This window comes from Pholcus phalangioides, unplaced genomic scaffold (assembly GCF_987345545.1).
Source record: "Pholcus phalangioides strain wild (caught in Gottingen) unplaced genomic scaffold, Ppha-v1.0 ptg000009l_1, whole genome shotgun sequence".
Taxonomy (NCBI): domain Eukaryota; kingdom Metazoa; phylum Arthropoda; class Arachnida; order Araneae; family Pholcidae; genus Pholcus; species Pholcus phalangioides.
In genome coordinates this window covers 53659669-53939457 of record NW_028301602.1, presented here as the reverse complement: position 1 = coordinate 53939457, position 279789 = coordinate 53659669, and the positions used below count along the sequence as shown (strand labels likewise).

Genomic DNA, 279789 nt, shown 5'->3' with positions numbered 1-279789 from the left:
AGTCGCAAAGTTGCAGCATAGACCGATTTCGCGCACGTTGCACTGAGGTCATGTCGAAAAGTCGACCGAAAACTCAACAAAACTGTTGGTAGTACATCGACCCATCTGTTCGTGTTTTGGCATTGTTCAAAGCGTGATGGACGTGTTCAAAGCGTTCGATTGGAAGTTCAAATGAACCTAAACTGCTGGTTGTATGTCTGTGAACTTTCACTTTTTGCACGGAATGCACACACACAAGACTTGACCGATTTGGTGACATCTTTATTGATCGAGGGCCAGACGAATCGGTCCGTGACCAGTTTGGTAGTGGCTCGGGTTCCAGGGTGTGATAAGTTGTGCACCGCCTGGAAAACCTGGTAACGGAAGTTCTTTGGAACGTAAGATCTGACTTTCCCGGAAGAGACATCACAATACAGTTCCTGGTCAGAGTCGAGCAGTGTCACTTTTTTCAAGTCCAATGAAGTTCGTTTCGGTAACAAGTTCATTAGCTCCACGTATGTTTCTTGGGCTTCCGCTATTTCAGTGTAATTGATGGAATATGGTGTTGTAATTTCCTCAATTCACAATAAAGAATCCGCAACCGAATTTTCTGATCCTTTAATATGATGTATGTCAGTCGTAAATTGGGAAATGTATTCGGTCTGTTTTGCCTGCCGCTGTGGTGGTCGAGTGGTCATAGTGACGGACTCGCATCGCGAGGATCCGCGTTCGAACCCCACCGGCGCCACAGTGGTGGTCGGCTGAAGTTGGTCTCCTGTGGTTCCCAACTTCAAGGCGCGAATGCGAGCCGATCTCCCCGTTAAAAAGTCTCGCCACAGAGAGCAACAGGCCTACAACGTTACAAATATTCAATCATTACACTTCACTCACAATTTTAAGTATAGATGGCAGCAGTGAAATATCAGCAACAACACTGGCTACACACTCAGACTGTTAGGTGCACACTCACTTTGTTCCAGACTGTGCCACGAAGCTGGGCTGGAAGAGATCTCGGCAACGGGATAAGTCCGGTGGCAGAGACCCTGGCGTTCATTCATTCATGTCTGTTTTGCCACGGTGATAGTTTTTCCGATTTTTGTCGAAGTTAATAACTTGTGATCAGTTAGGATGCTAAATTGTCGACCTTCCAACATATATCTAAGATATTTTATGCTAGCAAATATAGCAAGCAATTCTCTATCATAAGCGCTATAGTTTTTTTCGGTCGGGGAAAGTTTCAGAGAAAAAAAAACCAAGGGATTCTAATATCTGTCCCACCTGATTTAAGGCTCCCCTATGGCTACATTTGAAGCATCTACCTTCAAGACCAATTTAGCTGTTGGAGATGGGTGTACAGCTTCGGCTAATTGATGTTTACAGTCCTCGAAAGCTGTAGAAGCCTCATCGGATCAATCAATTTTGTGATTCGAAATTTTATTTGAGCCCTTTAAAAATTCTGTCAAGACATTTTGTTTTTCTGCTGCTCGTGGCAGGAACCTTCTGTAAAAATTTACCGGTTCTAAGAACCGCCTCAACTCTTTCAAGTTGCTAGGTTTATGGTATTCTAGAATGGTCTGGACCTTTTCAGGCAAGGGTTTGATACATTACATGATATTACATGACCCAAGAATGTCAATTCTTTAAGACCTAACTCGTATTTAGAGGCATTAAGTTTGATACCATATTTGTTTAAGTGATTGAATAGCAACTCCAAGGACGAAGGTGTTTGTCAGCGTCCTTAGAAAAAACTAGAATGTCATCAATATATATATATATATATTGATGACATTCTATATATATATATATATGTATATATGTTAGGGGGGCTCTGCCCCCCTTCCGCCTTTGGCGGCCAACCCCCCCCCCTTCTCTCCCGGACATATCTTGTTTATTTCGTCCCACTTCATCAGCGTGCTATGGAAAAGGGGAAAGGGACGTGTGAAAGCACCAGCCTACTGAAGAAGCGAATTTTAATGAAAATAATAATAAAGCAACAAAAAACAAATGAGATTCATCAAGTATCCCCAGAAAACTTCCCCATGGGGGTCCCCAGATTCAATTCGCTGAATTTCAGTGGGGCCCCACACTGGATATATCTTGGGCTACCGATGTGTTGCAAATTTTACAATGTTAAACCACAAAAATCAATGAGATACATTCAGGGGCACCGAATTACAACCTGCCAACATTTCCATGAAGCCCTGACCTGCAAGCTTGTCGGACACCCCCCTGTGAGAATTTTTCATTTTTATCAATTTTACAACGAATAAAATCCAGGGCCCCACATCCAGTAGCGGGGACACAATACGCAGATTTTTAGTGGGGCCCCAGACTGGCTATATCTCGGGTTTCGGCTGTGGCAAATTCTACAACAGAAAAGAATGAGATTCATCCAGGGCCCCCAAAATCAAACCTGTAAACATGGGGCCCCCCGACTTGGAAGCTTGTTGGTCATCCCCCGGTGCGAGTGCCATGAAAAATTTTCATTTGTATTCGTTTTACCAACGAATAAAATCCAGGGCCCCAAAATGAAACCTGTAAACATGGGGCCCCCGACTTGGAAGCTTGTCGGTCATCCCCCGGTGCGAGTGCCATGAAAAATTTTCATTTGTATTCGTTTTACGAACGAATAAAATCCAGGGCCCCCAAACAATTACCCGGGACACCAATTCGCATACTTTTGGTGGGGCCCCAGACTGGCTTTATCTCGGGGTTCCGCTGTTGCAAATTCTACAACAGAAAAGAATGAGATTCATCCAGGGCCCCCAAAATGAAACCTGTAAACATAGGGCCCCCGACTTGGAAGCTTGTCGGTCATCCCCCGGAGCGAGTGCCATGAAAAATTTTCATTTGTATTCGTTTTACCAACGAATAAAATCCAGGGCTCCCAAAATGAAACCTGTAAACATGGGGCCCCCGACTTGGAAGCTTGTCGGTCATCCCCCGGAGCGAGTGCCATGAAAAATTTTCATTTGTATTCGTTTTACCAACGAATAAAATCCAGGGCCCCCAACCAATTACCCGGGACACCAATTCGCATACTTTTGGTGGGCCCCAGACTGGCTTTATCTCGGGCTTCCGCTGTTGCGAATTCTACAATAGAAAAGAATGAGATTCGTCCAGGGCCTCAAAATGAAACCTGTGAACATGGGGCCCCCGACTTGGAAGCTTGTCGGTCATCCCCCAGAGCGAGTGCCATGAAAAATTTTCATTTGTATTCGTTTTACCAACGAATAAAATCCAGGGCCCCCAAAATGAAACCTGTAAACATGGAGCCCCCGACTTGGAAGCTTGTCGGTCATCCCCCGGAGCGAGTGCCATGACAAATTTCCATTTGTATTCGTTTTACGAACGAATAAAATCGAGGGCCCCCAACCAATTACCCGGGACACCAATTCGCATACTTTTGGTGGGGCCCCAGACTGGCTTTATCTCGGGCTTCCGCTGTTGCGAATTCTACAACAGAAAAGAATGAGATTCTTCCAGGGCCCCAAAATGAAACCTGTAAATATGGGGCCCCCGACATGGAAGCTTGTCGGTCATCCCCCGGTGCGAGTGCTATGAAAAGTTTTCATTTGTATTCGTTTTACCAACGAATAAAATCCAGGACCCCCCAACCAATTACCCGTGACACCAATTCGCATACTTTTGGTGGGGCCCCAGACTGGATATATCTTTTGCCTCCGCTATCGAAATTTTTCAACGTTAAAGCAGCAAGAAAACAATGAGATCCATCAAGGGCCCCTGGAAATGAAAACTTTTTACTTATACGTGAAATCTTCCCCGGGTACCCCGACCCTGTGTTGGGAGCACTGCTGTTGTGTGTGTATATTATACATATATATACCTCTCGGCATGGACCTCCCCCCCCCCCCACAAAGGAAGGGCTGACAGGGGTCACAACGATTCTTATCACTTTTTGATTTTTCACACTATAAATTAATCACAGAGGGGCCCCTGAAAAGCTGGTTTGGGGGCTCGAAATCTAAATTCCAGCCTAAGGGCTCTGCTGTAGGATGTAGGAGCCTCTTGGTACATGCACATAACATGGTCCCGATGGGTCAAATGGGTCCCGATATGTGAATATCGACCCAATATCGATATATGATATATGATATCATATCGATATATGAATATGAATGTACGATATATGAATGTGAATATCGATATATGAATCGAAACCGACTTCCGTAACAGATTTCCGTCACTCAAAAATTTCACCCACTTCCGTCACTCGGTTGCTTAGCAACAGGCCCTTTTCGAGTTTGTTTGTGATTTTATATTATAGAAAATAGATATATATATATATACTTTACAAAGCAAATATCTAGGTCTCTTGAAACCTCATCCATGAATCTTTGGAACGTTTGAGCTTCATTGTAGAGTCCAAAATTTAGGAATGGGAACTCGTACAGCCCAAACAGCCCAAATGGTGTGATAACTGCAGTTTTAGGAATATCTTCTTCACATACTGAAATTGCGTGGTAAGCTCGAAAAATATCTAGTTTAGAAAATATTTTCTTATCATTAAGCGCGTGAGTAAAATCTTGTAAGTGGGGAATCGGGTACCTGCCAGGGACAGTCTGAGCATATGTAGCTTCCTATAATCTCCCACCGGACGTATACCACCAGCTGGTTTATCCACGACGTGTAAGGGCGATGCCTAGGGGGCTCTTTGATGGCCTACAAATGCCTGTTTCTAACATGTATTCAAATTATTTTTTGACTAAATCAAATGTTTTAGAATGCAGTCGTCTGACTTTGCAATGAACAGATGGTCCTGTTGTCTGGATATGATGCTTCGTAGAATGTTTAACTTCCTTAAAATTGATTGTCGGATTTGTGATATCTGGATATTTTCTCAGGAGGTCGTGATATGGAGAAAATCCTTCTATTGTTTTCACCGTGGCTTGAGAGCAAGGCTTGGAATCACTTCCAATGCTGAGATTAGTAGTAGAATCTATGAGCCGTTTCTTTTTTTTAGGTCCACTAATAGACCGAAATGTTGCAGGAAATCAGCTCCTATTATGGGCACAGATACCTCAGCAATTACAAAGTTCCATTTGAATGATCTACACAAGCTCAAGGAAAGGTGTAAAAGGGTTGTGCCATATGTTTTTATTTTGGAATGGTTGGCTGCAAAAATACCAGATCGGTGGCTCCATGAGCACCTTTTCGTGGTGGTATACACGAAACATCACTTCTTGTATCGATCAAGTAACTACAATTTGTTTGTCTGTCGTATATCTTTAATCTATGGCCAATACTCAAACCCTTAGGCTAAGAACATAGTGGAAGCTGCGAGCAAAGCGACGAATGAGAAAATGAGAAAGAAGAGAAGCGACACGAGAGTATAGCTGCGAGCAAGGAACATAGTACACATAGTGGGGGTGTTTGATGTAGCAGAGAGTATGAAATAGAAACTAGCTATCAACTTGGTTTTTTAAATTAAAGAATGCTTAAAAATTTCATAATTTTATCAAAGTTTATCAAAGCTCCCCACGGTTTAAATTTGTATTATTAGCATAGGCGGGAGAGTAGAAGTGGGAAATCCTCCCCCCCCCTCCCCCCCCCCCCCACCGAATAGCTTTATTTGTATAAATATTTGTTGGTTTCATTTTTTTTTGCACAAGAAACGTAATTATTGACACCAAAAATCCAGCATAAAAAACATTCGGTACGCTTCCAGTATGGAAATATTGACGGTACACAGAAAATAAACAAATAAAACTTGCCAATTTTTCCACAGAAACATACATGATTTTTAATTCAGACTACTCAAATACATTTACCCACACACGGTGCATTATAAATTAGCTTAAAACTCAAAATGTAAATATTATAAACTCAAAATGTAAATATTATAAACTCAAAATGTAAATATTATAAACTCAAAATGTAAATATTATAAACTCAAAATGTAAATATTATAAACTCAAAATGTAAATATTATAAACTCAAAATGTAAATATTATAAACTCAAAATGTAAATATTATAAACTCAAAATGTAAATATTATAAACTCAAAATGTAAATATTATAAACTCAAAATGTAAATAATTTTCGGTTTGGTTAAGCACGTGCACGCGAAAAACGTTTGACGGGAAATATATGAAAATTATTTTCGGTACTTGCTGTTTTCATTTGATCGTCCACACCCTTTTGAAGTACGTCGAGAACTTAAGGCCCCTTTCACACGGAGCGGATGCGGATACGAACGCGGGTCCGCATGCCCTTTCAAACGAGCGCTGAAGTTCTTTAGTTCGAAATTCGTGCATATAAACTGTTTTTTCGCAATTTTTGTAATTATTTTTCTCTTTCACTCCTGATTCAGTGGCCATAGGCAGCCTAGAGGCATTCTTTGGTGGTTTAATCTAGAGCCACATAGAATATGGGAATAAAGATGTCTTCAATCCGATCCTCACAAGTAGTCGATGGGAGAAAATGTCTTCAAATATTTTCAAAATATTTTGAAACAAAAAATCCGTCTTTTCGGAAAAATATGGAAGAAAAATTCTCCAAAAACATCTAACGTTCGAAAAATCTAATCCAAAAACATCCAAAACATTCGATGTTCCAAAAAAAAGAAAAAAAAATTCAGGAGATATCAAAGAATTTGCAAGTAGTAAAAAAGGGGAGGGGTAGAGACTTTCAAAATGCCTGTGCTTAGAAATATTCACATCACAATTCTGTCTTAGGCCGGGTTTACACTATAAAAGTTCGTTTATAAAACTTTTAGAGTGAAATCCCATCCTTAGATTAGTCTCACTTCTGAAATATAAAATTTCATTTTTTTAAGTTTATAGACTGAATATCGAGTAAAATAAACTTGTAGGTATCGGGGAACCACCAAAAATATTCAAGTGCTAGGGTCTTCAAACTTCTTAATCCGGCCCTGAGTGAACACCGTGACTGACTGACTGAGGTAGATACATTTTCTCAGGGCGTACCGAGTCTTTAAGACTCCCATAAGCTTCCCTGTTTGATGCTGCTCCGTACGAGCTGGATGAAGAAGTTAAAAAGCTGTTTGTATGTGATAGTTGAGTGTGTGAGTGTAAGTGTATAAGAGGCGTGTCAATAAAAGATAATAAAATTTACAGCCCATGCTGTACTCAGAGTCAGTATACGTCAAATTAATTCAGATCATATTAGAAAAAATGAATTCGGTAAGTTGTGGCTTACTTATCACAGAAATTTGAAATTTGTAGAGCTATGTCCGAAGGAGGTGAAGTATCAAAATTCAAGAACGCATTTTATACACAATTACAAAATCAGTCAATTATCTCAGCAAATAATTGACAAAAAAGTGGAATACTGCACCTAATGGTCACAAAAGAGTATATATATGCTCATTCTAATAAATGGCGTGAATACAATATATATGATTACACGTGGATACAAGATTAAATGCGATAAATATTGGTAGGCGTTCAGTATATATGCAACACTATGCTTCCAATCAATGAAGAAAGAATTAGACCTATTTACACTTTTTACAAAACTAAACCAATTCATTGGGCCATATCAGGCCAGTATGTTCTTAGGTCGAAGAAACCTCAACACCTCTACCGCAGGATAAGGCGAGATGTCTCTTATGTGCTGATATTCTGATGTTTCAGCTCTATCGAAATATCCTCTACATAGTTTGACTAAGTAGTCATGTATGGTTTCAATGTTCAAATCCTTCATTATGTCAAGATTTCTGATATACCATTGTGCCCCGGCCGGTATATCGCCGAAGTATTTTATTTTGCTGCACTTGTAATTGTTTGATGACAGAGGGTTTCGCTGTGGAAAAGCATGGTGCTGCATAGCACATAATTGGTCTAATGACTGACTTGTACATAATGGTTTTGTTTTTGAGGCTAAGTGCAGAGAGTGTGTAACAGACTCTGTTTAGAAGTCCTGCAGCCTTAGCGGCTCGAACTTTTGCCTCATGAATGTGAGCTTTGAAACTGAGCTTTTTATCCAAAATAACACCAAGATATTTTGTCTGAGACTTGGGTTGTAATATGGTCTGCCCCACCGTGATAGTGGTGTTCGGAGGGAGTTGTCTCCTTGCAAACCATATAAAGTTGCATTTACCCTCGTTTAAGACCACTGCATGTAGCTGACACCAGATCTCGACCCTTCGGACCATTTCTTGCAAGTTCCTCAGAGCTTGCTGAGGGTCCCTAGATGCCATAAGGATTTTCGAGTCATCAGCATAAGAAGCTAAGATTCCTCTTTGTGGAGCAGGAAAATCGTTAATAAAAATATTGAAGAGTATTGGGCCAATTACCGACCCTTGACAAATAGATGCCTTTAGTGGACGTCTGGTGGAGAGGGCGTTTTTGATACGGACCTGAAATGTCCTATCCCTGAGGTAGCTGTGAACCATATGTATAAAGTGGGAAGGAAACCTTCTAAGTATCATAATGGCAATCAGTGTTGAGTGCTTAACCTTATCGAAGGCCTTCTGTATGTCTGAATCAAAACATGCTACATAATCCTTGTGGATGAAAGCATCCTGTATGTACTCCACAACACGGACCAGTTGCGTTACACAAGAATGTCCGCTACGAAAGGCATGTTGTTCATCTCGGATAAAGCTGTTATCCTCGAGATACAAAGATAATCTCGCCTTACACTCGCCTTACAATCTCGCCTTATTACAGAGAAACAAAAAAAACTTCGTCAGGTTTCACTACACGTACACGCACATTTCCGCATGTACCGATTCGCTGAGGGTTCCGCGGGGGGTTGTGGGCGGGGTGCATGTGTGGTGTAGCGGTAGTAGGTAGGGTAAAAAAAAGTGCGGTGATCCATGATGTCAGCCACCTCGTTGGGCAATTTGCCTGTTGTGGCGTTGTATTTGTATTTGTATTAATTGTATTAAAAACTCGTTCAAAAATCTTGGACAATCCCGGAAGCAAGCTGATCGGGCGAAAATCATTCGCAAATAGACTTATCTCCCTAGTTTTTGGAATGACTTTAACAATGGCATGTTTCCAGCTATACGGAAAATGACAAATTTTTAACATACCATTAAAGATGTTTACTAATGTGGTGATAATATTATATGGAAGTATCTTCAAAGCTGTATTAGTAATATTATCAAACCCAGGGGCCTTTTTTTCTTTAAGTCCTTTAATTATCTCGAGGATCTCCTCACGATCAGTGGGAGCAGCCGTCACGATGTTATGTGGCTGGTTGTTTTGTAGAAAGTTGTTAACCACCTGTTCAAAGTGTGTTTCTACAATAGGCGGTTGGTTACTATTTGGTGAAAACTGGTCTTCATATGTATTAGCGAATGACTCCGCTATCTCTTCATCAGTGTATACAAGACCATTTGTACCATGTATTCTGTTGATGTTGATGGCTCTGGGCTTACAAATTCTAATTAATTTCCAGAGAGACCCATCCGATACATCAGCCTCATCAAGAAAATCATTCCACTTCTGAGAGTGATATTCCTTGAGGCAGTTTCTTATTTCTCTGGATATACGGTTCAGCATGTTACGGAGATTGGGATCTCTCGTACGCTGTACTCGTCTTCGGAGTTGATTTTTGAAGTTAATTTTACACTTCAACTCCTCAGGGATGCCATAATTTTTAAAAGGCTTAATACGCTTTGTTGAATTATTTACGGCATTTTGAATTACCTCAGTAATTTTTTCTGCTGCTATATCAATGCTCTCTTTTGTCAAACTATTGATCTCAATGACCGGTTCATTTTCCAGTGTTGTACGGACTTTGGTCCAATCTGTACGAAGCATGTATGGAATTTCATAACTGATACCACTGTCAATCTCGAATAGTACCGGATTATGGTCAGATCCGAGAGCACTGAGTACCTCAATGGTGACTCCGTGTAGAAGGTTTTTTGTCAAACCAAAGTCAAGTACGTCTGGCCTATGCTGAAGGTTGTAGGGGTAATGTGTAGATGATAGCGGCGCATGAACATCAATCATATTTGAATGACAAAAATTTGCGACCATCCTACCATCCTGATTTGTTGTGTTGCTATTGAAAAGTTGGCTTTTAGAGTTGAAATCACCAGCTATAAATATGGGCTTATTACCGTTACTTCTAAATATCGCTTTTACTAAGGTGATATCGAGTCGATATCGTGGTGGCTTGTAGAAGGAACAGATTACCATCGGTTGTTGATTTGGGTGATGTACCCTAATAGCGATGGCCTCACAAGTTGTGGATGTAGGAAGATCAACTGTCTCAATATGAAAATTCCTCTTGATAAGAATAAGGACACCCCCTCCAGGTAGGTTGGGGCGGTCAAGCCTATGGCATTCATATGTATGGACTTTGAAGTTGCGTGCCGGTGAAAGCCACGATTCTTGTATGAGAACCGCATCCGGGTCAAATTCATCAATAGTTTCACGCAATTCATGGCGGTTATTGTGGATTCCGTCAGCATTCCAGCTGATGATTCTAAAAGGCTTAGGAGCCGTTGTAAAAGTGGTGTTACTAATTGCTATCGTATTAGTGTTTGATATTCGCAAAAAGCAGAAAGTGATAAGTGAATTAGATTTTCTTGGCCAATAGGATAACCTCTATAAAGCTCTGCCAGATAACTGCGAGCTTATCTTTCTCTTCAGTGGTATCCTTAAGCTTTTGGAAGGTGGTATTTGTGATGGTTGTTAGAGCAGTAGCAATGTCATTTGCGTCATGCTCAATAGTGTGCTCGTTCCTCTCAACAACCTTTTTCGACGGCTCTTGTGATTCTACATCGATCAGTGATGGGACCAGTGGGTCCTGGGCCTCCGTTGTTGAGGTCATTGTTGAAGCATGTTCCCCACTCAAAGTATGAGGGATAGGACGTTTCTTCAGCGCTCCCACAAATTTGTGGATTTTGTTTACCACCTTTTTAGGCTGAGCAACACCGGAAAAACTTACCCTGGGCTGAGTGTTTGCTTCCTTGTTTTTATCTTGGAAGTCTATGAGATTAACCTCTTTTTCTACTTGAGGTGCGTTTTCACCCGAAGGAGTGAAAGAGAGGTTCTTAGGTTTAGGCCAGGGCCACTTCGGACATCCTTGAAATGAGCTTCTGCGTTCCAGACCACAACGAGAAAACTTGTTTTTATGCGCTTTGTTCGTGTGTTGGGGGCAATCTTGAACCCTGTGTTTTTGTGCGCAAATGCCACAGACTGCAGAATTAAAACAGGTCTGGGCCGAATGGCCAAACCTCTAACATTTTCTGCACATTAATTTTCCAGGGCCACCCCTAAGTTTCTCAATTGTGACTGGAAGCCCCATCAACTCCTTGATTTTATATATTCCACTATTTCCTTTTCCCGTTTCAATTATGAACAGGGGCATGAATCTCTTGGTTCTGAAGTGTCTCATTGGGCTCACTTTCCCAACATCATGACCCTCACTAATAAGAGCCGTTTGTATGCTAGTAACTTCCATGTTTACTGGAAGCCCTCTGATAACCAGGCGCTTGAAAGAATTCAGTGAATTAGGATATTGAGAAAGTTTAGAAATTAAGATTGGCCTATCCTGGTGGCGGAAATAGAAAAAAAGAAGAGAAAATAGGAAAGATCAGTAAGTCGAATCTTTTCCTCGGGAGCTCAAGCCTCATCAAGGCTGTTTATTCACACGAAAAAGTCCACGCCGGAGCCACGTGCAAGTTTGAAAAGTTCCGTTACACTACGACCTCTATGGTACACCGTACGTGGATAACGTTGTTTAATAAAAGTATTTTTTTTTAAGTTTAAAAAAATTAACATTTAAAAAATTTAAAAAAATAACAAATATTTAAAATAATACTTCAGATATTTATATTTTTAAATAATTTTAAAAATTTAAAAAGAAAAAAATTAAAATTTTTAAATTAAATTTAAAAGTTATTAAAGTATGTAGTCAATTAAATATTCGCAATGAACAGAACGGCTTATAATTTTGGTCCCGTCAGTGGCCGTTGTTGACAGGTTTTATTGTATGAAATTGTGAAATATGGACAAAAGGCAGTTAAAGTTGCTATATCTCCATCTCAGAAGGAAACGGAGGGATAGACGTATGTAGGTACATTATATTAATGAGCAGGGACCATCATATGGTGTTTTTAAGGGTATTTATGGCAAATAATTAAAAAAATTCCGTGAAAAATCACCTACAAAAAGTAGCCAAAGATGCGGACGAATTCGCTCCGCATCCGCATCGTGTGAAGAGCTCCGAATAAACCTATCGTCAAAACTTCTATGTGCGGATGCGGAGCCCGCACTTAGGGCCCTTTCACACGGAGCGGATGCGGGTCCGGAAGAAGTTTTAACAATTGGAATATACTGCACCTTTCAGACGAGCCGAAAAATCTCCGTACCTAGGAAATGTTCATGCGGGTCCGGACGTCGTCCGCATGTGTCAAAACCTAAGTGCGGGCTCCGCATCCGCACATAGAAGTTTTGACAATAGGTTTATTCGGAGCTATTCACACGATGCGGATGCGGAGCGAATTCGTCCGCATCTTTGGCTACTTTTTGAAGCTTATTTTGCACTGAATTTTTTTAATTATTTGCCATAAATACCCTTAAAAACACCATATGATGGTCCCTGCTCATTAATATAATGTACCTACATACGTCTATCCCTCCGTTTCCTTCTGAGATGGAGATATAGCAACTTCAACTGCCTTTTGTCCATATTTCACAATTTTATATAATAAAACCTGTCAACAAAGGCCACTGACGGGACCAAAATTATAAGCCGTTCTGTTCATTACGAATATTTAATTGACTACATACTTTAATAACTTTTAAATTTAATTTAAAAATTTTAATTTTCTTCTTTTTAAATTTTTAAAATTATTTAAAAATATAAATATCTGAAATATTATTTTAAATATTTGTTATTTTTTTAAATTTTTAATCTGTTAATTTTTTTAAACTTTAAAAAAATACTTTTATTAAACAATGTTATCGACGTACGGTGTTCACTCAGGGCCGGATTAAGTTGTTTGAAGACCCTAGCACTTGAATATTTTTGGTGGTACCCCCGATACCTACAAGTTTATTTTACTCGATATTCAGTCTATAAACTTAAAAACATGAAATTTTATATTTCAGAAGTGAGACTAATCTAAGGATGGGATTTCACTCTGAAAGGTTTATGAAAGTTATTTTATAAAACTTGTGTTTATTGGTTACATTTTTCATCTGTTACATTCGAGAGAACTTAACTGATCCGCCTATTGGTTGCATTTTTCAAGTTTTATAAACAAACTTTTATAGTGTAAACCCGGCCTAAGACAGAATTGTGATGTGAATATTTCTAAGCACAGGCATTTTGAAAGTCTCTACCCCTCCCCTTTTTTACTACTTGCAAATTCTTTGATATCTCGTGAATTTTTTTTTGGAACATCGGAAGTTTTGGATGTTTTTGGATTTGATTTTTTGAATATTGGATGTTTTTGGAATTTTTCTTTCATATTTTTCCGAAAAGACAGATTTTTTTTTTTTTTTCAAAATATTTTGAAAATATTTGAAGACATTTTCTCCCATCGACTACTTGTGAGGATCGGATTGAAGACATCTTTATTCCCATATTCTATGTGGCTCTAGATTAAACCACCAAAGAATGCCTCTAGGCTGCCTATGGCCACTGAATCAGGAGTGAAGGAGAAAAATAATTACAAAAATTGCGAAAAAACAGTTTATATGCACGAATTTCGAACTAAAGATGCGGGCGATTCGTCCGCATCTTCAGCGCTCGTTTGAAAGGGTATGCGGACTCGCGTCCGCATCCGCTCCGTGTGAAAGGGGCCTTAGGTTTTGACACATGCGGACGACGTCCGGACCCGCATGAACATTTCCTAGGTGCGGAGATTTTTCGGCTCGTCTGAAAGGTGCAGTATATTCCGATTGTTAAAACTTCTTCCGGACCCGCATCCACTCCGTGTGAAAGGGCCCTTACATCAACGATTCTGGTGACATTTTTGACCCAGGCCATTTTATAAGAAATTTGGACTGGTGGGGCACTAGGAAAAAAGGGCACTCGAAGCGGAATAAGTTCCAGTGTGTTCGTACAAATGATATAGCACGCAAAAATTTCACATTTTAATAAAAATATTAATTAATTATTTATTAATAAGTTACTAATTACTAAAATACTTACTAATAAAGTTATTAATTATTAAACTCGTTAATTAATTATAACTAAATTTTGCTAATGATTCAATTTTTTAAATTAATACTCTATTAATATTATTAATTAATCAAAATTATTACATGTATTTCATACTGATATCCAAAGTAACAAAAAAACTATTTTCATGATTCACCATCGGTAGCAAGTAGAACAGAACAAAAACTAGATTCAGTCACCACGGCTATATAAGCTATATATAGGCCACAAGGAGTGTGGCCAGTTGAGTTATGAGTCCCATTGACTTGAATATTAATGATATGATATGCTAGAGAAGAAAATGGAGCAAACATTGCATAACATGTGCAAAACAAGGAAGGGCGGAGATGTAAAACTTAAAAATCGTAGCAAGAAATCTAGCAGAAGTTTACAGGGCGTCCTGCAATTAAAAATTATGCACAATCGGGATAATGACACATTGTGCTGGCATTGATTCAAAACAATATTAAAAAAACATACGCGAGGTAGAAAATTATTGCATGTACAAAATGAAGCAAGGTGAAATTGTATATACAGTACATCAGGGGTTCAAAGTATGGGTTGCGATCCTCTGGGGGGGGGGGGGGGGGGTCGTAAGATAATTTCCAGTAATCCAAACACGTTTGACAAAATATTTATTTTGATCAGGGAAACTAGTGGCTGAGGTCATTTGATGGCCCACCAACAATAGATATTGTTAGGGGCTCCCATCCCAATAATTTAGGGGGGAAAGCAATGCATCCCCCCTTTTGCGTACGCGATTGAGTCTCGTATATACGGGACGACCAGCAACTTTCAGCCCCTCCCCACCCTCCCAATCTTTTCTTCACGTCGGTGCCTCTGCCCATGACGAGTGGTAAAAGTGCCACCCCCCCCCCCCCACACACAGACAGCTCTGAAGAATTAAATCTTTCAAGTAAAATATGGGAAGGGGAATGTGACTATTTTCAAAATGCAACACAGCCCCATCTTAACCTATGGGCCCATGTGAGCATGACCCGGGGTTTCATATCCGTTAGTAGTGAGATCCGTACACAATGAGATCTGGAGGTAATATTAAATGTGAGTATGTAAATATGAGTGAGCTGTAACTCCCAACTACGTGTCGAACCCCAAAACATCACTTTGCCCGACGTTGAGACGGTCATGCATAATCCCCCCCCCCCCAAAAAAAAATGAAGCTTACTGAACTCTAACCCAGGGTAGGCGTGGACTCAGGGTGATGCGTCGGGAAGATCGGTTTAGCTCAGTGTTTCCCAAGTTGTGCAATATCGCCCCCTGGTGGGCGATGGAATGGTCCAAGGGGGCGCTAGAACTTACTGATTTAACATAGGATCCTATGGGTTTACTTGAGTTGGGGGCGATGAGAGGAGAAAAAAATTCTGATGAAGGGGGCGATGGAACAAAAAGTTTAGGAGACTATGGTTTAGCTTGTAAGTTCGCTGCATCACCCAGTTTCAAACAGACCTATTTTTCCAATACAATTCGGTTCTTGGGGAAGGGATGGTTACCCACATTCTGGAACCGTGCCTGGCCCAAAGTTTCAGAGATCGATTTTATCTATAAAATTTTTGTTCATTATTAATTTAGTTTTTATTAAATTTAATTCAATTAGTGCAAAGTGTCTAGCTCTCTCACTATTGTATGAGGGTTGGGAGGCCCCGATAAGACGAGAGGAAAATATCGTCCAAAAGGGGATGAAAGAGGTATTTTCGCCGTGGCAGTGGCGAAAACTGGTAAAAACCAGGGCAAAACTGGCAAAAATTGGTTTCATGGAAAAAACAATTTTGACTCAATGTGTATTATATGTAAATGAGATACAGAAATCATTACAACAATCAATTTTATAATCTGATGGAAAATACATACACAAATAGAGATACAGTCGGTGCTCGTTATAATGACCCAACCCACAATATAGCGATCATTCCATTACAATGACCTAGGAAAAGTCCCCTGGCTCTGCGGCCGGGCAATTCTCATCATTTTTTGGCTTTTTACGCAATAAATAAATTATACAGGGCCGCAACTAGGGGGGAGCAGGCGGGTCTCGTGCTCCTGGCGCTGGATCAGAGGGAGCGCAAAATTCATTCTGAAACCTTACCTTCAACATTACAAGGGGGCGCCAAAATGCGCACTTGCCCCGGGTGACCAAGCATCTAGTTGTTTCCCTGAAAATATAGAAGGACCTGTCCGGGATGATCATGGGATGAGTCGTCCGGGATAACCATGGTCGTTATAACAATATATAATTCTTTTGCATTGATTTTTTTAATGATCCTAGACATGAATATATAAATGTGTGAAGTACCGATTTGTTTTATGCATGGCAAAAACCTATTTTTATCAGGACTTTTTACTCCAGTTTTTCCTGCTATTGCAAAAACTTATCAACCCTAAAAATGATTGTTAAACCAAAATTTGAGTTAAAACTGTCATTTTCATAATAAATAGAAAAATAAATGCATAAAAATGCCTTGGATGCATTCATGGGGAAAATAATCTATTTTTCCTGACAGGTTTTTACCGAAGTTTTTCCATCTATGGCAAAAACTTGCCAACCCCGACACAGTGAAAGTTTGATATAATGATGCTCTGTGGATCAAGAAAAAAATATTGTTGTAGAGGGATTTATTGTTATATCGGGCATCGTTACAATGAGGTTCCACCGTACAGTAATACCCAAACTTACACTACCACTCAAGGGCGTAGCTAGAAATTTCGTTCGGGGGGACCAAAGTTATAGAACAATAGATTTGGCCACCTTTTTCCGATCATTTTCTCATATTTCGGAGGGGACCAGACCCCCCCAAGTCCACCCCCACTTTCGCTACGCCCTTGCCACCACTAGTTGCACAGTTTTAGAGTTATGTGATTTTCAGTGAAAAACGTTCATTTCTGAAATTCAAGAATAATCACTGGATTATTGCTGAAATAGTGCGTGCAAATCATTAAATAATAAAATCAAATGATCTTCATCGAAAACAACTAGAAACCGGACTTAAGCAACCAGAATTAATTTTAATTATTATTTGGATGATCATACGTCCAGTGACGGATTAAAGTCGGCTGCAGGTGCAAAAGAAAATATTGGGGGCCCCCCCCCCCCCTTAAATTAGAAAAAGTGTGAAGTTTGGGTTTTTCGAGGTGCTTTAGAAGTCGGGGTTCCGGGTGCTCGCTCGGTGCGTCCGCCGTTAAATCCACCTCTGCATACGTCTCGTATTTCCCGTAACATTCCTGTATTTTCACGTGATTTAATAATAGGCTACTAGTGCACAGGAAATTTTTTGAAAAGGACTAGACAAACAACTATGGGCTTTTTACATCCAAATGGCCAAGAAAAAGGCCAGATCTAGTTGGAAAATTACTAAGTTGTCAACGCTGTTATAGCTTGAGCTGGCACTGAAGAAACACATCAAACACTTAAACTTTAGAATGGAAAATGAAAACAAGACAATATTTTACCTTTTTTCCGATGTCAAAATGTAGATGTTGATTTCTATCATTTTTCAATAATAACAAGACAGCAATACAAAATGCACACAAGAAGAGATGTAAAACAAATACTCAATTTAAAAAAAAGTCTGAACCAAAAGTAATTTTACACGAGTCATTACACGATTTCATCTTACGTAACACAGATCCTTCTAAAAAGGCGTTGACATATGATACCCCAGGTCTTGATTGGTATTTTTTTATGGTTTGTTATTACTGTATGGCCCGCTTGAGAGTGACTATTGGCTAGCTTTATCACAAAGAGATACTGTCACCAACACATCCCCCAAAGACATACCCATGCCATTCTCTCCTTCCCCACCCCTCTAACTTTTACAAACATTGGAGATTCAATAGTAGTGGAATAACTTTTCAAGTATTGTATATTCACATACAGTGGGGTTCAGTATACACAGAAACACTCACAAAACCACAGTACAGTGGAACACTCATTTATACGACTCATTCTTGCGACTTTTACTTATTCATTTATACATGTTTGGCTTCGGTCGTAGTTCATTCCTATACATTTTAATGTTAAAATATTTAATTCATTAGACACACATCAATTACACTGTGTTTTCATTTCGACTTGAACTCCGAAACTCCGTAAAAACTTCAGTTTTGTCAATAGGATTTCAATTTTTTTGTAAGCAGCAAAAGACGTCACTGAAATTAATATTTTTACGAATATTATCGCCGGAAAAAGCCATCATTTTTTAGTATGGATACATCAAAATTCAGCAAGCTGATGACCTCCTTAAAGTGGGCTCTAAAATGGTTTGTTTATTGTAAGTTTTTGAAAACTCTGGAAACACAGTGAGCCATAAACAAAATAATTTACATTTTTCGAAATTCAACTATATTAGATGTACAGACCATACTTCTCATACTACATGCTCCTTCCGAGTTTTTTCCATTGTGTTAGTGCTTCGTTTCCCAGCGTTATTCCTGGAGCATTTGCAACTGGTCTGCTGGTGAGAAACATGTGCAATATATCAGTTCGTTTTTTAATTTCCAGTAGAATTTCCTTTGCTTGTGGTATCTTGTATGCTAGCTGGCTACGTGGAATCATCTGTTCTTAATTTCTAAAAAAATAAAAGCCCCCCCCCCCCCCTCTCTTGAACGTGAAATTAAAATTTCGACAAAAAATCTGGATGTATGAAAGAGGGAAGCTTGTGCAGAAATTAAATATGCCGAGTTACTTGTGGAGGAGACGGTTACAAAAAAAATATAATAAAAATAAATCTGTGATATAAGCAGTATTGTTTGCAGAAAATCTTACAAATTTGTTTTTAATTTTCTTCTTTTTTTTGCATTTGTAAAATAATCGTAAGAGTCCTGAAGAGAGAGAGAGAAAGAGGGATTAAATAGGCAAAGTCATATTGGATTAAATTTATCAAAAAATCTCAATCTCATGACTTTTCTTTGTTTTCTTCATATTCAGGTAACTTTCAAGCATAATCCGAAAGTTAAATAAAAATTAATTTCTGAGAATTTGGGAGAATTATGGCTATAAATAAAAACTATGCCGTGATTCGGTGTCTAGAAAGTCGTATAAACGGGGTTCTCTCTCTCCACTGTATTTCTTTGTTTGTTCGTTCCCTGCTGTTAAAGACCAATTGATTATTTTGACCAATAGATTGTCATATGAGGGTTATGAAAATGCATTGGAATATAATACTTAGTGAACCTGATAAAATTTACTTGAAGGGTTCTTTTCCAGATATTTCTAGAGTTTATGAAGTGCATATGAGCTATTAAAAGCAGGTAAATCGGTGCAGTGTATTTTCAGCAGTTTGTTATCCCAATTTTAAGGGTAAAAATTTTTTTTTATTCTTCCGGTGTTTATCATTTTTCAAAAAAGTGTCTTATTCACAGGTTTTTGCATAATATATTGCGTGTATATATTAGACCAGTCGACTCAACCTTTGACATTGGGGACCCCATATCGCCTAGGAGCCTTGCTCCAGGGTGTGGGGGCCATGAGATTTGTATACAGTAATTGTCTAGTAAGAAGAAAATATATCCAATAATTGAGGGAAAATGACATTCAAATTTGTGTAGAAAGACTGCAAAGTCGGAAGAACTTGGCTATTGCCGAGGATGTTTTGCAAGAAAGCCATGTTACAGGGAAAAAAAGGTTAGGACCCAGTTGGTCACGTGATCGTCGTTTCTGCTCGGAGTGCCATAGCCCTCTCTTTCTCGTTAGCCCCGGTCAGTTCTGACTCTGGTGGATTTACTGAATAAACCGTATGTTCTGCGGACACCACATGTGGATTTTGTCAGTTATAATGGCTAATTGGGATAATTCCTCTCTCGAAGCCGAAAGGGTGGTTTGAATTTCAGATGGTAGTCTTTGTAGCCAAATATTATTCAAAAAAATCATCGTTTCATTTATCTTTCGCCAATTCCCGCATTTGCCGCAGTAAAACAGATGGTTTTTATCCCCTAATTTTTTAAATCACTGAGCAATTTCCCTACTTTCGGAGTCAGCGAACTCGGCTATGAGCCGTTCTTTCAGAGCTTCGTATTTGTTTGTGTCAGGGGGTCGATAGAGTAAATCCCTCACATAACTAAAAAATCGAGCTAGAGTTGCTTCAACTTGAGAGTTGAGTTGACTTGAACAAGTCGAGTTGCACGTTCTCCCTCACACGGCGCTACTAAAAAAATATTCAAAGCCTGGGAAATTGAGTAAAAACAGCACAGTCTATAGTTCTCCTTCTTATCTTCCGGTATTATCTTGTCAACTGGGATAGGAAAAATCGAAATTTATTTATATTTAAATAAAAACTGTTATAAAGAAATAAGTTAAATAGTTTCTATTACACTGAAGAGCCAAAAAAACTGGTACACCTGCCTAATATCGTGTAGGGCCCCCGCGAGCCCGCAGAAGTGCCGCAACACGACGTGGCATGGACTCGACTAATGTCTGAAGTCTCCACCAGCTTGAACAGTCCCCTGTTGACTTGTAGGGTCCATGGATTCATGAGGTTGTCTCCCTACCCGTACACGTCCATCAGCTCGAAGCAATTGGAACCGAGACTCGTCAGACCAGGAAACGTGTTTCCAGTCCTCAACAGTCCAATGTCGGTCGGTGTTGTCGGGCCCAGGCGAGGCGTAAAGCTTTGTGTCGTGCAGTCATCAAGGGTACACGAGTGGGCCTTCGGCTCCGAAAGCCGATATCGATGATGTTTCGTTGAATGGTTCGCACGCTGACACTTGTGGATGGCCCAGCATTGAAATCTGCAGCTATTTGCGGAAGGGTTGCACGTCTGTCACGTTTAATTATTCTCGTCAGTCGTCCCGTTCTTGCATGATCTTTTTCCGGCCGCAGCGATGTCGTAGATTTAATTTTTTACCGGATTCCCGATATTCACGGTGCACTCGTGAAATGGTCGTACGTGAAAATCCAAACTGCATCGCTACCTCCGAGATGCTATGTCCCATCTCTCGTGCGCCGACTATAACACTACGTTCAAACTCACTTAAATCTCGATAACCTGCCATTGTAGCAGCAATAACCGATCTAACAATTATGCCAGACACTTGTTGTGTTATATAGGCGTTGCCGACCGCAGCGCCGTACTCTGATTGGTTCCATATCTCTTTGCATACGCATGCCTGTACCAGTTTTTTTGGCTCTTCAGTTTATAAAACTGAAATTACTATAGAATTTCAGCTCACAGGTAAATACGCAATTTCTTTATTCAAAATGATATCATTTTGAAATAAAAATAAAATGGTAAAAAATTATAATTTTTTAGTATAATTTCCTGTTTTTTGAGTGATTTCAATGGAAAAAGAAATCGCAATAAAATGTATTTTCCCTCAATAAGTATGCCTCTCGGTACGCATTTGTTGGATTGCTTATAAGTTTATTGTTTATTAGTTAAGTACTGTTACTTAGGATTTTGAGTAGTTTCATTAGATGAAAGGCGAAAGATACGGGCAAAAAACACTGTGGGCAAAACTACAGACAAACAACATGAATTGTTTACGTTTAAGGGAATGATTTTCCCCGAATACTTCCAAGATGTGTGCGTGTACGTGACCTAAATTACAAACATCTAAGCAAGGGGGAAAATCAGGGAACATTCCTATAGAACACGTGCTTGTTTTGGTACATGTTGTGCAAATAGACGGTATTTTGAAAATTTCTGGAGGTGCTTACCCAGGGCCGTTTTTAAGAGCATCATGGGCCCCCGAGCCATGTATTTATTTTCTGGGGCCCTACTTGGTAAATTCACTTGGTTACTCCTGAAATTTTTACCAGATCTAATTTTCGTGATGCTCCATCTTCTTTTGAAATGCCTCGGGGAGGGCGTGCCCGGGTGGGCCCATGTGTTTACCACAGACCCGTCATCTGGGGGATGAGGGGGCTATTGCCCCTCCCCGGCTTTAAAAAATACACTAGAAATGGTATATATATATATATATATATATATATATATACAGTGAGTATATGTTCTTTGCCCCCCCCCCTCGGAAAAAATTGAAATGATAGGCCTGGTTAACTATTTCATTCAGTGGCGTCATAGCCGGGGGTGCTCAAGCATCCACGGTAATTTGTGGCATGGATCCGAGCACCCCAGAATTGATTCAGAAATTAAAATTTCCGATATAAAACTAAAGACGAGCACCCGCAGTTTCGAAACAATTCCGCGCGCCCCTGATTTCAATATAATTTCAAAATAATACCATGTAAGCACCTCTAGGAATTTTCAAAATACGGTCTACTTTCTACTTTCACAACGTGTACCTAAACAAGTGCATGTTCTATAGGGATGTTCCCTGATTTTCCTCCTTGCTTGGAATGTCTGTAATCTAGGGCCGAACACATACTGGGGAGACGACAAAGAGAGCGATTTCAAAAGAGAAAATACATCGATGCTTATCTCGATGTCCCCTCACATACTGACGAGGCCGAGAGAGCGAAAATGACCGCAGGCGTTCCGAAGGGTAAAAAGTTTGGCAATATTGGAGGATTCCAATAAACCAGCGGTTCTCAACCAGTGCTCCGTAGAGCCCTTATGGCCCCGTGTGAACTCCCAGGGGCTCCGTGGCCACTCGAGGAAAAAAAAAAAAAAAAAACAGTAAATTTGAAAAAAATAATTAATATTTTTGAATAATAAAAATAAGTCAGAAACTTTGATGAATAAATACAAAAAATAGGCGTCTGGGCTCCGCCATAGAAATTACATACCGGAAAAGGGCTCCGTGGGTCAAAAAAGGTTGAGAAGCGCTGCAATAAACCCATTAATCCTCAAAAGACTACAAGTCCTGTTTATATATGTTTTTAATGACTTCTTGTATCAAACCGTTGTTTCGAATATTATTACTGCATAATGTTATTATATTATAATATTATTGCATAACGATTTGAATAATTACACTTCAATCAAGATAGAGACAACAGAATTAGTTAGACACTGAATAAAAATACATGCCTATAATCCGCAGAAGCTAATTTCGATACTTTCTAAACAAAATATCACCGTTAATGAGATGAAGTGAGAAGTTATCCATACACCCCTCGATGATGAAACCGTAATTTTTTTATGGCCACCGTATCATTATGAAAATGATTGTTATTAGCGATAAATGTATACGTGGTGGTTAAGCACAAATTATCAGTGTGGATCCATTATTTATGAAATCCCAGAATTACAGATTCCTCCTATATGCAGGGCCGTCTAAAGACCATCATGGGCCCAAGGGCCAAAGGATTTTTCTGAGGCCCTACCAGGCAAATTCCCGAAAATCTCAACCACATCTCACTTTTGTGAAGCCTTTTTTATCTTTAAGTCCCACGGTCCTTGCCCTGGTGGGCTCATGCCTTACGACGGCACTGCTTATAACCGCCATGTTCTGTGCATAACCAATTTCAATGAACGCACGGATGCTGCAATCAACTGGTTTCGATTTTTTAAGAAATACAGAAATATGTATTGCGTGTGAGATGTTCATTATTTGCATCAGAAAAAATCTTGTGCCTCTTTCATAACACACGACATTCCAATTCAAATCCACGGAAATAACAGATATTCAGTACAATAAAATAAAAGAGAAAAAAACAGAAACCGTGTTTCGACAATGTTAGTAAGCGATGACCAATCATCACGGTGTTTATCCGTTTTCCTAAAAAACGGGTTCTCAATCTTAAACATTTTCCACCCGCGCCGCCCATTTCTCTTATGAAGAGCCATTGGCGTGCGCAAAGGGGGGATTTGGGGTTCTAACACTCCCCCCCTTAAGCCAAGATTATAGTGTTATTTTGCCGGAAAAAACGTAAATCCCCCCCCCCCAGCAGGAAAAACAAATCTGAACCACCCCCCCGAGAAAATTCTGCGTACGTCTATGTGAAGAGCAGTTGTAAGAAAAGCATTTCTTTGAAAAACCTTTGTCAAGACCACTGCGAAGCTGCACCCCTGACAAAGGTTGGCGCGCACAGTTTGAGAACCCCTGCTAATCCATCAACGTGTTGACAAATACAGGGCCGTCATTCGAGGGGGGGGGGGGCTTTTGAAAATACACTAAAAATGGTATATATACATACAAATATATATATATACTAGGGGGCTCTGCCCCCCCCCCCTTTTCTCATCACAACATATCTTGTTTATTTCGTTCCACTTCATCAGCGTACTATGGAAAGGGACATGTGAAAGCACCAGCTTACTGAAGAAGCGAATTTTATAATAAGAAAACAACAAAAAACAAATGTGATTCATCAAGTACCCCCAGAAAACTTGCCCATGGGGGTCCCCAGACTCCAATTCGTTGAATTTTAGTGGGGCCCAGACTGGATTTATCTCGGGCTACCGATGTGTTGCAAATTTTACATTGTTAAGCAACAAAAATCAATGAGATTCATCAAGGGACACCCAAAATGAAACCTGTCAACATTTCCATCGGGCCCCGACCTGGAGACTTGTCGGACATCTCCCTGGTGAGGAGCTACGAAAATTTTAAATTTTTATCAATTTTACAACGAATGAAATCCAGGGCCCCCATTCAGCAGCAGGGACCCAATATCCGACATCCCCCTGTGAGTGCCACGGCAAATGTTCATTTGTATTCATTTTACCAACGAATAAATTCCAGCCCCCCCCCCTCAATTACCCGTGACCGAATTCGCAAATTTTATGGGGTCCCCAGACTGGATATAGCTTGAGCTTCCGCTATCGCAAATTTTTCAATGTTAAAGCAGCAAGAAAACAACGAGATCCACCAAGGGCCCTGGAAATCAAACTTTTTAACTTCCCCATTAAGGTATATGTGCAATCCCCCCGGGTACCCCGACCCTGTGTGTTGGGAGCACTGGTGTTATATGTATATGATACATATACATACCTCTCAGCATGATTCCCCCTTCCCCCACAAGGGCAGGGCTGACAGGGGCCGGAACGATTCTTATCACTTTTTGATTTTTCACACTATAAATTAACCACAGAGGGGCCCCCGAAAAGCTGGTTTGGGGGCTCGCCATCTATTCCAGTCTAGGGGCCCTGCTGTAGGATGTGGGAGCCTCTCAGTACATGCACGTAACTTGGTCCCGATGGGTTAAATGGGTCCCGAATATGCTAGAGTTAAATGAATACTTGACCTAAAATCGTAACCGATTTCCATCACTCAAAAAACGTCACTCACTTCCGTAACATAAAATCGTCACTAATTTCGGTTGCTTAGAAACAGGCCCTTTTCGAGTTTGTGATTTTATATTATAGAGTAGATATACATAAATTGAGTTCATGTTCTTTGCCTGCCCCCTTCCCTGGAAAACGTTGAAATGACGTTCCTGGAAAAATCTCTACAAATTTTCGTTGAAATTCTAAGAACATGTTCAGTATTAAGTAGAAAATTAGTGTCGACCAGCAATTCTCAACCTTTTTTCTGAGTCACGGAGCCCTTTTTAGTATATAATTTCTACGACGGAGCCCCGTACGCTACATTTTTTTTTTTTTCATTTGGTCATAAAATTTACTGATTCACTTTACTTTAATTGAGTGAACGTGGAGCACTGGTTGAGAATCGCTGGTGTAGACAGTACATAGATAAAGTTTTCTTTCTAAAAGATTTCTGATGTGTTTGTGGGGAGGACAGGTTTTTTCCGCCCCAGCGACTGCATAATGATGTATAGTGATATATAACTTATGATTTTATAGTGGTTTTCCAGTTTCCGACAGAAATTTGCCACCCTTTACATTTTGCAGCCCAGAGCAAAGGCGTGGGCATGAAAAAACATTGAGAGGGCTGAAAGTTTCCAGTCGTCCCGTGACGAGCCTCGAGCCCGTATGTAGAAGGATGCAGTGCCCCGCTTTATTTATTCATTAATTGGGGAAGGGGGTTCTCAGCCCCCCAACACAAAATTTATTGGGGGGGGGGTTGAAATAGCCCACCCCCCCCGCCATGTTTTGGTGCCTACGTCCCATGGCAGTACGGCAGTACGTTTCTTATTAAAAGCTATTCAGAGACAATTGAAAAGATGAAATTTGAAGGATGGAATTTGCGCCCCTCCTGATACTACGCCCAGGAAACCAGACCAACCCCACCCCCTAGTTGCAGCACTGTCCGTTCGTCAGAAGGAAGTTAGTTCTCTTGCACATAGTGTAGTTTTCCATGCAAAAAGCGCAATGGGATGGGCGGAAATTTGAGAAATATCTATCTCGTTAGTCCCAGTAAAATTTTGAAAAATATTCACGTCTAAAAAAATGACGGGGGGAATTAATCCGTAAAATGCTACCACAACAATCGTCAAACTTTTAAATTAGGATACAAAATTAAGGATCAAAATTAAGGAGAAAATTAATTAGGATTTAAATTAAGCACAAAAAAATGGGAATCGAAAAGAAGAGAGAGCGCCAAAAGTGGAAAAACATCCGAAATGCTCCCTCCAAACCAAATGGGTGTGATGATGATGATCCCCCCTCAGAAGTTCTCTTTTTTTTCCAAGAGAGTGAGGAGAAAAAAAAAGGGGGAGAAAACTGACCAATCCCCAAATAGCGTCTGATTTTATCTCGCGATGAAAACAAACCGGCTTGAAAGAATCGCGTACCTCTTGAGCCGCCTCTTTCTCCTCCTCGTCTCGCTGCCCCAGTATGTGAGGCGCAGAACAAAACAGTACATTTGTTTTCGCCGCTATTTCGTACCTCTCCGCTCACATCCCCAGTATGTGTTCGGCCAGGTCACGTACACGCACAAGCGTGTGAGCATTCAGGGAAAATCATTCCCTGAAACATAAACAATAGTTATTTTTTGCCTCTCGGAGCAGCAGCTTTCGCTGTTTCCTCTCACGAAACTACTGAAAATCCTACTAGACAATACTTTACAACTAATAAACAATAAACTAATATAATAATAAATCCAAAATATACGTACTGAGAAGAGAGTTTATTGAGAAAAACTAGACATATTTTATTGCGAATTCTTTTCATTGTTTGTAATTTTCACATCAATAATATTGTTGCAATAACTGATTTAGCAGCAATATTTCCATTGCCAAAGAAGAGCAGCCCGATGCGATAGAAAGTGGTTCGCTAAATAGTTCCTCATTTCATAAGCAGTAGAACGTTCATGCAGTGTTAGGTCTCGTTGTGGTAATGTAGTGATGTTGATGGGAACTCCAGTGTTATCAAATGGTTCAACACGGGCAGCAGTGTATGGGATACCTTCACGTCTACGAATGAAGTTGTGAAGAATGCATGGGGATTTTATAATGTCGACCACTCCTTCCGTTATGCAACAGCGAATAGCAGTGCTAAGCACTTGGAACTTTTCGGTCAACATCCCGAAAGCAAAATTCCACTGTTTTCCTTCCTCGACCCAATATATAATTGAAAATTCTTTTTTCATTATCTAGAGTTCTTTGGGGGTATGGTCGCAGCAAATACCGTGTCAAAGGGAAGGCTTCATCTCCGACAAAGCAGTATGGGAAAGCATACATACTCGTTTTCATCATCTTGTAATCGTGAAGAGGATGGTAATTTAAATTTCCCATTTATAATCCATTGTTTGATAGTCGATGAACGAAAAATGCCACCATCACTATTTCTGCCTGCATAACCAGTTTGAATACAAGTGAAGAGACCATCAGCATCACTACATGCTAGTAGCACGATTGAGTGATAAGATTTATAATTAAAATTAGTTGAGCCGGTTCCAGGTAATTGCTTGATTCGGATATGCTTCCCATCCAATGCACCCAAATAATTAGGTAGATTCCACAGTGAGTAGAACCGTTGAGCTATCATTTTCCATTTTTCTTCGGCTGGGATAGGCATGTGAGAGTCTTTCAACACTTTCCAAATTAATTTAGTAGTTTCACGTATGATGTCTATAACTGTACTTTCTCCTCTGGCGAAGTACAGCGATAGTGATACAAAAGTACATCCTGTTGCCAAATATCTGCAAGAGATAAATTTAACGTTAATTTACAAATATATATACAATTTTGTTGAATATTTTTGAGTAATAATTATGAAAAACTTTTTACAACGATGGTAATCTCTCTAGAATTATATTATTTCCTGCTGTTTTATTCTAGTATTTTAATTAAATTTTTTATGATAATATAATTTTTGTTCAATATTTCTTCATTACCATTGTTTCTGTGTATTTGTATTATTTTATTGTTTTCAGTGAGCGCATGCAAAGAAAAGTGGAAGAATCTCCGCACAGTTTTTGTCCGACGCTCCAGAAGCCCTGCCAGTGGTTCCAGTAGTAAAAACAAAAAATCATATTATCTGGCCGAAGCAATGAATTTCACTCTCCCAATCATCAAAACGCAAGGAACACCTGCTGGGAATTTTCATGAAGAACCTGAAAAGCTTCAAGTACCAAGTTCAGAGCAAAATTCGACCTACGTATCACAAATAGCTGAAGATCCGGCAGTGGAAGAAACAGGAGTCATTGTACCTGATGCAGATTCTCATCCTGAAACTTCCTCACCAGGACAAGCTCATCTCTCCTCCGAAGCGGTACATAATCATCTCAGTCCAAAACAAAACGCAAAAAAACCATGACAGACGAGGACAAGTCTTTTGTGGATTTTGTCCGTGCAAAGACAAAAAAACTTACAGCAATTTCAAATAACAGTATTGACGAGAAAAAAAATGTTTCTTCTGAGCCTGTTGCCGGATTTAGAACCCATGACGAATGCACAAATGCTGTCATTCAAGCGCAAAGTTCTGGAACTTATTGACACTATCGTGAATCCGGAACAATATGTCGATGTGATAAGAGTGTCTGAATCAACCAACGCGACTAGAGAATTTTGTTTCGTCTTGTGCGATGCCAGACATGACGAAAGCTGATTCGACCAGAAAAAACCATAATCTTATATCTTGTTTCCAAAAGGGGGTGGGGGAATTCGTAACGGGACACAACCGACTTGCGGAGGATCGGCGTTATCTACCGACATGTTTATGAAAAATATAAGTGCGGATGCTCGCGAAAAGAAGAAATGTAACACACTAACCTTGTATACGTTCTTGAGTGAGACGAAGTTTTCTCGGTTCCTCTTGCGATCGGCATTTTGCTTGGTAGATTTTGAACTTTCTTGAATAGTCCAAGGTTAAAATTTTGAAGCACACATGGCTTGTTAGTTGAGCTTGTTTTGAGGTTGCACGAATTTAAAGTTATGATGGTCAGCACTGACGCATTTTGATAGCGTACTTTTACGTTGAAATTTAACACAATTTATTTTACAATAATATTAAACATTTTAAATATAATAACGAGCTGGTTAATGTGCGACCGACTGGTCTCGAGACAGTTAAGAGAGTGTGAGTGTCCTTATCTTTTGGCGCTTGCTGGACTAGGCAGGTGCAAGAGTTCGCCACACGTACATTATTGGATAGGCTACGTGTACCGTTGAGTCACCCCAATGTATTTATCATATCTTCTCAACCACACATTCACATTTGCTTAAATAATCTTCGCCATTTTTTAAGCTTAGGTCCTCTAAAATTCCTTTTCCTCTCCCCCCCTCTCATCAACAACACGTTAATTTTTAGTTGCGCGCTGATTGATCAATGGCGAAATTCCTCAAAAAGGGAAATTTTTCGGCCTGTCCACGTCACGTGACTTTAAAAATAACTTTTAGCAATCACACCTTGGTTGCATTCGGGGCTCGATTCTTAACGTGATTCTTTACGAACCGATTCTTACGTATGATTGTACGGATTGTTATTCGTACGGATGATTGTTTATTAAGAATCAGAAGGTGAAACATACACAGACTAGGCAGGTGCGAGGGATGCACCCGCACCGGGCAGCGAAATTTTAGGAGCCGCAAAACGGGAGAAAAATACTTCGATTATATTTAAACTTAATCGTTTGACTTTACGTTAGCAAAGCAAATAGCTTAAAATTCCGTCCAAGACCTCTAAAATCCAGACATCGAACCCTATGGCTTAGTGTTTTCATATACCCGCCCTCCCCCAGGTTATAAGAGCCTTGAGCAGGATGCAGGTAGATGCCCGAGGACCAGTGGGGTCGCTAAATTCCTCTAAAGTTATTCAAAATTACACGAAGGAGGTACGAGCATGCTTGCCCGGCTGAAAGAATGTCTAGTTGCAGCCCTGGGTAAATAATCGATTCTATATCCCCGACAGTCCCCCCTCCCCCAATCTTTAGGTGTCTGGGGGCACTATCGTTCAAATTTATTAAAGAATGTTTTTTTTTTTTGTGACCACGAAAAGCAGTCCGATATTCATTCTCGGGTGCCAATGTTAACCCGGCGTGCATCAGGCAACCTGGCATGCACACTGAAGGATCGAAAATCCCCGTTCCGTGACGTGTTACCACACGTTAATGCGTGTTATATAAAGTTCCACCAATGAGTCTTCTGTAGGTACGTTCACACTGTACTGACGTGACGTGGTAAAGTCTGTGATGATGTAATCTGACGTAACAAACAAAAACCCGTGCACACTACTCTGACGTAACGTGGAACCACGTAGAAATTCGCGCGAAATTCCACCTATGAGTCTTCTGTAGGTGCATTCACACTGTGCCAACGTGACGTGGGAACATGCCTTTTTTTTTTTTTTTTTTTTTTATTGAACAAACAGCACAATTGACAAAACAGACAAAAAAAAAAAAATTAAACAAACACTTTTCGACCCAAAGGGATATAAGAAACCTTCCATGGGTCGTATTGATACATTACATAAAGAATTTCTGGCAACATACATAGATATATTTTACTACAATTGCTGCATTCAAGTCACACCAACTATATTACCTTAAAAGTTAAACTATAGTCTGATATGTCGAAATACAGATATATTTTCTTACACAACAAAAATATAAACAAATTTTACTCCTTATATCATTTGCAATTGCATTAACTATCGAACGAAACGAACCGCTCCATATCTGCTATTTCCAGTATACGATCCTTTATAGTCTTTTTAAACATATAAAATGATTGCTGTTGTCTAATAATATCATCAAATTCTCTACATATTCTTGGAGCAAGAAAACATATTGATTTTTTGAAAATTGTTTTTTTAGGTAATGGTATTTGATATAAATATTGTGATCTCATAGTTCTTTGTATATTCACTCTGGGATACCAATCAGGATTCTTATAGATGTATACTAAAACTTTATACAGATAAAGTTGCCGTATATTAAATTGGATCAATGATACTTTATTTTGTGCAGAACTGTTAGTTTGTATAATGTCACGTCGCAAACAGTCATATAGATTATCAATAGTATGGATTGAATTTTTATATGTTCCCCCCCAAACTTGTAGTCCATATAAAATATGTGGGAACACCCATGCAAAAAATACTTCTTTCAAACTTTGGTGTGAGATGATAGCCTTTAATTTATACGTCATTGCTGTGATTGCTCGTAATTTATTAACAACTTGATCAGTATGATCTTTCTACTTTAGGTTAGATGAAATAATGATTCCAAGATATTTATAATGCTGTACTCTTTCAATGTTTGAACAGTTACATATAGTATTTGAAAGAAAGTCGTTACATTCATGAAATTTCATTACATCTGTCTGTGTGCTTAAGTTAGTTAAATTAAAAAGAACCCATTTAGTTTTGCTAGCATTTAGCCTAAGTCGAAGGTTTCGAATTCTTTTATTTATTGCATGAATGTCTTTTTCCAAATTTTTTATCAGTTCTTCAGTTGTTTCAGCGGAAGAAACTAGAACTGTATCATCTGCGAATGAAACAAGTTGACCGGAAATATTGATATTATGAATTTCATTAATGTAAATAGAAAAAAGTATTGGGCCAAGAACCGATCCCTGAGGTACGCCTGTATCTATTGCCTTTACCTGACTTATCGCATTGCCTACTTTAACTGTCTGTTTCCTATTTGTTATAAAAGATCTGAACCAATCGAGTGGGAGCCCTCTTACTCCAATATTTTTTAGTTTTTCCAATAAGATATCCCAGTTTACTGTATCAAACGCTTTATTGATATCTATAAATACAGCTGCTACTTTTTTGTTATTATTAATTTTATTTTGTATATAATCCATTAATCTAATCATAGCCATTTCAGTATTCCTTTTTTCCCTGAAACCAAATTGATGATGTGAGTAGTAGGCAATGGCGTGTAAATAACTATTAAGTTGTCGTTTTACCCATTTCTCTAATAATTTTGACATAATAGGTAAAATCGAAATTGGTCTGTAATTGTTCATGTCATCTTTATTACCTTTCTTGTATATGGGCGTAACAATCGACTTTTTTAGTTCATTATAAAATATTCCAGTATCTAGAGATTTATTAATCAGATGGGTTATTAGTGATGGGTGGTGACGATAGATAATTTTAATCATTCTTGGTGTCAGACCATCACTTCCTGCCTGCTTATTAATATTAATTGAGTTAACCAAGCTTTCAGTTTGTGGCAAGTCAATTTCGTGAAGAACAATTGAATTGAGTTGAGAACTTTCGTTGTTTACAAAGTCATTTGTTTAATTGTTTACTTCAGTGTCCCTTACTCGATTTATAAAGTTATCATTAAAATCGTTAGCTAGTTTATTTTGATCATCACAATTGGGTAATTTCCTAATTTTTTTGTTGTTTACAAAATGGTTTATAAATTTCCACTGACTTCTTTTATTTGATCCCAAATTGATAAACTTTTCCCTAAAATAATTATCTTTCTGTTTTTTGATTGCTTTCTTTAAATTAGTATTATATTGTTTATATTTGATTTCATAATCATGTCTGAATGGATTTTTACGATGCTTCATATATAGTTTCTCCTTAATATTTATCATTTTAATTAGGTCATCCGTAATCCATTCATTAAGCTTTGTCCTATTTCTATCTTTAACATATTTTTTTTTTATAAATAAGCTTGAATTCAATCTAAGGATGTCAATAAAACGTATATAAGCCTGATTTGTATCGATTTCATCAAACACCCGCGTGAAATCAACACCCCTAATAAATCGTTCAAATAATTCATAATTTATCCAAGTTTTTTCTATATAATTTGAATTGTTATCGCTATTATATGGTGAACATTTTCTTATGTAACCAATTAGTAGATGATGATCAGTGATTCCCGCATCATATACGCCCATTTTACACTGAAAATTATTTTTTAGCGAACGGTAAAACACATGGTCAACATCAGTTGAATCAGTAAATCCGATTCTTGTAACACATTTTTCAAATGAAGAAAAACCATTTAAACAGAATAAATTCAAATAGTCATTAATATTTATGTCATTATCATTGAATAGGTTCACATTCATGTCACCCATAATTACCATATCCGAGTTTTTAAATTTGTTCAAATATATTCTAAGTTCATTATTAAATTGTTCAATGGTATAATTATGAGATCTATAAAATAGTGAAAATATAATATTGAAATCACAAATTTTTAATGTTAAAATTTCTGCTGTCTGAAATTGACTAGAGATTGAATTGACTTTTATACCTTCTCTAATGTATATGTAAACCCCTCCTGATTTATTATATTCACGACAATTATAAAAACTATAATAACCTGGGATTGTGTACATATTCACTTCACATTCCTTAATCCAGATTTCAGTTAGACATATCACATCAAAATCTTCATTAGTATATTTTAAAAATACCATAAAATTATCAAAGTTTTTCCTCATACTCCTCACATTACAGACAATATATTTCAGTGTCGTATTACAAGCTGTTTCATCGGTATTTAGAAACTCTTTTGTAGAATTAGGCGAATTCAAGACAGGCACTCTATCGTTGTTCAATTCTATATAGTTTTCAGTTTCCAAGTCAAACATTGTTTACAAGTATATTTTCCAATTCTTTGGTGTTTCTTATCCTTAATACCGTGGATGTGGATGTCTCCGTCTGTCTTAAAAACACCTTCCCATTTTTAGTCCAGGCAAACTAGTAGTTTTGTTCATACTTTAATTCCCTCACAGCATAAAACAGTTGCTTGATGTGTCGAGTCAAATGTTCGTTGATGTAAATTCTCTGAGGAGTAAAATTCTTATTGATGATATCAGTATCTAAGGATGGGTGCTTTTTAACAGCATCAATCCAAGTCGTCTTTGATGATTCCTCCTTGAATCTGACAATAATTGGATTAGGTTTCCCCTTTGTGAATGATGGTACCCTATGTGTTTTCTCAATTTCGGTATCTTGGGTGATGTTGAGCACATCCTTTATGTTGTTCAACATTTCAATTATGTTTTCATTTTTCTCCTCAGGAATACCATTTATTTCGATGTTATTTGCTTGACTCCTATATTCTATATCTGAAAGTGATTCTTTTAGTTCAAATATGTCTCTATGCAGTTGAATATTTTCGTTCTTTAATTGCAAGTTTTCATCACGCAAATGGGTTATTTCATTGGATAAATTTTGCACCTTGTTGTCAACCTCTTTTAATAATTCCATATGAAACTCTAAGCTTTTAGTAATGTCACCTATATCTTTTTTGTATTCCTTCATGGTATCCTGAATTGAAGCCAGGTTATTTTGGATCATTGCTTTCATCTCTTGCTTGAATTGATCCAAGACATGTTTAACATTTTGATGACTACCCTCAGACCCCTCACTGGGCTCAACACAATTTTTGCGTACATAATTTTTTTTCGACTCTTTGTTCATTTTGCGGAAAGCAGCTTCAGTTTTCCCTATACAGGTTGGATGGAATAATTTTGAACAGCACTTGCATTTCAGCACCTCATTAATATCATATATCGTGGCAGAGCAAACGTTGCAGTTCATCTTGCAATAATTTTTTTCAAGTGTTTATTTTTTTATAATATAGATGGCGACTTAATCGTTTGTCATTTAACTTTAGGGTTAAATCCAATTTTATTTATTTCATTTCCATCTTAATTAACGCAGCTAATTGCATAAACGATGTTAATTTTCAATTATTGGCATAGTTAAACATATTCTGCGTCACTCACCGTATTTAGAAATCGAAGAATCGAACAGAAAACAAAATTTTTTTTCAACAGCGTTACACGGGCGTGTTTGCAAACAGCAGTGACCGTTGCCACCCAATCAAACCTTTCAGATTTTCGTCAATGGCATGTGAAGACGCCATATTTGTTTTTCTCGTTCTTTTTGCTTCGTTCGTGTTTTGATCAATTTTGTTTTTCTTTCGTGTTTTGATTAATTTTGGTTTTTTTTTTCGTGTTTTTATTCATTTGTTTTTGTTGGCGTTTCGACGATGAAAGAGGAACTTATCGAACATGTTCGGTCCAATTCTCTGTTGTATGACCCTACCAACGGGTCTGGGTCATGATCCCGACGCGGTCGAATTTAAAAATTTAATTTCACCGTATAAACCGCAGTTCGCGCTTTCTGTAGAGATTTGCATTTCTCGCGGCTTGGGGCGTTGATAAGAATAACAAGTTGCATCAAATACATTCTATTTATTATTCTTATCGGCATCCCAACGCCCCTCGAAGCGAAAAATGCAAATCCCGACAGAAAGTGCGAAGTGCGGTTTATACGGTGAAATTTAATTTTTCAATTCGACCCTGTCGGGATTATGATCAGAGAACCACCTATCAATACCGTCTATAGTAGAAAGCCTCCGCACGAAGCTCATGACGTCACTTGAAGTCTTCCATTTTACTTAGTCATTGGATGTGCTGCAAAAAAGGGAAAGATTTCGCAAACGTCGGCCTGCTATATCCAATGACTACAGGTCAAATGGAGGACTTCAGTGACGTCAAAGCTTCGTGCGAGGCTTTCTGCTATAGAAGATGTTTGCTCGCCAGACAGCTGTCGATCTGCATTTGTGATAATTAGAGCCGCCCTTAAGGGTGTGGGACAAGTGCTTTCTCACCGGGCCCTGCGTTTTGGGGACCGGCTTTTACGGTAGCAATAGTTTCTTTCACAAATTCTGGAAATCTGCATTTTCATTGAGAAATAAATAATTCTGAATTTTCACCATACCTGGAATTGCTTTTTTAATAATTTCTGAATTTTCGGCAGTTATGGAATAATATCGCTGTAGAGGGATTATTAAAATATCGAGAGGCAGCAGTTTAACATTCGAACAGGGGCCATTCAAGTATTACGTAAGCAGATTTTCAGCCATGTTTGACCCCCCCCCCCCCATGTCAACAAAATTTCGTCAGCAGCTTAGAATATTTCATATCTTCAAAAAGAGTGGTTGATGATGTAAGCAACCTTCAAACCCCCCCCCTTGTCATCAAAAGTCAGCAAATCCGAACCTCCCCCCTCGATGCTGACGTAATACTTGAATGACCCCATATAGACATTTCTGAGCAAGACTTGAAAAAAATACCGTTGTACAAGGATTTATTGTGGTATCCAGTAACGCTGTGTGTGTAGCGACGTTTCACTATATTTTTATTACTCTATATTTTCATCAATTCTGAAAAGAAAATTCTCCTTGCATTTATTTCGAATTTTCATGATGTTCATTCCCTGAATTTTTGATTCCTCTCTCTCACAAAAGAAAAAAAAAATCGGGGCTAAGGGGCCAGATTATTTTTGCACCGGGCCCCATGTATGGTAGTCTTGTATGGGATGCGTGCACATTCTTCTGGAACACTACTGAAATGATTAATGCAGTCATTTCTTCCTCATCAAGGTCATCCCCAGCGTATGCCCCGAGGGGCGGGACGCTATGACTTTAAGCACTCATCAAGGTCATCCAAAAACCCGTCTCACATCCATGGGTGTTGAAAATTAAAACCGGTTTTTCAAAAAGTCAAGCCAGATATCACGACCAACACACACAATGACTTCACTTCGACTGATGGCGTAAAGGCTGAAACACACTACACCAAAGCTGCATTAAAGCCCCGTTCACATGTACAATAAAACATCCCGGGAAGTTCCCGGTAACGGGGATTTTCGTTACAGACCGTTCACATGACGCTTAGTTTATGCCGGTAATTCTCCTCTTCTTTCCGGAAGTCGTCACTGGTTACGTAGGTTGAACGGAAGTGTTTGATTCAAGATGGTTGACGAAGGAGCTTATTGCAGTTTTCGCGACGCAAAGGATTATGGGAGAGAAGGTCGGTGTCGACCTCCAATCCACCCCAAGAAAGATGGGCTTTTTTTGATGAGCTTCTCTCCCACCTCTTTCTTCCCTACGAGGGGAAAAAAGTTGCCATGCCGGTAATTACCACCAAAGCGACCCCCAATCTTGCACATGTGAACGGGGCTGCATTAAGAGATCTTTCAAGCAGCTTTGCACTACACTGACGCGAGGTGAATTCCCGTCATGCCAGAGTCGTGATAAATTCTGATTCGTGGAAATTGAGTACGTCACAGAATTTCCGAGAATAAGATTTCACAAATTCGTCATCATGCCTTACTGCATCTTTTAAAACATCAGACCAGTGTACACACCATATAATGTCCGATTTGATTCCGTGCCATATGACGTGGCGTAGTTACACGTCTCTGACGTGACGTGGGACCATGTAGAAATGCATGCGATATAAATTCCACTTATGAGTCTTCTGTAGGTATGTTCACATTGTGCTGACGGGACATGAGTATGTGTCGGATTATAAAATCTGACGCAACACGCTTTATTTCGTGGGAGAAAAAAAAAATCAAATTTTTCGGATATTCGTCAGGCGTGTGATGGCATGTGAAGACGCCATATTTGTTTTTCACATTGTTTTTTTGCTTCGTTCGTGTTTTGATCAATTTTGTTTTTTGTTCCAACACCTATTGCAGAAAGCCTCCGTGCGAAGCTCGTAACGTCACTGTAGTCGAATCGCCCATTTCACCTATAGCTACTTATCAAGTCGCCTTAATTTCACCTATAGTCATTGAATATACTGCAAAAAAAGGTAAAGATTTCGCATATGTCGGCCTGCTATATCCAATGGCTACAGGTGAAATGAACGACTTCAGTGACGTCAAAGATTCGTGTGGCGGCTTTCTGCTATAGAAAGTGTTGGCTCGCCAGATAGCTGCCGATATCATTTATGGGAATCAGATCCCCACAAGGGTGTGAGACAGGTGCAGTCGCACCGGGCACTGCGTTTTGGGGGCCCTCATTCATGGTAGCAATAATTTCTTTCATAAATTCTGGAAATTTGCATTTTCATCTAGAAAGAACTAGTTCTGAATTTCCACCATACTTGGAATCATTTATTTAATAACTTCTGAATTTTCATCAATTCTAGAATTACAGCCGCTGCGGTGGTCGAGTGGTTATAGTGACGGACTCGCGATGCGAGGATCCGGGTTCGAACCCCACAGTGGTGGTCGGCTGAAGTTGGTTTTCTGTGGTTCCCAACTTCAAGGCGCAAATGCGAGCCGATCTCCCCCTTAAAAAGTCTCGCCACAGAGAGCAACAGTCCTACAACGATAAATCATTCAATCATAACACTTCACTCATAGTTAGAAAAACTGGTGGCAGATGGCAGCACTACACATAACAAGCATTACAGAGAAACAAAAAACTTTACGTCAGGTTTCACTACACGTACGCGCACATTCCCGCATATACCGATTCATTGGGGGTTCCGCGGGGGGGGTGCATGTGTGGTGTAACAGTAGTAGGTAAGGCCTCCAAAAAATGGCTCGGGGATCCATGATGTTCTTAAGTCAGTCACCTCGTTGGGCAATTTGCCTGTTGTGGCGTTGTATTTGTATTTACAGTGAAACCTCGACATAACGATATTCTGCGGACCCGGGAAAAATACCGCTGTAAGAGGGATTATCTTTATATCGAGAGGCAAAAAGTTTAACATTCGAGTATAAACATTACTGAGCAAGACTTGAAAAAATATCGTTGTAGAGCGATTTATCGCTATATCGAGTAACGTCCTAGCGAGATTTCACTATGTTTCTATTAATGCAATATTTTCAAACATTCTGAAAATTTTTTCCCTGCATTCATTTCGAATTTTCAAGATTTTCATTTTCTGAATTTTCGATTCCTCTCTCAAAGAAGAAAAAAAAACGGGGCTAAGGGACCCAACTATTATTTTCGCACCGGGCCCCATATATGGTAAAGTATGGGTCCCATACAGCCCTCTGTGTGGGATGCATGCACATTCTTCTGGAACACTTTACTGCAACGATTAATGCAGTCATTTTTTACTCATCGAGGTCATCCATGGGTGGTGAAAAAAAACAATTGTTCAATAAGTCAAAATAGTTATAAGTTCTCAAAACTATAGTGCAAAAGTAGATATCACGACCTACACACGACTTCACTTCGACTGATGGCGTAAAGGCTGAAACACACTACATGCCAGAGACGTAAATTCTGATTCGTGGAAATTCTGTGACGTGGGAATTCAACGTCACATAATGTTTGTATATGTCAGAATTTCCACGCATAAGATTTCACAAATTCGTCATCGTAGTGTGTTTCGGCCTTGTGATGCATCTCTTAAAACATCACACCAGTGTACGCACCATATAATGTCTGATATGATCCCTCGCCATCTGACCTGACGTGATTACACGTCATGTCATAGAAGTGTGCATCGGCCTTAAGCTGCACATTTACGGATCGTTTAAGTAACCGTGGCACAATTCCAGAGTATTCGAGTGCCGGTTGCACATTTTCAGATCACTCAAGTAGGCCCGTGACACATTCACAGATCACTTGAGTGACCCGTCGCATAGTTTTAGAGCACTTAAGCGGCCCCCCCAGTCCGGTTGTACATCACTCAAGTTACCCGCGGAACATTCCCAGATTATACTTGAACTACCAGACAGATACCCACGTTAATATTCCTTACAGAATCTCTAACGTAAAGGGTATCTGTTGGAAAAGTAGCAACACTTTCCCCAGCCTATCAAATCCATCCACCCCACCAGATCAAACATGAGAACACTTTTTCAAAGTATATGGGAAAAAATTCAACATTTGTGGAAGCACAATGCACGTCACAGTTCAGGTACATATGTATGAAAAGGGTGGGGGAAAACATCAGTTATATATCAGTTAATGTATGTAACACTGAAAAATACAGAACAATGAAAAATAAACATCTGTGGTAAGCACAATGCACATCGCAGTCCGTCCAAGTACATATGTATGAAGAATAGAAAATAAACATCAGTTAAATCACTATGGAAGACACAAAACAATGCAAAAATTAAACATCTATGGTAAGCACAATACACGTCACAGTCCGAGAGAAGGAAAAAAAAATGTGAATACATTTTTACAATTTCAGCGTTGTCAATGCAGATCTGGTCATCGACCTAGTCACCATGGTGAAGACAGGGCGGTCTTCACTATTCTCATCAGATTCAAAGAGATCTTCATTTTTGCTGTGCAGTAACGACAGATTTTCGTCTAGAAAGTTGATATAAGCTTCATGATGTCAGCCCAGTTTTTAGTTTTTATTACTTAACGTTTCCAGACATGTTAATGTTTTAGATTAATCATCCTACCATCCGACACTGCATCCTACGATCAGAAAGAGTTTCTGATGGTAGGATGCAGTGCTAGGGCACGACCAAATATAGTGAGCAAATGTACCGATTTCCCCACAAGCACATAATTTATTTTTAGATATTTTAAATCTCCTTAGGTAATACGGAACAGGGCCATGCTCACTATATAGGATTGTCCTTTCTCTAATCCATGGTTGGTTGAAGATTTTGGTCTTATTCATGATTGGGAAGACCTTTCTGCCCCGTTGTTCACCATCAATCCATCTAGACTGCCAAGTTTCTTTCGCTACACAAAGTATCTTGTGTTTGGCATGAGACCAGGGAGGAGAAACATCAGAGTTCATATTTTCTGATGAAGTAGCTGTTTTAACAAGTGCGTCTGCTAATTCATTCCCTTGATTACCTACATCGGCCCTGGTCCATGAGATGAAAGTGTTGGGCTTGTCAATTAGATTTGCTCTGGTTTGTCGTACAAGTTGGGTGGGAGAAAAATTATTTCTAAATGCGAGAATACTAGAAAGACTGTCGGATAATCTGAATAGGTTCGTTCTCATGCAGTATATGGAGAATTGCCTGATGAATAGCATACAATTCTGCCTGGAAAACAGAGTTGCAGTCTTGGAGCCTTTGTGACCATTCGTGTATGATGACGTTGTTGCGAAAGACGACAAAAGCCGAAGCAACTCCATTAGAGGTTTTCGAGCCATCCGTATATATTTTGATGGCAACTGGAATGTCTTTTTCTTGAGTGATGAGCTGATTATCTTGAAGATCTATGACTAGATGATGAGGCCACATGATGTTACTTTTTCTTCGTATGCAGATGCTAGTAGACTGAAATCATTACATATGACATTGTGCCTTAATAGGAGGAGTCGGTTTCTTTTCGATATAACTTCTATTTGAAGGTCTAAAGGTAAATTTCCAGTGGAAAGTTGTAACACATTAGTTGGCGTAGTATTATATGCACCTGTTACAAAAAGTAAGTATTGCCTTTGAGCTGTCAGCATCTTGCGTTTCATTCTGCAGGTGGGGTTTGCAAACGAAATACTCGATCCATAAGATAATTGGGGGATGATGATGGTTCGATAATAGATATTTCTGAATAGCCTGTTAATACCCCACTTGCTGCCCCCAATCCTATAGAAAGACTGGAGTGTTTTATGAGATTTAAGTACTTGTTGGTCAATGTGGTAGATCCAGTTAAATTTTTCGTCAAAATTGATTCCCAGATATTTAAAGTTCCGTGTTCTTTTGATGTGTTGGTCATCATGTTGGATTTTCAGGCGTTCTTTTTTTCTATAAGGCTAGAAATATGCAATCTTGTTGGTTTGAAGTTGCAGGTGATTAATTTCAAGCCATTCTTCTATTTCTTTTAGACATCGAATGCTGACTTGATATCGAGAAGGATCACAGCAGAGACATTACTCTTTTCTTTTTGTCGTTTCAATTCCTGCATCATGTTGTCTATTGCTTTTTCTGTCGATTTCCCTTTTCTAAATCCAAACTGTAGCGGATGGAACCAATTCTGTTTGTTTAAGAAATAATCCATTCCATTTATGAGTATACGTTCAACTATCTTCCCAACATTCGATAATAATGTTATGGGTCTGTAAGAGTCAAGGTCTTCGGGCTTCCTCCCTTGTTTCAGAAATAATAATAGCATGCCATTTTTGAAATGTTCCGGAAAGGTCCCAATGTCCAGGCATTTATTGAACAAGATATAGAATAGAGAAGGGAACTGACAATGAAGTTTTTTGACAGTTCTGTTACAAATTCCATCCATACATGGTGCCTTTCTATTGTTTAACTTGTTAATGATTCTTGTTATCTCCATGTGTGTGATAGTCTTATCTCTTGTGTGCAGTGGAAAGTCACGGGATTGGAGATCGGTGTTCCGGATCGGATCTGGATAAATAAGATTTAATTGACGTCCAGCTGCTTGCACAATATCTATTTTTTTGGTTATCTTGCAAATGAAGAAGAAGCTGCGGCGGGAAATATTTGTTGTTCTTCGTTGTTCAAAGCAATTCCCATAAGGTTCTTTCATTCGGCTGCAATATTTATACCATTGGTTTTTCTTAGTGCTTCTAATTAGTTGCTTGAAAATAGCACGCTTTTTCTTAAATTCTAGTATATATCTTGGTGTGTCATCTTCTTTTACGTAATTTATTTTTCTTTCCATTGCACGAAGTTTCCGCTTTTCTTTAGTCAAATGTTCATTCCACCATGATAATTTGGAAATAGTTTTGGGAACTTTTAAAGTGAAAGTATTACTGCAAACAGTCATTAAAAGATCCAAGATTTTCTCTACTAAGGTTAGTGATCCTTGATTATTATATGTATCTTGATGTTTCAGCTCGTTCAATAAATTGTTTAGAGGTTCTTGCAGCTTTTTGCAAAACAACCTTAATTTTCTCTCTGTTACGTTATATCGGGGATAAGATGAAACACAAATGCTCTCAGAAATGCTGATTCGAATGTACTTGTGTTAGCATGAGATGTCCTTGTAATTTATTTCTCATGAAGTAAAAGTCGAAAGTGGTGGAAAGTTGAAGAAAGAAAGATCAGGCCACCCTTTAGACTTTCCATGCACATACGTTGGAGTTTGTAGATCTTGATTGAGTAGTACGAGATGATTCTTTTGTAGAAATTGTAAAATTGTTCTTCCTCTGGAATCTTCATCTCTGTAGCCCCATAACGAGTGATGACCATTCAGATCCGATCCAATCAGTATATGTATGTTTTTGTTGCTCTTTATTGTTCTTTCAATTTCACCAATTGTAGAAGATAAGTTTTCGTACGGGGAAGAGTATGCCGAGAGATGATAATGAGATCACTGTTATTCAGACATACTCTAACCTACTGGTGGAAGTTGTATTGCATACTGTGGCTGGATGAATGTTGGAATTCGTACATACTATTGCAGCTTTATTGTTGGTGGATGACCATCTATTCCAGTGTGCTGGAAGACCGTGCAGTTGTCCGTTTTTGGTGCACGGCTCTTGCAGCATTATGAAATCAATTCCTTCTTTTCCGGCCATTGTTACGAACGATTCGGTTGTGTCCTGTGCACGGTCAGCGTTATACTGTAAAACTTTGATGGGCCCCTTAAGACTTTGCTGAGACATAGTTTGAGTGTGCAGTAGATAAATTTTAGCTTGAAATTGTTTTTTATTCAGAATTAATTTGAATTCAGGGAAATTGCGTTTTTGGACACACTTATTTCGATGATGCGTGCCCTTCTTTTTTCGAAAATTTATATCTTGTGTCACTGGTTATTTCTAAGTGAAACTGTTCTTCCTCAAATTTAAGTTTGAAGTTATTGGTCACCTCCGAACTTACAATTTTCGCTGCTAGTGGATCTGTGCAAGTCAGTACGAGTTGATTTCCATTTGCATCTGTTTTAATGATGTATTCATGCAGGTTACTGTATGTCAGTTGTTCTTCAAAATCATGTACGACTCTATTAATGACACCATAATTTACGATGTTCAAAGTTAGTCGAGTTCTGTTTATGTTCATATTGCGAAAATTTGTAGTGCGATTCCATCCTGTTCGCTGCTTGGCCAAACTTGCAATTTTGTTGGCGATTATACAATACACCAGTGGTTCTCAACCGGGCGCCATATGGTCCCCTTGTGGTACTGGGATACTTCAAGGGGGCCACGGGAGAAACTGGAGAAAGGGGCCATGACAGGTGGTTTGGAGAACTGAGAAGAAAAATTAAGGTGTGAAGAAATAAAGATTTTATATTAGTGACTAACACTTACAGTGAGAGAGAGAATCCAACAAAACCACCCATAAAACCAGGGCCTTCTTTAGGGCATGGACCCACCCAGGCCTCACCGCCTACATTTTGCAACAAGTTCCCTAGGATGGGGTTTTTTTCAAGTCCCCGGCTAAATTTTTCAGACCCCCCTTCCCTATATGAAATTTATTGTTTGAAAAAAAAAAAGAATAAAACCATATTAGGCCCAGGGCTGTAGCTCTGTCAGTCCTATTCTTGTGAGGGGCCTCATGCCCATAAGTGACCCCACATTATGATATTTTGTATAGTACAATTAATTTTGAAAATAAATAGGAAATATGCAGGCTGTTTATTTTCAGCTAAAGTATGGGACTACCATAGCACGACTTTGCCTAAGGAGGGGGGCCCCCGTGATATTGAGACGGTCCTGATAGAACTCGGACTAGCGGGGAGATCAATAAATTCTAGGCTACTGGAGGCCAATTTTCTTTGCAAAATTTTCGTTCAGTATAAGTTCACTAAAAAAAATAATTTCAATACGTATAAAGTATCTTGCTTCTAGATGACAGTTGAAAACTCTGGGTAAGACAGGGGAGCCACGAGAAAAAAATATGGTTCAAAGGGGGCCACGGGCAAAAAAAGGTTAAGAAACACTGCAATACACTACCAGATCCAAACTTGAAAATCATCAGGTGATTATTTACGGGGTTTGAGTCATTCTGATGGTATGTAGAGAAGTTCTTAGGTTGCGAAATGAGTCGGAGATTCTTTTCCTTGAAAATCTTTCTATCATGGGTCCAACGTTGTGGGTGACCAGAAATATTCTTCTCCAGACAAAGGGATATATTGTTTGCCTCAAAAAGTGATTGTTGAGAATAAATTTTCTTATTTTGAGACAATCCTGAATGGTATACAGTAGCAGTCAATTGCCGTGCCATTTTTAATATGCCTAATGGCATGGATATTGTTTTCAAATTTCTTTATTACAATTGGACCGGTGGTATCAAATTGTTTCGAGTTGGATTTTTTATTTCTGTATAACAATACTGTATGTATTCGTTGTTTTAGATTCTTTTGGTCCTCCTCCTATAAGTGACTTTTTGAAAGGCCGCGGTATTATAATCAAACTCGTTTACCGTGACATATGAAGATGCACTGTCATCTTCGTTTTCATTATGTTAGGTTAACGAAGTGGTTTTTTGTGTTAAAGGAGAAGAAATTCTTGGACATGGAACTTGTATCGTCTTCTCTTTCCTAGTTGCCAAAGTTGTGTCGCTAGTTGTAGAGTTTTTTTTGGAGTATTAGTGTGTGTGTTTTGTTTTTCTCAACATTATCCTAAGTCTGAGTAGAAGCATCTTTTAAATCATTATGGGAGCCAATAGCCCATAAATTGACAATTTCCAACAAATTTTCCGCTTTTTTCCGCATTTGTGTTGGAATTTCAAATTTAAACGTCTTGCCTTCGCCTGTCTTATGATTTGTATGATCTCCTGGAAGATGCCCTGGATGTTGAAGACATTATTCTTGTAACGCTCTGTGGCAATGATTTCCATCCAGTCTTGTTCAGAGTACTCATATGATGTGGAGGCTATGGGGTCATTTTTATTTTTTTTCATTGCTGCCATTAGAATTTATTGGTTTTCTTTTCAATGTGTCAGATTGTTTACCTTTAACAGCAGGTCTATTGGTCTTTTTGTTGACTTTCTTCTTTATATGTTTATTATTGCCTTTGTCATCTGGATTCTGTTGAGTTTTTGCCCTGTCGGTGTTCAGGAACTTTTCAGGACTTTCAAGGTCACGAGTGATGGTGCCGTTCACTGGATCCTGTTCGTCAGATACAACTCCTGTATTTGAAGTTTCCGTTGAGTTATCATTATCATCTTTGCCTCCCAGCTTACTTCCATCATTAATGTATTTATCATTATTGGTGAGATTATGTAGAATTTGGATGGAATGAAATAGGAGTGAAAACTAATGTCTGTGATCCTAATAACAATCTGGTATTCTGTTTCTCTGACTCAGTTGTCTGTGCTTCTATTTCCGCTTGCAAAGGTACGTGGTTAGAGACCGATGCCGGGGACGATGACTGTGCCTTAGTACCTCCTTCATTGTTGAGCTTATATGCATTAGTTAATTCTACATGATGTCTCTTCTCTTCCATTGATAGCTCGGTGATAATGTCCATGATTAAGTTGTTGATTTCTCCATTGTTGTTTGGAGTAGAATGGTGATCATTCGAAAGTCCAACAATACCAGAGAATATATCTGATACAAGAAAACTTGTTGATGATCACCTTTTGGACTCTCCATTTTCATCAGTTTGAGCTTCCACCCCAGAAATTTCATCTTGTACCTTCAGTTCAGGTTGTATAGTAGCGTCAGTATTGAAATTTTGACCATTAGCAAGTGGGTCCTTTTGCTCACATGTTATCTCTGTTTTATAAGAGAGCCTTCTCTTGTCTCGGTTTCAAATATGGACGATGTAGGTGACATCATTTCAATATGGGGACTATTGGAACACTCCGTCGACCTTTTATCAAGATATTCCGTCATTGAGTCTTGTATTACCTGTTGTTGCAGGTAGGATCTGAGATAATACCTTGACTTCCTCCCCATTTTTACTAATGATGCCTCGTTGTAATTGCAATCCAAGTCCAATGAGACATCAAATTCTGTGTGGTTTTCCATAAATTTTTTTTGAAGGTTGGTTAAATAATAAAAATAGTTTCAAAAATATACGAACACTTTTTTTTTTTTAGAAATTTTTCAAATTTTGCCAATTTATGAAATGTAAAATTGGATGGCAATCATTTTAGCTATATATACATATAAGTTAGTATGCAAATTTTTTGTTTTTCCTCACAACCAATATATAAATTGTTATATTTAACCTGGTAACTTGTGCGAAATTGACAAAAATTACTGAGCTGCAAATGCCACAGAAAATTACAGTATATCAAAGTAATGTACAAATTAATTAAAGACCGTTACAAAACGAACAAATGAAATCGAGTCAATAGTTTCCAGGATAGTAATGTCGATGGCAACAATTTTGTACTTTAGCTAGGGCAGATTATTAATATAACCAAAAATACAAATTTTCCAAAATATTGTATGGCAGACAATAATACCAGGGGCAAAAACAAGAGGAACGTGCTGCATCGGGCTTCTATTAATTACAGCAATTTATATTTGATATAATTTTGAACTCAACTGGCAGTTTAGCTTTTGCTTGCATTTTCAACCATAGAGGTCGCCCACACACATGTTCGTTGTCGCCGAAAAGTTTTTTCTTTTTTGGAAGGGAGGGACACAGGCACATTCACAGTTACTATGTTGACAGTTATTTTTCAATTATGTTTAAATGAAATCCGGAGGCGTATTTATTCATTTTCGATGAAAGTTTGAAGAAACTCACCCAATGTTTTTTCTCTTTCCAATCTCTTTCTTTCAACTCAGACCCAACACGGCGACCGTTAAAATTTTTGCCACGGTGACAGCCTCACGGTGGAACGGCAATAACTTTTGAATTTGTAGACAGATTCCCTCAAACAAACACCAGAACACTCCTCACACATTCCTACGTACATCATCTACATTTTATTGCACAATTTTTTATAATAAACTATTAAATAATCAACAAAAGCAGAGAGCGCTGAAAACGGTGACTGACGATGACGACTCTAGATCCGCAGAATATACTGAGAAATTGAATTTTCTGGATGTTATGCCGAAACTAATATTTGGAAAGAAAAGTGATTTGTTTCCTCCGGGAAATAAACCCGGATCCCCTTGCACACCGGGCAAATGCGCTAACCAATACGCAAGAGACACACTTTTCAATTCCTTATAACACGCATTAGTAAAGTGAAACACTGAGTGGAGACAGCAGCCTCCGTTAACTACAGCAATTTTCTGTGTGTGCCTCTGGTGTATTGGTTAGCGCACTTGTGGAGGAGACATCACTTTTCTTTCCAAATATTAGTTTCGGCATAACATCCAGAAAATTCAATTTCCAGTGTATTTCGGGCCCAAAAAATATATCTTAATTCCCAGATTAATTTTGTGATCCGCGGCATAATTACGGATCACTTGAGTGATGCGTGGCACAGTTTCAGAGCACTTAAGCGGCCCGAACACATCGATCACTTCCAGATCACTTGAAGGATCGGCGGAACATATACAGATCACTAAAATCACTATGTAGGGGACTTATCGATAGGGAGAATGTTAGTTCGGGTGTCCACAAAGGTTTTTGTCGTTTTTGGCGCACCGAGTGAGATTTCATAAGAATATTTCATATTCTTATAAATGGTGGTTGATGACGTAAGCATCGTCCAAACATACTGAAACATATCCTCTTGTCATCAAGAGGACGGCAACTTCTCGGAACGGCGACTCGGCCGCATCGTGTGAAAGCTACCATCTAATTGCTCAAGCCACTAATGGAATGTCTTTGTACGTCCAATCCTCCGCACGAACGAATCCGTAGCGGTAGGGTGGAGAGGTGTTGTGAAGTGACTGAATATGCAAATTATCTTGTGTAAATAAGTTCGGTGTTCAGATGTGTTCGATCAGCACCTCCTAGAGATAGAAGGCTTCCGCAGTCTGCTTCTGACGTCAGTAAGTAGTCCATTTTTCCCCTCGGAATATTCAGGAAAAAAAAATTCCCTGTTCGTGCCAGTATCATCGTTGTTAGGAAAAGAAATAATCGGGCTCAAAACTGGCGATTTCTATGGCCCACATCCAATCACTATGCGATATTTTTTTGAGCCAATGAGAAAGATTCTACGCCAAAATAAGAAGAAACGAAATAGGATGCTGTGTTTCAAAATGTGGCAAACTTGCTAGGTAGTCTGAATGACGTTTGTGGCAAACAGTGCAGAGGCCTTCTATCTCTAGAGACGTGCTGGTTCGATACCTTCGTTTTCTGGTCAAGCAACCTTTAATCTCTCTTGTTAAATATAACTAGTTTTTATTATGAGTTGTTCTTTCCGTCCTACATTCGCGAACCCACCTTTCAATAAAAAGGGGTTTAGGTGGAGAACACACACTGATATATTTTCAATCATTGCATCAATATCTGTATTTCTGATTCTGTAAAAAATATTGTAATTTGTATTTCTTTGTGTAATTATTAGTGTAGATGAAGTTCATAACTTTCGGAGAGATGTAAAAAAAATACTTTTTGAAATAATGTTTTGTTCTAGGCACTTGTTCTAGGATTTTTATATCTATTTCATTTTCTACGAATAGTGAATATGATTATGTACGATTTAAAACAAAAATTAAATGTTAAATGCGTGCGTAAATAAATAGAAAATGAGGCAGGGTTTTTTTTCTAAACTTCTTGAAACCCCAGGGGTTGACTCAGCCACCATCTTTGAGTGCAAGTGTGACGTCAGTATTATCGCTATAGCCAATCACTCTTCCTTAGCCTGCCTTGTTTTTAACGATCGAACTTCTGAACGGCAAAACCAGCTTTTTGAACGACTTCGCGGAAGATAAGCCAGCACTCTTCTCTCTCTCTCTAGGCGTTTTAGACACACTAACTAAATATGTAACGGATCAAACAATTCTTATTCAGATTAAGATTTATTTCCTGAAATGTTTATGGTTAATTTTGTCTGATTGTAACATATTATTTCGATTATAATTGAGGCGTGCGTCATTAAAGTGCTGTAAGGGAATGCCTCAGATGGAGGTAAAAACGACAAATTTTGAACGGGGGAATAGAAATGTCATTTTATGTTTCGGAAATGGCGATGTTTTTATGAATAATTGGAATAAATTAACAAAAACGACACAATCCGACAAACCGCTATATGGGGCCATTCAAGTATTACGTAAGCAGATTTTTAGCCATTTTAGACCCCCTCCCGCCCCCTTGTCAGCAGCTTAGAATATTTCATATCTTCAAAAAGGGTGGTTGATGACGTAAGCACCCTTGTCATCAAAAGTCAGTCAGCAAATCCGAACCCCCCTCCCAATGCTAACGTAATACTTGAATGACCCCTATATATATACATATATAAATATTTTTTTTCATACATAAAGAACAGCAAGACCTTTATTTCGCAAACTTGTTCAAATGACTTGAATCCTTATCTCTTCGCATTCGAGTAAAAATTGAAAAGTGTGAAATACATATAACAACAAAAAGTAAACGAGCCAGTGCGCAGTTCAAACTTTCGGCCAGTATTCTTGTAAGCTGACTCCCGTGTTTTTACTGATCCAGTCTAAGAATTTCTGTATTTTGACGTATACTCCGGGAACACCAGGTTGACCGCAATCGATGCCCCAAGAAACGAGACCTGCTAGTGCGTAGCTACGGTCTTTGCGATAGCACACAAGGGGTCCTCCACCGTCACCCTAAAAAGCAAAATCGTTAATATTGATGCATATGAGGCAAGAAAACTTTAATTTTTCAACAGAGCCACTAATCTAGTAATTTTCATCTTCTCTATAATATAAAATCACACACTCAAAATATCTCGGTTTCTACTCAATGAAAATCGATTACGTTTTTTAGGTGACGGAAATCAATTACGATTTTGATTAAGTTTTTACTTAAGTTTTAAGTTTAACTTAATTTTTTAATTTATAAGGTAATTATATTTTGCTGAATTGCTGAATTTTTAAACTTTAGTATATAACTAGCTATAATACCCGGCGCTGCCCGGGTTTTCTATAATAAGGCTTTTTGGATCACGTGATATCTCCCTCTTTCTTTGAGGGACATGCAAACCGTGTCTAAGTTAACCAATATGGCGACTTCCTGCGGACTCATGAAAGAAACAAATCTAGATTTAAAGAAACATAGAAACGAATATATATATATATTTTTTTTCTTTTTTTAAGGGGCGCTAGGTATTTCGATACCCCCTGAACTGCAAGTTATCCACGTCTGCCTGTTTCAGCTTCCAAAAATGCTTAATTGAAGTTGTGGAATTTTTTTGACGTACAGCGGGAAAACTCCGATTGGTCAAAAAATCTGAATTTCAAGTTTTTAACAATCAGCGTTTTCACGCTGCACACGGCGCAGAAATTTTTACTCCTAGGAAAACCCCACTTTTACCTCAAAAATGGTATTCACCTCCCCTGAATCGAGATCCAGGGACCAGTTTTTGGAGCCTGAAACTGAACCTCCGACATAGGCGGAGATAGACGTTGAAGTCTGGGGGGGACACGATGATGATGATGTCAATTCATCTATACATATATGCATCAGCTCAGTCGACTTCACCTTTGATATTAATATCCCCATATCTCCGCCCATGACCTCCGATCTCGGCCAACACCTTCTAAAGCAGAAAGCCTTCGCTCGCAATATTTTCGATTCCGTGACGTCATCACGTTCCGGCCTGCTTGTCCCTGATCACCATTTTTACAGTCGTTAGCACGCACGTGCACGCAGTTTTTAATGATAAATTTGTAGTTCAAATGTTTATTTTATTCATTTCTTGGCAAGGCAATAAACAATATTGTTGCCCAAGTCATTTAAAAAGAATAGTTGAAAAAAACAACAGCTAATCCCGCCACCACACAGCGAGCTTCGGTGAAGGAGTTGTAGGCCTATCTGTACAGCTGTATACAAAATCACACAGGTGAGTTCATTTTTTACTATTACATGAAATGCATTGATGAATATAATAATAATAATAATTTATTTGCTTATGGGGCCAGACCCATGCAAGGATGGCATACAAAAAATAAAATATACCAGTTATAAATTACAAATCATTATAATACCAGTCGTAGGAAATAGAACACACGCACACTTACACTTCAATTAAAAAAAAAATTCGGGAACTTCAATATCATTAAAAAAAAAAACAACAAAAAAAACAGTTTTCCAATTTGATATTCAGAGGGGTGTGAAATTTTGAAAATTAGATTTTGTCTGGTTGTTGGATTGCGGAAAATACACGATTTTTTAACAAGACAGCTCCCTGCAAATTAAACAATTGGCATTCAAAAATAATACGTAGGAAATACGTCAAAGGAATGACTAAAGTTATAGGGCAATTCTCGCCAGGACTAAGTATGACAACACATCCGCTTGGAACACGTAAAAAACCACTATCCATCCTAATTTGAAAAATAAAGCGTTTCCAGGATATGGGTATATTGAAAACAAATAATTTTCTGGTGTAATGCTGAAAAATGTTTCATTGTAGTGAGCGTATCTAGTTGATCTAAAAATTGATGAAAGATCGTTTTGAATTGTTAGGTCTATGCATCTCGTAATAATTGTAGGGAAATATTTCTTGAGCGCCGTTGGGGTGCGACCTGCAGATCCCAAACGAACGGGAGTCCAATTGTTTATAGCAAATTCAAAATATCAAAAGCCCAGTTGCGGCCATTATGCAGTGGGGGCCATTGTAACAGATCTTGGAGAGTCGGTTATCTGGGAGCATTAAAATTTTATACCAGAAAAAGAGGGTATTCTTTAGAAGAGAAATTGATATTGTGTGGACGTCTGGTTGATTCAAGAATATAGCCGGGGCAATATCTGGACGTTGCGAATAAAAATCTTGCACTTTTTCAATGTGTATCCAGTGATCCAGTGACCAGATTGGCGCAGCATAATTTATAACAAAAGACCTTAACAAAGAATCAAATAGTCTTAATGCCACAAGAACAGGTGAGTTGTGTGACTTACCGAGTATTTGAATAACTCCACTCGCAGCCACCTCAGCTTTGGCCACAACACGATTAGTAATATTTCCCCGGAAAGAACCCGAGCATGAAAAAAATAACACCTAAATAGTTATACTCGTTCACAATTTCTAAATTTTCGCCTTCCCACTTGAAATGGTCTCCACGAGCTAGTTTGTCACCCCATCTGAAAACCATTATTTTAGTTTTGTTCAAATTCGCTCGTAACTTTAGTTTCCCAAAGTACAGCGCCAGTAAGTTAATTTTTTTTCTGAAGAGATGCGGCAATTTTTTGCGAATAACACAACATTATTCGCGTAAAGTAGGCTGTGTAGTTCATTTTTATGGTCAATTGAAAGACCTGAAACTTTGGAACTAAAGATATTATCAAGGTCTGTTATGAACAAGGCAAAAATGAGTGGGGAGCACGGATCCCCCTGCAAAACACCGTTAGTTATGTCTATTGAGCTTGTAAGGCCTTTACTTGATCTTATCTTAGTTAGCATTGCCAAAAAGACCACAGAAGATGGTCAAAAAGTTGGAGCTCACCCCAAGTGACAGTTTGAAGTATTGACCTTAGAGGAAGACTCGGGTAAAATAAATGAATATATAAATAAATAAATAGGTAGAGCGAGGCGTGGTGATGAAAGCGCGGGTGGTAGCAAATAATAAATAAATAAAAATTGACCCCTTTTTACTCGAACAAACTTGTACTGGCCGAATCTCTGTCGCAGTATCGATCCTCGGAATACGTGTATGCCTCTAGGGGCGGGACACAATAACATTTTCACACTGTAAAAAACTCACCTGTAATGGGAAGTGATCTGATTCAGTCAATCTAGTACTTTAAAATCATTAATTTCTGATTGTGCAAATTCTTCCGCGCGCGTTGAGAATACATAATCCACTATACTCGATCCATTTACGGACGAGTACGTGAATTTGCCTTCCTTATCCCGGTGAAAATTACCGTTAAAGGGTAGCCAATTATTTTGAATAAAGCTGTTAATTAAAATTTTTCCGTGTTTGTTAATTTCTCCGTCCAAGCTTTGGCGGCTATAGAGATGCTACAATCTCTCGGTTGAGCACCGAGATATCTGAGATCCGCAATGTGCGTTAAGATCCCACCCACCAAGAAATTTGAACCCAAGTATGAAAGATTTTCACAAAATATCAATGACTCAGAAAGTGAATTATTGTTTGAGCTATATGGTGGTATATATAGTAAACCTATCACCAACTGGCCACGATTGATCAAGAGAGGGGTGTTATTCAATTTTACAAATATTGAAAATTCATTTTTAAATAAAAATCCTCGGGGTTCCCACAGGGTGATCAGCGAATAAGCCCTTATTTCAAAATTAAATATCTCTACAACAAAGATCAATAGAATTATGCGGTAAACGGTACGTTTATTAGCAAAACTGTAAGAATGTTGTACAGAAATTTCGAAAATTTAGTTTTTTTTTTTAATTTTTTAAAATTAAAAAAAAAAAAAAAAAACAACTGGAGATTTTGGGGTTCCGAAAATCCTCATTTGTGTGAAGAGAAACCACTGCGTTCGCCTAAAGTTACTGCACGGGCTGCGGTATGCGCCAGAGGCATTATCGGCCCCTTCTTCGTGCGAGAAACGATTACTACTGAACGTTACGTTACAATTTTGGAACAATTTGTCAGCACACATGACGCATACCGCAGCCCATGCAGTAACTTTAGGCGAATGCACCTATGCACCCTGCATAACCAAGACAACATGTGGCCGTTGCGAATAATTTGCGGGGAAAAAATGTCTTGAATTTTATGAATATGTAACCAGAAAGACGTGTTTTTAGAAGAGCAGTGGGTATTGGACGTCAGGTGTATTCGAAGTCCAATTATGGTCTACTGAGAGTAAAACAGTTTTAATGCTGTGGAACAGATGAGTCACGTACCTTAATGAGAATTTTATAAATAAAACCATGTAAATAAAAAGAAAGTCCGAAAGCAAAACACAATAATTTTTGTCGCTCTAAGTTTGTTAAATAGTAAAATTTGGTCTGTATACTTTGCAAGAGTCCAATCCGTGTTCTCCCCCAGCGCATATGAAACCCTCGTGGAGCTGAAAAAATCTGCCGAGTCTTGTCTTTCTTAGCATTTCCTCACATCTGTAGTCATCGATCACCTGAAGAGCGACCTCTTTCATGACATTAGAGAATGTTCCCCCTTCTGCAAGAAAACGGCAAAAGAAAAATAAATACGTATTATTCTATATGAATGAGTGCCATGTCTATGTATGATGCACCAGCTACTCTGCCAAACATTTTAGTTGTTGCGAAACAATTTCCTATTGCAGGTTTGACAGTATTTCACCTCGACCAAGTTCTTAGACGTTGTAAATGAATGAATACTTATTTATTTATGAAATGTTAATTAATATGCCATTTCCGTTGGCAATAACGTCTATGGCCGGGATTAAAAGCTCTGATAAAAATTGAAAAATTCAACCAATAAGATCACCGATTGCATTTGCTCGAATGTAACCAATGCGCTTATTGGTTGCATTTTTCAAGTTTTATAAAAGATTTTTTTTTAACTACTTTTATAATGTAATCCCGCCTAAGAACAGATGTTCTATGCTTACGCCAACACTAGTCACTAATTGGTGACGATGCTTTTTCAAAATTGGGAGGTACACTTAAGCCGGGATTACACTATAAAAGTTTAATGAAAGTCATTTTATAAAGCTTGAAAAATGCCACCAATAAGATTATTGGTTACATTATAGAAAATGCGACCAATGATCGTATATATTGGTAGCATTTTAAAAATCTTATAAAACTTGAAAATATAACCAATAAACTGATCGGTTGCATTAGCTCGAATGTAACCGATCAACTTATTCGTTGTATTTTTCATATTTTACAAAAATTATTTTATAAAACTGGAAAAATTCAACCGATACATTAGAGCAAATGCACCTGATCAGCTTATCGATTGCATTTGTCAAGTTTTTTATAAAATAATTATTATAAAATTTTTATAGTGTAATCCCGGCCTTAGAAAAAAAACATTCAATCAAATTAGTGCTAATCAATTCCGTGCTTCCATAATAGCTCCTTGTGACGCTATTAGGGACAGTAAATATCATGGGCGGATCAGAGTTCACTCTTGGAGGGGGAAGGCGATTTTACAAATTACTAAAAACTATTCGATATGAATTGTGTGACCACACGTCACCCTTTTTCTGGGATAGTTTTTCCGCTATTACACGATTTTTTTCGTAATTTTTTCCACACAGCCAATCACGTTGTTTCAGCCTCTACGATAGTTCGTGTAACTCTACGATATCTTCATTTCCGTATCTGATTGCCGAACAGCGGTAGGTACATAGACTTAAGATATAAAGATTATAATTAAAACTTAAGATACTTAAGACTTATATAATTAAGACTTAAGATATAGTATTATTATTCTGTGGGTAGGTATTTCCACCGCTGTTCCGCGAGGCATTTCAAACGTGCAACCGCGTTATTTTCGATGCAATGACGTTATAAAGTAGTCTTTTGAAAGGGCTTGTAAGGTATGCGTGGCATGCGATTGTTAGAATAGAAGAGCGAGATTCTATTAACACGGTCGGAAGAATTTTAAGAGACGTCCAAATGGCTGCTGCAGTTTAGCAGGACTTCTATTTGCTGTAAATAAAAGTGTTTCTTTGATTTCAAATTCTCGTTCCTGTGTGTTTTCATTCATCGTGAACCCGAGAGAGATCCGTGCGACGGGACAAATCTGGTGACAAAAGTTCGAGTAGCCCTGGAGGAACAATGTAAGCGATTTTATTTTTAAAACCAACAAATTTACACACCAAAACACAAACTGAAGTATTCAAACGGCTAAAAGCGGAACACGATTGCAAATTTTTGGAAATTCCAAATCGTTGCAAATTTTAGAAAAAAAAATCTCCAATTCACGAATGCATGTTTCGATATCAAACAATTAAAAATAAACAAATTACAGTATGAAAAATATATCGTTCATGTTGATAATCGTAAACAGCTATAAAATGTTTAAACATTTATTTAAATATCAGAACTTCGAAAGAATAAAAAGATGCTTCGAAAAAAGAAAAGGATCTGCACATTTTTTAATCTTAATAATTTTTCCTTAATATTTAATTGATACTAAAAATTCTAAGAGTCGGAAAAATATATTATAATTATAAATATCGGCAAAAAAATGGAAAGATTTATACAAATCCTTCTTGGACGAGGAGAGAAAACAACTTATATCGAACTTTGTTCTTCAGTTTGACAGTCTAATACACACATCCATCTACACCAATTAGTTATCGGGTATTGCCTTCACCACTCGCTACCATTAACCACGGAATCATCTTTGAATTTTCCCTTGCACGAATTAAAGTAAACAATGTTTATATGGCGTACAGCGTTTTAATTGAAGTTATAATGTTAACAACGAAGCCTAGTGATCGAAAACACCAGAGATATTACGATTTATTTATTTTGTTAAGTAAAGCACGAGAAAGCATATAAAGCTTACGCTGGATAAAACATACAAAGAAGACATAAAATTTAGAAGGGGAAGCACTTTGTAAACGGAGCAAAGTCGAAGTCAGCAACGGTTGAAGAGAATCTTGAGTATGATGATCACACAAGTTCTTGTGGTAGTATATTCCATATTTTGGCTGATCTGCATCTGAACCCGTGGTAGAAGCACTCTTTTCTGGCCATCGGAATCTGTATTGGATATAAGTGTCTCCGCATGTTAACCTGGCGGTCAATGATGACAAAAAATGGGACGACCGATGGTAAATATACCATGTTATGGTCCATTTTGTAACACATTTTCAAGTCGGAAACAATTCTGCGTCATTCTAGGGAATGTAGACCAAGAACTCCAAGCCTCCCTGTGAGCAAATCGAGGGTAAGCCGGACATACACACAGAAAGCATACTAGTAGCCTACTTTACGGTAGGCTGTACGTAGCAAGTATGCAGTTGTATTAGATCTGCAAACCATTTCCCCCAGGGAACCGTTCATTAATATGCCCAAATCTGAGCAGATATCAGATTACAGTAAAGGTTCATTGCCTATCCAAAAGTAATCACGATAATCTTGTCTGCCCAGATCCACACTTTGAAGCAGAGATAGGTAGATTGCTTCGAGAGCTTCACTGAAGAATCTGATGGCATGCATTTTGTAAGCCTATTGCATTTTCATCTGTGGCAAACAGCTTTACATCATTTGCATCCTTATTGAGCTTATTCCTTTTGGAAGAGATTATCTTACATGGGATACGGACACGAGAGCGGGAGAAAGGGACAGGCAGAGCGTTCACAGTCGAGACAGATCCCTCCAATACTTGAGTAAAGACGTCAGAGACAATAGATGATAGAAGAGAGTAGTCCGCCTTATAATAGTTCGGTACTGTGCTGAAAACCAGATCTAGTGCGATGTGCAACGAGGTGTGTACGAGGGCCCTACACACGTTCAGTTATGCCTGCACAGTTATACCTGTACAGGCATAACTGCGCAGGCATAACTGAACGGTTTGATGCATCCACACCATTCAGTTATACCATTCAGTTATTATGCAGGCGAAGCTTCTGGAACCGATTCTAGGCAATCTGTGGGGATATTTTCATTCTTCGATCTCTGTCTTCGCGGTCTTTTGATCAGTTCGGATTTTTTCATAGTCTATAAAGTTCGGAATTTTCTAGTATGATTTCCACAGATGATGCTTTGGGTGTAGTTGGATTGGTTATGGCACTGAAAGTTATTAACTCAAAAAAAGAGAAAAAAAACGGCTAACGTGGTGCAAAGATTAAAAAAAGGCAACAATATTCGCACGTTAAATTATTACAGTAATTGAGATTTGCACCAAAAGATTGGCATAATTTTCTCAGAATGGATCAAGATACCTACTCAAAGCTACTAACTTCGGTGACTCCATTAATAGTGTAATGAATATGTCATTATTCGAGCCATTTCCCCCCCCCCTCCCAAAAGGTGAGGCTGGGATCAGGATTCTGGTTTCAGAGCCCGAGACGATTCCCATCCTTTTTTTTCCCACGTTAAAAAATTCACTACAGTGGCGGCCCGGCAAAGAAAATAGCCTCTATGCCCTGCGGCAGAATGTGGGTGGGGGAGGGGGGCACGGGGGTGACGCCCAAGAGCCGCGACGCACACTTTGAGGAATACTGCTGTAATGGAAGATGTTGAATCTACATCATATAAAGTACAATAATGTATTTTTTCCTTCAAAATTTTGATGCTACTAAAACCTCTCATATTGACCGATTGTCATGACTTAAGTAAAAGGCACTACTGCCTACTCATGCTTATCAAGAATGCTATCCATATCTACAGTGATTACGACAATATAAGCAATAAAAGAGAAATTTTGGTATTACAGTCGACGCCCGATATAACGACCCCTTCGTCCCGTCGAGAAGGGACGTTATATTTGGGGCAAGGTCGTAGTGAGAGGGGGAGACTTGAGGGTGTGGTCGGGCTTGATTGGGAGGGTCCTTATATAAGTAAAACATATCATCGTAGTTCTAGGAAAACATTTGACTTATCCTACCAGTCACTGTAATAGAATGATCGCTATAACGTGAGGTTGTTGTAACGAGCGTCAACTGTATCTACGAAAACAAGCATCGTTTCTCCTCTGAATATACAGATAGGGGATACATGCTCCTTCAGCATCGTATGATAGCATTTTTTCCCCGCGATAGCGTCGATTTAAAAAAAAAAATTTGACTTGGAAAATTTTTATGGTAACTCACGTAGTGTTTTTTTTTTTTGAAAGAAAACAATACATTTTTCGCGCCACCTCTTAAGATTAATTCAAGTGAATTCGAAATTGACTTATGGTATGTATATTAATAGTATTACTCAATATATGATACAATTTTATTATCAATCGTATCGCTCTCAGAATTTTTCGATTGTTTTCTTACGTTTAAAACTAGAGTAATTTCATCTGAATTTTTTCTTTCAATGTTTGAGCTGAAAGTTGAAATTCGTTGCAATCTGACGAGATGTGTCCAAAAAACAAATTCATTGAGATTCATTAAGAAGTACATGTAAAAGAAAATAATAAATCGCAGTGATTTTTGTCCTGTTGATGCTTTGCTGGTTTTCTGTCAAGAAAGGAGTGGGAATCCTGCGTTTGAAATTGCAAACATTAACTGACTCGTATAAACACCTGCTTGATTTCTAAAGGAACTACATGTGAAAGAATACTAAAATAATCTGACGTTATATACGGGGCCCCTAAAATCTCCAAGAACCCTGGTCAACCTCCTCTTCTCTAAATAATCAATAAACAATTAATAGTCATAGCACATAATCTGAATACAGAGTTTGTATGTTTCGGTGCATAATTTCGGGCAAATTTATTGAAAAGAGTGATTTCAGAAACAAAATTGCGAATTTTAAAATTACGCAAATTACGCCATTAGAAAATTTTCTTCTAATTAAATGCAATCTCTCTCCAAAACAAGTTATTCAGTTATTATTGTTCTATTACATTATCAGTAAAAAAGAAGAGGGAAGAAAGTAGGGCGGTAGTAAAAAAGCGGGGAAAAAAATAACTGCGCAGTTATACCTGATGGCCCATACACACGGTCAGTTATACCTGCGCAGGCATAACTGTAGTGTTATACCGAATCGAAAAACCATTCCCTTCAGGTCGCCTGTGCAGGTCAACTGACGGCCCCTACGCACGCTCAGTTATGCCTGCACAGTTGGCCTGTACAGGCATAACTGCGCAGGTATAATTGAGCGTGTGTAGGGACCTACACACTACAATTTCTACAGACGCAAGATGTAGCAGAGTTGATAACGGAGTTTGCAAAGTAATACGAAGTGGTTCACAGTTAATTATTATTTTAATTAATAGTAAAGTGAAACAAAAAAAAAACAAATGTAACAGGATGCTTAGCACATACACAATACAGTCTCCGCGAGTACAGATATCGACTGATGACGAACGAACTGACTTGGCGGTACTACATATTTCGGTCTCCAAGTCACCGCCAAGGTTAGCGAGGTATCGTAACTCAACAAGATGTTAAAAAAAAAAAAAGGGAAGGAAGAACAAGAGGTCCAAAAAATTTTCTTATTTGGTCGGAAAATCGACCAACTGAACCAGGCCAAGCTCTGTGGAAGATAAAATGAGGTTACGATATAGTGGGAATTATCGTAAATCAACGATATTCACGTCAGGTTTCACTACACGTACACTCTCGCATGTACCGATTCGTTGGGGGGTTCCGCGCGGGGTCATGTGTTGTGTAGCAGTAGTAGGTAGGGCCTCTAAAAAATGGCTCGGGGATCCATGATGCGCTTGGGTCAGCCACCTCGTTGGGCAATTTGCCTGTTGTGGCGTTGTATTTGTATACACATGAGAGATAATTTGTAAGAAGCCCCGTGATTGGCTGAATCGGGCATTTCACTTAAAAAAATCGTACAATCGCGGAATAGCGATGCATTTGCGAAATATGCGTTCAGGTTTTTTCTGGCCGTCCGGAGTTCTTTTGCAAAAAACATTTTCAGAGTTGCTTATCCCATTTCAGGGAAGAAAAATTTCCTTTTCAAGTTTTTTTTTTAATATCACAGCATGGAACGCGATGCGTTTGTAAACGAATTGATTGAGTCCGATATTATATATCATATAGAACAGGGGTGGACTACTTGTATCTATTCGAGGACCAACATAATGGTCAGCTGCAACGTCTCGGCCCCATCAGGCGTGACACTTCGGCGTATAAGCCGCACGAGTGAAATGACGCAGAAAACTACTTATGGCGTATGCAAATCTGCATGTGGTGAAACACAGTCAATATTTAGCCGCTAAATTTCTATCCTGGGCTTTGTACGTATTTCCCCCCCCCCCCTTCGTCATAAACTGATACATTGTTACGGATTGGATTTTTATGACACCATATTTTAGGAATTTTCAAGCCATCGGTCATATGTTTCGATCATTGTTTTATCACCGAAAATTTGAATCTGTAGTTAGAGATGTCGAATGCTCTTACAATGAATTCTTGTCTGTTTTATTATAGTGGAAAGAAAACTTTTCCATTCCCAGCGGCGACTTGTTTGTTCTTGGAGGATCCCTTTTCCGTTACGTTTTTGATTGCACGCCAAGTACTTTCGAAAAACGTAATTAATTTGGGCACTCGAAATGTTCGTGCTCAATGTATTCTCATTACGTCTTAACACGGGGATTATTTTCCTATCACTGTAAGGCCGAACACATACTCGGGAGGAGAGCGAAGAGGTAAAGACGAGCGTCGAAAACAAAAAATATACTGTTTTGTTCTGCGCCTCACATACTCGGGAAGCGAGACAAGGAGGAGAAGGGCTACTCGACGAGGTACGTGACTCTTTCAATCCGGTTTGTTTTTACCACGAGATAAAATCAAACGCTATTTGGGGATTGGTCAGTTTTCACCCCTTTTTTTCTCCGCTCTTTCTTGGGGAAAAATATTCTGAGGAGGGATCATCATTATCATCATCACACCTATTCAATTTGGAGGAAGTGTTTCAGATTTTTTTCCACTTTTGGCGCTCTGTCTCTTCTTTTCAATTCCCATTGTGCTTAATCTAACCTATCTTAATTTAAAAGTTTGACGATTTTAGTGGTGACATTTTACGGATTAATTCCTCCCGACATCAATATTTTTCAAAATTTTACTGGGACTTCGAGATATTTTTCTAATTCCCGCCTATCCCATTGCGCTTACTGCATGAATAACTACACTGTATGTGCAAGAGAACTGCTTTCTGACGAACGAACAGTGCTGCAACTAGCAGGGGATATCTGGTTTCTCGAGCGTAGTATCAGGAGGGGCGCAAATTCCATCCTTTCAATTGTCCCTGAATAGCTTTTAATAAGAAACGTACTGCCATGGGACAACACAGGCACCAGAACCTGGGGGGAGAGGCTATTTCAGACCCCCTCCCAATAAATTTTGTTTGGGGCTGAGAACTCCCTTCCGCAATAATGAATGACACTGCATCCTTCTACATAAGGCTCATGGCTCGTCACGGGACAACTGGCAACTGTCAGCCCTCTCAATGTTTTTTTCAATGCGCACGCCTTTGCCCTGGGCTGCAAAATGAAGAGGGCGGCAAATTTCTGGCGGAAACTCAATCAGTGCTCCATGTGCACTTCCCAGGTACTCTGCGTTCACTCGATTAAAGTAAAGTGAATCAGTAAATTTTATAACCGAATGAAAAAAAAAAAAAAAACGAAGCGTACGGGGCTCCGTCGTAGGAATTATGATATACTAAAACAGGCTCCCCGATTCAGAAAAGGTTGAAAATTGCTGGTCGGCACTAATTTTCTACTCAATACGAACATGTTCTTAGAATTTCAACAAATTTTGTAAGGATTTATCAACACGTTGATGGATTAGCAGTTCTTAAACTGTGCGTGCCAACCTTTGTCAGGGGAGCAGCGGCACAGTGGTCCTGACAAAGGTATTTCGAAGAAATGCTTTTCTTATAACTGCTCTTCCAGTTATAAGGGGTCATTCAAGTATTACGTCAGCATCGATGGGGGGTGGGTTGGATGATGCTTACGTCATCAACCACCCTTTATAAAAATATGAAATATTCTTAATGGCATCCTGAACTGTGGTTTGTGGGCACCTGAACTATCTCCCTATTGATAAGTCTCCTAGAGAGCCACTTTAGTGACCTCTAAATGTTTCGTGGATCCTTCAAGTGATCTAACAATGTGTTTGGGCCGCTTAAGTACTCTCGAACTGTGCCACGAATCATTCAAGGGATCCGTAATTATGCCGTGGATCACTTAAGTAATCTGTGAATGTGGCGGGAGTAACGAGTGACGTAGAGTCGCACTGGAGGTCGCTTAAGTGCTCTAAAACTGTGCCAACTGTTACTCGAGGGATTTCTAAATTTGCCACGGATCGCTAAAGTTTCTGTAACTGTGACGCGGGTCACTCAAGTGATCTGTGAATGTGCCACGGGCCGCCTAAATACTCTGGAGTAAAGCTGGAAAATAAGATTGTGAAAATATGTGCCGATCATCTAGAATACTCTGGAGTAAAGCTGGAAAATAAGATTGTGAAAATATGTGCCGATCATCTAGGTGTCGTTCGTGTCTTTCGATAGGGTCCATAGAATCAGTAGGAATGGTGATAAATATCCACGACGTGTGATTTGTAAGTTCTCAGTTTTCGAACAGAAAGAGCTTGTTTTTAAAAACCGATTGAAGCTCAAAGGAACAAATATATACATCGACGAGGATTTTTCTGTGCATCCGGAGTAAGCTGCGATTGTACGCCCGTGAACTCAAAGACAAAGGTGAGACTAATATTCGTTTGAATTATAACTAACTCTCTCTCTCTCTTTACTGTGGTGAGATCGCATATTTACGTATGATAGTCGCTCCGATCGTATTGTTGATATCGTTGGTGACCGTGATCAACAGACGCCAACCGAACTCGATGATCAGTCGTTAACTGATACTCCAAATTTGGAGTAAATGGCCGTCCCCTATCAAAAAAAATGATAATGTTCCTTCCAGAATAAATAACAATGTCTTGAACTCTAAATCTAAATTTGTAGATTGCCAGTGTATACGAAATAATAATCATGGTGTGCCGGCTCAAATCTTTTGTTGGAACATTAATGGTTTACTATCCAAAAATACAGATTTACTGAATCAGATATCTAATTTTGATGTATTCATTTTGATTGAAACATGGGTACCAACTATTTATACTAATAATTTGATTTGGCATAATTTTCAAGTTTTCCAGAGCCCGACATCCAGATCCAATAATTTTGGCCAACACTCGGGGGGTATCATCGTCGCCGTTCGTAAATGGAGGGCGAGGATGATAACGATTACTGATAACTGGATCGCGATAGAAGTAAGTTTGGGCATTTTAATATTTGTGCTGATTGCTGTTTACTTTCCACCTTCATCCGATTTTACCAGATTATTTATCGAACTACAAATATTAATTTTTGATTTGAATGAGAGAGGAAATCGGGTATTTTTATGTGGTGACTTTAACGCAAGGACAGGGAACGATGGTGATTTTTTCCCCCCAGAATGCTTGGGAGGATTTGCTGCTGAAAAGCTCAAAGTCAGGCGCTGTTCACGGGATCGTGTTAAAAATAACAGCGGGAGACTTTTTTTGGATTTCTTGCAGGAATGTTCCCCTTAGTATTCTTAATGGTAGAATAACGGGCGACCTCGAAGGTCATTTTACATTTGCGAAACAGTGTAATAGATTATGTGGCTGTATCACCGTATTTACTTACTAATATTACTAGGCTGGAAATTTTGGATTGTGATTCTGATTATTTTCCGACCCTCACCACTTTTCTTAAAACCGGTCGAATAATTTCTCAATAAATTCATCCCGAAAATCTTTTCGCTCGACTTGGAAGGAAGAGTATCATGAGATATTCTCGAATAAGTTAGATGAAAATCTCAGCGAAAATGCCTCAAAATTAGTTGAGTATTTCAACTCGCATGATTTGGACAATGTCGTGAATCTTTTCAATGACGCTGTGATAACCACAGCAAACCACTGTGGTCTTATTAAGGTGAGTAGTGGTATAAAAAGTAAGATTAAAAATCCGTGGTTTCATCACGACTGCCAGTCACTCAGAAAAAGCTTAAGAAAATTGCTAAGAAATTTTCGGAACACTAATACTGAGCGTGATCTCAATGAATACATTCACACTAAAGCTCTATATGCGAAAATAATTAAGATAAAAAGTTCAAGTATTTACAGAATACGATGTTTAAACTTGTGTCGGTGAAAACTTCTGCTGAATTTTGGGACATAGCTGCTTCTCCGTCGTCTGTACTTGTTGACTATGTGCCAGATATACCAATGCAAATGTGGTCTGATTATTTTTCTTCCCATCTTTCAACAATGTGACCCAATTGCAATTTAAATGATCGCTTTTTTCCTGTAGATCCTATTTTAGATGGAGAAGTCGTTTATGAGGAAATCGATTCTATTTTTCTTAAATTAAAAAATAAAAAGTCGCCGGGATTAGATAATATATTTTAAATGAATATATCAGAGCCTTCTCCTCCCCTGACACCCGCTCACTCCTGGTGAAAATTTTCAATAATTTAATGCATGCATCATTTTTTCCTGCTGCATGGAAAAAATTAATAATTAGTCCTGTTTTTAAGAAAGGTGATCTGAGTGATCCTTCTAATTATAGAGCTATCTCATTGGCATCCTGTCTTGCTAAACTTTTCACTTCTGTATTGAATAACAGACTAAATAAATGGTTAAAATATAACGATATTATTGGTGAATGTCAAGCTGGATTTAGGGAGGGATATGGAGCAATAGATCATATTTTTACTTTGAGTAGTTTACTTGGCATTCAGCTCCAGCGCAAGCGAAGAAAAGTCTATGGCGCTTTTATCGACCTAAGTAGAGCATTCGATTCCGTCCCATATGATATACTCTGGGAGAAATTGAAGAACTATGGTCTTAGTTACCGATTTGTTTCTCTGATTAAAGATTTATATGATGGCGCAACTGCTCAAATTCGTATTGGCAGTGAATATTCAGTCATTCAACATAAACACTGGGGTTCTTCAAGGAGAAATACTTAGTCCAAATCTTTTCTCAATTTATATAAATGAAGTTATAGATATTTTAGATAACGCAGAAATTCCTGGCATAAATATTGATGATCGAACAGAAATACATATTTTATTGTACGCCGATGATATGGTGCTGCTCGCGGATACAAGAACCAATCTTCAAAGAAAAATAAATTTAATTTTTGATAGATTTAAGCGATTAAAGCTAACAGTGAATTTCAATAAAACAAAAATAATGGTTTTCCGAAGAGGAGGTAAACTATATTCACACGACAATTTGTCATGGGAGAACACAACGATTGGTATTGTACCGGAATACACCTATCTTGGTGTACCTTTCTCCTCCTCGGGTCTCTTCACAAAAGCTAACAAACACTTCTCGGGAAGGGCCCAGCTTGCAATCAATAATTTAATACCAATTCTCGCAGAAATGAAATGTAATAATTTAAATATGCATTGTAAGCTTTTGCAATCATTAGTTACATCTGTATTTTTTTATATGGAGTATTTTTGATTTAAACAGCATCGAAAGAATGCAACAAATTTTTTTCAAAAGAGTTTATAACCTGCCTAGAAATGTACCTGGTTACGTCATTAGGGCAGAATTGGGACGTCCGCTTTTGAAAGTAATAGTAATTCGACTCATAATAAAATTCTGGACGAGATTACTGAAAATGCCCGAAACCAGACTTCCGAGAATCTGCCTCGTTAAACTAAGTAACATGTGTGATACAGCTTCTGATCATTCCCGGAACTGGGTAGCACACCTAAATGTTATCTAAATGCGGTTTTCTATTTCTTGTTAATTGTAATGATCCCCGAACTATTTCTAGATCTCTTCCCAGTTTACTTAAAGCAGTGGCTGATATTGGATTTCAAATTGATTTCAACAAAATTCACAACTCTACTCATTTTCTTCATTTTAAACATTTCCGTTTCTCTATTCTACCTGCAGTATATCTTTTCATCAACCTTCCAATTATCATAATAAGGTTTTTTATGAACTTACGATTAACCATGACATATCGACATCCTACTGGCAGAACCTTGTTTTTTAGAAATAACTCAGAGTGCAATGTTTGCAACAGACGTGAGGCCAACGATCTTGTCCACGTAATTTTTTGTTGCCCAATGTACATATCTTTCTGCCGGAAACGTATCTCACAGTATAATAACTCCCTCGAATCAAACGAGCAGTCTCTCATACGCTTGCTGGATACCCATGTTTCTGATCGACCTTTTTATTTTCGGATTATTTAATTTTTTTCGAGATGTGCAATTATTTTTGAACTTGTTTGAAATTTATGAATGAAGCTTATTGTGCGATCATTTTTGAGATTTTTTCTTCTTTACCTTGTGGATTGTTATGTGTAATTGATTTTCCCCGTTGATATTGATGATGATATTTATATTTTTGTATTTATTAGATACAAATGTAATATTTTTTTCTCTGTTTTTGTACCACTTGTATTAAAGGCCGTCGGCCTATTACAATAATTAATAAATCTATCTATCTACTCTGGAATTGTGCCATGGGTCACCTAAGCGATTTGTAAATGTGCCGCTTAGTTCAGTTTTACAAAATTATATATGAGGGGGGCAGGTCACATCAGATAACCCCCGACAGACCAGATACGACCCAGGCTCTGTCCCTCCCGGGATATAAGCCTTTTACCCGTGCGGGTTGGGTCGCGCTGAGGAGATCAGATAACCCCGGATCACATCTGGTCCACGGGCCAAGGATTTATCATTATATGGCTTAGAAGGTGGGTCACAATGAATTTCTTCAAAGGAAATTTTGAGTTCTTAGCCTTCGAATAGCATTGAAGTTGACAAATTGATTATAATAACATATAAATGTATTTTCTTTCGGTATTTCGAATTAAAAAAAAATATTTTTTTTTGCATTTAAAAAAAATGCTTTTTTGATCGTTTGGGTGGGACAGGAAGCCCCCCCTCCCCGTGTACAGTCTCTGATCCCACCAATATGTGATAGGAGGTAGGGGGCAGAGATGACGAAATTTTGCTGACGGGGGTAGGGGGTCAAAAATGGCTGAAAAATTGCTGACGTAATACTTGAACGGCCCCTAAGGGAAAGGGGTGTCGCGGGTGGAAAATGCTTAAGAACCCCTGGGCTTTAAGGAAACGGATAAACACCGTGACGATTACCCATCGCTTACTACCATTATCGAGAAACGTGGTGTTTCTGTTTTTTTCTCTTTTATTTTATTGTACTGAATATCTGTTATTTCCGTGGATTTGAATTGGAATATACTGAGAAATTGAATTTTTTCTGGATGTTAATGCCGAAAATGATATTTGGAAAGAAAAGTGATTTGCCTCCTCCGGGAATCGGATCCGGGTCGACTTGTATACCGGACAAGTCCGCTCAGTTTCGGCATTAATATCCAGAAAATTCAATTTCTCAGTATATGAATTTTCTGCCTATTTCAGTCCGAAAAATACCATCTCTTCATTGAATTGGAATGCCGTGTGTTACGTGAAAGAGACACGAGATTTTTTTTCTGATACATATGAACATCTCGTACACAATATATATCTCTGTATTTTTTACGAAATCGAAACCAGTTTATTTCAACATCCGCGTTTTCATTGAAATTTGTTATGCACAGAACATGCCGGATATAGGAGGAATTCTAGGATGTCATAAATAATGGATCTACACTGATAATTTGTGATTAACAACCCACGTATACATTTATCGACAATCATTTTCAGCCACTGATCTCGTTGGGAAATTTGTCTGTTGTGGCATAGGTATTGGTATAATTTGTGTTGTGCTTGTGTGACAAACTATTATACAATTATTAAATACAAGTGAGTTTTAAGAATAATGAGCATTTTTCATTGTCTTTTCTTACAAATATCAAATGATCGGAATCCAGTAGAGGTTCTAATGTTGTTTATTAGAGAGAAAAGCTGAAGAAATATACTGTGAGGAAATCACGGCAAAGCTTAAAGAATTCCGTGCTGCCTTTTACTGTCACGTTTCGTTCTTTTCATTTCTGCACAAACATTGCGTATGTTCATAGTTCTTTTTTTAACGGGAATTTTTCCAACCATGGATGCATCTCTTTGGAACCAAAATTTTATAAGTTGGAATTGATTCCCATTCACTATAAAGTTTGACCATACTTTCAGGGAAGTCTAATTTTGACATTTTTATTGGGATCAAAATTTGTTACGTTCAATTAAAAAAAAGATTTCAAAAAAATATGGCTCCGCAGCACAGCGCCCGGAATTAGAGAGGGACGGGGAAGGAGCAACTGTCCTGGGCAGTAACATTTTGGGGTGGGAGTTTTAGCTGCGAACAGCGAACACAATTCTAAAATTATCGAATTTTAAAGTTGTGGGGGGCGACAAAAATCCTACTCATGACCATGCCGCAGAACTCCATTCCAGAACAGGTGCATGCGCATGATTGACCTTTGGAAAAGGCCAAAAAATTTTCTTCTTGAGCAATTTGAGTAACCAACCTTTAAAAAGCATTTAAATTAACAGAAATAGATTCAAATAGTATTTAAAAGGTATTTTCTTTCAATGTTTTATTTTCTTTCACCGATACATTGAAATTGTTCCTAATTCTTGGTTAGCTGAGGGCAGTGCGTGAGCCCCTTACGCCTTTCTCTTCCTAAGATGCCGTGCATAGGGATGAGTAATAATAATAATATTTATTTGCATATAGGCCATTGGCCCGTTTCAAAGACCGGCAACATCATAATTACACACAAAAATACATCATAATTCAAAAAATAGTAATAAAATGAAACGAGGGGCGGGGGTTAATTAGTTTTTACATATCAACTTCAGATAGAAGCGAACAGACATTGTTAAAAAAAATTGTGTATATCTAATATAAAATTTCTATTCGATGAGTTAATATTTAATAATTGCAGAAATCCATTTTCATTACAATTAATAAATTCACAGTGCGGCAAAATATATCTGTTACGGTAAACATGAAAAAGGGAACAATGAAATAGGATATGTACGACACTGCCATTGAGTCCAGAACTACAAAATGCTCAGATCTCTTCGCATTTATAACAAAATGTAATTTCACCATTGTCACTCAGAAAGGATAAACTAGATCTCAGTCGGAAAAAAGTACGAATGATTCTGAACGGTAAATTAAAATTAAAATATGGCTCGCGAAAAAATGAAATGTTTATAATGTGGGAAATATGTTGAGTTTAAAATATGATTATAATCTTTATGATAATCGCAAGTTACAATATGATTTAAAATGAAAGGAATAGTACGTTTAATTTCGGGAATAGACAGTGACCATACATAAGCATAGCCATATTCGGATAAAATATGTTCAACTTGAGAAACCCAGTTAAAAGTGGTATTGTTATTTTTCCGATTTTTAAGGGCAATAAAACATTTTTTAGTTAGCCTGTTATCGCCCAGATTCAGAATGCGTACCCATAAATTCAGAATTAATTTTATTACCGATCGTTTTAGAGTTGCTCGTCCAGTTTCGTATCATATAGCCAGGTGTGTTCGATCTCAATCGGAAAACTCTTTTTAAAAAAGTTAAATGGGTTTTTTCAATTTCGTCAAGGTACCCGTGACTCCAAACACCAGAACCTTACAATAACACCGAGGAAACAAGTGAGTTAAACAATTTCAAATGAGTACCCAGGTTATTGCATTTAGTTTTAATTAACAAAGGTATTAAAGAGTTAACTGCAACTTTTGCTTTATTAATAAAAAAAGAAGCAGCTATGGAGAAAGAACCAGGAGAAGGAAAAGGCACACCTAGGTAAGTATATTGTTTGGACACTTCTATTTCTTGATTTTTCCAGAACCATTTATCTGATTTGGCAATTTTTCCCCCTTTTCTAAAAATAACAACATTTGTTTTATTCAAATTAACTTCCAATTCGAAACTCTCAAAGAAATTAAAAACTAAATTGATTTTTCGCTGTAGATTTTGCTTCGTATCAGCAACCAGGACCATATCATCTGCATAAAGCAGGATATGTACTTCAGTATTAGAGTCAACACATATGCCAGGAATACCCGAATTTTCCAATAACGGAACTATACCATTGATATATAGGGAGAAAAGGTTAGGGCTTAAGATCTCTCCCTGCAATACACCAGATTTTATAGGGAAACTTGGTGAAATCTCCTCGTTAAAACGTACATATGCTTTTGCTTTATCATAGAAAATTTTTATAGTTAAGATGAACCCGGGACTAATTCCATAACGAGATAACTTTTCCCATAAAATGCTATAATTTACAGAATCGAACGCGCGACTGAGATCAATGAAAGCGGTATAAAGTTTGTCTCTTTTTCGAAAACTGCAATTGGATTAAAGAATTCAAAGTGAAAACATGATCAATGCAGCCAAAACCCTCTCTAAACCCTGCTTGATAATCACTAATGATATTATTTTCACTTAACCAGAAGTTCAGTCGCTGATTTAGAATGGAGGTGAAGAGTTTGCACGTACAGCAAACTAGAGAAATTGCGCGATAATCAGATACGAGATGGACATCACCCTTTTTAAAAATGGGGTTAAGAATTAATTTGGACCATGCGTCGGGGAATGTATTGGATGACAATATTTTATTAAAAAGAATTAGTAAAAGAAGTTTAGAATTTTCTGGTAAATGAATTAAAAATTCATTTCTAACATCATCGTGTCCAGGTACTTTGTTTTGCTTGAGTTTTTTAAGATTGTAATCAAGTTCGACCATGAGAATGTCCCGATCTAAAATTGGATCTTTATAAGAAATTATGATATCTCTCGCAGGTGCACTTGAGTTTCTTGAGGGCATAAAATTGGCAAAATAAGTGTACCAATTTTCAATTGAAATGCCTGGAACGATTCTGCGATTTCTTTTAAATTTATTTATTAGGTACCAAAATTCCTTTGAATTTCTGGTATTCATTAAATTAGCATTAAAATATAAAAAATAATTTTGTTTACTTCGTGTCAGGGTACTTTTGTAACTTTTCTTATAAGATATGTAGTTTAATCGATCAATTTCTGAATGAGAGGACCTAAATCTCTTTAAGGCCCGTTTACATAATGTCAACGCTTTTTTGCATTCATAATTGAACCATGGTTCATACAGCTTACAATTAGAGCCGTAACTTCTCACCACTCCCACGGAACGAACAGCATTTTTTATGGCATTCTCAACAACAGAAACTGAATCATCAACCGAGAGACTTGAAAAAAATTCTGGAGAGATTGTCATTTTAGAGTTTAACTCACTACGGAAATGTTCTTTGAGAGCAGGATGCCAAATCAATGTTAGTGGTTAATGTGCGAGGTTTTTGTTTATTATTTTTCTGGGATGTTCGGATATTTGAATGAAAGGATGTCACCAAAGGGCTGTGGTCAGACTCAATCCAGTGAACAATTTCAAATTTATTTATAAGCTGCAATAAAGCGGGAGAGTTTGCAACATTATCAATGACACTAGATCCCTGCCCCCCAATAAAAGTAAATTGTCCAATAAAATCACTCGCCATTCTTCCATTTAGGATTATCAATGAGCAATCGTTACATAGATCCAAAAACAATTTTCCACGATTATTTAAATTATTATCAAGAGATTTACGGATTAATGAAAGGGAACTATGAAAAATATTATCCCCGGTATATAGATCACCTTTCAGTCCAATACGTGCATTAACATCTCCACACAAAATAACATTAAAACCTTGATCGATCAGATTGAGGATTACATTTTTTAGAGGGAAAACTAAATGATCATGATCTGTGCCCGGGGGTAAATATACACCAACAATAGCAATCGGAGACACGTTGATTTGTTTTAATTTATTAATTTTACAAACAATCCAGTTTTGCGATGAGTCAAAATGTACAATATTTGCGATACCTGATTTGATTCCAAACATTATCCCCCCCCCCTCCCCGAGCATCTACCAAATTTGTGTGTTCTACTTGCGTTTATTTGAAATAACTTAAAATTTTTTCAAATTATTGGTGGCAGTATATTTTTTGACATCCAGGTCTCAGTTTGAATGAAAATGTCAAAATTGGATATGCGATTTATTTAAAAATACATTAATATTCCAATAGAAAATATTGAATTCGCTTTGGCTACACAGATTTTTTTCTTTTCCAACAATTTCATCGGAATTATCATGATTACCGTTAATTATATTATTTGAATTTAACACATAAAAATTGTCATTTTGATTTTTTTCATTTGAATTGACATTTTGATTTTTTTCATTTGAATTGACATTTTGATTTTTTTCATTTGAATTGACATTTTGATTTTTTTCATTTGAATTGACATTTTGATTTTTTTCATTTGAATTGACATTTTGATTTTTTTCATTTGAATTGACATTTTGATTTTTTTCATTTGAATTGACATTTTGATTTTTTTCATTTGAATTGACATTTTGATTGTTAATATTAAAGATACGGCACTGACCATCAACATTTAAATTGGCATTTCTGTTACAAATGACCAAATCAGTGTGTGCATCAACAAAATTCAAATTCGCATTTTGAGATAAAGGCACCAAATCAACACTTCGATTTGCAGGTAATAAATCGGAATCAAAATCACTCTCAACCAGATTAATAATCTGATCGCAAAAGATTACTTCATCATGTAAATTAGATCCATGATGATTAGAGATTCCAGAGTCTACGTTAAAAGTTATGTTATTTAGCAAAGACTTTGCATTATAATACACTGAATTGTTTGACTTCTTAGAATATTTGAACAACTTATTTATATGAGATTTTAATTTCACGGGCTCTCGGCCGCATTTGCAGAGCTTATTCGATAGTCTATTATTCGCAGGCAAATCATTGATTAATGTTCTCAAAAAATCATCATGACCATTGGTTGAAATTAAAGTATTCGAATCTAAATCGTACGTAAATCGCATACCTTCTATAACTAGGCAATCTTTCAGCAATCTTGTTTTCCTACCCTTAAATATGGCCACCCTCATAATTGGTTTTAATTGCTCTCGGATTATTTTAAATACACGACAGAAATCTTCACTAATTTTTATGCGTTGCGCTGTATCACTGAAATTTTCCTCTACTGGATTACTTATTACTGATGGGTCATTAGTTCCACTTGGACTTTTATTCACATTGGAGGCACTTGAATTCGGAACATAGGGATGAGTACTATCTGCAGCTTTTTTCCCTCTAAGAAGTTGAGATGGAAATAAATGTCACAAAAATTTATTTGCAATGATTATTTATAGATAGATACATATTCAAAGGCAGCAACAGGCAAAGAACCCAACGATGGGGCTGAAACAGGATGCCCGTAAAAAAGTATGGATGTTAATATATCTGCTATGCAGTAACCTCATATGAGAGCAATGACCACGAGAAACAAAATATATTATATAAAATAATGTTAGACTGCCCATAAAAAAAAATACGGTTGCCTCATCGAAGTGTATGGATAACTTCTTTAGAAGAAGTCTCATTAACGGTGATATTTTCTTTAGAAAGTATCGAAATTAGCTTCTGCAGATTATAGGCATGTATTTTTATTCAGTGTCTATATCTTGATTTAAGTACACTGAAGAGCCAAAAAAACTTGTTCACCTGCCTAATATCGTGTAGGGTCCCCGCGAGCACGCAGAAGTGCCGCAACACGACGTGGCATGGACTCGACTAATGTCTGAAGTAGTGCTGGAGGTAATTGACACAATGAATCCTGCAGGGCTGTCCATGAATTCGTAGGAGTAAGAGGGGGGGGGGGTGGAGATCTCTTCTGAACAGCACGTTGCAAGGCATCCCAGATATGTTCAATAATGTTCATGTCTGGGGATTTTGGTGGCCAGCGGAAGTGTCTAAAGTTAGAAGTGTGTTCCTGGAGCCACTTTGTAGCAATTCTGGGCGTGTGGGGTGTCGCATTGTCCTGCTGAAATTGTCCAAGTCCGTCGGAATGCACGATGGACATGAATGGGTGCAGGTGATCAGACGGGATGCTTACGTACCTGTCACCTGTCAGTCGTATCTAGACGTATCAGGGGCCCCATATCACGCCAACTGCACACACCCCATACCATCACAGAGCCTCCACCAGCTTGAACAGTCCCCTGTTGACATGTAGGGTCCATGGATTCATGAGGTTGTCTTCATACCCGTACACGTCCATCAGCTTGAAGCAATTGGAACCGAGACTCGTCAGACCAGGAAACGTGTTTCCAGTCCTCAACAGTCCAATGTCGGCGTTGTCGGGCCCAGGCGAGGCGTAAAGCTTTGTATCCTGCAGTCAACAAGGGTACACGAGTGGGCCTTCGGCTCCGAAAGCCCATACCGATGAATGGTTCCCACGCTGACACTTGTTGATGGCCCAGCATTACAGCTGGGCCATCTGCAGCAATTTGCGGAAGGGTTGCACGTCTGTCACGTTTAATGATTCTCGTCAGTCGTCGTTGGTCCCGATCTTGCATGATCTTTTTCCGGCCGCAGCGATGTCGTAGATTTAATTTTTTACCGGATTCCCGATATTCACGGTGCACTCGTGAAATGGTCGTACGTGAAAATCCAAATTTCATCGCTACCTCGGAGATGCTATGTCCCATCTCTCGTGCGCCGACTATAACACCACGTTCCAACTCACTTAAATCTCGATAACCTGCCATTGTAGCAGCAGTAGCCGATCTAACAACTATGCCAGACACTTGTTGTGTTATATAGGCGTTGCCGACCGCAGCGCCGTACTTTGATTGGTTCCATATCTCTTTATTTGCATACGCATGCCTGTACCAGTTTTTTTGGCTCTTCAGTTTATAATTATTTCAATCTTTATACATATATACTATGCAATAATATTCGAAACAACGGTTTGATACAAGAAATCATTAAAAACATATATCAGGACTTGTACTGTTATAATGATTAACGCGTTTATTGGAAGCCTCCAATATTGCCAAATTGATTGATTTGGCATGAACAGGCTGGTAAGGTTACTAGTTGGCCAACATGTCACGTTTCCTGCTCAAAGGCTTCCTTCAGAATCTCTGCGGTCATTTTCACTCTCCTCCGCCTCGGCAGTATGTGTGAGAGCACCTTCACCTAAAGCCCGATGTATTTCCTCTTTTGTAGTAGCACTCTACGGTCTCCTCCCGAGTAAGTGTGCAGCCTAAAGCTCCATAACTAGATATTTTGCATTATGTTTTGAAGTAAAAAAATATTTTTTTCAAATTCCCCCCCCCCCTTCCTCCATGATTGCTACCCTCAAGAGTTCGGTATAGTTGTCCTCTTGTTCTTTTTTCTTTCGAATTCACTTTCTTTAAATCTGGAACTACCTGAAGTTGAGTGTTCAAAGTAAGTTACGGAATTTTTTCCAAGAATTTAGAAGAATATTTTCAGTACTGATGGTAGCTGTTGTGTGGCATTCGCATAACGAGGATCTGGGTTCGAACCCCACCGGTGACACAGGGGTGGTTACCTGAAGTTGGTTTTCTGTCATTTTTGAGTATCAGGCGCAAATGTGAGTCGATCTCCCTGTTGGAAAGTCTCGCAACAGATTCAAAACAAAAACCGATTCCAAAAACAAAAACCGATACTGTCAGCGGGCAAGTAGGTACATATTTCGACACCTCCTTCTTCTTAATTAGTTTTGAATGAACAAAAAACGAACTTGGTTTTCAGTCAATTTCCAGCATTAAGCGCATATGTGAGCTGATCTCTCGATTGGAAAGTCTCACAAAAATCTTACAACCATGGCCGCAACCAAACAATAACTGATGCCCAAACTTGGTGCCCTTCCTAAAACACACACACACGCGCACACACAATGCACGGGACAGCAAACTCCCCTCCCCCCCTCCTTAAAATTTTACAAATATTCAAGCTTCAACTTCACTCACAATTTAAAATACAGATGTGGCAGCGCTAACTTCAAGCACGACACTAGATACGCACGCAGACGGTTAGGTGTATAAGACGTCAGTTTGATTTAGAACATATACGCACTTTCGGCACAACTTTGCATTTGAAAGCGGAAAAAATAGTAGGGAATTGCCCAATGACGGTAGACTGGAATTGCGATCGGTTCAAAAGGAGAAAGATCGATGATACCACTATATTTTATTTTGTTAGATATGTCAAAATGTTTTTTAGGTCATAAGTGCTTACATATTTTCTAGATTATTGTCATAAAAATCTGAGCCCTAATTTATTACCAATGAGTACATCTGGTCTTCCCTCAAAAGTATCATCTCTTTCAGTATATACACTGCTCAAAACAATTAGGGGAGCACATGGTTTTAACAAAATTACGCAAAGATATATACCGATAAGTAACATAAAATGAATCATTCATAATTTAAAGCCTAGCAGGAAACGGAAGAAGAAAACTTCATATGCAAATCAAAGTTCATGACGTCAAAAACCAGAAAAAGGAGATAAGGGCAGAAATCGGGATGTTGCAGAAACGTCTGTTTTACTGCCGTAACTGTGAAATTCGATTGCGCAGTATTGTTTTTTGAGACAAGGTGACTTGAGGATGTCTCAACAACGTGATTTACCGGAATCCATGGCATGGCGTGTTATAGGCAGACTGGAATCCGGGCAAACACAACGTAGTGTCGCGGACGCTGTTGGAGTCGCCAGAAGTGTTGTTGTTGCAAGGCTGTGGAATCGATTCCAAGAAACAGGAAATGCTAGACGTCGACCAGGGCAAGGGCGGCCACGCGCCACTACAGCAACTGATGACCGGTATATACGGTTAACAGCCCGTCGAAACAGAACAGAGAATGCTACGCAGCTGCAAAGACGGTTGCTCTTGGCAACAGGACGAAGGGTGTCCAGCCAAACAGTACATAATCGGCTTCATGAGGGAGGGCTCTATGCACTTAGGCCAATGGTCTGCATTCCGTTGACCCCACGCCACCGTGCGGCCCGAAGAAGATGGGCTGCTGAACATCGAGATTGGGAGCAACATGATTGGAGCCAAGTGCTGTTTACAGACGAGTCCCGATTCAGTCTGGAATGTGACACCCGACGTGTTCTGGTATGGAGGGACAGGGGCACTCGAAATAACCCCGCATTCGTTGGATGGTATGGGGTGGAATCAGCATAGGCGGACGTACGGACCTACATATCATTCGGAAAGGAATGTACGTCTTGATATACTGCAGCCGCAGAAGCTGAAAACTCAGCATCAGAGTCATAGCGCGGCACCACAATTTCATAATCGGCACTTTGACGGCCCGAAGGTATGCAGACGAGATACTGCGACCTCATGTCATCCCTTACGCTGGAGCCATTGGAGATTCCTTTGTTTTCCAGGATGATAATGCCCGACCGCGTAGAGCTCGTCTGTTGGAGAACATGCTTGAAGCTGAAACAATACAGCGTATGGAATGGCCAGCGTGCTCTCCTGACCTGAATCCAATCGAGCATGTTTGGGACATGCTCGACGCATGGACGGCGCATTGCTGCGCGACCAAGGCCGCCTGTTACTGTCCGAGACTTGCAGATTGCACTTCTTGAGGAGTGGAACAGTATTCCCCAAAGTCTGATCGATAACCTCATCGCATCCATGGCAAACAGGTGTGCAGCAGTCTTAGCTGTTCGAGGAGACCACACGCCCTATTAAAACTCGTGCATCAGTACTAACAGTACTTTTCTTTTATCGTTTACATGTAACCAAATTGTTGCCCTAAATCATCTTTTCATGTTTTTTTTCCATATTTTCAAAGAATTAAAGCTTAATTCCAAATTTTTTTACGTCTTTTTTCTGTATTGCGCATTGATAAGCGTGTAGTATCCATTGTATGCCAATACGTGGCTGTCTCGCACAGTTTTCTTCACTTTTTTGCTTGCTCCCCTAATTTTTTGAGCAGTGTAGAATATACTTTCATTTTTACCTTATCGATAACAACATTCACACTTCAGTGATTGCTACAGCATTATCAAGACCTCCAATACCTCTGCGGGGATTTTTAACTTTTGTGTATGTGTTACGAACCTTAGTATTTACTTTCAGTGCAAAACTTTTTTTAATGATAGATGTCTGCACTTGTGTCGACAACAGCTTCAGTTTCTATTCCATTGATGCTGACACTTGTGTTGCGAGTAAGAATGCTTATTTTCGGTGTACTCATAGCTGTATTCACCAAAGGAATCTCGCGTTCCGTAGAACACTCTCATGACCTTCTTAGTGACATGCTGTACAGAACATGACTCTCCTTCGTTTCGTAGCGGTTAGGGCACACGCTTTCATCAGCGGCGGGCTTGCTTCGGTCAACTTCTTTCTGTACACGAGTATCGTCTTCGTAAGGACTGAGTTAGAAGTCCTTTCCTACTCCAGTATTCTTCAAAGCTTCTTGAAGAGCCACATATTCATCACTATAATTCCTCTGATAGAAAGTGATATCTTCAACTACGGGCATCGCTGCAAACCTTAGGTTATCAAAGAACGAAGACTTGACACTGGCCAGAACCTCCGTTTTTAGTTACTGATTTACCATCAAGTCCTCTAGTGCGTTAATTGTTCCCCCCCCCCCCCATGTTGCTACAGTGATGGCGGAAGTTGGTTTTCTGTGATTCTCAACTTCCAGGCGCTAATGCGAGCCGAACTCACCATTGAAAAAAGTCTCACCACAGAGGGCAACAGGCTTACGACGATAAAATTATTCAGTCAGCTGTGCACATAGCAAGCATTACACAGAAACAGACTTCGCGTTAGGTTCACAACACATACATGCACTGCTTCCAGCATGGTCCAGGTGATTTATAAGTCGCCAGACAGCCTGCGCTGCGAGGGCTGGGCAGCGATTGAAACGTTTAATTCTGGTCAGGCCAATTTTTCTTTTTTATTAATTTGTATCCACAGTGTGTTTTGAGCAAGGTGTGTTATATATAACTGGGGTAAAAATATATGGAAGTGAACAGGACAAAAATCGTAATACACAAAACGTATGTTATATCCACAATGTATTTTTTAACCAGCGTGTTACTCGACTTGTATATCGGTGCTGATGAACTGGCTGCATGCATTGCAGGGAAGTCCGAGACATGTCCAGAACCTCCCAAAATGCTGATCGGAATTTCGTTCGCAGGGGATGTGAGACCCCATTACAGCTCTTGGATGCACTTTGAACACCTTTTTTTTTACCAAAACAAACACAAAATACATATAAAAGGCAGAACAAAAACCACATAGAAAGAGAGAACAACACATGAACACAATAAATAGTCATATTGGGCCCCAAGGGACATAGCGTCCTTCCATGCAGCCCCATGGATTAAATTATTATATTTTGTCACCATTTTCCAAGTACCGTATGTTATGTTAATAAATGTTGTGTAATAAGATATATTTCAAAAATTTATGCACTCTAAAAATTTGAATTATGTGATCTGAATTGTTGAATTACGATATTTCTTGTATAAATAATGAGTCTATGGAATGAATAATATATATATATATATATATATATATATATATATATATATATATATATATATATATATATATATATATATATATAATATTTTTTTTTTTTAAATAACGTATTCCCAAGGGATCAGCGTTATCCGTCCAGGGAATTTGTTAGTGTTAGTAGACATCCATGCCCGAACGGGGATTCGAACCCAGACGTGCGCAGTGAGAGTGCTAGTTCCCTAACCACTCGACTGCCAGGCGGCTAGTCTGCTATAATTTTTCCGTTTCACAATACTATTCATATATACGCATGCATACACACATAAATACGTACATGTTCATAGAGATTTGTATATACACATACCCTTTTTTTTTATATCATGAAATCGTGAAAAATGTTTGTTTGTTTCAGCTGTGATTAAATTATTCCAATATTTCCCATTGATGTCATTATTTATATTGTATTTTATGAAAACAATCTTAAAATATATTTTCGTAATTTTGTACGCTTTTGCATACATGAAAGCGTCATATTTATTGTTACGATTATGAGCTGTCGACTGAAATGAATTTTTGGAGCAGTAAATCAGAAACATTTTTGAAAAAGGTGCTTATTTGTTTTTGGGACTTCAAATTCATGTTTGATTCTTGCCGAAGTTCTGTTTGTTTTCCGCTTTAACCAATGTTACTGTTTTTGAACACAAAATTTATGTCTGTAAATGTACAGCTGTCTAATGTATGACAACTGATATTGTTATCGTATGTATTACATGTTTGTATTATTAGTGTTCGTGATTTGTTGTATGTGTTATTTAATTTCGTAATATTGGCTAGGTAAGCCCCACCCCAGGCACATAGTCTATAGGTTATAATTGAATAAATTCAAATGTGCATAAAAAATGTCGTTTAAAAAATCTCCATCTATTAAATATTTCAATTTAGTGAGTAAAACTATATAAAATCGGATTTTATTAGTTAATTTATCACATTGCAAGTTCCATTTTAAATCATCCTGTATAGTGAGTCTTAAGTATTCATATTGGTGATCTCTATTTCATAACAATTGCAGTTCCATTGTGTTTGTTGGTGGCGAGTGTGTATTTTAATGAAGATCTCGAAATTAGAGTTTGTTTCTTGTTTTAATGCATTGATACTGGGTTTTGTGTACGTTTAATTCGAGTTTGTTTTCGGTCATCCACTGATTAATGTATCTGAGATCGCCTTCTGTTTTTTCTATAAGGTTCTCAAAGTTGCCTTCTTCCACGTAAACAGCTGTATCATCAGCGAATGACACAAGTTGTTCATTTAGATTCATCAAACAGAAGTCATTAATATAAATCAAGAATAATGTAGGGCCCAAAACTGATCCCTGAGGGACACTTTTTTGAGAACCTGTAGGTATTCGCTTATTTTCTTATTGATGACGACTGCCTGTTGCCTTCTACAATAATAAGTTTTGACCCATTCCAGAATACTTCCTCGAACATTACCTCGAGGTGGTTTTTACTTCTATTATTTGTTGAAATGCATATTCACTTACGTGGTGTGTTTTCTTTGTACGCTACAGTATTATTTCCGACTCCGCATTGCTATGTCATCCCGAGTCATTTGGATGCGCCCTACCCTTCCTAGAAGTTTTTTAAACCTGGTACTGAGACATCCTGCATAAATTCAGCATCATGTGGAAAAAAACTGTGGTCGGGCTAGTACTGCACTGACTGCTTACATCTATGCTGCCAGGTTGAGCGTGAATTTTGTTTTATTTTGACAAACGTGTTAGAAATAAAATTTAAATTCACAAATTATCGAATTAATTAGAATAAAATTTAAAATAAACATATTTGTGTGGAAATTAATTACTGGTATCTTAGAATGAAATTTTGTTTCGGCGCCCTCCAGAACATTCGACCTCGAGCCGCCACTGTCGGCTTGACACCCGATGACACATCATCAATATCCCCAGCCGTCTCGTCCGTCTTTTCCCTAGCCGTGTGTGGCCGATCCTCCGCTACAGGTCGGCTGTCAATACTAGTGTGAGAAACTGAAAAACAAAACTGATCATTACTACTACGAGTAGCAATTGACTGTCCTCCCGAAGTGGTAAGAGGAGGCACATCTCGAATATTCTTTTGTTCATCACTCTCATCCTTTACAACTTCTCCGTATTTCCGGATTTGGTCAACATGGCGTCTCCAGATTTCAGGTCCCACTTACGCCTGCTGTATGACAGGGTACCATCTCTGTTCAGCACAGTTCCAAACTTCTATTTTTCAATACCACGATAGTTCCTACCAGCAACGTTTTCTCCCGCTGAAATTCACGATGGAATGCATGAGTGTGTGTGTGTGGTTTCCTCTGCACACTGTCTCTCTCATCGGGATGCATCAAGTCCAATCTGGTGCGAATCCCTATTTTCAAAAACAACATATTCGGCTTTTCGCCAGTTAATGAGTGTGGTGTTATTCTACACATCATTAAGAATTGTTGCAATCTCTTACGTAGATCCGATTCCGTAAGAAAGGTAGATTTTATCGAATACTTGAATGACTGAACCATTCTTTCACCCTGAACATTCGTAGAGGGATGGTATGAAGCTGATACTACGTGTTTGATACCATTTGACTTGAGAAATTCCTTAAACTCCATGCTCGTGAAATTTGTTCCATTATCGGAAACCAAAGTCTGAGGCTGAGCAAACAATTTACGAAAGTAGTGATACAGTGGTACTAGCAATTATGTTTCGTGTTATAATTATTCAGTTATATTTATTTAGTTCAATATTATTCAGTCCACTTGGAATATGCATCACAAACTACAAGAAACATTTTTCCAAAATATAGACCTGCATAATCGACGTGTATTCGTTGATAAGGATCATTTGGCCATTCCCAGGGATGTCGCAAAACTTTTGGTGGTTCTTTTCTTATTTTCTGATAAGATTCACAATCGGATGCAAAAATCTCGATATCTTTGTCTATACCAGGAAAAAAAATAATGAATTCGTGCTAAAGCCTTCATTTTGATTGTACCAGGATGTACCTACATGTGAATACCTTCAAGAACTTTCTACCTAAACTTTTGTGGAATGATGACCCTGTTTCCACGTAAAATACATCCATGCTGCAACAAAAATTCAATCTCTTTCCCTCTTATGGTGTGGGTAGTTCAGTCCCTTTTAGCAAGCAGTGATACAGTTCAGGAAGAGATTTGTCAGCTTGAGTAACACTGGAAATTTCTTGAGCAGTCAGAGGCACACAGTTTCAATCTGCATAACATTGAAACAGTCAACTTCAGTATAACCGTCCTCTTGAGACTCTACAGGTCGTCGCGAAAAGGCATCAGCGTTTCCATGATCCTTTGTGTTTCGGTACAGTATTCGTGTTGCCGAGAGTGCAAGTAAACTTTAGTAAGGAGAGAATGTTGACACTAAAGACTGATGGTCCGTTACTAGAAAGAAATATCTCCAAACAAATAATGATAGAACTTTTTTACACTCCACACTATACTCAACGCTTCCCTGTCAATCTGAGAATATTTCATTTCAGTCTTTGAAAGTGCACGTGATGCAAACTTTATGGGTCTTTCCGAACCATCCAGCATGTAATGACTGAGTACGGCGACAATGCCAACCGATGAAGTATCAGTATGTAACACTAGAGGCAATTTAGGGCCATAATGAACTAAAATTCGATCAGACGCTATCCCTCCATCAAGACCCCGTGACATTTTTGATCCCTTAAATTCCCTATCCTTACATAGAAAATTATTCAAAGGTGTAATCATAGTAGAAAATTCGAACAAAATTTCCCATGATACTGAAATAATCCCAGGAAACTTTTCAGTTCGTACACATTCTTAGGTACTGGTGCATTTAATATGGCATTAACTTTCTCCGAAGTTTTCGATAGACCATTCTTTTATCGGTTTTATATCCACGATAATAACGATTTTTTGAAAAACTTACTTTTTTCATCTTTGTCGCTTTGTCCAATTCCAGCGCATGTAACTTTTCTTCTTCTCCTTCACGCGCTTCCAGTTTTTCATGAGCCAACCTCTCTTCAGTTTCCGTTCGTCCCTGCACTTTCTTCTCCGAATTTCTCTTTCTGCCCCCTCTTTCCTGTCATTAACATGACATTTAATTGCACAAACTTTTCATCATAACCTTCACTTTGCAAGATTATTTTGTTCAGCTCGATCAGTTTCACATTTTGGGTAACCATCTGTCCCAGTTCTTTCGCGAGAATTCGCCCTCCTTACCTTCCCGAGATAATACATTCCTATCGGATTTTTATGAGGCATCACGAGGAACGAAACACCGAATCAACACACTTGCTTATAAATTAAGCCGTAAAAGCGATTGTCCGCTGTTCAACACCGGTCGGATTGTTACCACGCTTATTTCCCTCCGCTTGACAAACGCTCTCAACGCTTTACAGAATCATCCACGCGAATCCCACTTCTGAATTATAAGCTTTAAATCACTCAAATGATAAAATATAACATCGGAGATATATGTTAATTGGAATTTAATAAAAGAAATGATACGAACATCGAACATCGTTCACATTGCACATCACAGCTCACGTCAAGATATGTCATAAAAAAATCCGAGCCCTACTTATCACAAACTTCCTTCATCCCTTACCCTGCCGATTCTAGAGCAGTAGTGCGATGTGCCAAGTCTTGGTAATAAACAAAAGATTCGGTGAATCCCTAGGCTCACCCGGTACCCAATATGGAATTAAAGGCTTATGACAAATTTGCTAATATGTGACCATATATACGTAGTGAACAAAATTCAAACTAAACAGAATCCTATCCAGAACGGATTGTAATCGTTAGAGTTGTAAAATTGAAATAGATTAAACGCGGCTAAATAAAAGTAGTATGGTTAAATAAGGATAATGTGGCTGATGCCATTAATACAGGCAAATGTGAATAGTTAAGGTATTTACACTGTATACATGTTAGTTATCATCATTAAAAAACCGGAAAGAAAGCTTTAGGTGGATTTTTTTAAAGGAGTCTTCTCAAGGCCAACAGGGGGCAAATCACAAAGTACCTACAGTCATAGGTGCTATGACAATCAAAACTTGTGAATAACCACAAAAACTCGTGCTAAAAATAAACTTACATGCGACATCAAACCAGATTAAAGAGAGCTGGTTTTTTTTTTTTTGAAGAAAAGTTCGCAGTAAGTCTAACGAGTCCAGCAATGGTAGGTCTTAGCATTTGCAAGAAGTTCTTCGGTCTAAATGGGTTTGAACCTTGATTGGTGGTAACGGGGTGCCAACTAAAATGAGATGCAGTGAATACCCCTAAATCATATCTCTGCCGATCCGAGACAGTGCATAGAATGCCACAACGTCTAAAATCTATAGATGGGCTCATTATAACTCAATATTTACCCAAATTATCATATTTGTTGATGAGTTGGACAAACTCATTGGTAAAAGAAGTGTTATTAAGCCAAGGACGATAATTATTCATGAGAACAGTGAAAATCGGATTGTATTAATATTTCTAAACGAAATTGTAATCACTTACAACAGATCTTGACAAGAAAACCCAGGATCATCGAATTAAGCTCAAGAGGTCACTCAAAGCAGAGGAATAAAAAAAACCACTTACCAGGACATTTTTTTTATATAAATACACACACATACAGGAGTAGCTAATAATTTAATATATATAAATAATAATGCAAATCAAAATAAAATATATCATAGATATGTATTGTAATTGGAGAAATGATATACATACATTCATATGCAATACCAAGATTTCAAAAATTTTCTTCAATTAAATTATGAATTAATTAGATGAGATATAAAGACGTAAACATATCACACACAATCTCTCGACATATTAATATACACTTCCAGTATTGAGAAATTTGAAAGTGAAGGATAAAATACAAAGAAATAATATTGTTATGTGTACACCTATAACATACCATCATCTACAAACGTCTTAATTGTGGTCTGTTCATCACCAGAAAGTTTTTTGGTCTTCTGAACTTACGATAATGTGTACTTTGGTAGTTTGAGATCTCAGGTGTTCAAATTTTAATTGTTCAAGTCTATCAAAGAATTTTTTGTACGTAACCAATAGAGTTTTTGTACGTAACCACGTATGGTAGCGATTCCAGTACCTTTTCTGATGGATTTTTTTTTTACAAACCATGGTGCATTGAGGGGAGATTGTGAAGGGTCTTATTCTGAAATCTTTCGATCTTGATCAAATTAGATGTCGAAGCATACAACCATATAGGTGCAGTGTACCGGAAGATCATTTGATCATTTTTGTCGCACCACGGTCATTTTCTGCATTCGAGGGCTAATTAGACAGGGACTAAACCCGTCATTTGGGAAGGGGCCGTTGCCCTCTATCTTTTTAAAATACACTAAAAATAGTATATATATACACACACACACACTGAATACACGTTCTTTGTCCCCCCTGGAAAAAGTTGAAATGACGTCCCTGACCGGGACCTACAATTTATTGTCGGTTCCTAACGGCAGGCTTGTTTTTTATACTCATCAAGAGGTTGATGCACTAACCCCCCCCCCCCCCAATGGGGGACTCCTTGCGGTAGTAATTTTTGCTGCGGTCACTTCGCCGTTTTTGTTGTATCCCTGTGTACAGAAAGGTTTTCCGAATTGTCATTTTGTAGATGATGATCATATTTTTCTATGAGAATGGCGATCTCTGTTATTGCAGATTTTCTTAAGCATCTGCTTTGCAATATCAGCTTAGAGTAATATTGCTGCAATGCTTCTTGAAATTCAGTTTTGTGTCCAGAGTAAGACCAAGATATTTGTTATGCGAAGATGGAGAGATAAAATTTACATCTATTTCAATCTGAACATCAGGAAGGTTATGTTTGTTGGTAATCCACATAAACACACTTTTTTTGACGCATCAATTTCAACTCTGCTGTTCCAGAGCTCCACTTATAACAACCTGTAGATTTGTATAGGCCTTCATGGGTTTTCTGTTTGTTGAAATTACCATGGTATCATCCGCATATATTACCGTTATGCCGACTGGTGCAATAGGAAAGTTATTCATATGAAAATGATGAAGATAGGGACCCAATACACTTCTTTCGTTTGGGAGATATTGGTCTATATGCTCGCAGGCCTGTCAGATGTGTTCCGCTCACGGCAACTCACTGTCGGCAGCGATTAGCCTGGAGTAGAGAACATGCAATGTGGACATCGTCACAGTGGGCTTGTGTGATGTTTTCCGACGAGTCCAGGTTTAGCTTGCACAGTCTGATTCACGTCGGACTTTCATATGGAGAACGCCAGGTACCCGTTACTACCAAGACAACATCATTGAATGACACCGTTCCGGTGGTGCATCATTGCTCGTTTGGGGTGGAATTATACTGGGTTCCAGAACAGATCTGCATGTTCAAACCGGAACCATGAAAGCCCAAATTTATCGGGACATCATTCTGGAACAACATGTACGTTTGTTTAGGGGCGCCATGGGCGCAGAATTTGTGTTTATGGATGACAACGCCCGTCCTCACCGAGCAAACATCGTAAACGAATGCCTTGAATCTGAGGATATAACCCGTATGGAATGGCCAGCATTCTCACCTGACTTGATTCCGATAGAGCATGTGTGGGACATGCTTGTACGACGAGTTGCAGCCCGTCAACCACCTCCTACATGTGTACCGGAACTTCGGAGAGCATTGCTGGCTGAGTGGAGTGATCTTCCCCAAGATCAGATCGATAATTTGATGCTCAGCATGCCTAGGCGTTGTACGAACGGTATTTCATCGCATGGGAGACATACAATGTATTAACCATCATACCAACCATGTAATAGTAAGTTTTTGTAAAGGAGATATTTTTTACAATTGCTCGAGGGAGCAAAAATCGTAGTTTTTATGAATGGTATCATACATACACCATCGTTTTTGTTCTTTATCTTTTGTTTAATAAATGGGCTTTATGAATAAGTAACGTTTGTTTTGTTTCTGAACCTTTATTTGCCGGAGCTGGCATTATCCTTAATTTATGGACATGAGTGTACTATAGATGTCTGAAGTGTGTCCACAACTCTGAGTAGTTGAGTTGTTGTTGAGTGTGATCTTTTAAGTGTTGTTCTGGACTAATAACTCCTCGAGTTATTTGAGTGCTGCGATGAAAATATATCTATTCTGTAGGCCACAATACTTTCGAACAATTTTCCCAGTGCGCTTAATAAAGATGTAGGTCTGCAACTGCTAGAGACGTAGGTCCTGGCCTGATTTAGGAATAACTTTGACTATTGCAAACTTCCAGTTCTTGGGAAATTAAACTCGAGTAAACGATTGAAGATCGATACAAGATAACCTATATAGTTATCAGGCTGGCATTTGAGCGTAATGTTGTTTATACTGTCTATTCCAAGAGCTTTTTTGTTTTTTAGATGTTTAATGATGGATTTAACTTCCTGTCTATCTGTAGGATAGAGAACACTAGGTGGATTATCAAAATAATTGTTGATTGTTCTTCTCACATACTCCACTCTTTCATTCGAGGTGTTGCTATTCGGTGAGAACTATAACTGAAATTGCGGACACCTCTGCCTTATCTTCAGTGAAAACCAGCCCATTTGGACCATGGATGGCTGGCATTCTGTCACTTTTTGGTTTGCATGTTACATAAATCTTGAAATGTAAACCATATTGACAATTTGCATCTTCTAGGAATTTGGCGAACCTTTCACTTGAAAATTTCTTAATTTCGTTTCCAGTAAATTCTTCTTAGATTTATATATCTAGTTCTATGTTGTGAGTGTTTCTGTAATCATTTTACGGAGGTATGGAGGAAGAGCTAATGGATTTAACCAGCCCTTTTACTCGTGAGCAGCTGGCGCGGCCGTGGCTGGCGCCTGTGGATCCGATAGTATCTGTAAATGCATCAATTTCATTTTCTATGTCACAAGCATAGTTGCTAAGATTAGTGGGTATTTCTGAGAAAGTTTTTTTTTTGCTTAAATAATAGACAATCTGTGTGGATTTCCTGATCTTATTAGCAACAGAATTTCAAAGTCAATCTCAACCATTACTGGTTCATGATAATATGAGAGAACCGAGACGACGTAAATTGAGATTGCTATTAAAAAAAACTTGCACACCCCCAATGTCAATAATGATGATCAATGTTAATAATGATTTATCAATTCTCCTGATGATGCCAACCACTAGTGTTGGGGAAACGTTGAGAAGTAACTCAAACGGACGACGGTCTTCCAACCCAAACAAACAATTTTCATCAATAAACAGTATTGTTTGCAGAAAATCTTACAAATTTGTTCTTAATTTTTTTTTTTTGTCATTTGTAAAATAATCGTAAGAATCCTGAGGAGAGAGAGATTAAAGTAAAGGCTATGGATTAAATTTATTAAAAAATCATAATCTCATTACCTTTCTTTGTTTTCTTCATATTTAGATAACTTCTAAACATAATCCGAAATTTAAATAAAAATTATGGGGGAATCACGGCTAAATAAAAGCTATGGTTTCTCGAAAGTCGTATAAAACAGGGTTTTTTTACCTCTCTCCACTGTATTTCTTTTTTTCTTCATTCTCCTCTTTTCGGATCTGGAGACCACCCAATATCCGAATTTGAACGGTCTTATGCTACTACACTGATGTTCATCTATCTGTATTGCTCTAAAAATAGAATGTTTTAACCCCGGCCTCTGATGACAACCCAGCAACTTTAGATCATTTCTACTCCCAGAGTTATATAACTAAATCGTTTTCACTTTAATGAACATAAAAAAAAATATAAAAAAAATCAATCAATGGTCATTTCCTTCGCTTCGGCCATCCTTCACCTGTTCTTTGTCGGACTTTTTATGAGAGCGAAAGACCTATTCCAGAGACGACGTCGGTCCCTGGAAACTTATCTTTTCAGTTGAACTTTCCTTTTCCTTTTTTGAAAAAGTCACTCGTAAAAAATTGGCCTCGCAAATGGCGAAATCTTTTTGTGTGAGTTTTTTCTTTGACTCCCTTAGTCTCAGATCCCACTGCGTCGCGGCTGAAGCGGCAGCACTCGAGGGGGAATCGAAAATATATAGGTTTATACTGTACGCGCACCAATACGCCGCCTTCGCTACCGCTGGCGTCAGAAGCGGCGGGTTTTCTGTCGCGAAAATTTACATTTTCTTGCGGCGAAAGCTTTTGTAACCTATTGAAAGGTCTATTGTGTGTTCCCCCGACTCATTGTGTACGACAAAGGAACTGCTCTTCTTCCAAGGCTGCAAGAAAAAGAAGGGCTGGAGGGAAAATCAAGACACTGAGCTTGGCGCTTTATTACTGTATTTTCAAACTAGATGAGTATTTTTTTTTGACGAAAAAACATCAATCTATTTCCGAAGCAAACTAAGCTACATAATTAAGATTATTACTGAAAAAAAATTTCTTGTTCTTTACCTTTAGTTTTTTATGTGAATTTCAAAATGTCTAGTTGTTTGATTTTTTTACTATTGCCCCCCCCCCCCACAGTCTGCTGCAGAGCCCCAGCAGGCCCGTAGCCAGAAATTTCGTTCGGGGGGTGACCAAAGTGTTACGATTGCATCTTACACACACTCTCTCACCCTCTCGTCTTCTCATAGAGAAACCACAAACCACACATCATACATACATACATGGGATGCAACACGTGTGCTCTCCTTTCCCTCACCAGGTATTTCTAAGACGCACTTGAGCACCGAATAAGTACGTATTACATAACATCATCACAACTCTGCAGACAGACATTGTGCCTCTGGGCCAATGAAACCCCTCACAGAAATCAGGCGATTGCCTTTGACCAATAGCAGTGGTCTTCACCAACTTGGTTTGGGAACACACGAGGCTTTAGCCAGAGAGAGAGAGATATTGCTGAAGGTTGGACGTCCAACATGTCGCGCTTGAAGAGTCCTGAATTTATCCTAACCCCGGGTCGAGATCCCTCAATGTAGGGGACGCAGGAAAACCTTGCCCGAGATGACGGTGAGTGATTCAAATTATATAAATAATTATTGTGTGTTTAATTTGGTGGAGTGAGAGTGTCCATGTTGAATATAAATTGTATCGACTTTAGTGTAATTCACAGTGTCGAAGTAATTTCAATGAATGAATAAAGTTAAATTGTAATTCGCTAATTGAAAAGGTTATTATTATCATTTTCGCAATGTCCTGTTCATAATGCCTAGTAATATATAATATGTCGTGCTACGAAACTAGTTCGTTTACATCTCCGGCCGCGTCCGGCGTACCTCTTCAACATAGAGTGGTACCGGCGAACCAACCTCCCCAACAAAAGTGATAGAACAAAGATTTGGTCCTCTTTTTCCCATTTTTTCGGTCATTTTCCCACATTTCGGGGGGGGGGGGAACCAGACCCCTCAAGCTCCCCCCCACTAAGGCCTTGGCCTCTAGGCATGGGCCCTTGCATCCTGAACCGGGGGGCCAGGCCAGATTTTTTACGGGCTCTTACAAATGAATTTGTAGTGTGGAAAGGAGGGCCGTCTTAAGAACGTCATGGGGCCTCCGGCCAAGTGATTTTTCTGAGGCTCTACACATCAAATTCTTGAAAATTTCAGCCGAATTCATTTTTGTGAGGCCCCCGAGCCGTGCCCGCGTAGGTTCATGAATTAAGACAGCAATGGTGAAAAGACAAAAGTAAGAATTGCCCTGTTAGCTTCCTTGGAGGGAGGGGTGACTTAACTGCATATTTACGAGTGCGTTTTTTTTCATGCATACATGTAGAGTCAAACCTGATTATGACAGCCTTCATGAAATTACGTTATTGTTTCGCTCGTTAAAACTGAGATAAACGCAGGGTCGTCTTAATACATGAGCCGATCCCCAAATAAGGGAGTCTCGTGTTACGCAGAAGTGAAAAAAAAGAATATAAATAAGATGCGGAATCGGGGCCGCAACTAGAGGGGAGCAGCAGGTCTGGTGCCCCGAGCGCTGGACGTGAAGAGGCGCCGAATTCACCCTTTAACTGCTTCATACCGTGCATCTCCCAAGCTCTATCAATCATTGTCAATTTTAGCCATTGCCCCGAATGAGGGGGCTGAGCGGTGTCGGGTGCTTTATTGTGCATATATAAATAATGCACGGATATATTACATACATATATACTCGTATAATACACATATTAAAAAAAAAAGACGAACAAAAAGTGCATACAGATTTGGAAAAATGTTGATGAAAAATTCCTATTGTACAAAATTTACGTCCATGGCTTTGTAGCTCTAGTGAGCCCTTTGTTGTCTTCTGTGGCAGGCGCCATGTCCTGGACCACGTCTTCTCTTATAGGCTTGGTGGCTCGTGAGCCCTCTACCGTGGCCAAGCCAGCACCACGTCTTCTCTTCTAGGCTTGATGGCTTGGGTTAGTCCTCTACCGTATAAGTTTCTAATTAAGGTTGCTGAGGAATTTAGCAAAGGGGAAATTCAAGGAACGGAACGGTGAAAGTGAACGGCATTTGGCACAAAATAATTCTTTGATTGGCTCGCTCGAACTGATAATAGTAAAAAACTTTCCTTAATTCTGAACTAATTTCAAACGTCAAATATTGTATCAAAAATTTAAATCATTTCACCACTTGAAAATTTTTTGTATTATTTTGCGAAGACTAATTAGCCCGCTAATCAGACACACCTTCGATTTGGCGCTAAATAATTTAGCCAACCCCGGGTTGTCACGTGACACTTTACGAAAAAAAAGGCGGCAAAAAAAAGCAATGGGTGTTCGCCACGAAATTCCTTATCTTGCGGCAGATCGACGAGCGGCGAAAAACTGGTGGGATCTCAGCCAATATTGGTAGGGATTGAGGTTGAAGCTGCTTCAGGAAAACAAGAAAAGAGCTTTGCCCCCACCAGTGGTCATTTTTTATCTTCACTGGTGGCAAATAGAAAGGCTAGTGGGGCAAAATCCTCACCTGTGTTAACATGTAAAAAAGTTCTTGCATTCTTTATACTCACTATCGTCCGTTTTAACTAGACTGGGATTCTTAATTTTAGCTCTTGTTTTTGTTATTTATGATGCTTTGTTTTTTTCTTTACTGTTCGTACATTTGGGTGGTTCGACACTCTTCTCTTTGTCACAACTAGCCGTGTTGTGATTGTCTAGACAACGTGCTTCGTTATAACAATTTTTTTTCACTTGATTCCATTTCTGGCAGCGGCAATATTGAACGCACGCCTTACGCAGGGTCGTATTTATGTTTTTGCCGCCCCCTCCCATTTCAGTCTAACTTTTTTACTCCCCCACCCCTCCCATGTCATTACTAATGAATCATAAGCAAACAAAAAGACAAAAAAGTGGCGCTGTATATAGTTGCGCCTAAATTTTACTTTTCTGTCCTGTATTTGTATCCTATTCCGATCCATAATGATTGCCATGTAACGGGAGGGGGTGTTCAACCTCCGGCCCGCAGGCTTCTACACATCGATGAAAAACTCTTATAGATTTAATTCCAATGTATGGTCCATACATTCGAATGTGAAAGTAGCTCAGCAACAAAATCATAATGCTTTACGTAATATGTATACATATTATTTTTAACCGCACGTCCTAAAGTGTATTTTAAAACAACGAAACACTTTTTAAAAATTTTTTTCGTGGACGCCAGTGTCCCCGAAATTATAGTCGGCCAGTTGTGCACTCGTGTGATTTGAATGTGCTTGCATTACTTGCAGAGTGTTGCACAATCGCCTGACGGTTTTCAATATAGTGACAGATATTAAAGTCAATCTTGCGGAATGTAAATGTGATTTGCAGAGGATTCCAAATTGCCTAAGAGTGAATTGTGGCGATTGTGTTCATAAATTACACCAGTCTGCATTATTAAATAGGGACGGACTCGCGATGCGAGGATCCGGGTTCGAACCCCACAGTGGTGGTCGGCTGAAGTTGGTTTTCTGTGGTTCCCAACTTCAAGGCGCAAATGCGAGCAGATCTCCCCGTTAAAAAGTCTCGCCACAGAGAGCAACAGTCCTACAACGATAAATCATTCAATCATAACACTTCACTCATAGTTAGAAAAACTGCACATATCAAGCTACACTACACATATCAAGCATTACAGAGAAACAAAAAACTTCACGTCAGGTTTCACTACACTTACAATCCCGAATGTACCGATTCGTTGGGGGTTCCGCGGGGGGGGGGGGGGATGCATGTGTGGTGTAGCATGTAGTAGGTAAGGCCTCCAAAAAATGGCTCGGGGACAGCCCCCCAACGGGGTCAGCCACCTCGTTGGGCAATTTGCTTGTTGTGGCGTTGTATTTGTAAACTTTTTGTCAGATTTCTTAAAAGTCAGTGTTCCTGAATCAATTTTTGATGCTGATTCCAGAAATGGCTTCCATTTTTGTCTATCACGTCAGGTTTTTACAAAAAATAAGAAGTAATGTTTTCAATATTTTAACTTTTGATTAATCAAAAATCAATCACCATTTCATACAAAGTATTTGGTTACACACTTTAAAAATACTGTAAAGAACTGTCCTAATAATTTCATGACTATTCTTTAATAGCTAACTTTCTTGCAGATCCGCCTTCATCAATTCTGTCCCTCTTCAACATCCAACAATAAGTGAGATTTTTTGGGGCTTTACGAGCGGTTCGGGCAGAATATTTTCAGTCCCAGGAACAAACATTTCTCCGCTTTGGTCAAACTGTCACAATCCAATGCTTTTGCTTTGCCCAACTGTCCCACTCACATAGAAAGCAAGGCATTTTTTTGTACCCAGCTTGTTGTCCTAATAGTATTCCTATAACTTTGAAATCATCACAGATGAGCCATTTGTGTAACGCATACTGAATATTTCTTAACAGTTCCTTCATGTTCTCGAATGTCTCTTTCATTTGAACTGAATGGACCACAGGAATGGACCCATGCACATTCCCATTATGCAGTAACACACCTTTGAGACTCCTCTCGGAGGAGTCAATAAAAAGTCACCACTCAGTAGGATCATGTTCAATACCATAGAAGTGCATCAACTTGTTAGTGTTATTGCAGTAAACCAATGAATTTTTCTTTGAGAATAAAGGAAGTAGTTATTTTTCTCTGTGTGTGTACCAAGAAAAATGTGTTCCTGGTGCCAGAAGATTCTTGCTTTTAAGCCGGGAGCCAAGTAAGTAGTGTACGCGTCGCTTGACCGCGATAATGTCAATTTCCGCCACCAGATGGCGCCACCGGAAATGTTTTCGCGCGTTTTTTTTTTTTTTTAGCCGGACTTCGAACCAGATTACCTGACCGATATATTTCGAACCGGACTACCTGTCGACAGTGTTTATTTTCAAAATGGCGGTATTTTTTTATGTCACTGTCGAGACGTTATCTTGACCATGGGATGTTTTCTGTGGTTATCAACTAATTCCCGATAATTACTATACTCTCTTTGGAGTTCAAATCCAAAGTAAAACTAAAAGGGGTCATAGCGTTATCTTGACCATGGGATGTTGTCTGTGGTTATCAACTAATTCCCGATAATTACTATACGCTCTTTGGAGTTCAAATCCAAAGTAAAACTAAAAGGGGTCATAGCGTTATCTTGACCATGGGATGTTGTCTGTGGTTATCAACTAATTTCCGATAATTACTATACGCTCTTTGGAGTTCAAATCCAAAGTAAAACTAAAAGGGGTCATAGCGTTATCTTGACCAAGGGATGTTGTCTGTGGTTATCAACTAATTTCCGATAATTACTATACGCTCTTTGGAGTTCAAATCCAAAGTAAAACTGAAAGGGGCGGGGTCTTACTCGTCCAACTGCGAGGGTTCCTTGATTTAAAAAACGTCGCTCCTAATTTTGATGTGCCTATGATCGACGATCGTCCACGGAGTTATTGGTGAAAAGGGCGCATATTGTGAACCATATCTACTGTTTTTCAATTATTTTCCACGAACCATTTTTTTAAATAAATTTTTAAAAATTTTCTCAAGATGGTCGATCACGTGACCCACGTTGATGACGATACTAGATGGCAGCACTACCGATATTTAACTTCCGTGAAAATTATTCACTATGTCGTTATATAAAAAAATTTATGAAATGTCGTCCCGATTTTCTCTTTGGACATGAAGCTGTATTAGAAATGAATTTAAAAGAGAAAAAATTACGTCTCCAAATTACGGCGAAAATGTCAATTTTGGCACCAAACTAACCAAGATTTTTCTCTAGCTATTTTCAAATCTCAAGTTTGAAAAGATATAGTTCGTTTGTGGTTGATGATGATGCTAATTAACCACTAGTGTTCAAATTATGCTGCTTCGAGAAGACCCTTTTTATAAAAAAAATATCCAAGTTAATCAAACATGATCCAAAAAAAACGCTCACTTTCCAAGCGTTATTATTTTTACCCATCGTCTTTGGATCTTTAAGAGATTAGATACCAAAAATATGCACAAAAAAAAAAAACCACACACAAGTTTTCATTGTCAACATTTCTATATTTCCTTCCATAACGAAACGAGATTTGTAACTACACCCTTAAAAAGCTTATTCTTTAGACATCACTTCTTATACCACATAAATAAGAAAGATATTGTGTCTTCCCGCACTTTATTATTTTATTTCTATTTTAGTTTTTCATTATGTCACTTTATTCATGGCTTTTATTTTATTCACTTCAAACACTTAAAAATTTATTTATTTCACTTTATCCAACTTATTCTATATTTAATTATTCAAACTTTTATTCAAAAATTTTTAATATTTTCTTTATTTCATTATCTTTTTCATTTCGTTTATTTTTAATCATTCAAAATTTTATTTTTTAATGTTTCATCGTTATTATATTATCTATTTGATTTTATTATCTTTGTGTGAACATTTTATTTTCATTGATATTATTTTTTTAAATTTAAACCTACTTTTAGTTTTTCATTATGTCACTTTATTCATGGCTTTTATTTTATTTTTTATTCACTTCAAACACTTAAAAATTTATTTATTTCACTTTATCCAATTATTCTCTATTTAATTATTCAAACTTATATTCGAAAATTTAATTTTTTCTTTATTTTATCTATTTGATTTTGTTATCTTAGTGTCATAATTTTATTTTCAGTGTTAGCTTATTTTTTCATTTTTATTTTATTTTTTATTCACTTCAAACACTTAAAAATTATTTATTTCACTTGTTTTAGTTCACTTTATTTCCATTGATATATATTTTTTTAATTCAAGCCTTTCCAACTTATTCTATATTTAATTATTCAAACTTTTATTCAAAAATTTTAATTTTTATTTATTTTATCTATTTGATTTTTATTATCTTAGTGTCATCATATTATTTTCATTTCGTTTATTTTTCAATCATTCAAAATTTCATTCTTTAATGTTTCATCGTTTATCTATTTGATTTTTATTATCTTTGTGTCAACATTTTATTTTCTTTATGTTTTTATCGTTACTATTCATCTATATATCGTTTTTTCATTATTTTTGTTATTTTATTTTTATTTACTTAAAATTGTTTATTTTGTCGTTTGAAGATTTTACATTTCTTAAATAATATATTTTTAAATTAAAATGTCATGTGAATAAATTTCACGCGTAGTTCAAAAAATGAGACAGACTACAAGTTTATACAGTTCAAATATTTATTCATATCAAGATATCGATAGCATGCTCGATAAGTTTATACATTTGTCTGGAATTTAAATTAATTCCTTTTATCGTCGGTGTGTTATTGACAAAAACACGAATGTCATAAATTGTATTACATTTCGTGAAAAAAACACCATCACCAAGAGGTTGGGAACGAGAACAGTTTCCTCTAAATTTGAAGCTGGGGTCGTCGTACACATTCAATGCAAGGCTAGATAACGTGATAATCACGGACACAACGATGATCCCGATCAAGGCTTTCCTGGTCTCTTCACGGCTAAAAAATTTTCTCTGGGCCGTCACAGCGCTATCCTTTGATACGTCTTGCATAACTCTGTACTTATCACGATCTCCACTGGAAATGACAAATGCTAGCGGGATTTCAGCAATTAATATGCTTCATTATGAAAAATCGACGTGGTCTTTCTAGTGTTAAACTGTATTTACGTTGAATTGGGTATGAAAACCGTGTCTCTGACATGTCTCAATGAATAAAATTTTCATAACTTAAGAAAATATTCATTTCCCGGCGTTTTATGAAATATGAATGTTTCTTACATTTCTGCTGAAAAGATTTCTAATGTTTATCAATCCGGGAAGTTACTCCGGCTTACGTACTATAAAATATTATATCTGTATGTTTATTAGAGTTTTTTTTTTCATGAATTTTACGTTCCTTAGCAGACATTGTTATAACGAGAGGCATGTTTTTTCGAATAGTGATGAGAATAACAAAAGGCTAAAAATAAACTACTGAATCCGATATGACTGGTGTCAACTAAAGAGTGGACATGACATTTTAACTTTTATTCTTTCTCGCACCAATTTTCTCAGAAGCATGTGTGTATTAAATAAAATAATAATACTTTTATAAAAAAAGGGATAAATAACATGAAAAAATGATAAAAATGTTAAAACTCATAAAAATGATAAAAATAACCCACTAGGAATTTTTAGCCAGCAAGACTTCAAAATGAAAGTCCTTTTTTTACTGTTTCTAAATCGCATGTTATATCGTGACTTAGAACGTGATCTACGTGAGTGGCACTTATTACTTTCAAAGGTCACGCTTAGAATGACCAACTGAACACATTATTCCGCCCTAACTATTCAGTGTGAATCCATTGTTTCTTTCATAAAAGTTCTCACAGTGAATGCTTTCCAAAATCAGTTTTTGGTTTCCAATCTTTAATTCCGACATATTCAATTTCTCGAGATGGACGAATTCTCAGCTGTTTTCTCTCATTCAATTTACTATCTTTTTACTAATTTTAACATATTCTATTTCAAATGAAATTAAATTTATTATTTCTATACATACAGAAAAAAAATTGAATTATGGGAAACATATATACCATCTAGAGAAAAATGCCTGTACCGACGATTAAAAAAATTACATTGTTATTAAGGGATAAATAAAATATTTATAAAATTAACAAAAAAATATAAAAAAACACAAGACAAAATTACTGATGTCAAATAAAAAATAAGCACAGAAAAAACACAATATATAAGGGAAAATTCTTAATTTATGATGAAAAATGCAAGAGAAACAAGACAATTTTACGTTCACATAAAATTCCAAGATTTAACGAAATGAAATGATTTTTTCAGCTGTTGTCGTAAAGTACTCCGGATATCACACTATAAAACGAAATGAGTTTTTATATATATAAGTTATTCTTCTTAGATTATTTTCACAAATTCAACAAAATGGGATACATGTCGTTCTTTTAGTTTTTCTTAGATTTCCACAGTGGTTTCAAAGGATTCAACCTAAACTTTGCGCTAGTCAACTAGTTGATTTGTTCTCCCACCCCCCAAACAAGAGCGACAATAGAGAAGGTAGTATGGATACAGATGATTGCAATATCAAAGATGGATAGACGAAACAAATACAGAGATGTTTGGTTTATGGTGTATGGATGAGATGAATAATGGTTTCTCAAAACTGAATTGTTCAAATGGATAAAGTATTCACGTAATTTTCGAATGATGTTCAATATGATGAGACTTAACAAACCTCTTTTATTATTTCAATGCATTAATTCCTTTTGACATATTTTCTTTGATTTCGTGATTTTTCCCCTTTTCAAATTACCGATTTTTGATTAAAAAAAAAAGACACAGTTGTATCATTTTCATCAACTTTTTTAACAGAAAATACTTTAACTACCGTGAGCTAATAAAATATGAATTCGATTATTTTACTCTTCGTATGCTCATTCAAACTTTTCCTTGGACTCATCATTCGCGACGTTTCAAAGAATTATTTTCCGATAAAACTTGCATTTTCGATGAAAAGATTTTTCGTCGAGGTTTCTTCCCGCTATCTTTCTATTGTTTATTAACCTATTGCCGCGAAGATACTTCAGCTTTAATGTTATAAAATATTATCTCTGTACATTTCTTCGTGTTTTTTCATGAATTTTACGAGTCTCAGCAAAATTACATCGGTACTTGATAACTCTCATATCGAATTGTTGAACATCAACGAGGTCACGAAACCCCCCCATACCACATTAAATACTCAATATTTCTCACCCATATGAGCGTTAATGCTGAGAGTAATACTTTGATTTAGACAAAATTTATCACTTTAAATTCACTTTGAACGTATACGCCTGATAAAAAAAATTTATTACCCATACCAGACTATTGAAAAAGACGATTAGGTCAACAAAATTTGGGCGTTCACTCTTAACTTCGAGAACTTTGATGTCCTATATTACGACACAATCTTGATCAATCGATGGGTTTGTAATCCAAGAATGTCGTTCAGAACGGGTACAAATTTAGGTGAAAAGACGGCATATATCATCAATATAGTGGAAGAGAAATTACATCAAGCACAAATATTATAGAAAGGCGTTTATTCAGTAAAATAATTATACTTTAAAATAAAAGAGGTCGATAAAAATGATTTAAAAAAACATTGAAAATGGTAATAAAGAAAAAATGGTAGAAAAAAATATTACAAATTTTAAAGAGGATGAATTTGAACAAAAAGTGTGTGGGAGACTGCCATGTGTCTGCCTTATCCACAGAGTAATAATACTTTATATCTTAAGTCTATGGCCTTATCCTTGCAAAGGACTATCAACAAAGATGGATGCCCAGAGAATGGAAGAAGGGGGTCATCGGTTGCTACAAGATCTGAGTACTATTGCTGAGTACTATCAGTACTTACTGTCATAATTTTATTTTCAGTGTTAAACTAAAAATGAAATTATGACAGTAAGATAATAAAATCAAATAGATAAAATAAAGAAAAAATTAAATTTTCGAATATAAGTTTGAATAATTGAATAGAGAATAAGTTGGATAAAGAAAAAATAAATTTTTAAGTGTTTGAAGTGAATAAAAAAAAATAAAATTGTTTATTCGGTCGTTTGAAGATTTTACATTTCTTAAATGATATATATATATCGGTAGCTATTGTCATTCGCAATAGTACTCAGATCTTGTAGCAACCGATGACCCCCTTCTTCCATTCTCTGGGCATCCATCTTTGTTGATAGTCCTTTGCAAGGATAAGGCCATAGACTTAAGATATAAAGTATTATTACTCTGTGGATAAGGCAGACACATGGCAGTCTCCCACACACTTTTTGTTCAAATTCATCCTCTTTAAAATTTGTAATATTTTTTTCTACCATTTTTTCTTTATTACCATTTTCAATGTTTTTTTAAATCATTTTTATCGACCTCTTTTATTTTAAAGTATAATTATTTTACTGAATAAACGCCTTTCTATAATATTTGTGCTTGATGTAATTTCTCTTCCACTATATTGATGATATATGCCGTCTTTTCACCTAAATTTGTACCCGTTCTGAACGACATTCTTGGATTACAAACCCATCGATTGATCAAGATTGTGTCGTAATATAGGACATCAAAGTTCTCGAAGTTAAGAGTGAACGCCCAAATTTTGTTGACCTAATCGTCTTTTTCAATAGTCTGGTATGGGTAATAAATTTTTTTTATCAGGCGTATACGTTCAAAGTGAATTTAAAGTGATAAATTTTGTCTAAATCAAAGTATTACTCTCAGCATTAACGCTCATATGGGTGAGAAATATTGAGTATTTAATGTGGTATGGGGGGTTTCGTGACCTCGTTGATGTTCAACAATTCGATATGAGAGTTATCAAGTACCGATGTAATTTTGCTGAGACTCGTAAAATTCATGAAAAAACACGAAGAAATGTACAGAGATAATATTTTATAACATTAAAGCTGAAGTATCTTCGCGGCAATAGGTTAATAAACAATAGAAAGATAGCGGGAAGAAACCTCGACGAAAAATCTTTTCATCGAAAATGCAAGTTTTATCGGAAAATAATTCTTTGAAACGTCGCGAATGATGAGTCCAAGGAAAAGTTTGAATGAGCATACGAAGAGTAAAATAATCGAATTCATATTTTATTAGCTCACGGTAGTTAAAGTATTTTCTGTTAAAAAAGTTGATGAAAATGATACAACTGTGTCTTTTTTTTTTAATCAAAAATCGGTAATTTGAAAAGGGGAAAAATCACGAAATCAAAGAAAATATGTCAAAAGGAATTAATGCATTGAAATAATAAAAGAGGTTTGTTAAGTCTCATCATATTGAACATCATTCGAAAATTACGTGAATACTTTATCCATTTGAACAATTCAGTTTTGAGAAACCATTATTCATCTCATCCATACACCATAAACCAAACATCTCTGTATTTGTTTCGTCTATCCATCTTTGATATTGCAATCATCTGTATCCATACTACCTTCTCTATTGTCGCTCTTGTTTGGGGGGTGGGAGAACAAATCAACTAGTTGACTAGCGCAAAGTTTAGGTTGAATCCTTTGAAACCACTGTGGAAATCTAAGAAAAACTAAAAGAACGACATGTATCCCATTTTGTTGAATTTGTGAAAATAATCTAAGAAGAATAACTTATATATATAAAAACTCATTTCGTTTTATAGTGTGATATCCGGAGTACTTTACGACAACAGCTGAAAAAATCATTTCATTTCGTTAAATCTTGGAATTTTATGTGAACGTAAAATTGTCTTGTTTCTCTTGCATTTTTCATCATAAATTAAGAATTTTCCCTTATATATTGTGTTTTTTCTGTGCTTATTTTTTATTTGACATCAGTAATTTTGTCTTGTGTTTTTTTATATTTTTTTGTTAATTTTATAAATATTTTATTTATCCCTTAATAACAATGTAATTTTTTTAATCGTCGGTACAGGCATTTTTCTCTAGATGGTATATATGTTTCCCATAATTCAATTTTTTTTCTGTATGTATAGAAATAATAAATTTAATTTCATTTGAAATAGAATATGTTAAAATTAGTAAAAAGATAGTAAATTGAATGAGAGAAAACAGCTGAGAATTCGTCCATCTCGAGAAATTGAATATGTCGGAATTAAAGATTGGAAACCAAAAACTGATTTTGGAAAGCATTCACTGTGAGAACTTTTATGAAAGAAACAATGGATTCACACTGAATAGTTAGGGCGGAATAATGTGTTCAGTTGGTCATTCTAAGCGTGACCTTTGAAAGTAATAAGTGCCACTCACGTAGATCACGTTCTAAGTCACGATATAACATGCGATTTAGAAACAGTAAAAAAAGGACTTTCATTTTGAAGTCTTGCTGGCTAAAAATTCCTAGTGGGTTATTTTTATCATTTTTATGAGTTTTAACATTTTTATCATTTTTTCATGTTATTTATCCCTTTTTTTATAAAAGTATTATTATTTTATTTAATACACACATGCTTCTGAGAAAATTGGTGCGAGAAAGAATAAAAGTTAAAATGTCATGTCCACTCTTTAGTTGACACCAGTCATATCGGATTCAGTAGTTTATTTTTAGCCTTTTGTTATTCTCATCACTATTCGAAAAAACATGCCTCTCGTTATAACAATGTCTGCTAAGGAACGTAAAATTCATGAAAAAAAAAACTCTAATAAACATACAGATATAATATTTTATAGTACGTAAGCCGGAGTAACTTCCCGGATTGATAAACATTAGAAATCTTTTCAGCAGAAATGTAAGAAACATTCATATTTCATAAAACGCCGGGAAATGAATATTTTCTTAAGTTATGAAAATTTTATTCATTGAGACATGTCAGAGACACGGTTTTCATACCCAATTCAACGTAAATACAGTTTAACACTAGAAAGACCACGTCGATTTTTCATAATGAAGCATATTAATTGCTGAAATCCCGCTAGCATTTGTCATTTCCAGTGGAGATCGTGATAAGTACAGAGTTATGCAAGACGTATCAAAGGATAGCGCTGTGACGGCCCAGAGAAAATTTTTTAGCCGTGAAGAGACCAGGAAAGCCTTGATCGGGATCATCGTTGTGTCCGTGATTATCACGTTATCTAGCCTTGCATTGAATGTGTACGACGACCCCAGCTTCAAATTTAGAGGAAACTGTTCTCGTTCCCAACCTCTTGGTGATGGTGTTTTTTTCACGAAATGTAATACAATTTATGACATTCGTGTTTTTGTCAATAACACACCGACGATAAAAGGAATTAATTTAAATTCCAGACAAATGTATAAACTTATCGAGCATGCTATCGATATCTTGATATGAATAAATATTTGAACTGTATAAACTTGTAGTCTGTCTCATTTTTTGAACTACGCGTGAAATTTATTCACATGACATTTTAATTTAAAAATATATTATTTAAGAAATGTAAAATCTTCAAACGACAAAATAAACAATTTTAAGTAAATAAAAATAAAATAACAAAAATAATGAAAAAACGATATATAGATGAATAGTAACGATAAAAACATAAAGAAAATAAAATGTTGACACAAAGATAATAAAAATCAAATAGATAAACGATGAAACATTAAAGAATGAAATTTTGAATGATTGAAAAATAAACGAAATGAAAATAATATGATGACACTAAGATAATAAAAATCAAATAGATAAAATAAATAAAAATTAAAATTTTTGAATAAAAGTTTGAATAATTAAATATAGAATAAGTTGGAAAGGCTTGAATTAAAAAAATATATATCAATGGAAATAAAGTGAACTAAAACAAGTGAAATAAATAATTTTTAAGTGTTTGAAGTGAATAAAAAATAAAATAAAAATGAAAAAATAAGCTAACACTGAAAATAAAATTATGACACTAAGATAACAAAATCAAATAGATAAAATAAAGAAAAAATTAAATTTTCGAATATAAGTTTGAATAATTAAATAGAGAATAATTGGATAAAGTGAAATAAATAAATTTTTAAGTGTTTGAAGTGAATAAAAAATAAAATAAAAGCCATGAATAAAGTGACATAATGAAAAACTAAAAGTAGGTTTAAATTTAAAAAAATAATATCAATGAAAATAAAATGTTCACACAAAGATAATAAAATCAAATAGATAATATAATAACGATGAAACATTAAAAAATAAAATTTTGAATGATTAAAAATAAACGAAATGAAAAAGATAATGAAATAAAGAAAATATTAAAAATTTTTGAATAAAAGTTTGAATAATTAAATATAGAATAAGTTGGATAAAGTGAAATAAATAAATTTTTAAGTGTTTGAAGTGAATAAAATAAAAGCCATGAATAAAGTGACATAATGAAAAACTAAAATAGAAATAAAATAATAAAGTGCGGGAAGACACAATATCTTTCTTATTTATGTGGTATAAGAAGTGATGTCTAAAGAATAAGCTTTTTAAGGGTGTAGTTACAAATCTCGTTTCGTTATGGAAGGAAATATAGAAATGTTGACAATGAAAACTTGTGTGTGGTTTTTTTTTTTTGTGCATATTTTTGGTATCTAATCTCTTAAAGATCCAAAGACGATGGGTAAAAATAATAACGCTTGGAAAGTGAGCGTTTTTTTTGGATCATGTTTGATTAACTTGGATATTTTTTTTATAAAAAGGGTCTTCTCGAAGCAGCATAATTTGAACACTAGTGGTTAATTAGCATCATCATCAACCACAAACGAACTATATCTTTTCAAACTTGAGATTTGAAAATAGCTAGAGAAAAATCTTGGTTAGTTTGGTGCCAAAATTGACATTTTCGCCGTAATTTGGAGACGTAATTTTTTCTCTTTTAAATTCATTTCTAATACAGCTTCATGTCCAAAGAGAAAATCGGGACGACATTTCATAAATTTTTTTATATAACGACATAGTGAATAATTTTCACGGAAGTTAAATATCGGTAGTGCTGCCATCTAGTATCGTCATCAACGTGGGTCACGTGATCGACCATCTTGAGAAAATTTTTAAAAATTTATTTAAAAAAATGGTTCGTGGAAAATAATTGAAAAACAGTAGATATGGTTCACAATATGCGCCCTTTTCACCAATAACTCCGTGGACGATCGTCGATCATAGGCACATCAAAATTAGGAGCGACGTTTTTTAAATCAAGGAACCCTCGCAGTTGGACGAGTAAGACCCCGCCCCTTTCAGTTTTACTTTGGATTTGAACTCCAAAGAGCGTATAGTAATTATCGGAAATTAGTTGATAACCACAGACAACATCCCTTGGTCAAGATAACGCTATGACCCCTTTTAGTTTTACTTTGGATTTGAACTCCAAAGAGCGTATAGTAATTATCGGAAATTAGTTGATAACCACAGACAACATCCCATGGTCAAGATAACGCTATGACCCCTTTTAGTTTTACTTTGGATTTGAACTCCAAAGAGCGTATAGTAATTATCGGGAATTAGTTGATAACCACAGACAACATCCCATGGTCAAGATAACGCTATGACCCCTTTTAGTTTTACTTTGGATTTGAACTCCAAAGAGAGTATAGTAATTATCGGGAATTAGTTGATAACCACAGAAAACATCCCATGGTCAAGATAACGTCTCGACAGTGACATAAAAAAATACCGCCATTTTGAAAATAAACACTGTCGACAGGTAGTCCGGTTCGAAATATATCGGTCAGGTAATCTGGTTCGAAGTCCGGCTAAAAAAAAAAAAAAACGCGCGAAAACATTTCCGGTGGCGCCATCTGGTGGCGGAAATTGACATTATCGCGGTCAAGCGACGCGTACACTACTCAAGTAGTTCTGCAGATTCCTTAGGCAAGTTCAGATCACGTACTAGATCATTAAGTTCACCCTGGGAGAATCGTTATGAATTAAAGTCATCTTCAGGCTCATAGACATCATCACTATCATTTTCGGAGATTGCAGCATTCAACATCGTCTGCAAAGCAGCGTTCTGTGAAGCAGCTGAAGGAACAGGGGCAGTCAGTTCTCGTCCATGTGGAACAGACATAATGGCTGAAGGAATGCTTGGATATACAATTTTGTTCTTATTTTTTACATTGCACCCCTGTACATTAATTAAGCAGAAGTAACAGTCGTTAAGGTGGTCTTTAGGCTCCCTCCACACCATAGGCATTGCAAACGGCATGCACTTTTTCTTTCCCTTTGTCCATAACCTTAACCTTTCAACACAATAGCGGCAAACTTTCTTTGGTGCCCATGCCTTATCCAGATCACCTAATTTTATTTCAAAATAAGCATAGTAAGCTTTTTTCACAAAGTCTGTTATATCCCCCTTCCTTGCTTAAGCACTACAAAATTTCCTCAAATGTAACAGAAAACATTAGGATTGTTCACACACTTGCGTGTAGACATTGTAAAACAACGAGACAGAAACTGAGAACAACTTGTGGAAATGCAAATAGAAAGATAAATAAACTGGAAATGCGAGAGTCTGACAGTTTTAATGTTACTTTTTGGACTCTTGCCAATTAATTCTCGCCAATCAGACTGCGTTCTAAAAGTGGTTTAATAAGTTAGCAAGTATCCAAAAGTGCACTTACGTTATGTGTGACAAACACGTAATGCTCTTAGCGATGAATCTTCAAAATCAACTCGGGTTGATTGCGAACGAGCTGTACGTGATGGAAGAAAACTAAGAACAGTTCTGTTATCAGCATAAAAAAGTCAGCTAAGGACAGTTATTAGTTTCCAATCATCTGATATTATGCAGACTAGTGTTACCATTAAAGAAAACTCTCACAAAATACAAAACGTATGGTTAGCTATATTTGATATTTACTTACTTTGTTTTCGTCAAGAAAGTGTAAAATGAAGAGGCGCTTTTTTCCTTTTTGGTGATAATCCTGCGTTTATAACCGAATGTAGTTTTGTAATACTGTATACGCAGTTAATAAAAATGTGGGTTCTGCCAAGCTCCACATTTGTCCCCTTTTTTTTTCAGATAAACGTCAAATAAGGAGAGCTGTCTTTCTCATATGGTGAGCGTCGTTAAAATCATTAGAATGTTCTGTGTTTTTACTTTCAAAGAGAGCCGAAATTGAGCTATTGAAATATGGTCAGTTGGGAAGCAGCCTCCAGTCACGGAAAGAACGCCCTTTTTTTTCTTCCTACCACTGTACCCAAGGCACAGTACCAACACCCTCCATTTACAATACTATTTGGTAAGCTAAGCCGGCAAACTGTAAACATGAAGGTTAGGCAATCATATATTTTTTTACAAGATATACGGAAGACTGGATGTTGTGAAGATTATTTATTATTTGAGATGTTAATTTTTTAAGGAAGTAAACTCATCTCTGCCTCTACCGGGAGTCGAACCCGGGTCCCTTGATTGCCGGACGAGTGCTCTGACCACTAAGCTACAGAGGAGATAGAGATTTTCCTTCGCTAGAGCGTATATGTGCCGAACGGAAAATCTAGCGAAGGAAAATCTCTATCTCCTCTGTAGCTTAGTGGTCAGAGCACTCGTCCGGCAATCGAGGGACCCGGGTTCGACTCCTGGTAGAGGCAGAGATGTTAATTTTTTAAGGAAGGAAAAAACTCATCTCAAATAATAAATAATCTTCACAACATCCAGTCTTCCCTGTATCTTGTATTAACAAGTGGAGAGCGACATTCATGTCATATATATTTTTTTACTTCAACGGCAGTCTGCGTGGAAAAACACAAAAAAAAAGCCAATATGATGTTTTGGACAATATATATGTTTAATAATTATATATTATTTACGATGGAAATGACGCATGGCACTTCCACACGTTTACGAAACGTGAATTAAAAAAACTTTTTTTATTTCCCCTCTTTCTATATTCCGAAATTCGTCGCCCCTCCGAGCCGCTTAGCCCCCCTGTAAATACACTACTGCCCTTATGTTTTCTATAACTTTCAATTCTAATTCTCAGATGGTTCAATGATGTTATTTGGGAAATTTCCTTACTTTTGTTTGTTCGTGGCAAGTCCTATTTCCATAACGGAAATAGGAATTAATGTTTTTTCAAGACCTTTTTGCTACGATATCTCTTCGTTTGTACATTTAAAATCTAAAATCCCTGGGTTTCTAGGGATTCTTTTGCCTCGTCACAAGTAGTGGTGGAACCCAGATCACGAATTACCACCCGCATGTTCTTATCTGATGTCAGTGTATAAGTGAGAAAGCACACACACACCTTCACAGTCGATCATCATAGTGACAGCTCTGTGATCATCCTCACTCTTGATCAGATTGTTACCTGCTTTTTTAGCCTCATAAGGTACATTGCAAGTATTACCTATTTTCTCATAAAGTTGTCCCAACTGCTGCACTTTGTCATCGTTAGTGGGAGATCTTCCTAGTGGACAGTCTGCCACTCCCCTTGATTGTCCATATCAACAGTATTATTTACCTGAGTTTTGTAACTCAGGTAAATAATATTGTTTTCGTAATATTTTTTTTGTAAAAACTAATCAGTTACCTGAGATTAGTGTTTTCAAAATTTTGTTCTACCGATAACATAGTACCAAGAGCATCACCAAATGCATTTGCATAGTCTGTGTTGTTATTGCTTGCATTTACAGGGAACACATCAGTGTAAGCACTTGCTACAACCTTGATGCTGTTGATATCATTATTGCCAATATTATTAATAATATGATATCATTATTGCCAATAATTAATCATTACAGACATCACTAGTGCTAGCTTGCACTTTGATTGCTTCATTTTCAGTGTTCTAATCATGTTTGTTTACATTAGTCACAATACAAATACAAATACAACGCCACAACAGATAAAATGCCTAACAAGGTGGCTGATAAAAAGATGCCCATAAAAATATGGTTGTCATACATTTCAAAAATACAGCAACCCAATTAAAAATGCAATTAACACAAATTATAAACAATATATTTACGTGAGAAAATATCATACAATGCCCATAAGAATACTTATGGTTGTCTTATATTCTAAGTATGGATAGAGCTTCTCGATTTACCCCAACATGTTTATCGTACTTCTTTTTAAACGTGTCAATTGTGTTACAATTTACTACCTCCGGGGGTAAGCTATTCCATTTATTAACAACCCTATTAGAGAAAAATTCCCTGCGACACCATAGCCTTGCATTGTTCCTCACCAATCGATAGTGGTGTCCCCTTGTAAAAGCAGTCGATTGGCGGTGTACTAAAAGTTCATGGTCCATCCTATCCATCCCATTGAAAATTTTAAACACTTCGGTCATATCTCCTCGACACCTGCGTTCATCCAATGTAAACATATTCAAAAATTGATGTCTCTCTTCATAACTCAAGCCCCGTGTGCCAATAAGGACAGGCGTAGCTCTTCTCTGCACCCTTTCAACCAAGTATGTGTCCCTCTGTAGCTATCGTCTACAAAACCTTACAGCATACTCCAGTCCAGGACGAACTAAGCCTCGAAAAAGCGGAAGAATTACTTTAGGAGAACGCGATGAGACCTTTTTGAAAATGAGAACAAGCATTCTATTCGCTTTTTTGACCACCGCTGAACAATGTTCAGAAAACCTAATCCGCTCGTCAATGAGAATTCCCAAATCGGTGACCCTAGTTGAATCCCGGATAGTGACACCATTCAACTCGTCAGAGAACCGTGGGTTGTTCAAGCCAAAATGAGCGACCATGCACTTATCTACGCTAAACGTCATGCTCCATTCATTTGCCTATGCTGCAATCCTGTTTAAGTTGGTCTGGAGCAACTCCCTATCGCTTTCATTCCCGATTACCCCCATTAGCTTCACATCATCTGCGAATTTGCTAGTAATCCCATCGATACCCTGATCGGGTTTGTCGATAAAGAGTGAAAAAAGTATGGGCCAAGGACACTTCCCTGAGGAACTCCACTTGTGACGTCTGTCCAACCAGAGGATTCTCCGTTCACCATAACTCGTTGCGACCTATCTCTTAACCACGATTCTACCCAATTCAGCAAGTTGCCCTGAATTCCAATCTCGTGTAAACGCTTCAATAGTTTGCCATGTTGGACCCGATGGAATGCCTTCTGGAAATCGAGGTAAACAACGTGGACATTTTTGCTCTTACCCAAAGCCTTAGTCACGTGATCATAGAAGCAAATTCTTTAGTTGCTCATGACTTCGCCTTCCTGAAGCCATGCTGATTATCCGACAATACATTATTCTCGTCTATCCACTTCACAAACTGCCTTTTGATGATAATTTCCAAAATTCTCGAGAGGGAGCTCGTCAAACTCACTGGACGATAATTTGACACCGCTTCTCTACTACCCTTCTTAAATATCGGAACAACGTTAGCAAGTTTCCAATCTCTTGGGACGATACCCTCAGCAACACTATTCCTGTATATCTGTGCCACTGGCCCCAACAATTCATTACCACATTCCCTGAGGACCCTAGGATAGATATCATCTGGTCCTGTTGCTTTGCTTGCACATACATTTCTTAGAAGATTTAGGACCTCCACGTCTTTTACTTGAATAACGTTGAAGGTCATGCAACACCCGTATATCGAATATCATTATTTCCATTAAAAACCGACGCGAAAAAGTCATTGAAAGCACTACACATGCCTACATTGCTCTCTACCCTAGAGCCTCCTATCGAGAGGGGGGCCAACTGTCCCCTTACATCCATTATTGACGTATCGAAAAAATGATTTTGGGTCAGAGCCAATGTTATCTGCCAACCTAGATTCCACTTCCTTTTTACTATCCCTTATCGCTTTCTTCAACAGTCTTCTTTTATCAGTAAACAATGATAGGTCACCTCGTCCACTTTTATACTCTCTGAATGCTCTTTTCTTTTCAAGATAAAGGTCCGCACGCTATCCGTTAACCATAGAGGGTGCGATGTACAAACACGCTTTTTTCGAACAAAGGGTATGACGTCATGCAAAACAGAGGACAGCTTCGTACTAAATTCTTCCCATTGACTTACCACCCCTACTGATTCCGGTCTTTGAAAACTTCCGCTAACCTTCTTCTCAAAACATCAAAGTTAGTTCTCCGAAAACAAGGAGCCAGTCTTTTGTTATCAACCTTGCCCGAGGAAAAGTTAGTGAAATCTGACGATACGATGATCACTGGAAGAAAATTCTTCCCCCACCGAAACATGTTCAACTAGATCCTCAGAACTAGTAAGAACTAAATCCAAAATAGCAGTACCCCTAGTGGCTTCTGATACATGCTGATACAAAAAATGTTCGAGCACCAACTTAAGTAAGAAACACCATTAGACATATCATTGGAATTATCACCATTTTTATCAATTCCTATTTTATCGCGTTACTATATCAACACCCTTCTTACTCTTTTTCTCCTTACTACGAGTTTTTATTATCTACACCATACTTACCATTTTCGTTCTCATTACCCTTGTCATTCTCTTAAAGTATGAGCATGAATCATATTCAATCCAACTAATTTTTGTGTTCGTGATACAACCTAACGTATTCTTCTTCAATCTGGTCATTAGAGGTTGCACCCTCTATCAACTCTGCTATTTATCTGATGCACAGATCTAAGTAATCTACCAGCCAAACAAGCAGGTGATCTGTCATTGTATAACGAATCATGAATTGCTTCCTCAGATGGAGGAACAAGAATTAAATTCTCAACATTCTTTAATAACATCTATCAAAAATTTATGTTTTTGGGATTGATACTTGAAATGATATCACTTAGTTTTGAAATGCAATCCTAAAAGTCGCTGTCCCCATCCAATGATTGAGCGTGAAAAAAAGGGCTTAGATTCCCCTGTTTCAGAAATTCAAATGCACCATCAGCAATCGAGCAGAGATACGATACAGAAAGTATAACACCACTTACCCCTCTTCACCGATCCAAGGCCCCCGTCAAAGACACCGTATGACCAGACTGTGGAAAGGGCTGAATAGCAAAGACGATACACCGTCGATGGCCTCGTGAAGACCGCCATAACGATTTCCCCGCCGTTGGATGCTGAGACAACTGAGGAAACATCCCTGCAGTAAGAAAGCAGGGAGTTGAAGCGTACGCGTAAAATTTTCGTGAAGGGGTTTGTGTCAGGTTCTTCAATATTCAATAATGAGCATTACCTTACTGAATGTAGCCCATCTCCAATGGGATAAACCATCAACACTATTGGAGGATAAATTTGGTCGGCAATGATGTTTAGCTACCTTGTACCTTCAGACGTTGATCAGCCCCCCCCCCCCAATAGGCGTGAACTGGTATTATGTTCAACTTGTATTACGTTCGTATTATTTGAGCCCTCAAAATGTTTCTAATAACTTTACGCCTATGTAATTAACACGAATTAAAGAGCTTAAAGCATGCCAAAATACAAATCGAACACAAGAAATATAACAGCCCTAATAAATATGAAAAAAAAAATTATAAAGATATACTTATTTATTTTTTACAGTTGTAAAGGATAAACTATTGTTTCTCGTTTGCGATGAAACCTCGGCAGTCTTCAAATTATACAACACATCCCGTGCTTAACCTCCCTCAAAGAATAAAAATTCCAATTATTTATCAATGTCTGAATATGACCACCCAACAATTTTTTTTTCTTTTGTTTTTGAGTGCGCTCCAAAGAAAGTTTGGATATCTCTGCTCTATACCATAAGAGTATCTCCACCAGATTGAAGAGTTGTTTGTGCTTCCGCCAAATTCTCAGTCTTCATTACTCAAAACTTTCACATCAGACCGCATAATGTTTTCAATAATCGACTGTCCAATCGTGGTGCTCTTGCAGGAAATGGAGACGTTTTCTTCTGTTAACCGCAGACAGAAAGTGTCGGAGCAGGCCGTCGGCTTCCATATCCCATGTGATTGAGTGTAAGGTGAACGGCGTTCAATGATTATTTGAGATGAGGCGTGGTAGCCCAGGTCGATAAGATACTCACCTAAAGTACCAAAGGAGTTCGATATCTCTTCCTCCTAACCAGATCATGGTCCACTGCTCTGTCTCAATGAAGACATTTTAGCTGGGTAGTCAAAGAAGATCATGCTGGAAGCTGTGCTTTGAACCATACGTGCAGTCTGTTTCTGTGTAATGCTTGTTATGTGTAGTGCTGCCACCTTCCGTCATAACGTGGTTTCTAACTATGAGTGGAGTGTAATGATTGAATAATTGTATCATCGTAGGCATGTTGCTCTCTGCGGCGAGACTTTTCAGTGGGGAGATCGGCTCGCATTCGCGCCTCAGAAGGGAGCCACAGAAAACCAATTTCAGTCGACCACCACAGTGACAACGGTAGGGATCTAACAAGTTCGATACCCGATTCGTTCTTGTCAGAAACTTTCCTGCCGCAGGGGTGCAACATAAACGGCGACAATATCACCACAAAGAAAAGAAACTACCGAAGGGAATACCCCCATCACACCTACCCCTTGATGAGTATAAAAAAAGAAAAATGTCGAACGTGGCTATTCGGAATCGGCATTGAATTGTAGATCCCATACAGGGCCGCCAATTGATGCTTGGTCACCCGGGGCAAGCGCGGATTTTTACGCCGCCTCGTAATGTGGAAGGAGAAGTTTCAGAATGAAATTTTCACCCCCTTGGGTCTAGCGCTAGGGGCACGAGATCTGCCTGCTCCCCACTAGTTGCGGCCCTCCCCACTCATCAGCCCTCGTGTATAGAAAATGACCATGGTGTAAAAAAACGATCAAACAATAATTCTTCATTGAGATATTTTCATTTGCTGCACCGTTGTCCATCTGTTTTTGTACAACTCTGGACACTCCCCGTTCCGCCCTGACTGTTCCTTATTAATATTTTATTTGTTGCACGTTGAGAACCAGTTTTTTTTAATACTAGCCTCACCCTCTAGCTGCAACAGCATCATGTTGCCATAGCGGATTTGCTTGAAAAACTGTAATAAATTGGTCACTGAGTACATGCAAATTTATGTTGAGAAAAAAAATCACTTGCAACAACATCAAAAACGAAAGTTACGGATTTTATCATGTAATCATCATTATATTTGGGGGAACGAAATTCGTAGGAAACACTTGTTTCAGGGGAAAAAACGGGTTTAATATATTACTATTAATAGAAACTTTCCTCACCCCCTCAAATCTTCCGCTTTCAACAGGTTTCTGTTGCATACCGTATAATTTCTTGATTATTTCCCATATGTCGTTTGGTTGACCGAATCCGGATGACAGGTGATTCACGAAATTTTGACGCGTGTTATTACTATAAATTTTTTTAAAATTCTTTTGCACCCACGCCCTTTCACTTTCCGGGTGCGTTCACCCGGAAAGTGGGTTCAATTCCCCGCAGGGACAGTTGAATTCTCTCACTTTCCAAAATATGTCTTCGCAAGAGCCAGTTGTTAAAACCTTCGTATGGTAGCGGAGAGTGACGTCATCCTTGTATAAAGTAGACTTGTTATCATTTTATTTGTCGATGTGCAAGATGCATCTTCTTTCTGCTGTAAAAATTTTATACCCAGTCAAATACGTTATTAGCCCTACTGGCATATGTGACGCATCGATTTTTGAAGAGAAGTTAAAAAGTGCGCACATCTTTTATACTCCAGCGAATGTGGTAACTGGCCCACGCTGAATAGGGCTTATAAGTAATCGCGAGTTTTGACATGTACTCGCTATTGCACAAGTACAGTATAATAAATAATTATCGCCAGTGGAGTTGGGTGGGAAATGAAGGCACCAATGAAGGTAAAGAACTTGTTTCTGACGTTCTACGCCCTGATTTGAACCCATGAACCTTGACGGTAATCTTCATAGTGGAAGACGAGCATCTTACCACCACGCCACTCACGTTCCATCATATTGGCTAAAAATTAACTAACAAAGCATGAATAGGAAAATACTCGGTACATATCGTACCGATTATTGTAATAGCATTGTCGCTATAACGCAAGTTCGTTTTAACGAACGTCGGCTGGAACGCAATGAATCGTCGTGACTATCAAATTTTACCCGTTGATCATAAACGTTCCCATATTCATATTTTATTAAAATATTTCGCTTGTAGTGAAATCACCGAAATATTTCGGCGACAAAAAGTGAATGCATGCAGTATGATATTTAATTGAAAAATGGTAGCGTAATAACTTTCCACGGAGCGCTTCAGGAATTATATTTCTAATTAAGTTCTGCGTGCAATCAAAAAACAATGAAGCACATTTCGCATGGACTAGATCCAACCGAGTGTCTTCACGAACTCTTCCTCGCTGAATTGAAGAGCCTTCATCGCTTCAAGATGCATATTCTGCCTCTTCAGGTTGTCGACTAGTTTCGACTGCTTTTTGAAAGCCGTCATCAGTTCCATTCTTTGTTTTTCCAGACGCTGACTTGCCGCGGAAACTTCTTCAATGCGTCGCCTACTAGCTTCTTGGGTTTCTTTGCCGACCCGCTCAGCTTCACTCAATTCGGCCTTGTATTTCTCGGTCTCTTCAGTGACACGACTCAGCTTGGCCTTCGCAGCTTTTTTATCGGCAATGGCTTGTTTTTCACTCTGCTTAAGAGCTCTTATCTCCGACTCCAGAGACGAGCATTTCATCTCGAGGGCGTCTGACCGCGATATGTGCTGCTGGACATCTTTCTCCAGCTTTTCTACGAGCTGCTGCTTCGCGCAGTTCTCCTTCAAGACTCTGTCTTTTTCCAGTTCAACTTCTTTCAGACGTTTTTCGAGCAACGTAACCACGTTCCCCTTTTCGAAGCATCCCTTGATCGCATTCTGGAGCTCTTCTCTCAACACTTCTACCTGAGCCGATAGCATGTGTGCTCGTAGTTCGTTCGAATACCATTCTGGAACATCGCAGAGTATTTTGGTGAAGCGACGATCGTCCTTAGCGATAGCCGACTTGAGCTTCACACTCTCATTACGGCCATCGATGGCACCCGATGGCTTTTTAGAATCAAACGACGAACTTCTGTGGTGGCTGGCAACGGTCGATGAGCCAACGCCGCGAAATCTAGATCGTTTTCCCTTTTCGAAGGCGACTTTCTCATCGAGGATCAAGGGAACAGCATCTTTTGATAGCTTTCTGCGGCTGTTATTAGGTTCACTCGAACTTATGACGTGGGTTTTCGGTTTGAGTTCATTACCAGTTTCGAGATCACTTGTATGATTTACATTCGTGACATTAACGTCTAGTTCGATTGGAAATGGTTCATCTTTAATACGCACTTTTTTTAAAATGATCTCCTCTGCTGCCGATTCAGCGCTGTGTCCTGCTATTTCGTGCTCAGATCGATCCATGGACGTGATTTCTTGGAAAACATATCATTCAAGTAGCAATAATATGAATGCGTTGATGCATTTTTGCTCTTCAGAGAATACTTATGTTGAACACGATCGAGTCGTCCGTGATCCACGGGTTACGTGCTCATCTACTTAAAGAAAACTGCGATGATACCATGACTTACGACATCATTTGAAAGTTTCCTCGTACAGTATCGTGAAAATTGCGCACCTACAGTCACTGTTTATATATATAAGATAGGAAATCCAGTTGATTTTGATACACATCCCCAAAACATTTATCACTGGTAGTGTCGCAAACAGGGGGAGGGGGTGAAAACATGGGCTCGTGCATCATATTGAGTGGTTGGCGAATTCTATGGGAAACAAAAATTAGGGTGAGTTTTTAATCCCTTCATAGCAGGACTGTGCTAATTTACATACCTGCTCCCTGAAAGAATTCATTTTAATGTCCCTGCGAATATCTAGGTTCCTCATGAACCAACGTGAATCAGTAAAACGTCTAAAAGTTTTATTCTCGAAAATCTGTAGAGTTTCAATGTTTTTCTCAGTGGAAAACCCCCACACTGGCGAGGCATAGGTGATAGAAGGACGGATCACTGAGTTATACACTGAAAAGCCAAACAAACTGGTCCACCTGCCTAATACCGTGTTGGGGCCCCCGCGAGCCCGCAGAAGTGCCGCAACACGACGTGGCATGGACTCGACTAATGTCTGAAGTAGTGCTGGAGGTAATTGACACAATGAATCCTGCAGGGCTGTCCAAAAATCCGTAGGAGTAAGAGGGGGTGGAGATCTCTTCTGAACAGCACGTTGCAAGGCATCCCAGATATGTTCAATAATGTTCGTGTCTGGGGATTTTGGTGGCCAGCGGAAGTGTCTAAAGTCAGAAGAGTGTTCCTGGAGCCACTTTGTAGCAATTCTGGGCGTGTGGGGTGTCGCATTGTCCTGCTGTAATTGTCCAAGTCCGTCGGAATGCACAATGGATATGAATGGGTGCAGGTGATCAGACAGGATGCTTACGTACCTGTCACCTGTCAGAGTCGTATCTAGACGTATCAGGGGTCCCATATCACGCCAACTGCACACGCCCCATACCATCATAGAGCCTCCACCAGCTTGAACAGTCCCCTGTTGACATGTAGGGTCCATGAGGTTGTCTTCATACCCGTACACGTCCATCAGCTCGAAGCAATTGGAACCGAGACCCGTCAGACCAGGCAACGTGTTTCCAGTCCTCAACAGTCCAATGTCGGTCGGTGTTGTCGGGCCCAGGCGAGGCGTAAAGCTTTGTGTCGTGCAGTCATCAAGGGTACACGAGTGGGCCTTCGGCTCCGAAAGCCGATATCGATGATGTTTCGTTGAATGGTTCGCACGCTGACACTTGTGGATGGCCCAGCATTGAAATCTGCAGCTATTTGCGGAAGGGTTGCACGTCTGTCACGTTTAATTATTCTCGTCAGTCGTCCCGTTCTTGCATGATCTTTTTCCGGCCGCAGCAATGTCGTAGATTTAATGTTTTACCGGATTCCCGATATTCACGGTGCACTCGTGAAATGGTCGTACGTGAAAATCCAAATTTCATTTTCTACCTCGGAGATGCTATGTCCCATCTCTCGTGCGCCGACTATAACACCACGTTCAAACTCACTTAAATCTCGATAACCTGCCATTGTAGCAGCAGTAGCCGATCTAACAACTATGCCAGACACTTGTTGTGTTATATAGGCGTTGCCGACCGCAGCGTCGTACTCTGATTGGTTCCATATCTCTTTATTTGCATACGCATGCCTGTACCAGTTTTTTTGTCTCTTCAGTTTATAAAAAATTGTATTATAAAAAAAAATATATATTAGTTCCCTAATAAGTTGATCTTCCTATCAATGGCTACCCCAAGGTATTTTAAACGAGGTTTCGGAACAAGTTTTACGTTTCCAATTCCTATTTGGTGATTAGGGCCAGTAGGAGAATTTTTTCGTTTATGCATCCACATAAAATTACACTTTTCTTGATGTGGATTTAGTCTAATGTCTTAATTTTCACAATAAGTCTCGACCACATCAAGGATCTTCTCTTGAAGTTTCTGGAATGCCTTATCCAAGTCCCGACAATGGGTAAGCAGGAAAACATCATCCGCATACTGACTAATAAGCCCACGTTGAGGACCCGGGGAATCATTCTCGTAAGGTGAGAAAAGCCGTGGACCAATCACGCTTCCTTATGAGACCGAGGCTCTGATTGGTCGCCGGGTGTAGAGTGTGTTCCCGATTTTTACCTGGAAATGTGTATACGATCTTTTAAATAATTCATAACAAAGTAAATTAATTTTTGATGAATATTCAAGTCAATGAGCGATCAAAGTCCTTTCCTTTTGTAACACACAGAAGAAAAAGATTTAATGGCCTGATTGGAAATGTTCTCAAAGCCAGCGGCTTTTTTAGTCACCAGATTTTTGATAATGCCATTTAATTCGTCAATAGAGGTAAGCGGGGCACACTCAGTCTAAGTCAAAATGGGCAGATTGTTTAATAAAAATGAGTCCATTTTTTGGCGAATAGTCGCTCGTACTGAAGCATCTTAGATACCATTCGGGGAGAATTGATTCTCAAGCGAATCAGCAAAGCCTCCGAAATTTCAGGAGGAGTAAACACAATGCCATAATTTTCACTTTAAACCTTAACGAAATTCTCCGTTTTGGGTTTGCATACTTTCAACGGAAGGACACCAAATGGATCCATTTTTCACATTTGCTTCCTCCAAAAAGGCCATAAATCGCTCATTTACTATAGACTACTCCCTCCTTACTAGATCTAGACTCCTCTCTATTTTTCTCTCCATTCTTGAAAGAATAACCTTATCCGACGCTCTCCTGAAACGTTGCCATTTCTTTCTCACCTCCTATACTTTTCCTGTGCAATAGAGTCTGAAGGAGGCCATATCTGTGACATTTTGGTTTTAGTAGTTGCAGCTTGTATTGCTATCTGTATATCAGTCGTAATTTTATTGACATTCTCTTCAATCTCGTCCACACTTCCCTAAACGAGATTTATCAGCGGCAGCGCCGCAAGAATCTGGGTATACTGCTCCCATTATGTTCTTCCAATATGTATAAGTGATTTCAGCATAGAAAAGAAAGACAATTTTCAGAACCAAAGTTTTATGAGGGGAATCAAGTATCGATGGGGAATCGACAGAGATCGATTTGTCAATATTTTTAGAAAGACAAAAATTGATTGTATCAGGCGTATGAAAAGGATGTGCCGGATAGTGTGTGAACACGAACAGGAAGAGTGAATCGAGATATTGTTATTTTGAATGTACCTATTTTATGCCACACCGGGGTGGAGTAAGGACGCACAAAAATCTCGCTGGTGCATAACAACGACGGAGCTCTGAAATTGTACCTACGGCTCAACAGAGGCGTATTAGCTGACTGATGCTGATTGGACTAGTTCACCGTTCTGAGGTGAGTGCATTCACTTGTTCTTGCGCAATGTTGAGATTTTGCCCCGCAGAACTGTCTAAGAAAGTTATAGGACCACATAATAATTTTGCAACATTGCTAGATAGAATTCAGGAGTTTAATTATAATGATCACGAAGCGCTACTGCACTTGCTCAATCGTCCGTGGCTTGGCTATTTCTAACGTAAACAAGAATCTCTGAACCCAGTAAACGAGGCCGATCGCCCCATAGCAGAAAAATTTGCAGTGCTAATTGATTTTTCGATACGAGCATTAATTGTGTTGGCACGGAAGGGGGAAAAATGTTAATGATTTCATTGTTGCATGCACTGAATTATTTGGAGGTTTTAAAAATTATTCGTGTCCTCATATCTTAGCCGAAAGCTTTCGCAAAGAATCTAGTCATGAACCAAGAGTTAGAACTAAGTCAACAGAGATGAGAAAGAAACTGCGTAGCTATTACTTTCTCTAAAAGTTTGCCAGGGGTGGATTGGTCTATATGTTCTGCAAAGAGAAGGATCTCTATATTTCTCCAGAAAAAAAAGCACACTGCTGATTTTGAAGTGATTTGGAAAAAATTAAAATCTTAAACATTTATTCAAAAGTACCAAGAAGATTTCTGGAAAGCGTTTGAGTAATGCTTGTAAGAGGATGTTATTAATACCGTCGATCCCCGGTGACTTCTTTTTATTCAGATGTGATAATATTCGCCAAATTTCGACGCATGAAATTTCTCGGTTACCTGGATTGAGACAATTATCCTGTTGATCTGATGTAGATACCCAATTAACATTTTTGTTTGTATCACTTGGTCGTTCCGGGAAAAATGACTGTAATTGTTGTTTTGCCTGTGCTCTGATGGACAAATCATCAGTTAGGTTGGGTTGAAAAAATATTTGCGGTGGAAGAGATGTCTTTTTTTTTTACCGTAGCTTTGTAAAATTTCCCGTATGGGTTTGTAACTGCAGAACAAATTTCCCCTCCAGGAGTTTCTCTTTGTTTTCTTTATTAGTTTCGAATATATCGCTGTATTTCTATAGAAAATTATGCGTAGTACTTCTCTATTATCATCAGTTGCTCAGTGAAATGTTTTCTTGCTGAATCAAGCTGTTCTTCTCGCTACTTCAAGTTCTTTTGTCCACCAGTTGCCGAAATATCTCCTTTTTGATCTTGATACCATGGGATATTTATTTCCCTTTTGTTCAATGGATTTGAAGAAACCATTCGTTGCAATATTTAGTTGGTTATTGTTTTCCGCTTCCCTTATCACATGAGTTCCAATATCATTTTTAAGTGCTTCGAGAAAATTTTGGATTCGTCGTTAAGAGTTTGAAAACGTGTATGAAACCGAGAGTACATGAGGGTCCTGTATTTCAATTTCAATGAAGAAATGTGGGCTGTGGGTTACATCTTGATTTTTGACCTGCCACAAAATATTGTCTAGGGGTGAAATACAATTTGATAACGTGACGTCTGGGGCTCCCATTGCCCCGCAATGCTCATATGTTGTGGAACCATTGTTATGGATGATCAGATGGTTTGCATTTGCGAAGTCGATCAACATCCATCCTATTATTGTTGTCACGGTATCCCCAACTTTGATGATGAGCAATAAGGTCTGCTGAAATTAATACTGGTGAGTTACCTGATTTTATGAGATGTTACCTGATTAAGAATATGCTGATACCAGAATTATTTCTCCTCTATGCGAACTTATTTTTATTGCAATACAATTTGTTGTACTTGAAATCGTTGCTCCCATGATGTTCTCGTTGAGAATCACAATGGCTGTTTTGCTATTGATTGATGTCCAGGGTGGCCATCGAGCTGGCAATTCTTTAAGACTGCCTCTTCCTACCAATGGTTCCTGGGGTGTAATGTGATAGGCCTCCTCGTGGTGCACTCTGGGTAACGCCAAATCTATCACACGTCATTGTCATCGCTTTTTGTGCTCATATACTTCACCTTCAATAGCCCAAATTACATGTTTATTTCTACACATCTTGCAGTACATGTCTTGCGTCTCGTTTTGTCCTGTACATGTCTTGCGTCCAACCCCTCATTGTGGGCCCCGCTCAGGCGGGGAGGGGTCCTCCCGGATGGGGCATTGCTTCTGCGTATGCTCCATCCGGGACGCTGTCTACCTGCGTGTTTGCCGTGCGTGGAGACCCGTAAGGCTGGAGATGGGGATCCTGGTTAGCCTGATGCGCTAGCTTTGGCCTCGGATTCAGCCGAAACGGGAGGCTTGGATTAGCCCCGTCCAGGTCAATCGGCTGTGGTCGCCTCGGTGGCTGAAGGGGTTACACTACTGGGCAGGTAGAGGGGCCGGGCCTGCCGGACATCGTTGAGGTTTGTTGGTGCTGCTTCACGACGATCTTGGATCTTGAACGCGTCTGCTCGCCTGCTTTGGTGGTGTATAGCTCTCTCACCTAACCTGACGTTGCTACTAACCTTCACCGGTTACGTGGGCGCGTCCCCTCGTAGGGCTCCATGGTGGGCATGGTGGGTGAGAGTGGAACAATACCCATTCAAATATGGGAAAAACAAAAAATGCACCAAAACGTCAAAGAACTGCACTTAGTGAAACAATTGTCACAGAAACCGCTTCTTTAAATTTATCTACTGTCTCATTCTTCTTCTTGCACAGTTCTGATAACGATAAACAGCTGTCAAAAGTATCACCATTCTTGATAGATAAAGCTCTCTATGGCGCAGTTGGAACTTTAAAATCAGTGAAGGCTCTTCGTTCAGGAGACCTTCTCATCGAAACCAACACTCCCAGACAAGCCGAACTCATTCAAAAGCTCACATCTCTCGGAGACATTCCCATAACAGTCAAAATCCATCCCACGCTGAATTATTCACGTGGAGTCATCTCAGACCCTAACTTAATTAACATGGATGAAAATGAACTAACCCAGGAGCTAGCGTCTCAAGGCGTAACATCTGCCAAACATATCATGAGCCGCAAAGATGGCAATCTAGCTCCATCACGAAATATAATTCTGACATTTTCATCCCCAACATTGCCGAAAGATGTCAAAATCGGTTATTATAACCTCCATATCCGGCCATACATACCTAACCCTGTAAGATGCTTCAACTGCCAAAAATTCGGTCACTCACGAATGGCGTGCCGTAGTCAACCCACCTGCGCAAAGTGCGGTGAGAGGGACCACATTTCGGACAACTGCACTTCAACATCATTCAAGTGCGTCAATTGCGGTGGCAATCACCCCGCATTTGACAGGAAATGTCCGAAATGGAATGAAGAAAAAGAGATCCAGAAGATCAAGGTCCTTAATAACATCTCATATATTGAAGCACGCCGTCGTGTAATGCCTAACCAAACTCCAATAGCTAGTACATCATACTCTAATATGGTAACAAATCCATCAACAGCTAATAAGACTAACAATGCCACCAAAGCATCTGTAACAACTCAGACCGAACCCATAGCTGATACATCCACTCAAACATAATCTAACCAACCATGTAATAGTTGTGGCTGCTGTTGCTCTGCTGGATTACGGAAGGAGTCCACCACCTCCGAAGAAGCGGGAAAAGCAACAGCGAACACATTCAAAGTAACTACAGCTACTAAGCCAAAAATCAATGCTGGAAATAAATCTAAAATAAAACTATTCAAGACCGGATATTCGAGAAAAGCCATTCAGAGAGCAAAGAAGAACCCTACAGTACAAAACATGTCACTGCTTGATGACAAATCAATTGGTGACATGGATCTCGATAATCCGCCAGAATCCGGTGGTACTCGCCGGAAATTAGACTGAAATAAGTTCAAAGACCTTGAACCGTCTACGTCCATTTGAAATTTATGGCCAACATTATTCAATGGAACATTCGTGGTCTTAGATCTAATTACGAAGATCTAAAGGATTTAATCAATCACTATCATCTTGTTTGCGTGGCACTCCAGGAAACTTTCACGAAGCCCTCGGAGACATGGAACATCAAGCGACATTCCCTGTTCCGTATTGACTACGATGACGGGAGTAGAGCCTGCCGCGGTGTTGCAATGCTGGTTCCACATCATGTGTCGTCACGCGTTCTAACGCTGCGCACGAACCTGCAAGCCATCGCGGTGGAAATCTCTACAGGCCTAAGAGTTACCATCTGTTCCATTTATTTGCCACCAAATGACACCATCTTACAGAGAGATCTAGAAGAACTGATTGATCAATTACCACCACCATTTTTTCTTCTTGGAGACTTCAATGCACATAACATGATTTGGGGTTCTAACAGCAACACCCCTCGTGGGGAAATGGTTGAACGATTGTTAGATGACATGGACCTTACCATCATGAATGATGGCAGTTTCACTCATTTCCATGCCCCAAACAATAGTTTCACTGCAATAGATTTATCATTATGCTCACCTTCACTCTTGCCGAACTGGTCCTGGTCGGTTGATCCAGACCTCCACGGGAGCAATCATTTCCCTCTAGTGGTTAAGTGCCTTGATCGAAGCCATAGCATACCTGAGGGTCCTCCTCGGTGGAAGCTTGTGGCCGCCCGATGGGCAGACTTCACGGTCAAGGCAGAAATCACGGAGGATATGGTTTCGCAAACCGACGTCGACCATTGTGTCGACCTTGTGACCAGTTGTATGATCTCAGCAGCCAATGAAACAATACCCAAAATCTCCTCGAAACTTCCTAAATTTCCTAAACCTTGGTGGAACCACGAATGTAATCTTACGATTAAAGCACAAAAGAAAGCATGAAGTAGGTTCCGGCGGTATCCTACCCATGACAACAAGTTGGCATTTTTAAAAGCAGAGGCGATAGTGAGAAGAACCAGGCGCCAGGCTCAACGCGAGTCCTGGCACAAGTTTACCACGGGAATCAATTTTTTTTTTTTTTTTTTTTTTGAAACCGAGCACGACTCAGGTCTATCGCCATGGGCAATTTACTACCTAGTGAGTTGTGCCGGAAGTGTAAGTGTGTGTACCTAATAGTCTGAGTGCGTATCTAGTGTTGTGTATGATTTTTCAGTGCTGCCATCTATATCTCAGAAGTGAAGTGAGTGATGTGTAGTGACTGAATATTTGTATTGTTTGTAGGACTGTTGCTCTCTGTGGCGAGACTTTTTAACGGGGAGATCGGCTCACATTTGCGCCTCAAAGTTGGGAACCACAGAAAACCAACTTCAGCCGACCACCACTGTGGCGACGGTGGGGCTCGAACCCGGGTCCCCGCGATGCGAGTCCGTCACTATGACCACTCGACCACCACAGCGGCAATCAATTCATCTACTTCATCTAAAGTCATTTGGGACTGTATCCGAAAAATCAATGGTCATTATCAGTCTCATCCGATCACTATTTTAAACACCAATGGCACTATCATCAGCGATGTGAGGGATATTGCGGATACCATCGCCGCCCATTTCGCCACTGTCTCCAGTGATGCGAACTATCGCCCATCGTTTCATCCCATTAAATCATCGGCCGAACGTGCATCGTACACCTTCCGGCCTTTTACACCGGAGGGGTACAATTCATTGTTCACCCTTCATGAACTGACGACGGCCTTGCAGAGAAGTCCTGACTCAGCTGTAGGGCCCGATGCCATTCATTATTCCATGATTCGGCATCTCTCACCAGAATCACTGTCACATTTACTCATTTTATTTAATCGGATCTGGGTCAGTCATTCATTTCCTGACACCTGGCGAGCAGCCATAGTTCTTGCATTCCCGAAGCCTGGCAAAAATCGTCAACAACCGAACAGTTACAGACCTATTGCTTTGACCAGTTGTTTATGTAAGCTCATGGAACGCATGGTCAACTATCGCCTTATGCACTACCTTGAGGTTAACAATATACGTATTTTATCTAAACATCAAAGCGGCTTTAGACGGTTCAGGCCCACAACATGCAATCTGTTACGCCTTGAGACATCAATAAGACAAGCATTCGTAAAGAGGGAGCATATGATAGCTATAGTTTTCGATATAGAAAAAGCCTACGATCGTACATGGAGGCACGGAATTCTTTCCGACCTCTATAATTGCGGCTTGCGGGGCAACTTGCCCATTTTCATTAAGAACTTTCTTGCTCGCCGCATCTTCCAGGTACGGATCGGAAGCACGTTATCAGCTCCCCAAATTCAAGAACAAGGTGTACCTCAAGGTAGCATTTTAAGTGTAACACTTTTTATTTTAAGACTCAACGGGGTGTTGAACCAACTCCCGTTGTCAGTCACTGGCGCACTATACGTGGATGATCTGTTGATATCATATCAATCAGTGAATATGAGGTCAGCCGAGAGACAATTACAAACCGCACTCAACAAGATCAGCAAGTGGGCTCATGATAACGGTTTCTCTTTCTCCGCTGACAAAACCGTCGCTGTGCATTTTTGCCGGCGTCGTGAGCTTCATGATGACCCACAATTATTTTTAAATAATATGACATGAATGTCGCTCTCCACTTGTTAATACAAGATATACGGAAGACTGGATGTTGTGAAGATATTTATTATTTCAGATGTTTATTTTTTAAGGAAGGAAAAAAAAAAAAAACTCATCTCTGCCTCTACCGGGAGTCGAACCCGGGTCCCTCGATTGCCGGACGAGTGCTCTGACCACTAAGCTACAGAGGAGATAGAGATTTTCCTTCGCTAGAGCGTATATATGCCGAACGGAACCGTGCAATGGACGGTGAAACCGATCAGCTAATAGCTCATGGACGACGAGCCACCAGAGGGCTATATATATGACATGAATGTCGCTCTCCACTTGTTAATACAAGATATACGGAAGACTGGATGTTGTGAAGATATTTATTATTTCAGATGTTTATTTTTTAAGGAAGGAAAAAAACTCATCTCTGCCTCTACCGGGAGTCGAACCCGGGTCCCTCGATTGCCGGACGAGTGCTCTGACCACTAAGCTACAGAGGAGATAGAGATTTTCCTTCGCTAGAGCGTATATATGCCGAACGGAACCGTGCAATGGACGGTGAAACCGATCAGCTAATAGCTCATGGACGACGAGCCACCAGAGGGCTATATATATGACATGAATGTCGCTCTCCACTTGTTAATACAAGATATACGGAAGACTGGATGTTGTGAAGATATTTATTATTTCAGATGTTTATTTTTTAAGGAAGGAAAAAAAAACTCATCTCTGCCTCTACCGGGAGTCGAACCCGGGTCCCTCGATTGCCGGACGAGTGCTCTGACCACTAAGCTACAGAGGAGATAGAGATTTTCCTTCGCTAGAGCGTATATATGCCGAACGGAACCGTGCAATGGACGGTGAAACCGATCAGCTAATAGCTCATGGACGACGAGCCACCAGAGGGCTATATATATGACATGAATGTCGCTCTCCACTTGTTAATACAAGATATACGGAAGACTGGATGTTGTGAAGATATTTATTATTTCAGATGTTTATTTTTTAAGGAAGGAAAAAAAAAACTCATCTCTGCCTCTACCGGGAGTCGAACCCGGGTCCCTCGATTGCCGGACGAGTGCTCTGACCACTAAGCTACAGAGGAGATAGAGATTTTCCTTCGCTAGAGCGTATATATGCCGAACGGAACCGTGCAATGGACGGTGAAACCGATCAGCTAATAGCTCATGGACGACGAGCCACCAGAGGGCTATATATATGACATGAATGTCGCTCTCCACTTGTTAATACAAGATATACGGAAGACTGGATGTTGTGAAGATATTTATTATTTCAGATGTCTTATTTATCTCCTCTGTAGCTTAGTGGTCAGAGCACTCGTCCGGCAATCGAGGGACCCGGGTTCGACTCCCGGTAGAGGCAGAGATGAGTTTTTTTCCTTCCTTAAAAAATAAACATCTGAAATAATAAATATCTTCACAACATCCAGTCTTCCGTATATCTTGTATTAACAAGTGGAGAGCGACATTCATGTCATATATATAGCCCTCTGGTGGCTCGTCGTCCATGAGCTATTAGCTGATCGGTTTCACCGTCCATTGCACGGTTCCGTTCGGCATATATACGCTCTAGCGAAGGAAAATCTCTATCTCCTCTGTAGCTTAGTGGTCAGAGCACTCGTCCGGCAATCGAGGGACCCGGGTTCGACTCCCGGTAGAGGCAGAGATGAGTTTTTTTCCTTCCTTAAAAAATAAACATCTGAAATAATAAATATCTTCACAACATCCAGTCTTCCGTATATCTTGTATTAACAAGTGGAGAGCGACATTCATGTCATATATATAGCCCTCTGGTGGCTCGTCGTCCATGAGCTATTAGCTGATCGGTTTCACCGTCCATTGCACGGTTCCGTTCGGCATATATACGCTCTAGCGAAGGAAAATCTCTATCTCCTCTGTAGCTTAGTGGTCAGAGCACTCGTCCGGCAATCGAGGGACCCGGGTTCGACTCCCGGTAGAGGCAGAGATGAGTTTTTTTCCTTCCTTAAAAAATAAACATCTGAAATAATAAATATCTTCACAACATCCAGTCTTCCGTATATCTTGTATTAACAAGTGGAGAGCGACATTCATGTCATATATATAGCCCTCTGGTGGCTCGTCGTCCATGAGCTATTAGCTGATCGGTTTCACCGTCCATTGCACGGTTCCGTTCGGCATATATACGCTCTAGCGAAGGAAAATCTCTATCTCCTCTGTAGCTTAGTGGTCAGAGCACTCGTCCGGCAATCGAGGGACCCGGGTTCGACTCCCGGTAGAGGCAGAGATGAGTTTTTTTCCTTCCTTAAAAAATAAACATCTGAAATAATAAATATCTTCACAACATCCAGTCTTCCGTATATCTTGTATTAACAAGTGGAGAGCGACATTCATGTCATATATATAGCCCTCTGGTGGCTCGTCGTCCATGAGCTATTAGCTGATCGGTTTCACCGTCCATTGCACGGTTCCGTTCGGCATATATACGCTCTAGCGAAGGAAAATCTCTATCTCCTCTGTAGCTTAGTGGTCAGAGCACTCGTCCGGCAATCGAGGGACCCGGGTTCGACTCCCGGTAGAGGCAGAGATGAGTTTTTTTCCTTCCTTAAAAAATAAACATCTGAAATAATAAATATCTTCACAACATCCAGTCTTCCGTATATCTTGTTTTAAATAATAGTCAAATCTCTACAATAGGTAATACAAAATCCTCGGCATTACATTTGACAAGAAACTTACATTTAAACCTCATATTTCACAGCTGAGAGCTCGTTGCATGAAGACGATGAACCTCTTGAAGGTCATCTCTTCTACATCATGGGGAGCAGACCGTAAGTCGCTCCTCCACTTATATAAAGCTCTAATACGATCAAAGCTCGACTACGGTTCCATTGTATACGGGTCAGCCCCTCGGAGCTATCTGAGTGTGCTCGACCCAATTCATCATCTCGCTCTCCGCATTTGCTCTGGAGCTTTCCGAACTTCTCCCATGGAAAGCCTCTATGTCGAATGCAACGAGCCATCACTGACATCAAGACGCCAACAACTTTCTTTGAAATATATCGAAATGAAGTCTTTGCCAGGTCATCCACTTCATAATGTCATTTTCAATCCGTCATTTCATAGACTTTTTGCTGCTCGACCTTCATGTGTTCCATCTTACGGTCTTCGTATGAGGGCACTTGTAGAAGAAACACAAATAGACATCAGTCGTGTGGCCCCAGTTGCTTTGCAACTGGCACCATGGGAGCAGTCTCTGCCAGATGTCTCTCTTTCATTATCGTTATACCCCAGAGCCACCACAGCAGATGTTATATATCGACAGATATTCTTCAGGCACAGGGATAGGTACAATAGGTACTTCCCCATATATACCGATGGCTCCAAGAGCCCTGGGCATGTCGGTTGTGCCTACATCTGCTGTGAGGAGACATCTTTCAAACTTCACGACACATTCTCTATTTATTCGGCAGAACTGTACGCAATCCTTCAGGCTCTACGTCATATACGACGCAAACGCCACCGACGATGCATCATTTATAGCGACTCTCTCAGTGCATTACAAGCACTGTGTTCTTTCACTTTTCATACCCATCCATTTATTCATGCCATTTTTCATGAATTGAATCACCTCATTCATCACGGTACCACAGTAAAATTTTACTGGCTACCAGGTCATGCAGGAATACCGGGCAACGAAAAAGCAGACACCGCAGCTCGAACAACAACTAACATTGACAATAGCCTTTTGGTTCCTGCCAGTGACCACTTCTCAATCCTCCGGGAAGTGATGCATCGTCGCTGGCAGGAGCACTGGAATAATGAAGTTAACAATAAATTGCATGCCATCAAGCCCACACTTGGCCATTGGCGTTCGAGCTGCAGAACTAACCGAAAGGAGGAAGTTCTGCTTGCCGGGTTGCGCATAGGACACAGTCGTATCACACAATCATATCTTTTATTACGAGAGAGTCAGCCACAGTACCCACATTGTCAAAGTCCATTAACCATTGCTCATGCTTTTACTTGTTCATATCATCGTCATCATTTTACGACCGCTTTTGGTCAAAGTCATCTTTCACTTCATGACATTTTAAATGACCATAGCGATGCATCTCACATTTTTAAATTCATTAAAGTCATTGGTTTTTATAACAAATTATAGATTTTTACAATTCATGTCATTGTTTTATGCTTTACTTTGCTTTTTATCATGCATATTTTTAGTATTTTGACATGACAAAAGAATGATTTTTCTTATTTTTATAATTTGTTTTGGCGCAGTTTGACCAAATTGGTCCTTGCGCCAGAAAATTTAAAATCCAATCCAATCCAACCAATGGTTCCTGTAGAAGCAGGATATCCCATTTATTTTTTGCAGCTTGAGATAGTAGGAGTGCTGTAGCGTTTCTGCATTTGTTTACATTGAATTGAAGGAGTTTAATAGAGTTTCCCATGAAGATAAATACTAAGCCAAATAAATATGGAATTTAAGTTTGAAGTGAAGTTGACTTTAAAGATGAATAGGACTGCAGAAATGAAGATTTAGGCCAAGAAGATGCTAAACTTTAACTTGAAATTCTTTCTGACCTTTGAAATGGTGATGCCTTTGGACGTCAATTTAGCTGAAATAGATGACTTGGTCTCTGGATGGACGATATTGGAGTAGAAAATCTGCTGCATTAAGTCATCATAAATGCGTCTGTTAGATCCTTTCCCCGGCTGATAAAAGTATGCGTACAGAAACCATTGGTGGTCGTCTCCTGCTGAAATACCAGCTGCCTCCGGAGAAGAAGGGTGAAGTGGGGTTGAGAGAGGGACTCTCCTATTTAGTTGACCCGAAGAAGGACCGCTCCTAAAATTGAACGTTTGATTTCGGAGGTGGAGCGCCAGTCACCTCCGCATAAGAGGGATATGTTGAAGCGGAGGAAGAGTTATTCCTGATTAGGCGATATGAAGGGGGATTTATTCTGAAGTTGGGGACTCGGTAGTCCGTAAGCCCTTTCAATATCCCAAGGTTATTACTTCTATTCTTAAGTGGAGGAGGACGCGTTTGTTGGTGTTGTGTCCGCCAAACAAATTCTATATTGTTTGTGAGAGAAACCAAACAACTTTTGGAAAATTTGTGGACGGTATTAGCTCTGTTAGCGGTTATTTTTTGACCCTGGGCATATTGTACTGATCTCGGATGTTTAAACGAATCCTTCCTTTGACTCTGGGAAAACTTTTGTTTATCCGATCGTCCTTGTTTCTGCCTTTGCACAGTAATCCAGTCATTTTTGCCCTTATTCAACTGATCCGGAGGTGAGTTATTGCTATATCCCGCTAATCTGAGAAGCCTTGGGAGAGTTGGTTGAGACCGTTTCGATTTGGCTCCCCACTTGTTGTCCTGATTTGAATTCGTCTTCACCAAATCCTCCTGATCCATTCTTGCTTCGTCAATGATCTCAAAAGAGGAACTTCCAGATTCGAAGATGGATCCATCCAAAAAACCTTGTGGAGGGAGAATCAACTGATTGTCAGAGGTGGTGGCCGTCTCCAGAGGTGTGTCGTTACTTTTTTGTTCGATGTTGTGGATTTCTTCCTGCCTCGAAGAGTTCTCTGAAAAAGAGGGCGTTGTGGAAGGGGCCTGGGACGTACGTGTGCCGAATCAAAAATTCTCTCCTCATCCTCGATATCCTGAAATGTTCTTTCTATGTTTTCCCCAGTCTGTGTTCCAAAGTCTTTAACTGAAGATGCTATCTGTGAGATTATATCGTTCTTTACCAAATTACCCGTAGAGTCCGAAATCCCTGTAGATGAAGGAATTTGAGGCGTTTGTGTGGATACCTCTTGAGTGTTGTTGTGAGTTCCAACAGCCCAAATATTGATGGTATCGAGAAGTTTTTCTGCCCTTTTCCTTTGCGCTGTGGGAATACCAAATTTAAAAATTTTCTCTTCTCCCGTAAGAATAGCAAAGGATTTGTTTTACTTCATCAAAAATAGATTGGACATTAAAGACCCCATTTATGAACGTTTGTGAGGGAGCTCCTGTTGTTTTTGAAAGTTTGTCTCAAGTTGAAGTAGAGGCCATAGGTTTCTCAGAAGGTTTCATTTGACCGGAACTATGCCTGATAGCACTATCTGCAACAACCCCTAAAGAGAAGTTGGAAATCGAGGTGATTTCATTTTCTTTTATGCTTTTACCTTAGTGCTAGATCCATATGCCTAGCACTATATGAAGTTTTACCCCGTTTCAACGAGGAAATCCGAGGATTTTTAAAAATCAACGGCTTGCCATAATGGGCCATTAGCCTCTGCTCCCAGGACTTGGTTGATCTGAAGCTCACCCGGTTCTTCTACCAGAGAAGAGGACAAAAAGAATTTTGAAGGCTGACCATTGACGTCTCCCATATCCAAGATATGGTTAACCTCCTTCCTCCGGCATTGAGGTGTTACATGTGAAAGAGAGGAAGTGACCATTGATGAGTCCGTCACTCGAGTGATGTTGGTGTCGGTACAGTCAACTATGCCAGTAATAGGGTCATGCAGGGTTAATTTCTCAGTGTGTGCTATATGTATCCTCTTGGGTATGTACTTGTTTTTCCAGCTGCTCTTTTACTACCGTAAATGTAGAATGTTGAACATTCTTGAGATCCGCAAATCCCTTCAACATTGTCGAAGCCTCCACTTCCGACAAGGTTGTATCCATAAAATCTTGGTCCATGATATAGGTGTCTGAATCGACCTGAAATGGAGGATTTTCCTGATCGGATATGTTCAAGTCCTCATTATTCATCGGTCCTGGTGATGTTTCTTTGTTCGGTGAATCACTGTTGTCCTGAGTCGACGGTGGATCGGAATGATCAGTTAGAAGGAATGAGTCTTTGTCGTATTCCACCAATTCCAATCGGTGTTGCCTGTATATGTTCAACGAATTTCCCAGAAAAGCCGGGTCTAGGTGTGGTTGAAACCTATTTTTCAGTCTCTGGTGGAGTTCTTGAATCCCGTTACGCAGTTTGTTAAATGCTTTTTTGCCAGGGGTGTCGTTGTTTATCATTTTAAGACGTTATAAAAATATGAAAAGTGCCAATATTGCCAAATATTATATAAAAATAACACAATTTACTGCCTACAAAAAAACACAACACTCGTGCAATCAAAATATAATTTTCAAAGCCAATAGTATTAACTTGAAATGACCAAAAATATCTGCACTTATCAGAGTACGAACTTCACGTAAAAACTTTCGGAAGCTTTTTTTGACGTGATTGGTTTCCTTCCATCTTTTTTTGGCATGATGGACATTCCATAAAGGTCACGACGGATTGCACGCCGAAGACATCCAAGCTCTGTCACAAGAAGCAACGTAAGCACTTCACCGCCCACCCCCCCCGAAGGGGGCAAATGTTTGATGAAATTTCTGATGGATCTCTCAGATTTAGTTGAATGTGTTACCATTTATTCTGACACGTGCTCAGGTCAGAACAGAAATATGTTTGTTCCTGTGATGTATAACGTGGTTCTGCAGAGGAAGGAGAAGTTAAAAGAAATACATCACACTTAATTACATACTTAATACATACTTAATTCTGAATGCGATTCGGATCATGCAAACATCGAAAGGGCCAGGAAACGCTGTGATAGTACAATACGTGTTCTTCAAGATTGGATGATGCTTGTCAGAATGTCAGCAAAGCATTTTGTAGTGATCCAAATGAATTCTTTTCATTTTCGAGTCTTATAAAAGACATTTTCATGAGAAGAACGGTGGACATACAGAAACTACTAATTATTTGTCACAATATTTTCTGGTTGCATGTCACCAAGAATTTTGGTGAGTTCCAATTTAAATGCTCACTGAAGGATGGGGGAACTTTTCATAACTTGCGGTATTAAGAGAAGAGGACGACCATCTGCAAATAATTTATGCTTGCCTATTGCTTATGAGGAACCACTAAATTCAAAAGAAGAAGTGCAACGACATTATTTCTTTGTTGGAATTTGTTGATTCTCTATATCATACATTCTACCAAAACTTCATTCGTCTAAGAATGCCTCTGCTTACGTTAGTGACAGCGAAGAAGCATCTACATGATAAAGCAAAACACTTGTAATTTAGGAGGAAAGTGAGAAATTTAAAAGGTTTTGGCATAATAACCCTTTCTTAGAGGGATAAACATAACTTAAATTTGAAATGTGTGTGTATATGTCTTACTTTCATATTTAATATGTTTCTGAGTGAGTTATGTTCTGACCAAATCACAGCGTTTGGTCGGAACATGATATCTCAATTTCTCGCTAATTATAACTAATTAGAAGTGAGATAAACGCACAGACACGAGCATACGGCTAAACAACATGCTAATGTATGATATTTTCATTTGTATGTATACTTGATTTCTGATTTTTAAAATGAGAATGAAAATAAAAATGCTTATATCTCAAAACTGTGATTTTGGAGTTATGTGCTGACCAAACACCACAGATAGGTGACATCCATATTTGTTATGGGCATCTTTTTCTCAGCCACCTCGTTGGGCATTTTGCTTGTTGTGGCGTTGTATTTGTAATTTGTATTTATAGTCATCAAGCAATTTGAAAATTTATACTTTATAACGAATTATATGTGTGTTTCCATATTTTACTAAGTTGATAGTTTTTCAATAAATATCCATTGCATACGTGAGTGGCGTTTTTTTATATGATTTCATTATCACTATCAATCTGTTTAAAACATGTCTTGAATATTATAATTTTATGAGATAAAAAGAACAAAGTATAGGGGTGGGAATATTTTTAATCGATTAATCGAATTTTAATTGAACATTTTTCGTAACTATAAAATATTAATTAATGCTATAGAAATGAAATTTATTAAATTCACGCACCCATTCGCTAGATGTAAACAAGTATAGGAATAGCAATAGACTAAGAAATTAAGGCTGTCACTTAAAGCAATTTAATACTCGCCTGCGGAACATATTTTGTTAAAACCTGTAATTTCTTCGTTTGGATCTTTTGGTTTTCTTTAAATCAATTATTTTTGTTTAGTCACTGATTGCGAGACTACTGTTGATCATACTGTTATTTATTCTCCTTCAAACTCCTCCCAACAGGTGCTTGCGAGGAAAGGGATTAATAATTCCAAGAATACGAACAACTACTGTTCATAGTACAGACAATAAATTTTGGTCTTACCTTTTAAAACTCTCCTCAAACTCAATTTGAAACTGAAATTATCACAATTTTTCGTTGAATGGACAAAATTTGATCAAAATATTGATTCAAATGTTTCTAAATATATGACCCCGTATCACAAAGGTATATATATTGGTAGAATAATATTTAGGGCATTTAATCGGTTTCGTTAAATAAATCCAGTCAAATTACTAACTTTTTACTCAAATTTTAATCGAACTTTAATCGAATTGATAAAGTCGATTAATTCAACCAAAATTTTTAACTGCAGTTAACAATTGATTGATTAATCGACCCAATGAATCGGACCAGCCCCAAAAGTAAATAATAAAAATTAAACTGAATGGGTATAAAACAAATTATTAAATGTTAGCGATAATACTGTACCTAATAATAAAATAATTTAAGTATAAAATAATAACCTATGCGAAAATTTCATTCCATTCCAGTACAGTCCCTGAACACAAAGATTTTCAAGGCAGTGTGAACTTGCCAAATAAGCATTAAATCGCCAAAATATCGTGAATTTCAATGATGTCATACTGAGTGAATATTGCATTTTTTTGTAAATGACTTCTCAGAGGAAGATCAACATTTCACTAATTGGAAGTTTTAGCACACGGGGTCTACATGAAAAGTTAATTTTTCAATTTTTCTGTGCATACGGCCCCTTGGAAAATTTCAGGCATTTTGAGTAACCACGTCATTTGAAAAAAAATTGTAAAGTCAACGGTTGTAGAAATATTCGCTGTGCAAACAATTTGGGACAGCCTGAATAGATAGGCACATTAAGATGAAGTGTTTGTTGTTCCTGCACATTGACAACAAACCTAGAAACGGTGATAGGCATTGCATTAAACCATTTGATTGATAGTCATCTCTGGTCAAGTACATTATTTCCATGTATGAGAATGGTGAAAAGACACAATTTCGTGTGGTGTGGTGGTTCTCGTTAATCCGAGCTACCATGAAAACCTGCTCACTAAAAGCGAAAGAATCGCTGTACAATTAGTATTGTACCAAACAAAATGCATTAATTTGCTCGTGAGTGATCTAGATTCTCGTTAAAAGCAAGTATATTAAGGCAGCACCGACTATATTCACGAAAAACCGCAGAGAATTCGAAAGTAAATACGAATACATAGTAAAAATGCTTACTGTATGAATCTTTGCCCCATCCGGTGACTACGCAGTTCTGACCAGCAAAGTTCTCGTCATATTTGGGTAGACACACTGTATCGATGTGAGGGGCGAACTGCACCGGATTTCGAAGCCTGAGGATCGCAATGTCGTTCCAGAGGCTCGTGTTCCTATATTCTGGGTGGATGATTATCTTGGAAACGTTGTAGTCTTCATGTGCCAAAAACTCCTTCGTTGTTTGAGTGTCCCATTCTCCGAGCCTTACTTTCAGAGGATATTCGTCGTACTTGCTGAAATGAGGAATGAAATAAATAATTATAAGCTGGAAACAATATACGCTTGAAATTGCTGTATTCAAAGATGTAAGAAAGTTGAAAAATAAATTGAATCATTTATCCCTACTGATATTCGTCAATACATTGAAATTGATAGACCTGTGGAGACGCAATACTCCTCGAGATTTGCTTTAAAGACACTCGCGCCCTCTACAGTCGTCTGACGCGCTTACGTTTCTGTCCGATATCCTCGTGTACCTGTATAATATTCCAGAGTCTTCTTGTTGTTGTAACCGTCAAAGCGTACGAAGTCATCGTTGTTTTCGATTCAATTCCGTGGATATTTTTTGGCGAGCTTCCTAAGGCACGTGTGGTAGTTCCTTAGTGTTAATTCGCGTTTTTCGTAAAAATTTTGTTTTTACTCGTTTTTTCCTTTCAACGTGTTTGGATTATTCTATACTTTTCTAGTGGTTCATTGATTATTTATTTTGATATTTCGTAAATTATTTTTTCGATTCAAAGTGAAATCTTATAAAGTTCGGACTCAAGGTAAGGGCTCTGTTTTCACGTGGTTACAATGCCCTTCTCAAGAACAAGGATAATTTCATAGATTTTCTGGTTAATAGTATCAAAGTGTTCCAAACAACCATGAATTCTGCCAAGTCAGAGACCTTCGCTTCGGCTAGCACAGGTAAGGTGCCTAACCCTTTTAATGTTTGGTCGTCCTCGATTTGCGGCACGAATATCATCGATCATTCCGAACCAGCGTGTCTGTTTACTCTCAGACTTTCCGGTCCGCAAGCCATTCCGAAAACAAGACCCATTGATTTGAAGAAATACATTTGTGGCCAAATTTCAAACCCCAAAAATATTCATGAAATTCGCTTCACCCGTGCCGGTGAGCTTCTGATTACCACAGGTGATCTTGAAGATAGTCAATATATTTGATACAAGATATATAGAAGACTGGATGTTGTGAAGATATTTATTATTCTCAAATAATAAATATCTTCACAACATCCAGTCTTCTATATATCTTGTATTAACAAGTGGAGAGCGACATTCATGTCAAATATATTTGATATTCCTGTCAAACCTTTCCTTCTTACAGAATCCATCTCGTCTAAATCTATTCTTAATAATGTCCCTACTGATATTCCGGTTTGCGAAATCGCAGATGAGCTCCAAAGTGAAAACCTCCAGGTTATCAGTGTCCGTCGTTTCATCAAAGACAACAATCCCTTGCAGACGGTATTAGTCACGACTCTTGGTAAAAGTATACCAAGTGAGGTCAAATTGTGGTTCCTAATTTTCCATCCACGCCGTTTCATAGATCAACCAAAGCAATGCCAAAAGTGTTTTAACTATTCGCACAGAAAAAAGTTTTGTAGAGCTACTAATCAGATTTGCAAAAAGTGTGGTGGCGATAACCATGACTATGACCAATGTCAAAACTCTGTTTCTTGTATAAACTGCAAAGCTTCTCACTTTGCCACTGACCGAAATTGCCCGACATTTATTTTTGAAGCGAAAGTCCTCAAATGCAAAGCTGAAAACTATGTCCCCCATAAACATTGCGCGAGCCATGTGCAAATCCAATGATACGTCGTATGCTGGTCGAGCCAATAGTTCAACTTCGTCGGACATTAACTCTTTGAAACAGGAGATCAGATCCCTTGTTCATGCAGAGGTAAACGCTCTTAGAGAAATCGTTCTCAAGGAGCTAAATGCTAGTCTCCAAGAATCTCTCCACAACTCAATTAGATCCTTGATACCGGTGATCGTGAGCTCAGTTCAGACATCACTCCAAAATATGTGCATGCCAGCTTCAGACGGTGCACTTGTGGACATGGTGGCTTCTGGTATAAACGTTAATGACCCACTACCATCTGAAAAAGGTCTAGTCTCCGATGTTTCTAGTGAATTCGAGTGTAATGATTTCTCCATTTCGCCCGCGGAAAGAGCGAAGCAACGCCGAACAATTAAAAGACAAAAAAAGGGGTCTGAGCCCCAATCCTGAACTTGAGTGCCCCCCCCGCACCCGATCGTTATCAAGTAGATAGCGATGTTTTTTGCCTTTGTTATGTGCGTATTTTTTTCCCCCCTTGTTTTTCTTTCTGCATTCAGTGAAAAGATTTCATTGTTATCGTGCTCAAACTTGTTTTGTTTTCCCCCCCCCCTAAAGTCTGGGTTATTTTTATGTTTTTTCCTTACTTTTTTTTTTATTATTATTATTTGCTATATAATGAATAATGTTGACAGTGATATCAAGATTATCTCATGGAATGTTAGGGGTATTTCATCTAAATATTTAGCGATACATAATTATATGTTGGATTATGATGCTTTATGCTTTCAGGAATCTTTTTTTGAAGCCATCAAAAAATTTCTTCCTTCCGGGTTTTCATATCTATCGTGCTGATAGACCTGACGATTTCGGGGATGGTCTTGTACTTGCAGTTCGTTCAACCTACCCCTCCCAATTTATTTGGAAAAGAGTGGACTCATCGTTTGAACTCCTTATTGTCAAAATATTTTTTACAGATCATCCGTTATACCTCATCAATGCTTACCGGCCCTCATCTCCTTTCTCTTTCACAGCTATTAATGAAATTTTCAATTTTATTTCCGGGGACTTTGTTCTTCTTGGTGATTTTAATGCCCATTTCTCTGCGTGGAATTCGCATTTTGATTCAACTGCTGGCTGAGCTCTTTATAACTGGTATTTATCTAATAATGTTTGCCTTACTCCTCCCACCTGCCCTACCTATTATGATGCTACCACGCAATCCTATCTGGATTTGTGTTTTTCATCGCCTGAGGTTCATCGTTCACTATTCTGGTCACCGTTGTCATCATTATTTGGTAGTGATAATCTTTCTGCTATGATCTCATTCTCCTCATTGTCAAGTTCTAATATCTACTACTTATACAAAATTCGTTGGGCATCCTTACTTAAAGATTTAAGTAGGGTTTCCGCTAACGCACCGTTTGATACTCTCTATGCTTCCATTTCTGAAACGGTTCAAAATAATTCCTTTATCACCAGGCGCCCTCGTTACCCTCGTATTTCTCTTGATAAAGATGGGCGTCTTCTCCTTAAGGAGAAAAAACTGGCCTTTCGTCGTTTTAGGTTTTCTCCTTCGCAAGACAACTGGGTCTCATACAAACGGTTGTCTACTAAATTTCGGTGCCACCATCGCACTCTGAGAGTCAAACTTCTTTCAGATGAGTTACTTCCTTTCTCTCCGCCTTCCAAGATTTATTCAACACTAAGACGTCATAGATACGTCGCAAACAAATCTTTTGATAACTCTCATCATATTGTTGTCATTGCCCAAAACTCTTATGATGACGCTCTTGATCAAATTGACCTCTTCCGAGATCATCATTTCCCGTGCGGTCGTAGGGTTCCCCCTCATTCATTCGGTGAACATATGGATATGGCGTTTACAGATATAGAATTATTGCGAGCTCTTCGGACTGGTAGGTCGAGTACTCCGGGTCCAGACAGTATCCCACTACGAGTCTATAAAAGTCTTCCAAAAAAAGGTCTGGAATTTCTACATGCGTTCAACGAATTATGGTCATCAAATTATATCCCTCCTTCATTTAAGGAAGGCAGAATTGTCTTTATTCCAAAACCTGGCCGTTCACCATCGGAACCCTCTGCTTTTAGACCTCTCACTTTGATTAACACTGTGAACAAAATTTTCGAACGCCTCATTATTTTTAGATTAAGTTGGATTTCATTCAAATTTAATTTGTTCTCTTCCTGCTTTTATGGGTTTCGCCCCAAAACTGGTTCAGAATCATGTTTACGAGACATTGTGTCCACTATCTGGGATGCTTTCAAGAACTCTCATGTCTTGTATCTCTTTGCCTTAGACTTGAAAGCAGCGTATGATTCGGTTCGTCATGATCTTCTAATTAACAAGTTAGCACGAATGGGGTTCGATAAGTAATTTCTATCGTGGCTTTATGAATACCTCATCAACCGTCTCCATTTTATTCACTGGAGAGGCAGGAAGTCCAGTACGTTTTCACCTACTACTGGTCTCCTTCAAGGCGCTTCTTTATCGCCTCTTCTGTTCGCTTTATTTACGATTGATTTACCTTCATACTTGCGTCCCAACATTCATCTCTTCTTGTATGCGGACGATATTTTCCTGGCCGCAAGTTGTTCGGATGGATCCTCCGCTGAATCTTCTCTTACTCTCGCTGTATCTAAGACCATGCAATGGGCTGAAGACAGTGGTTTCACTATCTCCCTTCCCAAGTCAAAATTTTCAATTTTTATTAGGAAACGTTCCTTTCATTTTCCTACATTTACTATTGGTGGAGTGTCTGTTCCTTTTGATCCCTTCATAAAAATGCTGGGGGTCTTTTTTGATAGATCTCTGACTTGGGCAAAACAACTCAGTACTATTAAAACTAAAGGCACTTTTATTTTAAATATTTGTCGTTCCATCGCATTCCGCTCTCGAAATGTTCCTTGCAAACATACGAAACCCATTATCTTGAATATGGTGTCTGGTCTTTTATGCTATGGTGCACATTCTTGGTTCAATTCCTCTCGTTCATCTCTTTCTAAAATTAATATTATTTATCACTCTGCTTTGCGTTCGATTTTAGGTCTACCTATATCTACTACAATTGACAAAATGAGAATGATTTTGGCATTACCGACTCTTACTGAACTCGTTTCATCTCGATGTGGCTCTGCTTGCATTCGGTCAACGGCGTCACCCTCCCAGGGCCCTTCTAATCTGTGGGACTCAGGTTTCAGACGTTTAGCCCCCCCCCCTCTGAGGAATAAGAAATGATAACTCATGAAAGAAAGAATCGTTTTATTGTTAGATTTCAATAATACGTAATAAAACAAAAAAAATCACGAAAACAGTTTCCATTTTAAACACACAAGTATAAAATTATTTAAATTATTATGATACAAAAATTCAATTAGCATAGGAAGAAATAATATATTGTATAAATTTAGAATTCAGGTGCAATAAATCCGAAATTCGATGTTGGAATTTATTGACGTTAAATAGAGGGGAAAAATCTCATTAAATGCTAAATTACCTTATCGACCTAAATAGTTTCCTAATTTTATCTGTTTCCCACATTCCAATTTTACAATTTAAAATGTGGTAAGAACTTCTTTCCTACCCGTTTTCCCATCCTCATCGTGTCGGATATCCCCAACGTCCGATGGTAGTTACATTCGATGTCTGCAAAAACAATCACCGCTCCTGGAACTAATTCATTTTTTTTACCTTTTCCTTAACTTGCATTAGTCGATCTGCCTTCAATTTTTCAAAAATTCCAAAAAAGTAAAGTTTGAGGGGCACTAACGCTCTTTCTCCCATTGGTAGACCGATTTCAAAGAAAGATCCTTCTATTGGGTGATGAGGATTACGTAGGTACGAATTAGTATTAAAATTAACATCATTGGTCAGGTTCACCCCCTACGATTTTTCGAAGCATATGGGAGGAAGACGATTGTTCTGTGGGGGTTTGTACAAAAAAAAGAGAAGGGGAAAGAAAAGAAGAGAGGGAGCAAAGAAAAAGTCAGGAAAAGACACACATTCCCATGGAAGGGATGAGTAAATAAATGAAATAAACCCATAAAGTCAATTATCACAAAAATTAGAAACTTTGCCTGGTTTTAATTATACAAAAATTGTCACGTTTTCAAGACAAAGAAAATTCAATTGGTCGAATGGTCGACGCGTTTCGGCTCTTCAATGGAGAGCCGTCATCAGGACCTCGTGGTCAGAATTCACACGAATGATTCGTGGAGGACTGAGCTTAATAAAGCCTGTCCAAGCTTATTAACCTCAGTCGAGACAAAGTTTTCAACACTTTGCAACAGATGGCTCCCCCAATTCGCATCCAAAGACCACTCGGACGCAGCAAATACTAAGGCGAACTCTTCGGACGACCAGACGTAAACATCACCCCTCCATGACTCATTCGTGTGAATTCTGACCACTAGGTCCTGATGAAGGCTCTCCATTGAAGAGCCGAAACGCGTCGACCATTCGACCAATTGAATTTTATTTGTCTTGAAAACGTGGCAATTTCTGTATAAAATCAAATCAATTGCCTGCAGGGGGCAATACAATGGTCAAGAGATAGGTTTCAGTATTATAGGGGGAGAGAGAGAAAAGAAGAATACGGAGCGGCTATTACGAAATTTTTGAAGGGGCCCTTTAAGTAAGTGGCCATAAAATTAAGGAGTGTTGATGATGGAGACAAAAGAGCATGTTTTGTACATTTAAATGGCTAAAGGCCCTTTTCTCTTTATTATTATAGTGCACAGGAAATTTGAACTCTCCCGCTTCTTAGCGATGGCTATCGACGTCATAGCAGTGTGGCAATCTGTGACAAAAGACTGCTCTATACTGTGTCACCAGTACATTTCATGGCAAAAGGTGAAGGTTCACAAGTACACACGGTCCCCTATTACAAAATATCCGCTTCCATCTGACCAGATTTAGACACGTCGATCTTGACATTGTCAGCGCTCTTTTGCCATCCAATGGGAATCCCTACTTGCTCACCTGCATCGATAGATAAACGCACGGGCCTGAAGCCGTTCCTATCACGGATCAAACAGCCGAGACTACAGCTTAAGCGTTCATCAACATCTGGGTGTCCCGTTATGGCATTCCCGATGTCATCACAACTGAACGGGGCACGAATTTTGAATCTCATCTTTTCCAGCACTTGCCAAGACTACACGGTGTTCAGCGAATTCGCACTACCTCTTATCACCCTCAAGCAAACGGGATGGTAGAAAGATTTTATCGAACTGTGAAAAGTGCTTTGATGGCAGTAAACCTGCACTGTCTTCCCAGCACTTACAAAAAATTATTTTCCTCTTTGTGGCAACACCACAAAATAAAAAGACAAAGCCGTCTGGCGAGATAACTATTGTTTTTTACATTTGCCGGTCGCATCTTTGTACATGTCCCTGCTCTCGTCCAAAGCCTGTATTATTTTACCTTCGTTTATATTTGTAAATAAATAATTGTTTTATTTATGACATGAATGTCGCTCTCCACTTGTTAAACAAGATATACAGAAGACTGGATGTTGTGAAGATATTTATTATATGAGATGTTAATTTTTTAAGGAAGGAAAAAACTCCCGATAGAGGCAGAGATGAGTTTTTTTCCTTCCTTAAAAAATTAACATCTCAAATAATAAATATCTTCACAACATCCAGTCTTCCGTATATCTTGTATTAACAAGTGGAGAGCGACATTCATGTCATATATATAGCCATCTGGTGGCTCGTCGTCCATGAGCTATTAGCTGATCGGTTTCACCGTCCATTGCACGGTTCCGTTCGGCATATATACGCTCTAGCGAAGGAAAATCTCTATCTCCTCTGTAGCTTAGTGGCCAGAGCACTCGTCCGGTAATCGAGGGACCCGGGTTCGACTCCCGGTAGAGGCAGATATGAGTTTTTTCCTTCCTTAAAAAATTAACATCTCAAATAATAAATATCTTCACAACATCCAGTCTTCTGTATATCTTGAATTGTTTTATTGTTTAATCTACTGTTTCGAATAATCTAGTTATATCTCAAAGCCAGCTCCTATAACTATAATTGGTGACCCTTGTTTTCCCGAACCCGCCCGATATGGCAATCGATTCTACTGATGGATCCAGCACGCAAGGCCTGCAGACAGACAGCGGGGCAATCAAGCCACCCCCTTTCTGGTGTGAGACGCCATCGTTGTGGTTCGTGCACTTGGAAGCTCAGTTCAAAACGGCAAGAGTGACCAGTGAAGAAATTAAGTACAATATCGTGGTCAGCGCCATGGACCAACGACTGCTCAACGTGGTCAGTGACATCGTCATGTCTCCGACTAATGATCGTCCCTATGCTACGTTGATAGACAGAAAGAGGTTCTCACATCAAGAATGTCCGAATCAGAGAGCACCCAAATCAAGAAATTACTCTCCGGTATAGATTTGGGCGATCGTCGACCATCACAGTTGCTCAGGGAGGTGAGAAACCTTGCGGTAAACAAAGTAAGCGACGACATTCTCAAATCTCCATGGCTAAAGCTTTTTCCACAGCATGCGCAAGCAATTTTGTCGGTGAGCTCGGAATCGGTGTCAAAATTAGCCGACATGGCCGATAAAATTCTCGAAACTTGTGATTACGCGAATCCGATCGCTATCGCGATATCACAATATCATGGCTATCGCGAAACCAGAAAATGATGAGTTTCGGTCATCACATGAAATATGCCCCACCTCTCTTTCGTCTCAGATTGAAAAATTAACTAATGAGGTGCAAGATCTAAAACGAGCTAGAAGTCGACGACGCTCGACCAGTCGAACGCGATTCCAACGAAACAGTATCAGAGATGTGACCCATCGCGTGAAGGGCATTTGCTGGTACCATAGGCGCTACGGAGATGTACAAAGCCCTGCCTATATGTCAGCTAGCTCATCTAATCAGGGAAACGACCCGGGGCATCATTGATGACGTGTGATGCCAGCCAAGTCTCCAGTCGTGTTTTTCTATTTGATCGCTCTTGTAATAGACATTTCTTGGTCGACACAGGAGCGGACGTTTCCGTGATACCGGTAACTGCAAATCGACGACCCTTTCCAGACAAAAATGTTTCTTTGTATGCTGCAAACTCTACCAAAGTTATCACTTTCGGCACCGAACGTCTACACCTCGATCTTGGTTTAAGACGAAGATTTCTCTGGACTTTCATCGTGTCTAAGCCAATACTGGGCGCGGATTTCCGCAAGGAATTCGGCTTACTCGTAGACATCAAACGCCGACGCCTCGTCGATCCTGTCACTTCACTTAGCTCATCCGGCAGGATTGTTGCTGGTCCTTCTTGTGCATTGACGACTGTTTCTCACGACATCAGGAACGACCGTATAAGAATTCTGCTAGCTGAATTTTCCTGTTTGACTCATGAATCATCCGTTCTGAGAACTGTACCTCATTGTGTTGAGCATCACATTGTCACAAAAGACCCACCCGTTGTTGCCAAAACATGTCAATTGGCTCCAGACAAGTTACAAATTGCCAAAAAGGAATTCGACTATATGCTGCAACAAGGCATATGCAGACCCTCCCAGAGCTCATGGGCCAGTCCTTTATACTTGGTGCCAAAGAACACTGGTGGTTGGAGACCATGTGGTGATTACAGAGGTCTCAACGCCATCACTCAACCGGATCGACGCCAGATTCCAAATCTGCAACCTGAAAGACTTTTCATCAAACTTGCACGGTTTTCTCTACTATCGACTTGGTTCGTGCATATCATCTCACATACCAGTTGCACCAGAGAACATTGAAAAAACTGCCATCACAACCCCATTCGACTTATTCAAATTTACCAGAATGACATTCGGCCTACGAAATGCGGCCCAGACCTTCCAACGTTTTTTTCATCCTATACTCAGAGGATTGGGCTTTGGCTTTGTATACATTGATGACCTCTTGATTTCTTCAAAACGTGTAGACGAGTTTTCGAGAGACTCAAGGATGCAGATCTTGTAATCAATGTCGAAAAATGCTCGTTCGCTCAACCCGAAATCACCTATCTTGGTCATCACATCACTGCTAAAGGTATCCTTCCTATATCCGAACGAATCAATGTCATCCAAGAGACCAGAGACAGTAAAAGGTCTACGAATATATCTCGGAATAATAAATTTGTGCTGCCAAAACTCAAGCTATCCTTAACGACTACCTCAAAGGCAGCAAGAAAAACGACAAATCTCCAATCGAGTGGCAGCAACCAAGCAACATGTCATTGATGTCACCATGCTGTAATGGTCGACGCATCCGATATAGCTGTTGGGGGAGTTGTTCAGCAAAAAAGTCAAGAATGATTGGCAACCGCTAAGTTTGTCTCAAGACTGACTCCAACTCGTTACAGCACGTACGGCCGAGAACTTCTCGCATCGTGTTCAACAATAAAGCATTTCCGTTACTTCCTTGAAGGCAGAAAATTCACACTTTACACTGATCATTGTCCTATCATTTTCGTTACTGAGCAAAAAGCAGAAAAGGCTACTCCTCGTCAAATACGCCATCTTGATTTCATATTTCAGTTCACAACAGACATACAATATATTTCGGGTAAAGACAATGTGGTAGCTGATACCTTGTCCTGACTCGACGAAATTCATATGCCTCAAACTGTGGACTACACTGAAATGGCTGAAGCACAGGAAGATGACGGTGAACTGATCAAGATACTGTCTTCAGACACGGGTCTCAAAATTAAAAAATTTCCAGTTTTTGGTTCCAACTTACAAATCTACTGTTATGTTTCCACTGCACAAAGCAGACCGTATGTTCCAGACTCCTTCCGGAAAACTGTTTTCAACTCTGTTCATGGACTTTCCCATCCTGGCATCCAAGCTACTGTCACAACTATTGCAAAAAAATTAGTTTGGCCATCAATTGCAAAACATGGGCAGAATCCTGTCTGACATGTCAGAAGTCCAAGATACACAAGCATACCAGAGCACCTGTAGGACATTATCTACCAGTTTCCAAGCGCTTCGACGAAGTACATTTGGATATCATCGATCCCTTACCCTCTTCAGAAGGACGTCAGTATTGCGTAACCTTGATTGACAGGTTAACGAGATGGCCTGAAGCCATACCAGTTCCAGATATTCGAGCCGACAGTGGCAGGAGCAATTTACTACGGATGGATCGCTCATTTTGGTGTTCCAAGTGTCATTATCGTCGACCAAGGTTCTCAATTTTTTTACATTTGCCGGTCGCATCTTTGTACATGTCCCTGCTCTCGCCCAAATCGTGTATTATTTCACCTTCGTTTATATTTGTAAATAAATAATTGTTTTATTGTTTAATCTACTGTTTCGAATAATATAGTTATATCTCACACACACAAAGCCAGCTCCCATAACCATAAACCCAGTTCATTGGAGCGATGCTCTATACCTGGCATTATTATCTCTTCGATCCTGAAGATCTGCAATTATCACCTTCTAAACTAGTTTTCGGAACTGTCCTCAGACTTCTCGGGGAACTCGTCCAAAGTTCTGACCAACAGCCAGTTCCAGCGCCTATATTCGTCAAGAGTCAACAAATGTCCAAACCAATACCAGATTCTAACCATGCCCAAAAAGCAGTGTTCGTGTCAAAGGACTTGAAGAGCTGTTCTTACGTTTTTCCACGGACTGATGCTGTGCGACTACCATTGGTTCCACCACATCAAGGACCATATCATGTCGTATCTAGAGACTAAAAAATTTCGTTTACTAATGAATAACAAGAAAGGTTTTTTTTCCATAGATCGGTTAAAGCCTGAATATATCCAGGAAGATGACAACACGTCTTCCTTTCCCAATGTTGTTATTGTGCCCATACCTAACTCGTGTAATACAAAATTTCTCCGCAAAATCAAGTCCGTAGTCCGTTTTCAGGCGATCTAGAACACTGGTCTAGAAGCATGCTATGACACCTCATGTTGCTTTTGCCTTTTTTCGTTTATGTTTAAATGCTCGGTTTTTAATCTATTTTAAAAATACTTCATTAAGTTTTTTTGGCTAAGTTAAGATTTGGCTTTTTATATCCGTGCCCAGTCAACACCATCTATAGCAGAAGACCTCCGCGCGAAACTCGTGACTTCACTGAAAAGTTCATCTCACCTATAGCCATTGGATATTCTACAAAAAAGGGTAAGTATGCGTAGGCCTGCTGTAACCAATGGCTGTAGGTGAGATGAGTTTCTTAAGTGACGTCACGAACTTCGCGCTGAGGCCTTCTGCTTCCATAAATGGCATTGGTACAACGCAGTGCATCACAAAAATTTAGACACTGGTTGAAATTACGCAGTATCAGAGAAATACCATCCATTGCTAATTAATTACCACTTATTAATGTGAAGATTTGGGGTTAAAACCGGACGGGGTGCAAATGCGGCCATGTAGGAGATCGAGTCAAAATCGGACATTTTATGTTTACTAATAATTAAATGTATATTGGTGAGCAATTCTGGCGGTGTTTCAAGATACATTCTCAGGTCGTAGGTTAGAAGCAGTCATTGAAAGTCGGGTCAAAATCGGAAATTTTATGCTTACCAAAAATTGAACACTTTTTGGTGAGTGATTCTGGCGATTTTTCGAGCGACAGTTTCCAAATATGTTGAAAGGCGGGAAAAATGTGTTAATGTGGAAAGTTTGAAGAAGAATCCAGGTATGTAGGTTTGCCAGAACCCAATGGGAGATTGTATGAAGAAGATTGAATTGATTGAGAGCTGGGAGGATTAGAGTTAATTTTCCCATTTTTGGTGAGACAAATATACCAAGGGGAAAACAACTTAATTTGACCCAAAATAATAAAAGAACTACAGCTAGAGGCTTTTCAGAACTGCATGTGTGAAGCTCCTTCTTCAGTAAGATAAAAATTGAAAGAAAGCAAAAAAGACAAATACTCCATATAGCGGGAGTTACTCGCTGTTCACGATAGAGTCTAAAATAAAACAAAAATGAACTCTACTGATATTGACTTAAAATAATAAAATAAATTTAGGATATATCAGAATAAAGAATCAATAGTAATAGTATGCTAAAAATTCTGTGATGATGCATTTAGTCTACTAAAATGAAAAAAAAAATTGTGTGGTTCAAATTATATATAATTCAAGGAAAAAAACACTTATATAATTTTCGGTAATAGGCTTTAAAAATCTTGCGTAGGAGGCAGAGCCATCTTAAGAGCATCACGGATCCCATGGCCAAGTGACTTTTCTGAGCCTTAACTGGCAAATTCTCTGAAAATGCAACTGATTCTCATTTATCTGAGGCCTCTCTTTTCTTACGGCCCATACGCTAAGACGGCACTGGCAGGACGCTGTAACAGTAACATGCCATCATATGCGAGTCTCACCTGCCTTGATATTTCTTCTCAATTGCTTTAATATCTCGATCAAGCCTCTCCCGTTGTTCCTCGTTACGTTATGCTCGACTTTGGGTCGCTTACAAGATAAACTCATAGAATTCGACGAAAATTTTACAGACGTTAGTAGATGGATCAAAATATGTACCATGAAAAATGTAGCTGCGGAATTGCAACAGAGAAGCTGTAAAAAGTGAATACAAATCGACATTTTTAACGCCAAATGCAACCCTACTTGGCGAGGATTCAGAGAAAAACGGCAAATTCTTAAATGAACTGTCCGTGTTTCCTCCGAATGAGTTGGAATCTGTTGTAAAGTTATTTTTGGGTATTTTGCATTCAAAAGTGTTTGAAATTGAGTTTGAATATATATATATACTAGGGGGGCTCTGCCCCCCTGCCACCTTTGGCGGCCAACCCCCCCCCCCCCCACCCACTTCTCTCCCGGACATATCTTGTTTATTTCGTCCCACTTCATCAGCGTGCAATGGAAAAGGGGAAAGGGACGTGTGGAAGCACCAGCCTACTGAAGAAGCGAATTTTAATGAAAATAATAATAAAGCAACAAAAAACAAATGAGATTCATCAAGTATCCCCAGAAAACTTCCCCATGGGGGTCCCCAGATTCAATTCGCTGAATTTCAGTGGGGCCCCACACTGGATATATCTTGGGCTACCGATGTGTTGCAAATTTTACAATGTTAAACCACAAAAATCAATGAGATACATTCAGGGGCACCGAATTACAACCTGCCAACATTTCCATGAAGCCCTGACCTGCAAGCTTGTCGGACACCCCCCTGTGAGAATTTTTCATTTTTATCAATTTCACAACGAATAAAATCCAGGGCCCCACATCCAGTAGCGGGGACACAATACGCAGATTTTTAGTGGGGCCCCAGACTGGCTATATCTCGGGTTTCGGCTGTGGCAAATTCTACAACAGAAAAGAATGAGATTCATCCAGGGCCCCCAAAATCAAACCTGTAAACATGGAGCCCCCCAACTTGGAAGCTTGTCGGTCATCCCCCGGTGCGAGTGCCATGAAAAATTTTCATTTGTATTCGTTTTACCAACGAATAAAATCCAGGGCCCCCAAAATGAAACCTGTAAACATAGGGCTTCCGACTTGGAAGCTTGTCGGTCATCCCCCGGAGCGAGTGCCATGAAAAATTTTCATTTGTATTCGTTTTACCAACGAATAAAATCCAGGGCCCCCAAAATGAAACCTGTAAACATGGGGCCCCCGACTTGAAAGCTTGTCGGTCATCCCCCGGAGCGAGTGCCATGAAAAATTTCCATTTGTATTCGTTTTACCAACGAATAAAATCCAGGGCCCCCAACCAATTACCCGGGACACCAATTCGCATACTTTTGGTGGGGCCCTAGACTGGCTTTATCTCGGGCTTCGCTGTTGCGAATTCTACAACAGAAAAGAATGAGATTCGTCCAGGGCTCCAAAATGAAACCTGTAAACATGGGGCCCCCGACTTGGAAGCTTGTCGGTCATCCCCCGGTGCGAGTGCTATGAAAAATTTTCATTTGTATTCGTTTTACCAACAAATAAAATCCAGGACCCCCCAACCAATTACCCGGGACACCAATTCGCATACTTTTGGTGGGGCCCCAGACTGGATATATCTTTTGCTTCCGCTATCGAAATTTTTCAACGTTAAAGCAGCAAGAAAACAATGAGATCCATCAAGGGCCCCTGGAAATGAAAACTTTTTACTTATACGTGAAATCTTCCCCGGGTACCCCGACCCTGTGTTGGGAGCACTGCTGTTGTGTGTGTATATTATACATATATATACCTCTCGGCATGGACCTCCCCCCCACAAAGGAAGGGCTGACAGGGGCCACAACGATTCTTATCACTTTTTGATTTTTCACACTATAAATTAATCACAGAGGGGCCCCTGAAAAGCTGGTTTGGGGGCTCGAAATCTAAATTCCAGCCTAAGGGCTCTGCTGTAGGATGTAGGAGCCTCTTGGTACATGCACATAACATGGTCCCGATGGGTCAAATGGGTCCCGATATGTGAATATCGACCCAATATCGATATATGAATATGAATGTACGATATATGAAAGTGAATATCGATATATGAATCGAACCCACTTCCGTAACAGATTTCCGTCACTCAAAAATTTCACCCACTTCCGTCACTCGGTTGCTTAGCAACAGGCCCTTTTCGAGTTTGTTTGTGATTTTATATTATAGAATAGATATATATAAAATCGTGCATTTACTACACTTTTATTTTACATAAGTGAAACAAATTAGCAAGTTGCAATAAGTTTTTGTTGTTGTTTTGGTTAATGCTGAAAAGCCTTTCGCATGGAATTGCATTGTTGTATATCTCGATGTTTTTGAATCTAATTCTTTAAACCAGCTGTGGCTTTCAAATATAAAATGCCACCACATATTAATGTGTTCAACGGGGTGTAGATGCTGCACCACGAATTCTCTGTTCAAGAAATGGAGCTGACAGATTTTACAGAAACAGAAATAAATTTAAAAAATAAAATAACGTAGATTTTGAAAGTACCTAAATCTATTTGCGAAATGTTTAGTGATGAAGTAGAAGACACTCTAGATTTCGAGTCATCGGGGTTGACGAAAGTGAATTTGAGAATTCTGATTTTGACATTATAGATGAAAATGTATGTAGGTGAAGAGTTAAATGAGGAAGTCCAGAGTATCCCATTTGAAACTAAAAGAGCAGCCGTTGAATACTGGCCTAGCAGTAAAAAAATGAAACATCGCACACACTAAAATCTGTTCAAAGCAAGTATAGATTTGTAAAAAGTTTGTCTCAAATGTATTTGTGGGAAAATCAAGTCAACAAATTTGGTGGTAAGAGGCACAAACTATACGAAATTCAAAAATATATTTTTCAAAAGTTTCAGGATGCGAGGCGCAGGCATGTAAACGTGCATGACTCGGATTTGAAAAGCTGAGCTTGAAATAAAGCTCTGTCTCTAAAAATGTCATTCAAAGCTTCCGGGAAATGGCTCTGTAATTTAAAACAGAAATGTAGAGTTGTTAGCAGAAAAATTACTAAAATGATCGCTCAAAAGCAGATTTATGAAAAGGATCATATTGTAAATGCTTTAAAAGCATATGTAAATGATGTATGCATTTTTTTAAGAATTCGCGGTTGAAGGATAACCAGATGCTTAATACTGATCAATAAAGGATATGGTTGTAACGAAGTTTCGCTGTATTTAAAATAAAAATTGAGAAAATTGAGAAATTGCATACCTTTTTAAAAACAGTGACAATGAGATCAACAGCTAGTAACGTTTGTCAAAGAAAGATTCTACCATGGGGCGGAGATGGGGGGAGGGGGTAGCAACCCCCCCTCCGTTCTGGAAAGCGAATCCAACTCTGTGGTTAAGACAAGTGGATGCGCAATTTGAACTCGCAAATATACCTACGGACACTGCTAAATTCCATCACGTTGTTTCGGTTGTGGAGTCGATCTCACTCAAAACCCCCAACAGAGAACAAGTATGAGGCTCAAAAAAGGTTTATTGACCTACGCTCGCAAAGCGAAGCCTCGCGAATTCGCACGCTGCTACGAGGGACTGGAACTGGGTGACGAGCGCCCATCACAGCTCCTGGCACTTGTTAACGGTCGGGCACAGTGATAGAATTCAAGCGACGGTAGTCTCCACATGTGAACATCATTCGCCGCTGGCTTTTCGAACCATATGCAAGAGGACTTGCCCATGGTCGAATTATTCCAGCTGACATCAGAAATTCGAATTCTTTTCAAGCCGGCCAAAACAATTCTGTCGATAGATTGATCACTGTTTTAGTTTGCCGGCTGGGCTCGGTAAGCACATGGAAGAATGCATTTCTTGGCTCTTGAACCAAAGTTCGTATGATAAAAACACATAGTTCTCTGGTTCCTTGTACTGACGATTTCTTGAGCTGCTTCTTTGACAGAAGTGGGGACTACGCTCGTAGCTGCGAGATGCATGGATGACAGCCGTTAGCTCGCTCACCTTGGTAAGTTGTGCCACTTGTCACTTCAGTTCCGATTGTTGTGATGGCACCTGTATAGCAGTGACCTGCGCTGGAAGGGCCAGGCGCAAATTTTGTCGGCGATGGCTGCAAGCTGGTTGAGGTCACCTCCTAACGCAGCGAGGACACTAAGTTGTACTCGGTAGCCTGGCGAGCCACATTGACTTCAGGAGAGGTTCTCCCACACTACTCCCGGCTAATGCAATGGCACATTAATGACTGTTTTAGTGAACGGTGAAACCGTTCCACTAAGCCGTTGTACGCCGGATGGTATGGAGTTGTTCTAATGCGCCAGGCACCAAAGAGAGCTATAAGTGCCCTGAAGAGGTTGGACTCAAACTATCTGCCCTGATCTGTGGTGATGTTAGACGGGATGCCGAATCTTGAGATGCATCCTGAGCCGAATGTTCGAGCAACTGTGTCAGCAAATATATCTGGAATAGGGTAACTTCTGGCCATCTGGTGTATCTGTCAACACAGGTAAAGAGAAATCTGCAGCTGTCTGATGGTGGAAGTGGACCTACTAGGTTTATGTGCATATGATCGAATCTTGCAGAGGGCAGGTTAAATATCTGCGGTGAACTGCGAGTTTGTTTGCTCACCTTACATTTTTGGCATTGGGCTTACGACCTGGTGAACTCTGGAACATCTTTCATCATGGAAGGTCAGATGAAACGTTTCTGAATTAGTCGTTTTGAAGCACGGATGCCGGGATAAGACAGGTTGTGAAGGGATGCGAAGATTTGACGGCACATAATCGTGAATTTGTGAGAGACTGGAGAACAGCCAGCACCTAGAGCAACGTCGGATGCGTCAACTGTGACTGACAGCTTGTAATCGGGAGAGTGATATGCTAGTGCAGCAGCGTTGGCCAAATCTGATTTCGAATTCTCGAATGCTGCGACAGCAAAGTCCGTCCAAGGAATATAATCCGTCCAAGGTCGTTTGTCGTTCTTCTTGGTATCTTTGAGGAACTCATGTAGTGGTGCTTGTGTATAGGCAGCTTGCGAGAGGAAACGTCTGTAGAAGATAAGCCTGGCCAGGAAGCGTCGGAGTTCGTTGACTATATTGGATTTTGGGAAGTCTCGAATAATCTGGTCCTTCTCTGGAACTCTGGAAGAGGTTTCACTCCGGTCAAAGTAATAATAATCGAGTTACTAGGTCGTGTACTTGTGCTGAACTAGTGTATGGCACCACCCTTAGGCTACCTGGTCTACTGTTAAGCCCGTGGACACCGTCCCAAGCTGAGGATCCCAGCTGCTTTGTTGAACGACTACACCAAACTATGGCTAGTTTGCAGCCTGTAGCAACTTCAACTCATTCTACAGCTTCCACTTCATGTTTCATACATCCAGCACTGTCAACATGCACTCATGTTTTCCTCAGAGTTGACCGTGTCAAGCCTCCATTGACTCCACCGTATGGTTGCGTGTATCTAGTTTTGTCTCGAACTGACAAACTAATCACTCTGGATGTAAAATACAAGAGATCAACTGTGAGCCTGGATAGAGTAAAACCATGTTTCATGGACACTACAGAAACCAACTCAGACCAAAACCAACCATTGACCATGCCAAATCCTCCGAACATGCCTGTGGAGAGCAAAAAGAGCTGCAGTGAAAGGAACTCTCGTGCCACTACTCGTCCAGGACACTCTCCGGTTCAACACGAAATACCATGATTATGTCTAAGCATTGTATTTACCTTATTTTTTTTGTGCCTCCGGTACACATTGCAGGGGGGGGCGCCCCTGTAGTATGCCGATGCCTTCAGTTCATTTCTCACTCGTTAGACCATACTACAGTGTGCTTCCATCCTCCTAGCACATATTTTTCTTTTTTTTTTTAGTTGTACGAAGGGCACAACTCGACAGCTGCGCGTGTTGTTGGTGATTGTTGTCTCGACGCGCTGGAGCCGATGCATGTTCGTATCTCATGTCACAAAAACGATTCTCATTATGTTATAATTCGTATAGATGCTTAATCCTAATTAAAAATTAAATTTATCTTTCTGATTATCCCGCAATTGTTGATTCTTCCTTACAATTTATTAATTTTTTTTGGTTTTCTCACTTAAAATCAGGAAACACGGTCTCGTGAAAAAATCTGGCCTAGGAAACAGAGACGTACGTACGTGAGGGAGGGAAGGCAGGGTCGTAACTAGGCTGGGGCAACCGGGTACTGCCCTCTACAGATAAGAAAGTGTCCACACTGCTGACGTCACAACTAGTGACGTAGCCAGATGAAGGCTGAAGAAAGACGAAGCAGTGAACCACCAACCATGTTTGCACGTGTTTTTTATTCGTTGGTGTTGCCGTTTTTTAAGGTTGTTAGACGATCTTTCAAAATTTATTTTTGTGTTATATTCCTTTTTAATTCTAATTAATCATGTCTCATGGATGACAAGAGACAGAGAGGCTTCTCTTATGTTAAATTACAGAAGAATAAGATCGATCATTATTGCTTGCTTCTATAATCAAGGAAGGACATCAGTGCCGAAAGTTTTCGAGTAAGTATTTTTGTTTGATTTATTTTTATCATTACCAGTGAAAATTATGACATTATTTACAATGAATAAAACAAACGAATTTATATCTATGTTTTAAATAGTTGAAGTTGTGGGATTTTATATTGTTACGAATATTTTATATCGTTGCGTAATTTTTAAAGAACCCCTCGAGACAATATTCTCCTGTTGCCAAACTGGAAATGTCAAGATATGCTCGAAGATACTAGATTTATTAAGAAGGTCTCCAGACGGTGGCACCACAAAATCAGAACTATGCGAAAATTCTAGAATTTTCGTCGTATCTATAAAAACAGAGTTATGGAACGTAGCACTCAATAAGAAAACTCTGATCTGGTTAGCGTGTATCTCTGCTTGTAAATACTTTTAAAAATTGCTGTTCTGTGAATAAATTTGTAACGTTCTGCAAAGTGTTTCCCTCCTCTGCTTATTTCAAGGACTTGTGAATAATTATTCGGAATAATATAATTTGCGAAATAGGCTATTATAGGATTATACAGTATATTTGTGTGTAAATTTTGCTTAAATTTATCCGGGGCAAAAGTATACTCCTGCGGCATACAATAATTATTTGTTCTAAAATACGGTTAGACCTTGATATGACGTGAAACGTGTACTAGACATTTATAAGAGTCGGACTGAAGGAGTGTTCGAAATTACACAATAGCATAAATAAGTTTTATTCCAACATTAATACAATAGCTACGGAGAAACATGGCCGCCAGAACTCGAATCCGCAGCAATCGAACGGCGCTCGCGCGTATTAGAGCTCGCGCTATGTGTTGTTGCAAAGTCATTTATAAACAAATTATAACATACGGGTGATTATTAAAAAATTATATACCAGTTACGGTTACAGTGAGAAAATTTCGAAAATATCAAATGGCAACACCAAGTTTTTTGTATTGGAATGCGATCTCCATACTGAAAAACACTGAATAGCGTTGGAATGGCACCTGTAGCACGAAAATCCCCGGAGGACTTTGCCGTGCACCAGAGCATTAATGTTCGTTTCATTCGTCACACCGTTTCTTCGGCTGAGATCCCAGCCTGATTAGTCCTCCACAAGGTCATGTGGAAAATTTGTGAAACACAATAAAATGCTTTATTTTATGCTGCTTCTCTGTCCTTATTGGTTGTCCTCACTTTTAGCCTATCTACCGCCAGTGATTTTTATGCTACAGCTGTCGTTCGAACGCTATTTAGGGTTTTTCACAATGGAGATCACATTCCAATACAAAAAACTTGGTGTTGCCATTTGATATTTTCGAAATTTTCTCACTGTAACCGTAACTGTTAGAGTGACACTGTTGTTTTCCATATCATTCTTGAGCGCATGCATCAAAATACCTTATGCCAAAATTTCATTCAGTTTCTGTGAATGGTATGATAGTTAGGGGGTCCATATGTCGGGATAGTTTTTTTATAATCACCCTGTATATATATATATAACACCTTCCCTTCTGAAAGAAAGTCTGCACTAAAATGCACGAATTCAGTTAGGCAATCCCCTACACACCTAGTCTTTCAGGTGGTCGCCTGCGACGTTCTGATCGCCTCAGAGGAGAAGGGGACGAATCAACAACTTGGAGATTACTTGCCATCGTCGGTTCATTTCTGATGACCTCGGTATCCTCTGTCTGATCGAGCCCCTCTGATCTATTGGGCTGCTGGGATTCCTTGGAATCAGCTGAACGTGAAGGTGACACCGAAAGCCGTTGACGCAATTGGTCCCGATGCCGAACCACGGGGCCCGAAGGAGTACTCACTTCTGACATGACCCTACACCTTGAAGCGGAGACCGTTCCTGGAATCCACATTGGGCCGCTTGCGTAGTTCCTGCACCATACTTTATCCTCAGGTGTAAACTTGGGTTTGAGATCGGGATCAGTCGCCAGATGTTGACCCGGTTTCAACAGGTCCAACCTGCTTCTCATGACTCTGTTGAACATCGCCGTGCCAGGAGCTTGACCAGTTGAGGAGACAGGTTTCCTTCGATAGTGAAACAGAAATCTATCAAGCCTTTCCTGGAAAGCACCACCCTTAATTTTCCTCAACGCATCCTTCATAGAGCGCACCGCTCTTTCAGCCAACCCATTTCACTACGGCAAGGGCGTAGCCAGGGGGGGGGGGACTTGGGGGTCTGGTCCCCCCCCCCGAACGAAATTTCTGGCTACGCCCCTGCACTGCGGGTGATACGGTGCAGCTCGGACACGGATAACCCCGTTCCTACGAAGGAAATCCGAGAACTCCTGACTAGTGAACGATGTTGCGTTATCACTGATGATTGTCCTGGGCAATCCGAATTTCGCAAAGAGTGATGATAATGCAGCGACGTTAACAGCTAACGATGTCGAGGACACCGGAATAGCTTCCAACCACTTAGTGGCAGCATCCACTACTAACAAAACGATGTGGTTATCAAACGGACCTGCATGGTCGATATGAATTCTGCCCCAAGGCTCCGTTGTGGAAAGCCATGGTGCCAAGTTTGATGGAGCAACTGAAGCTCCGACTTGACAATCGATGCGCGAACGTACCAAGTCCTCAATGTCCTTATCAATATTCGACCACCAAACAGACTGTCTAGCCAAGGCTTTGAGAGCACCCATGCCTTGGTGACCCCCATGAAGCTCCGACAGCACATATATTCTATTCGCACGTAGAATAATACGGTTTTCCACAGACAAGTCAGTTCGGCACAGCCAGAAAGGACGAATTTCAGCTGTTACACGCCTGGGCCAGCCTTGTGCTATTTATTTCAACAGAACAGGATCAGCATCTAACTCTTTCTGGAAATGAAATCTGGTCACCGCACCGTCATCCATAGATTCCAGCAGTTGTCGGCACAGGTAGCCTACTGAAAGCATCAGCATTCGCGTGAGATGATCCTTCCTGATATACAATGTTGTACGAGTACCCTGATATTACAAGCGTCCATCGCTGAATGCGAGAAGCAGCCATTGAAGCCACTGGTTTAGTCTCAGAAAACAGGCTTACTAGGGGGCTGATGATCGGTTACCAAAGTGAATGTTCTTCCAAGTAGATATTTCCTATACCGTTTAACCCCGAAGACCAACGACAAGGCTTCTCTTTCGATCTGGCTGTAGTTCCTTTCCGCTTTCATCAGGGATCTAGACGGAAAAGCAATAGGACGATCGCCCACAGTTGAAGGATGGGACAATACAGCTCCTACGTCGTACGGTCTAGCGTCACACTCGAGACGCACTTCCTTACTTTCATCGAAGTGGATCAACAAAGAAGTAGTCAATTTTTTTCTTTGCTTCCTGGAAGGACTTCCTCTCCTGCTCAGTCCATTTCCAACATGAGTTCTTATTCAACAACTTATACAATAGAGGACATACTTGGAAGTAACGTTGCATAATACGTCAGCAAACTTATAAAAGACCTCAATTCATCCGCATTCTTTGGCTCAGGAGCCTTCTCAATGACTTCCAACTTCGTTTGCACTGGATGCAGTCCTTCTGAATCGATTCTATGCACCAAATATTCTACTGACGTCTGCATGAACGAGCACTTTGAGGGATGCATTAGATATACCAGCTATTAGAATGGATACCAGCTTCCTGCAAAGTACACAACACTTTGCTGAAAGTCCTTAAATGATCCTAAACAGAGCTGCCTGTTATCAGCAAATCATCTAGGTAGCACAACGCATTTTCATGCCCTTGCAAGAACTTGTCCGTCTCTCTCTGAAAAATTTATGGAGCTGACGCTACCCCAAAAGGCAGTCTCGTGTACCTGAACAAACCTCTATGAGTGTTAATTAGTAGTAAGTCCCTGGAACATTCATCCATTTCCAGTTGACAGTACGCATCCGATAAGTCGATCTTTGAAAAAGTCACTCCACCTGAAAGACGAGCGAACAAGTCCTCGACCTTGGGTAATGGATACCTCTCGAGATCTGTAGCAACGTTGGTGGTGAGCTTGAAGTCACCACACAGGCGAATCCTACTATTCGCCTTTAGGACTACTACTACTAACCAGACACGACCCAGGCTCTGTCCCTCTCGGGATATAAGCCTTTTAACCAATCAGGTTGAGTCGCGCTGGGCGAGAATCAGGGGCGCCACCCGGAGAATATCCGGAAGGCGCCTCCAACCCTCTATCCAAGACTACAGTCGCCAACAAGCTCCATGCACGGCCATCTCAATAAGCAGCCCCCCTCCGGGCAGCCACCAGAAGGAGCCCACAAGCCCGAGCAACAGCCCGGAGCAACCCCATCCAGACCCCCGGGACCCAACCGCAAAAACCCCTGGATTTTAATGACAGAAAAAATATACAATATATACATATACACAATATGCATCACACAGTCATCTATTTACACGTGACAGATCCGCCCACGCGACAGCTGCCCCTGTAAGGCGCGGAGTCTTTATGTGTTCTGTTCGTTTTCAAAGTCCGAAGACTCCTCCTCTGTGGAAAGTGCCCTGCAGTTTCTTGCTCTTTGCGATCGCGGCGGCTTTCCGTCGGGGATGAATGTTCTCTCGTCTGTTGTTATCCTCTCCATCAATCTTCCAATTTTTTCTTTTCGGTCAGTTCTTTTTAACAACTCGGCTCTCCAAAGGGCCAAGTTTTCTTGTGTAGGCTTCCCGAAGTGAAATTTCTTGGTCAGTGGGCATTCAGTGGCATAGTGCAGTGGTGTTCCCACCATTCCACATCTGCAGGCTTCTGTACCCCGAAGGTGGAATCGCTTGAGGTATGCAGGGAATGGCCCATGTTCTGTGAAGAACAAGATCATTGCTCTTGACCACCCCTGATCCTGGAGCCTCACCCTCGGAAGTACCTGGTGGATCTTTCTCCCTCTTTTATTGTTGCTGTCCATTTGCCCCACTGCCTTAGAAGATGTTGTTTTATCTTTGCCTTCGCCCAAGACCTTGGAAATGGAATATTTCGATTGACTTCTGGTCTTTCTGTTGCTGCTTTCGCAAGAGCATCAGCTTCCTCATTACCTCAGTTCCCCTCGTGGGCTTTAACCCAGGAGAGGGCGATACCGGGGTTATTAATGAGAATCTTCCTGACTGCTCTTGAAGCGTACGTTTTGGACAACGGATTTGTGACTGCATGCAGCGAAGAAAGCGAGTCCGTGTATATTTTGACTGGAGGGTTTAATTCCTCTGCCCTCCTCGTTGCCTCTAGAAGAGCCAGCATCTCTGCCTGGAACACGGAAGCCTCTGCGTTAAGCTTATGTGCCCACTTGCTGATTATTTTGTTGCCTTCCGTAAGAACGTAGGCTGCTGCAGTTCCATCTTTTGTCTTTGAGCCGTCCGTGTAAATTACTGTCAGCGTTAGCTGTTTGTCATGGTGTAAGCTGATCTGTCCGTCTTTTACCTCTACTGCTGGGTGTGAGGACCATCCGATCTCTCTCTGTTCAATTTGCGAATGCTCTATGCGCTCGTTGTTGACTGTGATAGGCCGATTGAGTCTCGTCAGCAGTGCCATCTTTGCTTCAGACTCTATCCAATGCCCGAGGGGGGCCAGTCCTGTTATCACCTGTAGAGCGTTTGTTGGTGCAGTGCAGTATGCCTTGGTGATATAGAGGAGAAAGCTCCTCTGAACCGAGTCTAGTTTTTTCTTTACTGCCTTGGTGAGCTTGGAACCCCAGACTGGGGCACCGTAGGCCAGCATCCTCTGTATCACCGATACATATAAGGTGCGACGCATGGCACTGGTTATGCCCCATCTTGAGCCTGCACAGCTTAACAACTGTGGGAGAACTTTATCAGCTTGTAGCCTCACGTGTTCCCGGAATTTGAGTTTCGGATCTATGTAAACTCCTAAGTATTTGAGAAGGTCCGTACGTTCGATAGGAGACCCATCAATCTGGAGCCCTGATGAGGTCTTGGACGATATCCACAGATATTTTGACTTTTCTGACACCACCTCAAGCCCGTACTCAGTCATCCAGTTGTTGATCTGTTCGAGTACTTCTGACGCGAGCGTTTCCGTTCTACCTTCCGTGGGGCTGCTGACCAAGATGGCAATATCATCAGCGAACGCCTGGACTTTAACGATTTCATTTCCCCGGCCTGGCCATCTCATCTTCAGAAGGTGGTCAATTACAGCGTTCCAGAGCGTTGGACCAGAGCAAGATCCCTGTGGACATCCTTTAGATAGCCTATGTGTCGCTAGTCCCGCTGTAGTCTGAAGTGCCACTCTTCTTCCCGGAAGAGTGTGGCACATTATTTTGGCAAGCTGTTCTGGTATCGGCATATCTTCGAGTCTTTCTCTGATGATGTTATGTCTCAGTGCATCAAACGCTCCTTTAATATCCAAGGAAATGAGCGCGATATCCTGTTTTTTCGCCCTTTGTTTGACGATCACCTCCTTAATAGCCAGGAGGGCTTGTTCTGCAGAACGTCCCTGTCGAAATCCGAATTGGTTTTCATTCCACCATCGTTTTGCCTCTGTGTGGTAGGTTACTCTCTGAGTTACAATTTTTTCCAAGACCTTTCCAATGGTAGGCAGAAGATGTATAGCTCTGTATGAGGTGATGTTGTCAGGATCCTTGCCCTTTTTGAGTATAAGAAATATTTTCCCCAATTTGAAGTGAGATGGAAATATGCCCAGCTCCATGCATTTGTTGAACAAAGTTCTAAGCAGTTGGGGAAATTCTTTATTGATGGCTTTCAAGAGCTGATTATTTATGCCATCGTGTCCCGGGGCCTTCTTGTCACTTTACCCTTTTATGATTCTTGTTATTTCCGTCTTCGAAATTGTCGGCTCTTTTGTTGTCTCTTCGCCTGATGTTGTGGCACAAACTATCTGACCTGGGTCTTGATGCGGATCTGTATCATCCTCCAGAAATAATTGTTTTAGCTGTTCTTCCGCAGCCTTCAATATCGGAAGGTTTTTTCCCACTGGCATAATCAACTGTGGGTGCCTCATTCTTCTCCTTACCGTTGCCTTATAAGTCGTCCCGAAGGGATCAGTCGCTTCTGTGCAGAATTTCCGCCAGCTGTCCCTCTTGGTCTTTTTTAGAGCTTTGTAGTACACTTTTCGATATTCTCTGTACGCCTGACAAGCTGCTATCTTTGCTTCCCCAAGGGCCTTTTTGTATCTTTTTTTCTTGGCTCTGAACTTTTTTCGCATAATATCAAGTTCTTGATTCCACCATGGAGTTACTGTTTTATTAGGTTGCCTTATTGTCTTGAGCTTTTTATCAGCTGCCTGTTTGATTTTGGCAAAAGTCTGGTCTACGGCTTGTTCTAACTCATCCTCGTTCCTGGCCTGTTGGAGCATTTCAACTAGCCGTGTTATGTCGGGTTTGATGTGTCGAAGAAAGTTGTCAATTCTCCTACGTGAATTCTCCTACGTGTATTTGGCAGTTGGATCCGATCTGGGTTTGTCGTAGATCTGAATGATCAGGCACTTGTGTACACTGAGTTCCTCCTCATGATCGATTGACCAGTCTATCCGATCCAGTGGAGCATATTCGTTGGCTAATGTGACATCTGGACTCCTCTCTTTTCCGTCATGGTGATATGTGGACTCCCCATTGTTTAAGATCGACAGATTCATAGATCTTATGAAATCCAGTAGCTTTACACCTCTGGGTCTTTGTCAGTTTGTAGCCAAGCAATGTGTTTACCCCATTGAGGTCTGCTCCAATGATACTAGGTACTCTTCCCGCACTTTTGATAATCGCCTGCAGTTCGATTGTTGTATGTTTGAGTCTGGCATATGGGGAGGAGTACGCCGAAGTGAAAATGTACTCATTGGAGTAAAGGCTGATTTTGATTGCTACACTGTTCTCAAGGACTGAGAATGTGGTGCCTTGTATTTGTCCATTTGGTATAACAATAGCCGCTTTGCAGTTGCGGGAGCTCCATCTAGCCCATTTGCTCGGTATTCCCTTCAGTATGTCGTTATGCGCCCATGGTTCCTGCAGAAGGGCAATGTCTATCTTATGCTCATCTATGTATTTTATGAGCTGGAATGTCGTTACAATGCATCGATTACAATTGAATTGAAGGATTTTTATACCTCCTTGGTCTCCATCTGATTTAGGCGTTGTTGCAGAGGAATGCCCATGTACTGCTACCGGATTCTGTGGACCCATATGGGTACCGTTGTTATTCATTTTTGTTGTTTTTCTTGTTTAAATCTTCAATAGCGCCTTACTTGTGATCTTTTCTGTTTAACGACTCCTCCTGAATACCACTGTTCTTATCGGCTTTTCATTTTCCGGTCGAGTCCTGCCTGGTATTGTTACCCTTATATTTGTCGCTCCACTCCTTTCGGTGTCGTTGGTTACTATTCGTGAAATTACTTGGTAACCGTCGTCTATGTTACCCTTTTCTTCTTTCCTGATGAAGGGAAGCTGTCTGCATCCTCGTTTATTTAGGTCTTCTCTACCTCTTTCGAAGTCTTTATATCCTGAGGTTGCATGTCCCGCGCTTTTGTTCCAGTTCTTTCCTTGTCGATGTACCTCTCCTCTGCCTTTATCACTGAAAAAAGTTGTTCTCCACCGTCTCTCTCTTCTGACGTCCGTTCTTTGCCATCTGCCAGAGGTTTCTCTTTTGAAAACTGGGCAACTTATCGCTGAAGCACTGTGACCAGTTTCGAACCTGCTACCTTTTTCCTGGTTGCTCAGCAAGCAATTGATGCACCTCTGCTTGTTGCTTTGACATCTTGAGGTCTCATGTCGTTCTGCACATCGTGCACATCTGGGGTCTCGGCTGGTGCAGTCCCTATCGTGATGCTTCATCGACTGGCATCTAAAGCATCTCGGGGAGGGCACGAACCTCTTGACCCCTACTCACTTTCTTTTCAGCCACATGATTCCCTCGTCCAACATTTTTGTTAGTCTTTTGTTGACATTCACCTCCAGAATGATCTGACTTTGATTTTTTGCTTGTGCCCGCAACTGGAATTTGTACTCCACCTCCTCTTTACGTTGTTCCAGTTCCCTTGCCGTGTTATCCAACAGCTCTTGGATGTCATCTTCACTATTAAAGTTTTTAATCATTAGAAGCTCTCTTCTGGGTCTCGGCGGTCTGATTGTCATCACGTCGTTCAGTTCTTTTATGTTGAGTATTTTGCCTGGTAGTTCCTTGGCATCTTCTTCTTCACTCAAATCCACTGCATACCCTCTCTGTGTCTCTCTGATTCGCAGTATTTTTCCGGTTAACTCTAGTTTGTCTTTATTTACCCTAAGGACCAGAGGAAGATCGTCTTTGTCTTCCAAATTTCTCGGGAATAGCAGTAGTGTGTGGACTTGTGCCCCTTCTCTTGCATATGATGCTGTCTCACAGTCTCTCGTATCGAAAGGGTTTGCCATTGCCAGAAGTTTTTTCTGGATGTTCGTTAACGCTGTTTTGGGCTGTTCATTTTCTACTGTTCGAAGTGATCTTCCATTATAGTCAGCCCATTTCACTCTTCTTTTACTTTTAATGGGTGATAACACCTGATTCTCCTCTACTATCTCTCCTTCTTCTATGGGTTCTTGCATCTCTGTCTCTGGAGCTAGCCCCGTTGTCTTTTCTGATTTTTTGTTTGACTCTTCCGTCTCTTTTCCCTCGCCAACTTCCTCCCTTGCTGTTGAATGTTGTTGTTGTTGATTCGTCTGAGTTTTTTCCCCATTTACAGTCAATCCATGAGTCTTCTTTTTGTCTTTGCTTGGCACGAAAATATTATGTCTTACTCCCCATCGTACCCAATCCTCCATTCCGGGGCTTTCAGTTTTCCTTGATATGTTCATTTCCTCGTTGAGTCTCGGGAAATCATTATCAGCTGTTTGGGTGCTTTGGCTAAATTTAACCACCCTTATCTCCACCTGTATTCCTACATGTCTTGCATGTCTTTTCTCTGGATCCGTCCCCCATACCATATCGTAAGTTGTCGCCTCGTCCTCACTCGGCTTGTTCCTATTTGTTTTTATGGCTGGGATCTCCTCGTGCTCTACCTGTTGTTCCATCTTTGTATTGTTATCTGTTCTGTCCTTCGATTCTGTTTCTCCCTTATGAGTCACCTCAACTTGGGCTTGCTTGTTTGGTAAGCACGTTCGCCTTGCTTCCTGTTCCTCAGTTATTGTAGAGATATCAATATCTCTTTCAAGCCTGATGTCTTTGTCGTCTGCTGGGGTGCTAGTAGAGTCTTCAGCGAATTCAGATGAGCTTAGAGTATAGTAGACTATATGAAAATAACTCTATATTCCAGGCGAAATTATTTGTAATATATATGGCCATTAAGAAAGCAGAGGAATTGCAGGAAACTTGCTCCATATTCTCAGACTAACTTTAATCGATTCACGCAGTTAAAGATCTCTTATCTACACATCTCCTTGCACGGATCAACTTTATGTTCTAACCCCCAGATCAGTTTATCATGGGTAAAAGCACATAAAGGTACCCGTGGTAATGAACTTGCTGATCAATTGGCAAAAGCAGCAACTAGGAAAGAGACACCGGACTTTTCAGTACTTTCCCAAAATCATGGGCGGCCAACATTTTTCGTCAGGAAATGATGAATAAATGGCAATACCGATGGACAATTGAGAAGAAAACTGGTCGAAAAATCTATGCCCTTCTTCCAACGGTTAAGTGTAAGTTTAGGAAATGGACCAGAGAAATGATAATCATCTTCTCCGGACATGGTCCATTTCCAACATATGTGGCAAGGTTCCATCGACGAACTAGCAAATGTAAATGCGGAGAAGAGGGCACTCCCTTTCATTATGCCAATTCATGCCCACTGACGAAAGATTTTCATATTCCTGAAATGTCTGAAAATACTCCGGCCTGCAAAGTCAATGTCTTCAAGAACACAAATCTTCACGTCAAAATTAAAAGATTAGTAAATTTTATCCAAGAACATCAAGATAAAATTATCATTCCTAGAGAGTTGGACTTACAAATTACTGCCGAAGATAATTTTCCGTCGGACTCTGATTTTGAATTTTAAGTCTGTCTTGCACGGAATGTATAGCTAGGTATATTATACTTTACAGAAACGTATATGATTCATTTCTTATATAATACTGTATTGAGAATGATATTATTTTCGAATTGTCATTTTTACTATGTCTATTGCCAGCAATGTATGTTTACAATTCTCCATACATATTTTTTGATATCTTGATATATTATCCTGGGAATTATAATTCCATATATATCTTGCATCATTCATATATTCATATATATTCAGCTTGTTTTGTCTAGTTTTGGTCTGTGAACCAATGGAATTTCCAATATTGAACTGAGTTGCATACCAGATTGAACTTTGATTTTTTGAGAATGATATTATTTTTGAATTGCCATATTTTCTATGTTTATTGCCAACAATGTATGTTTATAATTCTCCATATATATTTTATTGATACCTTAATATATTATCCTGTGAATCATAATTCTATATAAACTGAAGAGCCACAAAAACAGGTACAGACATGCGTATGCAAATAAAGAGATATGGAACCAATCAGAGTACGACGCTGCAGTCGGCAACGCCGATTTAACACAACAAGTGTCTGGCATAGTTGTTAGATCGGCTACTGCTGCTAGAATGGCAGGTTATCGAGATTTAAGTGAGTTTGAACGTGGTGTTATAGTCGGCGCACGAGAGATAGGACATAGCATCTCCGAGGTAGCGATGAAATTTGGATTTTCACGTAAGACCATTTCACGAGTGTACCGTGAATATCGGGAATCCGGTAAAAAATTAAATCTACGACATCGCTGCGGCCGGAAAAAGATCATGCAAGAACGGGACCAACGAGAATCATTAAACGTGACATACGTGCAACCCTTCCGCAAATTGCTGCAGATTTCAATGCTGGGCCATCAACAAGCATCCTGTCTGATCACCTGCACCCATTCATGTCCATTGTGCATTCCGACGGACTTGGACAATTTCAGCAGGACAATGCGACACCCCACACATCCAGGATTGCTACAAAGTGGCTCCAGGAACATTCTTCTGACTTTAGACACTTCCGCTGGACACCTAAATCCCCAGACATGAACATTATTGAACATATCTGGGATGCCTTGCCACGTGCTGTTCAGAAGAGATCTCCACTCCCTCTTACTCCTACGGATTTATGGACAGCCCTGCAGGATTCATGGTGTCAATTACCTCCAGCACTACTTCCGACATTAGTCGAGTCCATGCCACGTCGTGTTGCGGCACTTCTGCGGGCTCCCGGGGGCCCTACACGATATTAGGCAGGTGGACCAGTTTTTTTGGCTCTTCAGTGTATATCTTGCATCATTCATATATTCATATGTATATATATTCGACTTGTTATCTTTTTTATAATATATTTTTTTTTATTTTTAACTGTGATGTTTGACAAAGTCTGTTATACTGATTGTTGTTAATTCCCACTCCTGAACCTCCCCAACATTTATTACTCTATGCCGTGCTGTGCTCTTTTTATATTATCGTTTCAGGTGGATGATGCAACTGCTCGATGTGGAGAGACTCCAGAATAGGATTAGACTGGTTACTTGACCAGCAACTAGGGATTGATTGCAGTGATGATAATGGTTTAATACGTGTCGCTGGATGAGGAACGGAAGTACGGTTCTTCCCCGTTGATCCGATGGAGCCGGATGGTGCCGTCCTGCTGTAGTTCCGGTGGCACCATGGGCTGCCAGAGTGTTCGTGCTGGTCATTTGCGTGGGCCGGAAGTCCGGTGATGCGATGCCGGCCGGCGTTCGACCGGTGGTCTTGATGGCTGGCAGGGCTTTCCTTTTTCCAACATGGCCCAGCCGTAAGGTGACCTGCTTATATCGCACAAGGGAGAGAGCGGGGGCCACGTTTGGTGTTAGTGTGTTTGAATGACGTCACTCTAACACTCTAGGGTTGTGAGATTTCGGGATTTTTAATTTCATTCTTGGCCTTCATTGGATGTTCAAAATATAAATATTTAAAATATTTTTGGTGACCCATAATAATTCCGCCGGATATTTCTATATCTTTATGCATATTGAAATTAGTAGAATTAATGATATTTTTTCGAAGCTTTTGGGGGATGTAAGGCTTTCATGGCCAGCGTTCAATGACTTGTTGAGTTGTTCTCAACAAGTCAAACTTGATGTACAAACCCTTTCTCGTTTGTCGCAAAAACCTATGTCCGTTTAACCTCAGAAGATGTCAACCACAGTGGGTGAAACGTCAGGAAGAAAATGCCTGGGGACCAGTGTTTCCCAAACTAAGCAATATCGTCCCCTGGGGGGCGATGTGATGGTCCGGGGGCGATAGAAGCTATGGGATCCTATGGGTTTGCTTGAGTTGGGGGGGGGCGATGAAAGGAAAAAATTTCTGAAGACGGGGTTGATGAAACTGCGGAGTCACCACACAGAGCCACAGCTTCTTAATAAACATTTATTACGACGACACAAACATGATAATCTGGGTTAATGAAAAAGACAGGCATAGAAATTTTTGAACCTCACGCTTTCGTGTGCAGTGACTCTCTGCTCTGCTGTTTTCCAGACGGTCGTCTCCAGTACCCGGGATCACGTGACACACTCGAGGTCGTTGACCCGACTCTTGGGGGGGTCGTCTGCGTGAGACACCACACACTCCCTCCCCAGTGATCACGAGTAATAAGAAGTGATCGCGTACTATGGAGAAGCATCAGTGATCACGAGCACTGTAGACGATCTGGAAAGTGGACAGTACGTCCAGAACGAGTGGTTCTGACTGGTTTCACAGCAGAATCAGCTGCGAGTCCGTCAGACGTAACTGCAGTTGGTACGTTTGGAAACACAGGTACCGGCTCCACCGTCGGATTCACAAGAAATGCCGGTTTAAGCCGATCGACTGACACTGACACAGTTTTTCCTCTTATGTCCACATTGAACACTTTGTCGGTCCGGCTGATCACTCTGTATGGTCCTTCAAATGGCTGTTCCAGAGGACGTTTCACCCTATCAGTTCTCACGAAAACGTGAGAAGTAGTTTTCAAATCATGGTGAACAAATGTAGAATGTCCTCCATGCCGTTTGATTGGTCGTGGCTGGAAAGTTTGGACGTGAGTTCTCAGCATTTGTAGAAACTCGGAAGCGTCAGTTGAGTTGGAATTAGCTCGTGCTTGGAAAAATTCACCAGGTAATCGTAAAGTTTCTCCGTACAGTAGTTCTGCAGGTGTGCACTCCAAATCTTGTTTCAGAGAGCACCGAAGACCGAGTAGAACTGTAGGTAATACTTCAGTCCATTTATGGGTTTGGTTGCATTTCAACGCGGCTTTGAGAGGGCGATGCCACTCTTCTAACATACCGTTTGCTTGTGGATGGTATCCAGTTGTCCTGACCCGTTTTGCTCCGATGAATTTGGACAGCTCTCGGAATAGCTGCGATTCGAATTGGCGACCTTGATCAGTTGTTACTGTCAAAGGTGTGCCGTATCGAGAAATCCAGGTGGAAAGAAAAGCTGTAGCTACCGTGGTTGCTGTGATGTCGCGGATAGGTACCGCTTCTGGCCATCGTGAAAACCGGTCTATCATTGTCAGGCAATAAGAATATCCATCGGAAATGGGCAGTGGGCCAATGATATCCAAATGAATATGTTGAAATCGTTGGGAAGGTTCCACAAACGATTGTAGTGTGGATCTCGTGTGCTTGTGCACTTTGGATCTTTGGCATGGTATGCACACTTTTGTCCATTTAGCATAGTCTTTAGCTAGACATGGCCAAATGAATCGCTTTCTGACCAAATCAATAGTACGTCTAATTCCTGGGTGTGAGAGTTTGTGCATATTCCAAAACACATCATATCGAAATTTTTCTGGAATATAAGGTCGAACAGCACCTGTTGATAAATCACAGTAGAGCGCTTTAGCTGAGTCTGGAAGAAATACTTTCTTCAGTTGCAAAGCTGATTTGCTCTTTAGAAGTTCCTCTAGTTCTTTATCCCTCTCTTGTTGCTCAGCGATGGCCGTAAAATCAAGAGGTCCAGGAACTGAAATTGCTGTTACGCGTGATAAGATATCAGCGGAAATATTTTGCGATCCAGGAATATGGCAAATGTTCGTTGTGAACTGCGATATATAATCTAAATGCCTTAGCTGTCTAGGTGAGCATTTTTCACTTTTTTGTCGAAACGCATAGCACAGTGGTTTATGGTCACTGAAAAGTATAAACTCACGAGCTTCAAGCATGTATCTGAAAAATTTTATGGAAGAATATGCGGCAAGAAGTTCTCGATCGTATGCGCTATATCGTGTTTCGGTGGGTGAAAGTTTACGTGAGGAAAAAACCTAGCGGTTGAAGACCATTGTCCGTCACCTGGTGCAGTGCACCGCCTATAGCATAGTCGGAAGCATCTACGTGTAGAGCTAATTGGGCAGACGGGGATGGATGTGCCAGCAATGCGGCATTAGCTAGTAGCTTTTTGCAATCTTCAAATGCTTTCAAAGTTGATGTAGACCACACAACTTTTGTTTTGTCTTTTCTTTTTTTCGTAGAACCTTTCAATAGATCATGCAGTGGCACTTGTGTCTCAGCTGCATGCGGTAGGAAACGGCGATAAAAATTTATGAGACCTAAAAATTTACGCAATTGCTCAATTGTTTCCGGTTGCTTGAAATCGAGTACAGCTTGTACTTTGCCTGGGCGAGGTGTGATACCCGATGGTTTGATCACATGTCCCAGAAATTCAAGCTCAGAAACACCAAATATGCATTTTGACACATTTAAAACTAAGCCATACTGTTGAAGACGTTGGAATATTTGTTTTAAATGAATTTTGTGTTCTTCGGCATTTTCAGAAAAGCATAGAATGTCATCAAGATATACATAGCAGAATGGCAAACCTCGTAATACTTCATGCATGAACCGCATAAAAGTTTGAGCGGCATTTACGAGACCGAAGCTCAATCTTGTATACTCGAATAAACCCCAAGGGGTTGTGATTGCGGTTTTCGGTATATCTTCTTCGGCAATGCCAATCTGATGGTATGCCTTGAAGATGTCTAGTCTAGAAAGAATAGACTTACCGTGCAATTCTTGTGAAAAGTCTTGAATATGGGGTATCGGGTAAGAATCAAATTCCGTAACACTATTTAGACGATGATAATCACCGACAGGACGTACAGTACCATCTGCCTTGGGTACGATATGTAACGGAGAGCTCCAAGGGCTTTTGGAGGGCCGGATAATCCCTTGTTCCAAAAGGAATTCAAACTCGGTTTTCACCTGTTGTTGAATTTTTGGATTGAGACGGCGAGGTTTGGAAGCCACCGGTGGTCCTCGAGTGATGATATGGTGTCGCGTCACATGTTTCACTGTTTTACCGATCTGTGAAGGGTTGAAGACATCTGGGAATTCTTGAAATATAGCACTGTATTCAGAATCTCCAATGGTAGTGACGGAAGGTTGTGTTGTGGGCTTGATCGATCCGAGTACCCGTAATGATGTTTGCGAATCGATGAGTCGTCGGTTTCGCACATCAACGATTAGGTTGAAGTTGCTGAGAAAATCAGCTCCAAGTATTGGTGAAGTGACGTCAGCTACGAGAAATGTCCAGGAAAAAGGTTTCCGGAGACCTAAATCCAGTTTCTTGACTGTGGAACCATAGGCAAGAATCTTGCTGTTGTTTGCGGCGAACAAATGGAAACTTGGATGTAGTGCTGACGAATTTTTTTTAGGTGGGATAACAGAAACTTCACTGCCAGAGTCAACAAGGAAATGGTCACCCGTAACTCTGTCAATCACGAAGAGCCTGCTGGATTTGCTGCCCGATTCCATCATACCAGCGATGATGGAAGGTCGTCGTTTTTTTTCTGGAATTTACATGGCTGACGGCAGTAGCGGGCTTTCTCACCGAACTTGTTGTGATAGAAGCAGATATCCCGTGCTCGACTTGAACGAGATGTTGAACGCCTAGCTCGTCGCTGTTGGGAGTTACTACGATACCTCCCTCTAGAGAGTCGATTCACTGTAGCCGTTAGTTCTGCTACTTGTTTGGTGAGCGTTTCGATGGCTGATGACGAATCGTTTCGATCTTGAGTTGACTGCATTTGCGATGACGACGATGGCTGGATTCGACACACGTTATTTTTGGTAGTGACTTCAGCCACTTTGTCGGCTAGGACAGCAAGTTGATCTAATGGTTCACTGGAAACCGATAACACTGCTTGAATATTTTGCGGTAAGCGTTGCATCCACAAGGTGCGCAAGAACTCGTGAGTGACTTTGTTGCCGGAGAGTTCTTTCATCTTTCGCAGCAGTTGACTTGGCTTTTGATCACCCAGCTGTAGCTCGTTCAAAAGTTCCTTGACTTTTTGATGTTCCGTCGCGGCGAACTCCTTTATGAGGCGATCCGACAAGGCTTGATAGCGGTTGATTGCCGGAGGATTTAATATCAGATCCGAGACGAAAGACAAGCATTCTCCGTCCAAGGAAGAGACCAAGGCTGCATACTTCGTGTCATCGTCAGTGATTCCACTGAGTTGAAAAGCACTGTTGCACTGTTGAATCCATAGTTGGACATTGAATTTCCAAAACGGAGGTAATCGAAGTCCAATCCTCGAAACTTGAGCATTTGCTTCCGCCATCGCTCAGCTCCAACGGGAGAGAGAGAAAAAAAGAAGAGAAGACGAGAGAGAGGAGGAGGTCACACACCAGAAGAGAAGAAGAGCAGATGATGATGCGTGGGCGAGAGGGGTCTGTTCTTCAGGGGCCTGTTTGAGGGAAGAATTTAGTCGTCGTAACCACAGACATAATGGAGGCTCGGAAAGAAGAAAATTTCCGAAAATGCATGAGATTAAATCTTCAATGAAGATGGACTTTTTTTGATGGTTAATGTTCCTAAACGTCGCTGATCACCACTGCGGAGTCACCACACAGAGCCACAGCTTCTTAATAAACATTTATTACGACGACACAAACATGATAATCTGGGTTAATGAAAAAGACAGGCATAGAAATTTTTGAACCTCACGCTTTCGTGTGCAGTGACTCTCTGCTCTGCTGTTTTCCAGACGGTCGTCTCCAGTACCCGGGATCACGTGACACACTCGAGGTCGTTGACCCGACTCTTGGGGGGGTCGTCTGCGTGAGACACCACAAAACAAAAAGTTTGGAAAACTACGCTAGGCCATGACCAAATAGCTCGGAAACTGCTTGTAAGTCCTCGATACAGTATTTGTTTAATTAGATCTTCTTTAGGACACTGTGTACTATGTCCCATGATCCCTCTCAAAAAAAAATTACACCATTTCCCCCCTCCCTTGCTTGAGAAAATCCTATTCCCAATTGAGTTTAAAGCAATGTAGAAAACAAAAGTAAAGAATCACATGTGCAGTCAACCGTAGAGTGCATACAAGGGCGCACGCAGGATGGACTTTTAAGGGGGAAAAGAGAACATTTTTTCGAATGAAATTTTGAATTTTACCAACCTCCAAAGAAGCATTTAAATTAACAGAAATTGATTGAAATATCGCATAAAAAGGTATTTTGCATCGATACATTTTAACTTTTTTTAATGAAAATATTTAAAAAAATTAAATTTTTGGTTGGCTTGGGGGCCACGAACCCCTAATACTCTTCCCCCTGCGTACAACTCTTGAGTGCATATAAAAGTCAAGTGTATGTATTGTATTACTCACTATAGATGGAAGACACAGTGTGCAACGGTGAGGACGTGATATTTATCAATGATGACACCACCACACTGGAATATATTGACGGTCCCTTCGGTTTTCAAAACAGCAGCCTAAAAAACCGGTCGATTCGAAAGAAAAAAACATTTATGAATATAATAGGAAGCATATTTTGAGAATCTATGGAAAGAATATATGTGCTGTTTTTTTTTTGTTTCGCTTTTTTCCCCAACACATAGATATTGAAGCACGCACATTGGGTTTTCCCTTGTAACGATACTTCTTTTTCCTCCTTGCGATTATTTTTGATTCTTGACAACCAAGCGAACCGTTTTCAGTTTCCTGGCAGGAATTTCGTTTTGTGTGAACACAAATCGATAAATAAAAACATCTTTATGAAATGTTAATTCATTGGAACATTTACTTCTAGATATTTTTCATTTTTTTGAGGAAGACTTTCTTCTATGAATGATGCCAAAAATATGGAAATGACCAAAATGATCATACAGACTTCATGCCTGTTTCTATCAACAATGTCATTGAGGTCGTAGCGGAATGTCTGGTATAGAGCTTTCTAATATTTCACGGCCTGTTAATTATAAGATCGTAATTCCCATTTGTTCGAATTTTTTGCTCATCAAAACATGCGCGAATAGATCGTCACTAGATGCTTGGTTAGCCGGGACAAGCTCGTATTTTGGCGCCTCTTTGTGATGTTGAAGGAGCGGTTAAAGGGTGACATTTTTCCGGCGCCCGGGGTGCGTATTAACAAAGTTTACATCCCTATAGTCCGTTTCAGGTTAACTTTGCAATGAAGGGGAAACTACGAGGAAACCGCATCACTCGTTGCTATGGGAACTACGTTTTTGCCTATTAACCAATGTATCGATGCGCGGCCTTGGTCAGGTATGGCCGATTCTCGATAGTCTCACTAAGAAAAATGTTTTTTTACGTATAAAGTAATGAGTGTAAAAAATTCCACTGTAAATTAGAAATAATTATAGAATTAAAAAAAAAACGCACTGCCGATGCTTTCAGAAATTGAGCAGCACTAACAGTTGTGTATAACTTCACATTTTAATAGAAACCGTAATTTATGCATAAAATAATAAACGCATAAGGCCCTTTTCACAGCGATGCGGACGCGGGTCCCGCATACCCTTTCACACGAGCACTAAAGATGTGGGCGTACGCCCGCTTCTTTAGTTTGAAATTCGTGCATAAAAACTATTTTTTTGTAATTATTTTTCTCCTTCACCCCTGACTCAGTGCCCATAGGCATTCTTTGGTGGTATAATCTAGAACCCCATAGAATATGGGTATAAAGATGTCTTCATTCTGATCCTCACAAGTAGTCGATGGGAGAAAATGTTCGGAAAAATATGAAAGAAAAATTCCAAAAACATCCAGTATTCGGAAAATCCAATCCAAAAACATCCAAAACATCGATGTTCCAAAAAAAAAAAAAAAATCAGGAGATATCAAAGACTTTGCAAGTAGAAAAAAAGGGAAGGGTGAAGACTTTCAAAATGTCTGTGCTTAGAAATATTCGCATCACAATTCTGTCTTAGGCCAGTATTACACTATAAAAGTTTGATAAAATCCCTTTTATAGAACTCGAAAAATCCAGCCAATAAGATTATCGGTTACATTTGCTCGAATGTAAATTATGAACTTTATTGGTTGGATTTTTCGAGTTTTATAAAAGGGATTACCGGCCTTAGGCCGGGATTACACTATAAAAGTTTTGTAAAAGCTCTTTGATAAAATGTGAAAAATTCAACCAATGAGATCACCGGTTGCATTTGCTTGCGTTTGCTCGAATGCAACCGATAAAATTATTAGTTTTGCTTTTTTCAAAATAACTTTCATAAACCTTTTTAGAGTGAAGTCCCATCCTTAGATTAGTCTCACTTCTGAAATATAAAATTTCATTTTTTTTTTCAGTTTATAGACTGAATATCGAGTAAAATAAGCTTGTAGGTATCGGGGAACAACCAAAAATATTCAAGTGCTTAGGACTTGCAATCGTCTTAATCCGGCCCTGAGTGAAAACCGTACGTGGATAACATTGTTTAATAAAAGTATTTTTTTTAAACTTTAAAAAAAATTAAAAGATAAAAAATTTAAAAAAATAATAAATATTTATATTTTTTTAAATAATTTCAAATACAGTATTTAAAAAAATATAAAAATTTTCTAATTAAATTCGAAAGTTATGTAGTAGTTTAAAAGTATGTAGTCAATTATTCGTAATGAACAGAACGGCTTATAATTTTGGTCCCGTGGCCGCTGTTGACAAGTTTTATTGTATAAAATTGTAAAGTATGGACAAAAGGCAGTTAAAGTTGTTATATCTCCATTTCAGAAGGAAACAGCCCCTCGTGACGGTTTGCTATCTTCTTTAGCGCCGGGCACCAGACCCGCCTTTCTACTAGTTGCGGCTTTGAATGCAATCAATAAGCTCATTGGTTCCATATGCTCGAAAGAGGCATGCTTTCGTGCTAATTAGTAACGTGTATTCCAGGCCTGATTGAAACTGGGAAATGTACAGATTATATTTAGTTTGAGAAACCAAGGAATGTTTTTAGCAAATTATCATATCACTCCTCGTTGATCTTCCTTCTCTATTGGAAGAAAACCAATTTCTGTTGAAATTATTCAAGAATCTTCATAATCTACATCGGCCACTTAGCGAATTTCTGTGTGTATGAGTGTGTGTGAATCGTTCTAAGGTTAAGAATCAAAATCCCGTGCTTTATATCATAAGTAAGAGATTTTGGGTTAACTAACCTGCCAGGGCCATTCTCCGAAATCAGCCTCTCCTTTGTTACTGGGTGATAATATACGACTATTGATGCCGTTCGGGTGTCTTACACCACAGTTATGTTCGTAAGGCTTCACTGTCGAGCTTTCAGGAGTGTTGCAACAAACGTGGAATGGACCACATGACGGGGGATTGAATTTTCCGTCCTGGAAAGAAAAAAAAAAAAGAAATACATCAGAAGACGCATCAAAGTGCTCACAATAACGGGATACATCGAAAAGCCTGACTTTAAGAAACATTAAAACATTTCTGAGAAATTTCTAGACAGCCCTCTCGTGAGGGTTCATGTCTCTAGAGCAGTGTTTCTGAACCGCCAGGCCGCGGCCCAGTACCGGGCCCTGACACTAGTCACACCGGGCCGTGAGAGTGATTCGCAGTTTAACTTTCCTCATTAATTTCTTGTTAGTTGTGTGCATGACCGGGCCTTTCACTTACACAAAAGAGATTTACCGGATCGCAGTCTTACAAAGGTTGAGAACCACTGCTCTAGAGTCCCAAAAACATACTAGTAAAAAAAGAGGCCTAAAATCCCCTATCTGTACTTGCACACAGGTACAGTGCACGCCGGTTAATGTCGAGACTCGGGTTACTGATAACAGTACCAATTGGTAACTACACTGCTTGATAATTGCTAAGGAACAGTGTTATTTTTCATCATACCTAATGACAGACATCCTTTCAAGAAATTAAAAATGTTCAATAGACATATCGAAGTATACAATGCAAAATGAAACAGATATCGCTACATAGCAAAAAAGATTAGCGAAAGGAAAAAAAAAGATGCTCCTTTTAGCAGTTGTAAACAATTACAAAAAAGTGCTCGTTTTGAGGCCGTAGCCGGTCAATTCGTCGCACTCAATTTGTCGCGCTCAACTCGTCGCGCCTCAATTTGTCGCGGTACAAATTCGTCGCAGTGCCATTTTGTCGCGGTACAAGTTTGTCCCAGCGTCAATTCGTCGCGGTACAAATTTGTCGCAGCTCCAATTCGTAGCTGTACAAGTTTGCCGCCGTGTCTATTCGTCTTGACGTCAATTTATATATTACAGCGCAGAATCAATTCGTCGAACCGTCGATTCTTCACTGTACATGTTCCACGCGAGCTTGTATGTAGGTTTTTGTCTTACACGTGAAATAAAAACATGAACAAAAGTGTACACGCAGTTAACTGAAAATAATTAATTTTTGTCAATGCGGAAAGGCTATCGAAATTAAAATATCAATTACATTTAAAAATTTAACTGCATATAAAAGTTTAATTATATTTGAAAATTCAGTTATAAAACTTTGAAATGTTAAATAATTGATTTCTGCTGTGATAAAATTTCAATATCATGTGGAAAAATTTCGGTTTGTATGATATTCCCCCAAATTACAGTGAACCTATCTTTAACGGTAAATTTCTATCTGCCCCATGGGCCATAAAAATTTGAAATGTTAACTAATTGATTTTTGCTGTGATAAAAAATCATGGGGAAAAATTTCGGTTTGTATGATATTCCCCAAATTACAGTGAGCCTATCTTTAACGGTAAATTTCTATCTGCCCCATGGGCTCGAGAGTTTCTCCCCATCCCTCCTTCGAGAGTCATCAACATTTACCATTACAGTACTTCCATAAGAACCTGTAATATTTAATTAATTAATAATTCAATTAAATTAATATTCAATTTTCACCGTATAAGCCGCACTTCCCGCTTTTGTTGGGATTTCTATTTCTCACAGCGAAGGCAGTGGAACGCAGATCAGATCAAGGGTAGAAATGTACAGTGCTTATGAATGACGATTCGATGAAGTTTTCATATTGCCCACAGGATGAGCACCGACAAAGACCATGTAATCACCAATAAAAATAATATAATCACAAATAAGAGTATGGGTCAGTCGCATAGATATAATATAACCATTAATCTTATGTTTATAATCAGTCGCATATCTTTGGCGGGACTGTTTGAATATTTTCAAATAATTTTTATTTGCGTCTAAGCTTTTGGTACAAGGTTGGTGTGCTTGGTCTACATATTTCTGTTGGCAAAAACATGGAATATTGCAAAACCGAACGTGGAAATTATATGTTGGTTTGCGTGTGTGTTTAAAAGTTTTTCCCCCATAATTCATGTTCCGAAATTAGAAAAACTTTTATTAATGCAATTCAATGAATTATTCTATCATTAATTTTCTTCATTTGAGTTTTTGTTGTATCATAAAATAGAGATACAGATTATACGGATGGCAAAAAATAATGTAGTACTTTTTAAATTAAATTGTTGGATTCAATTTAAATTGCAATAAATTGAAATCTTTTCCTACGTATCGTTAAAAAAAGAAAATAATTATGATAGTTTAAAATATAGCAATCACTAGTTATTCTATTAATCAGGCTTTTTATTGCGATATTCACGTTAAATAAGTGTTTAAATAAAATGTTACTCAAAAGCACTGAAAATAAAGGTTTAGATATTATGGAGTGTTTATATGTACGATACGAATTGTTTTTAAAATTAAAATTATCCTAATGAATGTAGGCTATAATCAGAGGCGGATTTATAGCTTTCCCACCTGCGGGCTATTCAAACCTTGCCTCCCTTCTTCCTTTCTAATTCATGTTCTTGATCACCAATTTCTTAATTTTGGTTACGCCCTTTCACTTGAACTTGTCATCTTGGGATAAAGCCCACATACTCCCCACCCAGGAAATATACCACTGAATATAATCTTACATTGTCTGTTAGTGTTAATTCACTTGTATTGTAAGAAGAAATTTTTACTTATTGTTGACTGGAGCCGTATGAGTGTCATGTACATGAAGTTACATACAATGGGCTAATTAAAAGTCTGATTTTATTCTTTTTACTCGACAGTTGTTACTTTAGAGTTGAAAAAAAAAATCAAAAATCGATTGACATTTGCGGTGGTGTCAGAGACAGAGATGCTGTTGGTGCCCAGGGTACTTTATGGAATGGGTATGAGCACCCAGAGAAATGATTCAGAAATCAAAATTTCCTACTTCAAGATCAAGGCAAGAACCCTAAGTTCCAAAACTTCCGGCATCCTTGGCCAGTCAAAGGTGCCGACATGAAGGAAACATTGAGGAGGTGGGGGGGTGGGGGCTGAAAATAGCCATTCATTCCGTTTATAAGGGACTCAAACCCGTACTCAGGAGGCGAAATGGTGCATTACATTGTATATTCATGAGTTATTGGAGAGGGGGGGGGGGATGGCTCAAATGGCCGGAGTGTTTGAATATTATTTCGGTGTGATAATACAAAGTGATTTGAAATGTACATTGCATTGCAAAAAAATAATTTGAAAATAAGACTTTTCGCAGCTGTTACACATAAAACTTACATTGTCATAAAAAAACTCCTTAAAGATATATTTTCCGCATGGATACATTTAATAGTGAATTACGGAAATAATGCTGGGAGGGCCACATTGATCGCAATTTATTATCTCGATGTGCACCCCCAACGCCCCTCGCTGCAAGAAATGGAAATCCCTGCCGAAAGCGGGAAGCGGCACCTATACGATGGAAATTAAATTTTAAAAATTTATTGGATCACAATTTATTATTTGGATGAGCTCCCCAACGCCCCTCACTGCGAGAAATGGAAATCCCGACAGAAATGCGACTTATATGATGAAAATTAAATTTTAAAAATTTATTGGATCCCAATTTATTATCTTGGTGTACGTTCCAATGTCCCTCGATGACTTCAATGAATACTTTCCTTCATTTGTTAAAAATTAAAACAGAGATGGGAAGGGGGAACATTTCCAATAAATGAGAAAAAAAAATTAGATCCATTTTTTACGCCTAAAGCAACTACTCTATAAGATCACAACAAACATATGAATTTTAAAGCAATTCAAATTTGTCGCGACGAATTGACGATACAGCGACGAAATGAGTCTGCGAAAAATTTGTACCGCGACAAAATGAGTCTGCGACAAATTTGTACCGCGACGAAATGAGCCTGCGACAAATTTGTAGCACGACGAATTGACGCTGCGACAAATTGACCTAGACCCTTTTGAGGCGTGACCTCTTTAACTCCACTAATGCATATTTTGTATCAGTTGTGCATGCCGTGCACTTAACTACTGAAGAAAGCTCGAGAAATTTTGTCTCATTCGCCTTTCAAGGCGATTTTGGGCTCCTGTACGGTTCGAGAAAGTTGTCTTTGAGCAATACGTCTGCCAGGTGCATTCCAAGCGTGTTCAATGGGATTTAGGTCCGAGAAATATGCAAGCCATGCCATGCGCTCAATATCTTCACTTGTTGAAATGTTGGACATTTCATCTGTCTTATGGCAACGGGAATTGCCATTCATAAACAAAACGTCTGAACAGGGCCGGGCTTAGGAATTTCGCCGCCCGGTGCAAAAATATTTTTACGAGCCCCTTCAAAAAATTTTTATACAGTCGTTCCCCAACTTATGAATTTTTCGACTTGCAAACATAAACCTTGAAGGAGAAGAAGTTGTTCAGAAAAGAGAACTCATTTTTTCATTATTTCAGAAACACGTTGATAGTTGAGATCGTAATCAATGATTATAGAGTCCGGATGTTTACGCACTAAAAATAGTCAAAATAGGTACTAAAAAAGGCATAATTTATGGAAAAATAACTAAAACCTAAGGTATTAAGGGTTCAGAAACTAGCTGAAAAATTGGTTGCACTTAATCGGTCTACTGTTCTAATTAGAGTTGGTAATAACAGCATTATTATCCAAGTTAAATTGATTTCACGCCCAAAATGAAGTACACTGCTGGCCACCCAAATTGCAACACCAAGAAAGACAAGAGATATCGCAACAATATTTATTTTGTAGATAACATGTTGACCAAGCATCAAATGATTAAATTTATAGACTTCTGTGAAGTGTGGTTCCTGCCAAAATCAGTAGCCAGAGTAGCCGCCATTGTTGGAGATCACCGCTGCCACACGCCTCGGCATTGATTCAAAGAGACTTTGGATGTGTTCTTGGGGTACAGCAGACCAAGCAGCTTCCACGCGTTGCCAAAGTTGATCTGGTGTGGCAGCTGGGGATGTAATCTGGGTCAATCGTTGAGCAACCATGGACCACATGTTTTCTATCGGCGAAAGATCCGGAGAGCGAGCTGGCCAGGGAAGCCATTCAATCTGGCGATTGACGAAGAACCTTTGGACAATGCGTGCCACGTGTGGTCGCGCATTATCCTGTTGAAATATGGCTGTGGGCAAGCCTTGAAGGTAAGGAAGGACAACTGGCTCCAACATCTCGGAGATGTAGCGCTGGCTTTTTAAAGTACCGGCAATGCGTACTAGAGGAGTGCGAGAGTGATATCCAATACCGTCCCATACCATAATACCCGGTGCAGGACCAGTGTGGCGGTGCATAACGCAGCTGTTCAGCATCCTCTCTCCACGGTGTCTCCAGACTCGAATCCGACCATCGTGGTGTTGCAGACAGAAGCGTGACTCGTCAGTAAAGACAATTTCATTCCATTGTGCCGTCCACATCCTTCTTTCATCGCACCATTGGCGGCGGAGACGTCTGTGGTTCTGCGTCAAGGGAAGACGAAGCAATGGACGTCTTGCGGACAGACCACTCTGCTGTAAACGGCGTCGAATGGTACGCGCAGACACTGGATGATGCGGTACAGACTGAATGTGCTGTGCTATGGTTCGTGATGTGGCTGAGCGATCCGTCACTGCCATACGCACAATACGCCTGTCATCACGTGAAGTGGTGCACTGAGGTGGATGCGATCGAACACGTCGGTCCGTCGTACCCTCCTGCATCCAACGATCACATATCCGCATTACAGTTGTTTGGTTTCGTCCAACACGACTACCGATTTCCCTGAAAGATAATCCACAATCTCGGTAGGCCATTATCCTTCCTCTGTCGAACTCGGATACTTGATCAAAAGATGATCGTTTTTTTGAAAAAACCACAAGAAAAACACAATTGCCGTACTTCAAATCGTCGAAATCTCCAAGCCTTAAATAGCGCTTTGAAGTGGCGCCACAGGCGTGCATGATGTGCGTCTGCGCTGAAATTCTAATCATTTGCATATCTCACCTCCGCTAATGCATGTTGTAAATTTCATATTATTTGCATGCTTCCTTCAGGGTGTTGCATTTACGGTGGCCAGCAGTGTATTTGAGATAAACTCTGGTATAAACCTGATATATGAAAAAAATAAAGCCGCAAACTAATTTTTACCCAACAAAATAGCCTTGACCATACGTCCCCCCCCCCCTTTTAAAGAAAAATTTTTTTTTTCCATTTGGTCCAGAATCATTTATTTCATCGTTCAATTATTGCAGATAACTTTTCCCACATTGCAGCAATTATTCATGAGCTGTCATGCTCTTCTTTTTAAGGTAGAATTTTTAAATTAATCGAAAATCGCTATCGTCAAAATACCTACTCTAAGGTTTTCCAGGGCAGAAAATAGGGAAGTGAGAGGGGTTTCTGGTGCCGCAGGCAATGTACAAGTGAGAATCCGAATTATTTCGTTGCTTTTATTTGACCGCTCTTGAAAAAATATTGGGTGGAGGCACCAAAATGCTCACTTGTGCGCCCTATGTGAGAGAATCTATCCTTATTTCTTGCGTTACAGCCCTAGGCCAATGCCTCCAACATCTTCGTTGTCAAGGTATGGCTCAAAAAAGAGTGACAGCGAGTGGTATTTTATGAATTTTTATAACGATATTTTAAAAACTTATGTGTCTAAACAAAAGTCCAGGCTACCACCCTTTACAACCTGCCGCCCGGAGGCACTGCATCCTTTGCACCCTCGCTTAAGCCGCCCCTGATCAAAACAACATGCTCCCCCATCCAGAGTTCTGTCTTCTCCTACTCCGCCTTGGGTGAGCCATGACGTCAACTGATGGCCTTTTGGAACAGTTATCACTAAGGTATACGTATACAATGCAGTTCCAATGCCTGAGCGAGACATAGAATGTGGAGCAAAAAATTATAGTTTTCCTTTGCTTTTCTAGCACGAGCTGCGTTCAATCTGAAACACCACATCCAACACCCATTGCCCCAACAATGGTAAGGGTGACAGGGTTCCAGTCGGGCCGAGATTCTTACCTTTTTTTGTTTTTCATGCAATAAATTCACTACTTTGGGGCTCGTGAAGAACCTGACAAGGAGGCCCGCCAATGATCCCAGCTTAGGGCCAATGCTGTGACACCATTGGGTCTGTAATAAATATACTTAGCCATGCAAAGGCTAAAACCTAAAGGTGTTATTTGGATATCATATAGTGGCAACGGCACTTTTGTAAACACAACGTTTTTGTGTCTCCAGCGAGTAAGCTGTTTGTGCATTTTCACGCCAGTGCTTAGATTATGTATCTCCACATTTAAAGTAATAAATAATCAGTTATATTAATGTTAAACCAGTTCTGGAAACATTATTTATAAAAATGGCGACGAGGAAGTGTTCCTGTAAAGGTAAATAAATCGAACCTTGTATGCGCTGAAAAAAGAAACTGATTGCGCTATAGATAAAATGTCGAAAGTAGGCTTAGTTGGTCAGTTGTCGATTTACGATGATGCCAATGAAGATTTTGACTTGTACATCGAACGGCTCGAGCAGAATTTGCTAGCTGACGAAGTGGAAGATGAAAAACGCGTGCCGGTGCTGATCTCCGTGCTCGGTGCCAAAACATATAAAGTGCTTCGTAACTTGCTAACACCGCGTCTACCCAAGAACTCTGAGTATGAAGAGCTTGTCAAATTGCTTCAAGAACATTTCCGTGCTGCACCGATTACCATCGCTGAAAGATTCAAATTTCACCGACGAAATCAAAATGAGGGTGAAAGCATTGCCGAGTATTTGGTGGAATGTTTTAATTCCGTTGGCTTGCGTCAACGTGCGTTTTTGGCGATTTTTTGAACGAGGCTTTGCGGGATAGATTCATTTGTTCGCTGCGAGGCAACTGAAAAACGTCTACTGGCAAAAAAAAATTTGAAACTTGCAGATTCCATTGACATAGCTGTAGTAATGGAACTCGCTGAAGAAGGCTCTAGTAATATCAAGATTACAGCGGCTGGACTCTCATCGAATGTAAACAAAGTGGGAAAATAGACTTTTCATCAAAATAAGCCAAGATGGAGTAAAGGTGTTCATGGTAATAAAACAAGTTCTCAGAAATGCTATCGATGTGGTGCGTCACACACTGCCGAAAAGTGTAAATAGAAAAATGCTAGGTGCCATGCCTGCAATAATATTGGACATTATTATTAATATTGGAGTGTTGGCTGAAGAAAAATTTACCTCATGTTGTTCCCAAGTTTACAATATATTTCTTGAAGATTACAATCAAAATTCTATCGATGTTTCCGGGGAGGTGATTGTAGATGTCACTTATGAAAACCAGACCTCCAATTCCCGTGCTGTAATTGTTAAAGGCGATCGACCAGCATTGTTTGGAAGGGACTGGATAAAATGTTTCAAGTTGAATTGGCCTAAAATATTTTCTATATACAAGGTAAATGAATCTGGTGATCCTGCAAAGAGACACAGGAGGATTTGTTGAAAATTTGCCTACACAGCAGAATTTGTTTTCGACTCTCAACGGTGGAAAATATTTTTCAGAGTTGGATTTGAGTCATGCTTATCAACAAATCGAGCTTGATCAATGCTCTCAAGAATGTCTTACTCTAAACACTCACTTAGGTTTAGTACGTCATCTGATTAAAAATGAAAATAGTCACAAAATATTTGAAATTAAATCAATTTTCAATCTAAGTGTTAAAATAGAGAGATACAGAAAGCCAAATAATATAATTATGTGCCACAGATGCCAGGGGTATAATCATTTTCAAAATAATTTCAAAAAAGAAATTAAGTGCATGATTTGTGGCCAAGGCCACTGGACAGCTAGCTGCAACCCGGACAAAAATAAAAAAATTACCCCCAAATGCGCTAATTGTAATTTAAACCACGTAGCCAAATGGAAAGGATGTCAAAAAATCCAATTAACATTAAAATAAATAAACGAAAGGAAACGAAGAAAAATAATAATTCAGCTGTGGTGGTCGAGTGGTTATAGTGACGGACTCGCGATGCGAGGATCCGGGTTCGAACCCCACAGTGGTGGTCGGCTGAAGTTGGTTTTCTGTGGTTCCCAACTTCAAGGCGCCAATGCGAGCCGATCTCCCCGTTAAAAAGTCTCGCCACAGAGAGCAACAGTCCTACAACGATAAATCAATCAATCATAACACTTCACTCATAGTTAGAAAAAAAAACTGGTGGCAGATGGCAGCACTACACATAACAAGCATTACAGAGAAACAAAACTTCACGTCAGGTTTCACTACACGTACACGCACATTCCCACATGTACCGATTCGTTGGGGGTTCCGCGGGGTGCATGTGTGGTGTAGCAGTAGTAGGTAGGACCTCCAAAAAATGGCTCGGGGATCCATGATGTTCTTAAGTCAGTCACCTCGTTGGGCAATTTGCCTGTTGTGGCGTTGTATTTGTATTGTATAGATAAAGTAACAAATGATAAAACTTAAATCAAAATAAAAAAATTAACGAAAAATTGGATATTCCCAAGGAAGCAATAAAGGAAAAAACTAGAAAAATAAAATGCAAGAAGTAAGAGTAATCTCATCAACGGGGATTAATATTACCACAAGCAAATGGCAAAACTTCAAAGATTGAATTTTTCAAACACAACATGCACACACTGATCTAACATACATGTACAGTACTCTCTTTTCCTTCTCTTCGAATGAAAAAAGATATAAAAATATATATCGTATAAATATTTCCTTTTGACGCATAAGCCCACGCCGGGGCAGCATACAGTAAGGATGGTCTTATTACCTGTGTATACATTAATATTTTGTTTTTTATGCTCGACTTTGTTCTGGGGTTACAGAATCTCAGAGTTTGATCGATGTTTAACGTGGCATGTTTAATTCTGTTTGCAACATGTCTTTTGAAATTCAATTTGTTATCCATGTACACTCCGAGATATTTTATACCTTCAGAAGGGTATATCATATGTCCCACGTCTAACAAAAGTGTTTGTGGGTAGAATTCTAGAAGAAAACCATACCATTTCACACTTTTCTGGGTTTAACTTTGCTTTGTTGAAATACTATTGTTCTATTTTGTATATTTCATCTTGAACCATTTTTAGGGCCTTTTGCGGATCATCGTCTGATGTCATCAGGATTACATCACCAGCATACATTCCCAGGAGTCCATGCGCCATATTTGGGAAATCATCCATGAATATAACGAAAGGTGTGATCACGACGGGAAAATAAAAACGGCGATTATGTTACGATTATTTCTATCATCGTAATCGAAAAAAAGACTTCTCCTATTCGTCCAGACATGTTCAAGCAAGATTCATCATTAATTATCCAAATTTTAATTCCTTCCCCCTCCCCTCGTTTTTCCTATGCTGCGGTCCCTAAGACGAAGAAGATGCGGCATATCTCTTGCCACAGTAACGGTAATGGTTCTCAATGCTCAAAATGTCCAAGTTTTGCATATCATGGAACTTAAAACTATGTTAAAATAGACATTTGTGGCAGAAAAAGTTCAAAAAAGGCATTATTACAGAAAAGCTTGAAAATATGCAAAAAAATTTTCATGACATTTTGCCTGAACTTCCGGGCTCTAGTAATGAAACACGATATATTGAGAGGGAATTGCATTTTAATTAATTCGACAAAATTTATGTGGTCCACTTGCTTACACTTCATCGTGGCTCGAATCATCATATTGAACAGACATGCATTTTTGTCATACTTTTAAAGCATTTCATCATCTCTTTATCGAATATACATTGTATTTCGATAACTGATCATTTTTCGAATTTTTTATTGCTGTTTTTGCTTAATGTAAATAATAGAAGTAAAGGAATCCCAATTCCCCCCAAAAAATATAGAAAAACATTCTGAAACACCTTAGAACTGTATTTGAAAAAATGTAGAATAATTTAAAACTACTACACAGCATATTGCGCTTAATGCTCCCACTTAGAAAGTATTCTCACTTAGTACGACTTACTTTTCTAATCCTAAGTTTTACTAACACTTATCGAAATTTCCCGATTAAAGCGCGTTTTCCAGGCTACAAAATTTTTTATGACGAGTATTTTGAAAACGCTAGTGGAACTCACCTCATTGTACGTATATGAGCTCTTCACTGTTATTGTTTATTACATGGTTAGCAGGTTTTTGACAAGGCAGTTTTTGACGGCAATTTTTAAAAACCCCAAGTATTGATTTTCAATATAAAAATTTCCATTGGAAATACACACATTAATTCGGTGTAATGTTTAAAATGACCATTTTAAACAAAGACTAAATGCTTAATATGATTGTAAAATTATTTTACACTCTCTATAAAATTATTTTGGACAACGCGTGAGTATTTTTTCTTGTAAAATATACAATTTGAATAGAGCATAGCAGAAAATGTACCCCTTCCACACGGTACAACTCCTAATCGAAGACGACTATCCCCGTCATGAACAGTTCGTGTGCTACTACTACTAAACCAGACATGCACCTCGTCCATATTCCTCTGCGGAACCTCTAACGCAGCGGTTCTCAACATTTTTTGACTCGCGGAGCCCTTTTTAGTAAAAAAATTCAATGGCGGAGCCCTGTAGGCCCATTTTTAATTATTCGTTACTAATTTATTTTTACCATTTAAAAATATTTATAATTATTTTTTTTAATTTTAATGTTTTTATTTTCCTAGAGCGGCCGCGGAGCACCGGTTGAGAACCGCTGCTCTAACGAATTGGTGATGCGCTGGATGCCTGACATCACCACACATTCTAATGGAGCGAAACCTGCATGCGTTTTTCGCGATTTTCACCCTCTCAACGTGGTTTGCAAGACCATGTTCCATTGCAATGTTTGTTCCTCTTGATGTCTACTAACAACCCTCTGAGTTTTTCTGTCCATTAAAAGAACACTCTGTGTATAGGGTATTGCGAAGTGGCTGGAGATCTCTGGCCAAAGTTTGATCTGTTGAAGTAAGACATGCGGCATACATATATCTCCAGCCAGATTTTGGCTGTAATATATATATGTGTTATCAATGCGAATATTGGGAAAGCCAGAGAAAGAAAATAAACTTCACAAGCACTAACATTCCAATTACGGCACTGATTAAAAACCAAAAAACAAGAACCCTTCTTTCTGGTATAATGGACTTGGCAGTGCAAAGGTACTTAGGAACAGAGTGAAATGTTCCCGAGAGAAACAAATAGATTAAAAAGTGGTAATCGGGAGCACCAAATTCCTGCTCGCGGGTTGTTAATGGTGTTGCCCGAGTTTTGTAAGGTGAATTGTTAACCTCGGACCAATGGTGCTCCGGTGATATACAATGTATATATTTTTAACATGTAATTTTTTATTTTTTTTTTGATTGAGAAAATAAATGCTCCCTTCGGGGAACCCCCGTATGGAGAATCACATTCGCCGGGTCGGGGTAAGTAACTCATATATATGTGTTGTGTGTGTGTGAGAGAGAGAAAGAGTGATGTGTATAAACATCTGCTGTAATCTTTTTATAACAGATAGTTGTTTAAAAATGACATATATGCAATGTTTTTCTGTTTATTATTAAATTATCTAGATAATCACTAGTACTTGGAACAATACTCTTATTGTGCAAACAATAGAATATATCTAGTAATCAAAATACTAAATTTTAAGACTAAAAAGTCCATTAATTTGGCAGTGCTGGCTTGTATATGGCGCTTAAGAAACTCCTGTAACTAATTCTTGGTGTAAAGTAACTAAAATTGACTATAATATGATACCCGGCGCTGCCCGGGTTTTCTTCAATGAGGCTGTTTGGATCACGTGATATCTCCCTCTTTCTTTGAGGGACATGCAAACCGTGTCTAAGTTATTAATCGATATGGCGACTTCCCCCGCCACTTCATGAAATAAACAAATCTAGATTTAAAGAAACATAGAAACGAATATTTTTTCCCCCATTTTTTTTAAGGGGCGCTAGGTATTTCGATCCCCCTCCCGAACTTCAAGTTATCTATTTCTGCCTGTTTCTGCTTCCAAAAAATGCTTAAAGCTGTGGAATTTCTTCGATGTATTTTACGGACCCATAATTGGTTTTAAAACTATATCAATTTATGCAGTTGAATATAAAAAGACAATACGGAGAACTTAATTTTCATGCTTGAGAAGATATAAATAAAATGTTGAAATTAATGTTATTGCCTGGATATCCAACTCAAAAGTATATATATAGGTCCGGATAATTACTTTATATTTAATCTCCTGGGCTTCGTATATCTCTAAGCGAACTCAATATTTCAAAAATCGAGAATTCAATACAATATTTAAAATTATTGATGTGGCAGAAAAACCTCCACTTACTTTCCGATTTCTACAGTAAAATCGGCAATTTTAACACTGATTTCTATGAGGATCACCCTTTGCCTGACCCTTTAAGCGATGCTGATGATGATTATGACGTCTATTCAAAAAGCCTCATTACTGGCAGTATTGAAAAAGTGGCAAACCATTGTAAAGGCATATACACATCTGAAACGCTTTGCTAGGGAACCACTGTAACCAAAGTAAACGTTCGCAAAGTGATTGTTGAGGCCCAAAAAACCATTGTTGCCCGACAGTTTTTTTCCCGTTTGGGGTATTTGCCTTGCTCTGACGAAATTTTAAAGTAGCCTATCGTTCAAGTCGGGTCTCATTTGGTATATATGCAAAATTTGGCGACGATCGATCTAAAATTGTAGATTTGCACACACACAGACAGACAGAAAATCAATTTTATATACATACTAGGGGGGCTCTGCCCCCCTACCGCCTTTGGCGGCCAACCCCCCACCCCTCCCCCCCCACTTCTCTCCCGGACATCTTGTTTATTTCGTCCCACTTCATCAGCGTGCTATGGAAAAGGGGAAAGGGACGTGTGAAAGCTCCAGCCTACTGAAGAAGCGAATTTTAATGAAAATAATAATAAAGCAACAAAAAACAAATGAGATTCATCAAGTATCCCCAGAAAACTTCCCCATGGGGGTCCCCAGATTCAATTCGCTGAATTTCAGTGGGGCCCCACACTGGATATATCTTGGGCTACCGATGTGTTGCAAATTTTACAATGTTAAACCACAAAAATCAATGAGATACATTCAGGGGCACCGAATTACAACCTGCCAACATTTCCATGAAGCCCTGACCTGCAAGCTTGTCGGACACCCCCCTGTGAGAATTTTTCATTTTTATCAATTTTACAACGAATAAAATCCAGGGCCCCACATCCAGTAGCGGGGACACAATACGCAGATTTTTAGTGGGGCCCCAGACTGGCTATATCTCGGGTTTCGGCTGTGGCAAATTCTACAACAGAAAAGAATGAGATTCATCCAGGGCCCCCAAAATCAAACCTGTAAACATGGCCCCCCCCGACTTGGAAGCTTGTCAGTCATCCCCCGGTGCGAGTGCCATGAAAAATTTTCATTTGTATTCGTTTTACGAACGAATAAAATCCAGGGCCCCCAAACAATTACCCGGGACACCAATTCGCATACTTTTGGTGGGGCCCCAGACTGGCTTTATCTCGGTGTTCCGCTGTTGCGAATTCTAAAACAGAAAAGAATGAGATTCGTCCAGGGCCCCAAAATGAAACCTGTAAACATGGGGCCCCCGACTTGGAAGCTTGTCGGTCATCCCCCGGAGCGAGTGCCATGAAAAATTTTCATTTGTATTCGTTTTACCAACGAATAAAATCCAGGGCCCCCAAAATGAAACCTGTAAACATGGGGCCCCCGACTTGGAAGCTTGTCGGTCATCCCCCGGCGCGAGTGACATGAAAAATTTCCATTTGTATTCGTTTTACCAACGAATAAAATCCAGGGCCCCAACCAATTACCCGGGACACCAATTCGCATACTTTTGGTGGGGCCCCAGACTGGCTTTATCTCGGGGTTCCGCTGTTGCGAATTCTAAAACAGAAAAGAATGAGATCCGTCCAGGGCCCCAAAATGAAACCTGTAAACATGGGGCCCCCGACTTGGAAGCTTGTCGGTCATCCCCCGGCGCGAGTGCCATGAAAAATTTTCATTTGTATTCGTTTTACCAACGAATAAAATCCAGGGCCCCCAAAATGAAACCTGTAAACATGGGGCCCCCGACTTGGAAGCTTGTCGGTCATCCCCCGGCGCGAGTGACATGAAAAATTTCCATTTGTATTCGTTTTACCAACGAATAAAATCCAGGGCCCCCAAAATGAAACCTGTAACATGGGGCCCCCGAGTTGGAAGCTTGTCGGTCATCCCCCGGAGCGAGTGCCATGAAAAATTTCCATTTGTATTCGTTTTACCAACGAATAAAATCCAGGGCCCCCAACCAATTACCCGGGACACCAATTCGCATACTTTTGGTGGGGCCCCAGACTGGCTTTATCTCGGGCTTCCGCTGTTGCGAATTCTACAACAGAAAAGAATGAGATTCGTCCAGGGCCCCAAAATGAAACCTGTAAACATGGGGGCCCCGACTTGGAAGCTTGTCGGCCATCCCACGGAGCGAGTACCATGAAAAATTTTCATTTGTATTCGTTTTACCAACGAATAAAATCCAGGACCCCCCAACCAATTACCCGGGACACCAATTCGCATACTTTTGGTGGGGCCCCAGACTGGATATATCTTTTGCTTCCGCTATCGAAATTTTTCAACGTTAAAGCAGCAAGAAAACAATGAAATCCATCAAGGGCCCCTGGAAATGAAAACTTTTTACTTATACGTGAAATCTTCCCCAGGTTCCCCGACCCTGTGTTGGGAGCACTGCTGTTGTGTGTGTATATTATACATATATATACCTCTCGGCATGGACCTCCCCCCCCCCAAAGGAAGGGCTGACAGGGGCCACAACGATTCTTATCACTTTTTGATTTTTCACACTATAAATTAATCACAGAGGGGCCCCTGAAAAGCTGGTTTGGGGGCTCGAAATCTAAATTCCAGCCTAAGGGCTCTGCTGTAGGATGTAGGAGCCTCTTGGTACATGCACATAACATGGTCCCGATGGGTCAAATGGGTCCCGATATGTGAATATCGACCCAATATCGATATATGATATATGATATCATATCGATATATGAATATGAATGTACGATATATGAATGTGAATATCGATATATGAATCGAACCCACTTCCGTAACAGAGTTTCCGTCACTCAAAAATTTCACCCACTTCCGTCACTCGGTTGCTTAGCAACAGGCCCTTTTCGAGTTTGTTTGTGATTTTATATTATAGAATAGATATAGATTTACTAGCATTTATAATGCAATGGTTTTCCAATTGAAGCTGTATCTTAAACATGCAAAACAATGCTTTGAATACCAAGTCCTGCCAGCTCTGCTTTTATTGAAAATACTCTATAAAACTCTAGATTTATACAACCTGAGCTAAGACATTTTTAGGTGAGGGCCGTTCAAGTATTACGTAAGCAAATTTTTAGCCATTTTTGATCTCCCTCTCCACCTTGTCAGCAAAAGTAAGCAAACCTCTGATCCCCTTCCCCCCCCCCTTGTCAGCAAAATTTCGTCAGTACTGCCCCCACCTCCTAACACATATTGGTGGGGATCAGAAACGTACGCTGGAGGGGGGAAATGGGGGAGTGCCTCCCCCCCCCCCCCACAGACGGAAAAAAAAATTTGTTAAAAATATTTCTTAAAAAAATTAAAATTTCGACTACAATTACATACCTTTATATGCAATTATAGTCGATTTCTGTTAATTTCAATGCTATTTGAAGGGTAAGAACTCAAAATGTTAATTTAAAAAATTCATTGCAACCCCACCCTTTAAGCCGTATATGGTAAATCCTTGACCAGCGGACCAATTGTAGCCCTAAAGGTTATGTGATGTGGCTTGCCTCCTCATACCCAGTTTCGTAAAAATGAACTAAGCGGCACATTTACAGATCGCTTAAATGACCCGTGGCACAATTACAGAGCATTTGAGTGGCCGGTGGCACATTTTCAGGTCACTGAAGTAGGCCCGTTGCACAATCAAAGATCGCTTGAGTAACCCGCGACACAGTTACAGAACACTATCCGTGGCACATTTAGAGATCCCTTGAGTGGTATGTGGCAAAATTTTAGAGCACTTAAACGGCCCTCCGGTGCCGTTGTACATCACCAACATTCCCAGATTACTTACTTACCCGGCATAATTACGGGTCACTTGAGTGATGCGTTGCACAGTTCCAGAGCACTTAAGCGGCCTGGAAACATTTCCAGAGCACTTAAAACATTTAGAGATCACTAAAGTTGCTCTGTAGGGGACTTATCAATAGGTAGAATGTTGGTTCAGGTGCCCAATAATTATCGAAAGGTTTTTTTTCCCGTTTCTGGCGCACCGAATAAGATTCCATTGAAAATATTTCATATCATTCATAAAAGGTGGCTGATGACGTAAGCATTATCCAAACCCCCCTCCCCCCCCCTTGTCATAAAAAGTCAGCAAATCGGAAACCCCCTCCCCCCATCGATGATGACGTAATACTTGAATGACCCCTGAGTATAAATGAGTTTAATTAGTGCATTAACAGATGCTGCTCGAAATTTTTTTTATGGAATAAAATTTTGAAACGATAAGAAAATTTAAAATATCAAAATAGATATTTTACATCAAGTAATTACAATTCAAAATGGATAACACATTAATCTGCATAAAAGTAAGTTTTTGTTTTTTAACATATCTATCAGGTTGAAAAAACTATTTTCCAATATTCAGAATAAGTTTTTCATTTTTACAATACCGTATTTCTGAGGTCCAAAACCTAACCCTGATCCCCCTATCACTTAATTTAGATAAACAGCTCTATTTGGCTTAGAAAACTGAACACAGATAATAGTTTAGATGAAATGAACCATAAAATTATATGTTATCTGTTCTAGATTATTATCTGTGTCGAAAAATTCAAAATTGCAGATTATAATTGGTATTATGTTTTCCTTTTTGCAATAAATTAATTTTTAAAAATAAAACATTGTAATATGCAAAAAAGATAAGTTCTTCATCATGTTACTTACCCAATATGTTCAAAATACTATCCAAAAGCATTTATTTAGGTTTTTCACGGTTTAAACCATTTTTTGACACTTTAAACTAGTTTTTGCGCTTGTCATGTCAAAAACCAGTTTTGAACGTTAAAAACCCAACCCAGGTTCAAAACCAAGAGTTTCGTGCAAGAAATAAAATCCAAGATTGCAATCTCAATATTTGAATATTCAAAATTCAAAAGACGCCCTGGTATAGGTTGTCGAATATTAACAACACTAGCCGCAATCAGCCTAAATCTCAGATATAATTTATTTAATACTTGGCAAAACGAAAACTGTGTGTTGGGATAAAGAAAGTGTTTTGCACTAAAAAGGAAAGATGGAAACATCACCAATGACGAAAATGAAAGTATTAGGATTGTTGTGAGGAATTTTATAATACTCCATACCAGCGGTTCTCAACCGGTGCTCCGCGGAGCCCTTGGGGCTCCTTGTGCACTCTCCAGGGGCTCCGCGGCCGCTCGAGGAAAATAAAAAGAACAGTAAAATTTTAAAAATAGTTATAAATATTTTTAAATACTAAAAATAGATGAATAATTAAAAAATTGTCCTACGGGGGCTCCGCTACAGAGAGTTTTTACTTAAAAGGGCTCCGCGAGTCAAAAAAGGTTGAGAACCGCTGCTCTATACAAACATGAAGAACAGCATCGGAACAGAGGAAAGGGAGCAGGAAGACAAGAAAATGGAGCAGAATTTGTAAAAGTAGCACCTGTGATGAAAGAGGAAGTCTTCAAAGTTAGTCTACAAAGCTATAAGATGTATGAAAGAAGGGAAATGCCAAGGTGGAGATAGGATTTCAATAAACATTATTAAAGAAGCAGGAGAAGAAATTTCCAGTATGCTAGCTGCTTTGTTCACAAAGTGTGTCACAAAATCGGATGCGCCTGAAGATTGGAATAACGCAATGATGGTTCTTCTTTACAGAAAGGGGGAAAGAGGATATCAAGAATTATCGATGAATCAGTCTCCTATCAGTAATTTATAAAATCTTCAAAAGTGCTGACATATAGTTTAAAGTGTAAAAAAAATGGTTTATAAAATAAGTTACATGACCACCCTAGCGGCATTGTACGGCAGACAGAAAAGCAACGGAAGGAAAAAAACCCAAACATGGTGGCGAAACCATTTTCAAAAAGGTCTCATCGCGTTCTCCTAAAGTAATTCTTCCGCTTTTTCGAGGCTTAGTTCGTCCTGGACTGGAGTATGCTGTAAGGTTTTGTAGACGATAGCTACAGAGGGACATAGACTTGGTTGAAGGGGTGCAGAGAAGAGCTACACGTGTCCTTATTGGCACACGAGGCTTGAGTTATGAAGAGAGACTTCATTTTTTGAATATGTTTATATTGGATGAACGCTTGTGTCGAGGAGACATGATCGAAGTGTTCAAAATTTTCAACAATATGGATAAGATGGACCACATGAACTTTTAGTAAACCGCCAATCGACTGCTTTTACAAGGGGACACCAGTATCGATTGGTGAGGAACAATGCAAGGCTATGGAGTCGCAGGGAATTTTTCTCTAATAGGGTTGTTAATAAATGGAATAGCTTACACCCGGAGGTAGTAAATTGTAACACAATTGACACGTTTAAAAAGAAATACGATAAACATGTTGGGGTAAATCGAGAAGCCATCCATTCTTAGAATAAGACAACCATGAGTATTCTTTATGGGCATTGTACAATATTTTATCATGTGTATATATTGTTTATAATTTGTGTTAATTGCATTTTTAATTGGGTTGCTGTATTTTTGAAATATATGACATCCATACTTGTTATGGGCATCTTTTTCTCATCCTCCTCGTTGGGCAGTTTGCCTGTTGTATTTGCATTTGTATTGAAAGTGTGTTTCATTACACGCAAGAGCAAGACAGGCTATACTAAGGTAGGCTGACAAAGGTAGGCTATAATTTAAACGAAAAATAAAAATAAAGCTATAAATAAAATCTAATTCTTGCGAATATAATAATGATGCATGTAATAATCATACAGAAATTACGTTTTTCTCCTTGTATCTTGACAATAATATCAGAATTCCAAAGATTCATGTATAAGTAATGATGAGTACCCCTTAATCATGATTTTGGAAGAATTTAATACAGAATTTATTATACATAGCATTTTGAGATGGTCTCTGGAGCATTGTATAAAAGGGAGCAACTGTAGTATGGAATAAGAGTGAAAAGGCTATAGGAGGCGCGATGACGGGGCCCGCCTGATATGGGATGACGAAAAGAGGTGCGTAGCCTACTGTACGTTGATCCTTATAACTCAAAGTTAGGGTGACAAGATATCTCATTCCTGTTTCCTCGACTATAAATTTCCTCCCACCGTATTTTCCTGCGTATAATCCCTGTTTAAGAAAATATAAAAATTTCATGGTACGGATTATGTACCTCTGAGGCTTTTTTTTTCTTCCCCTCCTGAGAGATTCGAATAGAAATTAATATTTTCAAAAAATTATTTGTAAAATTTATTTTTCAAAGATTTATGTGCATAGATGCGAGTAGAAGAATCTCGCATAAGGGCCCTTGACTCGCGGACAAAATATGGCCCTGCGGGTTATTTGATGCAGCCTGCTCTCTTCAAATCTAAAATCGAAATTTTTTTAGAAAAAAAATCTCATTCACATTTATTTCTAATCCTAAAGATTTCATTATTGGTGCATTAAATTTGCATATGCGAATTGCACGGTGACTTTTTTCTCCTTAAAGTAGGAAAATTCGCATGAAAGTTATATATGTATATGCTAGAAAATACGGAACTACAATTCGCCAAAAAAAAAAAACCATGCATGTTACTTCTCAGCACGCACTAATTCATTAAAAGAATGTTTATGAGGTCCGTGTGCTGTTCGTGGTCAGTGGTGGTAGTATTTACCGCAGATTGTTTATATTGCACGTAACTATGAAAATCGTAACTATCTCGTTATAAAATTATGCACATAGAGCATCGTCGTCGTTAAAACAAGATCGTAGGCAAACGAAAAATTCATTCATTTGTATCTATCTAGAATCACATCTTTATCAGATGGACCCCGAGCTCACATTAAGCAGCGTGCATTCTATATAGGGGGGGGGGGCATACTGTGTGATACGTATTGTCGCAATGGTACCCCTTCTGAACCACTTAAGAATTCAGGGTGCAAGAATTCTTATTGAAGCTCTCTGGGCCTGCGGCCAAATTAAAAGATTAAGAACTACTGCTTCACGGAAAGTCGGGAAAATACGAAAACATTACCAATGGTAGGTCCTCCTCAGAAGCCGGACGTCTCCTAGCATCGATTATTCCAGAACCGTCAGTTACAATATGCCCTTCTTTGCATTGATAATAAGGAACGCAGATACAGTTTCCAGCGTCCAGCGAGGAGGGTTTGCCTGACGGCTGGAGATCTTTCCAGTCGTCTTTGTAATCGTAGCTAACATCCTTTTCGTTGTTTAAGTCTCCTGTACCACCAACATTATAACCGTCGTTACTGGGATATGATGGACGAAGGTGCTTGTCACGGTCGCCTGGTTGACGGTGCGGATCGCCACTTTCAGAGACAGGCTTCGGTGGGTTATCGTCTCTATACATCGGCCTTGTGGGATATTCGTCTCTAACCAGTGGTTTCGATGCATACTCATCCTTGACAACTGGTCTCGATTCGTAATCATCTCGAATAGATGGTCTCGATCCATGGTCACTCCAGCTTGGCAGTTTCGGTTTTCTGGCATCGCCATCTATAGGTCTCGGTTCATATTCATCTCCGATAGATGGTTTGGGATCATAATCTTCTCGCCTAGCTGGCTTTGAGCCGTAGTCGTCTTTGGTCTCTGGTATGGGGCCCCCGTTACTAGGTTTCGGTGCGTAATCATCTCTTATTAGCTTCGGTGGATATCTGTCTCCGATATCCGAATCGGGCTTGTACCGATAACCGGATACGGCTGATCTCGACTCGTCAGAATTCCCAGAAACTTTGTAATCATCGGTGAAATCATAAGAGACTCTGGGACTGTCGGATTCCCCACCACATTTGCCAGAAGAAGAAGCGCACGGGCGCTCTTTCTGCGCTGGTGGACGCATGTATCTTCCCTCTATCCTTTGAGTATTGCACAAGTCGATGCTGATGTGTAAAGCAATACAAATGTAAATGATTCTTTGATACATCATTTTAATTCTTGGAATTTTAATCTGTAAAAGAAGGAAAGAAACAATAAAATTAAAATCAATATATGTATTCGCATAAACTGAAGCGAGTTCGACTTACGCGAAGATTAAATTAAAAATTTATACAAAAATTGCCACGTTTTTAAGACAAATAAATTACACTGGTCGAATGGTCGACGCGTTTCGGCTCTTCAATGGAGAGCCGTCATCAGGACCTCGTGGTCAGAACTCACACGAATGAAGAGTGATGTTTACGTCTGGTCGTCCGAAGAGTTCGCCTTTGTATTTGCTGCGTCCGAGTGGTCTTTGGATGCGAATTGGGGAGCCATCTGTTGTAAAGTGTTGAAAGTTTTTTACAACAGATGGCTCCCCAATTCGCATCCAAAGACCACTCGGACGCAGCAAATACAAAGGCGAACTCTTCGGACGACCAGACGTAAACATCACTCTTCATTCGTGTGAGTTCTGACCACGAGGTCCTGATGACGGCTCTCCATTGAAGAGCCGAAACGCGTCGACCATTCGACCAGTGTAATTTATTTGTCTTAAAAACATGGCAATTTTTGTATAAATTAAAACCAGGCAAAGTTACTCATTTTTTTGTGATAATAAATTAAAAATGATAATAACATAATGATCAAAATAATAAGGATAGCGAAATTTCCGTTAGAAAGAAATAAAAAACGAATGTAACTTAAAATAAAACAAAATAAACGTTGTGAAACGAACGAACTATCAGCAAAAGTATTGTCCATAACACATTTTTTTTTCTTGACAGCTAGAAATTTCTTCAGAAGATAATAACCAGTGGGATTTCCCTACCTCCGTGTTGGTCGATTGCACTAAGGCTAACTGCACATTACAGTTCATCTGGTCAGGTTGATCTTATCAGCAACCGTGGATTTTCGCGTACACACACTGCTGTTAGCAACCGGGGTTTTTCATTTTTTAATGTCACGTGACATCTCTCTCTCGAGATTGGCTAAATTATTTTCCGCAAGCTGAAGTTAGCTACGATTATCATGCAAATTCATGCTCATATGTTGTATTGCAGTAAAACCCCACTCCTCCTCCTTTTTACGGACACCTCCCCTCTTTTACGGCCAAATAATAATTTACAGTTGTATAATATATAAAAGTATGTATTTCAAATCCCTGATTAACGATCACCCCTCTTTCACGGACGAATTTTTTAGTCCTGTCGGTGTCCGCAAAAGAGAGGTTTTACTGTATGTACTAATAAAAATTTTCAGGTAATTAAATTATTTAGTTTTCTGCAACAGTATTTGTTGTTTGAAATTAATTCAGAGTTGAAGAAAGACAACCCAAAAGTTGACCTATTTTGACCACTTACAATTCGTGACCAAATCGCACAATTTTTTTTATATATGATGACTAGCTATTCAAATAACATATTTTTGAAGTTTCAAAAAATTGGACATGGATTTAGTACGTTTTTCTTTGTAATTAAAGTAAATTTTCAATTAACTAAATTTCTAATTAATGGAAATTAATCATAATTATAATTTCGGGAAACCCCATGTGACAAAAAAAATTAAGGAAAAAATTATTTCTCTTGATGGTCAGGAAAAAAAATTCAAATAGAAAATCGGAATGAAATTTGAGAATTTCATATTTTAAAAACTCTAAAAAATCAAATTTCACTATAAAAAAATTTGAAAAAACAAATTTAATTTTTTTTAATTTATTCAATCATGATATAACGCTGTATAATAGTACTAAGAAAATCATCAATGGATCATTAGCGGATTCGTTCTGATGAACACAAAGAACATAATAACGAAAAACTTCATAAAAACTTCGTTTACCATTTTTCCCGATCAGTTATCAAATGATGATTTTCTCCAGATGGTGCGATGACACGAAGGGAACGTGATGTCCTTCTTACGAAATCATTTAAATGCTTCTTATACTAAATCCGTTTGCAGACACAGATTTATGGCTTTCCCACGTGCTGGCTATTCGAATTGCTCTGCCTTTTTCACGATATAATTTAAAGTTCCTGACAACGAATTACTAAAATTTTCCGCCCTCCGAACTCGCTATCCCAGCCAGCTTAACACCCTACACATACGGCACCAGGGCCGCAACAAGGAACAAGCAGGTGGGACTGATGCCAGGGCCGTCTAAAGACTATCATGGGCCAAGTGGTTTTCCGGAGGCCCAACCTTGTGAATCCCAGAAAATTTCAACCGTATCTCATTTTTGTGAGGCCTCTCTTCTCTTGAGGCCCCAATGGACCCATGCGTTAAGGCGGCACTGACTGATTCTCCGAGCCAGAGGGGTACGCAAATGTTATCCTTTCACCTCTCCCTCAATATTAAAAGGGGGCGCCAAAATGCGTGCTTGCCCCGGCTGACCACGCATGGTGTTGTGGCCATGTACATCAGTATATATGTTGCAAGGTTTAAGGTGAATACAGGGCCGCCGCTGGATACTTTTTTAACTGAAGCTAGCAAGCTTTTGGCGTCCCCGTGTAAGGAAAGGTTAGAAGGAGTGGTTGAAGGTTGAAGGGGTAATTCGGCATTCCCTCTATTCAGCACTCGGTATAGTGGACCAGCTCTCCCTAGTTGCGGCTTTGTTTGTGTATGTAAATGAAAAACTGCTTGAAAAGAGCGGTAGGTGTGAAAATTGTCTTAGTGCACTCTTCGATATTACCCGCATACAACGTTTTGTCTAGATCAGCGGTTCTCAACCTTTTTTTGACCCACGGAGCCCTTCCCAGTATATAATTTCTATGGTGGTGCCCCGTAGGCCTATTTTTTATTTATTCATCAAAGTTACTGATTTATTTTTATTATTCAAAAATATTAATATTTTTTTTTCAAATTTACTGGTTTTTTTTTTATTTTCCTCGAGCGGCCGTGAAGACCCTGAGAGTTCACACGGAGCACCGGTTGAGAACCGCTGGTCTGGATGGTTTCTTTTACTGAAAAAACAACAGATAGACAGCAACATTCATATATACGATACAAAAATAAATACCAAAAAGACAGAATAATGAAAGCAAAACACATACAATGCAGCTCTTAGGGACATATTTCCTCCCCGGTTCATACTTAGGCTTCTAATAAATGTTTTAAAATTTGGATACGGAATTTGCAAATATAAACATTTGTTCCTTCAGATGTCTATATATTTTTACTTCTGATAATTTTTTATGAACTTATTAGAAATGGTTGGGCCCCAGGGCTGGATCCCTGTCAGCCCTGCCCTTGGGGGTGGCATGCCTTTAAGGTGGCTACAGACTGCTTAACTGCAAAGTTGACAAGCATTCATGTTCAATCTTTTTATTTGTCACTACTGCATTTCTCACCTATTTGAAAAGCCCATATGAGTAGCTTCTGTGGAGAAAGTAAAAAAGAAAAAAAGACGATGATATGGCGATAAGAGAAGATACACAGAAGAAGAATGGCTAATTGCTAGCAGGTGCCATTCACTTGTTGCGGTATAGAAATTAAACCGAAGAAAATGCCATATAATTTACAGTAGTAATAAATTATTATTATTAAATTAAAATAATACTCCTTTTGTATTAAATTATTAATTTAAAGTAATTTTACTCCCTTTATTACTAAATTATCATTACTCCCTTTAAATTTTTTTCTGTATTAAATATTTTAGTTCAAAATATTAAATTTAATAAAAATTCAAATTTGTTAAATTAAAAAATTTAATTTACTTCCAAATTTATGACAACAATTTTCGAGTACATCTTTTAACAAACGCCAACACAAAGCGCAGCTCACTCAAGCGTGAAGAATACCTGCATACAGAGAGAACCGATTTTCGCCAAGACAGCCTTTACTTGGCAACCCGGGATAATTTTCATCATTCCCCGCGCCGAAATGGACCCTCTCCAGAGAGGGGCGTTCCCGTAACTCTTCTCGTGTTGTTATATCGAACCACTGGAAGAATATATATATATATATAATTATCAGATTAACCCAGGCTCCTAGTGGTCCAATATACATTTAGAATAAAAACGATGACTCATGAAAAGAAGGAATCAGTTAAATTTCAATAGCTTTTAATATTTAATCAAATGATCATATGACAAGAACGAGTTATATTTACACAAAATAAAAGTCAATTAGAAAAATCCATTTCCACGATATCAAATTCTGCATAATACATAAACAAAATACTGTATGTTCAATTATAATAATTTTAACTTGATGTTGGAATAACTCTCTTTTAATCACTCTTTATGCCTAATTTCGCCATCTGCCCCCTGTTAATTCCTCCTAATTTAGGTTTTAACTAAACGTCTATAATTTACTAGAATTGTGGTAAGAATTTCTTTCCTACCTTTTCCTCCATCCCTTTCATCACGGATGATCGCCGCTCCTGATGCTACAGTTGAAAAATGTGTTTACAAAAAATTCTCCTCTTTCTACATTTTTTTTCCAACTTGATTTCTAGTTTTCACTAATCAATCTGCTTTAATTTTTCAAAGATTCCAAAAAGTAAAGTTTTGAGGGGTACCAACCCCCTATTTCTAATTGGTAGTCCGGCTTCAAAGAAAGATCCTTCCATTGGGTGATGAGGATTACGTAGGTACAAATGGTATTAAAATTGACATCATTGGTCAAGGTTCACCCCCTACGATCTTCGAAGTATATGGGAGGAAGACGTTTTCTGTGGGGGGGGGGGGGGAGTTGTACAAAAAAGAAGGAAAAGAAAAGTGGAGAGGAAGCAAGAAAGTCAGAAATAAAGTCAATTGCCTGCAGGTGGCAATACAATGGTCAATAGGTTTCAGTATATAGGGGAGAGAGAGAGAAAAGAAGAATACGAAGCGGCTATTACGCAAACTTTGAAGGGGCCCTTTAAGTAAGTGGCCATAAAATTAAGGAGTGTTGATGGAGGCGAAAGAGCATGTTTTTTACAATTTAAATGGCTCAAGTCCCCTTTTCCCTTTTCTCTTATTATTATATTATATTGGGCTGGAAATTGGACCTCTCCCGCTTCATCTGATAGCGATGGCTATTGACGCCATAGCACTATACTCTGGGAACACACACACATACCCATGCCCTTTCTTTTATTACACGGCCGTCATTGAGAACCCCAGAAATGTCGCCACAAAAGACTTCTCCAAAACTAAACAATTAAAAAGAAAGACTGGATAGACCTCGCTCTAGGCCAGTCTTCCACAAACTTTTTTATTATTTCAACCAATAATAGTATAATTATTTATTAATATTATTATATTTATTTATTATTTATACCAACAATATTTTTTTTATGAAACCTCACTTCAACGATACTCGGTACCCCGATAAGTCACTCTTACACGATATTTTTTTCAAATCTTGTTTGGAAATGCACGTAGTCTAAGTAAAGTGACTCCCGGTATAACGGTATATCCCTCTACAGTAGTGGTTCTTAATTTCACTCTGAAAATTGGTACAGGGTGATTTTTTTTTCAATACAATTTGATCATCTTTAAAATAGGAGCCATTTCTTTACGATGAATGCTTTATGAGAAAAGAGCCGAGTTAGGACTTGAAAGACACCCTGTATATTGTTGTACCAGCTGGAATCAATAAGTAAAATGTTATGAAATCGAAAAAAGTTATGAAACAGTAACTTTTTTTAGTTTAGTTTTTGAATTTATTGAAAAAAAAGCCAAAAATAAATGTTAATAATAGCCGAAAAGAGAAATTAAATAATAAGTTTAAAAGAGTTTACAAAAATTAATTAATACATATAATTAGGGATACGTAAATTTCGTATTTACGAAATAACCGCGATGAATGCGAAATTCACGAAATAAATGCGATAAATACGAAATTTTCCAATTTTGACGAATAAATGCAAAAATTTGAATTTTTACTACTTTTCTGCGAAATCTCGATAATTTAAATTTTGTCGTTAATTATTCCGTGTGTTTCCAAGCTATAATTGGCACCTTAAAAGAATACGAAACTAAATACGAAAATATTGCAATTATAATTCATATATTACATTGGATAAACGCAGGTGTCGAGGAGATATGATCGAAGTGTTCAAAATTTTCAATGGGATAGATAGGATGGACCACAGATAGGATACACCGCCAATCGACTGCTTTTACAAGGGGACACCAGTATCGATTGGTAAGGGACAATGCGAGGTTATGGTGTCGCAGGGAATTTTTCTCTAATAGGGTTGTTAATAAATGGAATAGCTTACACCCGGAGGTAGTAAATTGTAACACAATTGACACGTTTAAAAGGAAATACGATAAACATGTTGGGGTAAATGGAGAAGCTATCCATACTTAGAATGAGACAACCATAAGTATTCTTTATGGGCATTGTATAATATTTTATCATGTGTATATATTGTTTATAATTCTTGTGATTGTGTTTTTAATTGAGTTGCTGTATTTTTGAAATATATGACATCCATACTTGTTATGGGCATCTTTTTCTCAGCCACCTCGTTGGGAATTTTGCCTGATGTGGCGTTGTATTTGTATAAATGATCTAATATCAGACATTATTAATTATTATTTAATAATATCAAATTATTAAAAACACCTCTTGGTGACAACATTTTTCACTACCAGTGGTGGGCGCATAAAGTGAATCTTGAGGGTGACACATTCGTTAAAGAATTCAAAGAATTTAATTCTGTTGTGGCCAAGACGAAGATAACTTTTTTTGCACTCAAGAAAAATGAGCAGTGCGTATTTAAGCTACCAAAAATTAAAAAAAAGTATCACTGTATAAGTAGGCTATTACTGGCAGCAAAATTCTTCCCGACGCCTGTAGTAACCAGGCAGAATTCGTGGTTCGAAGGTGTCATACATCTGAGCGAATATCTTATATTACTGCTTTTCTCAATAAATATGAAGACTTCAGCATAAGTTTCTTAAGTTTTGACAATAACATTCTAGCTTCTAAAATACGGGTTCAGTTGACTTTCGTTTCCGAGTTCTGTAGGAAAATTATGCTAATCGACAATTTGAAAGAATCAAACTTTCCATTCGCACGTTTTGTGGAGTAAGTTAGTCGATTTGAAACCTTTTGGGCTAAAATTTCAAGGGTACTTTTATGAAAAAAAAATTGACAAATGAGTACAGTAGAGTCTCGTTTATCCGACATAAACGAACCGGCAGAACGTCGGATAATACGGAGGTGTTAAGGAAAACCCTATTAAACGTCAAACTATGTTATAATTTTGCATAGTTCAGTCCTGTCATGATTTAAAAAAAATTTTGATCGTATATAGTCTGCTTCCTCTCTCTCTCTTAACGAGTGTCGTTTCTTCGCTGCCTTGACTTTACACATGACATCCAACCAGTGCCGTCTTAATGCATATGTCCGACCGAGCACGGCCCAGAAACCTCAAGTGCAGAGGGGCCTCATGAAAATGAGATCTGGTTCAAATTATCGAGAGTAAGCATTTCTAGCAAGGTAGGGGGAGGGTGCCTCAGAAAAATCATTTTAACCTAGGGCCTACGATATGCTATATGTTGGTTGGAGGAATAAAAAAGTTTGTGAAAGACTGGCCTAGAGAGAGGTCTATCCAGTCTTTCTTTTTAATTGTTTAGTTTTGGAGAAGTCTTTTGTGGCGACATTTCTGGGGTTCTCAATGACGGCCGTGTAATAAAAGAAAGGCCATGTGTGTGTGTGTGTTTCCAGAGTATAGTCCTCAGACCACGAGAAGAGTTACGGGAACGCCCCTCTCTGGAGAAGGTCCATTTCGGCGCGGGGAAGGATAAAAATTTTTATCCGGGTTGATTTTTTTTAAATATTTTATTTATTTTTTTAAAATTTTTATTGTGAAAAAATAATTTTTTTTTTTGTGAACAAATGCGAAATTTCTGACCTGGATTTTTTTTATAATAAATGCGAAATTTATGATATTAAAAAAAAAATTTTAAATATAATCTGATTTTTTTTAGTGAAATTTACGTATCCCTTCAGATAATTAATGTATTGAAGAAAAAAATAACGAATAGAAAATTGATTATTCAAGGAAGTGCAGGAAGTAAGTCATATTGCACTTGGGGTGCGGGATGGAAAAAAAAAGATAATAAGGGCCACTGCTCTTAAGCGATTGACTAATTGACTGATTGTTGACAGATATACGGTATTAAGGCCGCTACTCGGTACATAATCAGATATGTCAAGCACGCGTTGTGGCACTCCTTTTAATGTTGAAGAGAGGCTAAAGAGTGAAATTTTCACTCCCTCTGGTCCGGCGCTCGGGACACCAGAGCCCCCTAGTTAGAACCCCTAAGTCCTCCCCCCCCCCCCCAGTTGCATCCTTGCCCTGAATAGTCCAGTCTCTAGTGCTTTAATTAAAGGGGTATTTTTTTAAACGGGTAATCAGCAATGTCGACAGCTAGCCGCGACGGCCTTGACATCGATGCCCCTGAGAGCCGTGACGCATGGTTTGAGAAACACTAATGTCCAGTAGTTCGGTTTCTTTATCCTAGGAAACTTTAAAAAGCTAAATTTGATTCATTATCTGCATTGCTTTTAGATATGGAAAACAAAACCAAAAAGAAATCTTTCTTGAAAAAGTGAAAAATTACGTTTTTTTTCTTTCAAATATTCAGAAGATCAATATAAGAATACTCAAGATTTAAGCAACGGTGGTCTAATGCGAATTACAGTTATTTGAGTAATTTATAATATGATTTTGAAAAATTTAATGTTGGGGGTAATTATTTTAAAGAATGATTATTATATAACAAACAAAATCCAATCAAAATCATTGAATTTTTGTGATGTTTTCTTTGAGGTCTATGTGGTGGGGGAGGGATCATTTTCAGCGAAGTTCCAGTTGTACGATTTTCACCCATATACAACGTTTTGACGTGGCTTCATGAATGTCCTATAAACGGGGTTCCCTTGTGGTGAAGTATCTGTAGAGTGGAAAAAATTACCTTAGGCAAGTTAGAAATTAAAGCTTTTCGTTTCCTCTGTTACATGATTTAGGATTTGCTATTCAGATAACGATAAGAATCTGACATCGTGAAGCTGAATTGGACATCCGAAAGAAGAGAGGTGGGGGGCACAGAATGCAAAGAAACAATTTAAAAGTTCCGCTTCTTTCCAGGAAGACCCTCATAAAATCCGCATGTAGGTCTTGAGTTTGGGAATACCAATTCCCAGGAGGGATTTTTGGGGTTCCGTCACTTTTGATTCCACGAAACCCCAAAAAAAGCCCTCACGGAACCCTAGTGTTTCGCGAAACACCAGTTGGAAAAGTGAGTACTCTAGTGAGTAGTCTAGGGCGCTCAACCGGCAAGTGAGAGGACGTACGCTTGATTCCCCCAAGGGCAGTTGAATTGTCTTTCTTAGATTTATCTTTGTGCATCCGCCAACTGTCACACCTTCGTAGTATTAGTGGAGAGTAAACCCCCCCCCCCCTTAAAAAACTAAAAATTTACAAATTATACTGACACGTAATTTTTTAATTGTCATGCAAACTCTTTTTGTTGGATCCAGAACCCCTAGAAAATACCATATATATAAAGTCACCTAGTTGTATCCATTCAGCAGTGATAACCTTTTTTGTGAATTTTGATGAGATGGTTTTGCCGATCATCATCAACTGTATTTTCTCTTCTTAGTTACTAAACATAAAAAGCAGGTGAAATTCTGGCGTACGTTTTGGAATACAACGTGTGTGCCGCTTTCAAAGAAAGAAATACTTTTTTTTTTTCCCAAACCGAGCACAACTCAGGTCTATCGCCATAGGCAATTACTAGTTACTAATTCACCTAGTGAGTTGTGCCGGAAGTGTAAGTACCTAACAGTCTGAGTGCGTATCTAGTGTTGTGTATGATTTTTCAGTGCTGTCACCTATATCTCAGAAGTGAAGTGAGTGATGTGTAGTGACTGAATATTTGTACTGTTTGTAGGACTGTTGCTCGACTTTTTAACGGGGAGATCGGCTCGCATTTGCGCTTCGAAGTTGGGAACCACAGAAAACCAACTTCAGCCGACCACCACTGTGGCGACGGTGGGGCTCGAACCCGGATCCTCGCAATGCGAGTCCGTCACTATGACCACTCGACCAGCACAGCGGTAAGAAAGAAATACTGCAAATGAAACATGGACGTTTTCATAAAGTCTTATTAAAAATCTAGGCTGTTCGTCAGGGTGACGATCATCTCAGATTATTGCTGGCCCTGCATTTAGTCAACCGTTGCTCAAGCGAGGAACTAAGGGAGAGCTTGAGAAGTTCGAATTACCCAAAAATTAGAATTTACCACGTTTGTACTAATGCAGTTTACTGTAGGTGTGAGTGATAATGTGTAAAATGTAATTAACACCGGCGTATACATGAACGGCTTACAGTAGATATTCGGAAATTTACATCTGACACTATTCGGTTTTGATGTTGTCTTCTTTGCTCTGACTTGAGACTTTAGCTAAGAAATAAACTGGTACACAAGAGTCAAAATTCTGTAAATGGTCAAGAGAGAAAAAAAAACTTCGGTATTTCACGAGTGCAAAGAGAGATTAAGTTGAAAATATCTAATGCTGGTGAATGACATGAGCATATCACTCAAAACTTATTTTCCTCTAACTTGGTACTTTTTCATATTCGATATACGTAAACATACATATTTCTCCGCAATAAAAGTAAACTATATTTATAAAGTTATCCCATTGGTTGTATAAAATCGGTCATCAGAGAAAGTCCTACACGAACAGTAATACGTATGCTATACCGTAATAACACGTAATAATAATAAAATAAAAATAAAAAACACTAAATAGCTTATAGAATATATGATAATGTTCATTTTAAAAATATAAGCAAACTCAAGTTGGGGAGTATTTGATGCTTGTTACAATGCAGTGGTATGGATTTATTTTTCGAAATATAAGTAGGTAGTTCTGCACGGAAAATGGAGCTAATTTCAAGTTCCCCACACTTCATTCATCGGAATAACTATGATGGTACCACGAAAGAAACTTGGGCCATGAAAAGACTATAAGACTTTCCCTCCAACAAAATTCGAATACGTCATCCACTGTTAAAGCAACCATGATTACGAAAAAATAAAATGAACAAATCTCTCCGCCCTGTAAATATTAGTAAACAACGACAAACACGACGAATGTTGTCTCTTGAGCAATCCCCTAGCAAAGTTCCTGACCAGTTCCCCCCACCCCGGCGACTTTTTTCCACTAGTTTCCTCTTTTCATAGAATCATGAGATGTTGATTTCAATAGTTCGCCCTGTAAAACATTCAGAAAATCGTATATACCCATAGAAGAACGAAAAGATTCTTACCTTCACAAAATATGACTACTGTATAACGTCGTTTGCTGGAAACTTAGTTTACCTTGGAGTCGGATTGACGTCCTCAGTCTTGTTGAATGGAAATTAAAGGTGGATCCTTCTCTTCTCCCCCCCCCCCCCCCTCTATACAGCTTTTAGCAACAACATTCAAGGCCAATGGAAGTAATTTGTCCTATTCAATGAAAAACTTACCGAACAGGTTATGGATGACGGCAGATAAAAAAAATCACACGGTAAAAAGGGAAAGTTGAATCAATCGATTTTCGAGCTGACGAAATAATCAGACTTCGTTTGGGTTACGGGACGCTGTTCAATTCAGATGCTCTGACAAAAACGCACGAAATACAATTTCGCAGTATTGGGAACGATTAGTCTCAACCGATTTATGGAAATTTAATTTTGCGGTTTTCTGATTAATCAACGATAAGTCGTAGGCGTCGGGATTTACCAAATGCCCTTTTTTTTCTTTTTCTCTGCTCGTTTCTGTAAGCTTCACCTGTGGACATTTCCGTTGGTTGAATGTTTTATGAGAGGGACAAGGTCAATCTATGCACGATGGCCACATTTTTGTTGTCTGATTTCCAAATATTCTTTCTTGGAAATGAAACAGTGAAACAATTGCTATTGATAAGTTGAATGAAATATTACATACGACAGGCATGAGTTATTTCAAAGATGGTGTTTAATGTATATTTACGTATATACACTAATGTCCATAAATTAAGGATAATGCCAGCTCCGGTAAATAAACGTTACTTATTCATAAAGCCCATTTATTAAACAAAAGATAAAGAACAAAAACGATGGTGTATGTATGATACCATTCATAAAAACTACGATTTTTGCTCCCTGGAGCAATTGTAAAAAATATCTCCTTTACAAAAACTTACTATTACATGGTTGGTATGATGGTTAATACATTGTATGTCTCCCATGCGACGAAATACAGTCCGTACAGCGCCTAGGCATGCTGAGTATCAAATTATCGATCTGATCTTGGGGAAGATCACTCCACTCAGCAAGCAATGCTCTCCGAAGTTCCGGTACACATGTAGGAGGTGGTTGACGGGCTGTAACTCGTCGGCCAAGCATGTCCCACTCATGCTCTATCGGATTCAAGTCAGGTGAGAATGCTGGCCATTCCATACGGGTTATATCCTCAGATTCAAGGTATTCGTTTACGATGTTTGCTCGGTGAGGACGGGCGTTGTTATCCATAAACACAAATTCTGCGCCCATGGCCCCCTAAACAAACGTATATGTTGTTCCAGAATGATGTCCCGATAAATTTGGGCTTTCATGGTTCCGGTTTGAACATGAGATCTGTTCTGCAACCCAGTATAATGCCACCCCAAACGAGCAATGCTGCACCACCGTAACGGTGTCGTTCAATGATGTTGTCTTGGTGGTAACGGGTACCTGTCGTTCTCCATATGAAAGTCCGACGTGAATCAGACTGCAAACTAAACCTGGACTCGTCGGAAAACATCACACAAGCCCACTGTGACGATGTCCACATTGCATGTTCTCTACTCCAGGCTAATCGCTGCCGACAGTGAGTTGCCGTGAGCGGAACACATCTGACAGGCCTGCGAGCATATAGACCAATATCTCCCAAACGTCTGTACACGGTTTGCCTTGAAACTGTGGTACCTGTGGCTGCAGATAGCTGACGAGACAGGTCGGATGCTGTGCTCCGTCTGCTTCTTTTCACAGTTACTGCCAAATACCGGTCTTCATTCGGCGTTGTAACTCGGGGGCGACCTGTACTGTAACGTCTACTGACATTTCCGTTATCTTGGAATCATTGCCAAAGCCTAGAGATGACACTTTGGGCAATTCCAAGTTCCTCGGATACTTCCATCTGAGCACGCCCACATTCCAGGCGGCCGATAATTCTACCACGTAAAAAATCATCCACATGCGTCCTCTGTGTCATAACTATTCGCTTATGGCACTGAGCGCCTTACATAACTCTTGTGAACAACTTCACTTCTTTGCCACCATTCCTTATATACCCCCCTCTTACACTCTCGTCACTGTGACGTACTATCGGCATCCTCTGGTGGCTTCCTGAAATTTGCATATCATTCTTGCAGATGTGTGTGATAATTCTACAGGTGAAATTTTTACTTTAGATTTCGATTTCTGTGTGATTCTGAATTATCCTTAATTTATGGACATGAGTGTATATCGCGTTCAAATATATATTTCGTTATATATATTTATATACTAGCTGATACCCGGCGACGTTGCCCGCCCCTAAAAAATGTATATACGTATAGCTTATTAATTATTTCTTAATCAAAAAATTTCTGCATCAAGTAAGAAAAAATTACTTTTATTTTTAAATATTTTAATTAAAATCTTCAGGCAATCGCTAACACATTTATTTTTTGTTTTTCCATCTGGTGTGTAGATGTACAAATTTTTGGGATTACCAACACGCGAACAGGCGACGAAAAGCTGTCCGTGAGAAATATAAATACACTGCTCAAAACAATTAGGGGAGCAAGCAAAAAAGTGAAGAAAACCGTGCGAGACAGCCACGTATTGGCATACAATGGATAGTACACGCGTATCAATGCGCAATACAGAAAAAAGACGTAAAAAAATTTGGAATTAAGCTTTAATTCTTTGAAAATATGGGAAAAACGTGAAAAGATGATTTAGGGCAACAATTTGGTTACATGTAAACGATAAAAAAAAAGTACTGTTTAGACATGATGCATGAGTTTTAATAGGGCGTGTGGTCTCCTCGAACAGCTAAGACTGCTGCACACCTGTTTGCCATGGATGCGATGAGGTTATCGATCAGACTTTGGGGAATACTGTTCCACTCCTCAAGAAGTGCAATCTGCAAGTCTCGGACAGTAACAGGCGGCCTTGGTCGCGCAGCAATGCGTCGTCCGAGCATGTTTGGGAGAGCACGCTGGCCATTCCATACGCTGTATTGTTTCAGCTTCAAGCATGTTCTCCCCCAGACGAGCTCTCGGGCATTATCATCCTGGAAAACAAAGGAATCTCCAATGGCTCCAGCGTAAGGGATGACATGAGGTCGCAGTATCTCGTCTGCATACCTTCGGGCCGTCGAAGTGTCATTCCGAATGATATGCAGGTCCGTACGTCCGCCTATGCTGATTCCACCCCATATCATCCAACCAGCTCGTCTGTATTGTGACCTTTCACGAACGAATGCGGGGTTATTTCGAGTGCCCCTGTCCCTCCAGTCCAGAACACGTCGGGTGTCACACTCCAGACTGAATCGGGAATCGTCTGTAAACAGCACTTGGCTCCAATCATGTTGCTCCCAATCTCGATGTTCAGCAGCCCATCTTCTTCGGGCCGCACGGTGGCGTGGGGTCAACGGAATGCAGACCATTGGCCTAAGTGCATAGAGCCCTCCTTCATGAAGCCGATTACGTACTGTTTGGCTGGACACCCTTCGTCCTGTTGCCAAGAGCAACCGTCTTTGCAGCTGCGTAGCATTCTCTGTTCTGTTTCGACGGGCTGTTAACCGTATATACCGGTCATCAGTTGCTGTAGTGGCGCGTGGCCGACCTTGCCCTGGTCGACGTCTAGCATTTCCTGTTTCTTGGAATCGATTCCACAGCCTTGCAACAACACTTCTGGCGACTCCAACAGCGTCCGCGACACTACGTTGTGTTTGCCCGGATTCCAGTCTGCCTATAACACGCCATGTCATGGATTCCGGTAAATCACGTTGTTGAGACATTCTCAAGTCACCTTGTCTCAAAAAAAAAATACTGCGCAATCGAATTTCACAGTTACGGCAGTAAAACAGACGTTTCTGCAACATCCCGATTTCTGCCCTTATCTCCTTTTTCTGGTTTTTGACGTCATGAACTTTGATTTGCATATGAAGTTTTCTTCTTCCGTTTCCTGCTGGGCTTTAAATTATGGATGATTCATTTTATGTTACTTATCGGTATACATCTTTGCGTAATTTTGTTAAGACCCGCGGACCAAATGTGGCCCTGAAGGTTACCTGATGTGGCTTGCCTCCTCAAAGCTAATTTTGTTAGAATGAACTACGCGGTACATTTACAAATCGCTTAAATGCAAATGAGTGGCACAATTCCAAAGCATTTAAGTGGCCCGTGGCACATTTAGAGATTCCCTTGAATGACATGTGGCACAGTTTTAGAGCACTTAAGCGGCCCCAGTGTGGTTCTACATCACTCAATTTACCCGCGGAACATTACCAGATTACTTAAGTGATCCGTGGCATAATTACGGATTACTTGAGTGATGTGTGGCACGGTTTCAGAGCACTGTAGCGGCCCGGAAACATTTCCAGAGCACTTAAGCGTCCCGGAAACATTTCCAGAGCACTTGAAGGATCCGTGAAATATTTAGAGATCATTAAAGTGGCTCTGTAGGGAACTTATCAATAGGTAGAATGTTACTTCAGGTGCCCAATAACTATCGAAAGGTTTTCTGTTTTTGGCGCACCGAATAAGAATATTTCATATCTTCATAAAGGGTGATTGATGACGTAATCATCATCCACCAGCACAATCATCCAGCCAATATCAGCACTTCAGTGGCACAGTGGTTTAGCACGCTCTCCTGAAGTGTGAGCGTTCTTTAACCACTGTGATGGTTCGATTCCACGCAGAATCTTTAAGAATTTTCCTTCGAGGATTCATTTCCGCATTGCATGCCGCCATTTATACTTCGTGTAACGTCATATGTGACATGTCCGAGAGTCCCAGGGCTGTACTATCTACTGATGCTTATTCTCATCCTATCCGAATTATAAGCATAAGTTCATAAGCATGACTTTAAGAATAATCCGAAAAATGGAATCAAAGAATTATTCTTAGCCTCACTCCTTAACGTCAATTGGCCCCTTGTGCTACCAGACATATATTCTCCCTACTCTCTCCTATGCCTTTGAAGCCTGGGATACCCATACCCAAACCAACATAGGCAAATTAGAATCTATTCAAAATAAGACCACTCGCTTCATTTTTAACTGTTGGTCTTCATCTGTCTCCATATCGGAACACCTCATCATTAACAATAGTAACACACCCTCAAGCGCCAACTCAATATCCAACCGCTCTCCTTTCTTCGACTTATCTCTTATTTAACTTTTCTTTTTAAAATTCTCCATGGGTTTTTAATATTGACACTTCCAACATTCTAGCTATAGTTCGTTTCAGGTTAACTTTACAGTGAAGGGGAAGCTACGAGGGAACCGCATCACTCGTTGCTATGGGAACGAAAGCCTCTTAACAGAAAGACCAGACGCGCCTCCACGTTAATATTCGTGAGAACCTCTAACGTATTGGAGACGCGCCGGAGACCGTTTATTGAGTAAAAGAAAATCTGACTGCAAGAGCCATACAGAATGGACACAACCGTGGAAGACAATACTGTCCCATCACGAGTCCAAGATTCTTGGATAGATATATGTGAGAAAAGGAAAGGTGACAGAGCAGCACGTCCGCTTTCGAGGGAGCTTGGTGTCCAGACCTAGGCTCCCACCCGGGGAGCATCTCTGCTGGCCGTCTGCCAGAGATGGCTCCCATCTAGCCGTTGCTAGAGAGCGCTCCCATCCAGGAAGCTGGAGAGCCAAGTTTTACCAAGGAGGGACACCGCGCCGTCCCTCTACGACGGTTACAGGAAGAAAAAAAAAAAGAAAAAAAAAAAGATTGAGCGAAGCAGAGTGCCCGTGCTGTGCAGATTTCCAAAATGATGAAAAAAAAAAATAGTGCAAGAAAGAACAGTATACAAATATACAAAATGTACAGGAGATACACCTATAATACACACTATATACACACGATAATACACATGTGATCCTATAGTTACGGCGTCGACATCAGGGAGATTACACAAGCCCTGGGTGTGGTGAGTGGGTGAGTTGGTCGTATCGCATCTCGTTGAGGGGTTTCGGATTACACCAGCATAAAATGTTGACCGGTGGATCGTGATCTGGTAACTGGCGGGTCAAGATCATCCGTATTTCCGCTGTCAGAGTCGCTAGACGGGGGGTCAGACATGGTATCTTGACGTAGAAGGTGCGAAAAAGCTTCCAAGAAGTTAATTAGTGCAGCAATTTTGTTGTAGTTGAACGGGCTGCGCATCATACGTCGTTTCCATGCATATTGGTGCACGCTCCAGTCTCCCAAGAAGAAGGAGTGGTACGATTCCGTAAGGGTACATATGGAAACGTAGTGATGGAGATCGCCGATTCCCCCGCAGGCGCAGAAGTGGTTATTCGAGGCCTTAAACCTCTTCAAGTACGTCGGGAAGGGACCATGTTCCGTGTAAAAGATGATTTTCGTCCTTGACCACACCTCCCGACCACGTGAGACCGTTGGGACAATGAGGTTAACGTCGGTGGAAGTCTCCTCCGCATTCCATATGAGTTGCCACCTGCGGAGGACCAGCGTAGCAAAATGTGACTTCGCGTGCGAAGCTGGCAGCGGGAGAGTGATGGCAGAAGTGGCTGTCGTGGCGCTTTTTGCTAGGGTGTCGGCCTCCTCGTTGCCTTTAAATCCTTGGTGGGCTTTAATCCATGAAAGGCGTATGCGTGGGTGAAGGAGGAGGGTATTGCGAGTGTCGTTCACCAGTTGGGTTCGGTTGAACGGGTTTGATATGGCGTGGAGGGAAGAGAGGCTGTCAGTGAAGATCATAGAAGGTTCAGAGCATGATGAAGCGAAGCGGACCGCTTGGAGAATGGCAAAGATCTCGGCTTGGAAGATCGAGTTGAAATTGTTGAGTCGGGAGCTCCAGTCTTGTACTCGGACATGGTTGCGGAATGCCACGAATGCAGAGGCCACGCCGTCGGAGTTCTTGGAGCCATCTGTGAAAATCTGCCACTGTTGTTCGTTGAATGGCGCCTGGAAAAGAGCAATTTGGTCCGTGGGCAGCTCCTTTGACGGGTGCTGGGGAACGCTGGGGACCGGGCATTCAAACCTGTCGGCCAGGAATCTCGTGTTAAAAAACGTGACGTCTTCCCTGAACCTAAGCAGCCGAACCTGGCGATTCTCCGCTTGCAGAACGAGGCCCAGAGGAGGGTTGTGGGTGGCCAGCTGGAGTACCTCGTTCGACGTGGACCTGTATGCTCGAGTGATGAACAGGAGGTGCGGGCGCTGAAGAGCTTGAACCGCCCTTGAGAGCCTGACGCCGGGGTCGGAATACCATATGGATGCACCGTAGGCCACTTGCCTGCAGTGGCGGATTACCGCACAGGCGCATGAGGCGCGCGCCTGGGGCCTCGGCAGAGCGGGGGGCCTCCAAATAGTTGTGTGCTTCATCCTACATATGAATTTACATGCGCATCAACAAATCTCTTGAACTAAGTACAGTATCTGCTCTCCCTTTTTTTTTTAACCGCAATTTTTTTTTTTTTAATGTATACTGTACATATTATATGGAAGAAAAACGGGAACTGAAAGAAAAGAACAATTTACAAGACACAGCTCTCAAGGGCCAGTTCTTCCCCGACAAAGAAGGAAGAGACATTGTAAAGCGATCATTCAGGGAGGGTCATTTTCAAACAGTATTTCCCTAAGGGCACAAGCAGGAGGAGGGGTGAGAACAGCAGGTCCTAATGTCTGTCCGAAATGAAAATTGGAGTGAAGGCATAAACGGATGTCTCATTCCACAGTATTAAATGCTTTTATGAGCGCCGATAATACGACAGCTTTGGTGTAAGCTTTTGTATACAGTATAATGGATGGCAAGATGGCTCTCGGCAAGCGGCGACATCGACAGGAAGAGACACTCGTACTAATTAAAATGAATGTAGTAGAGCTCTTATTGTGATTTTGTCTCCCACTTGTTTGAATGAAATACTATAAGCTGGTTCAAACAACATATACATTTGCAATCTATGACTGGAACCATACCACCATATGACAAAAAAAAAGTGTGGTTTGAAATGAATGCTGAATTGCATGCATTCTGAATCACGTGATTTTTCTGTTTCTCTTTTAACACTCCCTCCCCAGCTGAAAAAAATCAAGGGGATTTCTTTTCCGTCTTTCTAAAAAAAAGAGCTACATTTTTGGATTGGTCAAGGAGGCTTGGGTAGACAACATCTTTGTGTCAGACCGAAAAGTGTTTATTGTTAATGTAATTGTAATGTGTGTTATTGTAATGAAAAAAATTTTCATGCCGATCCTCAAGATGTCCTTTAGGATTTAGATTTTAGAATCTCCAAAAATAACGGTAAGCAAAACTAAAAATATATAAATTATCTGATAAATTTTTATTTGAGCATTTCAATTCAACTACAGTAGTCTCTCGAGAATTCGGTCGTGCTCTAATCCAGCACGTCCAGTAGTCCAGGATATTTAGGTGGTGTGGTGTCACTTTTCTCCTGATGCCCTAACCCCTTAACACGTTCTAATATTTCTTAATTGCTGATCAAGTCCTGACTATGTCTTTGCACGAAATTTCATATATTATTTCAATGGGTTTCTTCAAAGTTAATCCAGCAATTTCGGTAAAATCTGGCACACCGTTGTCTAATACGTACCGGATTAGCGAGAGTCTACTGCAGGGGTCTTCAACCTTTGAGGCATAGGCCTTGAGGCCATCCATATTGAAACATTTTATAAAGTACGCGGGCCACAATGTTATACTGTGGCATTTTTCGTTATTAAACGAAACGGGGGGGGGGGGCATAATATAGAAGATTTTTATTCACTCTGAATACAAATAATACAAAGGCAAAGGCCACAACAGGCAGAGTGCCCAACGAGGTGGCTGAAAGAGAAAATAATAATAATTAATATAATAATAGTAAAAATAAAATAGAATAAACAAATAAAAAATAATAATTTCTAAAAAAAATTTTTTAAATAATTTCTTTCATTGACAATAATTTTAATTCATTCTGAAATAATTTCTTTCATTAAATTTTATTCATTCTGAAATAATTTCTTCCATTAAAAATATAATTCTTATATTTACTCTGATATAATTTCTTCCCTCTATTGAAGAAATGTTTTTCTATTAACAATATTTCTTTCATTAGTTTTTTAACGTCTTTCAATGAGTCTGGTATTATTTTTCAATTAAAAATTTTCATCAATTATTAAATAATTAAAATTCTGAAATTGTTTTTAAAAGTGATTCTGATATTATTTCTTTCATTAAATATATATTTTTATTAATTCTGAAATTATTTCTTCAACCAATTCCAATTTCCTTTCATAATTTCAATGTAAAGTAGCCATTTTCTGAAAACGTTCGGTGGGCCCAAATAGCAAATAGCTCCGAGCATTGACGTACGCAAGGAAGGGATTTTGAGGTTCTGACCCCCCCCCCCTTCGTTCGGAGGGGAAAAATGATGTGAAAACCCCTCCCTTGAGAAAATACTGTGTAAGCCTATGGCTCCGAGGGTCACATTTTGATCACGAGCTATATAAGTTGAAGACCCCTTTTTTCATTTAGAATGATTATTATTCATTTTTTTCAGTTAATTTTTCCTGTTTTGTTGTAAAATATGATTATTAGGTTTGCAATGTGTGAAATTTTAACATAGTTTGAATTAATTAGGATTTTTCATTGATTTCCTTGTTGCATTAATTACAACCGTATAAGAAGTACAGTGGAACCTCGCTACAACGATATTCGATATTACAATAAATCCATCTAGCCCTCTACAACGATATTACTCCAAATCTTGTTTCGAATTGCCTATAGTCCATTGTTACAATTCTCTCGATACAACGATATCCTCTACTACAGTGGTTTGGTTCTTAACCTATGAATCGCGACATCAAACCAAACATGTTATTAAGGAATATTTATTGAGCATTTTTAAATTTAAAATAAAGTCCATGGGTCGCGAAGTTGATCGTGTGATTGATTTTGGGTCGCGGCTGAAAAAAGTTAAGAACCTCTGCTCTACTACGATAAATTCTTATGCAACGATATTTTTGAGAGATTTCGTTTCCCCGCTACAACGATATTTTTTATATTTCACTCGAAATCACCTTCAATATATTTCTGAATATTTCAATATATTCCTCACCAGTTTTTGTTCTTTCGAGATTGTTTAATAATTCCACGGTATTTTGCACTATTTGCGCTTCAAAAGCGTTAACATTTGCCATGAAGCTACTTTTTTTTGTGTAACACACAAATGTATTGTGTAAAGTAAACTACTTTACAGAGTGAAACAACTAACTGAATTTAATCAATAAACTAATCAATTTGAATTTTTTGTTGTAAATAAACACTTGTGTATGCATTTTGTTGTGACACTAATAACACCCCAATTCAGAAGAGCTGCCAACAGCATAAATTGTGATAATAATGATAATTCTACCTCTCGATATAACGATAATTCCACTATAACGATATTTTTTCTTGGTTCGCAGAATATCCTTTAATCGAGATTTCACTGTATTATTTGATACTATTTACTATAAATCGGACTTTCATTATAACGGGCAACCTTCAGTCCCTATTAGTCCGTTATAGTGAGGTTCTACTGCATTTTTAATAAGACATCTAAAAATTAACAGAAATGTCAAGTTAGCATTTGGAGTGAAAATATTAAGTCATTTGTTATGTGATTTTTTTCAGGGGGGAACTTGATTTTTCTGCCCCTTCATTGGTATAATTCGATAATTTTATAACATTTTTAGGGTCCTTAAAATTTGCCGCCCCTAAAATCTGCCACCCGTGGCAGTTGCCTCCTCCCGCCTATTTTAGGCCCTGGTCTGTAGTACACCTGTTGTACTCAGTAAGAAAATTTGAACTGTGTGATTTATCTTATCTTATCCTGTGGTCAAAAACACTTACTAAACTAAAAGTCTTCATCAAATCGTCTACTAATAAGTTCATTATGGGTTTTTAAAAAGTTTGAAAATACACTATTGGGCAGGAAGTGCTCGCTTCCCGACCTGTGCATTTGATTTTAAATTATGTAATAAAACTGTAATAAAATTTAAATGATGAAAAAAATTTGACGATTTTAGTTTTATTTGAAATAATTATTTATTTGTCTATTTAACAACGTACAACACATTAATTAAGTACAGAAGACTCTCTCTTAAACGGCCGTAATTAATTCAAATACAAAAATTACAAAAAAAATAAGTAAAAAGAAAAAAGTAAAAAAACTGAAAAATTCCATAGTTTCATCATTGGTCAGATGGTCTTATAGAGGGTGGAAGAGAAATGATGCAATCTCTGAAAACGTTATTCCCGGACCCACTGGCGGTTTCGTCTGTTGTGGCCTCCGAATTTTTATTCAAACGTATAACGTATAACTGTATTGGATTTGAAAATTAGTCTGATTCGGAAAATTTGATTAAAATGGAAAGTTGCGATAAAAGAATCGGTAATGGCTTTATGCTATATAAAACAACAGGCATATTATACTCCTTTGATGTGATGCTTTAAAAAAAAAAATGGCGAAAATTATGCAACAAGTCGTCGCCGTCTGCAGAAAAAAAGACTGGATTTTTCAGATTCCTCCTAATGTTATATATAAATTTTGTAATAAATTGACGCATTATATAAATGTAATATTTTAACTGTGAAAAAATGAACTTTCATCAATTAAATGAATTTTTTTTCTCATCCTCCGGTATAACCAGATTTTCGCTTAACCGGCATATCACGGTCACGTTTGTGCCGATTAAGAGGGAGTCTACTATATTTAAATATCACAATGACATTTATATCAATCATGTTTACAAGCGCTATTGTGATATTTAAACACTTGATTTTTACCATTGTATTTAATCTTTACTGTGTTGTAAGTTATTAAGTAGATACTAATTATGTAAAATCAAACTAACTTATTGAATGAAAACTCTACCGAGAAATTAGACTTCTTCTGGTTGTCAAGCCGAGTTGAACTCAGAAAAAAAAGTCAGTCTCCACCGGGAATCGAACCAGTCCTCTTGCTAAGCGGGCAAGGTATCCATACACACTACTGGAAACAGACGTTTCCTTCCTTATTTACGCACTTGTGGCGTAATCACCTTAACCTGTTAGAGCAGAGCACAAGATCAAACGAGGGACTACGACTTCTTCATCTTTGAATAATTTTAAAAATGACATTGTTCCACTCCTTATAAATTTTAAAGTAAAGTTTTAAAATTAATTTTAAATTAAAAAAATTGTGGCGTAAAGGGAAGCGTCGAAGTATAGGTATTAGTAACCTTCTCTTAACTTCAGCAGATGGCCCCCAGATGGCAACTGTTGCAAGTAGTGTACATGTATAGTTTGCTTGCCCGAATCGCAAGAGGACTATGTTCGATTCCTGGCGAAGACTAACTGACTTTTCTTTCCGAGTGCAACTTAGCTTAATAACCAGAAAATGTTTAATTTCTCATATATGAGCTGAGAAAATCATCTTTGATTCTCGAAAACTCTACCACTTATGCAGTTTTCTTAGATTTCTGGAAAACTTGACTTTTGGACTTATTCTCTTCTAACCGATGATGCAATTGTTGTTTAGAATTGATTGTGAATAAAAATATATGGTATATATACCTCGGTGGAAGGTTTCATTCCAGCTCCAACCTCGCGCTATAGCCGACTTTAGCGCTACTCGTCTATTTTAGCCCTCGGCTGTAATGAAGTACTTTCCACCTCAGTATGTAATATATATATATATAGTACCATTGTTTGACTATAGGCTGATCAGTGGTCCTGGATTGATAAGTAATTATTATTTTATTTTTAATTTATTTATTATTTTGTTTTTAATTTTAATAGCTATTGAATTAAGATGAAAAGAACATTCCTGTCCGGTGCTGAGAAACGAAAACGAGTTAGAGAGAGAGAAAAATGTGCAACACAGCAAAAATATTCTCTAGCTACTTTTCTAGCAACTCGATCTCTAAATCTAAATTCGTGTGACAGCTCTTGTAGAAAACCATCAGATCGTGATTGTGTAGACATAGACAGCGGCAAGGGAACTACCGATATCGAAAAATGTGAACTTCAAGGCGAGCAAATAAATAAGCAGGAAGGGGAAGAAATAACGAGTCAAATTGTATTCAGTGAAGAATCAAAAATATGCGAGTTTCCTCGTGATATCGCATTATGGCCAATGCATTTAACTGATGAGATGGTAGAATATTATTTAATAAATAAACCTTGCAACACTGGTGATATCTCAAAACTTAAAGTTGAATACATCGAAAAAAACCGATCATACTATAGAAACATTTCCGAGTCTAACTTTTATTGTTTGAAAGCAAACGGCATCAAAGAATTTCGAGAATGGTTATTATTCTCAGAAACGAGTAAATCTGTTTACTGTTACGTGTGTAAACTTTTTTCCAAATCTCAAATAAAATTCATAACAGGATTCAACGACTGGAAAAATTTAGTAAGAAGTTTGAAAGAACATGAAAGTTCTGAAGGTCATTTCAAATCTATGTTACATCTAAAAAAACGATTATCAGTTTCTGGACGTATCGACTCTCACATGGCACGGCAAATAGATGAGGAACAGAAATATTGGCGAGAAGTTTTAAAGCGAATAATAGCAACAGTTAAACTTTTGGCAAATTTGGGAATAGCATTTCGTGGCCACAGAGAAGATACTGATTCGAATCGAAGAGGAAATTTTCAAAGTTGCATGGATTATCTCGCAGAGTTTGATAATTTTTTGAGTAATCATTTGCAAAAATACAATAATCCTGGTAGAGGTAACGTTAATTATTTGTCACACACTATATGTGACGAGTTTATAAATTTGATGGGGAGCGAAGTTGAAAAGTTTTTAATTGCTGAAGTTCAAGAAGCGTTGTATTTTTCGATAATTGTGGATTCGACTCCCGATATAACCCACATAGACCAATTGACTCTAATCTTACGGTTCGTTAATAAGCAAGGAGATATAAGAGAAAGATTTTTTGGATTCTTTCAAATAGAGAAGCATGATGCAGCATATTTAGAAAAAGTTGTACTAAAATCATTGCAAAATCTAGGTATTGATATAAGAAACTGTAGAGGCCAAACTTATGATAATGCGTCTAACATGTCTGGTCAATACAACGGATTACAAGCAAGATTGAAAGAATACGTTGAAACAGCTACCTATATACCATGTGCCAGTCATACCTTAAATTTAATTGGGAATTCTGCTGCCGAATCATGTTCAGGGGCATTACACTACTTTGACTTTGTTCAGAATATATATGTGTATTTTTCTTCATCCCCTCGACGATGGAATATTCTAATGGATAGTTTATCGGACACAAATACTGAAAAGAAAAATGTGAAGAGAGTAAGCGGCACTAGGTGGTCGGCCAGAGCCGACGCCGTTTCGGCCTTAAGATTCAATTATAAAAATATAAAGGAATCATTAATTCAAATCAGTATTAGTGAAACGGAGAAACCAATGAGTAAGTTGGAGGCAAAAAAGTTAGCAAAAGAATTTGATGATTATGAAACAGCTTTGTTAACCGTGTTGTGGGACAAACTGTTGCAGCGGATAAATACAACAAGCAAATCTTTGCAAGACGTGCAGTCGAATTTGCTCCATGGGGCAAATCTGTACAAATCTCTTTCCGATTTCATAATGGTTGTAAGAAACAAATTTGAAGATATTGAAAACGAAGCAAATTTGCTAACAGAGAATAGAAATTACAAAGATTGTGATGGCAGAATAAGAAAAAGGAAATTGCAGTTTGGAGAAACATCGAGCAATGACACACGTTTCAATGGGCGACAATCTTTCATAGTTAACATCCATAATGTGATATGTGATATACTCATATCTGAATTATCCAGAAGATTCACTGTTTATAACGATGTATTGAACGATTTTAAAGTTTTTTTCAATGAGAAAATGAGTAGGGATGAAGTTATTGAGTGTGTAGATAGATTATCGTTGAAATACGGTAATGATATCGACATTAAATATTTTAAAGATGAAGTTCTTCATTTCATCAAATATGCTAAGGAAGAAAAAGTATCCGATCCTACTAATATGTATAAATTAATAATTGACGGACTGCAGTCTACATTTCCCAATGTAGAAACAATTTTGAGAATCTTTTTGACAATGCCTATCTGCAATGCAAGCGGTGAACGTTCATTCTCCGTACTTAAGCGAGTTAAGAATTATTTACGTAATTCATTAAGTCAATTACGTTTGAGCAATTTGGCTCTTATGTTTATAGAAAATGATGTTGTACAATTGTTAGATTATGAATCTCTTATTGATAAGTTCGCGAGAATGAAGGCAAGAAAAGTTCCACTTTAAACGAACTGTTCCATCCGTTGAAATTGTCCATCTTTATTAATCAGTAATATTAAATTACTAAAACTATGACGGATCTCCATCTTTGCCGTGAGGCACCAGGACGGACATCTTAGATTACTAAAAATATGATGCAGAATTTTACTGTGATTTTTTTTTTTTTTTAATGGGAGTGTGATTATTTTTCATCTAGTACCAGAGAATATCATTATATTTCCTTATCTTATTTTTGTGTTTATGGTTTTGGTGATGCAAAAATAAAAAAAAAGTTATGATTTTCATAATATTGTTCATTTCAGTGAACCATCTCGTTCTTATTAGGGCCAACAGGGTGCAGTGGTGGATAAACGCAAATTTGTGGGTGGGGGCGGAGGTTGTGACCATGTGTTCAATTTTTCAGGACGGTTCTGATTTTTTTTGGAAAAAATTCTGAATTTTCCCCCTTTTTTAAGCAAATTTATTTTCTTGGTTTGTTATTCAGTCAAAAACATAGAAAACATTTTTTTTTCCATTTAATTTTTCTGCTCTCGGGGGGGGGGGTGACAGCCCCTACCTTTAATCCACCCCTGATGGGGGGGCCTCCAGACCAGGTTGCGCCTGGGGCCTCTCAAAATCATGATCCGCCACTGCTTGCCTGACAATTATCTGACGATAGAGGGTATTCCGAAACTCCTTGCCGTAGCCCCAATTCGAGCCTGAGAGGCACCTGAAGTCTTTGAGCATCTTTGCCGTCTTCTTCTGCAAGTACGACACGTGCGAGAGGAAGTTAAAGTTCTTATCAATAATTATCCCTACAACCTTAATTGATGAGGCATGCTTTAGCCTGACGTTGTTCAGTTTGAACGAGGGCTTCTTCAGGCGCTTGTTTGGCCACAGGACCAGTGATTTGGATGGTTCCACCTGAAGGTCGTTTTCCTGGAGCCATCTGGAGATCGTAGGGAGAACGATGCGTCCCAGTGACGTGACATTCTCCGGTTGGCGAGCGGCTAGGACTAGCACCAGGTCGTCGGCATAGGCTCGAAGGAACGCCTTTGTGCCAGGGGGAAGGGGGAACGATGAGTGAAGAAGAGGATCGAATGCGAGGTTCCAGAAGGCCGGACCGGTGCATGAACCTTGCGGGCAGCCACGCAACAAAGTGCGTGATACCTCGCCCATGTCCGTAGACAGGGTGACCTCTCTGTCCGGCAGGATATCCTCTAGGAGCGCGCTAAATGGGGCTGGGACATCAAGGCTGCGGATGGCGCTGATGACTTTCTCGTGGCGTACGTTATTAAAGGCTCCCTTGATGTCCAGCGAGATGACTGCCGTAAGGAGATTCTCCCTGCGGTTTGCCTCGATCGAAGTCAGCAGGTGGCGAAGGGCGTCGTCTGCTGATCTTCCTGCCCTGAAGCCGAATTGCATCGGATGAAGCGCCTCTCCTTGCTCCAAGTAAAACGTCAGCCTCTGCGCGATTAGTTTTTCCAGTATCTTGTCCAGATTCGAGGTCAGCGTGATAGGCCGGGATGACGTTGTTAGTGCGGAACCAGGCTTAGGTACAAGTACCAGGCGGCCCTTTTTGAAGATGGATGGGAACAGGGAAAAATCCAGGCACTAGTTGCACACTCCTGTCCAGTAGTCCAACATTGTCTGGACAAACGCCTGTACAATTCTGTTGGAGAGCCCGTCTGGACCGGACGCCTTGTTGAGTTTCATTGCCTTTGCTATCCGGAGGACCTCCTGTGGGTGGAAAGGCGGCTCATGGTGTGTATTGATTGTCGGTGCTTGGATGTGTATGTTTGTCTCCACGTAGGGAAAAAAGTCCCTGAGCTGCATGGCTGCCAGTTCTTTTGCTGAGAGATGGGGATGAGGCGTAGGAGGCGATGGCGGCGGTTTCTTTGAACGAAAGATAGCTTTGTAAGGTGTTCCGAATGTTGTGTTTGTCGTCGTGCGGAGCTTTCTCCAGGATTCGATCCGAGTACGTTTAACCAACCGTTTGAAATTGGCGCGAAGTTGTCGCAGGGAGAGAGTTTCTTCCGTCGTGTCTTGTTGGCGCCTTTTGCATCTGGAGATGCGCCTCTCCAGGGCTCTGATGGCCCTTTTCTCTGTCGAAAGTTGGGGGGACCACCAGCGTATGGCCTGCGTGAAGGTTGGGGGTAACTTGACTCCGAGAGTAGATGTGCAGGACGCTTGAAGAGCAGAAACCAGCGTGGTAACGTGCGTGTCGAGATCCGCTTTTGTGGAGATGAGGGACAATTCCCGGCAGAGTTGATTGAGTGCTGCAGGGAGATGAGCGCGGAGTCTGAGCAGGCATCGTTGCGTGTCTTTATACCGGATAGGTCCTGGCAGGTTGTGTTGAAGATGGCGATCGTGGACGTGAATGTCGATGTACTTGTGGCTGGAAAGGGATTTATTCCTTGTGTCCACGGCCCACTTCGTGCGATCAAAGATATGCTTGGAACTTGTGAATGCGATATCTGGCTAGCCGGAGCCCGTTCCATGCGTGTATGTGGCAGGTGAAGAGGGGTCATTCAGCAGGAAAAGGTCAAAAGACGACAGGAAATCCAAGACTTTTCTGCCCCTGTCATCTTGATTTCTATAACCCCAGACAGGGCTGTGGGCGTTGAGGTCTGTAGCAAAGATAGTGTCTGCCGGGCCTGCTGCCTGGATGAGAGAGTCCAGTTCGGCAATGGACGCGTCAATGTCCGCTAATGGCGAACAGTATGCCGAGCAGAGGACCACCGTAGAGGATGGGAGGGACAACTTGATGGCAACTGCCCCTTGGCTGTGGAACAGGGAAATGGGGGAAAAGGACTGGTTGATTTGGATGATTGCCGCTTTTGCGTTTCGGGACTGCCAGTAACGCCAGTTATTGGGGCGGTCCACTCTGTGGTGCAGTAGGGCTGGCTCTTGCACAAGGAGGAAGTCGTATTCATGTTTCCTGGCGTGGACGTAGAGGGGGGGGGGGGGAGGTGGCGACATGTGCCTTGTCCAGATTGATCTGTAGGATCTTAAGGCCTCTCCCAGAAAGCGAGGAAGGGTCCAGTAGGGAGTCTGAGTCAGAGTTTCAGGAAGAAGTTGTTGATGAAGACATATAATGGCTGGGAGGAGAACAGAAAAAAGTTAGGCAATGTAGATGTTATGCTTAAGCTTAAAGTTGTTTGATATCTCCTGTACCATTTGGCGACGGAATGTTGTGGTCTGTCCCGTGATGGTGGTGCCACTTGAGGTAAGTTTAGCAGCGACTAGTGGTTTGGCTTCCAGCGAAATGATGTTGGAAAGGAGGATTTGCTCCATGAGGTCGTCGTAAACCTTCCTATTGGTGCCCTGTTCCGGGGAGATGAAGTATGCGTGGAGGGCCCACTGCCTGGAGAAGTGCGAGGTTTGATGGGCATTGCCCACTGCCCTTGCATACGTGGTATAGCGAGGAGGATCCATTGTAAAAGACTGTTGGGGGCGGCTGTTCAGATGCGGGGCGCTGGAGGGGTGGTCAGTAATGCGAGGGCGGTCCCTCTGGAATTGCGTCGCTCTGGTTGGTTTCGGGCGCTGCCCATGCGTGGGTGTTGTTCGGGCCCAGTCGTTGCCTCTCACCATGTTGGAGCGCCGGTTGGAGTCAATAGTCCGCTCCTGTTGCTGACGCCTTCGGTCAGGGTGCTGACGAAGGTTCTGTTCTTGATGAGGGGTTGCCGTGTATCTATTGCGAATGGGGGGGGGGGGGTTCCGAGGGCAGGTCGAGGGGTGTTCCTTCAGGTATCTGGGCGTTTCGAAGTGGACGTGGCGGGATCGCTTTGGCGCATGACGCTGTCGACGACGGAACTTTTGGCTGGTGACCTCGGTCCAAGGGTTCTCCCTTCGGTATTGTAAATCTGGTGCCGATCTGTCGGCCAGTTCCAAAAGTTTCAGTTGAAAGGCGGTCGGCTGAGGTAACACATGGCCCTGTGTACTCGCTGAGGGATTGTCCTGTCTTGTCGTGTCCGCGGCTCTGTTGGAGGTCTCGTCCGCTGCTGTCGCTTGCATGATTGTCGGCCCTCTAGTGGTGTCCGCAAATTCCGGGGGGGGGGAGGGATGGGTGCATCGTCCTCGTACGCCACTGGCGAGTCCGCTGGAGGGTTCAAGACGTCCTGTGGAGACGTGCCAGTTTTCTCCAGAAGTCCCAGGGCCCGGTTTTCTCGCAAGGGGGACGTAGGGTGCATAGTTGATACGTTGCGGCCCCTAATGCGATTTCGTTGCGGTCTCTGAGGCCTGGGTGATGGAACGTTTTCCTTGAGGGTGTTATCCTGTAGGCGGGCGGCAGCACTGAAGATTCCATCTCCTTCCATGATGTCCTGGATAGTTCTTTCCCTTATTTCGTCTGTCTGGGTCTGTTGGTTGCGCTTGTACTCTTTCGGGCGGGCGCCAGAGTTCATTGACGTTGGCGAGGTGGCGTAGTACCCTGTTCCGGCAGGCGGTGTCGCTGAGCTCGTGGGGACAGGCATCTGGTCCGCCTTGTCGGCCCACAGAGCGAGGGTATCTAAGTGCCGGAGGGCAGTCTTCCTATGGGCTGAGGGGACGCTGTAGCGGAGATTCTTCCCCTTCCCTGAAGCGTGCAGGACAATCTCCCTGACTTCTTGGATGATATCCGAGACGTTGATCAGCGTACGGCGCGTAGGGGAGGTCGCAATCTGATCTGGGCCCGGCTTGGGAGCGTCAGAGTTCGCAGTGATTTTCGATTGCCCATTATGCCTTTCCAGGGGGGTAATTGGGTCAGCTGGCAGCGTTGTCCGGCGTGTTCGTACCATATCTCTGGGGCTGGGGACGTTCGCTGCAGGGGGATCTATGTGGGGGAGCGTGTGACGACGAGGGGGGGGGGAGTCCGCCGGGGGGGGATCAAAGTCTTCTCCGGAGTCTGTAGCGGAGTACGGGATTCCCAGGTTGTTGTCCAGGGCTCTCCTTCTCTTGGCTTTCTTGCCTAGACTCTCGCCCCTTAGACTCCCGGCGGCGGGGGAGCATGACGGGTCTTCGTGTATCTTTGCTGCCAGGAAGTCCGATGACGAGGCTTCCTGCGGGGGGGCAGACACATGCTTGGCTGTGCGAACGCACAATGTGGGCGGGGGGAAAGATGACGAGTGTTCGTGAGTTTCTCCTTCTGATCGTTCTTCGTCGTGAATGTCGAGCGGCGAAACGAAGAACGAGCTCACATCCCCAGTGGGCGTTGTTGGTGAAGTTGATTCCTTCTGGGGTCCGCCCCTTGGGTCGTTCGACGACTCCCGAGGCTCGTGAGACCGGGCCTCGACCTTCCTCTGGGTCTCGGAGGTCGCAGGCGCTTGGGAAGTGTTGGGGGGCCGGGACAGGATGTCCTCCATGGCTGTTGAGACAACGGCGGCCACGTCTTCGGTGTGTAATCTTGTTTTCTGACTCTCCGGGAGAATCGGGGAGGATGCCAGGGTTGGTGAAGTGCGTTTCGAGGGTAGCTTACCCCCGGGTGAAAGGGGGGTTGAGCAGAAGAATTGTTGCAGGCCAGGCTCGTCCAGCTCTCGCGAGAGATCCAGTGATCTGCTGCTATTGTCTTTCGGGGAGGCCTGGCACGGCCGGGCGTCCGTAGAGACTGGGGAAAGCACGATCTCAGCGATTGTATTGGTTGGTGGTGCGTCTAGGAGGAGAGATCCATTGGAGCTCGAGATCGATGAAATGGAGACGACAGTAGCAGTTGATGACTCACTTCCACTGTCATCCTCGTAGGCTGTGAGGATGTGAAGGGAGTCCTTCAGCTCATTGGGCCACACCTGTGATCGGATGCGTGCCCGCATGCGCTTCTTCATCATCCTATAGTCCTGATTTTGCTTGTTATCCGCGGGGGCAGGGGTCTTCCCCTCAACAATGCTCAAGAAGCGCTTAGAGTACATGCCGTTCGGGCAAGAGGAAACTTATAGAGCAGAGCAAAACGGGGGTGGAGAAAATACGGGCTCGAAAACAAGGGGGCGGGTACACAGAAATGCACAGAATGATAGGTGTGGGGCACTAGAAAATTATCACAATGCAAAAATACCCAATGCAAAATATACACTGCAAAAAGACACGATGCAAAATATACACTGCAAAAAGACACGATGCAAAATATACACTGCAAAAAGACACGATGCAAAAAGACACGATGCAAAATATACACTGCAAAAAGACACGATGCAAAAAGACACGATGCAAAAAGACACGATGCAAAATATACACTGCAAAAAGACACGATGCAAAATATACACTGCAAAAAGACACGATGCAAAATATACACTGCAAAAAGACACGATGCAAAATATACACTGCAAAAAGACACGATGCAAAATATACACTGCAAAAAGACACGATGCAAAATATACACTGCAAAAAGACACGATGCAAAAAGACACGATGCAAAAAGACACGATGCAAAATATACACTGCAAAAAGACACGATGCAAAAAGACACGATGCAAAATATACACTGCAAAAAGACACGATGCAAAATATACACTGCAAAAAGACACGATGCAAAATATACACTGCAAAAAGACACGATGCAAAATATACACTGCAAAAAGACACGATGCAAAATATACACTGCAAAAAGACACGATGCAAAATATACACTGCAAAAAGACACGATGCAAAAACACAGAAATATGTACAATATCACAAAAATAAATAAATAAAAAAAATCCAGATAACTCAGGAGCGGGACGAGCAATCTGAATGGGACAACTTTGACAGTCCCTTATACGATGTGAGCAGTCTCCTCACCAAGTACAGGGATGATCGGATCAGCCGGAGACAAGTTAGCTCCTACAGCCCCAGGCGGAGGGGGAGGAGTAGACCATGTCAAACAAAAAAAGAAAGAAAAAAAAATGTTCGTATAATACCCAACTATCCGATGAATACACACGCACAATGTAGACACTATGATGACACTTACTCACAATGGCCGAGAAGAGACGCTACGAAACTGGTGATATCCGGAGAGGGGACAATACAGTCTTTGTGTGAAGAGAGCAAAGTGGCGTGGGTGGCCGATGCGCACAGGACTCCAAAGCGGAATATTTGACGAACCATTGGTCGCAGCAGGAAACGGAGAACGGTAAAAAATACGGGAGCAAATTGTTTACCTTCAGTAGGAATCACAGGAGCGGTCGTTCTCGGGAAGGGACGCAGGCGGGGGGCAAACTTCATCGTCCATAGGAAAACATTGAAATCCGCTGAAAAGAGGCGATCCGGGAAAATACACGTAGCTTTTTCCACGTTGAACGCAGGATCACAAACTTCGACACGAAGATGGTCGGAGGATCACTTTACACACTCGCGAAGGAAGAACGAGGAAATATCCAATTGGCGACGAGTTATTACGTTAAAAAATCACTTCGCGAAAGAACGTTTTACGTGTAACGTAATTGCACAGTTAAATTAGTAATAATTATAGAATTAAAAGAAAACCATTGCCGAAATTTTCAGAAATTAAAGTGAGGTTTTTGAAATCATTTGTTTTGTTTTTTGATTAGGAAATGTTTTACAATTTAGAAAAAATAATTATCTTCTATCATCATGTCACTTACTCTTCATTGATGTGCCGTAAGTAACACTAAAAATTTCAAAAAACAGTCATATTTTTCTGCAATATTTCCCTTCCCTCAGCTCAAATTTATTTACAAAAAAAAATCCAAACAGTATTATGAAAGCAACGTATAATCTTAAAATACTGTATGTTAACCATGGCTCTCAAAAACTTGGGGATTTTTAATTTTTTCTTCAATTTATATGGAAAAAATTAATGTTAAATAAAATTAAGAAGAAGCAGATTAACTCTGTTTTCACGTGTAAATGCAGGAATAGCACCAAATAATACGTAATAATGATAGGGAAAAGTTTAGAATTTTTTTACTCACTTTTCTTGCCGAAATATTCGTCGCTCGACCTCCCCCTTCCCCGAACGGTATACGTCGATGCCACTTGTTTTCACTTCAGTTTTTTGTTACGGTTGATGTGCTGCTCATGGTTATTACGGATGATTCTTATCGAGTTTTGTTTACAGCGAGTATTCAATAAACCAAAAATATAGTATTCAGGAATGGAAGAGCAGAGAACTTTAGCGTGGCTTTCTCTGGTGAAAATAAAGGCACAACTGTCACATAAAAGATGAAAGCCCAAACCACTGTGGACCCCCCTCTCTCATTTATTTTATCTGAAGAGACACTAAAGGCAAGGGGCATCGGGAGAAACAGGTTGGGTGGAAGACTCTGTCAACACTCTCCGTGATCGGAAACTAAAAGTATCCCATAAACATGGCAAGAAATAAATAATTTTAAAAAAACGAGGACCTCACCAAAACTTCTGCACCCATAGAGGGCCTCTCACAATAGTATCAGCACTTTCGTGGAAGAGAAACACTTCTTGTAATCTATGAGTGAATTTGTGAACTCACTGAAGCCTATTTTTGGGAGAAAATAAAACTGATTGAATATTCGTTTTTATGTAAGCCTATAACTGCATGTAAAACTGAATGAAAAATTGTATCGTTATGGAAAATTCAACCAAATAACGAAAAAAAAAATAAAAAAAAATATATATATATATATATATACAGTATACAATTGCGTAACGGAAAAAAACACGACAGTGATATTGGTGGGGAAAATTTCTAGGATATCGCGCCAGAATGTCGTTGCCGTTGGTGTGGATTTTTGATAATGGTAACCAATAGTTTTTTATAATTTAAAAATTTTAAACATGTAAACATCGGTTCAAAACTATGTTTTTTCAGTATTTTTTTCAAAATCATAGAAAAAATTGAAATATCCTGTATAAAGGTTCATCTTAAACCTCCCCAGGGCTGGGGCCTTGTCAGCCCACCCCTTGTGGGGACCATGGCCACTGTACATATTTACAATATTTTCAAACATTTATAATTACAAAATATTTATCATGATTCAAATTGTTGAATAATCACTTGAAACTGCTAATTACTACATTTAATGAACACAAAAACATGGACGGTTATACAACATAAACGAGCGCCATCGCTATCCAGGCATCCACTGGCTATCCTGTAAATACAAATATTCCTCCTAGAGATGAAACCCGTGCTGCCATCTGTCAGTCACAATATTTACAACATTCCTTCCTCCCTCAAGAAAACAGTAACCAACCGCTTTGAAGGATGTCTGACCCTTGAAGATCTTCGAACTGGTGCTGGCAGTTTCGCCTTTGCACATCGGTTGTCTTCGTTCTTCTTCAACCCACTCTCTGCATCTGCATGCTCTGTAGCTGAAGGAACACCGACAGAAGTCGTGTTGACACTATCTTCTTTACTGCCTCCTTGTTTTGTGACATCTGGTGATGGCATGATTTCACCACGGTGTAGCTGATCCGCGTGCCTGAAGAGAGAACCCGAAAGTGTTTCAAGACGCACCATGGATCTACCCGTAGTACCAACAACAGTTCCTTTAATCCAACGTGGTCCTCTGCCGAAGTTCCTGGCCCACATCTCATCTCCAGGATGAAAAAGTTTCGCAGGACTAGGATCATCTACTACTACTAACCAGACACGACCCAGGCTCTGTCCCTCTCGGGATATAAGCCTTTTACCCAATCAGGTTGAGTCGCGCTGGGCGAGAATCAGGGGCGCTGGGCCAGGGTGCCACCCGGAGAATATCCGGAAGGCACCCCCCCCCGGCGCCCCCAACCCTCTATCCAAGACTACAGTCGCCAACAAGCTCCATGCACGGCCATCTCAATAAGCAGCCCCCCTCCGGGCAGCCACCAGGAGGAGCCCACAAGCCCGAGCAACAGCCCGGAGCAACCCCATCCAGACCCCCGGGACCCAACCGCAAAAACCCCTGGATTTTAATGACAGAAAAAATATACAATATATACATATACACAATATGCATCACACAGTCATCTATTTACACGTGACAGATCCGCCCACGCGACAGCTGCCCCTGTAAGGCGCGGAGTCTTTATGTGTTCTGTTCGTTTTCAAAGTCCGAAGACTCCTCCTCTGTGGAAAGTGCCCTGCAGTTTCTTGCTCTTTGCGATCGCGGCGGCTTTCCGTCGGGGATGAATGTTCTCTCGTCTGTTGTTATCCTCTCCATCAATCTTCCAATTTTTTCTTTTCGGTCAGTTCTTTTTAACAACTCGGCTCTCCAAAGGGCCAAGTTTTCTTGTGTAGGCTTCCCGAAGTGAAATTTCTTGGTCAGTGGGCATTCAGTGGCATAGTGCAGTGGTGTTCCCACCATTCCACATCTGCAGGCGTCTGTACCCCGAAGGTGGAATCGCTTGAGGTATGCAGGGAATGGCCCATGTTCTGTGAAGAACAAGATCATTGCTCTTGACCACCCCTGATCCTGGAGCCTCACCCTCGGAAGTACCTGGTGGATCTTTCTCCCTCTTTTATTGTTGCTGTCCATTTGCCCCACTGCCTTAGAAGATGTTGTTTTATCTTTGCCTTCGCCCAAGACCTTGGAAATGGAATATTTCGATTGACTTCTGGTCTTTCTGTTGTTGCTTTCGCAAGAGCATCAGCTTCCTCATTACCCCAGTTCCCCTCGTGGGCTTTAACCCAGGAGAGGGCGATACCGGGGTTATTAATGAGAATCTTCCAACTAGGATCATCTGGAACTGGAATATAGCTTTCCTCTAGTCGAATCAAGTCCAAACGAGATCTCAACTACCTTCCATAGATAGTCCTCGCCGGAGCAACACCTGAAGAAGCAAGAGGTGTTCTGCCCAAGTCGAAGAGTACTCTTTCCTACCTTTCTTTGAAAGAACCAAACTTATTCTTTGCTAATCCAGCCTTGACAGTTCTTACCGCTCGTTCAGCCAATCCATTTGAGTTTGGATGGTAGGGGGCTGTTCGAATATGTACAATACCACGCCCATGTAAAAACGAAGAAAATTCTTCACTAATGAATGACGGTCCGTTGTCAGACACTATACTTTTTGGAAGCCCAAAACGTGAAAACAAGTTATGCAATACAGAAACAGTAGCAGCTGAAGAAGCTGAGGGCACAGTAATGGCTTCTACCCACTTCGAAGCTGCATCTATGACAATAAGAAGTGTATGGCCTTCCACTGGACCAGCATGATCAATATGTATCCTGTCCCATGGAACCGTGGTTACTGGCCAAGGAAAATGCTTGGCAGGAGGCATGGATGCATTTTCTTGACATGACACACACGAGCGAACAAGAAACTCTATGTCATTATCAATTCTCGGCCACCACACACTTGAACGTGACATAGCTTTGACTGCTGAAATTCCTTGGTGGCTACCATGAAGTTCATCCAAGATGAATTGCCTGAAGCGCAGAGGTATGAAAACTCTAGTTCCACGCAATATCACACCTCGGTCTACGGAGAGTTCATGTCGGCTGAGCCAAAATGGACGTAACTCTTCTCTGACAGTCTTTGGCCAGCCATGCTGGATGTATTTCTTGACTTCCACCAGAATATGATTTTCATCTATGTACAGTCAAACCTCGTTAGTGCGTCACCCGGTTAACACGTCACTCCGCTTACCGGGTCTATTTTTGAAAGTCCCAATTGTCCGCTGGCAGGAATTAGCACAGCTATGGCTTACTCCGTTTAACGAGTCACTCCGCTTACTAAGTCATTTTTGCTCTCCCAAGAGTGACTCCTTATCGAGGTTTCACCGTATTACAGCAGCAATTCGGTGAGAAGTTAACGGACTGTCATCAAACTGTCTCAATAGTAATACCACATCCGTTGGCACAGGTTCTTCATTACCCTTGATATCCAGAGGTAGACGGCTGAATGCATCTGCATGACCAAGTTGTGAACCTTTCTTGTACTGTATTTTGTATGAGTACGCCGACAAAATGAGTGCCCAGCTTTGGATATGTGCAGCTGCCACTGCAGGAACTGGCTTTGTTTCTGACAACAAACTGAGCAGGGGTCGATGATCTGTCACCAGTGTGAATTGCCGAACCAACAAATACTTTCTGAAGCGCATCACTCCGAAGACTAGAGCCAATGTTTCTCGCTCAATTTGACTATAGTTCTTTTCAGCCTTACACAAAGATCTAGAAGCAAAAGCAATAGGCCTTTCTCCTTCTTTTGTCTGATAAGACAACACAGGACCCAGTCCATAAGGGCTAGCATCACATGCTAAGATAACTGGCTTATTCTAATCGAAGTGCACAAGAACAGATTAACTTTGTAACACACCTTTAGCACTTTGGAAAGCCTTCTCCTCCAGGCTGGTCCACGTCCATGATTGCTGTCGCTGTAAGAGCTTGTAAAGCGGTGCTAACCTAGTTGCCAGTAGGTGATCAATCCAAGGAAGGATATAAGCTCATTCACATCTTTAGGAGACTGAGCTTTCTCAATTGCCTCCATCTTAGATGTAACTGGATGCAAACCTTCTTTATCCACACGATGGCCTAAATACTCCACAGATGATTGGAGAAACTGACACTTTGCTGGATATAACTTTGCTCCAGCGTCTTTCAATCTGGTCAGAACTTGATCTAGATGCAACAAATGTTCTGCCCTTGTAGCGCCTGTCACCAAAAGATCATCCAGGTAAACAGATGCTCCAGCCTGGTTTTGAAGTATTTTTTCCACGCTGAAAAATTGCAGGTGCCGAAGCAACTCCAAATGACAACCTATTGTAGCGAAAGAGGCCTTTATGGGTATTGATTACAACTAGTTTTCTGGATTCCTCATTCAACTCCAGCTGGCAATAAGCATCTTGTAAATCCAGTTTTGAGAAATTTTCACCTCCTGACGATTCAGCAAATAAATCTTCAATATTTGGCAAGGGATACTGTTCCAAGTCTGTGGCTGTATTTACTGTGATTTTGAAATCTCCACACAATCGGATTGAACCATCCTTTTTCAACACCAGAACAACTGGAGCAGCCCACTCTGCTGACTTCACTGGTTCTATGATGCCGATTTGAACCAAACGATTCAGTTCTTTTTCCACTTTTTCTTTTAATGCGTATGGCACTGGTCTCGCTTTGAAAAACTTAGGCGAAACGTCAGAACGTACCTTCAGGTGAACTTTCACTCCCTTGATATGACCCAGTCCAGGAGAAAACATTTCACTGTGTTTCCGCTGCAACATTTCTAATGTGACTGCAACATTTCCAGTGTACTGACTTAACTTGGTTTACACTTCCAGTTGGCTGTGCAAGAAAAGACGATAGACCTAAAGGCCCGATCCAATTTCGACCTGCAAGGCTTACTGAACCGTCCTGTATCACTAGTAGAGGTAGCTTCACAATGTTCGAGTGATCCACGGAGGAGACCTTCACTTGCATCACCCCCAACATCTTGATTGGATGTTTTTTCTAACTTCGGAAAAACGTTCTTGTACTTACGGTGCACTGCCGCAGGAATTAATGAAAACGATGCTCCCGAGTCGACGTCCATAGTGATTTCTTTCCCTTCGATATAGCAACACACCCGTAACGGTGGTGGAGCCTGTCCCACAGGATCGAGATGAAGCAAACTGTAATTTCCGATGACCTCAGTGGAAGAACAGTCCCTCTCTCGATGACTCCGCTTGCAACTTGTTAACTTCCGGGGTATTATTTTTCGATCGACATACCCGCACGAGATGCCCGATTTTCTTGCTACCGAAGCAAGTTGAATTTTTGAACCGGTAGGCGTTAGACAAATGTCGTGGATCCCCACAACGATAACAGCTTTTGCTCTCCGGTGAAACACGTTTCGATTTCGAAACTCTGGTTGCTTCGCTCGTTGGTTTCTTTACGTGAGTCGATGACGAAACCTCGGATCCATTGTCTGGTTTCTTTCTGGGAGGCTTCGCGTCTGAATTTTGTGAGCATTTTCCATCGCTGGTTTACGCAAGTCCACCGCATCTCTCTCCACAGCTTCCATCGAAACTGCTATTTCTGTTGCGCGAGCGAGCGTTAAATTAACCTCGGACAGCAAGGATAGACTCATCTTGTATGCCGCAAACGATACGGTCGCGGAGCATGACGTCCAACGTTGTGCCAAAATTGCAAAATTCTGCTAGACGTCGTAATTCGGCAATGTAAATGGAAACCGACTCACCCGCTCGTCTCACGCGACTGTTGAACTTGAATCTTTCGACGATCTCGGATGGTACTGGATCGAAGTGCTGATTCAATGCTTCAATCAATTCATTCAACGTCTTCGATGCATAGGCGTAAAGTTATTGAAAATGTTGGGGGGGGGGGGGGGCTCAGGCAATACCGTCTAGAGCAGAAAGCCTTCGCCCGCGATATTTTCGATGCTGTGACGTCATAACACTTCAGCCTAAACGAGAAAGAGATTTTTCTCCTTCTCGGCGTTCTCCCCGAACCGACGCTACTTCTCCCAAGTAATCGCCATTAAAACATTAGTTCGTAACGAACGCACGTTGTCATTTAGAGATATTTTACTAGCAATATGCCTGACAAGTGCTGTGTACCACATTGCAAAGGAAATTATGTGTCAGGTCCAAAAGTATCTGTATTTTCATTTCCAAAGAGTGAAGAACTGAAGAGGAAGTGGTTGAATGCATCCAAAGAAATTACTTCGTACTTAATAATCGCAGTAGTGTAAGTGCTCATTTCGTATATTTTATTCTTTGAGAAAAATTAAAGAAAAACAACGAAATGAAATGCAAAATATTAACTCTGATTCACTAACGTATTAAGAATAGAGATGGGACAATAGTTATTCGGCGGAATAACCGAGTACCAAATATTCAGCTAATATTTTGGCCAGAGATCAAATATTCCGTGGTCGAATATTAATATTCTTAAAATTCATCACAATTGCAAATGAAATTAGTGTTTTTAATTAAAAAATAAAAATCATTGATAATTTTAAATGATATTGAATTTTGAGTATGGAATTTTTTTATTTCAATAGATATTGAAAAATTGGTAATTGGGCGATATTGCCATGATTCTGACAATAAAATTCGACAATGATACATACATAGTACGTTAATACTACTCACAATGATTTTTGTTTTTTAATTAATTACAATTTCATATCCAATCAAGGAAATTTAAATCATTATTTACTCCTAATTAGTAATGTACCATATAATTTATGAACTAGTTTGTAACTAGCTATGATAGTAGTATATAATAATTATTTAACTGGTAATGTATTATATAATTTAGCAGCAGATTATTTGTCCCGTCTCTTATGGAGAACAAGTAATGGTCAGTGTAATGGAAAGAGACTAAATTAATTTCATGTTATTACCAATAGCCATCAGTCTGATTATGCTTATTTTATGTCTAGGTATGTGAACTGCATTTTCTGGCCACGGATTTGATAACAGAATCATCGGCTTTTGATGAAAAAAGTGGCAAGACTGTAACAGCTCATTTGAAAATTAAGAGAAGAAAGAAGAACGCTGTGCCATGCATCTTCGAAGGATATCCCTCAACTTCTATGGCACTTCCTATTGAACGAAGATTATCTCCAAATTCCAAAAAAACACAGAGAGAATGAACGCTTAAAAAAAGCCGCAACACAGCAATGTGTTGAAACATTTGGTTTTGACAATTTTTACGAAGTGTCAAATCAAAGTGACAAATTTTGTGTTTATCATTTGGATATACAACCATACCCACAGATTTCGCATTCAGTGGTTGTAAGTAATCTTGATGTTTCTGTTATCTAAAAAGTATCACATTGAAAAAAATTTCAAAATTTACCCTCCCGTGTAAGTTGACAAATTTCATTGACTTAATTGACATATTAGATACTTAAAAGTATGAATCCTATGTGTGAGGAAAATTCCTCTAAAATAGATTTCTTGAATGATGCTGTCTTCTTTGAAGACTGATGAAAATGAATTACTTATAAATTTTGTAGAGGAACAAATTAAGATTGCTCTTTGTGCAAAAAAACAATTTGAAATACTCTAATGACATCATAGTATTTGTAACTCTGTTACATTCAATTTCGCCACATGCATACAAATTTATAGGATCTAGCAATAAAATGATACTGCCTCATCCATCAACTTTGAGGAAAATTAGTCAGCGATTACCGGTTTCACCAACCGAGGAGATGAGTAGAAAATTCCTTAATGTACATGAAAGCCAGAGCAAAATATATTTCTGATGCAGATAAAATGTTATTCTTCTTCTTGATGAAATTTACATAAAACCTTATTTTAATTAAAAGGGAGGTTCTGTTGTTGGCATGGCCTTCAACACAGAAGAAGCTGCGAAGAGTACTTTTGTGTTTATGGTTTCAAGCCTAATGTCCTCTTTTAAAGAAGTTGTGCATATTTCACCTGTGTTCAAGATAAATCATGAATTGTTGCATAATGTTACCCTAAAAGTTATTTTAGGTTTAGAAAATATTGGTTTCACAGTTATTGGTGTTGTCACTGATAACAATGCTATCAATAGAAAAGTAACGAGCTTGACACATAAGAATTTATATGTGTATCCCCATCCTCAGTGTCCATCCAGACGTGCCCGAGTGGCATGGTGGTAAGATACTCGTCTACCATCGTGAAGGTTGTTGTCAGTGACCCGGGTTCGAACCCAAGGGAGGATATAGATAAGATATTTTCCCTCACGAACTCGAGGCGAGCACCGATAGACAGCGCCTTCACTTCCAACCCATCTCACTAATGGCAGTAAATTGCAATATAGCGATATGGCCAGAGCTGGTTGTTTGATGAAGTAGTGTCCATCCAGACCACTATTTTTTGTTATAGATAGTGTGCATTTGTTAAAAAATATCAGAAATAACTGGTTGTGAATCAAAGAAATGATGGCAAGTGCTATTTTTACCCGAACTTTGATGTTTCAGTTGACAATTTTTGTACAGCATCTTTTGCGTCATTGAGACAACTGTATGATATGGACTGCAAATGTTGTCTCATATGCAAGAGGACTAACATGGAAATCTCTCAGACCTTCTAATTTAGAGAGACAAAACGTCAAACTTGTACTCAAAGTCTTCAATAAGTTTGTTTGCGAGGCTTTAAATATATTGGGTCCAGACAGAAATATCCCTCATTTTACTGATACTGCTGAATTTATCAGAGTAATCATAAAGTGGTGGGAGATGATGAATGTAAAAAGTGATTTTAAAGGCAGAAATCAAAGGGACCCGTTTATGACCCCTATGCAAGGAGATCATGATGAAAAAGTTGATTTTCTAGAAGATTTCCTTGTGTGGTTGAATAGTTGGAAAGCAATGAATTGTCTAACGGGAGGGCTCTTAAAGGAAACTCACGAGGCTGCTCTCGAACAGACAACAACAGCTATTTTGGAATTAACAAAATACTGTATAGAAGAATTGGGATTTGTATATATTTTAGCTGGAAAAATCCAAACGAATGATTTGGAGGTTAGGTTTGGCAAATATAGACAATTAGCCAGTGCTCAATGCAATGGGACTCTCAGGAAGGTCTTTGAGTGCGAAAAGAAACTGAGAGTTCAAAGCTTGGCATCGGCTGACATTCCTCTTATAGGTGGAACATTCACACTGGAACATGAGGATGTTCCACTTAATTTGAGTGAATGCGAAGGTGAAAATGTTTGTATAGTAGATGATGACATAAAGGCAGCCACTAAATATTTGAAAGTGTTCATGTACATAGCAGGATATTGCTCCCATGCCTTAATGAAAAAACTCAAATGCTTACAATGTAAAGACTACCTAACTGTTGAGAAAGAAATGTGTGTACACGATGAAAGTTTTATACTCATAAAAAATTTTGATAAAGGGGGTTTGACGTGCCCAACTCCTGTAGTAGTTAATTATGTTCTATATACAGTAAAACCTCGATAAGTCGTCACCTCAAGTTACCGAAAAATTATAACGGCTTAAGCGGAGTGACGACTTAGGCGGAGTTCCGTCAGTTTTAATGTGCGATGTTATGAAAATCGTATAAATTTAAAGTAATATGACATTTATTAAAGTATGAATCAAAATAACAATATTAATAAAATTTATAGATCGCGAAAAAAAAAATAATAGCAATTTTTCATCTTTTTTATCTCCTTATTACTTAAATTATTGTGGTGAAATGTACTGTACACTTTGATTTATACTAGTAATTTTTAATTTAGACTAACAGAGCAACTGTTTTAATAAGTAGCTTTTCTTCATAAGAGCTTTGCTTCCACTATTGGGGATTTCGACCTGGCTCCGTATGCGAAGTGCTTCCCGTACTGACTATTATTATTATTTTTTTTTTTTTTTCTTCCAGTATAAGTGCATTTCATGCCTTCTGGGGTTATTGTAAATAAATATTGTAAAATTACTCAAAACACCGTGCTAAGATTGACATGCATTATTGTTTCTTAAATCTCAAACACTCTTATGATGTTTTTGATCAGTTTTGAATAAAGATTTGAAAATAGGCAGTTCGTTCGAATTTACCCAGATTTGATAAAGATTTAAAATTAAAAAAATGTGTTATTTAAAAGCTTAAACAAAAAACCGTGTTTTGTTGTTCGGTTTCTATATAAAAGCAAAAAGTCAACAAATTGAGCATTGAGCTCAGCTCTTTTAAAAAAAAAACAGTTTTTTCTGAAAGAACGTTAAATGCGGGTAAAATGGTTTTTCCGCATTTAACGCTGTTCTTCCCAAAGTTTCCGCCGAGTTTTGAATTTGAATATCTCTGTGAATATTGTACTAAGAAAACATGGAATTTGTTTTTGGCATCAGGAGAGACAGGGCAACAACTTTCTAATTGGAAGTTATAGGACAGGGGATAGTACAAAAATTCAGATTTTTTTATTTTGTGACACACTGTATTTTAACTCTCAAATCTGGTACAGGGTAATTTTTGAACGCCTTACGAGCATTTATCGAATTAGAATCGTTCCTCTACGATGGATGGTTGATGAGATAAAGGCCGTATTAGCACTTACAGGACACCCTGTATATAGATAATACTGAATTCTGATGTTACTTACAATAACTATGAATTCTTTCGAAAATACTACATTCTATACTAATACTTCATTTCTATAAATAGAATTGAAACACCTTTTAAGTGAGACACTAAAAGGTTACTAGGGAAACAACGTAACTATACCCAAAATGAGAAGCGAACAACAGCTAGACGCGTTTCAAAACTGTATGAAGTTCTTTCTTTCAGTAGCAAAGAAAAATTAAAAGATAACCCTTCCTTATTGCGGGAGTTACACGCTGTTCAAGACAGAGTCGAAAAATGATGTTTATCCTAAATATTTATATTTTCCTTTGCTACTGAAGGAACTTTATACAGTTCAAAAACGCATCTAGCTGTTGTTCGCTTCTCATTTTGGGTATAGTTACGTTGCTTCCCTAGTATATTACTACAATAAAATAAATTTTCGACAATTATTTACAGTGATACTTAATTCTAATGTTTCTTATACAATCCCCAAAGCAGAATATGCCGAAATCTGCGACGTACGCGCAGAAGAATTAGTGCTGCTGCAGAACAATCTAGAAGAGTTTTAATAAAAATGTAAAAAATTTTAGCAGGGCCGCAACTAGTGGAGAGCAGTGGGGTCTAGTACCACTAGCGCTGGACTAGAGGGTGCACCAATTTCACCCTTTAACCTCTCCTTCAAAATTAAAAAGGGGGCGTAAAAGTGCCTGTGCTTGTCCCGGCCGACAATGCATCTAGTTGCGGCCCTGTATGAAACTGTCATTCATGAATTTAAGTTTGAAATGATTTCGCAGCAAGATCTTAAGTGCAGTGTTTTTCTGTCAGGTTTTAGCAACACCTTTCAAAGTTGAGAAATACCTCAGGTGTGCGTGATCATATATTCTGTTTTCAGGGGTGCGTTAGCCCAGGTCGATAAGATACTCGCCTGAAGCCAGGGGGTGAACTATCTCTGTGGTCCTTAGCCGAAAAAAAGTAGTTAAGCGCCGATTTGTCCTTAGCTGGCCAGTAGTTCGACTTTTCGGTACTATCTCTACGCTAAGGACTTTTTTTTAGTAGTTACTTAGGACCGCTGCTAAGGACTGCCTAGCACCAGTCCTAAAGCAGCAAGAAAAGACGTGCGTCTAGAGCCTGCGGTAGACCCAAAACCAGCAACCAATGAAAAAGCAGCATTTTATGACGTCAGTAAATCGGGAGTGGAGAAGGTTTTTTCCTCTCAGCTTCACTAGAGCTTGATCCCAGGATATGATCTTGGTTATTCGGCACGATTGTTGATTGACGCCAACATACTTGGCGACGCTTAATGATAGATATGCTTAATTTTACAGGTGTTTTATAACCGCAATTAGTGCAGTGGTTAGAGCGTAAGGCCGGCGTTACACTATAAAAGTTTGATAAATTTTCTTTTATAAAACTTGGCAAAGATCTTTTATAAATTTTGTATTCAATTTTTTTTTTTAATTTATTTTATAAAGGAAATGGACCACATTACACTATATAAAAGATTTATATGAAATTGTTTTTGCAAAAGTTTTCGTCCGTTTGTCAGTCTTCGTTAGGCTAGTATTACACTATAAAACTTTGATAAAAAATTCCTTCATAAAACTTGAAAAATGTGACCAATCAATACAAAACAAACAAACCAATACAAAACACATCTGTTACATTCGAGCGAACTTAACTGATCCGCCTATTGGTTGCATTTTTGAAGTTTTATAAACGAACTTTTATCAAACTTTTATAGTGTAATCCCGACCTTTGTCGTGTGCTGTTGCTGGTAGTAGTTCTGGATGAAGAAATTTTTTTACAATTTGCTATAGGAAATTTATCATTTGCAACCTCTGTAATGGCCTCGGTTTTAAAAAACATGAAACTTATGTGGCTGATTGTATTGGATGGAGTAATTTGCGGAAGAAGCTAATTATTTTGATGCATTACATCTTTAGCTAGGAACGCAACTTAATGAATAATGAATATGTCAGTTTATGAAGAAGTTGAGGAATACAACGCTCAGAGTAAAGGTTTAGCGACTAAATTGCCCGTGTTTCATCATATTACGGCTTATAATTATGGCACGGTAAAATCCCAAAGACTCGGGTTTTACCAAAGCAAGTTGGTGAAAGTCCAAAAAACGCTTGTAAACGTTTCCATTTCGGATTTTTACTAAGTCAAAGTCCGTTTTAAATGAATCAGTTGATCATCACGAACTTATTAGTTCCTGATGATGATTAGTTTATGAATAATAATTCATTAATTATAAACAAATAATGAATTAACAAACGAAATAACCACCATGATGTGTTTTGGATGCTATTTAAGTAATTGATGCTCATAATTAATTTACTCCTACCAGTTAAAGCCCGTTTTAATTAATTTAACATCATTAACTCAATCGTTCCCCCAACCATCTTGATTAATTAATAATTGTTTAATAATTATAATTACTAGTGTGAATGATACTTATTGATATATAATAGTAATAAGTATTTAAGTAAAACTTATTTCGTCATGAGATGTAACGCGGGGGTGCCGAGCATGGGCGGAGATACGGGGGGGGGGGCATGAGGGGCATTGCCCCCCACCATCAAAGATAAAGTCGACTGATCTAATCCATATATGTATAGATGAATTGACACATCATCATCATCGCTCCCCCCAGACTTCCAAGTCTATCTCTGCCTATGATGCCGAGTGCGCTTTGCCCACTGATCCGCCTCTCCACGCATTGAGCGCATGATGACCCCGCACCCCCTCTGGAAATGTCGGGACCCTAACTAATGGCCTTGAATACCAGTGAACCTAAACCTGGATGAAATGAGTAATTTTGTGGGAAGCGAAATAATCTAGTTGATCTATAGCAAAAGAAATGAAATTTCAAATTTATGGATTCATTATTTTTTTATTTCGTGAAGGGTTCGTTTTTCGGATCCGGAATTTTGTGAAGGGTCCGGAAAGCGGACCCAAATTTTGGATGAACAGACCCCTAGTAAGTGTAAATTTTTGTGCGCCACATTCGGCTCGGAGCCCTGGGACAATGTCCCGATTGCCTCAGCCTAGTTATAGATTCTTGCGGGGTTTTTTTCAACAATAAATATGATAGAAAATCAAGTTTTTTTTTTTAATCCGAGAAATACACACGGAAAAAAATCTTTTTTTTCTCTCCAGAGAAGGGAGTGGTAAGTGAGAGGAGAAGGTAACGTAGCAACAGGGCCGTAAATAGGGGGAGCAGGCGGGTCTGGTGCCCCGGGCGCTGAACCAGAAGGGGTGCCGAATTCACCCTTTAACTGCTTCTACATTACAAGGGGCGCCAAAATGCCGGATTGCCTCGGGTGACAAAATATCTAGTTGCGGCCCTGCGTAGAAATAACAGGTTTTTGAAGAGTTAATACGTCACAGTGCAGGATAGGAATTGCATCAGCATAACTCTTTTATCAAACATTGATGAGGAGGCAATATTTGATAAAAGATTTCCCACCTGATATTGGTTTACTGTCAACTATCTCAGATGATAATGAAATAAATGTACCATCTATATGAACCAACAAATCCAGTGATGTGTCAGTCGAGCCCGGATATCGAAGTGGTACGTGAAAAAAATTCGACAGATCCGATATTCGTGAAAACCGATACAACGTAAATATTCGAGTTTAATGAAGAAAACTGAGTCCTCAACCTATTCGCGATAATGGAAGAGGTGGTCATCGAACAGACTTAAAAATTTTAAGAAATTAAAATTATTTACTTATGTATCACAAACACTAAAGATGTTCACGTAGCTTTTGAATAAAATATTAATACCCGTGTACTGCAAGTCAGTTGTTCTCAAAGTGTGAGTCGCAGCTTCTATGGGTGAGTCACCAGCCTTTATCAGAGCCAAGCTATCTATATTGATGTGTAACTGTTCAGTGATTTGAAGTAGTATTTCAAGTATTAAGAGAGCCGTGGGTAAACCGTTGACTGAGACAAGGGAGCCATGGAATCATGTCTGTAAGTAGTCCATTGAATTGTTATCAATATTTCAATGGTTCTAACGTTTACAAAGACTTTCTTTCAAACCTAGCAAAACTCCGGTCTATCGTCATGGGCAAGTTACTACCGAGTGAGTTGTGCCGGAAATGTGGGAGTGTACCTAACAGTCTGAGTGCCTATCTAGTGTTGTCTGATTTTCCAGTGCTGCCATCGATATTTTAAACTGTGAGTGAAGCGTAATGATTGAATATTTGTACTATTGTAGGACTGTTGCTCTCAGTATCGCGACTTTTTAACGTGAGATCGACTAGCCTTCAGGGCTCAAAGTTGAAAATCAACCAACGCTGTGGCGCATTGGCTTATGAAGAGTGAGGAAATCTGACACAAATCTGTAGTTACGTCGATCCTTCTTTGAGTGGTTATATGGGAATGAACAGAATCAGAGCGTTATCTAAAGCTAGAGATCGCCATCTAGCTATCGCGTTGACAAAACAAACCCGACGTCGATTCTCGCAATAGTACGGTAGTGCTTCAGAGAGATATTCGGGCTTTTTTCTTGAAATACAACTTTCGATTTTATGGAACTTAATCCATTGAAAAAAAATCGATCCACCAGTGCGGCTCCCGAAAGAAAAACTTGGAAACAACCCCGCCCCTAAAATTTGCGGACTCGTAGATTGTCACCCACGACATGTAACCTTCATTGACCCATCCAACCCCAATCTTGCTATAACCCATGTCTGTCAAACTTAAGAGCATCATAAGGCCCCGGGCATGACCCCCCCATATCCTGAAGCAGGGCCCCTAGGCTGGGATCTTTCACGTTCCCCTTTATGATGAATTTATAGTTGAAAAAACAAAAAAATGATGAAAATCATCCCGGGCCCCAGGGCCCGGGATGATTGAGCCCTGTTAGTCCACCCCTTGTGGGGGCCACGGCCCCAGACCGAGTGATGTTATAGGGCTCCCACTACCTGATTGCAAGTACCAGAAGTATAGGGCCTAATTTACATAAATACTTTACTTTCGGAAATAATATACCATTTCATATATACCAACCAAATACCATAACCCAATTTCATATTTTGTTACCCCTCTATTTCTCAAACAATCATCACTCGAACTTCTTCCCCCCCCCCCCACCTTGTCATTAAAGTCAGCAAACGCGAACCCCCACCACCACCACCACGAGTGGTGACGTATTACTTGAAAATATGAGACCCCTTGTATCCCTTAAATATAAATATGACCATTCGTTATAACGATATATTCAACATTATTTTAGTATTGCATTGCAGGTTCACTAGGACGGAATTGAATTCGTTATAACCGATAAGCATCCAACTGTTTGTTTCTGTTTTTGTAGGCTGATGTTCACATATACGGCATTAAGATATTTGTAGCTCCCACTGACTACCTTACAACTCATTTTCTAATTTCTTTATGAAATCATAAAGTATAGCCTATACGTAAACTTCAGCAATTGAAACTGCAGTATAGAAAGCATCAGCATTAATCTTTTTTCAAATATAGGTAAGAGGAGGCTAAGTTTGATAAAATAAAACTTGATAAAGAGCGACTTTTATCGAAGTTGCCCATTACACTATGAAATTTTTTGTCAAACGTATTTTATAAATGATCTTTGACAAAGAACTTTCATAGTGTAATACCGGCCTAAGACACGCATTGCGAAGGTTGTGGATTCGAATCCCACTAACTCGACTGCGGCTTTTTTGTTTTTCTCATTACTATCTTCGTTTTTTTAATGTATGATTAAATGTGATTCATTCATATCACCAGTATCCAATCAAAATAAGCATGCTTTTATAAATAAATGTTCTATATATATTATGTCTGACATGATAGAATCAAAACAGGATGAATCTTACTTGTTTTTTTAAAAATCATATTAAGTTATTGTCAATAGTACACAGCCCAAGAAATTTTAAGGATCAAACCCCCGTTAAAGCAGAAAAAATACAAATAGAAAAAACATAAAACTTAATTGTTTCAATATTTAAATTGCAAAGGTGATTAATAAACTAAAAAGTAAGGGTTTTAACGCAGATTTCGCATGAATAGCGAGTATGAAATGACTTATAAAATTTATTTTTTTGTTTCGTAGATTTTTTTCTAATTATAAAAAAATCCATGTTTATAATTTTTTTGAAGGAAAACTCATTTGTTCTTGATGATTATATCCTCGTAACAGAGTACACTTCTTTCAAATGTTCTCTGTAATCACAAAATGTTCTAAACTTTGCAGAACGGTTCCCTTCAAAGCAAGAAATGGAACCTTCACATAAAATTTTGTGGACATTTCTCACGTGTTTCCTTAATAAGGGGGGGGGGGGGGATTTACTTTTGAAATTCTTTTTTACAGACGCCACAAATTTCTCTCGCCAACATGGCATACAAGTCCTTTATATATTCTAGAAACCTTGATACAAGTCGCCAAGCAGGACAAGTCACCGCTAAGCGAGGAAGGGAGGGGAATCTCCCTTTTTGGTGACGTCAAAATGATGCTTTTTGATTGGTTGCTGGTTTTGGGTCTACCGCAGGCTGCAGACGCACGTCAAGAAAAGTAGTTCACGGCGGCCATCTTGGAAAAGAGGAAATTTCGCCTCTGGCCGCGAGCTCTCGCTGCGATATTTAGCGATGAAATATGCTGTTTTTTTTTCGAATTAAAAAATTTTTTACGATAATAACGACAGATAAAACTTGGATTATATCTTCGGTGTCATCAAAGTTGAAGTGATTCATCGTTATATCCTCAAAAACCTGCTGTAGTATACGTGTATATTGACATCGGCGATCGAAGCCACGACGAAGTGCTAGCATGTTCATTACTGAGGTAAGAATTATTTTATTGCTGTCGAACTATATAAGAAGAGTGTTTAGAAATATTCTTAATATTTTTTTGCTCGGTAAATGCGTTATGGACAATGTCACGCAATCAATAGGGCAGTGGATCCCACTTGGTAATGCTGAAAAATATCAAATAGCCCATGTATACTTTGGATTGTATTGAAAATATTTACATGGCAAATGAAACATAAATCTGCAATTACGATAATATCAGATTGAAATTTTACATTCTATGTTTTTTGCCGTATTAATTTTTTTCAATGAAAAATTATGTCTAAATAAATTGAGCATGTGTGTAAATAAATAATTTGAATATTGTTGGCACAATAAAAATTGTGCTTGGATGACTATGCTATGAATAATCGCCTATAAATAAGGAAATTGAAAATTTGTGTTTTAGATCAACCTCCCTTCAATGCACAAAGTAACTAATAAGCTACAATTCATTGATAATAAATTATAGCACCTAAATGACAAAAATTTTAATTAATTTTTTTGTGATGAGTAATGGTGAAATTGAAATAAAGCATGGTAAAAATTGGCAGTAATGTTAAATATTAAATTTTGTAAAACTCATGCACTGAATTTAGTGTAAAGGATTAAACTTTAGATTTGATATTTTGAACTGTTCAAATGAACAATATTGTAATACTTAGTGAAAGTTAAATTTTCAGAAAAAATCATGTGCCACTTCTTGAAAAATTGCACTCTATAACTCGCTCTGGGATGAAGAATATTTAATAAGGAATCATTATATTGCTTTGTTGATATAAAAAATGAAATTCGTACAATGGGACTAAAAAACAAAGTTTTAATTTCAGGCACAGTTTTAAGTGTTGAGGTATATACATTATAATGAAAGGAAGCAGATTAGTGTTTGAAACATATTACTACTTCAGTATTTGGGGCCTTGCTGTGTGTGTTCAAATTTAATTTTTTGCCAAAAATTATTTTTGATTGTGTGTATGGGTAAAGACAGAAAAAAAATTTCCATGTCGAATACTTAAGAACTTTAAAATATAACATTTTGAGATGTTATGGAACTGAAACTTTTAACATTTAAACTTTTAACAAGCATTTATTTTTTAACGATGTTGTTAGTAAACAGCTGATATATATATTGTATATACATTTGTGAGACTTTTCTAACTCTAGAAAAATTTTGTTTCCCAGGAACTTGGCTGTAGGTAGCTACGAAGTTATGTGAAGGTTTTCAAGGTTACCAAACAAGTTTACCAGAGCAAACAAAGGTAATTTTAATTCTTTGTATTTGACTTTGAGTAACAGTTTCCATTATTATTTTCATGTAAAATAAAATATTTCCATGCATGATTTAATGACATAAATTTTAACATTATGTCGCATCATTTTCACTGATTTCATTTGTATCAACAACCCTAGTGGAACAAATACAGTTGAACCCCGATTTAACGCCACCATCCCACCCAAAGAATTTTGGCGTTATATCAGATCGCAGACATAATGGCGTTTCGGAGAGACTGTATTACATAAATTCACATGTTTATTAAGAAATGTATTTCAGTGTCTCATTTATGTTGCATGAGGAATACAAAATTCATAAAAATTGTAAACTGTAAAATCACTTGAATATTTCTCAATATAAAACTTAACAGAAACATACTACCCTCTGAAATTATTGTAATTTCAGCAACACGTTTTATATGTGCAAAAACAAAATAAGCAGGTAGGGGGGAAAGGTGGCATTGTTTTTAGTCCATACCATATTGGTTTTTCTCGAGAAATATCTTGCTATGAGTAATTTTCTTTATAATCATAATTTTTTCAGATACTATTGAAAGAACAACTCTTTTTGACATAATTGAATTGAGCAAATTAAGATAGATTTCTTAATGACTACTTGTACCGCTCAAAATTTGACCAGTGCAAGTAAAAACATGTATACTGTTGAAAAACTTGTCTTGGCTATACGTATAAATGAGAGGGGAGGACATTAAAAAAAACCTTTAGAAGCTTTACTAACTGAAAAGCAATATCAATTCTTTGAAAAACGTGTTATATTTACTGATGAGCAAATTTTGTGAATGGAAATATTAAAACAATATACTTGACGACAAATAATATTATACTTTTTAACTAGCGAGACCATACAACACTGCAAAATTTGTATGTTAATTTAAATAGGGGTTCTCCGATCTACAAGAGGTTGCTAAGGATGTGTTCTAGAGCAAAGCTGAAAGTAGAGTGAAAATATTAAGTAAGCTGCGTGCCAATAGGTTTTTTCACTTCATCTGTCTGACCAAAATTTTAGGGTAGAAACATGGCTCGAAAAATTGAAAAACATTTTAGGTGCCGGCCAAATTTCTTGGCAGCCAAGCATATTTTTAGGAGAAATAATCCAAAGTAAAAAAAAAATTATATTCAACTTTTTCAGCACTTAGTGATGATCTTCACATATTGGAAGATGCAGACATAAACTCCAAATATTTTGTGATCTCCATAGAAAATTTTAGGTGTCAGTATGATTTTCTTTTTTGCAATGTTGGCTCCTAAGATTTGTGAAGCCCTAGGTAAATACATCTAGACATGAACAAGTGCATCTGTGTGCAATGCCAGGCCTCCCTTGTAAAACACAGTTGATGTATTTTGGATCCTACTGTGATAAAATGGTGGCGAGTCGACAAAGTGCTATTGTGCACGAATTATCTCTACTTATACAACTAAAGACTGTGTTATAATTTGAAATAAAATATACAGTACATTTAAAGATTGATAAGCATAATAAAAGTGTTTTTTTCTTCCTCTTTCTAATTTCAGGTAAATCAACATTTGAAGATGCAAATGAAAATTAATGAATCTAAAAAAATTATATTCTTGAAAGGTGCGATTTCTAAGAAAAGTACAACAAATAAATTATGATAGCTCTCTATGAACATATGTTTGAAATAAAATGTTTTTTGTATGACAAATCGTGTGCAAGCTGTTATTTAATTCATGTTTCCATTAATCAACTTCAACCAATCATTCATCTTCTAATCAACTGAAATGAAATATACGATCAAATGAAAGTTATCAGGTGAAGTTATTTGTTGGAAGCTAAATATGAAACAGATAAATTGATGAAAGATCTTTAATATAGAAGTATATATCTTTTAAATATTGAAGTATTCACTTGCATTAACAGGTAAGTGCTCATTCATAGAGAATCATGTTCTGATAATATTTTTTAATACTGAGGAGAAACCCATAGTTTAAAATACAGAACTACAATACGCAGCAAGGCAGTTAATTCTTTTAATTAAAATTATCAATAATTTATTATTTTAGTTGCTCCAGAAAGAATTTGCTTATTTCGTTGTTTCAATGAATTTAAAAGGAATAAAAATGGATAATAAAAAATCATTTAACAAATTGGTCTTTAAAAAAAAGTAGCACTCAATATTAAAAATAGTATTCAGCTGGGGCCTCAAGTAGGGCTCCCGAGATGAATAGGGGGCACAAAAATTCTATAATTATTTTGCATAATAACCCTTTCAAGAAGAAGCCCCCCCCCCCCACAAAAAAAAGGGAAAGTCTGCCCCGAAAAGGCACATTACGGCCATAGGCTCAACTAGTGCCGGTAACCTTAATTTCTTGCATTTTATTGTAAGAATTTTTTTTTTCTTCCAAATTTTGATTTCATCAGTATGCGACCCACTTATATGCAGCTGGGGTCCCATATACTCGCTTCTTCAAGCATCCAAAAGTGGGGTCCATGAGCTCGGACAAGAAAAATACTTTGACTATTATTATATACTGAATCTTATTCTAAAAAAAAGTCGCAAGATGAAAAATGCAACGTCCTCATACGTTTACAAAATAATTAAACTAGCCAGCGATATTAGAACAAAAAAAACTGCAAAACACGGGTGACAAAAAAATGTATGGCGAGTCCCTCGGAAAAAAAAGTTTGTTTACAACATGTTTGTTTGTAAACATGAAATCGCTGCCACAACCCACTGCGGAAAAACGATTGTTAAATAATTAGTAGTAGTTGTAGGCTTCAAACAGCATCCCGATTGGTTAGAGATCTGTTACTCTCGAAACCAATAATTTTCTCCCCCTCTAACTACTGTTTCACGTCACGTGACCTTAAGGACTGGTAGTACATAGTGCCTCTTAACTACTAGTAGTTGAAGCGGTCCTTAGCTTCAGTCCTCCGACCGGTAGTTCATTAGGACTAGTAGTTACTAAGGACTGCAGAGATAGTTCACCCCCAGGGCCGTCTCAAGAGCATCATGGGCCCCCCAGGCCAAGTGATGTTTTTCCCTATCTGGAAAATTTCAACCACTTCTCATTTTTGCGAGGCCCCTCTCCTCTTGGGGCCCCGGGCCGTGCCCGGGTGGGCTCATGCGTTAAGACGGGACTGCCTGAAGCACCAAAGGATGTTTAGAGGTGTCGCGAGTTCGATACCCTCCTTGTCAGAAAACTTTCCTGACGCAGGGGTACAACAAAAATGGTGACATGAAAGCAGAAGAAATTGTTACCACAGGGAGTCCCCCATCGAGGGGTTAGCGCATCAACCTCTCGATGAGTATAAAAAACAAGCCTGCCGTTCGAAATCGGCAATAAATTGTAGGCCCCGGTCTAATTAGCCCTCGTGTGCAGAAAATGACCGTGGTGCCACAAAAATGATCAAAGGATATTCTGTTTTGAACATTGTCCCGTAACTCAGTGGTTCTCCGCATTTTGTTACCAGCGGCCCAGTCTTGCCCAATTCATGGTTCATTTGCGGCTCTTAAGAATATACTATATAGTTTGGTAGAAACTTTTACTTATAAAAGAACCACTTTAAAAAAATAAGCATACAAATCAATATCTCCAGCTTGTCGCCCTGACCAAGGACGGAACTGGAGGGGGGGGGGGAACAGAGGGGACAACTGCCCCGGGCGGCAAAATTTAACGGGTGGAAAAAAAGAACACTATTTAAACATTATCGAATTTTAAAATGGTGGGGGCGGCAAAAATCCTAGTTACAGCCTCGCCCCTGAGTTGATAAAATAGCTACGCCCCAGGAGCCACGGCGCGCACTTTGAGGAAACACTGTCGTAATTCATAGTTATTGTTCCACTCGTTTTCATCTCAGTAGAATATAGTTTAGGGGGAGAGTAAGACAAAAATTGATGGAAGAAATTCACGTAAAAAAAAATTCAAGCACTCTTAAAAGCACTTGAAAATGATTATAATGTTTTCAAGGACCTCTACGATTTTTTAAGGACTTTTAAAGACATGAAAATTAACTTTTTCCCAAGGATTTTCTAGGGGGATACGAACTCTGTCCCTATACGCCAAAGCTTGACAAATCCCAGACTCCAGGCCATCATGGCGACTAGAAAATCGATATTGACACCAAACATTCTCTGCATTTGATTGCTAGATTGGAAAATCACAGGATGACAAAAAGAATTTCCTATTTCACTGCAGTGTGAATTTCGACATGAGAAAAGGAGGTGGGTAACACTCCAGTTTCCCAAACTTTTTGTTCCATCCCCATCTTCTGAAAAAAAATTTCTCTCATCGCCCCCCCAAGGGGCGATATTGCCCACTTTGGGAAACACTGATCTAACTGATCATAATAATATATTCATAATAATAACTTCAATAACAATATTCTGTTCCCATTCTTCTAATCACCATCACCGAATAATCTTACCCCAACTACTTGAGTTGTCTGAGCAGTAATTTCATACTCGGCTCTCTTTTCATAATTCCATAATTTCACTTTCCGTAGTTTTGTAATTTTCGAACTCCGGATAATCCACCCTCGGATAATCGAGGTTCTACTGTACTTTGGATTTCGATAACAATTTTTGTTCCAAACAATGTTTGTCGTAAAAGCTTTTGGCCTCAAGAATATCTGTTTAAGCCTTTAACGTACTCGCGAAATGCCCCCAAAATTAGAGAAACTGTTAATGAGCTATAGTACTTACCAAGAGATACTGTCTGATACTAGTTGAGCCTTGATGAAAGATACAACGACCGGCCTAAGCAAAGATGGATGCAGCCCCGTTTCCAGAAATTTCGTGTGGAGGGGGACCAAAGTGGTAGAACAATATATGCATAGGCCATCTTTTCCCCCTCTATTTCAGACATTTTCTCCCATTTTGGGACCCCCCCCCCCCCCCGCTACGTCCTTGAGGACGGTATCTATGACAAAATTTCAAGAAAGTTCTCGCGCCCCTCCTCAGGGAAACATTTCCAATACATCTGGCTGCCCATTCGCGTGCGTGTTTGTGTTCTTCACACAAATTGGCGCATGGCTATTTTTTTTTCGGAATTAGCCTATATATATGTGTGTGTTTGTGTATACTCCGCCTTGCTTCGGGCAACACCTTCTGGAGCAATCTTTTGCTTTAGAAGGTGTTGCTCCGGGGCAGTTGTAGAGACGTCGTGCTACTTGAACTACCAGACAGATACCCACGTTAATATTCCTTACGGAATTATGAGTCTTGTGACCAACTTATAGCCCCCCGCACCAGCTTTTTATTGAATTTTAGTTTCGTTTCTCATCTTCGAAACACCCAACCAGACGGGAAGAAAACTTGAAGGTGGGGGAGAAGGGGGGGACGTAACTATGATCTTTGCAGCCTGCGGCAAAGTCGCCCCCACAACTTTCAAATTCGATAATTTTATAAAGGTCCGGCCCGAGGGGCTCTTGAACCTTTGAAAATTGTTTATTTATTTTTTATTTCACACATGTTTTGTAAATCAATATTATAATTAACTCGTTTTTATTTTATTCCCCCCCCCCCCCAAGTCAAATTTTGTTGCAACGAGGCTAGAAAAATGTTTTATTATCGGCCGTTCGGAATGGACGGAATGTTGTGAATGGACATTTAGAATGTGCAGTTTTTCTCCCAATATTTTTCAAGAAAACATTGGGAGGATGAGGGCGGGGGGGACTGAAAGTTGCTGGTTTTCCCGTATATATACGGGAATCAAGCGTGTACGAAGGAGAAGGCAGGTGCATTGCATTGCTTTTTCAGAAATCATTGTTGGGCGCACTCAGTCCCCTTACAAAATTTCTTGCGGAGGCTTAAATGGCGTCAGCCCCTAGGTTCCGGGGCCTATCCTGTACAGAGTGTAATTTTTTCTTATCTTGGTTTCAATATTATTTACCTTCCGATTCTCACCACCACCACACATAGGCGCTGGAACCTATGGGATGAGGACGTTTGAGCCCCCCCCCCCCCACAATAAATTTTGTAAGGGGGGCTGAGCCCATGGCCCCCACATGGGGGGGGGGCTGACAGGGCTCCAGCCCTGGGGCCCGTGGAAAGAACTTTTTGATTTTTTTTCTTTCAGATATATCCCATAGGAAAATAGACAGGACTCTTTAATATCAATCATATCAATTTGTACTCGTGTGGGCGGATATCTTGAACTACGTACCTTCTATTCTCATTGATAATTTTTTTAACTATACACATGTACAAGTAAACGAAAAAAAAACAAAAAAAACAACCGGAAACGAAGAAAAGAACATTGTACAAGCCCCCCCCCCCCCCCCCCCACACGGCTCTCATGGCAGTCGTTCTCCTAGGAAGGAAGAAAAGACATTGTGATGGTCATGGCTACTGAGACGTCAAGGACACCAGCATTTTGTGTGTCCTCAGGGCTATAGCCACTAGAATAATCCTTATCTAGTCGTCTAGCGTGTGTAGGGACATACAGGGCTACCGCGCGACCCCTGCTGTTTCAGTTCGTAGAAGGCCATAATGTCTCGATAGAATGAAAATTAAAGTAAACAGACGTCGTATTCCGCAGTGAAATTTCCTCTGGGTGCCGATAAAGCGCATGAACCCCCCCCCCCCAACATCCTGGAACAGGGGCCCGTAGGCTGCGCTCTTCAGCGGACCCCCTCTATAGTGAACTAATAGTGTGGAAAAAAGACAAAAAATGACAAGAATGGTCCAGGCCTGAAGCTCCCCACTCTCGTGGGCTGGTTACGATACTGAGACAGCTTTGCTGCAAGCTTTTGTATACAGTGGATCCCGCATTACTTTTTCCTCCTTGGGTCCTGCGACTCTCTGGTGCCAACTCTTATTACTGATACTCATCCATATTTCTCGTTTAAAGCGTTTTCCCGCTAAAAGTATTGCAAGAAATGGCTGTAATGACGTGTGTACTGAATCACGTGATTTTGCTCACGGCCCCTCTAGTAACCCCCTCCCTCTCCCAGTCCGAACAAATCAAGGGGTTTTTTCCTTGCTTCTGAAAAAAAGGCTACATTCCGCATCGGCCTTTTTTATTCGCTGTACTGTCTTGAGGACACATCTCCCCTCAAAACTTCTATTCACAGACATATTGTTGAACAGAAAAATATTTACTGTTCGCGTCTGCAAAAATACAGTTGTTCGAAATCTTCTAGTAAATTAGTTGAACGAGTTTGCGTACATAAAGGATTAATTTTTTTCCCACGTGGGTGAATCCTACGGTTCTAGCCCAAAAGAACGGTAAGCAAAGCTAAAAATTTGAATTTTTGTTAAATTTTTATTTTGAGCATTAAAAGTTAACTATAATGAATCTATGTCAGAAGAGTTTGGCCCTGCATCGAGGCCAGTTGCGATGTTTGTTGAATTGTGTTTCATAAAGTTTAAAAACGATTATTTTTAAATAATCGTTAAACCGTTAATCCCCCCCCCAATAATTTCCGAAAAAACAATGCAATGCGCCTTCTCTCTCCTGCGTACTCGCCGAGTCCCGTATATACGGGGCAACCAACATCTTTCAGCCCCCAATGTTCTTTGTGTCGGTGCCTTTTCCCTTTTCCACCACACATCTTTTCATGTTGGCATCATGCGCCCCTCCCCCTTTGCCTTGGTCACAGTGAACAAAAGAAGAGACACATTTGAGTTTTTCCAGGCAAACAAGAAGACACCCCTCCCCACTCAAAGAAAGTTCTTTGAGTCAGCCCTGCCTTTGGCAGTAAAAGCACGGCCGACTAGACATTCATTGTTTAGTGGGCTATGGTAAAAGGGGGAGTGAAACTGTGGGGGACTGAGCGGCAAGAAAGAAATTAGAGAGAATTATTTTGGCATGAACAAGAAAGCCAAAGACCATCGGGAGTATTTAAAAGAAATAAAATTTTGAGCAGATTGTTTCCATTACCTAATTCATAATTAGGACAATTTTTGGTTAAAATTTTTTTTTGGTCATAGCAAAATGAGGAAACCATTCACACGAATTTTTAAGGGGGCCGAGCCGGCTTTTCAAAAATATTGGGGGGGGGGGGAGAGAGGGCCCATGGCCGGATACAAGTTTACGCCTATGCTTCGATGTCGGCAAATCCGGTGAAATTAAGTTCCGCAACAGTCCGTACGTCGACGCACCGGTGACTGTCAGGAATATCACGCGTTTCCGATCATCGTTTTTGACGGGTTCCGTTCACAATCCCGACAGACGAAATCCCGACAAGCCACAATCCCGACAGACGAAATCCCGACAAGTCAAAATCCCGACAAGTCAAAATCCCGACACGGTCAGAATCCCGACAGTTCAAAATCCCAACAGGGTCAAAATCCCGACACGGTCGAATTTGCAATTCGCGATTTCTGTCGACGGGGGGTGTTGGGGCACCGATGAGAATGATAAATTGCGATCAAATAAATTTTCAAATTTTAATTTCAAATGTATTATGCAGTGGAGTGTGTGAGAGGTGCCGTTATGTCCTGCATACAAAGCAGAGAAACAAAGTTAATCTCGAACAAGAACTCGCGTTAATGCTCAGTTTTTGGATTGAGAGATTTTGTGCTCTATTTCCATGAAGTAAGCCCAGAGCTATCTCAACAGCATCATCCCCCCCAGGTGAAACAAATTTTTCTGAGGCCCCTATCTAGCTATACAGGGTGTCCTGTACGTGCTAGTGCTGCCTTTTCTTATCAATCGTCCGTCGGAGAGGTATAGTTTCAATTTAAAAAATGCTCAAAATACTTTCAAAGATTACCCTTTACCAGTTTTGAGAGTGGAAATTGTGTTTTTTTCAACGGTTAGCCGATGCGAAGATGAATTTAGGAAAGGAAGAACATTCAAAACTGTCTTTGCGGGGAATCGAATCCACGTTCTCTGACTTGCCGGGTGAGCGCCTTAGACTGCATTGGCAACGAATATCTCAATCTTTCGTTAGAGCTTGTGTGCGCTAAACGGGACCATACATGGACTGGTGGCAGTGTAACTGGCGCCAGAGGCCTGAGTTATGCCCGACCGTTCATCGCATACAAGTTCCAAGGAAAAATTGATATTCTTTGCCTTTGTAGTCTAGTGTGCTCACCCAGAAAGCTCGAGAACGTGGGTTCACAAGTACAACAGCACAGTTGAATTTTTCTTTCCTAACTTCATCTCGCATCAGCCAACCGTTGAAACCTTCGTATGGATAGCGTGGAAAGTGATATCATCCTCGGAAAATACAGTGTCTCAAAATAAAAAATCTAAATTCTTCTTTGATTTCCCGTCCTTTAACTTCCAATTAGAAAGTTGTTGCATTGTCTCTTCTGATGCCAACAAAAAAATTGCATGTTTCTAAGTGCAATATTCGCTAAGATATTTGAATTCAAAAACTGGAGAAAAGTTATGAAAGGACAGCAAAAACTAATCGACAACGCTCCTTCCCCTCATTTATGCTGTCCTTTCCATCGTTCCTTCAAATTTTGAATTCAAATATCTCAGCAAACATTGTAGTTGTCAACTTGGATTTTTTTTGTTGGTCTCAGGAGATACAGTGCAGTCACTTTATAATTAGAAGTTTTAAAAATTTATATTTTTTTTATTTTGTTACACACTGTGTTTTCAGTGTATAGGGTAATTTTTGAACGCCTTTTGAGCATTTTTTCAAACTGAAATCATCTCTACCACGGATGGTTGAGTAGACAATGGCCGTACTAACTCTTAAAGGACACCCTGTATGCAACTACACTACCACACAATTTACATACTCTCTTCAAAATTTTAATCAGATCAAATTGTCACGAGGTCTCCCTGACACTCGAGGCTCCTCAGAAGCACTGGCATCATAGATTGTTCGTGGTAAAATGATTATTTTCAACCCCACATGAACTCTCTACTTATCAAAATTTTCATACTTATAGTAGAAAATTGTAAACAAATCTAATTATCACGGGGGAGGAGCATGCGTTGAAGTCAAAAATGGGGGGCACTAAAATCACTTTAGTGCTTAGGGCCTTCATATGGGTTAATCCGACCCTGCTAAGTTGCCTTTTACACGTTTACCTTGCTACTTTACTTTTTTCTCCATGATTGCAAAAAGAAAATGCTGTAAAACCTGTCTTCTCAACGGAAAAATTTCGTGCTCCTATGATTTCTTCACTGCCAAAATACACATTAAAAAACCTGCATTACCCATTTGCATCATAAGCGCATATATGCGCGGAATTTTCCTGGCCATTATCACCAAAGCGCAGATATGCGCTCCAGTTTTTTATGCATAAGAACAAAACACTAGAATACTACCATATACTGTATCAAACTATCAAATTTAATTTTTCAAATTATTTTCTAATTTGGAAAATAATTCATTGAACTAAGTAAAATTATAAATTCTTTGTGTACGCCATTTTGTTTTTCGCTTTTTATCATTTTGAAATATTTCTAACTTTATACAATAAAACAATTTTGGTGATATTGACCAATTTTCCACTTTTTCGAATGATGCAAATGGGTTAAACGGAACCTGTCTAACGTGGAAACAGAAAGAAAAATTGTATCCTTTAACGGAAAATTTCACACACGGCGATCAATGGACGATAATCATCAGAATGATATAAAAATGGTATCGGAGGACAATTTATGAAGTAATAGTAAACATTTTTGAGTAGGTAAAATTTTTCATCTCAATCTATGCTCGCAAATGAGAGTTATACATTATCAACACCTTAGATTAGCATAAATCTTTTCTGTACTTAATGCAGTGGTTTTGATAAGCCATAACCATAGTAAAGCTTTCTGAAATTGTAACAGAATTTTTCGGAAGAGCAGGCTTTTCAACAGCAAAAATCAGTGTAAGGAATGAATTTTCAAATGTTATGCAAGACTTACAAAATTGCAAGCTGTGTGCATTCCGTGGTCGCAAGGCTTAGCAGGGCCGGAATTATTTAGAGAGAGGAAAGGGGGGGGGCTACTATACTGGTGGCAAAGTTCAGGGGGGTGATAAATTTTAGGTGGGAACAAAAATACCGCTACAACATCTTCGAATTTTACAGTGGTAGGGGCAGCCAGACCATGTTGCTCTTTCAACATGGTCCTCCCTAACAAAATTCCTATTTAAGGTTCTGATGCTGAGGATTACATAAACATTGACGATAATGTACAACCTGAACCTGACCACGACCTCCTATATAACCTTATCTAGGTGGTCGTGACCTGACACGACAGACAATGACACCCTGATCGAAAATTTTTGAGAAAGTTAAAAAGAACGTAAATGTCGTTATTTTAGAACACAGTGTAGGTCGGAACTTTATAGAGGTGCTGCCAGAACTCAAATACATTGTTTAGTAATTATAAACTGATTATTCATTTGCATCCAATTATTTTAAATATAATTAATTTTATCATCTATTTTTAAATTACTTATTTTTAATTAATTTATTTTTATATGTTTCAATTACCTAAGAGATCGTTACATAATTTCACACGTTATATCATTGAACCTTTATTAAGAGGAAACCTGTGCTCAACGGAAAAAAATCTCGGTCCCTTGCGATTCCATTGAAGACAGGTTTTACTGTAGTTGCAAAAGCAATCAAGAATGTATTGAGCTCAATCCTCGAACTGCACTGTGAAAGTTAATTTTACCGTTTTATATGTGAAAAGAAATTTCAATGTTTCAATCCAGGGGTATTAAACCTATCAAACATTGTGAGAAAAAACCCCAGAACTCCCCACGAAGCCCACGGGCAAACAACTCCAGCAATTAACAACGGCTTAATTCGGCGTCCAATGGGCCAATGGGAACCCGGTTAATCAGAGGGCCAAAAAATAATTGAAGGCATTTTATTAGTTTGAAATTATTTCTTTTTTCAGTTTAAGTCAATTTTGAGAGAGAGAAATGATTCTTTTTGGTACGTAAATCATCATGAAAATGAGAAAATTTTCATCATTTATTAGTAAGCTGTATCATGCTGTTGAGACGGTCCTGGTCAGGCTTCCTTCAACAAATAGGCTAGCTAGGGCAATGCGTACGACCTCGAGTATTTTGGAGCCATCGTGGCTCCTACAAGGGTACCAGCCCTGGTGCTCAGGACGACTGTGCATAATTTTTGTTCTGCATACTTTATAATGCAATGTGGGGGTCAAAAAAGTCATTTGGCAAACACTTTACACATCTGGTGATCGATTTTCTATATAGTGATCAAATTTATTACGTAATAACAAGGTTATAACATTAATCATGCTGTTGAGACGAAGAGGAAAAGTGCCAATCGTGAAAGAAGACAATCGAACTTGGATTCTAACGTGACTGAATATTTCAGTTCATTTTCAAAAAGCCCACCACACTCCGCTGGGGAAGAATTTAACTTTCGTTGGTTGTGTGGCGCGTAACAGGTCGTTATAAAAATTATACGTCACAAAAGTTCAAACTTTTATAATACATTTAATATTCTGACTATCCTAAAACGGAAAGCACTTTTTGACATTAGTTTTTCACAAGGAATCATGTGTGTAATTATCGGCCCGGTCGATAGTTTTACCACCCCGTATATATATATATATATATATATATATATATATATAAAATTGATTTTCTGTGTGTCTGTGTGTGTATGTTCTCTATACAAATCTACAATTTTAGATCGATCGTCGCCAAATTTTGCATATATACTAAATGGAACCCGACTTGAACGATAGGCTACTTTAAAATTTCGTCAGAGCCCCGAATGGGCAAAAAACTGTCGAGCAACAATGGTTTTTGGGTCTCAACAATCACTTTCCGAACGTTTACTTTGGTTACCGTGGTTCCCTAGCGATGAGTTTCAGACGTGCATATGCCTTTATAATGGTTTGCCACATTTTCAATACTTTCAGTAATGAGGCTTTTTGAATAGACGTTATAATCATCACCATCATCGCTTTGATGGTCAGGAAAAGGGTGATCCTCATAGAAATCAGTATTAAAATTGCCGATTTAACTGCATAAATACGGAAATTTAGTGGGGGGGGGGGTTTCCTGCCACATCAATAATTTTAAAAATTAAATTGAATTCTCGATTTTTGAAATATTGAATTCGCTTGGAGATACGAAGCCCAGAAAATTAAGTATGAAGTAATTAGCCGGATCTACTTTTGAGTTGGATATCCAGGCAATAACATTGATTTGAACTTTTTATTTATATCTTCTTAAGCATGAAAATTAAGTTCTCCGTATTGTCTTTTGATATTTATTTGCATAAATTCATATAGTTTAGATTGTTTTTAAAATTAGTTATGGGCCCCGTAAAATGCATCGAAAAAATTCCACAGCTTTAATTAAGCATTTTTGGAAGCTGAAACAGGTAGAAATAGATAACTGGAAGTCAGTGGCGGATCCAGGGGGGGGGGGGGCGATGGGGGCGATCGCCCCCCCCAAGAGCCTTTAAACAATAGGTGAAGGGGCGATCGCCCCTCCCAAGAGCCTTCAAGCAAACATAACTCCAGTTACCTCACTTTTTTTCTTTATTAATCCTTAATTTTTTTAATTAATTTCCTTTTTTTCTCAAAGTTCCTTTCCCTAAAATTTGTTTTCCAAGTTTCACCTTGAGATTTCTTCTGCTGGTAAGGTCGAAAAAATAAAGAAGTCATAGCCGGAGGAGGGTCAATTGTATTCCCACCAAGGTTCTACAGGGATTCCATACGATTCGGCTGTCACGCTGCCTTTTCGCTTTCCCCCTAGCGCCTAAGGGCTCGTGTAGAGAGGCAAAAAAATGTACACCCTTCAGTTTTCTTGGTAACGCGCAGTAAAGCACAAGCCATCCAATAAGATGAATCATCGTTTTCTAGCCTTTGTTATCTCTTTTTTTTTAAATTCAGTCCTGAAACCCGCAAGCTTGACGTGGATCAAAAAATGACCATGTCTTCGAAAAAAACTGTTTTCAGTAAGCAAAAATTTTTAAATTTTAAAATAAATGGATATTAAGAAAATTAATTCTATTACTTTTTGTAGCACATCTGGTTTTTTCCCAGAGAATGAAGCTGCATTCGCTTACGGATTCACTGATAATGACATTAACGGGGGGTTCCCCCACAGGGTGAGGCTAACAGGGCTCAGGACGATTCTTATCATTTTTTGATTTTCACTCTACAAATTCACTATAGTGGGGCCTAAAAGTATGAAAAATCTCAGCAAAGCCCCCCCCCCCCCTCGAAAACGTAGCTCAAAAGACCTGCGCCAGAAGGTGAGCATTTGAACACACATAGCTTCTCTATAATATCTATGAAAATATAGGCCTCTGCCCCATCTAATAAATAAAGCCTTTGTAATTTGAAATAAGTACCTGGATTAAACATTATAAGTGGATCGCGCGTATAATGCTTTTCCAAAAACCGCCATAAAATCGTTTTAAGCGAAAAAACGCTTTAAACGGGAAATATTAATATTTCCCGTTTAAAGCGTCTCTATGGTCTGAGCATTAGTTGAAGATGGAACCACGAAAATGAATCGCACTAAGCGGGAAAAGGTTCTAAGAGCAGTGCCTCAACCAGATGCTTGGTCAGCATCTTGGTGTCCCTTGTAATGTTAAAGGGCAGGTAAAATGTTGAAATTCACGCCCCCCCCCCCTCCGGTCCAGCGCCCGGGGCACCAAACCTACCTCCTCTTCCCATGTTTCGGCCTTGAGGAACGTTATAAGTGGAATCCACTATATAAAATTGATTGTGTGGAGTCGGATGTTCTGCGGGAATTAAATTTAACCACCATCTTTTCAGACAAAAAATCTGAAAATTAATATTGTGCACTTGATAATCATAATTAAATAATAATGAAAATCATTTCAATTTGCATGAAAGTAAGCTTTTGCTATTTAACGTATCTGTGGCGAAAAACTGTTTTTGAATAGGTTTTTGACAACCATATAGTCTGCACAAAATTGAATAAGAAATTTATTATTTTAAATCACGCAATATTAGAATTTCATTAATAAGTTTTTTTACTCTTAAATTTTTCTTAATTATGCAGACAAATTAGTACCCACATATTTTATTGAAATATGCGTCAATTATTTCTTGTTATCGAAAACAGTCTATACTTGTTTCAATAACTTTTCAATGCTATATTTTCATATTTAAAAACATTTTCATATTTTATCTTGACGTCCTATTCGAATAAGCAAGATTTACCATTTAGTATTTCGTGTATTTGTGTTTCCAAGATTTTATATTTCCTGATTAGTAGTTCTCTGAAACTCCTGTTAAGGTGGTTCCGAATTAAAGTTTTCATCCTTTATGAGTTGTTTATTTGAAACCGAACCAGAGATTCAGGTTAGGAGATTGAGAGTAATTTTGATGTTCAGTCAGAAGCGCATTTACGGTTTTGCCGATTTGAAGGCTATTCAAATTTCACCGCCCTACCACTCTACTCTAATTTTCTCGACTACTCTATCCACGAATTTTCCATCCCATGTTATAGCCCTTCCCCCACTCGTGTATTAAAGTCACTCTTTTAAAGGTCCGTCCTACGAGAGTTTGCTAGGTGACGCTGGATAAGATAATTAAAGTTAAAGATAATAAAAGTCTTTGTCAGGATCCGCGGTCGTCTCGGGCCTCGGGGAAGCAATAATTTTTAAGGCTTTCAATACAAAGACAGAGGAACGAGCGTCTTCCTTTGTGAATGACCGAACAAGTACGGTTTACTTCACGCCCGCTGTTATTTTTGCGGTTTATGTCCGACAAAGACTTTTATTAACTTTAATTATCTTACCCAGCGTCCCCTAGCAAACTCTCATGGGACGGACCTTTTAGTCATTTACATGTTTGCACCCTGTTTGGTCACACACGTGTTTGACGCTGGTTTTGGTAATTGTTTCGTTACTTACACGCGCTCTAGACAATACCGTCTTAACGCATTCCCCGCGGGCGGGGGCCTCAAATGCAGAGGGCCCTCTGGTTTAAAATTTTAAAAGTAAACGTGTCTCGCCAACTAGGGGGCTCAGAAAAATTACTTTTTCCGAGGGCCCAGTATACGCTTCTGACGGCTGACTCTAGGGCACTCACTGAACTGGTCCCTCACTCTTTATGTCACTCATTTGATCATTCATTACTCCCGCTCTAAGTCACGCTTTTGCTCATTCACGTGCTTGCAAACTCTCTAGGTCACTCACTGACACGGTCACTTGCTGTCTGGGAAGAGGTGGGTTTATTTGACGGTTATAAAAATTTCACCGCTCTTCTCCCATTTTGCTAATTTTCTTGGCCACTCAATCCTCAAATTTGCCGACCTTCTGAACTTGCCGCCCTGGGCTATAGCCCATTTAGTTCTGTAAATAGGACATTGTCTTCAGTAACGGGGCATGAGGATGGTTAAAATCAGTGTTGCAAAAAAAAAAAAAAAATTGAGGGGAAAAACTGAAAAATTACCAGCAAAAAAAAAAAAGGCTGATGGAATTCAATTTTTCTAGAACTAATAGAGATATGAATTATTAGTACAGTAGACTCTCGCTAATCTGGCACATATCACACCAGGGTGTACTGGGTTAACGAAATCGCCGAATTACTGCAGATTGATTGAAAAAGTCCATTTAAATAACAAACTTCTGCTCATAAACATGTGCGCACTATGTTTTCCTCTTCTATGCTCGGAGAAAACCGGCCTAAAAACACCGGATTACTGGAGGGATTATTGAAAGTCTGACTCTATACGTAGTAGGATGGGAAACTTTATTTGAAGACAAAAATGGGTTTCAGACGCAAAATATTTTCATAAATCGGGTGTACAAAGCTGGAAATTTGTAATTTTTTAAATTTTATCGTCTCGTTTGAAAATTATAAGTGATAAATGAGGAAGTTAAAGGTATTATTTGTAAATACAGACATGTCATAAATGGGTGTTTTATTGTGTGTAGTACTTATTTTCATTTTAAGAAAGGATACAAGTTTGGTGTGCTATAAAATTGTTCACAGAAAGAAAAATTAACTGTTTAGAACGTAACTGAAAGAAGACTGCTTAATGTTCTTTACATCAATCGCCAAGTCCTCGAAGCGTATACGTGAACACGAAAAGTTGCTGGAGTGAGTGTAGCTCGGCTTTGGATGCTTGAGTTTCCAGCAGCGGTTCCGAACCTTTTCAGTGCATACGCCAAGCAGATCATGAGTAAATACTAAACAAGGTATTGAGCGAAACAAGAGGGACCACCTTAGGGACCCCATGGATGGAAACAAAGTCCCTTTGGTCGGGTCCAGTGCCGAGTGGGGAGTACTGAGCTGATATGAATTAGTACGAGACAAGCAGAGCCAGTTGAGGGCCCCACATGGATCTGCCGGCAAATAGATAGAATTCTCTATCGAACGAGACAGACCACAGAGGGCTCACCTGGAATCACTGATGTAAACAAAGCTCATTTGGCCGATCCCATCACCGGCATTCAAAATCTGAACAGGGAAAACATCTACCCTGTGCTGTACTGAAACCGAAACTGCCTTATCACGGACCCTACATATGAGAGGACAAAAGCTGCGCCGCATAGGTTCAGCTTTTTATCTGAAGCCATGAAGTCATTTAAAGTTTGAGCGGTCACAAGAATTTTTCGCAAGCTCAGTGCGACTCGTTACGGGTAAGGGGGCTGTCGGTGTGCGCGTAGTAGCCTACCTATTTATTTGATAACTACTTTGTTGTTGTGCGTAAAGTTCATACTCCCAAGGGTGGAGCTGACAGGGCCGGGGACGATTCTCATCATTTTTTTTGTTTTTTTAAGCTATAAATTAACTATAAAGGGGCCCGTGAAAAGTCTGTCCTGGGGGCCCACTAGAGGCTTTAGCCTAGGGGCCCGCTCTAGGATGTGGAGGCCATGGTCAGGACTTAAGATAATTTTTTTTTCCTTCAAATGTTCAAGGATCGTCTCTCTTAAACGAGGTTTCTTGTATCCGAGTTAGCTTAGAATTCATTTCCTCTGGTTGACCGAGATCCTTATTTTATTCATATTAATTTGCCTAATTGTTATCATAACGTCACAAAGAGAAACGTTTAATACTTTCACAGTGATCAAAAAAATTAAATTTAAACGGAAAGTATCTCTCTACTTTGACTTGAAAAGCTGGAAAAAAGCATTTATCGAATACATTCGGATGAATTTTTATTTGTGCGCATTGTTTTGTCCGGTTAACTGTGAGCCTTAATTTTTATCAAGCGAAGGAGGAAGAAATAGTATTCTAGGAACATTTTAAAATACCAATTCTTCATACGCTTTTGATATTCTGCTCTCTTTTCATCTGCAAAGTTTTTATTTATTTGTACAATTGCTCATGATACTGTTAATAAAAAAACATTTTTAACTGGTAATGTGCATCAGAGTTCCTTACAATGTTTATAAATATAACACACATTATTCAGTCTGCACCTCAAACTTTTTTTTCGTACGGTATATTTTTTGCGAGGGTAGCCGGCACAAACGTTCAAATTTATTATCAAAAACAGCTTATTCATTAATTGTAACACCAGTTGCTGCAAGCAAGTTTTTAAATAAGTATGCTGCATATTGAAAAAATATAATTTTTATAAATATAAATTTTAATTTAGATTTAATTTTTAACTGCCTTCAATTTTTAATTAATTTTTATTTTCAATTAAAATGTAATCGTAATTAATTTTAATGTTAATGTTAATTAATTTTTTAAATGAAAATTAATTGAAAGTTTTAAATAATTTTAATTCTTAATTAATTTTTATTAGTTTTTTTATTTTAAGTACGTTTGGCACCTGCGGACACTAGTTTGGGTCTCACCGATCGACATCTTCATTGTGAAAAATCGCCCCCCCCCCAACACATCACCCTGGATCCGCGCCTGCTTGAAGTTCAGGGGGAAGGAATCGAAATACCTAGCACCCATCAAAAAAAGGGGGGAGGGGACTATTCATTTCTATGTTTCTTTAAATTTAGATTTGTTTATTTCATGAGTCGCGCAGGACGTCGCCATATTGGTTATCTTTAGACACGGTTTGCATGTCCCTCAAAGAAAGAGGGAGATATCACGTGGTTCATAAAGCCTCATTGAAGAAAACCCGGGCAACGCCGGGTATTATAGCTAGTATATATATATATATATACAGTCGACGCTCATTATAACTACCTCATGTTACAGCGATCATTCCATTACAACGACCAGTGGGATAAGACCCAAATGTTTTCACAGAACGACAATCATATATATTTTACATTCGGTACAACGACCCTCCCACTATAACGTTCATTTTGAAGAGACGAGGGGGTCGTTATATCGAGCGATGACTGCATATACATATATATATATTTATATATGTTACTGTCAAACCTTGAAGTTGGCCACTTCGTGAACTGGCCAGCCCAGTGGACCCGGCCAATGTCCGAATTATGGCTTTCCCCAGGCCCTACATGTCGATCCCTATATATGGATCACTAAGATATCTATATTCAGATTCTTTTGACTGTTAGAGTTGCTACAGCTAACCATAATTATTACGATTAGCTATAGCTAATTATAAATTGCCATAATTGTCACAAAAAATACTTCAATTCGGCGATAACCTCGAACCATAGGCATCGATATAGGGATATATAAGTATACACACACAAAAGGCTGGCCAAAGCCCGTATTTCGGACATTGGAAGGGTCAACTGGGCTAGTCACTTTGCGAAGTGGGCAATTTCGGGCTTTGGCAGTAACATATAAACCGTTATTCTCCTCTCTGGGCTAAATTCCCCCAGTTCCCACTGTGGGCCATGGAAGCTGGGCCCTCAAGAATAACACTGCCGTGTGCACGGGTTCAAAGGGTTCTGTTTATAGTGAAGTACAAAATGAATCGGGGGGGGGGGATGATGAAAAGTGGGAAATATCCATGAATAAGGAACTAACTATTACACGCGTCTTCCCTAGCGTGGATTTGGTAATCTGCAAATTCTTCCTTAAGACCAACTTAGAGGTAGAATTTTACGAAATTTTTTTGGGAGTCTCAACAGTATAAAATAAAACTGATTAATAATCAGTTTTAATAATTTAATAAACCAATTAAATGAATTTCCAAATTATTGATCTCCATTGATCTTGGTATGCGCCACAAACCACTTGCGGCGACAAACGGAAATCCCGACAGAAATCGCGAAGTCGGCTTATACGGCAAAATTAAAATTTGAAAATTTATTTGATCGCAATTTATCATTCTCATCGGCGCCCCAACGCCCCCCCCCCCCCCCCCCCGCCACGAGAAATTCAAATCCCGACAGAAATCGCGGAGTGCGGCTTATACGGCGAAATTGAATTTTTAAATTCGACCCTGTCGGGATTCTGACCGTGTCGGGATTTTGACTTGTCGAGATTTCGTCTGTCGGGATTATGACCCACACACGTTTTTGACATTGTTCGCTATGAAAAATTGCTGTAAACGTTCTGTATATTGAGACCATGACTCCAGCGCCGAATCGAAAGCATAAAAAAAAAAACATTCCGACTCGTCGCCAATGTTGAATAATCACTTGAAACTGCTAATTACTACATTTAATGAACACAAAAACATGGACGGTTATACAACATAAACGAGCGCCATGGCTATCCAGACATCCACTATCCACTGGCTATCCTGTAAATACAAATATTCCTCCTAGAGATGGAGCCCGTGCTGCCATCTGTCAGTCACAATATTTACAACACAAACATTATTTATTTTTTATGGCTAAGATATACCACCACCTTTAATTACAATATATTTATATTTACAATATTTACAGTGGCCGCAGTGTGACGTAATGGCTATCACCAGCGCGCTCTGTGTTGTTCTGCGTTGCCGTTGGCTGCTGGGTTGTCGTTGTTCTAGAATGTTCTGATAAAAAAAAATAGTCAGATGGCGCTGATTGTTGTTTGCCTTTGTTCCTATAGCGCGTTTTTTGAATCTTCCAACTGCCATTTTGTCGTAATTGTGATTCTCTCTTCCTCTCTTTTCTTCCAAATGACGTCACCCCATAGCCGCGGCATTTTGAAAACCGTTGGTAGATGAGATCTTTTTTCCTGATTGAGAGCTTGATTTCCACAATGTAGTGCGTAGATCGGATTAATTATTGGATATATCGCGCCGAAAGAAATCGCCAGCATAAAAAACAACGGAAACAAACATCAGATTTTTCTATCGTCTCTCAGGTTGTGCCTTTATTATTTTCCTTTATTTAAACAGTGCCCGTATTTTATTTATACCTTCATCGATTTATTATTTAAACCAGGGTCCGGGTTTTATTTAAACACTGATCGATTTTATTTTTCAAACGGGAAGGGCTGTTGTTTATTTAAAAGTGTCTGGATGCCTTATGTTGTTTTAGTTATTACTATTATATTTAGTATACTAGCTTACCCGTCGCGCGTTGCTGCGATCTCAGAAGAAAGGAAATTCGAGGATACTCTCGTTATGATAACATTCAATTTACATTGTGTCATTTTTATTGAAACTTATTCATTTTCATATGGAAACATTTCAAAGTGATGTTTTAATTCTATTTATTTATTAGAGTGCTTGTGAATACACGATATTTTTTGTTTTTCCGTCTGGTGCGTACACGAATAAATCAAAAGGTTTTCCGACGCGTGAGCTGGCCACATACAGTAGTCCATGTGAGAAGCACGGATCCTCCAAATCTAGCCCACACACTTGCAGCGATTGTCCTTGTGCTTTGTTGATGGTCATTGCAAAAGCGAGTCGCACCGGAAACTGTAAACGTTTCAATTCAAATGGCATATTTGTTGGGATCATTGGAATACGTGGCAACAATACATCTTCTCCCCTTGAATTTCCCATTCAAAATTTTAGCTTCGATGGCATTGTTCATCTTTTCCACTGAATGTCTTTTACCGTTGCAAAGTCATGGTGGATTGATGTTTCGGAGAAGAATGATAGGCACGCCAATTTTCAATGTTAAAATGTGCGGTGGCATACCTGGCAAATCGGCCGAATTCAAGAATCGGCCGATTGATCGTATGGTTGCCAAAATGATTGAAATGAGAAAAGTTTTGCCTGTACCTCCGGGCGCATCTATGAAGTACAATCCGCCGCTTTGATTGGTAATTGCTTGCATGATTGGTTCCAGAACAACGCATTGTATATGACACAATTTCGGAAGATTCTTTTCAATAAATGTACAAATCACGATCATAAGCTTCATTTGCAGATGGATTTGGTGCACACATTCCCAAATGCACCAATCCTTTGTTAGCGATTGCCAAACATATATCCTCGATCGAAACCAACGCCTCATTATACACGTTTGGTGTGAATTGCATGTTCGGATTCGTTGCTCGCAAACGACGTAGGATGTCTTCACTCATATAATCTTTGTATTTTTCCCAAAGATCTTTCGGATTGGATGGGAAACATGTTGTCAATATTATCGCAAATAACGTGCGTATTTGCTGTGATTGAGCAATATTCGATGCATCAGCGAGTGCTGTGTCCCAATGGGCATCGTTTTCAAGGAGATTTAATTCTTGGCAAGCTTCTCGATAGGTCACACATACTTAACCATTTACTGTTCTCAGTTCTTGGAAGGATTTCGGTCCACGTACGTTAACTAACAGTAACCGCAAGTAAAAACATTATTGATTGTTTAATGAACTGCATACAGACGGCCTAACGCGTCGGACGAATATAAATTCGGATGTACTTCAACTGGTTTGCCCTGTTTACGACGTTAAAACTTTCTCGCTGATGCATTTCATGTGTAGCATTTTGGCACTTCTGAGTAAAGTAGCGTTCTTGCGAACAAATCTTCCATGCACAATGAGAAGAACGCAGTTAACGTTGTTTGCGGTGGCGAAAATGTACATTTTCCGTTGTAAAATACACGCGCTGTCCATTTTCAAGATGCACTGCCAAATGAACAACTGTTGGATGACGTTCATGAATTGGAAATGAGAAAATACACCAAACAGCTTCATTGCTACTAATGTAGCGTCCCAATTGATATCGTTCGATTTCATCGATTGGTGCAGATGCATTTTCCACTCGAAAAACTGCCATATCGCTTCCTTTGTTGATATATTTGCAAATGTATTTGATCGATTTCACTGAATTGCAATACTCGACATTGTGCTTGTGAACGTCTTTGAGAGTAATGGTGAATACGGCACAACCCAACGATTATCGACTTCAATGTCATTGTTGCGCACTTTTAGAGTGATGAATTTACCACCATCTTCAGTTGATCGTCGACGATATTGTGGATGCCCATCATTTCCAGTGATAGTTTCGGCGTGTAAGTCTCTTGGATAGCGTTTCGTGCATTTTCTATCCTTCATGCACGGAGAATTGTTGTTGATCGCGCCACATGGACCATGAATCATGTTTTTGGTAAAGACTTCAAATAAGCCTGGACCATTGTCGACATTTGGTATTTCTGCTGAGATGACTTCATCAATTTTTTCTGTTGTAATTTTGTCGATCAACCAAATCCAAATGTGTGCATGCGGTAATCCTCTTTTCTGCCATTCAATGGAATACATCCAACAGCGTGTCTCCCCAAAAACATGATGTATGACAATGAAATCCATCATAACTTTCAGATTTTGTTTGAACACACGTGCGATGATGTCATGGCGATCCGATGACGATTGTCCAGGCAACAGAAGTTCTTTTATTTCATCCCACGTAGGATTGCACGTGAATGTTATGAAAAAATCTGGACGGCCGTATGCGCGAACATAAGTCATTGCATCTTGTGCGTATTCATGTATGTGCCGTGGGCTTCCTGTGAATGTAGCTGGCAGTATCGTCATTTTTCCCAGTTCATTGGGATTACCATCAGTAGCAATTGCATCGCGTAAATGAATATATTCTTCTGAGCGCAGTTTGGTTTGATTCAATCGAATGAAGAGAAGTCGTTCGGTCTCGATTTTTGCATACATATCGACAATGTATTGATGGAACAATTTCCGACATTCCAAAATGTGATTGTCTGGGTTCTCACGAATCATAAATCGATATGAATAGTAATTCATGGCACTGACTTTCTTATTGGTCTCCTCATGTGTTTGTGGATTTCTCATTTTGATGTTGAAATGATATCCATCTTCTCCTTGCCAGAATAAAATTGGATGTTGCAATGCATCGTATGAGCGATGAGTTTCGGAGACTCGCTGAACATTACCATCTCTGCGATGAAGAACTATATCCCGCGAGTTAAATTCTTCGCCAACTATGACGATCGCCACTTTATTAATTGTTGGTGCATTGTATTGTCTTTCGTGTTGGCCGGCTGGTGTTTTGTCAGCTCTAATGACAACAACATAATCATCAGCTGGCATTCGCTCGAGGGCCGTCCTGAACAGTCGAACGAATTCGTTGTGTTGATCGAATAAATTTTGATATATGACATAAATTTTGAAATGCTGCAACAATTTCTCGATTAGTGCTGGTAATGAATCGACAACGTTGATCAACTTGTTCATCAGTGATTCTCATGAAATAAATTTGGAAAAATTCGTGATCTGAATCCGGCAGTGGTAGAAGTGTGTAGGGACTATCCTGTAAATATTTTAGAGAAGTCAAAACCGTGCGGATGTAATATTTTTCCTCGTTGTGTTGGGGAGAAGTCAAAGCTGTCGGGATATGACGCTGGTTTTTTCTGTTGTGGTTTTGACACGTTGTTGCTCGCGTGTGTTATGTCCGTGCCGTGCGTTTGTAGTGAT

At 39.4% G+C, this 279789-nt stretch overlaps 2 protein-coding genes and 1 long non-coding RNA gene across 6 annotated transcripts; 1 reads left to right on the top strand and 2 right to left on the bottom strand.

Annotated features, from left to right (window-relative positions):
- Positions 1-50278: 50278 nt before the first annotated feature.
- On the bottom strand, positions 50279-213368 carry LOC149083307 (inactive CLIP domain-containing serine protease A8-like). 4 transcript variants are annotated; one of them, XM_089236541.1, is made up of 7 exons: positions 213014-213368; positions 200831-201763; positions 179454-179633; positions 176667-176773; positions 138331-138602; positions 54932-55092; positions 50279-50598 (listed from the first exon to the last, which is right to left on the bottom strand). In XM_089236541.1, exons 2-7 carry the CDS (start codon positions 201740-201742, stop codon positions 50410-50412), a joined length of 1821 nt encoding a protein of 606 aa, XP_089092667.1. In that variant the 5' UTR covers positions 201743-201763; positions 213014-213368; the 3' UTR covers positions 50279-50409. The 4 variants fall into 4 exon arrangements, with proteins under 4 accessions (XP_089092667.1, XP_089092666.1, XP_089092665.1 ...); XM_089236540.1 differs by lacking the exon at positions 213014-213368 and adding an exon at positions 206072-206098; XM_089236539.1 differs by lacking the exon at positions 213014-213368 and adding an exon at positions 205527-205668.
- A 40297-nt stretch (positions 213369-253665) lies between these two features.
- On the top strand, positions 253666-256829 carry LOC149083306 (uncharacterized). The gene is made up of 3 exons (XR_016193311.1): positions 253666-253918; positions 255106-255182; positions 256729-256829. It is a non-coding gene; the product is annotated as an uncharacterized LOC149083306 (long non-coding RNA).
- Positions 256830-278166: 21337 nt separating this feature from the next.
- LOC149083305 (uncharacterized) lies at positions 278167-279549 on the bottom strand. Its single transcript, XM_089236818.1, has one exon. The coding sequence runs from the start codon at positions 279547-279549 to the stop codon at positions 278167-278169; it is 1383 nt and encodes a 460-aa protein (XP_089092944.1).
- Between the last annotated feature and the right edge of the window lie 240 nt (positions 279550-279789).

Bases quoted from the DNA above. Each gene is read 5' to 3' on its own strand.
- LOC149083307 (XM_089236539.1), bottom strand. From the start codon at position 205,595: ATGATGAAAATTATCCCGGGTTGCCAAGTAAAGGCTGTCTTGGCGAAA. The intron at 201,764-205,526 runs GTATTCTTCACG...CTTCTTTTACAG, and splicing joins TCGGTTCTCTCTGTATGCAG to ATTAAAATTCCAAGAATTAA. The intron at 138,603-176,666 runs GTGAGTAATACA...TCCTCATTTCAG, and splicing joins CACTGTGTCTTCCATCTATA to CAAGTACGACGAATATCCTC.
- LOC149083305 (XM_089236818.1), bottom strand. From the start codon at position 279,549: ATGAACAAGTTGATCAACGTTGTCGATTCATTACCAGCACTAATCGAG.